This window comes from Mesoplodon densirostris, chromosome 10 (genome assembly GCF_025265405.1).
Source record: "Mesoplodon densirostris isolate mMesDen1 chromosome 10, mMesDen1 primary haplotype, whole genome shotgun sequence".
Taxonomy (NCBI): domain Eukaryota; kingdom Metazoa; phylum Chordata; class Mammalia; order Artiodactyla; family Ziphiidae; genus Mesoplodon; species Mesoplodon densirostris.
In genome coordinates this window covers 14,681,961-14,919,762 of record NC_082670.1, presented here as the reverse complement: position 1 = coordinate 14,919,762, position 237,802 = coordinate 14,681,961, and the positions used below count along the sequence as shown (strand labels likewise).

Genomic DNA, 237,802 nt, shown 5'->3' with positions numbered 1-237,802 from the left:
TTATTTTTGGCTGCGTTAGGTCTTCATTGCTGTGCACGGGCTTTCTCCAGTTGCAGTGAGCGGGGGCTACTCTTCGTTGCAGTGCACGGGCTTCTCACTGCAGTGGCTTCTCTTGTCGTGGAGCACAGGTTCTAGGCACGCGGGCTTCACTAGTTGTGGTATGCAGGCTCAGTAGTTGTGGTTCACGGGCTCTAGAGCGCAGGCTCAGTAGTTGTGGCGCACGGGCTTAGCTGCTCCACGGCATGTGGGATCTTCCCATAACAGCAATCGAACCCATGTCCCCTGCATTGGCAGGTGGATTCTTAACCACTGTGCCACCAGGGAAGTCCCTAGTTATCTATTTTATACATAGTAGTGTATATATGTCATAAAAAGGGTATTTTATGACTGCTCTGATAGGCATTAGTGAATAAAGATAAATCATTCAGTCATGTGAGATATTAACATAGCAAACTGAGAAACGGGCTAAACAGGAAAGAGTCACTCACCTTTCCATGTAAGGAGGAGAACAAATCAAGACAAATGGTGGAAACTTGGGTGCAAGGCTCCTAGACCATTCTGTTGGGATTGGGGTCGGGGGGAGGGGGGGGTTGTCAAGGACCTACCTTGGACAACATAGATGTTGCAGTACTTACCTACAGCTACCAAAATTAGAAATGAGAAAGCAGAAATCAGATAACATCATCCCCAAAAGAACGTGGTAAGCTTGGGTGGCTGCCTGCCCTGTTCATGCTGATTGTTTCAGTTGAACAGTACAGATTGCTCCAGATGTTCCTTTGCCATCACATCAGCTTATGTCTCTTATCAGAAAGCATGGTAACAATCAATTCCCCAAATAAACAGAGGCACTGATCCGCATCATGCCCTGAATTATGCTATGTTTATTTTATACTGTATTCAAGAAAATCAAATGGTCAACTATACTCCAATAAAAATTTTTTTCAAAATCATTATGTTGTACACCTGAAACCAATATAATGCTATATGTCAATTATACTACAGTATGTATAAATCAATCAATAAATAAAAAGAAAATCAAATGGAAGATGAAATGACAAAGGAGTGAACATTATTACCTCTTTTTTTGCAAGGACTGAATAAAAGGCATTAAGCATAATACCCTAGGTTTAAAACAAATAAACCTTTAAGCAAGTTAATCCTTGTTACAATATAATATAAACTATTTTGTTATAGAGGAAGGATAGTTCTAATCTCTAAAAACTAATCAAAACCTTGGTTACTATAGCAATGTGACCTCATCTGAGTGCTTTCACAAACATCCTCTCACTGAATACACACAGCCACCTCTCAGTTGAAGTTGTATCCTTGCCCTTTTACAGATGAGAAAACTGAGCACTGAAAAATGAACTGACCCTCCTGGGGTCAAAGAGGCAGTTACTGGCACAACATGGACTAGAACCTAATAACCAAGTCACGTGACCTTCTGCAAGAGGATCACTTGCTTCCCAAAGTAAACTTATAGGTGAAATCAAGCTCCCCTTGTTCTCATATCAGGATCTTTTTTGGAAGGAGGACAAAAATAGAAGGTTGATGTAAAACGTTTATTCCTATTTTTAAACCTCTACTTTGGGCAAAAAGCTAGGTGTTGTACCAAAACAAATTAGACAATACTCATATCTTAGCAAAAGCCCAATCTCAACCAAGAAGAAAAACAGAAAACATACATTGAGAGTTCTGCAACTCAGTGCATTACGTCTCAGCAGTAGCCTTCTGCAAGAAGGAAGGGGCAAGTTTCCTGGAAGAGTGAACAGTCAGAGTATGACTCAAAGACTATTTTAGTACAAGATCCTGTTTCACCCTTGTCCATCTGTTTTGCCGAGAATGTAAAGTTGTCTGGGTCCAAGTCAAAAAAGGGGATGAAATCATCTGCTAAAGCCACATACGCAAGAGCCCCACGAAGGCACACAGTGATTACCTAACACGGCTGTGCAATGAGAGGCCAGGGCACACCTTCCGTTATCTGGCTGGACTTCTATGCAGTCATGTTGCCTCAGCCCAGGGAGGGGAGTTCAGGAATTCAGCTAAACCAATGGAGAATACTGTAAAATTCATTATTAATTTACTACAGGCTGATCGAAGGCAAAGAACGACTCAACTGCATACAAGAAAAAATATTTACACACAGACATTGACTAATGACAATACCTATTTATCAAATGTTGCAGCCAGTTATTCTCCCCCTTCTACTCTTCCCCCCACAAGACTTCCCTATCTTTCCTATGAGAGTCACTAAGGACATCAAACTCACTACTCTCCACCCTACCCTTCCTTTTGTGCCATCTAGTACCCCTGCGTCCTGCAGCACTTGGATCGGACCCCTATCGTCCATCCGCACAGCTCCATGGTTTCTCCCTACCTTCTTTAGAGTCAGAAAAAAAATGGGAGGTACAGAGATTATCAAACTGTAGAGAAATACAGGGGAATTAGTATTAAGGAAGCTAGTGAATTCAGGGCTTTTGACATAGAAGAGTCCAGACACTCATTTTAAGGGCAAGGAAACCATTTCAGCTGTGTTGTAGACCAAATGATCATTTACAGTTTGGCTAGAAACCTAAACTATCAAGTGTAATATTGTTTCCATAGTGAAATGAGTTCCAAGTTTTAAACCACTGACCCACAAATAAACTTTTGGAACACTTAATATTCATAAGTTTGGGCCACCTACAAAAAATGTAACAATAAATATTTCCCCTTGAGTTTCTCTTTACAGCTGCAGAAGAATATATAGAAAGTATACACATGTATAACTGGGTGCTAAGATTTGACCTCCTTCCTTAGAAGCTGCTTCAAATGAGAAAGGAGTTGGTGACCACCACTTGTTCCTAAGAGCCCCAGGTGAATTTGTTCTTCTCACTGCGCTCAATGAGAGAAATAGGACTCACTTCTTTTTTTTTTTTTTTTGGCAGTACGTGGGCCTCTCACTGTTGTGTCCTCTCCCGTTGCGCAGCACAGGCTCCGGACGTGCAGCACAGGCTCCGGACGCGCAGGCTCAGCAGCCATGGCTCACGGGCCCAGCCGCTCCGTGGCATGTGGGATCTTCCCGGACCAGGGCATGAACTCGTGTCCCCTACATCGGCAGGCGGACTCTCAACCACTGCGCCACCAGGGAAGCCCTGGACTCACTTCTTGATAAGCAGTGACCACTGGGGAAAGGACTCTCAACATTACCATAAAGAGACAGTAAAGCAAGAGGGAGGAGATATGGGGATATATGTATATGTATAGCTGATTCACTTTGTTATAAAGCAGAAGCTAACACACCATTGTAAAGCAATTATACTCCAATAAAAATGTTAAGAAAAAAAAAGACAGTAATGACAACAGGTTGGGGGAGGGTTTTATTCACTTTATATTGGCAAAGAGTCAGTAGAATTGTTACCATTGCAGCTTAAAGCAAAAGCTGAGTTCCAAGGAGGCAAGTGGTTTCTTCTGAGCAGAAACTGTAAACATACTCCCTATGTCTAAGTGTGTGCCTGTGTGTGTGTCCATGTGTGTCTGTGTAGAACCAACTGAGCTATGAAGAATAAGATTGAGGGGCTTCCCTGGTGGCGCAGTGGTTGAGAGTCCACCTGCCGATGCAGGGTACACGGGTTCGTGCCCCGGTCCGGGAGGATCCCACATGCCGCGGAGCGGCTGGGCCCGTGAGCCATGGCCACTGAGCCTGCGCGTCCGGAGCCTGTGCTCCGCAACGGGAGAGGCCACAACAGTGAGAGGCCCGCGTACCGCAAAAAAAAAAAAAAGGATAAGATTGAGGGGACAACAATGATGTACCTCAAGATGGGATGATCCCTGACATAACAACATACTAGCCAAGCCTATCCTAGTCCCGTTTTCTCTTCAAAGAGCTATAATCATGGGTCAAACCTGGATGGGAACTCTTAGACATCTCCATGTAACGATTAGAGTAGCCAGAATCAGTCAAACCAGAGTGAGAAAAGACAAGAGTCAGACACTCCTACCAGTAAAGGATGGTGCCTCCAAATCCCATGGCAGCCATGTTTGGACAATGTAATTCCGTCTCCTTCAGCTAAAGCTGATTGGACCCAGAATGGATGTCTGTCTGAAGTAGAGCCAATCAGATTTTCTCTATCAGGAATTTGGAATTTGGATTTAGGGACAAATAATCTCTGCATTTGGCTGAAGCTGTACAGTAGCCATATTCTACCATCTCACATATAAGAGATAACCTGCATTAAGCGCCACACACACCCAGGTTAATATCCTTACTATGCAATGCAACAGATCCTCACTTGTCTGGGAGGGGTGCTTGGATATTCCCCTGGTAGTCTCTACATACTCTTCTACAGCACTTACCCTACTATATTTTAAGCATTTACTTGCATGTCTGTCATACTAAACTGTGAATGAGCACAGAAAGCGTGTCTTTCATTTCTAGGATTAAGATTCATATAGTAAATATTCAATAAATGATAAATAAACTTACACTATTTTGTAAACATAAACTACGATTTGTGCTCATTTTTCACTCAAGAAATAAAAAACTCAAGATAGTGTGCAGGCAATAAAACAATTTTGATCCACTTCAGAACATCCCCCAAAATTCAATCTACAACAACCTTATCAGGGCTGAAGGAAGTCTCTGCTTTGTCAATTCTAAAGAATTACATTTTTTGGCAATGGAGCTCTATACATTGCACAACTTCTGGTCTTCTTCGATTCTCTTCCACTCAAAGACATTTCTAAAATATACACCCCCATACACAGAAACATGTGAGCTCACACATGTACATCCCACAAGTAAGTGTCAAAGATTTTCATGGAATTGTCATGTACCACAATCAGCCAAAATATATTCACTTGTTGCCTCTTACAGATGTTGAAGGTAGTGGTAGAGATGAGAAGAATTATAGTGACATTTCAAGGCACATACATTGCCCTCAATTACATTTTGAATGTGTAGTTAACAAAAACCAAACAAACTTGAAACAAGGTAAAGATCGATACATAGGGTAAACCCTAGTCTTACCTCCGTATTATTACTGCCTTAACTGACTCATAAATAATCTAGATACAGCCTTCTTACTCAAACATAGCCTTTTATTCATTCATTCATTCATTCAGTGAGTTTTAAATAAATCCTTATTATGTGCTAGGCACAGTGCTAGACCCTAGGGATACAAAGGTAAACAAGAAAGCCAGACTGTCTGACCTCACAAGGAAAGGATAATCATTTTTTAGTTATTTTTCAGTGCTAATATTAAAGTGCAAGGAGTGTTATGCTAGGAGATGCACAGGTGCTATGGAAGCACTCAGCTGGAGCCCAAACTTTGCTTAATCTAGAACAATGGTTTCCAAGTATGGTCCCCAAAGCAGCAGCAGCAGTGTCACCTGGTGATTTTAACAAAAGCCCTCCAGGTGATTCTGATTCATAGCCATCCCAGCACCAGTTATCAATAAATTGAATCACTGCTATTTTAAAACATCCCCAGCTGATTCTAATGTGGAGCCAAGGGTTGAGGACTACTGGCCCACTCCCTATGCAGGTGACATTTAAGCTGAGACCTGGAAGAACAGGAGTCAGGAAATAAATAGGAGAAAGGTAGAGAAAACTTCATGTCTAAAGAGCAGGCGGCAGAAAAGCATGGTGCTTTTGAGGGATTTACAGAATTCAATAGGGCTGGATGACAGAGAGGTTAAAGAAGAGTACTTTGAATTTAGGATGAAGAGGTAGACCAGACGACGGGGAAGCAATTTGCAAGCTTAAGAGCTAAACTAGAAGACCATGGGAAGACTTTTTAAGCAACTTGACATTAGCAGATCTTTATTTTTTAAATATCACTGTGGCTGCGGTGCAGAAATAGACTGAACAGAAGCAAAATTTAATGCAGGTGCTTCTAGGTAAGAATATGTTTCAGTAGTCCAGGTGAGAAATGATGCTGGTGGTAGCAGGGGGTTGGAGAAAAGTAAAATACTGATTTAGGAGCAGCCTGCTTATTTACAATTATTGAAGCCATGAATGTGAAGGATACAACCACTGAGTAACTCAAGTTGGAGGTAAAGAGAGCTTAGAAACTAACCCCTTAGGAACACTAATGAAGAGAGGAGAAAGAAATAATAGAGAAAGCAATAGCAAAGGATAAAAAAATGGCCAGCCTCTTTCTATGTCCAAGTCAGGCAGCTCATGGTGCAGTACTCTAGTTGGGGAGATAAAAGAGTGAGCCTCTTTGGCAGCAGCCCACACAGTGGAGGAAACGAGATGCTCACTCACCTGCTCTCATTTTTCCCCTTACAAGAGAAATTGTGGAGGACTTCCCTGGCAGTCCAGTGGTTAGGACTCGGTGCTCCCACTGCCAGGGCCTGGGATCTATCCCTGCTCAGGGGAACTAAGATCCCACATGGCACAGCACCCCCCCCAAAAAAAAGAGAGAGAGAGAAAAAAAAATTGTGGGCTGAGAAGTCCTCTCCTGGCCCTAAGTTGTACCACCTTGCAGGAGGGTTTGCGCGGGTAAAGTCAAGTTGTTCCTCTTACCCTCTCCACTGTGTCCAAATGCATGTTTTTGCTTCGTGTGCTAGAAGTTCTCTTCTAGGAACCTGGACTTCCACAAAGCCTCTCTCATCCTTGCATGATTGTCTAAGACAGTGTCTTCCAGTGTTTTCCATGGCTCCTAAACCATGGCTGAGGAGGACTGGACCTGGTTCTTGGACCACTGCAGGGTCTACAGCTGCAACCAAGGTCTGTATGTCTGTTACCTGACACACAGATGGTCAAGACTCATCCTGAGTCCCACTGCTCCCACAAAGGCACTTCTGTCCGTTAGTATATTTCTAACATACTGATTATTTCTAATGTAATAATACATCTGTGTCCATTAATACTCATTATTTCTAAAATGCTAAGATGCTTAGATGGAAACTGCTTTTAAAAGAATGAACCACAGTACGTTAACTTTCTTGATCATTCGCGAATTGACTATAGACTCCTTGGTTATTTACTTCTCACTCTTGAATTTCCACTGAAAATTTTATAGCAAATAACTCAGAAGAAACTGGAGAAAGGGGAGTTTTGACATCATATCTGAAATTTCTCTTACCCACATATGACAAAAACTGATCCTGCTACTGACAAACACAAAGTCATAAATATTAGACATTGATCAATAAAACACCATCTTTATGGTATGCATTCTAAAATAAAATTAGGGCTTAGCAGTCTAACACTTTGGGGAAAAAAAAGGACCAGAACTAAAAGAATACCATACAGAAGGGGGAAAGCATTGTTAAATAAGTATGATTGATAGCCTCAGAAATTACATTGGGTTTTTACACCCCATCAATCCTCCTCAGATACCCAACATTACTATGTTAATGGAAAATAAAGATGTAAAGCTCTCCGTGTTCTCCCTCAGCATAGCTCAGTTACAGCTTAGCTTTAAAGATATATTTACCTCCCAGTACCCTGTTGCCAAACTCTTTGTAATCCTCAGAAGTATGGTTGAATTTCGTAGAGGGAAAAGAAGCATGGAAGGCTAGAGTTTTGCTGTTTCCTCAGAAATAAAGCCATCTTGTGCAGCCTTCATGAATATTGTCATTATTTTGATGCTTTCTGAGTTCTTAGAATATGTTGATATCTGCATTATCATTCAAATCCCCAAAATTGTTTTCAATAGCTAAATCACAAATTATTTTGAATTAGTTCTCATTTAGGATATCCCTAGTACTGTTCCCTTCCCTAATACAGCTACAGAAATAGAATAAGTACCCCAGTGATATCAGAAAACACAATTCTTAAACAGAATAGTTATTTGGAGGAGACAGTGCATAAGATTAGACCGTAGTTCTCAACTCAGGTCACACACTCAAATCACCTAAGCGTGCTTTTTACGAACACTTGCCTGGTTCCTTTGCCAAACCAATGAAATCAGAATCTCTGGGGTGGGGCCCAGGCACAGTATTTTTAAATAGATTTCCCCACATGAGCTCAATGTGTACCCAAGGTTCATTAAGCAAGAATTAGGTTTGGCTGCATATAACAACAACAAAAAAAAAGTATCTTAAGATAGAAGTTTTCTTTTTCTCTTTCATATTAAAAATTATTTTTTGAAAGTCTGCACATAATAGTGCCTGTATTGCAGCTCTTTGAGTCATCCAGGGCCTGAGTTCATTCTGACTTCCTGTTCTACAGTCCTGTGTTGGGTTTCTGATTTTAACATCCCGTCATGGTCCAAGATGGCTGCTGGAACTCCAGCCATCATATTCAGGGCTATAAGAAGGAGGAAAGGAGAAAGGAAAAGAATGTGTGCCCCTCCTTTTCAATAGCCTTTCTGGAATTTCTCAAACGCATATCATTGACTGAACCATAATTATGTGGACACACTTGGCTGCAGTGGAGGCTGGGAAGTCCACCCTTTAACTGAGATAAAGTTCTATGACTAAAGGAGAAGCTGAAAATGGAATTCAGGAAGGCAACTATTATAGTAGTCTCTGCCACAGATAAAGAAATCAGCAACATAACTCAGGCTCTCAATTCCATCTTGCTCTTTTTTGCTTGAATCAACCTCATTGTTGGGACTTCCCTGGTGGCACAGTGGTTAAGAATTCACCTGCCAATGCAGGGGACATGGGTTCAAGCCCTGGTCCAGGAAGATCCCACATGCCATGGAGCAACTAAGCCCACGCGCCACAACTACTGAGCCTGCACTCTAGAGCCCATGCACCACAACTACTGAGCCTGGGCTCTAGAGCCCATGTGCCACAACTACTGAGCCCACATGCCACAGCTACTGAAGCCCGCGCACCTAGAGCCCATGCTCTGCAACAAGAGAAGCCACCGCAATGAGAAGCCCACGCACCACAACGAAGAGTAGTCCCCGCTCGCCACAACTAGAGAAAGCCCATGCGCAGCAGCAAAGACCCAACGCAGCCAAAAATAAATAAATAAATAAATTTATAAAAATAAAAAACCCTCATTGTTGTATGGTGTGCTGAATTGTTACTGGCCTTAGAAACATGAAGTTCTAAAGCTTGACACCATTATCTTCTGCTACAGTTGAACAAGCCAAAGACACCAAACCACATGCAGTAGCAGGATCAGTTGTCCATAATGTCACCGTGGACTCAGCTTCAAAGACTAGACTTAGAATTTAGGGATATGCATTCAATACACAATATTCATACCCCTTCTGGGCAAAGTGTGCACGAAGCCAGGTCTTTTTCAGCATAACCCTAAGCTAAGAATAGAGACAGAGATTCTTCGGCATCACACTGAGTCGCATGCATACTAAGAGGCAGTCACCACTGCAATACAAGTCACCCAACTTTCTTGCATATATTTGACCCTGAGGCCATTCTTATAGACTCTGTGTGCGATGAAACAGCTAAACCAATAACGGTCAGGGCCATCTTGCACAGAAAGTACATTACTACCAACTTCCTATTTTAGTGTCCCACCAGCCCCCTTATGCAGCTTGCCATGCAAATCCTCTCTCTCCTTTCATACCCATTTAGGTACCCACAGTTTAGGGTTCTAATCATAGCATTCCCTCTGCAAAGCAGCCAATTCCAATCCCCCTGCCCCCAACTGCTGATGTCTCCGACCATCTCCGAGGAGGTAGACACTACTGCTTCATGGCAACAACGGTAGTGTTAATACAAGAAACTAAAAACATAACCAATGAGTGTCCCTTCTAGGTAATGCCTGGTGACAATGTGTATCCAAGACTCCCTCAGGAAGGGTCATGAGCTGAAGTGTGTCCTCCCAAAATTCATATGTTGAAGTCCTAACCCCTGGTACCTCAGAATGTGATTGGAAGATAGAGTCTTTAAAGAGGTAATTAAGTTAAAATGAGGTCATTAGGGTAGGTCCTACTCCAATGATACCGGTGTCCTTATAAGAAGAGGCGATTAGGACACAGAGAGGGAAAACCAGGTAACAGCACAGGGAGAACATGGCCATTGACAAGCCAAGGAGAGAGGCCTCAAAAGAAATCAACCTTGTCAACACCTTGATGGTGGACTCGCAGCCTCCAGGACTGTGAGGTAATAAATTTTTATTGTTTAAGCCACCCAGACTGTGGTACTTTGTCACGGCAGCTCTTAGCAAACTAATACAAGGAGTAACAAAGTATTTCAAACAGCACCAACTTTACAACTGGTGGTAAGTCCCACTGAAATCATTCCAGGTAAGTAGTTATCTCCTTTGCCTGCAGGTAGGCCTACACCCAGTCAATGGCAACAGTCCTGCGTTTCTAATGGACACTAAAAAATCTATAATTTGAGCAACAAAGGAAAGTACTATTGGATTATAAATACAAAGCATAAAATAGGCATTCATGAGTCCATACTGATATAAATAAATAATGGAGAATTGACCAATCTCTCATACAGAACTCCAAATAATTGATGTAGATACTCCACCCTCAAGGAAGTGGCACATAACTCCCCAATTCTTAAGTGTGAATGACACAGAGACTTCCTTCTGAAGTGTACTGTAGGGAAAGAGGGAGAAAGAGTAACTTTAAAGTGGATAAACCTGCCAACACCACCTCAGTCAGGTGATCAAGGCCAACATCAACAGCGACAAGTCATGTTGATAGTAGGTACCTTTGATATGATAAGAATGACACTTTATTTCTGTGGTCGTTCCTCCTGAAAACCCATAATCCCAGTCTAATCACTAAGAAAAGCATCAGACAAATCCTAAATCCCAATTGAGGGAGAGTCTAAAAATACCTCACAGTACTCCTCAAAACTGTCAAGGTCACCAAAAACAAGGAAAGTCTGAGAAATTTAGCCAAGAGGAGCCTAAGAAGAGATGATGATTAAATGTAATATGGTAACTTAGATGAGATCTTGGGACAGGAAAAGGGCATCAGGTAGACATTAAGGACGTCTGGATAAAGTATGAATGTTGGTTCATTTAAAACATGATAATAATAATCTGTAGACAAACGTGCCCTATAGAATTTCAACAAGTAAGGCTCCCTCCTTTACCACTGCAAAGACCCTGAGAAACTGCTGAAGTCGTAGGTGGCTGCAGAGCAGCTGCAGGAAGTATGTTCCCGCAGCTGAAAAGGAGGCAAGTTCACTGTAGTGTACGTGCCAGAAAGGAAATGAGCCCCATAACAGTTATCAAAGGCAACACGTAGCAGGCGTCAGTGCTGAAATTAAAAGGCAGCACACAACACAGAGGGAGGACACCTGAAGAGGGCCAACTGGCCACCCATTCAGTGACATTGTCTTGGTGAATTCATTTCTGCCCAGGGTCAGCCCTCAGCCTGACAGGCTCAGCAACTACTTGCTGGTATCTTGAAGTTAATCAATCCCATGGATGCTGACTAATACTAACTAAACATCCGTGGGTATGATACAGAGAAAGAGAATGCCACACTGTCTGGCAAACCCAACACACTGGGCTTGGTGGGGTGGGGCATGAGAGTCTGCATTTCTAACAAGCTCCCAGATAACGCCACTGCTGCGGGTCCATGGACCACACTTTGAATAGCAAGGGTCTGAACAAGCTACGTGAGAAACCCAAGTGTCAAGTTTACTGATGAGCTGAGTATCAGTTAGATCACGAGAGAGGTCAACCACTTAACTGTTAATGCCATCAGGCTTTGGATGCCTGACGCATCCATCTCCAGAATAGAGAGAAACCCACTACTATCACTCGGTGGTTGCATTATCCTTGGCAGCATTATCCTTGCATTATCCTCTGGACGGGGCTCACACAGGTACAGCCAATATGCAGTTCCAGAGATTCTTCTTACCTATTCTTCCACACTTAATCTCCTCCCACCTCCAGTGGGAGGAACAGATTCTTTATATATGCAAATAAGACACCTTCAATTAGTCTATGAGCTGGTTTTGCAGACTGAGGAGTCATTCCCTCCAAGGGGACCCGATCAATCTCTGTACTGACCTAGTGCATATACATTTCCTAGATTAGCTCTCTAAAGAAACTGTTGTTTCCCTTAGTCTTAATGGAAAAGGCGAAACACTGCACTTACACTGTTGCCACAGTAGGAAGGATTCTCATTTCTAAACTATTTATGGAGCCCCGGTTGAGTACCATGCATGTTAAGCCCCGGGGATGCAGTGCTGAGCAAAAGTACACAGGACTCCAGCCCACATGCAAGGTTGCCATCTGAGAGAAGTGTCAGGGTTTCTGTCTTTAGAACAGCTACACAAAACTTCTTATCTTTCAAACTTCCACTTGCTCCTTTTTGTCAGCTCCAGCTTTTTCAGACCTTTGGTTGGATAGCCTTGGGAACACAGGCACCCACGCTGAACTACGACCTGCTCAGCCCAGGTGACTGTTCTACAGCACTTTTCCCTGGTTTCATCATCTGACCTGTTATGTTCATGTGACCGTGCAAAAACCCAAAAATAACTCCCATAAAGTTCTGCCAGGTCAAGTCAAAGCATATTAAAAATGAGACAACTCTCTAGAAGCCCTATACCAATCAATGGAGAGTAAATAAGGAATTTACAAACAGTACATGAAGAAGCATGTTTCTAACAGATTGGTTTAGCAAAAAAGGAAATAGTGATTCCATTTCACTCATTCAGCTGTTTCCACTCATGCCTACTACGGGAAAATGTCATGTGGTGGGTAGTTCTCAAAGCCTAGCAGGAGAATCATCGGGAAAGACTGCTTCCAAGGTCTCACTCTCCCTACCCCACCCTCAGCCCAGCTCACCCTCTACGACCAGACAGTCAGATTCAGCAGGCTGGAGCTTTTGTTTGTTTGTTTCTTGTTTTTTTTTTTTTTTTGCGGTACACGGGCCTCTCACTGTTGTGGCCTCTCCCGTTGCGGAGCACAGGCTCCGGAAGCGCGGGCTCAGCGGCCACGGCTCACAGGCCCAGCCGCTCTGCGGCATGTGGGATCTTCCCGGACCGGGGCACGAACCCGTGTCCCCTGCATCGGCAGGCAGACTCTCAACCACTGCGCCACCAGGGAAGCCCCTGGAGCTTTTAAATCTATATTTTTAACACACACCCCAATTGATTCTGGGAAATACTGACTTAAGTCTGATTTTCACTCTCTATTATAGTGGTTTTCAACTCTGGCTCACATTAGATTTCTGTGATAAGCTTAAAAAAAAAAAAAGTCCTCATTGCCTGTACACTGTCCACCAAGACCCCAAAACAATCAACTCAGAATGTCTATTGCATGAGACCCAAGCATCAGTGTTCTTTCAAGCCTCCCAGGTGATTGAGTGTTTGGTGTTTCCAGGTGGTACTATTTGTCTGGGTTGTTACACACCAGATTCCAAGACACTCCCTGAAGATTCTGATCCACTAGGTCTGTCTGGGGCACAGCTCTAGATTCTACATGTCATACAAGTGCCCTTGGGTGATTCTTACAATGGGGTTTGAGAAATGTGCCTATCTTGTTCAGCTGAGTCAGAAACTCCCATCCCCGGCAAGACGGCTCCAACGGACCTTTTGACCTCAGTTTTGGAACCCCTATTCCACGCACTCAACTCCAATCTAACCTGGGTTTTCCTAAGTAGAGAAAGGGAACTCACCTTACGTTATGCTACATGGTGATGAAAGCCACTGCTTTATGTGGCAGTGACTGCTGCGACCTCACAGAAAGGGTTCCGGAATCCCTACCCCGTGTTCCAAGTACTGGGCTAGAAGCTTTATTATTGCATCTAATCCAAGAGTCAGATATAACACCTATTGTCATGGACACACTCTCCTGCCTTACTCAGCGATGGGAAGAGTTAACAGTTGTAGGGCATTACGCAAAAAACAAAGAAAGCAGCCAAAGAGACCTTCCAAGTAGACTTGGCAGGCAAGATACTGGAGAATTAGCTAGTTGTGAGTTTAGCGAGTTGAGGCTAGAGGAGGCTGAGTAGGGAGGCACTGGGACTGGCTCTGGAAGGATTCTTCAACGAGGTAGAGCTGTGGAGATCTCTGATTCCAAGACAGGATAGGGCTTCCTGAGGCTTCGGGAAGAGACAGACCTTCACTCAGATGTACTGCTTCTCACAGTAAATCTTAACAAGTCGGGACAAAGGGTGGAGGTCCACCCACTTTGGCGGATGACATGACAGAAGCTGCCTTGAAAGATAAACTGATGTTTCCAATTCCTGCAGGGCAACACAAGAGCAATACCTTTTATCCTGCTTCTGGGTTCTTCCTGAGCAGTGGTACAGGAGGGAGAAAGGGGCTGCAAACCCAATGCCCTGAACTCCAAGGCATTTCAAAAGCCTTTGGCAAGAGGCCAAAAGAGACTGTCTTTATGGAAAACAGTGATGAGTGGCCACCTTTCTCCTACCTCTGTTTAGGGACGCCACACCCTGCCAATCCCAAGTAACACAGCTGTGTAAGAAGAGCCACATGGGGCTTCCCTGGTGGTCCAGTGGTTGGGACTTCGCCTTCCAATGCAGGGGGTGCAGGTTCGATCCCTGGTGGGGTAGATAAGATCTCACATGCCTCCTGGCCAGAAAAACAAAATATAAAACAGAAGCAATATTGTAACAAATTCAAGAAAGACTTTAAAAATGGTCCACATCAAAAAAAAAATCTAAAAAATAAAAAAAGAAGAGCCACAAGGAAATCCACAGGGCCTCCAGGGTTATGGAGGTCAATGCTATTTGCTAGGTCACAGAGCACATGTGGAAGCCCTAGCAGAACTGGAACTCTCCAGCTGACCAGAAAGGGTCTAAAAAGAAAGCAGGGATTAGATACATGGATGAGTTCCCGAGCAGTTGGAAAGAGGAGGTCTAGGCTGGCTGGCTGAAGAAAAAAACACTTGATTTCAGGATAATCATTCAAGAGTAATAGCTCTGATCCTAGAATATGAGCTGTTCGGTCTTTTCATGTGGGCTGTGGACCACTCTGGGCCCAAAGGCATTCACTGGAACTGAAAGGTAGGCAAATTTCCACAGGTCAACCTCGCTCTTAACTGAAGCGGGGATGTAAATGTTAAATTTCCATGAGAGTTGTGCTCCCGTCCAAGACGAAGAGCAGGTGAGTTAGGCATGTGAAACCAGCAGAATCACAGGAGTGAGGAGAATAGAAAAGGAAGCAAAGTGGAACAAGCCTAAAAGAAGGGCCAGCGATCAAAAGGAAACATATGCAATCATTTTTCTCTGAAGGCAATAAATAAGTAAATATTTTAAATCATTCTATACTTCACTCCTTTTTTATTGAGCTCCTATCATGATTTATCAGCAAATTTGCAAAACAAGCATTACCCCAAAAAAGGGGGAAGGGGGAGGAGGAGGAGGAAGGAGAAAGAAAAAAGAAAAAAAGGTTGGTTGAAGAGTTTATTGTTTTTCAAATCTTCCACTGTGTGTTTTATTCCTCCTGGGCATGTAGGGCTGAGTAGACCATATAAATCAGGCAAACCAGAATTCATGGTTCAAGCCTTTTTTACTTCCTCCATCCAAGAAGAAAGAGCTGACAGTGTTCAGAATTGAACATTGTTTCAAGGCAGACAGCACTTCCATGTCCCATGTTTAATATGTTCTGTTTCAAATCCATACTTATTGTTTTCCCTTTGCACATTATAAAGTCATCATCTCCCTTACGTGCTACACTGGTAGTGCCTTCCCCATTGGCAAACAATGCAATACCTGCTTGCAACTCACTGAACCTTCAAAGCAAGCAACCTCACCGAATATTTAGTACGTTCTAGGCATAACAAATAAAAAACAAGCCTATTGCTTCTAAGAATTATTTGATGTACATCCATGAACAGCAAACTGGATGAATTCTCCAAAAAAAAAAAAAAAAAAATGTTCTTTGGGAAACACCTATTGGCTTAAGGAAATCAACCTTTGCCCAAACTGGACAAATCCCTATGAGAGCAAATGACCTTGTATTTTACATATCCCCTTGTCTATGTCGCCCACTTAGCTGTAACCATCAGAGGGCAGGGACTTTGTCTAGTTTTTTCACCCACTGTACCTAATACACTGCATGGAACATAACACATGCTGAATAAACATTGGTTGGAAGAATGCAAGTTGCTCAAAGTAAAAAACCAAAACATTACGCATTTGTGAAATAGCCTTGGCTAAAACCACAAAAAAATTAAAGAAATGGATTTGATTAGGCTCTCAGGCAAACACCTACATGTCTTTCTACATTGACGCTCATCTGGCATCTAACACTTTATCTGGTTGAAAGGAAGACCCATAAGACAGCCTTCTCATTAACACTCATCTGGGAAACCCTGGAGCGTGGTACTAGAATTCTGATGGAGCATCACTGTGCCTTCACCTACTAGCCCAGTTTCCTAGGAAATTTCTTGACCTTTCTAAGACTCATTTTCCACATCTGTATAATGGGATCATTTTAAAAGCTTCCTATAAGAATATCTGATGATAACTAACATTTATTGAGTATTTACTCTTTGCTAGAAACCGTGCTAAATTCTTTATATGTATATAATATTTCCTATATTTATATGTTATGTAAACATATAATCTCATTTAATTCTCACAACAACCCTATGACTATTCTCTCCATTCTACAGATGAGGGAATGAAGGCATCTGGACTTTTAGCTGTGGGCCCACGTCAAAACAGGTAGCGAGGGTTTCCCTGGTGGCACAGTGGTTGAGAGTCCGCCTGCCGATGCAGGGGACACGGGATCGTGCCCCAGTCCAGGAAGATCCCACATGCCATGGAGCTGCTGGGCCCGTGAGCCATGGCCGCTGAGCCTGCACGTCCGGAGCCTGTGCTCCGCAATGGGAGAGGCCACAACAGTGAGAGGCCCGCATACCGCAAAAAAAACAAACAAACAGGTAGCGAGTACCAACACCAGGACCAAAATGCATGTAGTCCGGCTCCAAAGCTGGTACCCGCAACCTCTGCTGTGGTTGTATCTATGGGCTTAGATTGTCTCTAGGCACAGAAAAAAGTGGTAATAATCCTGCCTCCCAGGAGAAGAGCTGGGTGTCTGGGATACAGAAGGGATAGTTTTAACTTATACACCCTTACGTATCCTTGGAATTTTATACTTTAGGAATGTATTCCCTATTCAGAAAAATATTATACTCTAAAGAAAGCTGAAATTGCTATATGAGTTGACAAACTCAGCAATGATGCTTCCCTTTATGTAAAGAGTTGGGGGGCAGGTATCATTTTCACTATTTAACACTAAAAGCATCATAAAATCTTATACTCATGCAAAGGCCCATCCAGGTGCCTGTTTACTACATGCTGAAGTTCCTAACATAATCACTGTATTAGCTCTTTTGCTCCATTTGTAAGGGTTTCGCTGACTGTGAAGAAGCGTGTCCACCTCAAGGCTTTTGCACTTGCTGTTTCCCCCACCAGGAGCCTTTCTCTCCCATTTATGCACAGGCTCCACCCTCACCGGCCTCCTTCAGGTCCACACTTAAATGTCATCTTCTCAATCACACTTTTTTTTTTTAACATCTTTATTGGAGCATAATTGCTTTACAATGGTGTGTTAGTTTCAGCTTTATAACAAAGTGAATCAGCTATACATACACATATATCCCCATATCTCTTCCCTCTTGCGTCTCCCTCCCTCCTACCCTATCCTACCCCTCTAGGTGTTCACAAAGCACTGAACTTATCTCTCTGTGCTATGTGGCTGCTTCCCACTAGCTATCTATTTTACATTTGGTAGTGTGTATATGTCCATGCCACTCTCTCACTTCATCCCAGCTTACCCTTCCCCCTCCCTGTGTCCTCAAGTCCATTCTCTAGTAGGTCTGCATCTTTATTCCCGTCCTGCCCCTAAATTCTTCATAACTATTTGTTTTTCTTTAGATTCCATATATAAGTGTTAGCATACAGTATTTGTTTTTCTCTTTCTGACTTACTTTACTCTGTATGACAGTCTCTAGGTCCATCCATCTCACTACAAATAACTCAATTTCGTTTCTTTTTATGGCTGAGTAATATTCCATTGTTTATATGTGTCACATATTTTTTATCCATTCATCTGTCAATGGACACTTAGGTTGATTCCATGTCCTGGCTATTGTAAATAGAGCTGCAATGAACATTGTGGTACATGACTCTTTTTGAATTATGGTTTTCTCAGGGTATAGGCCCAGTAGTGGGTTTGCTGGGTCGTATGGTAGTTCTATTTTAAGTTTTTTAAGGAACCTCCATCCTGTTCTCCATAGTGGCTGTATCAATTTACATTCCCACCAACAGTGCAAGAGGGTTTTCTCTTCTCCACACCCTCACCAGCATTTATTGTTTGTAGATTTTTTTTTTTTTTTTTTTTTTTTTGCCGTACACGGGCCTCTCACTGTTGTGGTCTCTCCCGTTGCGGAGCACAGGCTCCGGATGTGCAGGTTCAGCAGCCATGGCTCACGGGCCCAGCTGCTCCACGGCATGTGGGATCTTCCTGGACTGGGGCACGAACCCGTGTCCCCTGCATCGGCAGGCGGACTCTCAACCACTGCGCCAGCAGGGAAGCCCTGTTTGTAGATTTTTTGATGGTGGCCATTCTGACCAGTGTGAGGTGATACCTCATTGTAGTTTTGATTTGCATTTCTCTAATGATCAGTGATATTGAGCATCTTTTCATGTGTTTGTTGGCAATCTGTATATCTTCTTTAGAGAAATGTCTATTTAGGTCTTCTACACATTTTTGGATTGTGTTGTTTCTTTGATATTGAGCTGCCTGAGCTGCTTGTAAATTTTGGAGATTAATCCTTTGTCAGTTGCTTCATTCGCAAATATTTTCTCCCATTTTGAGGGTTGTCTTTTTGTCTTCTTTATGACTTCCTTTGCTGTGCAAAAACTTTTAAGTTTCATTAGGTCCCATATGTTGTTTTTTTAATTATTTTTATTTATTTATTTATTTATTTATTTATGGCTGTGTTGGGTCTTCGTTTCTGTGCGTGGGCTTTCTCCAGTTGCGGCGAGCGGGGGCCATTCTTCATCGCGGTGGGCGGGCCTCTCAGTCGCAGCCTCTCTTGTTGCAGAGCACAAGCTCCAGACGCGCAGGCTCAGTAGTTGTGGCACACGGGCCTAGTTGCTCCACGGGATGTGGGATCTTCCCAGACCAGGGCTTGAACCCGTGTCCCCTGCATTGGCAGGCAGACTCTCAACCACTGAGCCACCAGGGAAGCCCTCTGGAGGGTTTTTTATCATAAATGGGTGTTGGATTTTGTCAAAAGCTTTTTCTGCATCTATTGAGATATCACATGGTTTTTCTCCTTCAGTTTGTTAATATGGTGTATCACATTGATTGATTTGCGTATATTGAAGAATCCTTGCATTCCTGGGATAAACCCCACTTTATCATGGTGTATGATCCTTTTAATGTGCTGTTGGATTCTGTTTGCTAGTATTTTGTTGAGGATTTTTGCATCTATGTTCATCAGTGATATTGGCCTGTAGTTTTATTTCTTTGTGACATCTTTGTCTGGTTTTGGTATTAGGGTGATGGTGAGGGAATGGAAAAAGATATTCCATGCAAATGGAAATCAAAAGAAAGCTGGAGTAGCAATTCTCATATCAGACAGAAGACTTTAAAATAACAACTATTATAAGAGACAAAGAAGGACACTACATAATGATCAAGCAATCAATCCAAGAAGAATGTATAACAATTGTAAATATTTATGCACCCAACATAGGAGCACCTCAATACATAAGGCAAATGCTAACAGCCATAAAAGGGGAAATTGACAGTAACACAATCATAGTAGGGGACTTTAATACCCACTTTCACTAATGGACAGATCATCCAAAATGAAAATCAATAAGGAAACACAAGCTTTAAATGATATATTAAACAAGATGGACTCAATTGATATTTATAGGACATTACATCCAAAAACAACAGAATACACTTTCTTCTCAAGTGCTCATGGAACATTCTCCAGGATAGATCATATCTCGGGTCATAAATCAAGCCTTGGTAAATTTAAGAAAATTGAAATATATCAAGTATCTTTTCTGACCACAACACTATGATACTAGATATCAATTACAGGGGAAAAATCTGTAAAAAATACAAACACATGGAGGCTAAACAATACACTACTTAATAACCAAGAGATCACTGAAGAAATCAAAAAATACCTAGAAACAAATGACAATGAAAACATGATGACCCAAAACCTATGGGATGCAGCAAAAGCACTTCTAAGAGGGAAGTTTATAGCAATACAATCCTACCTCAAGAAACAAGAAACATCTGAAATAAACAACCTATCCTTATACCTAATGCAATTAGAGAAAGAAGAACAAAAAAAAACCCAAAGTTAGCAGAAGGAAAGAAATCATAAAGATCAGATCAGAAATAAATGAAAAACAAATGAAGGAAACAATAGCAAAGATCAATAAAACTAAAAGCTGGTTCTTTGAGAAGATAAACAAAATTGATAAACCACTAGCCAGACTCATCAAGAAAAAAAGGGAGAAGACTCAAATCAATACAATTAGAAATGAAAAAGGAGAAGTAACAACTGACACTGCAGAAATACAAAGGATCATGAGAGATTAATACAAGCAACTATATGTCAATAAAATGGGACAACCTGGAAGAAATGGACAAATTCTTAGAAAAGCACAACCTTCCAAGACTGAACCAGGTAGAAATAGAAAATATGAACAGACCAATCACAAGCACTGAAATTGAAACTGTGATTAAAAACCTTCCAACAAACAAAAACCCAGGACCAGATGGCTTCACAGGCAAATTCTATCAAACATTTAGAGAAGAGCTAACACCTACCTTTCTCAAACTCTTCCAAAATATAGCAGAGAGAGGAACACTCCCAAAATCATTCTACGAGGTCTCAATCACACTCTTTTAAAAACTGCAATCCCTTTATTTTTCTCCATATCACATATCCCCATCCAATGACACCTATGTTTTTACTTATTTGTTGTATTATCTTTCTCCCTACTCCAGGCCCTTAGAATGTCAGCTCCATGAGGGCTGGAATTTTTACTTCTTCAAGTCACTGCTGCTTCCTCAGCCCCTAGAAGAGTGGAACCTCATTTAATTGTTGAATGAAATAAATTGAGTGTGGCCTATGGAATCCTCCTAAGGTGAACATTTTGAAACTTTTAAATTGAAAAATGTATCTATTTTACAGGGCCAGCTTTAGGAAAGAATGAGGAGTCAGCAACATAGTATATTTTAAGAAAGAAAGAAAGTCCATTAGTCCAAAGTGTCACAGTAAGTAAACTATACCTTTACAAATTCATTCTCTGGGGTTCTTCTGAAAACATTTCAAACGTGTGTTACAGCAGTCTTGCTGATCTGAACTGAGCTGGTGAAGTGGAAAAAGCATGGAGGTTGAAATCAGACTATAGATTTGCATGTCAATGCGGCCAGCAAGACACTTAACCTCCCTAAGTTTCCTAATCTATGAAAGGTTGATAATTATAACAGTTGCTTAACTTTATAAACTTGTTATGTGACTTACACTGGTTTAAGTAAGGATCAAATGAGTTTATGAGTGAAGCACTTGGTAAAACGTAATACATATTCTAACTAAATGTAAAGTCTAAGAAGGAGTAACATAACAGATGTTTCTTTCAAAGTTATCACCAAAATAGTAAAAGTTAAGTGAAATTTAAAGAATAGAAGAGAAAGTCAAATTTAATAGAAAGTATGGACTTAAAATGTCACTTAAATTAATGCCACCCCATCATATGTATTTTTCATATTTTGAACCAATAGAATAAGTTACAAAGAAGTTCTACCCAAACCATTCTATTAACAGAGCTCTTCTAGGGCTTCCCTGGTGGCGCAGTAGTTGAGAGTCCGCCTGCCGATGCAGGGGACATGGGTTCGTGCCCCGGTCCGGGAGGATCCCACGTGCTGCAGAGCGGCTGGGCCTGTGAGCCATGGCCGCTGAGCCTGCACGTCCAGAGCCTGTGCTCCGCAACGGGAGAGGCCACAACAGTGAGAGGCCCAAGTACCGCAAAAAAAAAAGACCTCTTCTAAAAACACATTTGGGAAAACTCACAAGTGAATATACAGAAGCCTGTGGATAGGAAGAGACTCAAAGAACTTGATGATACTATCCCTTAGGAAGAGTTAAGGAATATTCAGGAAGTCCTGGTTGATTAACATTGAGTCTGTAGAGCTCATTCATTGAGCCAATATAATCAAGCACATATTACACGCCTGTTCCCAGATATGGTTTCCATCTACCACGTCCCCAGGCTATATCAGGGAAACCAGAAATGTCATCTTTGGCCTGAGTAGTTCATGGACTGTCTTTGGCACAGAGCTTTTTGCTGTTCTGGTTTTAGGTGGGTAAGAAGTCGGCCTGTGACTTCAGAGTTGTAGAAATAGAGTTTTTAGGACCAGGGAGGACCTGCGAGGATGGAACAAAGTTGCTTCGGGGCTAAAAGAAGCTATGCCTCCCTTAAGTAAGGCAAGGAGAAGGGTGGGTGGGAAAAGCATCTAATCTTCTCTGCTCAGAACACAGAATATTCCTTTACGGGTGCTTCCTAACTTCTCTTTTAAGAGTAAAAAGGCAAATGGGGTGTAAGCCTGCTGAAAAGAAAATGGATGACTTGTATGTTCCAAAGAATATGTTTTAAATGTCTGTTTTCCAAAGATTCCGATTACATACAGGTTTTTCAGGGGTATATCATGATAGAAAAGCAGGATATGCTATTTTTGACTAAGAATGGAGTACAGGAAAGTTATCAGAGATGGTGAAAAACTATGTGGAAAATTATCCCAGAAGCAACGTCATACCTAGCAAATTCGACCTGGAGTAAATCTAATACCTCTCTTCTCTATATAACAAAATTATCTTATTAGTCAGAATTATAAAAGGAAACAGTGGCCAGAAGAGGGGAATAGGCAGGAACACTTTTATTTTATTGAACTCAATATGTATATGTAATCATGCCAATAAAAAATAAAGAATAAAAAAGAAATTGCCATTCAAAAAAGGGGGAAAAGATGAATCAAATACCCTTTAATGACTTTAATATATTTTTTTAGAATAAAGAGGGAAAAACTTATCTACATATTAGTCTATCTTTATATATGATTAATGAACATGAATTTACCTTATATATAATGAATATTATTACAATAACTGAATAAGCAAATTTCAATAAAAATGAAATGTCTGAAAAAGGTACAATTTTGGTAAACTACTAAATCATATTGATGTGATATTGTATCTTTTTGTTCCTTCTTTAGTTTTAAAACAAGAATTTTTTTAAATAAATTTTTTTTTTTTTTTTTTTTTTTTTTTGTGGTACGCGGGCCTCTCTCACTGCTGTGGCCTCTCCCGTTGCGGAGCACAGGCTCCGGACGTGCAGGCCCAGCAGCCATGGCCCACGGGCCCAGCTGCTCCGCGGCATGTGGGATCCTCCCGGACCGGGGCACAAACCCGCATCCCCTGCATCGGCAGGCGGACCCTCAACCACTGCGCCACCAGGGAAGCCCTAAAATAAATTTTAATTTTAAAGTTGCTATTCAAATTCAATGAAATATGTCATGTGTAAGTTAAAATTCACACTTACAAATAAAAATTGTACCCCTTGTGATTTGCACTGTTTCAAATTTTAAATACAAATAGAATCTCCAAATGGTCACATAGAGTGACATAATTGAAGTAGATTTCTCCCTCTGTGCCATCATTGTGGTTATCACTGTTGACTTCAAATCTATGATTTAAGCACAGACATGTGTGGCACCAGAGGGACCAGAGACTTGAACTACACCTGAGGTGAGCTCAAACAGTTCTGAACTTTTAGGAACTTACTGTCAAAGTGAATGTGTATGTATGGCTCACACAGGGAGAAGCCAGATGCCACAATGAACAGCCCTGTTGGAGAGGCCCAACTGGTGAGGAACTGAGACCTCTGAACAACAGCCAGTGAGGAACTGAAGACCGAGCTGGAAGCAGATCTTACTCCCAAGTAAGCATTCAAATGATGCAGCCACAGCAAAAATCTTCATTGCAACGTCATGAAAGGTGCTGAGCCAGAACCATGAACCTAAGACACTCCTGGATACTGACCCTCAGAAATCATTCAAGATAATTTTTTTTTTTAACGTATGTAGTTCAGTGTTCAAGTAGGTCTTCTCAAAATTAACTTCCACATAGAAACAATGTGTATTAAAGAGTAAGTAACACAAATGTGCTAAGTTTGTAGCTTATGAATGTGTTATTAAAACAACAACAAAAATAGAAATTGTTTAGAACTTAGGCCAGTGAAAGAGTTTTTTCAGGGAAGAGTATTTTATCACTGAGATTTGTTTAGGATTGTTCTCAGACGGTGATATTAAAAAGCAGACCAACTATTAGCTTCATTACTGTTTTACAATTATACACAGAAAACACACCCTTCATTGTGTCCCCTCATGGCAGGCCACTCCTACTTTCCCATACTTGCAGGGTCATGGTCAGGAAAAAAAAAAGGCATTTTAAGTCAATTCCTGAATAAGATAAGAAATGTAGACTCACTGAATAGAGAGTGAAGAATTATAACGGTAGAAGAACATCTATTTAAATTGTATTGATGCCTCTCAAGAATACCAAAGTACAACATCACAAAGGAATCTATACTTAAACTACAATCTAAATAACAGATGTGGCAATTAAATAAAAAATGTTATACATCAAAATGGCTCAAACATAGGTATTTTTCAAATTTAAAGATACAACTGTCAGTGTTGTTTTTTTTTTTTTTTTTTTTTTTTTTGCGGTACGTGGGTCTCTCACTGTTGTGGCCTCTCCCGTTGCGGAGCACAGGCTCCGGACGCGCAGGCTCAGCGGCCATGACTCACGGGCCTAGCCGCTCCACGGCATGTGGGATCTTCCTGGACCGGGGCACAAACCCATGTCCCCTGCATCGGCAGGCGGACTCTCAACCACTGCGCCACCAGGGAAGCCCCTGTCAGTGTTATTTTTGACTGCCACCATAAGTGGAATAACTTATTCCCATTTTCTTGACAAGGATACTGAAGGACAAGAGTAAACCTGGGCCTCCACAGTGGCTACAAATAAAGAGACACCCCTATGTGCAGCTTAAAAGCAAGTATTAAACCCATTCCAGCAGTCTCACCAGGAAAACCATGACCTCTGAGCACAGTTCCTCAGCTTGTACCTGAGCCCTTATTCCCAGTTGTCACATGGGCAATCTTTTCTTAATTCCAATAGACCGAACTACATGGCTGTTCCTATCCCAAAGAAGAGCTGATCCACTTGTAAAGCCTCTAGAAACCTGACAGCTGCTGACAGCTGCATCACATCATGTTTTCTGTCTGCAGTGATAATTGCAGTTCTAAGTGGCATCAAATATGGTGTGCAGTCTTGGTGCTAAACCAAGACCGGGGGCCTGGAACCCAAAACAAGGCTGTAAAAATGAGACACTTAGCAGACTTAGCCAGCAGTCTTGTGAGCCCCAAATATTTTGAATGGCCCTATTTTCTATACAGACATTTGATTTAATTAAATTCAATCCACTTCAACCCAAGTGATAGTTACCTCTGCGCCAGGTCCTGTGCTACACAGTGTTTCGGGAGGGGGGTGGGATTAAATATAAACAAAAGAATCCCTGTTTCAAAATGCTCACAGTCCAAAAGGGGAGAGTACAGAAACCCTGAGATAAAGTTAACAATAAATAGTGGCCCTGGTACAAAGGAACAGAGGAAAGAGGGATCGCCATCTGGAGGATCGGAAGGTGATGGAGTTGAACTTAAAGGACAGCAGTAGTTTACCGGCAGGAGACAGGGAAATTCCCTCCGGTGTATCAGTACCAGTGAATGTCATGTCAAATTATCTTATCCACGAGTACCTTTAACACTGAAAACAATATCTATCTTTCTTATTTCAACTAGACAGCCACAAAAAAATTTGTAATGTCTGTTTTTCTCTGTACACACATGACAATATTTATGAACAAATGACCCATTTACAGAACTTACTTTGTGCTAGGTGTCACAATAGATATGTTAGCCCTACAATATCCTCTAAACGTTATATAATCTTGTCTTTACAGATGAAAATCCTTTAGACAGACCAAGGTCAGCTGGCTAGTCAATGGCTAAGGCAAATTTTGAACCAGGTTTATCTAAGGCCAATGGTTCTGGTCTTAATCACCATTCCAAATTTCCTCTTTATAACTTCTCTACATATTTAAACCAATCCCTTGTTTCTCTATTTAGTAAAGATCTCCAAGTTGACATAGTTATGTTCTCCTCCTGCTATGCTATGAACTAGAGCTAACAGTTTCCTTCTCACAGTTGCTTAAGCCAGAGCCCCCTCCTTTCAGAATTGAACAAATCACAAAGCAAACGTAGAAGTTACACGGGGAAGTGGGAAGATGTTTGCTTTGCAGGACATTGAGCTACCGTGGAGTTTTTGTGGCTAGGGGAGTCCCTGCTTCCAAAGCCCCAATTCTCGAAGTAGCAAAAGGAAGAGAAACTCTACAGCTGAAATGACTCAAGAAGGAACTTGAGAAAGTCCATATAAAACCAAAGACCCACTGAAATGCTAAGGTCAAAGATGGAGAATTCAGGGCCTCCCTGGTGGCGCAGTGGTTAAGAGTCCGCCTGCCGATGCAGGGGACACGGGTTCGTGCCCCGGTCTGGGAGGATCCCATATGCCGCGGAGCGGCTGGGCCCGTGAGCCATGGCCGCTGGGCCTGCGCATCCGGAGCCTGTGCTCCGCAACGGGAGAGGCCACAACAGTGAGAGGCCCGCATACCGCAAAAAAAAAGAAAAAGAAAAAAAAAAAAAGAAAAAAAAAAAAGATGGAGAATTCAACTTTCCCAGCTCTTCCTCTGAGTTGAACCAGACTCACTCCTGGTTTCCCAGCCCTCATTCTCACTATTATTTATAATAACATGGTGGTCCACTTAATTTCTCCCCATCAACAGAAACAGCCCCTAAACAACTCCTGGGATCTTTGAATGAGTCTTTTTATTATGTCATACCAGCAGAAATGAGGCATAATTGAGCAAGTTTTAGAAACAAGAAAGCCATGATGCTGATGAGTTTGAACTTAAACTTAGAAAGTCTCTCCAATGCTCAACCTAACATCAAAATAACAGGAGTATCACAGTTTCAAAATACAAAGAAAACATATATTCTTCAAGTGTTTTTTTTAAAATGCTTTTCATTGAAATTGAAACATAAAAAGCAAAGTCAAACACAAAAAGTACAGTGAGTATAACTTTAGGAAACAAATAACTAACTTGTTTAACAAGGAACCAGTTTTCAAAGTTGGTGAAAGAAAGCCAGATCAAGTGATACAGATTTAATCACTTCAAGGAAGGTGATTAATCTGAAAAGATTCCATTGGTACGTTCAATATTAAAATGCGACATGATGAACTCAGCTCCTTTAAAGTCTTGACAGTAAACATTAACTTATTCCTCATACAAATTACGTGTAAGACCAGGGTTTTATAACACCAACAGCAAAGCTGCTGTTCCAATAATAAGCAGGCAATATTGTTCCATGGGCTTAAAAGGACAAGAACGAGCGTAAGAAGGGAATTTTCAAGTGCATGTAAAATGTGGTCAGGAACTGGAAGTTTGGACATGGAAAAACTGAAAGGAGTGCGGGTCATTCACTTACCAGTAAGTGATATAAAAATAATCAACTCATTCAATGAAAACAGAATGTAGAATTAGGTCAGCAACACAGACCCAGAAACCTCCTTCCTGTCTCCCCACCCCATGCGTACGGCAGCCAAGGCTGACTGCCTTCCCACAAACCCATCCAATGTGAAAAAGCCAAGAGAGAACAGCAGTGAGGTGGAAGGAGGTCCCTCCTGCTTCGAGAGTGGCAGCGAGTATGGAAACCTACGTGGAAGACTCTTCAGAGGCACGGCCAGGGGAGCTCAGAGCTGGAAGCGAACGTGTGAGGACAGATGAATAGAACAGAAACTGTCTCCACAAAGAGCTTCTCTTTTGCACTGCTTGACCCAGTCAGCCTTGGAAACTTCTTGCATGTCTCTATCACCAGAGAATCTGCAAAGGAGGGAGGCTGCAAACTCCAGCTCTCCCCACACCCTTGCAAGACTCCAGGTGGGCCAGCCACCTTAGATGCTTTAAGTGACAGCTGCTGGGTGGGCAAGGGCAGTGTCCCGTCTGGTGCCGGTGAAGACACGCCAGGGCAGGGCTGGCTCCTCCGGCCCCCTCCTCACAATCCCAGCTTCCCCTTCTCTCCTTCCATCTCCCCACGCGCCTGGGGCTTTGGTGGTGTCTGAATAAGGCTGCTGTACCTGTGCTCCAGAACGACAGCCTTACCCTACCCTCTACTCCAACTCCATCATTCTTATTCGCTTACTTCTGCTGAGGGTGCTGGAGAACGATCTGGTGACACAAATTCACATTCAAGAGTGAGTAAGTAACAGGTCTTTTCCCTAGCTCAACGCCACTGCCCCCCTCCCCCGACTCTCTCACTGTGAAATCAAGCCAATCTCCTAGTTCCTGTATTTTAGAGAGAAGGAATTGGGGGATAGGTTGGGGTGAGGGGTAATGAATCACACCACTCACTGGCCGTGGGACATGGCAAGGAACAGCCAAGCGACAACTTGGAATTTCTTAAAGGGCAGGAGGACGGCACTCCTGTTCTGCTTTCTCCCCTGGCCACCAGAAGAGGACAAGCCCAGACCCCCTCATGCCATCTCCTCTCCCGTCTTCCAATTTTAACAAAGAAATAAAGTTCTGACACAGGCTACATGGATAAGCCTTCAGCACATTATACTAAATGAAAGAAGAGACACAAAGGCACAAATATCATATAATTCCACTGATATGAGGAACCTGAAATAGGCAAATTCACAGAGACTGAAAGTAGAATAGAGGTGACCAGGGGCTGGCAGCGGGGAGAGGGGAATGGGGAGTTTCTATTTGGGAAAATTTAGAAGTTTTAGAAATAGGTAGCGGTGATGATTCCACACCGTGGTGAATGTACTTAATGCCACTGAATTGTACATGTAAAAACAGTCAATTTTATGTTATGCATATTTAACCACACTTTTAAAATTATAAAACAGAAAAAATTTTGCAAAGGGAGACAACCTCACACATACCTCCCCTACTCCCACCTCACCCACTGCCCACTGAAACCAGTTTTAGTCCTGAACTTCAGTGTCTGTCCATCTGCTCTGGTTCCAGGAGGGGTGGACACATTTGTCAACCCAATGAGGCCTGGCTCCTGGCCAGCCCGTGGAGGGTCACAGAGGGACTCGACTTTCTCCTGAGTCAGGTCAGAGCTGCCAAGGGAGTTCAAGTAGTGTCTCCTCCTTGAATTTGGCCTGTTCTTTCCAGAAGTGGACCCCATTCTTGTTCCCATGCTCCCTTTATTCCATCCCTGAGCCAAACTCCCAAGGGTTGAATTAGTGGGTAGCCTTGAATCTGAATCCACTATTTTCAGGCAAGCCTTGATGTGACCCAGGCAAATCCTTTCCCAACCCTGATGGACTCCACTAGACCCTTGCAAGCTGGGGTGAGATTCACTGAATAAAATATGGGGAAAAAAAATATGAAGTGGTATTTTTCCTCTTCCCTTCTTTACCGTGTGTTTCATATCTTCGTGTCTTCATTCATTAGACTTTAATCACTAATTATTATGCCATGCAACTGTGTTTAAATTAATTGTTTAGAGCACATGTCTGAAGACAAACTTCCAGGCACTAGTGTGTGACCCTGGGCAGTCCCCCCAAACTCCCAGTGCACCTCAGTTTCCTCATCCATAATGTGGGAATAACAGTCACGCCCATCTCACAGGGTTGTGATAAAATTTGAATGTGCTACACTCAACAGGTTTAGAAAAAATACTTAGTACATATTAGCATTCAGAGTAAGTTGCTGTTCTCATTTTATCTGAATCAATTTATCACCCTCAATTTTCCTTGCTCATTGCCAACATGGGACATTTTTTATTCCCAGTGTTTGACATTTTTGTCCTACAAACGTAGAGGAATGGGGTGCAAGAAGATGACTTTACATTTTATAATTTTCTCTACAGTTTTTTCATCACTTGTACTATAGTGGTCAAAATACCAGCCAGCCATCTGGCACATGCTAATCCAACCAAAGTTCTCCAGCTCACTAGAATTCTCAAGAAAGATTTTTTTTTTAACTGTAGGATGCAAAACTGTAAGCAGAGGTGAATAGAGCTGAGGGAGGTGGAGAGTTCCATGGTCATATTTGAATCTCTGATCCAGTAATTCCTCCCCTACCCCCTCAGACTTCCCAATTATGTGAGCCCACAAATTCCTTTTGTATCTGCTAGTTTGAGTGGAGTTTCAGTCACTTGCAACTAAGAGAGTCTTGACTGATAAGCTCAAAAACAATCTTGTTAAAAATGACAGTAGAGGGCTTCCCTGGTGGCGCAGTGGTTGAGCATCCGCCTGCCGATGCAGGGGACACGGGTTCGTGCCCCGGTCTGGGAAGATCCCACATGCCGCGGAGCGGCTGGGCCCGTGAGCCATGGCCTCTGAGCCTGCGAGTCCAGAGCCTGTGCTCCGCAACGGGAGAGGCCACAACAGTGAGAGGCCCGTGTACCGCAAAAAAAAAAAAAAAAAAAAAAAAAAAAAAATGACAGTATAAATATTGTTATCCATTTGATTTGTCTCTTCCCCCAGTGTTTTTAAGAAATTTTTAAGGACAAGTAATAAAATGAGGTTCTGGATAAATGCTTGAGGAAATGGTTGCACTCCTTAAGCAAATGAAGGTTCTCTAAGGAATAGAAAAAATGGGTTTAGAAAGCACCATCTTGAACTCAAGCCAGCATGTCCATCAAAGACTTTATGATGTGTTGAAAGAACTGAGAGCTCCATCTCTTTTTTTTTTTTCTTTTTGCGGTATGCGGGCCTCTCACTGTTGTGGCCTCTCCCGTTGCGGAGCACAGGCTCCGGATGCACAGGCCCAGCGGCCATGGCTCACGGGCCCAGCCACTCCGCGGCATATGGGATCCTCCCAGACCGGGGCACGAACCCGTATCCCCTGCATCGGCAGGCGGACTCTTAACCACTGCGCCACCAGGGAGGCCCTGAGAGCTCCATCTCTTGAAGGCACTTCTGCCATCCCCCAACTCACATCCTCCCCGGGACCACACTGCACAAGGGACTGGGGTTCATGGTCCCTCCACTCACACCTTGGAAAGCCTGCTGTCCACCTGGAACCCGTGTCTTTCCTTGAAAGACACGGGGCATTAGCATATTAGTGAGGTCATCTCCTCATAGCCTGAACCCCTGGAGCTCCCATGGCTCTCCTCTTAGCATTTGTGATTTTATCAGGGTTTATTTCTATGTTTGTTTCACCAACTGATCCTTAAAATGCTTGAAGGAAGACACTTCCACATTCATTTCACCAACCACACACGTGGCAACAAACTAAGTACTCAGTACAGGGTTAATGAATGGATGGGCAGCATCTTCCTGACACTGACCTCTGTAGCCTTCTGGGGCGTTCTACTTGCCCACCTGCCCCAGGTCCCAGATGTGAGACCCATCCCATCTCCTGCCTTCCCTCCTCTCTGGTTCAGCCTCGGTGTCCTTCCCTCCCCTACTCTGCCTCTGCTCCCAAAGCTCAGTTCAGATATTATGAGTCATGAAGAAATTGCCAAGAGATGGAAGTTTCCTTTGGGATCTCCTTCATTTTGATTTCACCACCACAGATGGTGAAACTACGAAGTGTGAAGAAACTTTCAAGATCTAAAACAAGTTATCATGCAGGAGTTGCTAATTGTAAGGGACTGTCTACGTGAAGCATGAGCGCAGAGACACCTGCAGACACAAGGCACGCAAACACAAGCACACAGATGCACACACACACAGACACACAGAGAGACATGCAGAAGACTACTGAAAATGCTACCAATTGAGAAATGTGTTAAAAGGCACTTTTTTATCTCTATATAAGGTAGGAATTTTACAACTCCACCAACCAAATTATTTTTTTTCCAACAGAGATGAATGTCACTAACATTTCATTTTTCCATGTAAAGGGTACACCATTCAGCATGTTTATTTTAGAAGTAGAACTCAGTCAGGAATGTCTGAGAATTCTTCGGAAGTTAAAAAAACAATGTAGCAACAATATTCGGATCCCTAAACAGTCTGGTCTCAATTATCTGAGGGCAGAGGGGGCTTACATCTACCTGGCAAAGGGTCATCTCTGGTGTTTTCATAGCATCAGAAATAGACTAATTACACTTAAATGAAAATCTCAAGTGATTTTTGGCCTCTCACTGTTTATCTAGCCTGAATCCTAGCAGCAAAGGCAATGAATACAAGCATTTGACCATCATTTTTGCTTCAAGGGAAGTTTGAGGTTGGGGAGCAGTGCTTGTATGAGTATTTTCTACGAAGTGACAAAGAGCTATCTGTTTCTAATGTAAAATAAGCCACTATAAAGAACTTGATCGGGGCTTCCCTGGTGGCGCAGTGGTTGAGAGTCTGCCTGCCGATGCAGGGGACGCGGGTTCGTGCCCCGGTCTGGGAGGATCCCACATGCCGCGGAGCGGCTGGGCCCGTGAGCCGTGGCTGCTGAGCCTGCGTGTCCGGAGCCTGTGCTCCGCAACGAGAGAGGCCACAGCAGTGAGAGGCCCGTGTACTGCAAAAAAAAAAAGAACTTGATCAGGGCCCCAAAACAGGGCGCCACTACCTCCCCACATCCTCCTGAATCAAGTTTTCACAGTGTCACAGACTTTATGATTTGAACTGAAGGTAACTTCTAGACAGGGCACCTACGTGCGAATGTAAATTTAAGACTCATCGACGTTAGGTGTAAAAGTCAGGATAAGAGAATTTTAGACTTGAAAAAGACTGAGTCATTTAGGTCGACCCCACCACTTTACTAAGAAACAGGCCCAGAAAGAGCCTAAGATCTCCCAGAGTCACAGAGACAGGGACAGGACCAGGGGCTCCAAGACCAGACAAAGAGTCAAACAATGTTTTTCCCCACTGTTTGCACTGCTGCCCTGAAGACTGGAGTCCTTGCCTAATAATCCACCCGTACTTAACACATATCATAAGAATAATGGGTGCCACACGTATGTAAAACAGTATCATCAGGGTTATCTCTAAAGAAGGACCATGTTATAGTTTTTTTAATTGGCTGCCCAGCCCTCCCGTGCCCTGCGCCTCCTTCAAGAAAAAACAAAACCCCAACTAATGAGGACAGATCGCAGCCTAATCTTTATCTAACCTTAAGGCACTCCTGAAGACTTAAGAAAAAAAAGACATTCTGAAGTAAAACAAAAATAGGATTATTATTGTAAATCAGCTATACTTCAATTAAAAAATAATAAAATAAAATAGGATTATCATAACCTCCAGCATGGGGACACACACACTCCAAAACATTTGTGTTGAATTTGATCATGTTCTTGGAATAGTAAAATCAACTTATATGGACTTACCTAAATTTTTATAAACCATTCACTACTGAAGACTGTAACATCAATCTGGTACGTTTCCTTGCATAAATAAAGCAAGATTCTTAATTACAGTCTAAAGCGCCCTCTAGTGTTCCTTAATTACAGTCTAAAGCGCCCTCTAGTGTTCCTAGTGTTAAAGACTCCTTTTAAGATAAGGTGCCATCCTTCCTAGTGATAAGGTCTAGGACTTTTTGCCTTAGACAGTCCTGCTCTGGGCCAGTTGTCCTGCCGTCTTGTTTAGCTTAACATTTGCCTGGGTATTTTCACTTTAATGAATTACTATTAGTAATCGTAATAGAATTATTATGAATAGCCTCATTAAAATAAGCTGGGATTGATTTAGTAGCCCTCCACTTTGTGTTTCCATGCTCCTTCTATTGTCTTGTCCAGTAGTAGGGCATGAAGCACATGAGCAGTGCCAAGAACTGAATGGTGTGCACCCCCAAAAGTCATAGGTTGAAGCCCCAATTCCCAGTGTGAGGTAATTAGGTTTAGATGGAGTCACGAGGGTGGGGCCCTTAAAATGGAAGTAGTGGTCTTATAAGAAAAGGAAGGAATCTCTGTGTGTGTCTCTCTCACTGCAAACACTGAGGATCTAATGAGAAGATGACCATCTGCAAACAAAGAAGCAGGTCCTCACCGGACACTGAATCTGCTGGCACCTTGATGGACTTGCCAGCCTCCACAACTGTGAGAAATAAATTTCTGTTGTTTAAGCCACCCAGTTTACTGTACTTTGTTATAGCAGCTCAAGCTAAGATAAGCAGTGAACAGAGCTGTCGCTCTAACGACAGTGGTTAAATCTCCAAGGTGACTAGCAATGACCCAATTTCCCCAGCCCTTTCCAAACACTTGGAACTAACACCTCCCTTTCAGGACAGCAGGGCATCTGCTCACAGAAGCAAATGTACTCAAACAGGAGCTTCCAGGGAGAGATAAACCCTCCAGCCTCTGGTGGTGGTGAGAGAACTCTCTGAGAACTGCCATGCTGTACCCTTTGGATTTACCTGCTAGGTGTGCCAGACCCACGGTTGGGCCCACAAAACTGCCAAGGCACAGCTAGTAGGGTCAATGGGAAAGGTGGGAAATTATGGGGAGGGGGAAGGTGAAATACTTGCAGGGAAAAGAGGTCGAGTGTGCTGCCTTCGAGCATGTAGAGTCCAATCTGGACACTTGGAATTGGTCATTTCTTGTATGCTGTATATCTACAACTATTAATTATGTTACTGTTTGGCTTTGCCTTTTTATTTCATAATAGGCCCTTCAACAGCAATGAGCTCAAAAAATAGAAGTTTATGTTTAGCAAAATACTAAAAGTGCTGAATTTTCAGTTCTCAAGTACGTGAACGATGAGTGTAAAACTGCACAAAATGTCATCATTTGCCACCTCCTTACAGCCATGAGGAACCCTAAGGAAAGTGATATCAATAACCGAGTGAAAACCCAAAAACACCAGCTGGCTGAAGAAGCATTATATTATCATAGAAGTCAAAAATTCGTAGCTGTTTTGAGAACCCTGTACTTATAGTTTGGTTTATCACATGCAGCTGTAGAAGGTGCTTACATAACATTTAGATCCAGTGAATGCTCTTCGAAATTGAATTTGTCAATTTTTTATTTCAAGTTTTTGTGTTCATGCACAAAAAGTAAAGCAAAAGCTACAATGTGTTGGTAGTGAAAGCAGAAGAATTTCATAAACAATTCAATTTTGCTAATTTTATCTCAGTGTTATCAAGGCTTCACTTAGATCAACTAATTCCAATAAGGGTTTAATTTTTTTAATCCACTTCATGGAATCAAAGCTTTTGGAAATTTAGTCTGTTTAAGATGAAACATCTAAAGTTACTGGGAACCTTCTTGCAGATTTAGTTTAAAATTTCAACAGTAAAAGTACTTGTTTTTGAATCAAAACATATTATATTTTGATAATATAATTTTGGTGGACCATGGTGTCCATGGTAAAAACAATATTTTACTAAATTTTAAATTAGATATCTTAATTAAGATATGGTACAGAAAAATAATTGGAATTGGTTAGAGTATATATAAGTAATAATTTCATCCAAAGAAGTTGCGTTATTTTACTAAGTGAAATGGAAGCTCTAACTTGTCAAATTTTACAAATTTTGAATATGTCAAGTAATTAAATTACAAAACTGGGGATGAAGCTGATGTGGAATTAAACACACATACACACACACATCAGCATGGCAGTACCAGACTTTTCTCTTTGCTGCCCATCATCAGTTGAAACTACTTAATAAATTAATCTGTGTCCTGCCTAGGATACTGAACATTTTCGTAAATGAGTCGTCTAGATTTGGGGTGCATTCTGTTCAATATCACTTAGAAATTTTAATTAAGAATTCAAGGAGCACCAAAAACCTTCAGATTTTTAAGCTTTTGGAGAATTACAATTATTGAAAAACAAACTTGCAAAAAGGAAACAAATGGGACCTAATTAAAAGCTTTTGCACAGCAAAGGAAATCATCAACAAAATGAACAGACAGCCTACAGAATGGGAGAAGATATTTGCAAATGAAATGACCTTTAAGGGGTTAATATCCAAACTATATAAACAGCTCATACAACTCTATACCAAAAAAACAAGTGGCCCTATTTAAAAATGGGCAGAAGACCTGAATAGACGTTTTTCCAAAGAAGACATCCAGATGGCCAACAGGCACATGAAAAGATGCCCAACATTGCTAATCATCAGATAAATGCAAATCAACCACAATGACATACCACCTCACACCTGTCAGAACGGCCATTATCAAAAAGACCACAAATAACAAACACTGGCAAGGATGTGGAGAAAAGGGAACCCTGGTACACTGCTGGTGGGAATGTAAATTGGTGCAGCCACTATGGAGAACAGCATGGAGGTTCCTCAAAAAACTAAAAATAGAACTACCATATGATCCAGCAATCCCACTTCTGAGCATATATTCGAAGAAAAAAAAAAAAATTCAAAAAGGTACACGCACCCCAATGTTTATAGAAGCATTATTTACGGTAGCCAATATATGCAAACAACCTAAATGTCCATCAACAGATGAATGGATAAAGAAGATGTGGTATATATACACAATGGAATATTACTCAGCCATAAAAAGAACAATGAAATTTTGCCATTTGCAACAATGTAAATGGACCTGGAGGGTATCATACTTAGTGAAGTAAGTGAGACATAGAAAAGCAACTACTGTATGATATCATTTACATATGGAATCTAAAAAAAATGATACAAAGAACTTATTTACAAAGCAGAAATAGACTCACAGACATAACAAACAAACTTACAGAAAATAAACTTACAGTTATCAAAGGGGAAAGGGGGAGGAGAGAGGGATAAATCAAGAGTTTGGGATTAACAGATACACATTATAATGTATAAAATAGAAAAACAATAAGGATCTACTGTATAGCACAGTAGATCACTGTATAGCACTGTATATTCAGTATACTGTAATAACCTATAATTAAAAAGAAACTGAAGGACTTCCCTGGTGGCGCAGTGGTTGGGGGTCCGCCTGCCAATGCAGGGGACACGGGTTCGAGCCCTGGGCTGGGAAGATCCCACATGCCGTGGAGCAACTAGACCCATGAGCCACAACTACTGAGCCTGCGCTTCCGGAGCCTGTGCTCCCCAACAAGAGAGGCCGCGACAGTGAGAGGCCCACGCACCGCGATGAAGAGTGGCCTCCGCTTGCCCCAACTAGAGAAAGCCCTCACACAGAAACGAAGATCCAGCACAGCCAAAAATAAATAAATAAATTTATTAAAAAAAAAAAAAAACTGAAAAGAATAGCTATATACAGAGAGACATATATATATATGTATAACTGAATCACTTTGCTATACACCTAAAACCAACACAGCATCGTAAATCAACCATATTTCAATTTAAAAAACAAACAAAAGAATATGTCCATATTAGAAAAAAAAGTCTTCTTCAAAAAATGCCAGTGATGTGGTATTAGAGTCAGCTATGACTAAAAAACTGATTAAGTATGTGAATACATATCAAAAATCATCACTCCACTTACTTTTATTGTTCGAATAAAACATTATAAAGTTTTTAAAATTTTGCTTTAATGTACATGGCTATTTATTTTTAAATTTTGGAAAGAATTTCATTTTCAAACGTTTTTAAATAGAACTATTCTGTGGGCCTATCCACATAACAAAACTAATTTTTCAGTCAATATATAATTATTAAAATGTATTTATATATATTATATAATATGTCTCATCTTAGCACCCTTTTTCATTTTTGAAAGTGTACTGGTTTGGACAATAAACCACCCTAATAGCAGCTACCATTTTCCAAGAGCTTACTATTTATCAGGCACTGTGTCTGAATCACTTTATCAATCTAATCTTTACAAACACCCCGAAGGGTTGGAATTATCCTTATTTTACTGGGGACAGTAAGTGGCAGTCAGGATCTGCACCCAGGCTCTCCCCCCACCCCTTGGCCTGCACTCCCCAGTCACCACATTCTGCTGCCTCTCTCTACGTTGCAGATACACTTCTGACCCAGCACAGACTGAATCTTACAGTTAGTGATCTTGAATCTGGTTCCACCATGACCTCTGACTCCACTACCCACGTGGCCAAGGCTGTGCACTTTCATGCTAGCTGGCACATTTAGAAGGCCAAACTATAGCTGCAAAGCCAAGCAATTAACTGCCCCAAGTTATACTTACCCCCTACCTTTCAAGGAGCAGGTGACTTTTGCATGTTTAATCTCCAATTCTGCAAAATCTTTTATTTTTCATTCAGTGGTATCCTACACACTTAAGGGGTAGACCATAATGTAGAGCTCTTATGTTAATGTGACTTAAGTGGTATTTGACCTCAAACCTTACCTTCACAAAAAAATTATAAATTATTTATAAGTCCCTGGCTATCCTATAATATAGAAGATGCTACGAAAAGCAACAATAAAAGTACAATAAGTTTAGTCACTAAATGTAGCACTTGGTATGTACTCTGCTCTGTCTTAAAGTGTTACTATTGAGACTGGGAACTCTTAAAATATGATGGTGCTTAACCTACGTACTTAGTTTTCTGATGCTTTTACTGTATTTTCATTGTTTCAATCATGTTTTAGATGTTCAAAAGCTTTCCCTTTAAAAAGGAAAATAACAACAAAGACATTATTTAGTTATGTCTTTAATGTTAAACAATTAACAATATGTGCTACCAGATAATGAAAATATATAAAGTACCTGTTAAGTGGATTAAGCCAGGAGTGTTTTATCTACCTGGGATAATACAGATGAAAATGTTGCCTGGGGCTTCCCTGGTCGCTTCCATGGCCGCTGAGCCTGCGCGTCCGGAGCCTGTGCTCCGCAACGGGAGAGGCCACAACAGTGAGAGGCCCACGTACCGAAAAAAAAAAAAAAATTGTTGCCTGAAGGTAAGAGGTTTGCTTTAGAGTAGGTACCCCCCAAAGCGGGATTTTGATTTGATTTGATTTGAGACAAAGATTTGATTGCAAATAGTTTACTAAGGAGGTATAGGAATTACTGGTAGGGGAGCAGCAAGAAAGGAAGGAGAGCTAACGAAGGCTAAGCCATACCTGGGACTTAACTCCACCAGGAAACTCTGAGACAAATAGGCCTTAGAATCATCCCACCCAAGGGGTGAAGGAGCTGGAGTAAGGACACCCTAACTCCCATCAGCCACAGCTGAAGAGCTTCTGGGGGTTGGTGTTAATTCACAGTTGGAAGTCAGAAACCAATGAAACGATAAAGGAAGTGAGCCGGCCACCCACAGTACCTGCCACCCACTTCCAAGGGCGAGATACATTCTTACATCAAGTAACTATGCAAATGCTAACTGCCTGCCCCCTCCCCTCACCAATACAAATAGTCAAAACCTAGCAGTGATAGTTTTTTTAAAATAATTATAGCCAAGAAAAATAGTTCTAACTTTCAACATCCTTTCCCAAACAAAAACTTCCTAGAATATCACATAATTTAATGTTATACGGAAAAGGACAGAAATAAAGATTCAATTTAAACTTCTATTAGGTTTTGGCTTGCAAAATATTTTGAGAAAATCCATGAAATTGGCCCTACTAAAATATAACGGGGATTTCTCAGTCCAATCAGATCCCAAAACAATGTCAATGAGTCGTTTATGGATTGAGCTGGAGATGTATATAAAGAACTAGAAACACAATTCAACTGTGTATTTCAATATTTCAAAGAAGGGAAGGACTTGCCCATGGTCCCCTAACTGATCTAAATGCTCTCCTTTTTAAAGAGAAAAATCAAGGTTTCTCATTTGTTTTCCTTTCTTGGTTGGTTGGTTGGCTAATAATTTACAGACTATGCAACAGTGCTATTCTCCAACATATATATGTTGCAACAGTGCTAGGTATACATGGATGTTAAGAGAACAGCAGTATTGCATAGCGCATATAGCGCTGGTTTTGCCATATATACATGGCAGGAGAGAGTGGAATTTGTTTGCTCTGTTTGTTTTGGAAACGTACTGATGTTCCTTGAGTCTCCAAAGCACTCCCCGTCTTTGACTGACCCAAGTTCAGGCAGATGAGCATTCAGAGAGCTGCTCAAAGGAATGCAGCTTTCTCCAGATATCAGATGGCAAGCCTACAATCTGTTGAAGAATTTCTCACCTAGTTTCCACTTCTGCTTATCACTCACCAATTTTCATCTATACTCCCCCCTGCAAAAAAAACTACAAGCATTCCTATGGTCATATCCTGGGTGGATCTTAAAAAGTATTGGAAATAGCACATGCAGCTGTTAGCTTCTCCAGATACACAATCCAAGGCATTTAAATGCCCAGTCTGCAATGCTGGAAGCTAAAGACAAGAATAGGGACTTCCCTGGTGGCACAGTGGTTAAGAATCCTCCTGCCAATGCAGGAGACATGGGTTCGAGCCCTGGCCTGGGAAGATCCCATATGCCGCGGAGCAACTAAGCCCGTGTGCCACAACTACTGAGCCTGTGCTCTAGAGCCCGCAAGCCACAACTACTGAGCCCACGTGCTGCAACTACTGAAGCCCACGCACCTAGAGCCCGTGCTCTGCAACAAGAGAAGCCCGCACACCACAAGGAAGACATAAATAAATAAATTTACTTCTTTTTAAAAAATTTATTTATTTTTGGCCACATTGGGTCTTCGTTGCTGTGCGTGGGCTTTTCTCTAGTTGCGTTGGTCGGGGACTACTCTTCATTGCAGAGCGTGCGCTTCTCATCGCGGCGGCTTCTCGTTGCGGAGCACAGACTCTAAGCGCACAGGCTTCTGTAGTTGCGGCACACGGGCTCAGTAGTTATGGCTCGCGGGCTATATAGTGCAGGCTCAGTAGTTGTGGCACACGGGCTTAGTTGCTCCATGGCATATGGGATCATCCCAGGCCAGGGCTCGAACCCGTGTCCCCTGCATTGGCAGGCGGATTCTTAACCACTGTATCACCAGGGAAGTCCCTAGACGTAGATTTTAAGTATATACAACAAAAAGTTAGTTCTGATTTTCTCTGGGTGACGGAATTTCAGTGACTTTTATTTTCTTCCTTGCATACTTAAGCATTATTGAATTTTTTTACATGGATATAAACTACTTTTATAATCAAAAAATTTATAAAAGCTATAAAGACTTTCGAAGTATGAGGGAAAGACAAAATAAATAAAGCTATAGGAAGAGAAGAAAAGGCAAGAAAAGAATGTGAGCTTCTCATTCAATCATTTGACAAAAGAATTCTTTAGTCAGACACTGTTCAAGAGCATAATGACTATAGATTATGGCTGTGTTTGTTGAAAAAACAAATATAGGGCTTAGAAAGGGGCAGAGATTACTATGCGTAGTAAGGTCAGAGAAAGCCTGTCTGAATACTCCAGCTAAGCTCCCAAAGAATCAAAGCTAACCTTCCGGGCTTCCCTGGTGGCGCAGTGGTTGAGAGTCCGCCTGCCGATGCAGGGGACACGAGTTCGTGCCCTGGTCCGGGAAGATCCCACATGCCGTGGAGCGGCTGGGCCCGTGAGCCATGGCTGCTGAGCCTGCACGTCCGGAGCCTGTGCTCCGCAACGGGAGAGGCCACAGCGGTGAGAGGCCCGTGTACCGCAAAAAAAAAAAAAAGCTAACCTTCCAAAGAATGGTGGGGAACAGCACACGATAACGCCCTGGGGCAGGAAAACCTTGGTGACTTCAAACTAGCCAGCATGGCTGGAATTCAGAAAGAAAGAGGCAGAGTGGAAGGGAGGTGGATTCCTTCAGGCACCTGAAAGCCCACTTAAGGAATTCATATTTTAATCTCAATACAATGAAAGCCATTAAAGGGTCTTAAGCAGGGAAGAGAAGTAATCTGAGTTGATCCTTCTCCCTGCCCAGTGGATTGGAGCGGGGAAACAGGTTCAGAAGCTGGCGCTGGTGGTGCTGTAATCGGAATATCTTGCCTCTTTCACCCCTGCATTTGCTGCTACCAAAATCTCTGCAGCCTTAGATCCAACCCCCCTGGCAACATTGCCCCCAAGTGTCTAATCATCCTAATCACTCAGCTCTCAGACACACTGCAATCTTCACCCCAAACCTGCGAACCCTTCCAAACACATGCTCCCACTTCCTAGGGCTCCTGCCACATAGACCCCATCTGCCCCTCGCTCTGCAGCTTCTGCAGACCTCTGGGAGGACTAAGGCCAATTCCCCCATAATTGCCATCTCCTTTACTCCTCTAATTCACCTCTTGGTTCAAACTCATGCCACCTTCTGTGTTCCCGGTACTAGGTGTCAGTGTTTTATTTCATGGAACTGTAAAATGCCTGGGGTTGAAAAGGACTTTATAGATATTCTGGTTCAACCTCCAGGTTTTCATGATGAGGAAACAGACCTGGCCTGGTTAGAAGACTTTTCCAAGTCCCAAAGGTCAGTACTTCTGACTTCCTACTTAGAGTTCCTTGCATGGTTTTAAAGCAATTTTTTAAAAAAAAGAAGCCTTGCACAGTGCTTCATGTTTTACAAAACATTTCTACCCACACCACCTTGCAGAATCACTGCAGCCCCCAAGTACGAGATATAAATTGAAGCTGAGAACGACGGAGCTGAGAGCAGGACTAAGCCAGGCTTGGACCCAGGTCTTCTGGTTCTAAGTACATCTCGAACTATGAAGACATCCCTCTTGTTAGATGAAGCTAGTCCAAGGGCATTAAAGTTAGAGGTTTCCTATTTCTGCTCATTATTTTTGATTAATAATACCTTTGTGTTTTAGTTGTATATACCTTCTGAAGATCAGATTTCTCTTACTGTGGTTAGGGAGGGACTTTGTCCAATACTGGGATTTTATTGGAATGAGGGTGAGGGCTTCTGAGCAGGAGAGAACACTTAATGGACAAAGAAAATGAAGAAGAAAGATGCAAACTTTACCAAGTTTATGATTTGGCCTAAAGGTGCATGTGGATGCAGACCCAATCGACACGGCAAATAACCATTGTCAGAAGACTCTCTCTAAAACTGGTTGTCTTAGGTAAAAGTTAACATAGCACAATTCCAACATAGTGAAAGAACGTGAATGGTTTCATAGAGATCATTATGAAAAGATTTGAACTATATACAAACTGGATTATTTGTATTATATTTTTTCGGCATATTTGAGCCTTAGAGTTTCAAATCCAATGTCAAACTCTAAGTGACAAAAAAAAAGTCCTTCTTGGTTGCTTTGCAGGATGTGGAAGAGATTACTGCTTTGGAGTAAATATATTTAGGAATGCATTGCATCCTCATGCTTCAATTAGTTCTATTCTTGTTCTGAAAGTGGAAAGGGGTTGGGGCCCTGCATAACTGACACTTAGCAACAGCAGCTGATGCAAACTAGGCATCCAACACTCGCCCAGGAGAAATGGCTCACCCTTGCCCTCAGAGCCCAACAGAGATCGGTTAACAGAACATTTATGCAAGAATTATTGCTTGCCTACTCTTTCATTTGCTTTTACTTTGATGAGCTCAAACTTTTTTTCCCCAAATATCAAACCTACTACTGTCAACATCTCCTTAGGGTACGTAGGTACAGTTATTTGACTGTGTTGTAAAACCTCTCAAGTGTGAATGAAAAAAATCTGCACATACCTCAAATGCTAAGTACCCTAAGAATATAGCTCATCTCCTCTGTGAATACTTGCTGAGCTAAGAGAAATCTTATGGGTCTATTAACTGAAAGCCCAGAGTAACGTATTTATTAGGGTTTGCTTAATATCATCCATTGGACTTGGAGAAATGGCTATGATAACAAATCAAGCAAACGGCACTGCTTGTTTTTAGAAGGCTAAGACAGAATATCTAAAAGAGCAAGTGTTCCACTGAAAATAATCATACAAAATGCACCTCTCTCTCACACCATCAAATCTGAACACATTCAGGACATCCTCTGTGTTACTGCATTCCATCCAGTTTACAGTCCTTACCAATTAAGCCACCCAAGTTGTGACATGTGGATCCTGGCTTAGCTCAGTTGAGTGCTGGCGCATAAAGGAGTTAGTAAATACCTCACTCCACATACCTCTCATACCTATCAAGAGACCCCACGATTGTGGTTCACAAATATACAGAAAGCCTACAGTGCGTTACCTTGGCCTTGGGGGCTTATGCATTCCTCAGAATTAAGTGAAATCTGGAGGCACTGAATCACTTTTTCTAACACTGCACTCCATTGTAAGTAGTCAATGTTTAAGACCAAGGTAAGATGACAAGTTGAAGATGATAAGATTGTACTGTTAAGATCACTCTTTTCAAGCTCTTAAAAGCACTGAATGGTGCTTTTGTACACGGGACTTAAGCTCAATAAAAATTCTTGTGACTGAGTAACGTTTGTATCCATGTTTAGTTATTTTTCTTTCTTTAGGTAAATGCACCAAAACTGTCTTTATATTTAAGATTCAGAAGAAAGCAGAAAATGAAAATAATGTTTTAGGAATACAAAATAAGTAACAGTTGTCCAAATGTCACATTCTGCTTTCCTAAAAATTGAGTTTTATTACATAAAGAGCATTTTATTTGCCATTAAATCAGTGCAATTCAGTAGGCTTATATTTTCAGGCAGTTTCTGATTCTTAGAAGTGTATTTTACAAACAACAAGAATGACAATCATTATGAGTAACTTTCTCCATCATTAATAGCTCCCTAAGGTAAAAGAATATCATGCTCCAATACCAACTATATGAAACTGCAATACAAAAAAAAAGTACAAAATGAACAATCCATTACATTGTCTACATAAAAGCAAACAAATGAACTGGTTTTCACAGATCACTTCGTCCCTTCACCAATCCATGAGGATAGCAATGACATTAATATAACTTTATATTATATAGATTTGCCCCTCCTGGCCAGGGGCTATGGCTTGATGGTTCTGTAGCCAGCTTACTTTTGGCTCTGAGAAAAGTCAGTCAATAGCCAGAGCAAGAAACCTGTGACACCGCTTCCACCATTAAGGCACATGGCAATTGATCCTAAAGCCTTTGTCACTTGATCCTTCCATCCAAATTGACTGCAAACAAAACGTTCTGAAGATGTGATAGCTGTACTTTAAGTGCAGCCACTGTTGCACTTCCATCAAAAAGGGAGCCTGCCACTACTTTCCCAGGGTCTTAGAACTCAGCAGAAGTAAATTTAGATAAAGTTGACAAATCTCTTGAAAAAGTTAAAGATCTTGGCATCCACATCTCTTTTTAAAAAATAGAGAGATAAAAAAAGGAAGTTAAACAAAATAGACAAACAGTTCCACTACATCCTTGGGAAACTTTTTCTGAATGCCAAAGAAGAACGCTCTTAAATATATGGGAAATACACTTACATATTAGGAAAACCTGGAAAATATATACTTTTAAAACCATAGATAGCACTTACAAAAGACCTCTGAAAATACAGTATATCATGTTTTGGGACAAAGTTTGGGATGATTTAAGCATTGTTTATAGCTTGAATTGTTAGACCAAGATATTCTTAGGCCTAGTTTTTATATTTTAAAATTGTGCCTAAGATCCCTAACCCAAAATAGCTAGCGACATTTTACTCTGATTTCCTGGAATTACAGAGCAACAGTGCTAGAAAAATATTCAAGATGATTTGTTTCAACACCTATTTATAGATGTGCATTCTAAAACCCAGACAGGATGAAAGTCATGCAGCAGCAATATGAAAACTAGGACCCAGATTCCTTGACTCTTACTTTAATTTACTGAGTCTTAGCTGTGACTTAAAATAATAATAGTTCAAAAAATTTTGAGATTGGTTGCAGCAGTCACTCCAGGCACAGTTTGCTACCATAGGTGATAAAAAATAACCAAAGGGGAAAATCAAGATAATGATACAGAAACATTCCCCGCCCCCACCAAAAAAAAAAAAAAAAAAAACATACCCTTAAAGCAAAAAAAGGAAAAAAAAATCTTATCATTCTTTTTATCCTAAATTGTTAAATGTGTTGCCTAAATTCTTCATTTCCCTTTAATGCTATAGCCTAAATTAGAAGCATTTTCTTCCTTGAAAGAAAACACCCCTTAGCAAGTTTATAACCTGAGATTAAAGTAAGCCCTAAATCTTAGTTACTTAAAACAAAAAGGGTTTAAATGATACATTAAACAAGATGGACTTAATTTATATTTATAGGACATTCCATCCAAAAACAACAGAATACACTTTCTTCTCAAGTGTTCATGGAACATTCTCCAGGATAGATCATATCTCGGGTCATAAATCAAGCCTTGGTAAATTTAAGAAAATTGAAATCTATCAAGTATCTTTTCTGACCACAATGCTGTGAGACTAGATATCAATTACAGGAAAGAATCTGTAAAAAATACAAACACATGGAGGCTAAACAATATACTACTTAATAACCAAGAGATCACTGAAGAAATCAAAGAGGAAATCAAAAAATACCTAGAAACAAATGACAATGAAAACATGACGACCCAAAACCTATGGGATGCAGCAAAAGCACTTCTAAGAGGGAAGTTTATAGTAATACAATCCTATCTTAAGAAACAAGAAACATCTCAAATAAACAACCTAACCTTACACCTAAAGGAACTAGAGAAAGAACAAACAAAACCCAAAGTTAGTAGAAGGAAAGAAATCACAGAGATCAGATCAGAAATAAATGAAAAAGAAATGAAGGAAACGATAACAAAGATGAATAAAACTAAAAGCTGTTCTTTGAGCAGATAAACAAAATTGATAAACCATTAGCCAGACTCATCAAGAAAAAAAGGGAGATGACTCAAATCAATAGAAATAGAAATGAAAAAGGAGAAGTAACAACTGATACTGCAGAAATACAAAGGATCATGAGAGATGACTACAAGCAAATCTATGCCAATAAAATGGACAAATTCCATTTCTGGAAGAAATGGACAAATTCTTAGAAATGCACAACCTTCCGACACTGAACCAGGAAGAAAGAGAAAACATGAACAGACCAATCACAAGCACTGAAATTAAAACTGTGATTAAAAACCTTCCAACAAACAAAAGCCCAGGACCAGATAGCTTCACAGGTGAATTCTATGAAACATTTAGAGAAGAGCTAACACCTATCCTTCTCAAACTCTTCCATAATATAGCAGAGGGAGGAACACTCCCAAACTCATTCTACAAGGCCACCATCACCCTGATACCAAAACCAGACAAAGATTTCACAAAAAAAGAAAACTACAGACCAATGTCACTGATGAACATAGATGCAAAAATCCTCAACAAAATACTAGCAGACAGAATCCAACAGCACATTAAAAGGATCATACACCATGATCAAGTGGGGTTTATTCCAAGAATGCAAGGATTCTTCAATATACGCAAATCAATCAATGTGATACACCATATTAACAAATTGAAGGAGAAAAACCATATGATCATCTCAATAGATGCAGAGAAAGCTTTCAACAAAATTCAACACCCATTTATGATAAAAAACCCTCCCAAAAGTAGGCACAGAGGGAACTTTCCTCAACATAATAAAGGCCATATATGACAAACCAACAGCCAACATAGTCCTCAATGCTGAAAAACTGAAACCATTTCCACCAAGATCAGGAACAAGACAAGGTTGCCCACTCTCAGCACTATTATTCAACATAGTTTTGGAAGTTTTTGCCACAGCAATCAGAGAAGAAAAAGAAATAAAAGGAATCCAAGTCGGTAAAGAAGAAGTAAAGCTGTCACTTACTGTTTGCAGATGACATACTATACATAGAGAATCCTAAAGATGCTACCAGAAAACTACTAGAGCTAATCAATGAATTTGGTAAAGTAGCAGGACACAAAATTAATGCACAGAAATCTCTTGCATTCCTATACACTAATGATGAAAAATCTGAAAGAGAAATTAAGAAAACACTCCCATTTACTACTGCAACAAAAAGAATAAAATACCTAGGAATAAACCTACCTAAGGAGACAAAAGACCTGTATGCAGAAAATTATAAGACACTGATTAAAGAAATTAAAGTTAATACAAATAGATGGAGAGATATACCATGTTCTTGGATTGGAAGAATCAACACTGTGAAAATGACTCTACTACCCAAAGCAATCTACAGATTCAATGCCATCCCTATCAAACTACCAGTGGCATTTTTCACAGAACTAGAACAAAAAATTTCACAATTTGTGTGGAAATAAAAGACCCCGATTAGCCAAAGCAATCTTGAGAAAGAAAAACGGAGCTGGAGGAATCAGGCTCCCTGACTTCAGACTATACTACAAAGCTACAGTAATCAAGACAGTCTGGTACTGGCACAAAAACAGAAATATAGATCAATGGAACAGGATAGGAAGCCCAGATATAAACCCACACACAAATGGTCACCTTACCTTTGATAAAGGAGGCAAGAATATACAATGGAGAAAAGACAGCCTCTTCAATAAGTGGTGCTGGGAAAACTGGACAGCTACATGTAAAAGAATGAAATTAGAACACTCCCTAACACCATACATAAAAATAAACTCAAAATGGATGAAAGACCTAAATATAAGGCCAGACACTATCAAACTCTTAGAGGAAAACATAGACAGAATACTCTATGACATAAATCACAGCAAGATCCTTTTTGACCCACCTCCTCGAGAAATGGAAATAAAAACAAAAATCAACAAATGGGACCTAATGAAACTTAAAATCTTTTGCACAGCAAAGGAAACCATAAACAAGATGAAAAGACAACCCTCAGAATGGGAGAAAATATTTGCAAATGAAGCAACTGACAAAGGATTAATCTCCAAAATTTACAAGCAGCTCAGGCAGCTCAATATCAAAAAAACAAACAACCCAATCCAAAAATGGGCAGAAGACCTAAATAGACATTTCTCCAAAGTAGATACACAGATTGCCAACAAACACATGAAAGAATGCTCAACATCATTAATCATTAGAGAAATACAAATCAGAACTACAATGCGATATCATCTTACACTGGTCAGAATGGCCATCATCAAAAAATCTACAAACAATAAATGCTGGAGAGTGTGTGGAGAAAAGGGAACCCTCTTGCATTGTTGGTGGGAATGTAAATTGATACAGCCACTATGGAGAACAGGATGGAGGTTCCTTAGAAAACTAAAAATAGACCTAATATACGACCCAGCAATCCCACTACTGGGCATATACCCTGAGAAAACCATAATTCAAAAAGAGTCATGTACCACAATGTTCATTGCAGCTCTATTTACAATAGCCAGGACATGGAAACAACCTAAGTGTCCATCCACAGATGAATGGATAAAGAAGATGTGGTATATATATATACAATGGAATATTACTCAGCCATAAAAAGAAACAAAATTGAGTTATTTGTAGTGAGGTGTATGGACCTAGAGTCTGTCATACAGAGTGAAGTAAGTCAGAAAGAGAAAACCAAATACTGTATGCTAACATATATGTGGAATCTAAAAAAAAAAAGGTCATGAAGAACCTAGGGGCAAGACGGGAATAAAGACACAGACCTACTAGAGAATGGACTTGACACGGGGAGGGGGATGGGTAAGCTGGGACAAAGTGAGAGAGTGGTAGTGTATATATGGACATATATACAGTACCAAATGTAAAACAGATAGGTAGTGAGAAGCAGTCGCATAGCACAGGGAGATCAGCTTGGTGCTTTGTGACCAGCTAGAAGGGTGGGATAAGGAGGGTAGGAGGGAGGGAGATGCAAGAGGGAAGAGATATGGGGATATATGTATATGTATAACTGATTCACTTTGTTATAAAGCAGAAATTAACACACCATTGTAAAGCAATTATACTCCAATAAAAATGTTAAAAAAAAAAAACAAAGGAAAAACAAAGTGATTCTCACTCAAGCTAAATGTCCGTTCTGGCTCAGCAGGGGGCGCTGCACATCATTCTCATTCAGGCCAACGGAGCAGCTAGATTCTCAGAGGGTCTCATACTGTGGATTAAACACTCTCCCTCAGAAATGCCACACAATCTTGCTAGCAAATCATTGGTCAAACTGGTCACATGATCCCATCCAACCACATGGGAGTCAGAAAATGCAATATTGAAGACAGAAAAACAGAAATATTTAGAGAACAGCGTTACTACCACACGCTATATTTCTGAAACATGAATAACCGGATATTGACATTCTCTGATTGAATACACGAATTTATTACATACCTAGTTTTTTTTTCCATCATACGCAGAAAGTAGCTAAAAAGAATGTCACCAAGAATCAAGAACCTTCAGCACCAGCCTTTGTTCAACCGCCAGATAACTAATGACCCTGGCAAGCTACATCAGTTTCCTCATTTGTAAAATAACAATTGACAAAGGATGATTTCTAAGGTTCCATTTAGCTTTATAAAGCCTACAATCCTAACTTACTGAGTTTATAAAAATAAACAAGAGGACTTTTCACTGGTTGCATTGGCCATGCTAAAATCAAGATATGTTCTCTTTAAAATGTAATATTCAAATATAGAAGCCTTAATTTCATACAAAAATGGTGAATGGCTGTTGGGTTTGGAGATTTTTAGCTTTGTTTTGCTTTTTCCAAGTCATCACGGAAGTAGAAAATCTCACTCTGTTCAAGGAATTATGGCATGTAGCTTGCATAGCGCTTGCCCCGAAGAATGGCTTACTATATCTTAGTTTCCCTAACCAAAGCAAAAGTTTTCTGTTCATTCTGCACCTGACTACACTTTACTATGCTTACATGCACAATCTTTTTGTTATCTATTTCTCTCTGCTTATATTTGTCCCTTTTCTTATAGTGATGAAAGAATTCTAAGCTCTGTAAGGCAATATGTAGCATTATACTTTTTCCCTACAGGGATCAGTTCATGACATTTTACCTGAATTAAGGTCATTCTCTTCAACCAGCTGAGCAGATATGGACACTCATATTTACTCCTGATCATTAAGAATAATCTTAACTGGAAAAATATTTATTTTACATGATATGGAAAGAACAGTAGAAGATCCTCTTTGAGAAAGGAAAATGTGAAATTAGACATGGGACTCCCTTTAAAAACTGAATCTGTTTTTGCAAACTATTATATATAGGATGGATAAATAACAAGGTCCTACTGCATAGCACAGAGAATTATATTCAATATCCTGTGACAAAACATAATGGAAAAGAATATGATAAAGAATATATATGTATAACTGAGTCACTTTGCTATACAGCAGAAATTAAACACAACACTGTAAATCAACTATACTTCAATAAAATGTTTTTAAAAAATGAAAAAAGGTGAATCTGTTTTAGTAAAAGGTAGATTATAAAGCAAGGCACTTGAACCCCAAATACTTTATTTGGATCCTATGTTACTAAACATCTTGATCGGTGTTGTTACAGAAGCTGAATTTGGGGTCTAATGAATGAAAAGAGAGCCCCAGTTAGCTTTTGATCAAATAAGGTGGATGGTCTCAACTAAGCTTAAAATTAACTGTGCACTATTCTCTTCCACAAATAACAGACTCCTCCATGGGATTTTCCCCAACTATCCAATGTAAGGAAAAGACCCTCTTGCTTTCCAGTTGTCTCCAGGAGCCTGCTTTACCCATATAAAAAAAAGGAAATTTTTATATTTGTATAAACCTCAGGATTTGTGAAATCATGTTTCAAAGTCATTAAAGACGACCAGAGTGGGAGGTCAAGTCAAGTCATGAACTGTGCATGCTGTTAATCAGTTCAGATATATATGCATGTAAAATCAACTTAGTGGGTTAAAAAAATTATTTTCCTGCCTAGAACTAAGTCTTGGTCCCATTGACACTGTACAAACTTCAGTGTGGCTTCCAGCATTGGACCCAGCAGCTCTGTCTGCTCTCTCTCTGCTGCAGCTGTTTGCAACTAACTTGAATTATTATCATTAAAGAGCTTCTCCCAATTTCTGAACCCAAAACACAGTACAGAGCATTGTTCATTCATCTACATGATAGAAAAACAGAGATTTGTTTTGAAAATAAAGGTCTACCTAAAGCCCCCAGTCATTAAGTCAGAAACTAAATTGCAAGTTGATGGTAGTGAAATATGAGCTCAGAACTGAAGAAACAGACTCATTAAGGCTTACATTTTCTAACTGCCTATGTTAACCAAGGCAATCTTAAATCAGAAGTATTTTTCTTCCTTCCAAGGAAACTCTTTCATCTACACAATTAAGGGGTTAGACAAGAGAAATGATTCTTCACCAGAAAAGTACATCAGATTACCTGGGAAACTTTTCCAAACACACACACACCCATCCACACCTCAGACATACTTATTCAGAAGGTGGCATGTACATTTTGAAAATGTTCCACAAAATGATTCTGATCTCTATCTTCAGTTTGTAAATTCTAAATCCCTGAAGTCCTTTCCAGCTCTAAGCACTCCGTTAATCAATGGAGCCAATCAGAAAAGAGCTCTACAGAGTTGAATCAGTAAGGTTCTGCAAGCAATAATGATTTGTTAATTACATGGTGAGATTGTAGTGAAAGAGAGGCACCTGGTTTCCATCTTACAGTTCAGTTGTTGAAAAGGCTTTACTATTAGATTTGCATTTCACAGACAGCCTTGTATAGAGGAAAGGAATGGGCTTTGGCCCACGTTCAAATTCTTGCTTCTTCATTAGTAGCTGGGTAACTAAACCTGCACTAGCTCCTGAATTTAAACCTTTTTGAGCCTCAGTTTTGCTATGTATCTAGTGGGAATAAGAATTCCTCTCTCCCAAAAGACAACCCTCAGAATGGGAGAAAATATTTGCAAATGAAGCAACTGACAAAGGATTAATCTCCAAAATTTATAAGCAGCTCATGCAGCTCAATAGCAATAAAACAAACAACCCAATCCAAAAATGGGCAGAAGACCTAAATAGACATTTCTCCAAAGAAGATATACAGACTGCCAACAAACACATGAAAGAATGCTCAACATCATTAATCATTAGAGAAATGCAAATCAAAACTACAATGAGATATCATCTCACACCAGTCAGAATGGCCATCATCAAAAAATCTAGAAACAATAAATGCTGGAGAGGGTGTGGAGAAAAGGAAACACTCTTGCACTGCTGGTGGGAATGTGAATTGGTACAGCCACTGTGGAGGACAGTATGGAGGTTCCTTTAAAAACTACAAATAGGGCTTCCCTGGTGGCGCAGTGGTTGAGAGTCCGCCTGCTGATGCAGGGGACACAGGTTCGTGCCCCGGTCTGGGAGGATCCCACATGCCGCGGAGCGGCTGGGCCCGTGAGCCATGGCCGCTGAGCGGGTGCGTCCGGAGCCTGTGCTCCGCAGCGGGAGAGGCCACAACAGTGAGAGGCCCGCATACCATAAAAAAAAAAAAAAAAAAAAAAAAAACTACAAATAGAACTACCATATGACCCAGCAATCCCACTACTGGGCATATACCCTGAGAAAACCATAATTCAAAAAGAGTCATGTACCAAAATGTTCATTGCAGCTCTATTTACAATAGCCCGGAGATGGAAACAACCTAAATGTCCATCATCCGATGAATGGATAAAGAAGATGTGGCACATATATACAATGGAATATTACTCAGCCATAAAAAGAAATGAAATTGAGCTATTTGTAATGAGGTGGATAGACCTGGAGTCTGTCATACAGAGTGAAGTAAGTCAGAAAGAGAAAGACAAATACCGTATGCTAATACATATATATGGAATTTAAGAAAAAAAAATGTCATGAAGAACCTAGGGGTAAAACAGGAATAAAGACACAGACCTACTTGAGAATGGACTTGAGGATACGGGGAGGGGGAAGGGTAAGCTGTGACAAAGCGAGAGAGAGGCATGGACATATATACACTACCAAACGTAAGGTAGATAGCCAGTGGGAAGCAGCCACATAGCACAGGGAGATCAGCTCGGTGCTTCGTGACCACCTAGAGGGGTGGGATAGGGAGAGTCAGCAGGAGGGAGATGCAAGAGGGAAGGGATATGGGAACAGATGTATATGTATAACTGATTCACTTTGTTATAAAGCAGAAACTAATAAATAAAAAAAATAAAAATATAAAAATTAAAAAAAAGAATTCCTCTCTCACTTGTGCACAGTGCCTCATGCAGAGCTTAACATATAACAGGTGCTGGGTAAATGTTACCTCCAAACCTGTCATACTCCCTTCTGCTTCTGTCTCCTCATTTCTCTAAAGATAAGCCCTTGGGGCTTCCCTGGTGGCCCAGTGGTTGAGAGTCCGCCTGCCGATGCAGGGGACATGGGTTCGTGCCCCGGTCCGGGAGGATCCCACGTGCCGCGGAGCAGCTGGGCCTGTGAGCTATGGCCGCTGGGCCTGCGCGTCCGGAGCCTGTGCTCCGCAACGGGAGAGGCCACAACAGTGAGAGGCCCACGTACCGAAAAAAAAAAAAAAAATTACAGTTAGTTAAAGATAAGCCTTTTCTCACTATAAAACTAGAAAGACATTTTGGTTTAAAGAAAAAACTGTAGTCTCAATTATTCATGCCAGTGATAGAAAGATATATGACAGACAGACGAAACATTATACCTAATCGTCCCAAACTTGTTTATTTATTACTATTTCCTAAACCACACACCTCACCTTAGTCATTTCTATTTTCAGGTCAAATCCTCCAATTTTCTAAGTAGAAGGCCTTGGGCAAGTCACTTTATCTTTGGGTCTTGCTCTGTAAAGTATGAATGTTAATTTAATATCTTCACCATCTACTTCACAGGGTTGTGTGAGATCCAAATGAGATAATGTATGACAAAGTTATTTAATGTGCATTTAATATTACATAAATATGAAAGAAGGCTATTAGATGGCAACTCTTAACAGCCTTTCACCAGGTTTCTCAGACACAACAAATGTGACTTGCTTACACTCTCATTTTCTTTCTTCATTCCCATATTATAAGGGAGATGGTGAAAACAAAACCAACCAGCTACATGTGAAGAAGGTATACATACCTGAAGAATAAATTGATTTGTAACCATAATATCATATACGAGTTCCAACTACAGTAATGCCTATCCCATTTGTTTTCATTATATGTATTTCACTTTATTAAATTACATAATGAAGCTTTTTTATTTCCCACAACCTTCCTAATATATTCTCAGAATAGTTCTGCTGGAATCATAATTAAATATGCATAGGGCTTCCCTGGTGGCGCAGTGGTTGAGAGTCTGCATGCCGATGCAGGGGACACGGGTTCGTGCCCCTGTCCGGGAAGATCCCACATGTCGCGGAGTGGCTAGGCCCGTGAGCCATGGCTGCTGAGCCCGCACGTCCGGAGCCTGTGCTCCGCAACGGGAGAGGCCACAACAGTGAGAGGCCCACGTACCACAAAAAAAAAAAAAAAAAGCATAGATAAACTTTATATTTTTATTTTTCCAATAATATGAAAAAATAACGAAAATAAATAACAAGGGTACAATTTTATAAATGAGCAAATTTTTTTTTTTTTTGGCTGCGCCACACGGCATGCGGGATCTTAGCTCCCCGACCAGGGATCGAATCCGTGCCCCCTGCAGCGGAAGTGCAGAGTCCTAACCCCTGGACCACCGGGGAAGTCTCTAAAATGAAACAATTTTAATATAGGGTGCTAGCTAAGCATACCAAGAATAACGAAAGATAACAGAGGATATTGTAGCCCAGAAATTCCTAACATGTTATAAGATTTGCCCATTTAGGCTTGGTTGATTTGGGGATGCCCCCTTAGATTCTTATCTCACCTGACATATGGTGCCAGACATCTATTTTTTAATTAAAAGAAATGATAAATTTTGCAAAATCCTTCAAAACTGTGGGTACATGAAGGGTAGACAGTTATTATGCTGCCAACAGAGGGTGTGATCACAAAGTTTCCACTGACACCTCTACAAGGCCTCTTCGGGAACGTAACATTTCTGTTGTGTCTGAGTTGACTTTTACCACATCCTAGCAATGAAGATCATGCGGCTCACTCAATGTTTGTTGCCTAAATCTGGGCTCCCCAGTCTAGCCACAGACCTAGGTTCCATAATTTCCTTCTTTCAGCTAATAATTTCAAATCCTGATTCTGTCATGCATCAAGTAAAAGAAAAAAATCATACATAATATTAAACAACAAAGAAAAAAATCATACATAGTAATTTTGTTTACTACTCTGTTAGTTTCTATTTTTACTCATGTTTCAAAAAGCTCTACTTTATGCATTTTGAGTAAAACAGTAATTAGTTCAACCAAATTAACACTATAATGATTAGATTATTTCCTCATGGTTATTCAACAAGCCAGGAATAATACCTAGGAATAAAGTATAAAACCTAGAACTAAATTTAACAATAAGTACACAGTACCTATTTTTAATTGCACAGTTTCAGTAGGACATTAAAGAGAAGTTTCAAATGAAGGATGGGATATAGACCAGGTTCACAGTGGGAGGACTCAATATTATAAATACTCTCCAACTTAATTTATAGATTCAATATAATTCCAATAAAAATTAAAATGGAATTGGGAGGGTAGATCACAAAATGAAGTTAAGGACTTCTAGTCAATAAGGCATGCTGAGCTGATTTGGGAAGTGCACTCCGTCCCCACCCCTTGCCATCCCATCCCCATACCTTTCTTTGCTAACACATATAAGCTCTGGATAAGTATAACAAATTATTTTAAATGCATAGCTGGGCAGAAAGCAAGAAAGGGAAGTCTCCCGGAAACAAAAAAGAAACTCAAAACTCACAATAGTGATTAGGAATCGAAGAGCTAGTAGGAATATGAGAATAGGATATTTACCTTCAAGTGTAGAGTTTACCTACCATGTGAGGCTGGAAATAAGCACCTTACATAAAACCAGGAGGGTGGAAGAACTAGAAAAACTCCATCTGCTCAGAAGAAAAGCAGTACAAAACAAGATTTCAAGAGGAACCACATAAAGATCTAGAACCGAAAATATCTTTAATGAAAAAAAAGTAGACGATTTTAATATAGCCACACTTAAGGGGAAAGGATTTACAGAGGTGTACACCAGGGGGCGGAATCTTGGGAGACATCTTAGAGTTTTTGCCTACTACAGGGAAAAAGCAATATTTGAAGATATGTCCCAGGTCATACCACATTTAGCACCTTTGCTCTTAACCGCTGTGCTAAGGGAATTGCACATCAAATACTAGAACAGCACGGAATTGGGCTCAGGATCCCAAGGGTATGGCAGGATTTCCTCTAGAGCCACTGAAGACTGACTCACCCCCAGGCCAAGTCATTACCTTTCTTCCGTCTTTGCAGGTCAATCTAATATCCCACTTCTGGATCCAAAATTCCACGTCTATAGAATAAACGACACTTGTTGTCAATGTAAATACTCTGTGTGTGGCTCACATGTACTTTTCAAGTTGTCTTTTCAACTTCTAGGAACACATTAATAAAAACATTATTTAGATTGTCTCCTTGTCACTCCTTTACCATAAAAGACTTTGATTGAATAACATTACAAATGCTGCACAGATCATATGAAAGCTAATAGTTTAAAGCCCTTTTAAAATTCCCCAAAGCTGAAAAGAGACATCCATTAGCATGCTTGTTTATTCTAGAGTTTATTGGCTTATGGGTATCAGCTTTATTGTTTCACAGAAATGCATCCTTTTTTTAAATTGATCAACGGCAGAATGCAAACGGTGAACAATTAATCTTAGCTGTTTATTGCTTCTATGATTCTCTGGAAACAGAAGGGGGAAAATGTCTTACGTGCTTATAACACAAAAGCACTATCTCAGATCATTTCCCCAGCTATGGAACAGATTGCAAACTTCATCTTAAAATTACCAAATGCATATCTTAATCGATTCATTAAAATTCTTCTAGCATCATTTTAAGAAACAAAAATAGTTTTTGTGACATTTCTGTGAATAAATTTGATTCCTATAATAACCATCTCTACCCTTCCCTTCTATCCTCGTGCCAATTATGTATCATTGAAAAACTATACCTGGTTTTGTATGTGTGACCCTTATAATGAACAAGCAGGACCCATGGGATATAATCAGAAAATGACTGTTTCTTCCATTGCATCTGTAAGTTTATTATGTGGGGCTGGTTTTTCCCTTGTCCTTGTATGAAATTCAGGACAGTTGTCATGTCTTTTGCAATCACTCAAATAATGAAGACTTTTCAAGTCACTCTAAGTCCAAAAACTCCATCACAGTTCTGTAATTAATGTGTCTAATTTAATATAGCACTCAAACTCTTCCAACTTCATGCAAAGTTAAATGGCTCCCTCCTGCAGCTAGGTATGGCCTAGCGAACACTTTCCCACATGTTCTGGGAAAGGTGAACAAAGATTGTTCTCTCTCCAGCCGGATTGCTAATTTAGGTTGCCCCCACTTTCTTTTTTTTTAAATTTTTTTTATTAGTTTCTGCTTTATAACAAAGTGAATCAGTCATACATATACATCCGTTCCCACATCCCTTCCCTCATGCATCTCCCTCCCTCCCACCCTCTCCATCCCACCCCTCCAGGCGGTCACAAAGCACCGAGCTGATCTCCCCGTGCTCTGTGGCTGCTTCCCACTATCTACCTCACGTTTGGTAGTGTATACATGTCCATGCCTCTCTTTCGCTTTGTCACAGCTTACACTTCCCCCTCCCCATATCCTCAAGTCCATTCTCAAGTAGGTCTGTGTCTTTCCCCACTTTCTGATCCAAAAGTGGGGATGAGGTAGAGGGAAAAAGAGGCAACAGGAACATTCTTCCTTGACTAATACAGACTAATTAGATCATTAGATCTAATGCTGGTGATCTGTGAGCGTGATGAGTGTTTAAAGGTTACTTTTTTTTTTTTTTTGCTATACGCGGGCCTCTCACTATTGTGGCCTCTCCCGTTGCGGAGCACAGGCTCCGGACGCACAGGCTCAGCGGCCATGGCTCACGGGCCCAGCCGCTCCGCGGCATGTGGGATCTTCCCGGACCAGGGCACGAACCCGCGCCCCCTGCACCAGCAGGCGGACTCTCAACCATGGCGCCACCAGGGAAGCCCTAAAGGTTACTTTTTTTAAAATTGAAATATAGTTGATTTACAATATTGTTTTAGTTTCAGGTGTAGAGCAAAGTGATTCAGATATATATATATTTTTTTGATTCTTTTCCATTGTAGGCTATTACATGATATCGAATATAGTTCCCTGTGCTATACGATAAATCTTTGTTGCTTATCTATTTTACATACAGTAGTATGTATCTGTTGATCCCATACTCCTAATTTATCCCTCCCCCCGCCACTTCTCCTCTGGTAACCATAAGTTTATTTTCTATGTCTGTGAGTCCGTTTCTGTTTTGTAAATAAGTTCATTTGTACTATTTTTTAGTTTCCACATATCAGTGATATCATATATTTGTCTTTCTCTGACTTACTTCACTTAGAATGATAATCCCTAAATCCATCCATGTTGCTGCAAATAGCATTATTTCATTCTTTTTTATGGCTAATATTCCATTGTGTGTGTATGTGTACATGCATATATAGTATGTGTGTATATGTGTGTATATATACATATATATGTGTGTGTGTGTGTGTGTATACACACACACACACACATATATATACATACCACAACTTCTTTATCCATCCATTTACTGATGGATACTTTAAAAGCTTACTTATTCTTTTGAGCCAGGGGTGGGATGGTGATGAAGATAATCGAAGGTAGAGAGGTGGGAAACCTCAACTCCAGCCCCATCACTGGGGATCTCTAACCTACAGATCCTTTTTTGCAGATGCTTACTTAGGGCTCCCTCCTCAGTTTACCCTGCTGGGGTCCAGGTGGCCCTCTTAGACATGACCTGAGGTGATCCCCAGCTAGCTCACTCTCCATCGTGGTGATCTATCCTTGCTCTTTCGGGAACAACCCATGCACTCTGTGCTCTACCAAACTATGGAACAGTGCAGCTACATCTCTTTCACTCCATCATCAGAAGAGCTAGCCAGCCAGTCTCTTGTCCTGTAGATTTCTCAGGCCTGAATCTCTACACCTCCCCATCTTCAGGGATACACATTAAACACTCCAAATGATCTGCATAAAACCCCTTTCTCTAGACATGAGTTGAGGGGCAGGTACCTCACACCCCTTTGTTGGTGGCCAGGATCTGGTACTTGAATTCACCACCAACTCTCTGAAAATCATCTTCTAATCATTCTTTTCTTGGCCTCTCCAACCTGTTTTATCACCTGGGAGTGGCCAATAAGCTAACCACGAACAGCTTAAACTGGTTCTCCTGTGCTTCCTTTTCCAAGTCTGCATCGTGGTCTTACTTTGGAATGCGGCCTCTACTGTCTTAAGCCACAGCTAAAACTGAAAACTAAAAAGTTCCATTTTAACATCCTGTTCCATGTGTACTCATATTTCTATCAAGTGGTCCATTTCTATTTTTTTTCCAATAGGAAATATATGTATTCTGTTGGCTCACAAACTCCTACAAGCAGGGTTTGAACTCTCAAGAGTTAAATAATTCTATAAACTGAGGTTTAACCATGAAGGATGAAATGACAATGGCTGAGGCGGGGTGCTGGGGTGAGGTGAGGACCTAGTCAGAAGCACAGAGTAGCAAGAGTCAAACACACAATCAGAGCTCCCAACCTATATAGCCTCCTGCACGCTGGACTGAACCCGCGATCTCCTATTCTCCCAGTCCTGCTTCTCTATGACACCACGTAGCAGAGTCACCTGGGAGTTATCTTAGATCCCTCCCTTTCTCTCATCTGCAAGATCCAATCAGTCACCAAGTTTTATTACTGCTACACATAAAGCATCCCTCCTACCCAGCCACTCCACCCATTCCCTCTGCCACTGTTTCATTTCAGTAAGAGTTAATGAGGACCTATGTTTTTTTAAGAGAGGAGAGTGGAGTATGCTTATATGTTAATGAAAAAGAGTCAATCAGGAAGAGATAAAAAATACTTGAGAAAAAAAAGACAATTGGCGAGGCCAGACCCGTAAAGGAGAAGAAGAGAAAGAACCCTGAACCCAGGGGGAAAAGGAAATCTTGGACAGGAAAAGAAAAACTTCACTATCTGAGATACTGACTTTCTCATAATGCTAAATTTATTCAACTTTTAAATGTTAATATTTTCTTTTCTGAAATAAGATTAGATGGTGGTATTTTTAATGTCCTTACTTGAAAAACATTTAAACTTGGCAAACATTCAGTCCCTAAAATTTGGGGTGGGGGGGAGATTTTTCTATTCCCTCAAATCCAAATCCCCAATCTTGAGTATCTACGTGGCTACTGACCTCTCTCTCTCTTTCCCTATCTTGACCCTTTCTCCTAAGGGAGAAACGTTTTTCTATTCACTGTCTACACTTTCCTGTCTTCCTGATGCCCGTTCATCATTCCACTGCAGCGTTCCTTCTATCTGCTTCTCACCACTGAAACTGCCCCTGGCTGAGGTCACACTGACCCAATTGCCAAACCCAATGGTAACTTCTTTGTCCTCATGATGCTAATGAGAGTTCTTTGCATCTTAAATTTCTAAATTCCCTTTGATTCTCTGATTTCATTCTCTGCTCTGGCTACTCCTTCTCAGGCTCCTCTTGTAGACTTGTTTCCTATGTTCTCAGAGTTTCACTGCTGAAGGTTCTTTTTGCTGCACATTCTAGGTCCATCTCATCCATGCCTTCTACCACCACCTGACAACTCCTCTGTAATAATTCCTCTATAAATACAGATATGTGTTATCTGTACCACTCTAGGACGTGACTATCACCTTTTCCAGATGAGGGGAATGAGGCTAAGAAAACTAATTTGCCAAAGTTCCATTATTAGTATAATATTAAGGAATGTGTTTAAACCACAATCTTCCGAATCCAAAGGCCATGGTCCTCTGACTCTAAGACAACTGTTTTGAGGATAAAATAAGATAATGTATAAAAGTGAAAACAGACAAAGGTTTCTATTTTAATCAAGTTCGGGCATTGTAGAATCAAGAAAATTTTGTAAAGAGCCGAAGTTCCCTTCTATAATGCCATCTGCCTCTTGCTGTCTCCCTTCTCTCTGAGGTGGTAAAGTAAATCACAGTACATTCCAACTTTCTCCTTCTCCTTTCTCTGACTGTGGAGTCGGTCAGGGATTCACACCATAGGTACAGGACCTATCTTACCCCTGATTCTGGACTAATTAGGCATTATTTCTCCAAGGTAGAGCAATCAGGGAAAAAGGACTAGGTATATGAAAAGACTATTGCAAAAGAAGACTCTTCTAAGGAATTACCATAAATGGTTTCTACTGAAAGAAAGTGGCTGCACAGTAGAAACTTTCATAGATTTTCTCTTTAGTGGACTCAGTAAGAAGAAAAAGGACATCATAGCTATGAAACCAAAGCAGGTAGTCATAAAGTGGAAAGAATCTGAGATTAGGTAAGACAACTTGGATACCAAAAATATCATGACCCATTAAAAAGTTGCAATGGGGGCTTCCCTGGTGGCGCAGTGGTTGAGAGTCTGCCTGCCGACGCGGGGAACACGGGTTCGTGCCCCAGTCCGGGAAGATACCACATGCCGCGGAGCGGCTGGGCCCGTGAGCCATGGCCGCTGAGCCTGCGCATCCGGAGCATGTGCTCTGCAACGGGAGAGGCCACAACAGTGAGAGGACTGTGTACCGCAAAAAAAAAAAAAGTTGCAATGGAGGTGGTGAGTAACAGATTGGAAATGATTGAAAATCTAATCAAAGTAGATTGATTAGATTAAGCTTGAGAAATTCTGCCCATATTCAGAGAAAAGGCAAAAGATTAAATGTAGTAAATAAAAAATGAGATACGGGAGATAAATACATAAATGTATATATAATTACAAAAAGAAATAATCAGGAAAAAATTGAATTCTGAGATGAAAAGAAATTTTAAGTCTTCAAATCAAAAACTACTTAAAGAGTACCAAGAAAAATTAATATAACAGATTATCACCATGATATGGTAAAAATTTTCATAGTATTGGAGAAAAAAACCAATGTTTTTATAATGGAAAAGAATCTGAAAAGAATATATATAACTGAATCACTGCTGTACACTTGAAACTAACACAACATTGAAAATTAACTATACTTCAATTTTTTAAAAAATGATGCTTTAAGCGTCAAGACAGAAAAACAGATTATCTACAAAAGAACAGCAATCAGGCAGACCTCAGACTTCTCTTCTGCAATCCTAACCTCTAGAATTCAATAGAGCAACGTCTAGAGAGCACTGAGGTAGACTGTGACCCAAGAATTTCATATAAAGCAAGAAAAACAGAAAAGTATTCCTATCTATACAAGGATTCCTGAAAACAATTTCTTAAAAACTTCTCAGCTATTTATGACCTCCTAAAAAATTACTTGAATATATACTTAAATTTGTCATGCTATGAACTTAAGGATGGAGGAACTGTAATTCTATTAAGCTGGCATAAGCAGTAGAACAGCTTAAACAGAGTTAAGTCAAAATAAACTTGGCCAATATGGGCACAAACCTTAAAGAAAATGTCCAAAGTCCTTAAATAGAAAAGAAATGATTTCAGCATTTATTAATGATAATAAATTTGATTTTAATAACCCTAGATGATATCAACAAAAAAACTAGGAAATGGCAGAGCTGGAGAAAGAAAGGTAGTAAATGTGTTAAATTTCTCATCTTACAAAAGAAAGTTTATTAATACCATTTCTCCCTGGCACTGATTAGGGAAGACAAGCTCATATATATATATACATTAAAAAACAAATAAAAACCTTAAAGGCAGCTGTAGTTGGATTTTTAAAATATGATCTATACCTTTTAATCTATCAGAAGAAAAGTGAGCAAATAAAATACAGTCCAGACAGCTAGAGAAAACTGGTGAATAGCATGGGCAATTCTTATGACCTATTGTTAAATTTTTTAAGTAAATAAAAAGAATGCATAGAAAAAATCTAAAGTCTGTAACAACATTCATACACATATATGTTCACGTGGATACTTTTATCAATAAAACTGGAAAAATGATGCCAAAATGTTAGATGTGCTTATCTCTGGATGGCAGGATTAGAGGTGGTTGTGAGAGTCATCCTTATACTCTTCTGTATTTTCCAAAACCAAGATGTGAAATTAGTCAACAGTCTGACATGCTCCTTAACGTTTTTTATAAGCCTACTTATAAACTTAAATATATTTATATACAAATTTACATATGATACTCCAAACACTCTTACCTCTTTCTGCTCACATGGTTTCCAAAAAAACATTTCAATAGTGATAAGGCACTAAAGTATGCTAAAGGAGAGTATTATTTTAAAAAGGAAAAAAGTCTGGACTAATTAAATACTATAGGAAAGAGGTATGAAGTTACAAGAACTTGCTTGAAGATTTAAAGCGAAATTTCCTGAGGCACTTCTGCACTTTCCAAGAGGCGGCAGAGGTGAGGACCAGGGCAAACGCTGCCTGAGTTGCTGGCAGAAACAGTCCCAATTTGGAGACCCAGAAGCTGGGCTATATGAACATTATGGCCAAGACAGTTGCTGTTTGTACTAGACCTAGCAGTGGAACCTTTTAAACTGTTTACAAGAAAGATTTTCTATGAACCAACTAATGCAGAGAATAACATCTGCCTTTGAGGATATGGAAGAAACTGCGAAGGAAGGATGCCTTCCGCGGGTGCAAAGACTCTCTCCTGGGGTAGGAGCTTCAAGGTTAAACTTTAAGGAGACAACTCTTCACCTCTTTACGTAAGGTTTAATGTTGATCAGATAGAATAACAAAAGCCAAAAGAAGTTGATTAAAACATGAATTTATGAAACTAATGGTAAAACTTTTACTGCTAAATAGTTCTATTTGTGTCAGATTCAGTAGAAATATTCCTTATAGGGCAATGACTCTCAACCCTCTCAAACTAAAGCTCATTTTTATAACAAATATTCTGTAAGTTACTCCTTTGCTGTCTTGAAATGAAATTCATAGAAAATATAGTCTAATTACATACATATTTTCAAAACCAAACAAATGTAACATCCTAACTGTAATATATAGGAGACATAAAAGAAAGTAAATTTGGGCTTCCCTCGTGGCACAGTGGTTAAGAGTCCGCCTGCCGATGCAGGGGACGAGGGTTCGTGCGCCGGTCCGGGAGGATCCCACATGCCGCGGAGCGGCTGGCCCCGTGAGCCATGGCCGCTGAGCCTGCGCGTCCGGAGTCTGTGCTCTGCAACGGAAGAGGCCACAACAGAGAGAGGCCCGCGTACCGCAAAAAAAAAAAAAAAGAAAGAAAGTAAATTTAATTAATACACATTTTAATTTATAACTGCTCTGGCAGGACGACACTAGAAAACAGAATTTCTAAAAAGCCTTGAAGGAAGTGGTACCATGTAATAGAGAATCACTTGTAGGGAGTAATGGAGGGTGCAGCAATTAGTCATATTATAGACGTGAATCACCAAAATGTCATGAAATTATAAAGAAAATATATTTTTAAAGGCGTCTTGGGCTTCCCTGGTGGCTCAGTGGTTAAGAATCTGCCTGCCAATGCAAGGCACACGGGTTCTATCCCTGGTCCGGGAAGATCCCACATTCCGTGGAGCAACTAAGTCCATACGCCACAACTACTGAGCCTGCGCTCTAGAGCTCGCGCGCCTAGAGCCCGTGCTCCGCAACAAGAGAAGCCACGGCAATGAGAAGCCCGTGCACCGCAACGAAGAGTAGCCCCAGCTCGCCGCAACTAGAGAAAGCCCGCGCGCAGCAACGAAGACCCAACACAGCCAAAAATATAAATAAATAAATTTTTTTTAAAAAGGCATCTTGATTGTTGAGGATTAATTCTACTTTGGAACACATATTTTAAATGTAGTAATTGTCTTTAGTCTTTAAATCTATGCAAGAATGTTGAGCTCCACACACTGAACACAGCTACACTGAAATACAGAAACATATGAAGACTTTATAAGGTCTTTGCAGAATTAGGAAATTTGCCAGATATCCCAAAATTAGCATATTATCATCTACAGATTCAATCAACAGCTTGACTCTAGGGAAGCAGTGTGGGGTGTTGAAAGGGGTATTTGTGTGTGGTCAAGATGCTTAACTTCTCTGAATCACAGATCTATATAAAGGGGACCATAATGTCTATCTGTTAGGACTATGAAGATACTTTTTAATGTATGTAAAGTACCTAAATAAATAAATGGTGGTGAGTTGCCGCACTAGCAAGAGTACTCCCCTAGATTCTATGTGGTCTCTTAAGATTGGATCCAATCCTTTTAGTGCCTATATATCAGGATAAATTCTTTTGTAAATCCTCAACCCTAGGAACTTGGGAAGGTAGATCTTTAAGACAGAAGATCTTGAAAGGCAGAAACATCAAGAGGTGGAACTTCCAAAAACCAAGCCTCATTTAAGTAGGATTTTGAGGGCTAGAAACCTCAGTGATGGTCTCCATTATTTCAGATTAAAATCTCTGGGGAGGGGTCTGAAGGCAAACCATTCCTGAATGATTTGCTGATTCATTAAGTCATGCTCTTCACACATCCCACCACCTTGCTCTTCTCTCTTTGCCCTCAACTTTCTTAGGGTACTCCTTTTCTTCTGTCAGTCCGTTGAAACAGTCCCCATCCAAAATAATGAAAAACACAGGATGCTAGTTTATAGTAGTTCACCACCTTTGTAAATGACTTACATTGCCCTGAAGATCACACTTTGAATTTCATTGGAAATCAGAGATTTGCAACTTACTTTACGGCCATTCCTACATCACTGAACTCGTATAGAAATTCATTTCAAATGAGCAAAGTCCTCATTACTACAAGAACTGGAAAGAATATAAAATTTAATGTCTATGAAAAGAATATGAAATGTAATGTCTCTTCTCAAAGTTTGGATTATGGCTACGACTGCATCAACATTCATCCGTAGAAATTATTAGAATCTAGATGACTTCTAAAGTGCCTTCCAACTTTAATACTGTATGACTCGATTATTTGTATACAGGTGAATCACTGGGAAATTAACACAGCACCATTAAATAAGGCAATTTGTGATCTAGGCTGTCCTAAGCCTACTCTCTTTGTGGCTAAAGGTATTTCTTAGAATTCTGGGCTAAAAATGTAACTGAATTCTGCAACCAATGCAAACGTCCTAATTGATGGGAGTGGAAAAAATTCAATCCAGAGTGCCAGCAATTCCTCTGTGAGCTAGCGCGGCAGGGGGAGTGTGGGGTCAGTGAAGCATCAAGTTACAGACCAAATTAAAGGTCTGGAGAAGAGTGGCAGGGTCTAATCATCCACGGAGGCTGCCAGAATTGGATCTACCACCCTTAACTCGCTCACAAAGAACTGCTCGGTGGATGCTAAGCACACAGACTAAGGGCTTCAAACATCTTTCATTAAAAAAGGCCTTCAGTTCCAAATAGCTCTTGGTGGAATTATTTCCTTGAAGTTTTAATTCTGTCATATTAAAATTTCCATGAAAAAGTAATCAAAACCTAATGCTTACAGTGTCCTGTCACAAAGAAAAATATTGCAGGTTTTCATTTCTATTAAAAACATGTGTTACATATATGTACATAATTATGTAAGTCCCAGACCAAGTGTACACATATATACACAAAAACCTTAGGAAAATAATAGTTTTCCCTAAGCCAACAAAACCTTAGGAAAATAATAGTTTTCCCTAAGCCAACAAAATGTATAACATAATGTTGTACTCTGTTCATAACTCCCCTCATTAAGCCAATGCTTTGAAGATGTCAGCAAATAGTGAATATTTCTGCATATTTTGTGTCATAAGCTGCAAACACTAGATGTATAAGAATGAATTAAGGTCACTTTTAAAATTCAAACACAGTAGTTTCTGGACTTGGTTGGCTGAATCGTGTGTATCTGCACTACTTTTCCTAGAGGAAAGTTAATTTTAGAAATTAAAATTTTTAATTTCTAAAATTTTAATTTTAATTTTAGAAATTAAAAATTTCCTAGAGGAAAGTTAATTTTAGAAAGGTGAAAAAGTTTGACAGGAAAACAATCCCATTGTCTCAATACCTAGACAGTGACTCTAAAGGTTCAAAATGCTTTACAGACAGTCACCTACTTGTCCTTAATATCCTTGAAAGCAAGTATCAAATAGTATCCCTATTTCATAACAAGCATCTCATTTCATAAAATGTTGTATGATTTACTATCATACCTACTTCATGGTATTCTAAAAAAATTAGTCCTTCGCCTCAAACTTCCAAAAGACAGATAAAAATCTTTATTTTCCCTGGCAGTTACACTCAGAGTTTGTTCGGTACTTAGAATGGTTCAGGTAGAGATATATCTGAAAAGCAGCAGATGTACATCTGTGACAAAGTTCAAGATGGAGAAACAGTACTAGTGCAAACTGAAATACAATATAATTTACACTCTTAACCAATTCAGGGTAGAAGAGCTTGGTTCAAATAATTAGGAATGTAAACAGGAACTAAATCAATGTATATGATAATTCCTCTTTGGGTTCCTAGAGATATAGTCCATTAGGGTCTTTAGCCTTAAAAAAAACAACATGTAAAAATGCCAGTGGTCATTGACAGAAAGTCAGCCAATGCAAGCACAGTGAAGGAAGCTTTTCTGATTCCCAGGAGAATAGGCCCCCGTCCTTTCTAATTGCCAGGGTACTTGTGAAGGAATTCTTACATCTTAAAAGCTTATGTTTAAAAACTAACTCTTTAACAAGGGCGGTTAGAAGTGGGGTATTTCTCTCCCTCCCATATCTGAGTTTCAAAAGAACGTTAACCCTCCCGTCCCAAAATTGCCATCTTAAAACCAATGACACTGCACCAAATTCACCAACTTGAAGAGAACCAGTTTTCACTCCGTTTTAATTCCCTATTCACACTGCTATTTTCAGGGGATGTTTACCAACAGTTGGGTGCCCCCTCTCCTCATAAGGACCTTACAGATATTTTCAAGTAATTATGAGGGGAGAGCGCATCGCAATCACCTGGAGTGCTTTTTAAATACACAGAAGCCTGCGCGCACACGCACACGCATCCCAATTTCTTAATCAGGATCTCAGCGCCCGCGTAGGAGCTATTGCTTTCAGCTGTGATCAAGTTCTCGCACCGCAGTCACCCAGAAAACCTTGTAAACTCATCACAGTATTTAATTTTCAGGAAAACAAAAACCAAAAACCAAAACCAAAGAACCTCCATCACGGCTTGGTGCAGATACAAAAGATAAGACACCTACCTTGACCACGGGTTAACATCCTCCCAAAGTTAGGACAGTAACAAAAGGCGAAAGAGGTATGTTTTGGAAGGAGAGGAGTTGTGATATCTCAGCTTGGAAATTATCGCAGACTCGAGAGGGAAAACGGTGCGCCGCTGTTTGAGCCACACACCTGGACACGCTGGACGACCTCCTGCCTCCTCCTTCGCCCTCTCACCCGGGGCCGGGGGTGCGGGGTTTCGGAGCTGCAGGGGGGAAGGGGGAAAAGTGAGGGGTGAGGGTAGAGAGGAGGCGGCGCGGTGGGGGGGGGGGGTCCGCGAGGGCCGGAGTCCCTGAGGGCCGCAGTCCCTGAGGGCCGCCCGCCTGGCGTTCGGCCGGGCGCTGAGGGGACCGGGGAGGGGGCGAGGGAGGGAGCAGGAGGTGACAGCCTGGGGAGGCCGAGCCGGCAGCTGGCACCGCGGGCCTGCAGCGCCGGGGCGAGGGCAGCAGCCCGCGCCCCTCCTTACCATGCGCGCGAGGTCGGAGCCCGGGGCAGGGAGACCGCGAGGGGCAGGGCTCCGGCGAGCGCGTGCGCCCGCTGGCGTCAGCTGTCAGCTTCTCCAGGCAGCGGCTTCAGGTATCGGAGGCATTCGGGTCTGCTGGCTACCAGCCCCTGCGCGCGTCTGGGGCCCGGAGCCCCTCCCCCGGCCCTCGCCCCCGCTGCTGCCTCCTCATCCCCTCCCGCCGCCCTTCGCGCGCTCCCCTTCTCCCCCTGCTGTTTATTCCGGAGAGCGGTGGCCCCTCTCCCGCGCCTTCCCGCCTCCAGCGCGCGCACGCACACACCCCCAGAAACGCGCTCCCTTTAGGAAGCTGGCAGCGAACGGGATCCTGGAAATTCTGGGGCTGGGCAATTTCAGAAAAACCCTTTTAAAATCTTTGATCTGCCCACTGAGGTTCAAGGCAGACACCACTTCCATTCATCCCCTGCCTCCGTCCTCATTTGTTTTAATCACAGCGTCACTCGACCGTTGATATTCATGTAGATTGTGCTCTGAGAATCTGCTGCCAGTCATTCTAATTTTTCCAAAATTGCTCCTTCCGTTTTATTGTTTTAAAAATGTAGACGTCCCCACTAGTTACCCTTAGGTGGCAAGGACTTTCGATTGGCCCCGGGAAGGATATGTTCAGCTGTAGAAGACAGGACAAGTTTCTTTTGCTGGCATTGTCGATACCTGCCACCTGTCAGGGCCCCAAGTCAGGGCAAGGGCAGTTGATTTCACCTGGCTTGGAGTACTGAGCATGCATCCGTTCCCGGTTAGGAGAGATGCAGTTTTGAAGCCAAAGTTCTGGGAAGGAGCAGGTGGATGTATTCAAAGAGAGTTCTAACGGCAAACGAGCTAGCAAAAGGCAGAGCATACTGAATAATATAAAAGATGAGAGCGATGGGAAGCGATATGTGAAAACTGGGAGTGACATATCCCTCCTGGGAACGTGGAAGGTGAGTTGTTAAATGGCGCTCCGTTTGTTCATTCATTTACTTATCAATATACGTTTATAGAGTAGGTTAGAGTGTAACATTATTCATAGTCGTGTTATAATTTAAGGGTACTAGGAATTGAGAAGCAACCAGTTTATAACAGAGCGCTGGGAAATGCAAATACGTTTTAAATGCGTTAAAATACGTTTTAACTCCATGTTAATCCGCTATCTTTCCTAAACTTATCATAACTTTTTAATCTAAGGGCTGGAAAAAAAAATTGGTGCTTACTAGAATTGTCAGGGTTCTCTATTGGGCAGGAGGCCAGTGTTGGAAGACAAACTCATTAAACAAGTTATTGCAAATGAAAGGACCCCCTTAGGTGACAGAGGAAGAGTGGGAGGGAGAGGTTAGCACAAAGGCTCTGGCCTTCTTAGTCATTCAGCCAATATTTATTGAATGCTTACTAGTTTGAGACTCTGCTCAGGGCTAGGGATAGAAGAGATAGCAAGAAAGATAACATCCCTAACCTCAGCAAGCTGAAGAAGGGATATTGCAAGTAAACAGGCTTTTGAAAGTAGATGCTCTGATAGAGGATGGCACTCACAGAGGGCAGTATACGTGAAGCCCAGAGGAGGAGGAGAAAGAGTTGGGGGAGGGGTAAGCATGCAGGGAAAAACCAAAGGTAAGTAAAGCATGGTAATTCAGAGAATTTAAAGAAGCTCATTGACTGTGGCTGGAAGATTGTTTCCAAAGAGTGGGAGTGGGAGTGTTTGGGAGGAAGAATGGAGAGACAGGCTAGAGAGGTAAGCAGAGGCCAGATCATGTAGAGTCTTCTAGGCCCTGTTTTAAAATTACACCTTAGGGAATTCCCTGGCAGTCCAGTGGTTAGAACTCGGCGCTCCCACTGCAGGGGGCCCGGGTTTAATCTCTGGTTGGGGAACTAAGATCCTGCAAGCAGCATGGCAGGGCCAAAAAAACAAAACAAAACAAATCAAAATAATGGCTGCATCTTATAAAAAATAATACAAAAATAAAAATAAAATTGCGCTTTATTCCACAGACAGTGGGGAGGCATTGAAGTGTTAAGGCAAGGTAATGACGAGGTCAGATTTTTGCTTGAGAAAGACTACTGCCTACAGACAGAGAAAAAATGAGGATGGGAGGTAGGGATGAGAGGGAATGGGGAGAAGAGCTTTAGAAGGGAGACATGGTCAATGAATATCAGCATGTAGCTCCTCATGCCTTTGTGAAATCCGCCCCACCGCAAGTCCTTGGAGATAGGAACTTTTCCTGAAGGGACGTGGGGAGGGAGGAGAGTCAGCAGTGAGAGACAATTGAGAAGCAATAGAGGTAAATAGAAATTAGAGAGAGAATGGTATGTTTGGGGGGTTGGGTTTTGTTGGGTTTTTTTTTTTTTTTTTTTACGGTATGTGGGCCTCTCACTGTTGTGGCCTCTCCCGTTGCGGAGCACAGGCTCCGGACACGCAGGCTCAACGGCCATGGCTCATGGGCCAAGCCGCTCCGCGGCATGTGGGATCCTCCCAGACCAGGGCACGAACCCGTGTCCCCTGCATCGGCAGGCGGACTCTCAACCACTGCACCACCAGGGAAGCCCTGTTGAGTTTTTTTTACAAGATATTTTGCTTATACATAACTCTAGCTCATACAGTTCAAGGATAAAAAGAATGTTGATTTGCAACTGAGTAGTGGAGTAAGTTAAAGGAAAATTGGACACACAGGAATCACTGATATATGCATATTCCAAATTTCCTGCTTTGTGACAGCAAACCGGTATGCTCCTACCCCAATAAAGAAGGAGCTCGCCTCTCCTTCTGAGAGAGTTGTTTTATTCCTATTATCTTTCACTCCTGCCGTCTGATCGTCTATGACCTGCCTTGATTTCAATCCATCTGTCAGAAATCAAAGTTCATGCTACTTGTACACTAGGCCACGCTCTCTAGATTAGTTTAGGTCTTAGACACCTGTGGCTGCCCCGGGAGCTGAATTACCTTATGGTGTAAGCATGGTGGGCTGTAATCAGAAGATCTAAAGGAAAGCTTAAGTGCTAGCGCTAAGGTGTTTGGAGGTACCAGGGCTCCCTGCTAGACCTTCTCTCTACTCTGAGAGCTCAGGGGCAGAGGTTACATCCAGGGGGAAAGCTGGCTGACCAGAGCCAGAGGAGGACAGCTAAACATTTTACCCCTAGCTTTGCTTGTTATTGTTTTGAGATCATTTGCTGCATTCTCTCTCTCTCTCTCTCTCTCTCTCTGTCTTATTTCAGTTCTACTATCCTCAATTTTCCTTCATATTTTTCCTTTTCTATTTCTCCTCTCCTCTTTTAATCTTTTAAAACTTTTGTTTTAAATTTATTTATTTATTTATTTATTTTGGTCTTCCTTGAGGTGCGCAGGCTTCTCATTGCGGTGGCTCCTCTTGTTGCGGAGTACAGGCTCTAGGCAGGCAGGCTTTAAAGTTGTGGTGCGCGGGCTCAGTAGTTGTGGCTCACGGGCCCTAGAGCGCAGGCTCAGTAATTGTGGCACACAGGCTTAGTTGCTCCATGGCATGTGGGATCATCTCAGACCAGGGCTCGAACCCGTATCCCCTGCATAGGCAGTCGGATTTTTAATCACTGCACCACCAGGGAAGTCCCTCCTCTTTTCTTTTTAACTCTCTCTTCACTTCTCTTTTTCCTTCTTTCCTTTCTCCCTTTCCTCCTTTCTTCATTAATTGATTCACAGATGTTTTTGTATCCAGTATCTATTTTGTATCTATATAGTACAATCTACTCTGTTACTGGCATGAGTGCTGGATCTACAGAGAAGACCAAGGCAAGGGGCTAACCCTTGAATTCATAGCCAGTCAATGTATGAATCAGGACTCTGTGGTTGCAGGTAATAGAAATGCAGTCAAGATAACTTGCGGGTGGTGGGGAGGGGAAGTGTTTAAGAGGTAACAGGGCTGTCACCTGGAAGCCAAACATATGGATACAGACAGCAATCTGAAATGGGAATTGAACACAGTCCTGACTCTCTCTCCTTCCCTTCTCTTGATTCTCTTTTATCTTCATTCTCTCCCTCAATTCCTAATTCCCAGGGAGGGGACTAACTGGCCTTACTTGGTCAGATGCCCAGTCAGGGAGGACAAGGTGTCAGGATCATGACGTAAAAACATGCCTACAGAAAGACATAAAGAACCTGAGTTTAAGTCCTGACACCAGCTGCCCAGGCTGTCAGTGGTCGTGGCAGCCCTTCTCAGTGGAGACAGCGCTTAGAGGGGTGCTTCACACAGAACACTGAGCCAAGGCCTGAGGCAGGACCCAGTGGACACGTCTGAGGGTTGACCTTGACCGCTGGCGCACACCTCGGATCTCCCAGAGGAGCAATTTCTAAAGTTCCGTGCGACCATGTCGCAGGAAACCTCTGCAGTGCTGTGCCTTTGACCCCTCTGCAGCACCTTCGCATCTCCGCCTGAACTTTGACAGATGCCGAAAGCCCCACAGGTGGGAGAAGTTACCTGTGTGCTGCCCACAAGCATGTAGACAGACCCTAGACTGGTTGGAACCAGGTTGATGATGCTGACTCCTAACTGCCTCACCACCAACCAATCAGAAGAATGTCCACAAGCTGATCCTAGCCTCCTCCTTGAACCATTACTATAAAACTCTTCACTACCCCTTCCAGGTCGGGACACACAGTTTGGAGGGTATTTGCCTGCTGTGGCCCCCTTTGCCTGGCAAAGCAATAAAGCTATTCTTTTCTACTTCACCAATAAATAAATAAATAAATAAATAAATAAATAAATAAATAAGAGGGAATATCCTGGCAGTCCAGTGGTTAGGACTTGGTGCTTTCACTGCCATGGCCCAGGTTCAATCCCTGGTCGGGAAAATAAGATCCTGCAAGCCACGCAGAGTGGCCAAAAATAAATAAATCAGTTAATTAATAAAAATAAAAAGAGGAGAGATTTGTTAGAGAATGGGTTTAGCTGTAATATGTTGAATTTCAGATATTAATGGGATATTAAGCTAGGAAATCTGATAGGCAATTCTAAGAGTATGATGCTCAAAGAGAAAGTAAGTTGTTAAATATATTGATTTGGACTTTATTCATCTAGAGGTCATTGATACCAGGGATGTGGATGAGATCACCCAAGAAAATCATGTCTAAGGAAAGAAGTAAGGGCCTATGGGGATCCCTGAAGAACACCAACATTTAAGAGGATAACAGATGCAAGATAGCCAGCAAAGGAGGAGACCCCAGAGAAAGCAATGTCATGCAAGTCAAGAGAAAAAGGTTTTGAAAGAAGGGGATGCTAAACAGTATCTAATGCTGCATAGAAATAAAGTTAAAGTATAGCAGGATTCAAAAGAAGCCTATCAATTGCCTGTTTGGAGATCATTACTGGTCTTTATGAGAGCAGTTTTAGCGGAGTGCTAGGAAAAGAAAGTACTGTACATTGCATGAGATTAAGGTTTCTTAATCTGAGCACTATTGATGTTTTGAACCAAATAATTCTTTGTTGTGTAGGCTGTCTTGTGCATTAAAGGATGCTTAAGCAGCGTCACAAGCCTCTACCCACTAGATGCCAGTAGCACCTCTCCCTACTTGGAACGACCAAAAATGTCTCCAGACATTGCCAAATGTACTCTGGGGGCATAATGCCCCCTCTCCCACTTGAGACTCACTGCATTAGATTGAGATGTGGACGGGAGAGAGACAAAACAAATGTATTTTTCCAAAAAATATTATTAGGAGGCAGCATTATCTTTTTTTAAATTTTTATTTATTTATTTTTGGCTATTTTGGGTCTTCGTTGCTGCACGCGGGCTTTCTCTAGTTGCGGCGAGCGGGGGCTGCTCTTCGTTGTGGTGCACGGGCTTCTCATTGCAGTGGCTTCTCTTGTTGCGGAGCATGGGGTCTAGGCTCTCGGGCTTCAGTAGTTGTGGCTCGCGGGCTCAGTAGCTGTGGCTCACGGGCTCTAGAGCGCAGGCTCAGTAGTTGTGGCGCAGGGGCTTAGCTGCTCCGCGGCATGTGGGATCTTCCCAGACCAGGGCTCGAACCCGTGTCGCCTGGCAGGCGGATTCTTAACCACTGCACCAGCAGGGAAGCCCAGCACCATCTTTGAAAAACCTTTTTCTTTTTTTTTTTTTTTTGGCTTATAAACAGAAATTTATTTCTCATAGCTCTGGAGGCTGGGAAGTCCAAGATCAAGGCCCCAGCAGACTGGGCATCTGGTGAAAGCCTGCTTCCTGGTTTATAGACAGCTGTCTTCTCGCTGTGTCCTCACATGGTAAAAGGGATGAGGGAGCTCTCTGGGGTCTCTCTTATAAGAGCACTAATCTCATTTAGGAGGGCTGTGATTGGGGGTTAGGATCAACGCCTTAGCATTCAGCCTACAGCCCAGGCTTAGCACGGTAATGGCACAATAAAAGATGATTACTTGAACATGAATTCAACTGAAATTCAAGTAGAACAAAACCCAAAACCATATACTTACTCTATAGCTTAAAAAAAACTGTTCACTGTCATCTCCTCTACTAGAGGGAATTAAAGCTGGCCTGTTAAGTTGCCTTAACAGGGGACCACTAAATGTCTAAATCGGGAATCGACTATATTCTATCCAGTTTAACCCTTTCTGTTAACACGGAGAAACAGAGGTCCAGGGAGTTCGAGAAACTGACCCAGAGACAGACAACTACTTTTGGGCTGGGCCAAGTGTAAGGCCGGGGTTCCTTTCATTAACACCAACATCTTTTCATTTATGTGGCCTTTCACAGTTTACCAAGCACCTCTCAGCTCCATGACCTCATTTATTATACTATATCCATGAACTTACAGAGATGGCTTTTGGAGGATATTTTGCATCCTCAGACCAGTGTTGCAATAGCTTATTTTATACTGACCCTTAAATTTTAAAAATGTATATGTACACACACGTACATATATATGCACATATGGAAGACACGGCACCACATCTCCCTGTGTTAACCCCATGCGGGCCACACCCTGGCAGTCACAAAGCACAAACAGAAAATGGTCTTCGGTTTCAGAATTCCCGAGTTGCCACTGATGCTTCAATACTAAAGGGCTTAGAAGTGTTTACACTTTGGAGCAGGAATGTTTTAGGCTTCCCTTTAATGAGTCTCATTTTGAGATAGGATGGCAAGGTTGGCCACTCTTCAGGCAGTTTTTGTAGTAAGTCTTTCAGAGAATGAATGGTGAAGCCAATTCATTTCTCCTCCTGGAATTTGTCCTTCTTTTTCTTTGACGTGAGGTTATATATCAAAGGTATGGGCATACAGACATTACAAAAGATAAGGGCTATCACGTGAGGGAGGAAATCAGACAATAAATCCAAAGAAACCTACGGAAATTAAAAATCTGAACTCAGGGGCAGGGCAGGAGGCGACACGGTCTTTTCACAGAGCCGTTACACGTAATGTAACTGTCCTCAAAAGCAGGAATGGAAGAGACTAGCCATTCAGCTGCAGAACGAAGCTGGGGTCTTGGCTTTAGAGCTTTCGATATCTTTAGCATTAGGCTGGGCAGCAAGTGCCTTTTCCAGAGTAGGCCAGTGAAGATAAGTCCAGTTTGGTTTTTAAGGCTTGGGTCAGCTCTGTGGCCAGCAGCTCGTGGAGGGACACACCGTCGTCCAGTCCAGTCGTAACGCTTGAGGACACTGGATGGTGAAGACAACCAGATTTGCTTGTTTGGGGTCTGCTTGTTGATGACATACGTTCCTAGATCTCCACCCAGTTTAATTGTTAAAACACCACTCCCAAAGGAGATATCATAGTCTTCAAATGTGTAAGGTTTGTCTGCAAGGTCTTCAAAAAACTCTGCTAAGGAGTCCAGTGTCTCCTCGGCCAGTCTTTCATAGGTGGTATCGTCCAGAGGGCCAGCGTCACCCAAAGTTCCTGTCGTCCTCAAATTCATCCAACAGACACACGGCTTTTTGACATTCAGGATCCGGCTGAGGCAGCAGAGACTCAGACTGGGCTGGCTGTGCCGGCCGCGGCGGGCTCGGTGCACAGGCCCGGGCAGCCGTAGAGCCGGGGGTCCTTCGTTGGCCGCCGGGTCCCGGCGTGGGCCTAGGCAGAGCCCGGGGGCGCCGAGCGGGGCAAGAGACTGGCAGCTGCTCGGTGCCCAAGCGTCCACATCAAAAACCCTTCTTCTTTTCCTAACTTGCAAACATCTGTTTATTTTAAATTTAATTTTTTAAACCCAAGCTGCCTATGGGGAAGATACCCACCCAAACCTTCTCTAGTTCCTTTAAATGAAGAATAAGTTTAAAAAAGAAATATTTTATTTATAAAAGTCTATAGATTCAAAATAGGAATTCTTTCTTTCTTTCTTTTCTTTCTTTCTTTCTTTCTTTCTTTCTTTCTATTTATTTATTTTTGGCCATTTGGCTTGTGGGATCTTAGTTTCCCAACCAGGGATTGAAACCAGGCTCTCAGCAAAGAGAGAACAGTCCTAACCACTGGACCACTAGGGAATCCCCCATAGGAACATTTTAGCGTTTCATGTCAATTTTCTAAGATAATACTCTGTTTTGACAATCTTGTGACAATGTTGAGGATTTCTAGCCAACTTGTAGTGGAAAACACTTTTTTGCCTCTGATGTTATGATTCTACCAACAGTGATGGCATTTAATATAATCTAAACAATGTTAGTCCATAAGTAGAAAAGCCCCTTTCAACAGAGATGACTTTATTTTACAGAAAACAAGGGAAGTAATACCAAAGCTCTGTTGTCTCTATTTTTTTGGCCTCATTCCATGAAACAGTTGATAAGGATATATTAATAAAATGTGTTACAAATGATATTTGCTAAATTTAGAGCAAAATTAGATTCTAGGGCGAAAATTTGGTAACCACGTATCCTTTGTTCTCCAACTTTTATTGTCTTACCACCATATCCCTCACCTTCTCCTACTGCTTACTTTGAATAGTCTTCTCTGGCCATTGTCCGAGCTAGAATATCCCATTTATCAACCAACTGGATGTCGTTGCATTCACATATTTTCAAACCTAATCTCAAATTACTAACCTGTGTATAATACTTTGGCTAACTCTACCAGAATAGAGCATGATATCTTGTTTTCAGAAGAAGCAAATGTGTCACTATATTTATATTTATGACCAGGTTTAAAAGAGAATCTGGTCATCAGCTTATTCGAGCCATATTAATTTACAGAGCTGATATTGCTGGAAGGTCTTTAAATGGCATCCAGACAACAGACTCATGCCACTGTCTTAGAACCAAAAGGGGATGCATTTCAATTAAACACATATTTTAGAAGTATTTGTGTTAGGCACTGTGCCAAGGACTGGGAGAGAATAATAAGCATGGATGTGGTCCCTGCCCACGAAGCTTGTCGTCTGGGAAAGATAGATATGTGTGTAAGAAAGATAAGATATCTGTGTGCAGTGGGTGTAAAAACTTCTTAAGGCAGAAATGAAACAAAGTTAAGAATCAGGGTTTTAACATTTCCAAAATTAAACCAACAAATATTTTTAAGCACGGTCCCCTGTTGATCCCAACTGTACCTTATTTGGTTGCAATTATCATCCCCTCTGTGCAGAGACAGCAAAGCTCACCAACTGTTCCATACATGCCCCCATGTTGCCTAGATTCTTTGCAGTGAGGTGGGGTAGCATGACCCATCTGGCCACTAGCCAATGAGCAGAACCCTAGAAGAGCAGGTATGAGTTCTTGTCTTGCTCTATTCCCCTAACACTGTGAACACTCAGGACTCATAGCGTGATGGTGGATCACAAGACCAAAAGTAGCCTAGGGCCATGAGTACGTCACAGGAAAGGAAGCCCTGCAGAGTTGCCTGAACTGACCAAGAGTTTTATAGAGTGAGAAATAAACTTCTGTTAAACAAAATTGTTTAACTGCCAAAAGAACCTGTCTTATCCTAATGTACCGTGGCAACGCAATAACCAAAAAATGCTCTGAATCTTCATAATAAGAGTTTATTTTGGTTTGCATGCATTTGGCAAGTCCCTACTGACCTCTTACTATGCGTCAGGCCCTGCTTTAGGTGCCAAGAATACTGTGATGAACAAGACAAAGTCCCTGCAGCCACAAGGAGCTTACATTTTAGTGGGGAAGACAGACAATAAGCAACTAAAACTTTCAGGTAGTGATAAATGCAACAAAAGAAACAAAGACCTTACTCCTTTTTTTGTTGTTGTTGTAAATTTATTTATTTATTTTTATTTTTTATTTTTGGCTGCGTTGGGTCTTTGCTGCTGTGCACAGGCTTTCTCTAGTTGTGGCAGGCGGGGGCTGCTCTTCGTTGTGGTGCACGGGCTTCTCATTGCGGTGGCTTCTCTTGCTGCAGGGCATGGGCTCTATGCACACAGGCTTCAGTAGTTGTGGTAGGAGGGCTCAGTAGTTGTGGCTCACGGACTCTAGAGCGCAGGCTCAGTAGTTGTGGCACACGGGCTTAGTTGCTCCACGGCATGTGGGATCTTCCTGGACCAAGGCTCAAACCCATATCCCCTGCCTTGGCAGGTGGATTCTTAACCACTTGCCACCAGGGAAGTCCAAGACCTTACTTCTTAATCTTGCCCTATTTTCACCATGTCTCATCCCTCTCACATTGTTACTTTCCTCCCTACTCAACTCCTATTCTATGCTCCATCATTATGTTCATTGTCCCACCCACATCTTCAACTCACCCTTCTCTCCTCTCTTCATACTTGTCTGAAAAAAGGCCAACCTGGTTAAATCCAATTATTTGCCACCTTTATACCTAATCCTAGTAGCTGAATATGGCTGCAGAAAAACAATAATCCTGACTGTTCTCACTTTGACTTCATGGCCACTAACCTCAACTGGTCCTCCTTGCCATTGCCTGGCAACCCTACTACATTCTCTTGTCCACTCGTCTCCCATTCTCCTATATGACTAGCACACATTCCTCTCTCCTGAAACCTCCAGCTGTCCTCTCCCACACTGACAGTCAATGATTTTGCTCCTGATTTCACTGAGAAGTTCAAAGGAATAAGAACTTCTGAAGTTCCCACAAATCTGCCAACCCCACCCACTGTCTAAAGCTGTATCCTCTGTCTTCCCTCTGCTACTACATAGAAATTGTCCTAAGGACAGCTCCTCCACTTGTGTACTAGGTTCCATTGCCTCTCATCTCCCATGTAGACATGAAGATGTGTCACCTAGATCCCCCTTCAAGGAAGGACCTGTTGCTCAGCTGCAGAGCCCGCAGTCAGCAGACAGCCTCCATGGTCAGCTTCTTCAGCGGCTGCCCCATCTGTGGTCAACTTCATCCCAGGTCATGCCCTTCCTGGGGCAGCTTGCATGCAGTGACTGGGCAAGGCGGGGGTATAAAAGCTCAGCCACGCAGGACACTCTGAAGAGCTGTACTCACTCCAGAACTCCCCATGGAGTTGGCTGAGGCTTGGCCAGTTCTGCTTTACAGTTTGACCTCTTCCTCTGCCCACTCTTGCTTTCTCCCCCTTCCTTTCACAGGTACTGATTCCTAATCAATATCTGACACCCCAGATTCTGTTTCAGCATCTGCTTACAGAGCCCTACTTGACATACCAACTTTAGGTCAGCTCCAGCTATTGTCCCCTCCTTCTCTTTCATCGCCAATTTCTCCCTCCCTACTGATTCATTCCCATCATCACATAAACATACAGTAATATCTCCCTTCTTAAGAACCAAACTCCCGGGACTTCCCTGGTGGCGCAGTGGTTAAGAATCCGCCTGCCAATGCAGGGGACACGGGTTTGAGCCCTGGTCCAGGAAGATCCCACATGCCGTGGAGCAACTAAACCCATGCGCCACAACTACTGAGCCTGTGCTCTAGGGCCCACAAGCCACAACTACTGAGCCCACAAGCCACAACTACTGAGCCCACGTGCCACAACTACTGAAGTCCGCGTGCCTAGAACCCATGCTCTGCAACAAGAGAAGCCACAGCAATGAGAAGCCTGCACATCACAACGAAGAGTAGCCCCTGCTCACCGCAACTAGAGAAAGCCCACGGGGCAGCCACAAAGACCCAATGCAGCCAAAAATAAAAAATAAAAATAAATAATAAATAAATTTATAACAACAACAAGAAAAGAAGTAAGGTCTTTGTTTCTTTTGTTGCATTTATCACTACCTGAAAGTTTTAGTTGCTTATTGTCTGTCTTCCCTACTAAAATGTAAACTCCTTGTGGCTGCAGGGACTTTGTCTTGTTCATCACAGTATTCTTGGCACCTAAAGCAGGGCCTGACGCATAGTTAGTGGTCAATAGGGATTTGCTAAATGCATGCAAACCAAAATAAACTCTTATTATGAAGATTCAGAGCCTTTTTTGTTTATTGTGATGTGATGGTATATTAGGATGAGACAGGTTCTTTTGGCAAAAGTTTATTTAACCACAGTTAAACAATTTTAACAGAAGTTTATTTCTCACTCACTGCAACTAGAGAAAGCCTGCATGCAGCAGCAAAGACCCAATGCAGCCAAAAATAAAATAAATCAATAATTTATTTTTAAAAAAGAGATGCATTTCTAAGGAATAATTTCCAATGAGCCCAATCTCTTGCATCTTCCCATTCATAGAAAAGCACTAAAATCATTAACTTGAGATGTCTTTTTTTTGTGATTAGCAGTAATCTTTTGATGTTTGACTACATGTTTTTGTTTGGGTTTTTCTGTTGTTGTTTTGTGGGTTTCGTTCAGCAAAAACTCCTATATATCCTGGCTCTTCCCTTACTTATTCAGAGCAGTTCCTCAGAGCTATCTGAGAGGCTGTCTCCCAGGCTATAGTCCTCAGTAAGTTCCCTGAATAAAAACGGAACTCGCGGCTTCCCTGGTGGCGCAGTGGTTGAGAATCTGCCTGCCAATGCAAGGGACACAGGTTTGAACCCTGGTCTGGGAAGATCCCACATGCCGTGGAGCAACTAAGCTCGTGCACCATAACTACTGAGCCTGCGCTCCAGAGCCCGTGAGCCACAACTACTGAGTCTGCGTGCCACAACTACTGAAGCCCGCGCGCCTAGAGCCCGTGCTCTGCAACGAGAGAAGCCACTGCAGTGAGAAGCCGGTGCACCACAACGAAGAGTAGCCCCTGCTCACCGCAACTAGAGAAAAGCTCGGGCACAGCAATGAAGACCCAAGGCAGCCAAAAATAAATTTATTAAAAAAAAAAAAAAAGTAACTCGCAACTTTTAGGTTGTGCGTTTTTCTTTGGTGGACAACATAAGTATTTTGAACTTTATTCCAAGTATGATGGGGAATCATTGGAGAGTCTTAAGCAAGCGAGTACCCAATCTGATAATTAAAACAAAAATACAAACAAATCACCTTGGCTGCTACGTGATTAGTAGGAGGTGGGGCTAGTAAAGTGGAAGCCACCTGACCAGTGAGGGACTATGTCAAAATCCAAGCAAGAGAGTGGACAGGATCTGCGTGACATCAGTAGAGTGAAAAACGGTTTAAAATTTGAGAGTATAAGTGAAAGGATTTGCTTATGTTTTCAGTAGGGGCACAAAAGGAAAAAAGAAGATTCAAAGAAAATGTTTAACTTTTGCCTTACAAACCGGAGTCCATTCAGGCAAATTTAACTGATCATATTTCTGTTAAGTTCGTCCAGTAAAAGGATACTTTGGGCAGACAGTGGTTGAGGACTTCGGGGGGGAAAAAATGAAGGGAATCAAATACAGTAACGGGGGAGCATTTGGGCGGGGGGAAGCACTGTGTTGTTGTTGTTTTCTTAAACAAAGCCAAAAGATGAGTTTATTGCAAGTGTTTCGACCTGCAAGCCCGGAAACTCAAGGGTATGGGAGCAATGTGTTCACTTTTACGTTGAGTTTTAAAGGATTCTGCGGAGCTGGCCTAGAACTCTGGGAGAAGAGTCTGGACTGGGTGATACCGTATTTCCTCTATTATAACAAACACACATGACTACCCCCTACATTTACAGGTCTGGAAATCTTTTTCTCTCCTGTGACTGTGAATTTTCAACGTGGTAGGGGCTTTTCCCTTGCGGTGCACCTTACAAGCGACGGGGTCCTCCGAAATACAGCAGATTAGGGAGTCATCACCAGCGTGATCTCTGGGACCCAAATGAGATCGCTCACTTAGTTACTCCCCTCAACCTCTGGGAAATACTGTAGCAGCGACTTCACGGGATGTAAACTTCTTCACCACCCTCCGCCCGCCCCCTCCCGGACCCGGGGCCGCTCCTCTTTTCCGGGAACGAGCCACGGAGACAATACACATGCAGGCCCTCTAGCGTTCTTCCGCTCGGCGCGGCCTCGCCGGCCCCGCGCCCGCTCCCGCACGCCGCCCGGGAAGCGGCCTGTCCGCTTTCCCGGCAGAACGCCGACCAGACGCCGGACGCCGCCGGGGCCGCCAGGGAGCGCGCGGCCCCTCCGCCCGCGGCCAGGGCGACCCTCGCGCCCCAGCCCGGGCCCAGCCCGCCGGGGCTTCCCACAGAGGCGCCGGCCCGCCCCGCCTCCCCCACTCCGCGCGCGCCAACTCCCAGCTCACGGCCCTGATTGGCCGCCGCATTCCCGCTTTCCTTCCCGAACCGCCATTTTGAAAATCTTGTTGATTCTGGGCAGCCGAGAGAGCGGCGCAAGCGTCACGCCAGCGAGCAGCCTGCGCGCGTTCTCCTCGGTTCCTGTCGCTGCCGCCCGGAGCGTCTTCGTGCTCTCGCGCGGCAGGCCCGCGGCGGCCGGGACCCGTGGTGAGGGCCGCGTTGGCGAAGGAGAGGCCGAGAGGGCGCGCGGGGCCCTCCCGCACCGCCGCGGCCATTTGGACGGCGGCCTGGGGCGGGGGAGGGGACGCGGGCGGCCGGCGGCGCGGGCCGGGCGGTGGGAGGGGCGGCTAGGCGCCCGCGCTTTCCCGCCTCAGGACGGTCGGACTGCCTGCGGGGCAAGAGGGAAGCCGCCCCCGGGGAGTGAGAGCAGCAGACCCGGCTACGCTGGGAGGCAACTTTGCGGTCAGGTTCCCCGCGGCTCCCGGGGGCGGCCGGCTGGGGCAGCCGCGTCCTTCCAGCCGGGGGCGAGGGGACCGAGACGTGTGGCTTCCTCCCCGCCCGCAGGTCCACAGCATGTCCTCCTCCGGCCCTGCTGCGGAGGGAGAGGGAGCCCCCTCCCAGCCCGCGTCCGAGAAAGAGCCCGAAATGCCCGGTCCGAGAGAAGAAAGTGAAGAGGAGGACGAGGACGACGAGGAGGAGGAGGAAGAGGAAGAGAAAGGTGGGGAGGAAGTCTCGTTCTTAGTGATCGATTTTACCGAAAACGGTTTTCTGGCTGTTTTTGCGCTTAGAGACGCTAAATCGGAGTGATTTCAGTAAGAATGTTTGCGGAATGAGGGGTTTTTTTGTGTTGAGCAGTAGCAGAGAAAATAACTTCGGGAATTCCAATTTTTAAAAAATTACTCGTTCCGTTGTTACTACTTTGGAGTGCAGTTTACTTCTCGCCAGCAACAGAGAAGTTCATAACATTTTATCATTTGACAGGAAGTTTGTGAGTTTCAGATCTGCTTTTTTAAAACTGCTAGCCTTGGGGGTTACTAAGGTAATGTCTTGTTTTTGCTAATTTAAGTACACGTCCTTTGCCTTTTGAAGTTATTGTAGGGTTCTAACCGAAATCATATATTAAGACTTGAAAAAATTATTAATACGAGTCTTGGAAATATTTTAACAGTTGTAATTTATTTGCCGAACTTCAGCAGACGTTCTTTTCAAAGGCTTAGGAGAGTTACTTTCACGGGGAAACCCCGGTGAAAGCTGTTGCTCCTTTAGAAAGTAGTTAAATACGAAAGCAGTGAACTGTGAAAGAAAGTTAAATGAGAGCTCAGTTCTGTCTCGGTTTTGGTGTTGAGAGAGAGCGGTAGTAGCCTCTTTGGACGCACGAAACCGAGGAGCCTTAAGAGAATTGAGTGGTATGCTGCGTCAGTTTATGCAGGATGCATGGGGCAGTGCCCCTTAGTTGTGCCAACTTCCTAAAATGTTTCTAACCGCTTAAAGCTCCGTGTCACAGATCTTAGCCTTCTCTCGTGGTGTTAGCCCAATCTAGGTTTGTTTAATATTTGACTACCGCTCAACCAAACTTGGGAAGAGGTTTGAGGTTTTCGTCCCAAACCCAGGTTTCACTGTCAAATTTTTTTTTTTTTTTAAGTCTAAACCAGTCCACCGTCAGCACTTTTTATAAATACAATCTGGGTTGAGATTACACGGTGTGCCTTTTGTTTGTCTAAAGTGGTATGTGCTCTGAGGGGAAGCATGTCCACGTTTAAGTACAAAAACGCTTAGGAAAAATATGAATTATTTTTAAATTATTCATAATATAACAACTGAAAATTGGCCGCAGTATCTCACTACTAGTCCAAGACTTTCTCAGCGCTTTTTCCTCCAATTTTTGGTTTTGGATGCCACGGAGATGATGAATTTCTTCACATCAGGAAGAAATTATAGAAGTCATGTAAAAATTCTATAAATGACCGGTACAGTAATGCTCGGGAGATTGATGGCAGTTTAAATTGTGATTTTTGTTTAACATGAAAATTTTAAAAAAATTAGCCCCAGGCAGTTCTATAGTTGTCCTAATTTATTATTGTTCTCCTTTTACTCATTTGAGGTGTTTGTGGAGCAGTCGAAATTGTGGATGTTTTTATCCTACTTGGCCCTGAAAATTTAACTCTACTACTGAGGCATCATAGAAACAAGGCACTGAAATTTGTGCCAAGTAAGGGGGTGGATTGACTTAGCTTGGCGGTGGTTTGGGGAGTGAGGGGAAGGGCGGTAGGAGATGCCTTGTAAAAGATGACTCCTAGGTTTCTGTCTTTGGCAGCTGGTGGATAATACTGCCATTTTCTGAAAGATTAGAATTCATGAAGGTGAGTGAGTTTGGAGATGATTATGACTTCTGTTTTGGATGCATTGAGATTGGTGCCTGTAGGACATGAAGTGGAGCTGTTCAGTTGACAGCCTGAAGCTCAAGAGAAGGCTCTGGACTGGAGGTAGACCAGGAAAGTCATTAGCTTATAGATGGTAATCAGCAGCAAGCAAAGGGCTTATATCACTCAGGGAAAGGAAGCCGAGTGGTCACCAGCGTTGCTTTAGAGTGCTTTCTCTCCACGCTGCACACCATTGCCAGCATACACCTGCTGGAATCCCTTTCTTTTTACTAATTCTTTGTGGGCAGATCCTTACGTCTCCAAATCTTACCTGTCCTTCAAAGCCAGATCCAATGTTTTGGTCCTTTTTCCATAATCGAAAAAGAATTACTCTTTCATCAACTCAGAGAACTTTAAATTATATCTTTCTTAAAGTGTATTATCATCTTCTACTTTGGAGTATATTTGTGTCTCACGGACCCCAGTAGACATGATCTCTTTCAAGAAATATTCAGTTTCTTAATCATCTATTGATGCCTCCTTAGTATCTAGTGCAACTTGGCACAAAACAGGCATGCAGGTGAATGAATGGAAGGACTTGCAGCAATCTATAGTGTCCTCTTATTTATCTGACTTTATCTCAGTCAGAAAGTAAATGGGTTTTAGAAAATCCAGCCTAGGGACTACCCTGGTGGCTCAGTGGTTAAGAATCTGCCTGCCAATGCAGGGGACATGGGTTCGAGCCCTGGTCCAGGAAGATCCCACATGCCTCAGAGCAGCTAAGCCCGTGTGCCACAACTACTGAGCCTGCGAGCCACAACTACTGAAGCCTGTGGGCCTAGAGCCTGTGCTCCGCAACAAGAGAAGCCACCGCAATGAGAAGCCTGCGCACCGCAACTAGAGAGAGCCTGTGTGCAGCAATGAAGACCCAACACAGCCAAAAAGAAAAAAAAAGAAAATCCAGCATAATGTTTAAATTGTAAAATATATATATTACCTAGCTCAGGAAAAAAAAAAGCAGTCCGGACTAAACATTGCAAAACTTTTTTACAGGGTTTTATGACCATTATTATGAACATCATTTATTGAACTACAAAGTAATACCCTCCCAATTGATTGACTTAAGTGTAAACTTGTAGAATTTTACCCTAGCCATAGTAACTCCAGGCTTCTCTGCCTTACTGTTGTTTTTCTTCTGTCAGCTTACTAAATTATTGCTTTGCCCTGAATATCTCTTGAAGTTCTTAAAATCTCGATCTAAACTTGCTGTTTTCTGATGTACGGTAAATGGAATCCCAATTAATAGAATTATGTCTAGTCAAATCGTAGGTTTAATGAGCACCTTGGCGATTTTTCACAAATAAAGTGACTGGACTTCCATAGCAATAATTGTAGCTGGATAGAAGTTTGTTTGCTTTCTGATTTTGTTTTTTAAACTGGTTCCCCTGTGGGATTGCCAGGTAAGTAAAGTGTTACTTTTAAAAAACTTCAGCAATGCTATTAACTTATCACATATTTTCATCTCTTTTGTATCATTTGCTTCTCAAAATCATGCTCAGGAGAAGAGTTTATGTTTATGTAATAAAGTTAATACCTTCTTTAAGCTTTTTGTTATTTAAGAAGTATTAAATTAATTTCTAGAAAAGAGTCTCATCGTGGAAGGCAAGAGGGAAAAGAAAAAAGTAGAGAGGTTGACAATGCAAGTCTCTTCCTTGCAAAGAGAGCCATTTACAATTGCACAAGGTAAGTTTATGTTCCTTTCATTTTATAGTGAAAATGCCTAAATGTACAAAACGATGGATAGCAGTGCTTATTAGTTTTTAGTGTTTACTAAGTAGTAATATGTAACTGGTGTAATTCTATTTAATTTGCCCTATTAGAGCAGAAGTTATATGTAAATTATGCTGTAAAAATAATTCTCATTAAATTAAATGTTCTAACACATAATGGGTATTTAACTTTAACATGGTATTTTTTCCTAGGAAAGGGGCAGAAACTTTGTGAAATTGAAAGGATACATTTTTTTCTGAGTAAGAAGAAAACGGATGAACTTAGAAATCTACATAAACTGCTTTACAACAGACCAGGCACAGTAAGACCTTTTTTATATCTTTTACCTAGTAGTATACTTATGTGTTAAAATACTTCACAATGGAAGCATAATTTTAGTTCTGGAAAGGACTTAAGCAATCAACTAGCTCAATCTCCATACCCTACAAGTGAGCCAGCTGACACACAGTTGAATGACTTATCACAGGACATGTAGCTGGATATTAGCCATTAGTATTTTAACATCCAGGGCTCTTTATACTGTAGTTGTTTTTAAGGCATACTAAAAGTTCACATTGTGAAATCAAAATTATGATGATTTTAGTGATTTTTAACTGTATTAGAAGAAATTTATTTTTTGGATTTTAAAAAAATTATATTTATTTATTTATTTGGCTGTGCTGGGTCTTAGTTGTGGCACGCGGGATCTAGTTCCCTGACCAGGGATCAAACCCAGGCCCCCTGTATTGGGAGCACGAAGTCTTAACCACTGGACCACGAGGGAAGTCCCTTTTTGGATGTTTCTAACCATTCAGAAATAAATGATACAGCATATTGTATCTCATTTTGAGGAAATATCTGTTAAATTAGGTGGTAATTTTTTTGCCAGTGTTAGAATAAATCAGTGTTTCATTTACTGAATTACTATACTGTACACACAACTTCAGTATTCCATGTAAGTGAGGAGACTTTGCTTTGAGCTGTGAGTGGACAAAGTAAAGTTTGACGGTGTTTGACTGTCTGAAGCATGGTAAAATTTATTTTCATGTGTGTTACCTCATTCGACCCTGACAACAATCTAATCTACACAAGTCCCATCACTGCTAAATGGTATTAACTTTTGGAAGTGCTTTGTTCTTTTTAAAGAATCAATCCCTGACTTTCTGTTGGAAAATAAGAAACATTACTAGCAACTTGTATTTAAAAGGAAAGGATGTCATTTTTTTTTTAAATGTTATTTATTTATTTTGGCCGCACCGCACAGCTTGTGGGATCTTAGTTCCCTGACCGGGGACTGAACCCGGGCCCTTGGCAGTGAGAGCATGGAGCCCTAACCACTGGACCGCCAGGGAGTAGGCTGTCTTTTTAGTAACTTTCCACATCCCCTGGTGCTGTCAGGTAACATTTAGTTGTGGTTTTATAATTACTAGTAAAAAATCCCAGACGAAATACATTTCAGTTCAAATTGTTATTTTCAAAGAATTGAGTTTGAACACTTTATAATGTTAATATTTTAGTAGCAAATACAGTTTTTCAATGTGAAGAAAAAATGTTGAATACACCAATATTATAATGTGGAGACAGGTGTGAAAATAAAGGTGTTGGCTTTGAAATTTTTTTGTGTACATTACTGGGTAATAAGTAGCATTAATAATAGGAGAAACATTTTCAGGTGTCCTCATTAAAGAAGAATGTGGGTCAGTTCAGTGGATTTCCATTTGAAAAAGGAAGTATCCAATATAAAAAGAAGGAAGAAATGTTGAAAAAGTAAGTTATTTTTATAAATATCATAGTTAACGTGCTTCAGACTTAATTTTAAACATTTAAATATAACTGCCCTTATGTTTTCAGTAGACTGCTGATTCTTTGCTTTAAATTCCAAGAGCATGTCATCATAAAGTATTAACTATTTCCGATAAATAGCGACTGTCAAGATTATTGAAAACTCAAAAGACATTTCTGTTTCTTAGAAGAATGATACAGGTAAATCATTCACACAGTCCAAAATTCAGGAGGTCCAAAGGAAATGTAGTGAAAACTCTTCCATTCCTGTTCCCTGCCAGCCACTCTGTTCTCCCACTTATAGGTACCGTTTAAACTATTTTGAAGTTAATCAATTTGATAGAAATCATTTCCATTCTAATGCAAACAAGATGATACATTCTTTAAAAAATTTTTTTTAATGTGATGATATATTCTTATAAGAGTTTTTGTTTGTTAAGTCACCTGTGGTTTAAAAACTCTTGAGTATTAAAGGTCATTACCTATACCTTCTTCAAGACATTGTCAGTAGGAATACTCAGGGGAAAATGTGTTGTTTAATCAGTCACCAGCCAGAAGAATTAACAAGTTTGTGAATTTTATAGTATTGAAAATTTTATGTTATATTTCAGTGAACTAAGTGAACTTATTTTCATATCACCTTTAAGATTTAATTGGTAAATGATGTTTTCCATTTATTAATAATTACATCTGGTTGTATTTTGTGCAGTAGTCAAGATTATCGGGGGAGTACTCCTAAGATTCAGAGAAACATTGGCTGTTTTCTTAATGTCTGTGGCTGAGCCAGTTTGGTTAGCTATTATCTTTATATTGTGGAGAATGTTTATAAACTTTCCTACATAATCACATTGGTTTCTTCCATTTTCTGTTTCAGATTTAGAAATGCCATGTTAAAGAGCATCTGCGAGGTTCTTGATTTGGAGCGGTCAGGTGTAAATAGTGAACTGGTGAAAAGGATCTTGAATTTCTTAATGCATCCAAAGCCTTCTGGCAAAGTGAGGATCACTTTTTACTATTTCAGTAACAAATCAGTTATTTGTAGTGTCTCCATTCTCTTTTTAATTAACATTGCCGTCAACATTCAGTAATATCTTTTACATTCAAAGAATATGCCTTCCGTTGACATCTGCAACAATTTCATGATAGAAATAACAGAGAAGGCATACGGATGTGTTTTCCCTTATCAGATGTAAAGGATGTAAGATTAAGAAAAATAATTGTTGGGCCTCCCTGGTGGCGCAAGTGGTTGAGAGTCCGCCTGCCGATGCAGGGGATACGGGTTCGTGCCCCGGTCTGGGAGGATCCCATATGCCGCGGAGCGGCTGGGCCCGTGAGCCATGGCCGCTGAGCCTGCGCGTCCGGAGCCTGCGCGTCCGGAGCCTGTGCTCCGCGACGGGGGAGGCCACAACAGTGAGAGGCCCGCATACCGCAAAAAAAAAAAAAAAAAAAAGAAAAATAATTGTTAACTAAATGTCAAATGGGACAGAAATACAAAGGAAATATCCAGAGTTATGTATATAGAAGGCACTTGAACAGAAACAGGTTGAGCTGAGGGTGAGGTGTTGGGCTGGTGAGGGAGGGTGTGTGACCTATAATCAGATCAGGAAAGGCAGGATGGTGTATTAAAGCTGGATATTTACTAGATACTGGAATAAGGTTATGAGAAAGTGACAGAAAAAAGCTGGCTCTTTGAAGTTTCTTGGACTATATTTCCAGAATCATCAAGAGAGCCCAGGAGCTGGACAGGGAAGTAAAAGTCTTATAGTTTTCACTACTCTTCTAAAATCTGGATTAGGTGTGCCCTGATTGTTTAACAGTAACAAAGGACATCACTGAGTTAAAATGTTTATTGAAGTGTTAATTATATGACCTTGCATTTTCAGTTTGTTTTCAATCTTTTAGCAGATATTTTCATATTTTCTCATTTTGATAGGAAAGAAATTGGGAAGAGATCTAGAGGGCCTAGGAGTTCAGGGGAACACCATCAGTGAGGGGAGAAGGGCATTAAGATTAGAAACGAGAAAATAGCTCTGGGACTTTTATTTTTGTCTGCTCTTGGTCCTGTTGACCATTAGCTGGATAGTGATACTTAAGGATATTTTTGTCATACAGCTGCAAACTGAAGGCGTATGGTAATGGGGGAGGAGGTGTTCTAGTTGATTTATTTAAAAGATGAGTTTGAACACTATTTCCCCAGAAGCAATTACTAAGTTGCCTGAGTTATGAGGGATATGTTTATATTCAACGTTTCCTCAGTGATTTTCAAATGTGTTAGTCTCATGACCCCATTACTCTTTTAAAATCAATGAGGACCTCAAGAGCTTTTGTTTATGTGGGTTATTTTGATATTTACTGTATTCTAAATTAAAACTGAAGTTCTAAAATAACAACAGGCTCACTACATGTTAAAAGTAATATTTTGTATGAAAAATAACTCTACAAGATTCTAATGAGAAGAATGGCATTCTGTTTTTGCAAATCTGTTTATGTCTGGCTTAAGAGAAGACAGCTCTATTCTCATTTGCTTCTGCATTTCCTTTTGTTGCAATGTATTGATTTGCTTGAAGTACATGAAGAAAATCCAGCCACACACAGCTATGTATCTAGAAAAAGGAGGGATATTTTAAAAACCCTTCCAGATAATTGTGGATAGTCTCCTTTGATATAACACCAAAACTCTACAGTGGGGAGGTTCTTAAAGGTTAGTTGTAATGTGGTATCTAAAACCATGTTAATAAACTTGGACCTTTTATCTGTGCATATTTTGTAATATGCAGTCTCCATTTGGAAAATGTTGGTTCCTTGAATTATGCATATCTTCCAAATGCTGGCGCATTTCATTGAACACTGTCAAAAAGTCACATTCATTAATATAACCATTGTCTCATCAGGAAAAAAAAAAATCTTTAGGTATTGGGAGGCTGTCAGGTCCATGATAGTGGATGTGAACTTTCCAAAATTTTAATTTTCACTTGAAATTTTGAAATTTATCATTGGCAATAAATACTGTCAGGTTTTTTTTTGAGGTAACAGGCTCACATTTATTTCTGAGACTATGTCTATCGAATACCTAAGTCTGAATAGGCATAGTTTTTAAATTATTCTTTTAAAAGTGATATTCCATGAAAAAAGGTAGCTTAGTTCACTGCTCAGTTGTGCAAGTGCTTTTCCTTGAGAAGATCAGTGAACTTCCTTATGTAGCCAAAGTACTCTATGTGTACCTCCCATTTTGTTACACAGTTGTTATAAAGACATGTACTCAAAGGTTGAGAGTTAACACAGTATTTACTGTTTCATCAAGAACTGGTGTGTGGTTGTGAGGAATATGACTACAAACACAGTTTGCTGCCTCCATCTTGATAAGGTACCAGTAGGTTTACCCACCTTTGCTTTTTGCACAATTACTACAAATGTCAACGCAGTGAAAAGAGTGAATAAATAATGCCTTGGTATTATTATGAAAATAGTTCTGACCTTTTGGAAAGGTCTCAGGAAACCGCAGGTTCCATGAACCAGACTTTGAGAACCACTGTTTTATCCTTTTTTATGGAATCTTACTCTTACATCCATTTTTCATATCTGATTCTGTGATGATTACTCCTTAATCTAATGGTATCAATCTCAGGCTATCTTCTGTGCTACCATATGCTTGCATCATTTAAGGAAAACACTATAAAGTCATTAATACTAATTTTTTCTGCTCTAGAATAGTCTTAAAATTATTGATTTAACATTGTTTTACTATCTTTTTGTACTTCTAGCTTGACTGTTAATCAGATTTTGTTTCCAAAAAGGGATGATGCTCTTGACATTGGATTCTGATTAATAGATTCAGCTATTTTTAGAACCAGTATAGGAAAGCTCTAAGGCGTTTATATATTATTACTTCTTAAAAATGAAAGTCTCTTCATTTATTTTTAGAAGTTGCATTTTCTTGATTGGTTTCTTGAATGATGCAGCATTCTTTCACTTTCTTGTATAAATTTATCCAGCACCCACTCCAGTCCTCATCTTACTGATTTCACATACAGATTATATTCTTATAACCTGCATCTGGTTTCTGAGCTGACATAGGGATATCACATTTTTCAAATATATTCATGTCTTGGATTTCATTTAGTGAGTGGTGAGAGTTTGGACGGTGAGTTACCTTTTCTCCAAACAAGCATATCAAAGAATTTATCCAGATGGATTTGTTTCCTGGTAATAGGTGGTAATGGCAGTAGTTCACATAACAAGGTTATCTGTATACATTCTAGGAGGTTTCTTGTGGAGAACCTCTCTGAGAAATACCTTTGGTCCACTAACTTATTTTCTGGAGGTACCTAGATTGGCTGTTTTCCAGTCTATCTTTAGAGAAGGGTAGGTTGTTTGGGCAAGCTAGAGGCTGTCCTGTGGGTTGTAGATAGCCTGAAAATGCCACATTACAATACAAAGCAGCCACCTTTTCTTAATTTTTGTACAGGTAACAGTGACCCCTAAGACTGAAAGTTCCTGGAAGAGAAGGGACCTGTGGTTCTGCTAGTTTCATGAGAGATAGCTTAAAGTTTACAGTAACATTTATACAATCGCGTATCTTAAGGTTACGTTACAGAATTTTCCTTGTTGTAGAAAATAACATAGGCAAAAATAAAGACAAGAGATGCCCATGATTTTAGAAGTAAATTTTGATTCCTTAGTCTGTCTTTTCAGATCCTTTATGCAAGGTTATTTTATAGTCTTCAATTTCAGAAGTTAGTAAATACTCCCCTAAGAAAGCATTTAAAAATTAAATTTGTTAGTTAATCAAATTATTTTCCTCTCTGCTTTTTAAATATACATGGTTTAATTGAATATCAGTAATGGCAGTGGCACTTATTTTGTGGTTCTTAATTCGTTTCATAATTAACATGCTGAACACTTATTGCATATGTAAAATCATCAGTGAGAATATAATCCTGGCATTATTGAAAGTAGAACCCATAGGTAATATGAATATAAACTATATGTTTCATAAATTCAAGATGTGTAAAGTGAGGTTTTATTTCCTTTATGGATGATTCCTCCTGGTCGATTAGTGGGTCCCCTGAAACAAGAAGGCAGTGACAGTTTTAATGCTTGTAGGAGTGAAATAAATAGCAAGTCTAACTGAAAATATCGTCTTGATGAAGTATAAACAAATATCTGAACTTAACACAGTGTGCACTTGGGCTTCTAGTCCCGTATCAGAATGTAGAACACATACTTCTTTCAAATATGTGAAGAGTCTCTTGCCTAGAACCTAAGGTTCTAAAAAAATGAAAGCGTATTGGTAGTGCAGACAAAAAGGTTGACGTGACACATGAAGTTAAAGATGAATTCTCTGTAAAGCTGCTAAGCTTGGAAATAAAATTTCTTGAGACAGGAACAAGAAGAATTGAGTTGAGAAGTAGTTATCTTGGAAATATAATACCTCATTGACTTGGAAATATAATACCTCATTGATGTTATCCTTATTTTATGCAGCCATTGCCAAAATCTAAAAAGACTTCTAGCAAAGGCAACAAGAAGGAACGGAACAGTTCTGGAATGTCCAGGAAAGCTAAGCGAACCAAATGTCCTGAAATTCTGTCAGATGAATCTAGCAGTGATGAAGAGGAAAAGAAAAACAAAGAAGAGTCTTCAGATGATGAAGATAAAGAAAGTGAAGAGGAGGTAAAATGTTGGGGGTTTTTCCTCATTTCTTTCCATGGAGAGAGTTAAATACTCCTGCTATATAATAGATTAAGACAGAAAGCATAGATTTGAAGGAACTATATGTGTACCATGTTGTTTTTAATTCCAAAGACACAGAAATGATTAAGGTAAGCCCTTTCTTTCTCTTAAGGAGCTTTTAGTTTTATTGCCATGCCAGAGTGTAAGAGTTGGAAAAGAATGAGGTTGCTGTGCACTAGGTTTGAGCTGGACCTTGAAGACTAGAGTAGGTAAATGAAGGGGGAGGCGTACATATCCTGACAGGAGCACAAAGGAGACTTAAAGAAATTTTTCATAGTATATTAATATTTTATGATTGACTTGCACCATTTTATTCTGCTTTATGCAAAAAGCAAGGGGTTTAAGGACCACCGTTTTATCTCAGTTTGGGATTATTTAATGAGACTAGTGGCATTTGAAGTTTATTTGATTGGTGGGCAAATTTTGTGTCACTTAGGAATGCCTGTCATTTTCTTTTACTTGGGAGTATTCATAAAAGGTTGAGAATATTTAGTTTCCGAAGAAAAACTTCGGGAAGAGGAGAGCTGCTGAACCATGTAAGGGGTTAGCTTTACCCTCTCCTTAATATGTATCTTCAGTCAAGTAGATGAGGGAGAGGGTACAAGGAGGTGATTTCCTGTTATTGTTAACCGTGTTTTGCTGGCTCCGTTTTAACTTGTTTTGGTGCTCTCTTTAATGATCAGAACTTGCTCTGTAAATTGGGTAATCCCCCTTGTCTTATGTAGGGGCTTGATTAAGGTGGCTTGACATTTTGGACCAAGATGATTCTTTGGTGTTGGAGGGCTGTCTTGTGCATTGCAGAGTGTTTGCCCACTAGATGCCGGTAGCACATCCCTGCCCCCAGCCTCCAGCTGTGAAAACCAAAACTGTCTCTAGACATTGCCAAATGTCCCCTGAGGGCAAAATCACCTTCAGTTGATAACTGCTGGATTAGAGAGAATAAAGATGTGGTGAACTGTGATTTTATAGGTGTGCATTTTGTGTATACTTGTCTTTAGGTATTTAAAATCCATGCTTGTTTTAATGTCAGATTTTATAAAGACTTCTATAAAGCTAAGTATAGAATGCTTCATAATTTTAAAAAGGATACTACAGATCCAGCAGGTGTTTCATAACTAGTATCTTGATATATTTTTGGTGTGAAGGAAGATGAGTAATCTGAGCACTAGGGTTTTTATGGAATAGATTTTAAGGACATGTAGGAGGAAAATGTGTTATTTATATGTGAATATAAATAGTAGCAATTTTGCAGTAATAGATTTCCTCATTCAACAAATTTTTGGTTATCTACTATTGTGTATTCACTACGCTTCCCAAGACCTTTTTAAAGGCAGACTTAAAGCATGAAAAGTTGTCGTAGAATATAAACATCTAATATTTTTGTAGAAGCAAGATGATTAGGAGCATGGCCTTTGGAAACTGGGTTCAAATCCCAGCTGTACTCTGATTATCACTGTTTGACTTTGGGCAAGTTAGTTATAAATTCTGTACCTCAGTTTCCCATCTTTAAAATGGGGATAATGATAGTACCAGCCTCCAAGGGTTGTATTAAGTGCCTTTATTTAAAGCACTTAGAGTAGTACTTGCCACAAATACTATATAAGTATTAGCTGCTGCTATTACTATTAGTATTAAGATGACATTTTACCATATGCAAGGTTTATAAATCCAGTCTTCTTGTCATTACTAAGGTGCAGGTTAAAAAGTGAGGATATTTTACACTCGTTTTCTCATTTGCTTTCCAGATTATTGTCCCTTTGTTCTGAATAGAGTTAGTTGACATCTGTGAATGTAGATGACTCCTGATTTATAACCATATTGGTTCCTGGAAAATGATCACAAATGGAACTGTCCCACTACAAATCAAAGCCTTTCTTTCTACATTGCCTTAAACAAGGATCATTTGCTAGAAACCCAGGTCAAATGATGAAAATCCATGGAGAAAAAAAAACACAAAAATGCCTTTCAAACATTAAGTATAGGGGCTTCCCTGGTGGCGCAGTGGTTGAGAGTCTGCCTGCCGATGCAGGGGACACGGGTTCGTGCCCCGGTCCGGGAGGATCCCACATGCCGCGGTGCGGCTGGGCCCGTGAGCCATGGCCGCTGAGCCTGCATGTCCGGAGCCTGTGCTCTGCAGCGGGAGAGGCCACAGCGGTGAGAGGCCCGCGTACCACAAAAAATTAAAAATAATAATAATAATAAATTAAAATAAAATAAAACATTAAGTATATAAAGTCACACAATATAAAAGCTATATCATAATGCTCTGTTTTCTGCTTAGGTTTTTCTACTTGGGCTGGTATTGACAGACTTCATAAAATATAATGCCAATAAAATCTGGACTGAGAAATCTTTCTTTTTTCCTGATAAATCACCCTCTAGCAAACATAGGTATTCTTCATTTCTTTAAAGACTCCTTCAAATTTAGGGCCATCCTCCTCAAAAACTTTATTGCTGATTCCATTGCTGTGAAAGGCTCTGATTGCCTTTGAAAGGTAAGTGCCGGCAGGAAGGATAGTATTTCTATATTTCTTTGTTTTCCCTTATTCTATTTTTTTGAAGAGTCTGTTAAGTGGCATTCTTGCTAGGGACTTCATAAACTGAGGTATTTTGGGTCAGTACTATGAAAGGACCTCTTTTCTAAGAGGCTATACAGAGGAATTGCAGGTTGATTGGAAAAGTTGAGGATTGCTTATAGATGTAATATTTTTTGCAGATTTTTTTTTCATGGAAAATTACTGGGTTAATATTATTTATTTTTATTTCCTGAAATGAAATTTTCCTTCATAGATAAGACTTCTCCCTGTTAAGATCAGCTTCTTGTTCTATTTTAGATTCTTGGAGTAAATAACTGAGCTTGTTTCTTGTTTCCTCTGTAAATTGAGAGCTTTGGACCAAATAATCTATTTCATATTGCTGAAGTCAGAAGTTTTAAGCAGAAATCCAGTTCAAGTTATAGTTGTTCATTAGCCAGTTATATGAGGCTGAATATTATTCACCTGCTACTTTCCACATTTAGCTGTGTGAAAGAGTAGGATACTTAATTTATAAGTAAATATTATTTTTAAAATGTGGGTTTGAAATGACTGAAAACTGCAGTTAAAACAGAATTGGCAGGGTTTTTAGGGGTTTTTTTAAGTCTTTTATATGAAATATGTCACATTTATAGCATGTTAGCCAGCAATTGCTAAGACATTTTGTTTGAGGTTCTCTGTACCTATACCTCTGTTTCTATGATATGCAGTGAGCTGTTCACAGCGATTTTTAATTCTGTTTTTCTTTAGAATTAATTCAAATAAGAAGGTGCTCTTTCTGAGTGTGACCTGGGTAATAATTCCTTTATAAAAGAGCTGGTCTAGGGCTTCCCTGGTGGCGCAGTGGTTGAGAGTCCGCCTGCCGATGCAGGGGACACGGGTTCGTGCCCCGGTCCGGGAGGATCCCACATGCCGCGGAGCGACTGGGCCCAAGAACTGGTCTAAACTTCTTTATCACCTTGGCTCTTGGACATTTGCTTACTTAGGGCAGTAGAAGGAAAGCAATTTGGAACCAGGAAGAAACTGATAGATGAGGTTTTTGGTTTTTTTTTTTTTGCAGTACGCGGGGCGGCCCCTCCTGTTGCGGAGCACAGGCTCCGGACGCGCAGGCTCAGCGGCCATGGCTCGGGCCCAGCCGCTCCGTGGCATGTGGGTTCCTCCTGGACCAGAGCACGAACCCGTGTCCCCTGCATCGACAGGCGGACTCTCAACCACTGCACCACCAGGGAAGCCCTAGATGAGGTTTCTTTAGAATGAGAGAATAGAGGTTTAATTATTTTCTGTAAACTTATTATGAAAATCAACTGATTTACACATTGGAGTAGATCTTTAGGGGAGGATTCCCGAAATGAACCAGTGAGATGAAACCATACTCAGGCATGCTGTTCACAACAGGTATTACCTTAGGTACAGAGAAATTATTGAGAGTACAGAAAGAAGAAAGGAGAAGCAGTGCTCTTCACATTAGAGAAAACAATTCTAATTCTATTTTAGACCCTTAAAAGCTAGCTTAATGCTTCTTCAGTTTTTGTTTCCTAGTGTTTTTATAAATACTCTTTATCTCTAGGAAAGTATAAAACAGACTATGGATATTTACTTTGTGAGTATTGAATTTATCTGAATGTTCCCAGGTACATCAGGAATATCTTCAGCTCTGAATACTTAAAAGCCCTACTGATAATGTCCAAAACAGGAGTTCCCTTTTTCTTTCAGGACAAGAAGTCCACAGAGAGGCAATTCTGGGCCAGTAGAGCGGCTCAAGAAAGGTACTGAGAATTTGGGGACTGTCTCTTCCTGAGCCACCATCTTTACATGTGGCATTAAACCTCATGATCTCAGGATGATTGTTTTACCTTTAGGCATTGTATCCCTGTTCCAGATAAAAAAAAGAGTAAAGGGATTTCTTCTAGTGATGTTTTGGCTTTTTCCCCCCCTGGCAGGGATACCTTTTACCAGAGATCTCCATGTACATCTCATTGGCCGAAACTTTTTACCCAGCCACCTCTAATTGTAGGGGAGGCTAGTAAGACCCAAGTGTTAGCTTTCCTGCGTCTATAGGAGGAAGGCAGATAAAAAGTGTGATGTTGAGTGAGCCATCCTACAATGTTTACCAAGTGAGAGAAATTTTCAGTTATAGTTTTGATAAACATTTGGACCATTTGAGGAATTATTTGGTAGTGGTGGGAGGGTGAACGTGAAAGCTTTGTTAGTCCTTAAATATGTTCTAAAAAATAAGAATTCCCCCATCTCAATCTGATCAGAGGAATTGCTGAATTATATAAACTATTGAAACCTTTTGTTGGAAGGCAAAATTGAATAATTACCACAATAAAATCTGTTTAGGGTTAAACTTGCTTTCATAATCTTTTGTGGAATATAGCAGGGTTTGCACATTCTTTACTCTTGGCGCTCTCGAGTTTTCTCAGCCAAGTTGTTAAAAGAATAGTGTATTTTAAGCTAATACTTATTTTGTTCATCTGTTCACCCAGTACAACCTTTCTGCTGTGAGGACAGGATTCTGGCTCTGTGACAGGCGTCTTTTTGGGAGACCCTCCTTCAATAGCCCTGCTGCCTATAAAAGATAGGTAAGCCTTCCCCCAAGAATTTTTTTTTTTGCCTTCCTTCAAAAAGTGCTCGGGTCATTCCTCTGATTCTATACCTTCACGGTTATCAGACACATGGAAAATCTCCTTCAGATTTCTTAAAATTTATATTACTACAGTACATTGTAAAAAGTTTAGATGACAGTACGTTGTACTACCTGAAATTAATGGCAGCTCTCAGTTTTATCTGTTTTCCTTTAGCACATAAAAAAATACCTGCAGTATTGGATGGTCCTGATTGAACCACTCACAGCATATTCAAAAATGGCAAGCCAGAATCTTAGAAATAAATCCCATGAGAATTTGGAAACTAGCTTTTTTTTTTTTCCACCTCATTTTTTCCCATACATTTTGCTAAAAGACTCAGTCTTGCCTCCTATTTGATTGAATAATAAAGGTGTTAAGTATCATAAGTACTTCCAACATTTTTACTTTATAATGCCATGTACTGTTTAATTACTGAAATATTCAGAATATTTTTTAAAAGACTTAAAATAGGGGGCCAGTACTTGGTTTTAATGTAATCACTTTTCGATTGCTCAGTTCAATAAATAGTGTGCTAAGTGCTGTTGGGGTTACAGAAGACATTTTCCTACCCAAATACCATTTGATTGATGCTTAATATAGGATTTCAAAAGAAAGAGAATCTCTGTGTGTTGATGAGTGAAAGCTTTGGGGAGAGATGGAAGAAATACCAATTGAAATTGACCTTGGGGATAGAAAGGAAAGTTGGACACATGAACAAAGATGGGGAGTAGGAAAGTACTGTGACAGACACGCTTGTTTGTGGTTAGGTAGTTTGTCCAGAAGTAAAGCAGTTAGAGATGAAGCTAGAGCAACATATCTTGAAGCCAGACTATAGAGAACCCACGTGGTTGGGCATGCCTATGTAATACAACCTTTGGGGGTAGATTGATCATTCTCCTTCCTTCAGAATGGTTGTCTTATTCTACCTGAGCATTTTGCTAAGTGGGGAAAAGAGACATGGCCTCTGTCTTCCAGGAACTGACAGTCTATCTGGGGAGAAGTGCCACTCATTCATTCCATAAGCATTTATTGGTGTGTAACGAGGAGGATACTGTTGAGATCTGCTGTGTGCCATGTACTTTCACACCTTGCTTCTTATTTAGTCTTGACTCCATGAGAGAAAGTGATATATCCTCATTTTTGTACTTTGAAGATATAATAAATAACCAACTTTCCAGAGCTTTAGGTCATACTTCCGTCTTCAGCTCTATGTCCATATATGATTTTAAGCAGTAGCTTTAGGAAAGTTAATATGGGCATATATCCACTTCTGCTGCAAAAATTTAAAACTAAAAGCTATTGACATAAAGGATCCTATTGATCTCATTATCTGGCTCTGCCTTTTCCCTATATGTCTCCAGTAGTTCATCATGTAGACTAGGAGTTGGCAGACTATGGCCTGTATGCCAGATCCGTTTTTTTGGTACAGCATAGAAGCTAAGAATGGTTTTTCCATTTTTTAAATATTTGTAAAAAAAGATGAATGTACAACAATGACCATATGAACCAGCAAAAGCTAAAATATTTACTGTCTGGCACTTCATAGAAAAGGCTTGGTGACAGATCTAGACCATATATTTCTCTCTCATTTTACTTGGTTTATAGCTAGGTGAGTAAGCTGTGGGGCTTTTAAAAAATACATGGGTCCCCAGGCTGCACACTTGATTTTTTTTCTCTCTTAAATGTACAACCTATTTAGGTAAGTTGTGCCAGAAGACTGATACTAAAAATCAAGAAGTTTGGCTCACTGCTATTGATAGAAAAAATGTTTGTCTTAGCAAGCAGAGTGATTCTAATGAAATAGAACCTCAGGGTTGGAATAGATCGTTAAAGTTATCTAGTCTTCAAGGATCTTTTCCCATCCCAGTTTTCCAAATAATTACATAGCAACTGCTGTGTGCTAGTTCTAAGCTCTGCAGTGGAGATCAAAAGACAAATAAGAGTCTCTGTGTTAAGCCGTTCAATCTAGTTGGTAGGAGGGAAGAGGTCAAAGATTAGGAGGGAGAAAGTACAGTAAAGTATAACTTAAGAGCTAAGAAAGTGGTTTGCTCCAGATGGAGTATTTACCTCTTTATAGGGGCAGGTAGGGAGCAGAGATCCAGACAGGGAAACTTCATAGGAAGTAGCAATTTGATCTGAGCCTTAAAGGATAAACAGGAGAGGTTGGCATAACAAAAGAAAGAGATTTGGAGAAAACTGCAAAATTGGATTACACCGAAGGCCTATCTTGGCTTCAAAACAAACAAACAAAAAATTCTAGAGAAATGATCTTGAGCCCATACAACGTTAGGAGGTGAGGGCCAGAGACAGCCCTGATACTGAGTTTGGTTGTCCTTTGTTGCCCTTCTATATTTTCTGGCAACATTTTTTATTCTTTGTTATTATCAGTAACATTTGTATGTAACAGAAAAAGTTAAATTTAACAGTATGATAAATAGATTATGATATCATTGACTTACTGCATTGGTTTAGTTCAGTAGTTTCACCTCTGGCTTAAAGAAATATGTAGGTACATTAGTCATTTCTATAAGCAACTAATGCAGCAGGAGGCACACTGAATTTTTTTTTTTTTTTTTTTGCGGTATGCGGGCCTCTCACTGTTGTGGCCTCTCCCATTGCGGAGCGCAGGCTCAGCGGCCATGGCTCACGGGCCCAGCCGCTCCGCGGCATATGGGATCCTCCCAGACCGGGGCACGAACCCGTATCCCCTGCATCGGCAGGCGGACTCTCAACCACTGCGCCACCAGGGAGGCCCGGGCACACTGAATTTAATCAAGGTCTTGCGTCTTACTAGCTGTAAGACATTGGCTCACTTAACTACACAGATAAATTTTCCTCATTTATAATGAGATCAGCTGTCTTTGGATTTTTTTTTTTTTTGCTTTGTTTTTTAGGTCATATGGATCATGTATGTGAAAATAGTGCTATACAAATGCCTTTTTTCTTTATCCTTTTAATTACATTTTTAACCATGTCCTGGGTTCAGAGTACAGGTAAACCAGATCCTGCAAATGATATACAGAGGTGAACATGGCAAGAAATATTTACATGGCTACTTTGTGGCGAACACTCTTGTGGTTGTTAGGGACAGATAGAGCTAAATTAGATTGGTGTCTCTTCTTGTGGAGATTGTCAGATAACGCCCTTAAGAAACTTGTAGTGTAGTGGGAGAAGAGACATGTAACTAACTACAGTTTAAAAAACATAAATACATTAAATGTTTCTTTGGTGCCTTTTATGTATTCAGTCATTTGAGCCTCACAAAATTTTACAAACATGGCCATAGTTCGTCAAATCTGCAATGCCTGTAAGGCATCATTTTAATGTAGATTGCAAAATGTACCCCAGTATCTGAGATAAGGTGTGGGAGGGGGGGAGTGTTAAATTTAGCAAACTCTGGTATTATTACCTCCATTTTTACAGATGCGGAATCAGACACAGAAGGGTAAGTGACTTGCCTGAGAACGCGAAATTAGTCACTGGTGGAGTCAGGATTTGAACCAAGGAAGTTTGGCTCTAAAAACCTGTGTTCTAATTCACTGCTTCACAGTGCCTTCCAGAAAGAAGGGGCAAATGAATTGTAGGTCAAGTACTGTGGCATTACAGATTAATCAAGTTGGTGGTATTATGAAGATTTGGAGGAGGTGATTGCTAAATTGGGTTTAGACTCATGAGTGAGGTTTTCCTAAGTTGAGGAGGGGGAATGAAAGTAATGAAGACTTGAAAGGTCATGTAAAATTTAAGTAGGCATGTTTTTTAACTTTACTTCTCAGTTCTCCCAGGGCCCCTTCTCATTACCTCCAAAATACCAGATTGCCATGTTCACCTTAACTGCCAAAAATTGTACGTTGGGTTGCAATATCAAGGTCTGTCTTTTGAGATGCCTGTTTTCCAAAGTTACCTTTTTTTCCTATACATAATACCTTATCTTCAGGGCAGCTCAAATGATTCTTAGCAGCTGCAGGGCTAAAGCACATGATGTGAGTTATTTATCTGATTGCCTCCCTGCTCAAGATGAAACCCATAAGTATGAGTTTCTACAGAGTTTATTTTACTACTCAGTTTTCACTGTTTCCCCATGCCAACACTTACCAGTATGAAAAAGATACGTTACTGAATTCCTACCTTAAGTTTGTCACGGAGTAATTTGTAACTGGTTACTAAAGATAAGCGAATTCCAGTGTAAACAGCATAATTTGTTATTACAGAGATTCAGTTATTTGTGGGTCCAGTTCTGTCTACCAGAATGTAATGAAATAAGCATGATGTATCATGGTTAGTTAACACAGGTGTCACTGAGGCAGTCTTACTGCTATTCTATGTATCTATTCTATGTATTTGCCTTTTAAAGAAAACTTCAAGTTATTGGAGGAAATTACATTTGTATGATGAAAGAATTCCTTTACAAAAGGAAGCACTCATAATAGTAGTAATAGCTAATATTTATTGTTTCCTCTGTGCCCAGCACCATTAAAAGTACTTTTGTGTATTAATGTACTTACTCCCCCTAAGACTACTGAGTACTATTATTTCCCTCATTTTATAAACAAGGGAACTAGGGCCCAAAGATGTACTGGGTCTGGAATTAGAAACTAGGCAGCTTGCCTCCAGAGCCTACACTTACTAGGTTGTATCTTCTATAGTACTTCTGACAGTATGTTTGCAACCTTTTTGTTAATAGATGATAATAGGCTAGTTGTCCATTTAAAAAACCATAGAACACTCTCCCTTTTAGAAGATTTAAATATAGAAAGAAGCTTAGCTTTAATTTTTTTGTTTGTCCAATTGTAACTTTTTAAAAAATGTTTGTTTGTTTGTTTGGCTGTGTTGGGTCTTTGTTTCTGTGCGAGGGCTTTCTCTAGTTTCAGCAAGCAGGGGCCACTCTTCATCACGGTGCGCGGGCCTCTCACTTGGGGCCTCTCTTGTTGCGGAGCACAGGCTCCAGGTGTGCAGGCTCAGTAGTTGTGGCTCACGGGCCCAGTTGCTCCGCAGCATGTGGGATCTTCCCAGACCAGGGCTCGAACCTGTGTCCCCTGCATTGGCAGGCAGATTCTCAACCACTGCGCCACCAGGGAAGCCCCAATAGTAACATTTTATGGAGATGGCTTGATTATCCTTTATTTATCACTGCACAGTTTTATGCTTTATCAAACTATTACTACTCCCAATATGCAAGTTTAAAAATGGCACCATAGTGTGTGTTCTTTCTAAAATTTTACCTTATACCCTGGCCTTTAAAGGCTCTGAAAGTATTTTAATTATCTAACTATCTGATTTGAATGGGGATCAAGTGGTAATGTTTATAACATTGTTGCTCTCCCTTCCTCATCCCCCCCTATGCTTTCTGTAATAATTTAAGTTTATTATAAAATATTTGAATGACCCGCAGGTCCAGATTTTATTAACTTTTGACTAACGAGTGATATATAATAGTCATTATTCTGTGTATTAAGTGCATCAACAGAACTTATGAATTTTTAGTATTTCTTTTCAGAGCCTCGTGTGGTTCTTAGGAATTAAGTGCATGCTTAATAAACTTAAAACTTAGTTCAGGTTAGTCATAGAAAATTGATGAACCATTGATGCCTTTCCGGCAACCCCTATGTCTGGAACACCTCTGAGAATTAGGAAAAAAGTATAAATGGCCTCTAAATAGCAAAAATCCATAGGTGAAGCTTATAGACTTTATTTTTAGAAGCATGTTGGCCCTTTGACACTGCTTAAATGCATTTTTTTAGTCGCAGTTAAACTAGATAGGTTAGCTAGTTCCCGGCCAACAGTGTATTATTGAGGTAGTGTAGGGTGATACTATACTTAAGTAACTATGTTCAGTGGATGGCAGTGTAGCAAAAGGAAAGACAAGCACTAAAATCCAATGAACTGCACTTAGAAACAGCCTGAGCCCACCTAAGTTTAGAACAGGTTGGTCTATGTACTTTAATTTTCTTTAAGTTCAACATAATGTCTCTGTCCTTTAAAAAAAAAAAAAGGTTGAATTTTGATGGTCATCTGAAATTTAGAGTATAAAACATTTGGAGAAACATTCTGTCAAAAGTGATTTGCAGTGTTTTGGGTGTGTAAAGATGAGATTTTAAGTTATCTTGAGGTACTTGCCTTATATACAGGTACTTTTACCTTTGGGAACGTTAATGAAGAATTAACGTTTCCTAATTTCATAGACTCTGCTTAAGACAAAGCTACAGTGAACTATAATTTTATCATTTTAATCTAACCGTGTGTGTATACTTTGCTTTTATTTTATTAGCTGTGAGTTGGTGTTTAAGAAAACAAGTTCTGGAGTCAGATCTGTTTGAATCTCACTTCTTTATTTTATTATGTGACCGGACAAAACCTCTCTGAGCCTTCGTTTCCTCATACATTTATAAATAGTTTTTGAGCAGCTCCTTTGCACCATGCACTGTTTTAGGAGTTAGGGATATGTCAGTGAACACAGAAAGGTCAAAAAAATCCTGTCCTCGTGGAACTTACCTTTTAGTTGGGAGAGACTGACAATAAATAACAGAATATTAATAGTACCTGTATTTTAGAGTTTTTTTCAATATTAACTAAGGTCTGATGGGGTAGACTTTAGTTAAGGGACGGGTAGACAGTTTTCTATCTGTAGTGTGTAATAAATGTGAGCACCTAATAATTCAAATGTTTGATTCTTGACCTCACCTACTAGTCTCGTGTTGGGATAAAATTAAGTTCATTGAGTGTATTAGTCATCTCAAAAATTAATAATTAGTAATAAATTTTCATTGGTGATATTGAATACATTAGTTTTCTCTCATATTGTTGTGGGGTGTGGAGGAGTTGAGGGATCGCAGGTAATCTCTCATCAATGTATGTACTTTGTTTTTCTTTCCAACAGCCACCAAAAAAGACATCCAAAAGAGAAAAACCCAAACAGAAAGCCACTTCTAAAAGCAAAAAATCTGTAAAAAGTGCTAATGTTAAGAAGGCAGATAGCAGTACCACCAAGAAGAATCAAAATAGTTCCAAAAAAGGTATGTTAGAAATGACACATTTTCAGCAACCTAAAGATACACATTATATGCTATAATACAGTTTTTTTTTTTTTTTTTTTTTTTTTATAATACAGTTTTTAAGCATGTGTGGAAAATAGGTAAACTCTGAGGAACATTTGAGGGGGGAAAGTAGTATACCAGTTTTTTATAGTTCATAATTTTTTTAATCTAACACCTTTTCAAGGATCTGATGAACACTTATAGAATTCTTCCTAATCTGTCTTAATATTAATTTACTTTGCTATATAAGAAAAATTTATTTTCATGTCATAAAATGTCTTACTTTTAGAAAGTGAATCTGAGGATAGTTCAGATGATGAACCTTTAATTAAAAAATTGAAGAAGCCTCCTACAGATGAAGAGTTAAAGGAAACAGTAAAGAAATTATTGGCCAGTGCTAACTTGGAGGAAGTCACAATGAAACAGATTTGCAAAGAGGTAATTGGACAAATGCTGAGATCATTTTGCTTCTGTTTGAAAAATTCTTTCACCCATCCCTCAGTTGGAAGCTAGATTCTTATGTGCATTCATTCATTGAACAAATATTTATTGAATTACCACATGCCAGGCATTCTTACAGGTGCTGGGATACCACTTTCAGTAAAATAGTCAAAACCTCTGCCCTATTGGAGTCATTTCATAAATAACATTTGAATGTATACAGTGACTAAAGTTAAGGTGATACATTTCTAACTCCATAGGAGATGTTCTTTTCCTGATCTAGCAACTATTTTTATTGATGCATCCCTAGATTATGTTAGTTTAAATAAGCAGGATCTTGTGGACCACCTTATTTTCAATATTACTATGATAAATGAGATGTTATAGATTAGGTTCTTAGCTCAAACTTCTCTTAAGTTCTTCTGATGCTTCTCAGGAAATGAAATGATCTAGTCTTGAATATGATTCTGTAGCGATTCCATACTGTAGATCAAAATTGGAAGGTTTTAAAATCTAGTTTCTTATGGTAAAATGAAATTAAAATTTGAAATGTACCAAAGGTGGAATACTCTTTACTTTTTTAAGACATACTGTTTTTCTTATTCAGCATTTGCTGAGCCTCTGCTGCATATCAGGCACTGGGATAGATGTTAGAGGTGGAGCAGGAGAAGCCATTCGTTGGCTTTAGGGGTCTTGTGTGATCTAGTGGGTAGAAAGAGGTAGCAGTTTTAGTCACTTAGTACAGTGTGTGAGAGCGGTGTTAGAAGAGTACAGAGGGTGCCACACCACCACAGAACAGAGGGTACCTGCTTGGGAATGGGGGTTGGGGGAGTCTGAAAAGGCATCTTGGACGAGGTCTTAGAGCTTCAGCTTTCATACAGTTGAGGAACGTCAACACATTCACATAAAACATGACATATAATGACTGCGAGGAATAGTCAGTCATTAGTTTAATTTGGCTGAAGACTAGAGTTGGAAGGAATTCTTCACAGAAGTTAGGAGAGAATACTAAAGAATTCTGCAGATTTTATATGTGTTGTTACAGAGTTTGATTTTTCTCCCTGAAGCTAATGAGGAATTGGGAGGCAGGGTAGGTTATTGAAAGGTATTTGGCAGGAGCAGTCTAGGATGACCCTTAAAAAAAGAAAAAAAAAGATTTTTATTTTTTAAGGGTCATCCTAGATGCATCAAGAAGAACGGACTGGTGAAGAATGAGACAAGAGTCAAGAGAAACCTTTATATCATAATCAGAGTTACAGGGCTGCCGTAATCCAAGTCTGAAATCAAGAGAGCCTGATCACAGGTTGCTCCGTGTGGGTGTAAGGGCTTGGGCGCATTAATCATAGTAGGGAGTAGAACAAAAGGCACCTCCTGAGGGAAAGATGGGTTTTGTTCTAGACATTTTAAGATGGGGTATTTGAAACATCCAAGTGGGAGAAATTGTGAACATTGTAATTCTCCAAGGTAGGAGAGAAACCTAGACTAGGATTTTGCTGGGAGTTAAAACCAGAAGATAAGGTGGCCTAGAGAAGAAGGTAAAGGATGAGAAAGGCAAAGGACAGAGTCCTGGAGACCATTATCAAAGAGTTGGGAAGTTGTAAGAAATTGTAGAGTCAGTAGTAGAAGGAAGGCCAGAGAGAATAGTGCTGTTAAAGCCAAGCGAGGAGAGTTTCAAGAAGGGGCAGGGAGGGGTAGTTCCCTGCCTAAGAAAAGGTAATTAACGTACATGGGACAGTTGACAATGGCTGTGGAAAGTCGGGTCACAGAAAAATATAAATGACCCGTAAACGTGAAAACATTAACCTTCCCTACTAATGAGGAAGATAGAAATCAAAAGGAAATACTTTTGCTTATTAGCTTTAACAAAATCTTTATAAAGATTAACAGTTTTCAAGGTTGTCAATGGAATAGGGAAACGTACTCTCATCCTTTAAGTTGTAATAACTTTGGAGAATAATTAGGTAGTATATTAAAAGTTAAATGGCAAATACCCTTTAACCCAGCCATTCCATTTCTAGGTCTCTATCCTAAAGACATAGTCACGTCTGCACTAAATGATTTCAGTAATGTTAAGTGTGTCTGTAATACTGAAAAGTCAGAAACCACCTCAATGGCCATCAATAGGGAAATGTTTAAACTGTACATCCATCTTTTTTGGAATATGAACTGTGTAGCAGTTCAGAAGAACATGGAAGAACCTTCCAGGTATTGTCCAATTTTTAAAACAGAGGTATTTCCCTATTTGTGTAAATACAGAAAAACTGTATTGCCATTGACATATTTGTATGTTTGTATATAAACTCATTTTTAAAGGTCTGGAAGAATACACGGCAACTTGATAACTGGTTTTCTTTTGGGGAGGGGGACACGGGCAGACTGGAGGGAAGCTGGAAGGGTGACTAGTTCTGTTCCTTTGATGGCTTCTGTGAACACATTTGTGTACTTTTAAGGGGATTATTAATAACATGGAGGGAGAGGTCGGGTGAGAAGAACTTAAGGGTGTTTTTGGACTCAGCAATTAAGAGGCAGTTGTTCACATAATAGCAACCTTGAAGGGTGGTAAATGCCAGGGTTGTCCCTTGGACTGAGAATGAATAGTGAGGACGAGAATTAATAGTGAGGAAAGTGAAAGCTGATTTAGTCATTAAATTGGGGGAAGATACAAGTTGATAAAATACTTTTTAAGGTCAGAGGGGAGTGGAAGCATGCGTTAGGCTAAGGGACAATTCTGGGAAAGGAGAAGACGAAGGTACAGGAGCATTGAGGGTTGGGTCCCTGCAGAGGTAGAGGAAACAGGACTGTTGATGAATCCAGACAGAAATGAACTGGAGGAGAACAGGCATGTCAGAAAGTTGAAGGAATTCATAGTAATGGCTTCTTGGCTGAGAGCAGGAGTGTGGGACGCTTGAATAAGGGGATGAAATTGCCACTGATGAGAATGTAAGGGGGACCTGATTAGAAATCCTTGGGATTTCTAGGGAGGCTTTGACATTGAATACCAAGTGGGACCATTTTTTTTTAAACTTACTTTATTCAAGTATAGTTGATAAAATGGAACCATTCTTTTCAAATTTGTTGCATTTTCGCACAGAATTTAACCATATAAAAGCTGGTAGTTAGACCAATTAAGGATTGGAGTTTTGCAGAGAAAGAACAAAGGGCAAACAATTAGAGTAATGTAAATGATTGACTATATTTGCAGCGGTTGGCAAACTACAGCCTGTGGGCCTCTGTAACACAGACATATACCCATCCCTTTAAGTGTTGGCTATGGTAGCTTTTATGCTACAATGACATAGTTGAGTAGTTGTGATGGAAACTGTCACTGGAAAGCTGAAATCATTTACTGTCTAGCCCTCTACAGAAAACATTTGCTGACCTTGAATTAGACAGTAGGAGTGAAGCCAGCTTGGTGTATATGGCAGTTCAGGACCAGAAGTCATTGTGAAGCCAAGCAGCAGGTATCAAGTCGGAAAATTTAGAAAGTAAAAATTTAGGAGTGCAGGACTCAATGATACAACTTTGGGGAGGGGATTGAGCAGTGGTCTGGAGGCTGAAATTCATTAGAGTTTGAAGTTCAGGAATCATAAGTAGTGTCAGATGATGTCACAGAAAAAATAAGAGGATACCTAAAATATCTGATAGATAACCTACCAATATCAAGCATTTCATCCATTTAACCTAAGGTCTATCTAGAAGTTTTCCTCATCCATGTTTATTGTTAGTTCAACTGAAACTCCCACTTCTATAAAACACTGAGAATGTGTTCATGCTAGTTTACTGCTCTATATACAGTATTATTAAACCTACTCATTTGTTGTAGAATGCTACATGGTGAACCACTGGTGGTTAGAACGTACTGTTCAAACTTACATGCAGCTCTTTGTGCATAGCACACATTTCTTCATTATCCAAAGACAGAGGATATTATTGGATTTTTAAATCCACTTTTAACGTTGTTTTTCCTTTTCACTATAGGTATATGAAAATTATCCTGCTTATGACTTAACTGAAAGAAAAGAGTTCATAAAAACAACTGTTAAAGAGGTAGCTATGTCCAACTTTTCGAACTTTGATCATTTTGGGCTTATAAGACAGAAGAAATTATGTGTATCAAATACTGTGTATTTTTCAAAATATTTATGTCAGTAAATATCACATGTGATGCTCAGATTTCCTCAAAATGGGAAAGATAGTTATTTTCATTCCCATTTTAGAGCTTAAAAATAAAGTTTGAACATTAGTGACAAAACCTGGCCTCAGATGAAGATGTGGGTTCAGTGTACATGGGTAGCTGGGCATCTCAGAGTTCATACAACCACTTGAGCACATGTTCCTTGCTGTCCACCAGTTAAAGGCAGGAGAAGATGAACAGTAGCTGTAGTCTTATATTGAGCCCAGCTGATTTCTCAAGGTCACAGTAGTAAAATAGGAGTTAAAAAATATAATGAGGTTTTATGTGTTCCAACTATTGTATGTTGGGTATGAGGAAATAACGTTTCTCTTTCATTACAGCTAATTTCTTAAGAGGACAGAAACAGATGACCTGTACCCATGGATTTAAAGATCTGATTTATACCATTATACCAGCAAAGAGAATGTATTTCCTTTTCTAAATCTTTGCAAGCATTGTGTTGGTAGAACTTCCTTCTGACCTTTTTATCTTGAGTGTTAGGTGAATTTGCGTTTGCGGTTTTAAATTGCATTTCTATGCAGTTTTTAGTTTAAATTTTTGCATGGCAGTAATTGTCTCTTGCTTTTATAGTTGTATTTTGTACATTTTGGATTTCTTTATATAAGAGTATAGATTCTTGAACTGTTGTAGTTTTTAGTGTGCGCGTAATATTAGCTTAAGACATACTTTTAATCGTAGAACAGAAACGATCATAACTGGCATTTATACATGCAGAGACTATTGCAGTATTTAGCATATGAAATATTTTGAATACACATCTGTCAGTGTGAAAACTCAGTGGCAGTGTGTTCATCATATTAAAAATACACAAGCTTCAGCCGTCCAGATGACTGAATCGGAACTTTTCTCCTGCATGTGTATATATGTCAAATTGTCAGCATGACAAGAGTGACAGATGTTATTTTTGTATTTTTAAAAACGAATTTGTTGTATATAAAGTTTTTTTATTTCTTTTGTGCAGATCAATTTTTAAACTCATATAAGTACGTATCTTTACAGTTATTATAAACTATGAAATGTCAGTGTTCAGCCAGATGGTATGACGGAGCAGTGAAAGTCAGAATTCAGTGAAGAAAATACTGAAGGAACAGTTCTCTGCTTTGCCTTGGAAGTGTCATCAATTTATAGTTTTAGTGTTAACCCTGCAGCAGTGTCTGTAGATACATTTTATAGTGAGGATAGACCAAAATCAACACATCAAAACTTCAAAAATTTGGGAGAGTTGGATTAATTAGAAGCACATTTCGCTTATAATAAATGATCTGATTTTTATTAACTGCTTTTGCCCATATAAAATGCTGATATTTACAGGAAACCTGGCCACCTTTATAATTATGGTGAAAGTACCAGTTGTAATTCCAGATTAAGATAATGTGTAGACAGTAGTGGGTATCTGACAAAGTATTTCTCAAAAGTGATAATAGACTTATTTTTAACATTAAAGAAACTTAACATATTTGTGGAATCAGCGGTGTTAGGCTTTAAATTTTGGCCAATTAGGATTCTGGGTGATCACCATATGGACCATTCCTGAATGAGACTAATTTTGTCTTTTAAATTAACTGTCTTAATCGGTTTATTAAATTATGTCAATTTTAAAATAAAACATGCTTATACAAGAATTCGGCCTTTGATAAACCATTGAGTGTTTAAAATATCTTTGCATCATAGAACAGAAATATATAAAAATGATATATATTGACTGTTAACAGGTGTTTTCACAGGTTTGACTTGTTTCTTGATAAAGTTATTAAGACAGAGAGAGAAAGGTATACTTAATACAAATGAATGGAATAAACAACTAAATGAGACTTAATAATTGGCATTTGGTTTTAAATATTTAATTTGTTCCTATAAACCTTGTCAATAAAAACAATAAATCACCACCTCTGTCTCTTTGCATTTGATGTTTTAACATGTATTTCAGAATAGAGATTTTTAAATGGATTTAGCCCCACAGCCTATATAATTTGGAGTGCTCATCAGTGGTAACTGACCAATTTTACTTTGAATTAAATACATTACAAAGAAATCACTAGGGAAAACTTGGAAGTCCTCTCACAAAACTAAGTCGATCAAAGTTAACAATTATGTGTGACCATTTACTTGAAAGGGATATACAATAATGCCTATGACCTAAAAAGTCTAAAGAGTGTTTAGAGGTTGAGGGGGTTGAGTTGGTGTATGTGAAAGTTTGTGGTGAAGATGTATCTGCTTAAGAGTGTGCATTCACCACTATAGTGCACACTGTATTTGAAAAACAAGTTTTATTAAGCAGTTTTACACAATCAGCGGTTCACAGTCTGCAGTTAAAACATTGTGTATATTCACTGCTACTCAATTACAAAATCTTCAGACAGCAGTGAAAAACATACTCAACTCAAGAAAAGGTACCGTGGTTCTTTAAAGAACAAAATGTTAGGTGATGTCACTTGAGACGGGAAATGAGGGTTTTTTTTTTTTAATTTACCATACTTTATTTAGGTAGGTTTTCCCCTTGTTTGCTTATAGCAAGTTTAAGTGCCCAGAAACTAAAGTAATAATGTACTGTGAACCATTTCAACTTAAAATATTTTGCATTTATCACTCGACACATGCTATTCTCTTAACATTTTAATACATAAAACACTTGAAAGCAGAATACTTCCCAATCAGACCCAATGGGTCTCATCAGATAACCTAAATATCAACATTTTCCTGTGTTAACCTTGAAACCAATATACTGCTATTTGCTTTCTTTCAATTGTATAATACTTTGCTGGGGAGGGAGGTGTGTCTCAGCTCTGTCTACAGTTCACCGTATGTTCTTTCTATAAAATACGATTTCTACTTATAAGCTGACTTTAAATTTTAAAAATACCTAATATTTTGAAAAGTGGTTTTAAAGTCATTTTGAGTCCTTTTTTAAGCTGACCAATATATTGAAAGAATTATTCAAAGACTTTTTAAAACAAAAGCACATAAATTACCCATATTTCTAACCTGTAAACTGAAGTTTCATGGCAAGATGGGCATCCTGAAGACCCTGAAATCAATGTTTATTTTTTCTTGTCATGAGTGAAAGAAGGAAAAAGTAAATATTTACCATGTACTCAGGCTTTTAAGATATGGCTTATAAAATGTGTAATATTTACCACAATATTACACATTTTTCTGCAGTTTTCCAGTGGACCTGCCTATGGAATACTGAAAACGTAATTCTATAAAAAATATTCCTAGAGACGTAATCAGTTATTCTAAAAAGAGGCAGTGGGGAGAGGCTTTAATTATTCTGACGAGATCCTTCTGCTAGTGGTTGCCAAAATTGAGGCTATTTAAAGTGTGCCATCCACCCAAACATGACTAAGAAAAATAGCCATATTCTATGTCTAAAGTATGAAGACCACACTATCTCTTCCCAATTCTCAGTGATACAATAACATGTACTGTTGAAGGGATTGAAAATTTTGCTGTTTTGCCAATGAGTGCACAAATCTAAAATATTTTATTATAAAAGATACTTGAATTTAAATTTCTTTTGAACACCCAATGGGAAGAAATATGTACAATATAAAATAGAAGTTTCATTTACCTTTGAAGAGTTTGTGCTGTATTCAAAAAGGAAAGATTTCTATCTAAATTTTAAGTAAAAGCTCAATATTGGAGGTATATAAAAATCTTAAGGCTCATTGGCAAAGATACTGATAAGTTGTCATAGAGGAAAAGTACATGGCTTTTTTTTTTTTTTTAATCCTGCTTTATTGACTGGTTTCTCAATGTGTGAAAATTGGTCAGCCAAAAAAAATGTCAGATTTAAAGGGAATCTCCAGCCATGGAAGGATCATATCCAAGGTCTTAATTTAAGGTTATATTCTGCCTTATTCTGAGATCCGGAAGATTTAGCGCTAGTCAGACCTATGGAAAATGCCATTAAATATAAGTGCTTACAGAAGGATTCTTGGGGCTAGTGCTTTCAGAGTGGTAAAATGGGTTTACATTACCATGCCGCCTTAGAACATTTCAGTTTTGCTACCCAGAGAGGATTTTTTGTTTGATTTTATCAAAGTGAGGTTTAACATGTTTTTCAGACTCCCATTTGGGAGAAGAAAGCTGGGTCCAGATAAATTCTGTTTAAAATGCCGCAATCTTACTTGCTTCTCGAACACCACTCAAATATGCCCCTGTAACAGTTTGTGGAAAATGCCTGTTTGTTGCCTGTAAAAAAAAAAAAAATTGTATAATATGAGATCATGTATAAAGAATTTAGATGAAAATCAAAAGGTAAATACAAACTTACACTTTCTCTGATCCTCCTAAAATAAAGATTGCTGTCGCTCCTGTGTGCTCACATGAACACTCTACTCACCCATCCATAGCACCATGTTTCACCAAATTTATTCTGCAATATAGTCAGTGCTCCCATGAAGTACTGTGTGACATTCATTAAGATATTTTCTATGTATGCCATGTGCTGGAGTTAAGGATAATAAGACACAGTCCCCTCCCATCAGACAATCTTAGTTGTTAAAATCAGTGATAAGTAAAACAAGCACAAAAAATGAATCACAGTTCATCCACGGCTGGAATTTTGCTAGATGGGTATAACAGAAAGAGGTGGGTTACTCCAAGGACAGATGAGTTCAACAGGAAGGGAAAAGACAAAAGGTGAGGACTGTCAACAGGAGAACCTCACTTTCAAGGAGGTTATAGTGGGAACAGAATAAGCAAACCAGGAGGACAGGAAACTTGAATTAATGACCGTTAGGTATTAAAGACAAGGTCTGGGATGTGGTTATGGGGAAAAGTAGCTGAAATGGGAGTTGAGTAGGTCATAGAAAAGGGAGGATAAGAAACAGATGAAGTTCCACGTGAACTAATTTAGGTTCCATGTCACCTAAACTGATGAATGGAATGGAAAACATCCAGGTGCCAAAGACTTTAATAAATGGGGGAATGACCAGGAGATCAGTAGGAATACAATTACAGGGGGAGAGAGTCACAGAGTGACAGAAACTTCAAAGAAATGGCTTTTATAAGAAGATGAGGTAACAACTATCAAAGCAGCAAAGGAAAGTCAAAAACTTCCAAACCCTGTTCATGACCCTTTGGCACATTAGTCTAATAGGGCCATCTCTTGGAAGCAGTTCACAGCTGTTGCCTGGAATGCAACCATTATGCTCTGTTCCTACAAAGTTGGCTCTTCACAGGCCAAGGAGGAATCAAAGACAGCTGTTTTTAAAATTACATTCTTTTGTAAAAATTCAAAAACCCTGAAGCGAAAAAATTAAAAACAGTATTTTAGATGAACCAGGAAGACCTGTATAATCCCAAACTACAATATACAAAGTATGAAGGCAGATCAAAGAGTGCTGAGAATTCACTTTATTCTGCTAAACTGGGTGGATGTGTGTGTGTGGGGGGGTGGGAAATAGCAAAGGGAAACCAATTCACCCTGAAAAATCCTTTATAAATCTCAGCCATTGGTGGCATCATGGAGGCAGAGGCTTGGCAAGGGTGAAAAACTGAGGACTGGTTTAAAAGACTATGAAGAGCGGGACTTCCCTGGTGGTGCAGTGGTTAAGAATCCGCCTGCCAATGCAGGCAACACAGGTGCGATCCCTGGTCCGGGAAGATCCCACGTGCTGCTGAGCAACTAAGAAACACAACTACTGAGCCTACAACTACTGAGCCACAACTACTGAGCCTGTGCTCTCAAGCCTGTGCTCCACAACAAGAGAAGCCATGGCAATGAGAAGCCCACGCACTGCAATGAAGAGTAGCCCCCCACTAGATGCAACTAGAGAAAGCCCATGAGCAGCAACGAAGATGCAACATGGCCAAAAAAAAAAAAAGACTTTGAAGAGCAATTTGGTCCCTCATCAGGTTCCCCACTCCCCCTACTGCAACCCCCAGGAGTTCTGAGGTACAGGGCAGGGGTAAGGTTCCAAACAAAATGCAATTAAGTATAACTAAGAGTAAGGCTTCGAGTTTCCAGAATGCCAGGAGGTGAGCCTCTATCATGCAAATGAGAAACTAAGAGAAAAGAGCTATAGATAGATCCTGATGTTTGGGCGCCCAACCTCCAGTTGACAAGCTTGCTGGAACTTTCAGTTGGCTTTTTAAAAAGTGCCTCACTCAAATCTGAACAGTCAAGGACTGGACATTCGGACATATGGGAGGCAAAGACTTAAAGTAAACAAAATAGGAACTCAGGAGCCATGTAAGGAGCAAGTTACAAAGCAAGAAGAAAATGCTACCAAAAAGGAATAATCTTAGAACAAGAAAGTGCTCATAAAGTAAAGGAGCCAACGTTTAAAAAATCGACTCAAGGTTTAGAATATAAAAAACAGCAAAGAGTAACAGCAAAGAAGATTAGATAATCAATTCAACAGTTCCAATATATGAAATAGAAGATCTAGAAATAAGAGAAAAATTGTAGGAACGAAATAAGCAGAGTAAAAAAAATCTAGAAGATGAAGGACATGAGCTCCAGGATTATAAGGAATGCAAAAAAAAGGCACAGAAAGGATTAGGAATCAGAACAACAAAACATTTCTCAACAGAAGTAAATCAAGAAAGAAGAAAGGCTGACTTCACACCCATTAGGACAGCCATTATAAAAAAACAGAAAATAGTAAGTGTTGACGAGGATGTGGAGAAACTGGACCCCTTGTGTGCTGTTTGTGGGAAGGTAAAGTGGTGCAGCTGCTGTGGAAAAGAGTGTGGTGGTTCCTCAAAAAACTAAAAAACAGAATTAATATATGATCCAGCAATTCCACTTCTGGGTATACACCCAAAATAACTGAAAGCAGGTTCTCGAAGAAATCTTTGTACACCCAGGTTCATAGCAGCACTATTCACAATAGCCAAAAAAGACAGAAGCACCTCAGGTGTCCATGACAGATGAACAGATAAACTAAATGTGATAGGTGCATATAATGGAATATTATTTAGTCTTAAAAAAGAAGGATATTCTGACACATGCCACAACGTGGATGCAATTTGAGGGCATTACGCTAAGCAAAATTAGCCAGTCACAAAAGGACAAATACTCTATGATTCCACTTATATGATGAGGTACCTAGAACAAATTCAGAGAGAGAGAGACAGTAAGTTGAATGGTGTTTGCTGGGAGCTGGGGGAGGGGGAGTTGTACACAGTTTCGGTTCTGCAGTATAAAAATGTCCTGGAGATGGATGGTGGCAATGGTTGTACAATAGTGTGGATGTGTTTAATGTCTCTTAACTGGACACTTGAAGGTAGTTTAGGTGGTAAATTTTGTTATGTGTTGTTTGCCACAATTTTAAAAATAAATATTGAAAAAAAAGAAAAAAGAGAGGGATCTAGGAAATAAGAACCCCAAGCCTGGAAAGTGGTAAGGAGGAGTGCTGGGAGGACAGCTCTGCAGGAGTCCCCGGGATCAACCAGTGCAGCCTGGAGCAGAGGGAAGATGCCAGGAAAGGGGGCTTTGAGAAACAGAACCTACAGGCCGGCCAGAGGGATTCAACTGTGAATTAGAGACGACTCAAGAATGGGGAGGCTTTGGAATTTCCTGGCAGTCCAGTGGTTAAGACTCTGTGCTTCCACTGCAGGGGACACAGGTTCCATCCCTGGTCTGGGAACTAAGAGTCGTGCGTACAACGCAGCCAAAAAAAAAAAAAAAAAAAAAAAAAAAAAAGAGTGGGGAGGCTTAAGGAGTGGTGTAAAAAGGATTAAGCTAGTGAAAAAAGAGGCCATTATGACCAAAGAGAAAACAGCTGTGTAAGAAAGGAATCAGCGAACGCCTTCCTTCCTGGCTCAGCAGTAAGCAGCCACACCATATAAGCACTGACACCAGTTTAGTGAAAAGTGTGAAAAAACCAGGGCGGGACCTGATAGGACGTCGGGAGATAATGTCTAACTTCTTAAATCAGAAGACAACAGTATAAAAATCTTGAAGTAAATTCCAGAAGAAACAGGAGAAAGAGTTAAAAATGGCTGCTTGGGGAGTTTGAGGAGGATGCTGTCAGGGTACCTGCTGCTTGTTGCCGTGAGACTTTTGACGGCATTTGATGTTGCTTTTAAACTCTGGACATAGATCCCTTTAATTAAAAGCAAGTGATCAAAATGAAAGCAATCAGGGTCGGAGTCCCCGTACACACCTCGCCAGCAAAAAAGATGGTTCCTTGTATTTCCTCAGCAAGGATGTCGTAGGCCTCACCACTGCCCCCTGTCTTCACGAAGCTGTATGCCATCTGGATCCAGGGGTCTGTGCTCCACCGGGTGACAAAATACTTCGTGGGATCTGGGACTTCCTGTGTCAAGTAGAAGGAATTGGAAAACGGGATCAAGAAGGGACTTAGACTTGATGTAACCCAACGTATAAAATTACAGTTCTTCCTCCATCTAGAAAGTGAGTTAATCCCTGTAGCATTCTGAGAGCAGTTCTCAGCATGACCCTCCAGCCCCCTTGATGCTCTGCCCAGGCGCCGTCTCTGTGCATTTTCCTCTTTCGCTGCCCCAACTCTCTGACCTTCCCCAGCACACACACACATCTCCCCACTTTAATACTTTATCATTCTGCCAGAGATGCTTTCTCCCACCTACCAGGGGCCATCACCAACGGCGAAGAGTCCAGGCATTCCCCTTCCCATCGCCTGAAACGCGCTGGACCAGGGGAGGAAAGGGACGGGCAGGGTCTTAGGACCTCTCACTGGAATTCTCAACAGGCTTCTTCACAAATCAGCTACACAGGTTAGGTTTCACTCTACGTTTCAAATAATTTTCTAGGCTGACCTCTGCCAAGTGCCACCATGAAATAGATTTCTATGGAACCTGTGTTAAGTTCCAAATAACTGATTTGAAAACAAATTTTTGAACAAAAGCCCCAAGCTAATAAGAACTACTGTGAGATAGAATCACATCATGTGAAATAAGCGATACCCCGAGGGCCCCCCTCTCTTGAACGTATGTAACATTTGAGGCATTTTCATTTCTTTGTACTTCTGCTCCTTTATTTGAAAAAGTTACATGTCACGCCATTTATACATCTCCAGAGACTGTGAGATTTAGTAAATTGGCAAATAGAAAGTACCTTGAGCTTCTTGGAGAAAAGGGAGAGAAGAGACTTGCTGTGGGGTACAGAAAATTCTGGACAATGTCCCTTTGATTGGAAAACTGTTGTCAAAGCTTGCTAGGGTTTGGGTAAATACAGAATCTGTGGGAAATGCTGAGCCTTTTACCTCCTTAGGAAAGAATGGGGGTGTGCATGATGTGAGACAAAAGGAAGGAAGACAATCATGTAAAAGGAGGAATGGGGTACTATTATGCACTGTGTCCCCCCCAAAATTCAGATGATGAAACCCTAACCTCCAGTACCTCAGAACGTGACTGTATTTGAGATGCGGCCTTTGACGAGGTAATTAAGTCAAAATGGGATCATTAGGGTGGACCTTAATCCAGTGTGACAGGTGTCCTTCTAACAAGAGAGGATTAGAACACAGACAAGAGACAGAGACGCACCCATGTGAGGACACAGTGGGAAGGCAGCCGTCTGTGAGCCAAGGAGAGAAGCCTCAGGAGAAACCAACCCCTTGATCTGGCGACACCTTGATCTTGGACTTCTAGCCTCCAGAATTGTGAGAAAATAAATTTCTGTTGCTTGAACTACCCAGTTTGTGGCATTTTGTTATGGCGGCCTGAGCAAACTAATCCAGGTACTTAAGTGGAAAGTTGGATACTGAAAGAAATAAGAGAAATGTGGTCCACCGCCTCAAGGTCCTTCATTTCTGGTATTGATGGATTAGCTTTGGGTTCAAACCACTCCAAACAGTGAAGTTAGCAGCAAGCGTGTCTTTCTCTCTCTTTTTTTTTTAACATCTTTATTGGAGTATAATTGCTTTACAATGTTGCATTAGTTTCTGCTGTATAACAAAGTGAATCAGCTATACGCCTACATGTATCCCCATATCCCTTCCCTCCCACTCCCCCATCCCACCCCTCTAGGTGGTCACAAAGCACCGAGCTGATCTCCCAGTGCTATGCGGCTAGTCTTTCTCTTTTCAAAGAGGGGTGTCTGACCTGCTCCTTGAAGAGCTCGCGCAGGGTGGCCATGCACTGCTGCAGCACCTGCTTGTCCTCCAGGCTCTTGACGGCCGCCACCGCCTCCCCCGCGATCACTGACATCAACACGCTGTGCTGCTTCTGGACACGTGACGGGAAAAGCACTTTACATTTTGGACTTCGGGCACCAAAGTCTCTAGACGCACAGTTCCAAACAGAGAAGGACCTCATCCTCACATCAAATGTCATCATTTCCTACTGTCCTGTAGCCTCCTTTCCATCACCCAGGCCACACGTACTCATTATTCGAATAATATTTACGCATTTTATTGTTCCCTGCTGGAAAAACTCCGGAAGTCATGTAAATATCAAATTCCGGGTTCTTTTGGCTTTTCCCTTCTAAGAACTTGTTTTAGAAGAAGTAGAATGACATTGAGAAAGGAATTCTGCCCATCAAATAATGGGAAAAAACCTTCTCAAACAGTAAGGACATTTTGCCCTTGGCTCCCACGTGGAACCTTTGAAGATAAAGTGTATTGGAACAAAGAGTCAGGAGGAAAAACAACTGTGATTCTTTGGCAGGACATCATCACAACCGTCACTTGTGAGCCCCAGGTATGTCCTCTCCTCGTCTTCCTTCCCCCACCAATCACATCCACCGACTCCCAGACCTGTCCTCACCTGCGCCAGTCATATCCCATCCCCCACCAGGGCTCCCTGGGGGACTCTCGGGGGGGTACATTTCAAGCACCACTCGTGACTGTGCTGACACCCATTCTCCCTAAAAGGAATCCTTCCATCAGCCTGAAGTAACACATTTCCACAGCAACAAATTCATTTCCCAGGGAGCAATATTAGTACTTTAAGAAAATATGGCAGATATTGGGGCTCCTTTCCTACAGGAAAATGTCCCATCCAAGTGTCCCCCCAGAATATAAACAGACCTCTGGAGTGTCCACTATGTCCATTAGTTCTTGGACTCAACACACAAGTAGTTACCAAACCAAATTCTGAAATGTAATAAGGGAATTCAAACCACATTCCACCAATGATTTTACCTGGGGATCCATGTCATAGAACACGGCAAAAAGCCCTCGCTTGCTGGCACTAGGAGAAACGTGACCAAAAAAGTCAGCCCCTTGGACTTTACTGTCCCAAAACCTATAGGGAAATTGCAAGGCAATCTGGAAAGCGAGCAAGAGAAAGGTGGTTAACAGCTTCTTGAAATCAGAAGTACAGCAATCTCTAAGAAGCCAACCTATAGCTCTTAAATACTTCAATTAAAAAAAAAAAAGATGTTCAAAAACCTCAGACATTTCTAAATACTCCCTTTCCATTCTCCTACCTCCTTTGTTCTCTTTGTGACCATCTGGCTTTTTATGCCATTCAGTCCTGTACTCCCACAGATAACGGTGGGAACCACTGACAACTTCTAGGCTAATCTGAAGATGAAGAACATCCCTGAGACCTGGTCTTGAACCTTACATCCATGAGATAAATTCTTACTAATCATACGTCTGCTGGTATCTACTGTAGCGCTGAGAGATTCTGCTAAAGGAGGTTTTCAAGGCAAAGGATGTATAAAACACTCATCACTGGGGCTAATTAGTGCAGGGTAGACATGGAAAGCAGAAAAAAAAAAAAAGAATTGCTTATTTATATACCCAGTTCAAATTCTGAATAACAAGTCATTCTCCTAAAATCAAAACTCCCAGACCTTAGCCAGCTCTCCTCTTTTTGTTTTGTTAATATCCTTTTATATTCTTCATGAACAATTACTCAAAGGAAAAGGAAATCTTCGAATTTGATTTGGATTCAAAAATGACCTGCTACTTGCCAATACCAGAAGTTAAGGAACCCCTGTCATCTGATACTCATCTCTCTACTTCTGAGGCTTAAGTAATTCAGTTACCTTTTCAATGATGCCTGCACCTAAGCTGTTGATAGCCTTCATCTTCTTGTCTGACAATGGTGGATTAAACTGAAGGGAACCTTTCTGCAGTAAGGCCAGGGGCACAGTGACTAACACCTGTGGGAAATAATGAACAGTTAACATACAAACAGCAACTGAATCTAATACTCAGTGGGTTCATTTCCAGGAAAATCTTAATGCCTAAAGAACTGCCCACCCCCCTTTTTATTGCCAGTAATGAGATTATCAACATCCTATGTTGTTACACTGGTAAGAAGAATAACTGCCATGTACAGTTGTGCAGGCTGTTTACTGAACAAGAGTGGACTGGCTGAGCAGAAGCAACATTCATATGGAGGAATCTGCATTAAGGTTTTGATGCATTAATAACCCTGGGTAAGAAGAGTCAGCAGATCTCAATCCTGAAAAGCAATGCTGTAAGAGGAAATAGCCCTAAATACAGAGTCAGGAGAACTAGATTTTGTGTATCATTCCTGACACTTTCTAATGTGTGGCCAAGGTAATACCTGCCCTACTAACCTTAAAGGATTGGGGAAATGCTTAAAACTAAAACTCTTACAATATACATCAGTATGCTTCATAAATGGTAAAGCACATCACAAACACTAGGGATGATTATAATCATGTAAAGCCACACACCTTTTTTTTTAAAGGAGGAAACAATTTATTGCAGGTTTTCAACTAGTTTACAGACTCATTTAGAGCCTCCAAGAACAACTCACAAAACCAGACCATCAAAGGGCGTTGCTGTCTCTCCATACAATCAAGAAATTTCTGGTGAACTATCTGCTGAACAATCATCGACAGGAAGACACTAGAACTCACCAAAAAGGATACCCCATACTCAAAGACAGAGGAGAAGCTGCAGTGAGACGGTAAGAGGGGTGCAATCACGATAAAATCAAATCCCATAACTGCTGGGTGGGTGACTCATAAACTGGAGAGCACTTATACCACAGAAGTCCACCCACTGGAGTGAAGGTTCTAAGCCCCACGTCAGGCTTCCCAATCTGGGGGTCCAGAACCGGGAGGAGGAATTCCAAGAGAATCAGACTTTGAAGGCTAGCGGGATTTGACTGCAGGACTCCAACAGGACTGGGGGAAAAAGAGACTCCACTCTTGGAGGGCACACACAAAGTAGTGTGCGCAGTGGGACCCAGGGGAAGGAGCAGTGACCCCATAGGAGACTGAACCAGACCTACCTGCTAGTGTTGGAGGGTCTCCTGCAGAGGCGGGGGGTGGCTGTGGCTCACTGTGAGGACAAGGACACTGGCAGTGGAAGTTCTGGGAAGTACTCCTTGGCATGAGTCCTCCCAGAGTCCACCATTAGCCCCACCAAAGAGCCGGATAGGCTCCAGTGCTGGGTTGCCTCAGGCCAAACAATTAACAGGGAGGGAACCCAGCCCCACCCATCAGCAGACAAGCAGATTAAAGTTTTACTGAGCTCTGCCCACCAGAGCAACACCCAGCTCTACCCACCACCAGTCCCTCCCATCAGCAAAGTTGCACAAGCCTCTTAGATAGCCTCATCCACCAGAGGGCGGACAGCAGAAGCAAGAAGAACTACAATTCTACAGACTGTGGAACAAAAACCACATTCACAGACAGATAGACAAGATGAAAAGGCAGAGGGCTATGTACCAGATGAAGGAACAAGATAAAACCCCAGAGAAACAACTAAATGAAGTGGAGATAGGCAACCTTCCAGAAAAAGAATTCAGAATAATGATAGTGAAGATGATCCAGGACCTCAGAAAAAGAATGGAGGCAAAGATCGAGAAGATGCAAGAAATGTTTAACAAAGACCTAGAAGAATTAAAAAACAAACACCTAGAAGAATTAAAGAACAAACAAACAGAGATAACTGAATACAATAACTGAAATGAAAACTACACTAGAAGGAATCAATAGCAGAATAACTGAGGCAGAAGAACGGATAAGTGACCTGGAAGACAGAATGGTGGAATTCACTGCTGCAGAACAGAATAAAGAAAAAGAATGAAAAGAAATGAAGACAGCCTAACAGACCTCTGGGACAACATTAAACACAACAACATTCACATTATAGGGGTGCCAGAAGGAGAACAGAGAGAGAAAGGACCCGAGAAAATATTTGAAGAGATTATAGTCAAAAATTTCCCTAACATGGGAAAGGAAATAGTCACCCAAGTCCAGGAAGTACAGAGAGTCCCAGGCAGGGTAAACCCAAGGAGAAACATGCTGAGACACATAGTAATCAAACTGACAAAAATTAAAGACACAGAAAAATTACTGAAAGCAGCAAGGGAAAAACAACAAATAACATACAAGGGAACTCCCATAAGGTTAACAGCTGATTTCTCAGCAGAAACTCTACAAGCCAGAAGGGAGTGGCATGATATATGTAAAGTGATGAAAGAGAAGAACGTAAAACCAAGATTACTCTACCAGGCAAGGATCTCATTCAGATTCGATGGAGAAATCAAAAGCTTTACAGACGAGCAAAAGCTAAGAGAATTCAGCACCACCAAACCAGCCCTACAACAAATGCTAAAGGAACTTCTCTAAGTGGGAAACACAAGAGAAGAAAAGGACCTACAAAAACAAACCTGAAACAATTAAGAAAATGGTCATAGGAACATACATATAGATAATTACCTTAAATGTGAAAGGATTAAATGCTCCAACCAAAAGACACAGGTTTGCTGAATGGATACAAAAACAAAAACCATATATATATGCTGTCTACAAGAGACCCACTTCAGACCTAGGGACACATACAGACTGAAAGTGAGAGGATGGAAAAAGAATTCCATGCAAATGGAAATCAAAAGAAAGCTGGAGTAGCAATTCTCATATCAGACAAAATAGACTTTAAAATAAAGACTATTACAAGAGACAAAGAAGGACACTACATAATGATCAAGGGATCTATCCAAGAAGAAAATATAACACCTGTAAATATTTATGCACCCACCATAGGAGCACCTCAATATGTAAGGCAACCACTAACAGCTATAAAAGAGGAAATCGACAGTAACACAATAATAGTGGGGGACTTTAACACCTCACTTACACCAATGGACAGATCATCCAGACAGAAGATTAATAAGGAAACACAAGCTTTAAATGACACAATAGACCAGATAGATTTAATTGATATTTATAGGACATTCCACCCCAAAACAGCAGATTACACTTTCTTCTCAAGTGCACATGGAACATTATCCAGGATAGATCATATCCTGGGTCACAAATCAAGCCTCAGTAAATTTCAGAAAATTGAAATCATATCAAGCAACTTTTCCGACCACAACACTATGAGATTAGAAGTCAATTACAGGGAGAAAAATGTAAAAAACACAAACACATGGAGGTTAAACAATACGTTACTAAATAACCAAGAGATCACTGAAGAAATCAAAGAGGAAATCAAAAAATACTGAGAGACAAATGACAACAAAAACGCGATGATCCAAAACCTATGGGATGCAGCAAAAGCAGTTCTAAGAGGGAAGTTTATAGCTATACAAGCCTACCTCAAGAAACAAGAAAAATCTCAAATAAACAACCTAACCTTACACCTAAAGGAACTAGAGAAAGAACAAACAAAACCCAAAGTTAGTAGAAGGAAAGAAATCATAAAGATAAGACAGAAATAAATGAAATAGAAACGAAGAAAACAATAGCAAAGATCAATAAAACTAAAAGCTGGTTTTTTGAGAAGATAAGCAAAATTGATAAACCTTTAGCCAGACTCATCAAGAAAAAGAGGGAGAGGACTCAAATCAATAAAATTAGAAATGAAAAAGGAGACATTACAACGGACACCGCAGAAATACAAAGCATCCTAAGAGACTACTACAAGCAACTCTATGCCAATAAAATGGATACCCCAGAAGATATGGACAAATTCTTAGGAAGGTATAACCTTCTAAGACTGCACCAGAAAGAAACAGAAAATATGAACAGACCAATCACAAGCACTGAAACTGAAACTGTGATTAAAAATCTTCAAACAAACAAAAGTCCAGGACCAGATGGCTTCACAGGCGAATTCTATCAAACATTTTGAGAAGAGCTAACACTGATCCTTCTCAAACTCTTTCCAAAAAATTGCAGAGGAAGGAACACTCCCACAATATCACCAATGAATATACACTGAAAAATCCTCAACAAAATACTAGCAAACAGAATCCAACAACACATTAAAAGGATCATACACCATGATCAAGTGGGATTTATCCCAAGGATGCAAGGATTCTTCAGTATATGCAAATCAATCAATGTGATACACCATATTAACAAACCGAAGAATAAAAACCATATGATCATCTCCATAGATGCAGAAAAAGCTTCTGACAAAATTCAACATCCATTTATGATAAAAACTCTCCAGAAAGTGGGCACACAGGGAACCTACCTCAACATAATAAAGGCCATATATGACAAACCCACAGCAAACATCATTCTCAATGGTGAAAAACTGAAAGCATTTCCTCTAAGATCAGGAACAAGACAAGGATGTCCACTCTCACCACTACTATTCAACATAGTTTTGGAAGTCCTAGCCATGGCAATCAGAGTATAAAAAGAAGTAAAAGGAATCCAAATTGGACAAGAAGAAGTAAAACTGTCACTGTTTGCAGATGACATGATACTACACACAGAGAATCCTAAAGATGCTACCAGAAAACTACTAGAGCTAATCAATGAATTTGGTAAAGTTGCAGGATACAAAATTAATGCACAGAAATCTCTTGCATTCCTATACACTAACAATGAAAAATCAGAAAGAGAAATTAAGGATAGAATACCATTCACCATTTCAACAAAAAGAATAAAATACCTAGGAATAAACCTACCTAAGGAGGTACAAGACCTGTATGCAGAAAACTATAAGACACTGATGAAAGAAATCAAAGATGACACAAACAGATGGAGAGATATACCATGTTCTTGGATTGGAAGAATCAATATTGTGAAAATGACTATACTACCCAAAGCGATCTACAGATTCAATGCAATCCCTATCAAATTACCAGTGGCATTTTTTACAGAGCTAGAACAAAAAATCTTAAAATTTGTAGGAGACACAAAAGACCCCGAATAGCCAAAGCAGTCTTGAGGGAAAAAAACACAGCTGGAGGAATCAGACTCCTTGACTTCAGAGTATATTACAAAGCTACAGTAATTAAGACAATATGGTACTGGCACAAAAACAGAAATATAGAGTAGAATGGAACAGAATAGAAAGCCCAGAGATAAACCCACACACCTATGGTCAACTAATCTATGACAAAGGAAGCAAGGATATACAGTGGAGAAAAGACAGTCTCTTCAATAAGTGGTGCTAAGCAAACTGGACACCTACCTGTAAAAGAATGAAATTAGAACACTCCCTAACACCATACACAAAAATAAACTCAAAATGGATTAAAGACCTAAATGTAAGACCGGACACTATAAAACTCTCAGAGGACAGGCTTCCCTGGTTGCACAGTGGTTGAGAGTCCGCCTGCCGATGCAGGGGACACGGGTTCGTGCCCCGGTCTGGGAGGATCCCACATGCTGCGGAGCAGCTGGGCCCGTGAGCCATGGCCGCTGGGCCTGCGCGTCCGGAGCCTGTGCTCCGCAACGGGAGAGGCCACAACAGTGAGAGGCCCGCGTACCGCCAAAAAAAAAAAATTCTCAGAGGAAAACATAGGAAGAACACTCTTTGACATAAATCACAGCAAGATCTTTTTTGATACATCTCCTGGAGTAATGGAAATAAAAACAAAAATAAACAAATGGGACCTAATGAAACTTAAAAGCTTTTGCACAGCAAAGGAAACTATAAACAAGAAGACAAGACAACCCTCAAAATGGGAGAAAATATTTGCAAACGAATTAATGGACAAAGGATTAATCTCCAAAATATATAAACAGCTCATGCAGCTCAATGTATAAAAAAAACAGACAACCCAATCCACAAATGGGCAGGAGACCTAAATAGACATTTCTCCAAAGAACACATACAGATGGCCAAGAAGCACATGAAAAGCTAGTCAACATCACTAATTAGAGAAATGCAAATCAAAACTACAGTGAGGTATCACCTCACACCAGTTAGTATGGGCATCATCAGAAAATCTACAAACAACAAATGCTGGAGAGGGTGTGGAGAAAAGGGAACCCTCTTGCACTGTTGGTGGAATGTAAATTGATATAGCCACTATGGAGAACAGTATGGAGGTTCCTTAAAAAACTAAAAGTAGAATTACCATATGACCCAGCAATCCCACTACTGGGCATATACCCTGAGAAAACCATAATTCAAAAAGAGTCATGTACCACAATGTTCACTGCAGCTCTATTTACAATAGCCAGGTCATGGAAGCAACCTAAATGCCCATTGACAGACGAATGGACAAAGAAGATGTGGCACATATATACAATGGAATATTACTCAGCCATAAAAAGGAACGAAACTGGATCATTTGTAGAGACGTGGATGGACCTAGAGACTGTCCTACAGAGTGAAGTAAGTCAGAAAGAGAAAAACAAATATCGTATATTAATGCATATATGTGGAATCTAGAAAAATGGTACAGATGAACCGGTTTGCAGGGCAGAAATAGAGACACAGATGTAGAGAACAAACGTATGGACACCAAGGGGGGAAAGCGGGGGGTGAGGGGGTGGTGGTGGGATGAATTGGGAGATTGGGATTGACATGTATACACTGATGTGTATAAAATAGATAACTAATAAGAAAAAAAAGAAATAAAAAGAAATTTCTGGGTCCAGAACCGTGTTACCACTGTCACAATCAGGAGCCATTACTACGGCTACCAGCTCCAGAAACATGCCACTTACCGAACAAGCTGTACCAGCAAAAGGGATACCTCATGCCCTGGCTCTTGACTCCCAGGTAGTAAATGAGTGGATCCTGGGACTGCTAATGTTTCGGCTGTGGAAGAACCCAACACCTAGACCATTTTGCTTGGCAGCAAAGGCAGCAGAAGTGAAGCAAAAGCCATACCACACCTCCCAAGTCTCATGCGAGTACGTCTGACTGGCTGGACCCAATTCATATTTAGACCCTCAGCTGCAAGGGAGCCTGGGAAATGTGTGTGTGTGTATGTGTGTACTTTCCATCATCTGTAGTACAGGATAACACAGTTGGATGAGAAAGGATCTGAACACCAAGGAACATATCGACTGCTACCCTCATCAAAGATGTAGTCTATTGAAACCCCAACTCCAGGATCACAGGAAGTTCAGAGCTCTTCCTGTGATTTTGTCACTATTTTCTGCCATGTGAAAATTTTATAAAATATAAAACATGTTCTCTCTCCTCAATGTGATTATAGATAATAGCCACCATGCAACAAAAAAAAAAAAAGAAAAAAAGGAACAATTACCCTCTTGGGTATATAAGACTATAAGTAAATAAGATCTAGATGTTTTCTTAATGACAAAAAAAAAGCTTTCAGAAACACACAAACTCAGGTAAACAAATAGGCAAAAGATATAAACATACCCTGGTAAGGAACTAATGCTAGGTCTCAGTGGAAGCAGCCTAGGCTGAATTACAGTTTGTTAAGTATTTATCAGTGTATGCTGTTGGGTTGGAGATCTTTCGCTTATAAGCTGGGGAAGCTTGCAATTGAAACTTTGTGATTTGTGCTAACTACTAAAAATAAACATATTTGCTTTCCTCATTTCAGAGCAGGCTTTGAATCACAGCCTGAAACTATGTTCTAATTATTCTAAAGAGCCGGAATACAAAGAAAGAAAGCAAATATGGCTGGTCAGGGTCAGGCAGAGGGTGAACCAGCAGGGTAAGCACACCTAGCATGTTGTCCTGGATGCGAAGGGGCAAAGCCACAAAATACCAGAGGTTGAGCCATCAGCCGACTTCCAGTTTTATAAGGTGATATTAAAAAATTTTTTTTATCGCCAGGAAGAATATTAGATAGTAGCCTGATTCTCACCTGGGGACTCACCGATAAGAACACTGTTGCCCAGTGGTTCTTAACTCTGGTCACATGTTAGAATCACTTGGGAAGCTTTAAAAACATGACCAGACCAATTCAGCAAGAATCTCTGCAGGGTGGGGATTGGCAACCTTTCTTTTTAAGCACCTCCCAGGTGATTCTAAGGTGCAGCCAGGATTGAGAACTACTGCTACTCCAAAGTCTATATGACCAATACTCACTATCCAGCTAGTAAATGGCAGGAATAATATGAGGAACCATCCCCCTGGGCTCAGACACTCTACCTCGTCTTTCCCATCTGACATGCAATCCTTCATTTCTCTATGAATAGCAAGGACTGTGAAATATTTTTTTTGCTAGCTGAAAAGCATAAAACACAGCTAGTTTAGGAACTAGTGATGGTTCATCAATTACACTTTTTGGTAATCACTTCAGACACAACTAAATTTAAATAAATCTATGGGGTTTATTAATCCCCCTCCACCCCCAACACTTTATTTTCCAACACTACAGAAATCTCAGTGTGATTTCATATATTACATTACATCACCTTTCACTGTCCGCCTACTAAAGCTGTTGACAAAAAATTCAAATGATATAAAAGTACTTCTGCCACTTTCAAGATAAAAATGCAGAGTGTTCTTGATCTGATTTTTAAAAAGTTTCCATGGTACAAAAACAAAAAACACCACCAACTTGGAAACCACTGAATTACACAAAGTAAAACAGGTTTTTAAAATGCAGGACTTCTCAGAGCCTTTAATGTGCTCTTATTTAACCCTAAACTTAGACTGTAGTATATACTACTTTACAAACTAATTTGGCCAAAGTTTTCTTCTCTTGTCAACTCTCAGAACTAATGTACCATAGAACCCACTCTGAGAAACACTATTCAGAATTCCATCTGCCATGAATCTATATAGTGTTTGAATAATTAAATCTGATTTACATATCCACACACAACAAGTAGAGACACAGAGCTCTCCAGAGATCGAACAAGGCTCTGGGCAGATTGCCAAAGGCAAACTGCTTGGTGGAAAAGATTGGTCTCCCTTACTCCCAGGCCCCTGGCAGCACCTAGTGGAATCACAGCGCTTACCTTTTGTGCTGTACACGCTGTCCCATCTGTAGTGGTAACTTGCACTTCATCTCCAGAATAATCAATACTCTGTACCTGCTCAAGAAAAGCAGTTATGAAAAACATAATGAGGGATGGAACCATATGATCCAGGATCCTTTCCAATTCTCTTATTATGGGAGTTTACATTTCCAAGGTTATGGGGAATCATTTCCTGGCATTCAGAGAACTAAACAACAGTTATTGCTACTTCAGGGAACTCTCACTCAGCCCCTTATTAATGAAAATGCATCTCAGCCACTACTGTTTCCAAACAGCAGCAGCTACCTCATCGACAAGGATAATGTGACTGATCATAGTATCAAAAGTATTTGCAGACACTGGCTGAACATCAAAGCAGGCACCTGTCTCCTGTGTAATCCACATGCCCCAAACTTCACATTCTCCAAACACCACCAAACCAGAGCCTCCCACCACTGTGGATACTCACTGGAGATCTGAGCCGAATGTCCAGTCCCTCTGCCAGTTTTTCCAAGATGACGGAGTACCCAGGAGTGAGGAGGGTGTGGTCACCGGCAAACTGGGCAAAGAATTCATTGTGGTCCCAGGAGCGAGCAGACACCTGGGAAACATCAGGAGAGGTTGGGAAACAAGAGGTGGTGTAAAGCCTGGAGTCTGCACCTGAGGGACAAAAACAGGAGCCCCAGGGTGGGAAAGGCCACCTCAGGCCAGAGGGCAGAGGGCAAAACAGAAAGGTGGGGGTGGGGCGTGAATAGATAAACCCAGGTGGATACCGCTGCCAGGGAAAGGAGATCTCTCAATAAAGCACAGGAAAGCTTATTTTAGAACAAAAGGTAGACATGATTTGGGCATGGGTACCACACCCTGATAAAAATGAAAGGTGTATTATACATCAACAGCCCTGGATAAGGAGAATTCCATGAGAGGAGAATTGCATTCAATCAACTCCGTATATAAATATGCCACCTAGATGTCTTCAACATGGAAATTCCCCAGACGCTGAAATGCAGCATGATTTTGGAAAAGTGTGATTCCAATTGCAAAGAATCACCAAATGGAAACATGAATTGCTGTCCCTGCCCGCCCCACCAAAGAGGATTATTAAGTGAGGGGTCATCCACAGAACCGCCATTCAATGTACAGCATATCCAAGTATCGAGATCACAGTTGGTGACATGAATTAGGCAAGTTTAAATTTATTTTAGCAAGATGAACAGATCCTAATTGCGAAGATGCTCTATCCTGGTTTCTTAGGAGCAGTGTTTTCAGCCCACAGTTGCACAGAAATGGCTCGAGGGCCCCCAAGGAGGGCACGGGGAAGGCAAGGAGGGCGGTGGACACTGGCTCTTGCCCCCTCCCTGGCTCAGCCCAGCAGCCCTCCTGTATTCAGGTTTACGGACTGGGTGTCTTCACAGGCATGATTTGAAGACAGGTTTCTCTTGCTTTAAAAAAATTTTTTTTCAAAACCACTGTGGGTTTCATATACTCTAAAGTCCTGGTGTTCGATCTTTTAAGTAGCAGACCCCTTGTTCCCCGTTTATCCAGACCATCCCAGGCTAAATATCTCAATATATAAAACACACACATACACAGAAACAAGCGTCTTCAAAGCCCACCTGATGGAGATTGCTGCCACAGGCATATTCCAGGTTACTGAGATGGAACTGAAGGACTTCCTCCTCCAGCTCACTGAACTGGATTCCAGACTCGTTAATAAAAGCTTTGTAGATCTCCTCTATCTTTTCTGCCGTGGGAATGGAGCAAAGCAGAAAAAAACCTTTAACATTATTCTCGAATTCCTTATCTTTTGCGTTCTACCTCCTTCAACCTGCAAGACCCCAAACTTCTGAAGACCTTTCCCAGGTAAACTCAGGGGGAAAGAGTATCTGTCTTGATAAGGTTGGTTTCTCTCAGGAAGTAAAAGCTTATCTTAATGGGGAACAAAACTATGCAGGTTCTATGTCTTCAACCATGTTTCATTTCTGCTTTGTTGAGAAACTATTTCTTCTTTTGCTCAAGATAAAGGAAAAGTAACCCTTGCACATATGAAGACAGAGAGAGGATTCCCATTCCCTTTCTGGTCCTACTGCTATCACCTTAAAGTCAAGTTCTTTTTTTTTTTTTTTTTTTTTTTTATGGTACGTGGGCCTCTCACTGTTGTGGCCTCTCCCATTGCGGAGCACAGGCTCTGGACGCGCAGGCTCAGCAGCCATGGCTCACGGGCCCAGCCGCTCCGTGGTATGTGGGATCTTCCCGGACCGGGGCACGAACCCGTGTCCCCTGCACCGGCAGGCGGACTCTCAACCACTGCGCCACCAGGGAGGCCCTAAAGTCAAGTTCTTATAACAGCTCACCTCAACTAAGAGACCTATCATAGACTGACTACTGGCTATCTTCTCTCCCAAACATTCTAAATATTCCATCATGGACTTTCACCATGCCAACCCTCTGGCTCAACACCTTTAATTACTGGTTCTCCATTGCCTATGTAATAAATTCCAAAAACCACAGCCAGACAGTGTTAGCACATTTTTAGCCTTTCCAAAGACAGCAAACACCACCGGTCCACTCACAGGCTCCGCTGCACTGCTTCTCAATCTTTTCCTGGTAAATGCCAACCCTGAGGAGTCTGCTACTACCACGCCCCTCCCTGGAATGCCCTCCCCACCCTGGTCCCATCCATCCTTTACAGACCAGCATCACCTGGTCACTACCAGCCTCAGGAATTGCTCCTTGGTTATCAACCCCCAGCACTTATCTATCCCATTCGCCTGGAACTTTCAACTACATATGTACCGCCCCGTGACATCGTTCCAATGATTGTCTTAGATTCCTTTTTTTGGGGGGTGGTGGAAGGCTTGTGCCTGACAAATTATAAGAATCTTAGCACAGGTTACTTCTTTATAACCTTCCCAGTGATGACAACCACCCAACAGATACATTGCATTCTCAAAGCTTCTATAAAGTATTGTGCACATGCTTGACTAGAAACAGAACTGAGTATCAGTTAACTTTTCTGACAACTCAAGGTTCTCATTAAAATGTTCCATTCTTATGCTAGACTGTAGTATGGGGATGTCTGTGGCACCTCTGTGCTAGGCTTTTGCCCCTAGACCACTGGGCTTTTTTCCACTTTTAATACCTTTTTGTAGCAATCCCATTCCTGCCTCCTGCTAGGTAGTTTCTAATTTCCTTTAGGTTTTGTAGAGGTCTGGGAAGAACCAAGACTGCTAGAACAGTATAAACAGACTGAGAGAAGCCTTAGTGTGATTTCTACGTAAACAATATTTAAAAGCTTTAGTATATTTGCTTTGTGAAATTCACTCTAGCTTCTTAGTATTTATATTTTTGTCTTTTCAGCTAAATGCTAATAAGGTGAGAGCTCAGACAGCTGAGATACCGCTAGGCAGGCTCTGACTGTAACCTCATGTAGAGATGTGCACACTATTATTAAAGCTTTTCCAAAAATATACTAATAAGATGAAACAACTACTTACACAGTAAGTGTTGCTGATCTTCCCTTAATAACTTGTTTTAAGTAAAGCCAAGACAAAGCAATATTATTAACTTTTGTATTTGGTGGCCCTGAAAGAATCGTAAAGAAAAACCCAACCCAGCGACTATCACACATGTGCAAAAACACTAATCAGATGCTGAGAACATCCTGCAAGTCCGCCTAGTCACTGTCTTCATTTCCAGAAAATTCAACAACTCACCACTTGGTCTGGACACCACATTTGGTTAAATGTTCCCTGTCAACCCCAGTAAGTTCCTAAAAATGTTCTGTTATGGTTTGTCAGTCAACACTTACTAAGGGCGATTAGAATGTGGGTTGGTCTCAGAGGCGAAGAATTGAGGTCACGGGGTGGTGGGGGAGGGGGGTTGGCGGCGTGGGGCAGGCGGGGAGAGAGGATAAAAAGAGGAGACAGACAGTCCCTGCTCTTGAGAAATGTACCCCAAACAGAGACAGAGCGTATTCCAGGACGGAGACTTGAGACCCCTCACACAGAAACACATAGCTGAAGCAAATTAATACCCTGCCAATTGAATTCAAATGCTCATACTGTAAGAAACTCCGACATGTTTCCAAGAATTACAAGTGAATACATTCAGGTCATGAAATCGTAGGTTAAATAAATATCAATTTAAGAAGCAATACAGTAAGATCTTAGCGGGCGCCCGCAGGGAAATGAGCTGTTACAAGTCAGGTTTTCTAAAGGGTTGTGGTGAATACTGTCCATTTAGTACCAAAGCCTAAAAACTTTGAATTCAAGTTCTTAAATCATAATACAGAGTCTTGCATTCTTAAACAAAATATACTGGAAAAAAATCTTAACCTACTGTCCAAAAAAGAAAAAGAAAAGAAATCCTTTCACACAGGAACTCTTATCTAGAAGAGTCATTATGTGGTGGCTTGCTATTCACATAGAGCTTACCACATGCTTCCTTAAAAGTAAGCTCTTCGGGGTCATCATGTGGTGGCTTGTTATTCACATAGAGCTTACCACATGCTTCATTAAAAGGAAGCTCTTCTGGGAAGTTGAAAATTAAACATTTAAATAATTTTTTTAAACATTGGCTATTGTGTAAAGACTTATGTGTGCGTGTGTGCATGTGCACACACACACACACACACACACACAAACACGCATCTGAAGGTCCCTGAGGCAGTTCTGCTCCCCTCTGTGGAACAGTCAGTTCAAAAGGAACGCTCCTAAGGACTATTCTTATTGCATCCATCCAGGCTTGTGGATGAATGATGCTACCGCTAATCAAGCTTAGGTTAGAATGAGACTCAGATGGAACAATCAGAACACCATTCTCCCCATACCTCCTAAAGGGACATCTTGGAGCTGAGTCTTATCCTTCCTCCACTCAGAGACCACATCCAAGAGAGCATTAAAATGAAAATCCATGCGCTTGTCAATAGTGGGGTCAGTTATTCTTCCACCTTCCTGAATTAAGTCACATCTTTCTCCAAATTTATGCATGCTGATGCCAAGCTTCAAAATAATAAGAATAAGAAGGTGAAAAGTTTTCCCTGGAAAAAACAGGTACAGGTTCTAAGCTGAAATCAGACAGAGCTCTCATGGAGAAAAGGGTCTAGGACCTCTCAAAAACAAATGCTGATTGGGGAATGGCAGCAAAGTAAGGCAGTGAAAAACCAGCATGGAATCTGAGAACGTAAGGGTGCCAGCAACAGCTTCTATGCCATGCCCTCCACAGCTTTCCAGCCAATATTTATCAATGTTTCAGACGCTATAGCTGTGCACCGCCTCTCTCTGCTCTGACATCCTATTTCCTCTATGGAATCTCATGTGAAAGAGCACACAAACACACAAACACTCACAGAAGTTGAAATTGAATTGACTGTCAATAAATAGTTCAGAAAAATCCTTGGGCCTACCATAGGTCTTCAAAGACACTAGGTAGGTTTGCCTGATGAAAGATTTGATTCTCAGATAAACAATGAATACTTTTTTTTTTTTTAGTATAAGTATGTCCCAAATATTGCATGCAAAATACCCAGTGTAATATTTGGGATATACTTATACTAAAAAAATTATTGTTATTTATCTGAAAGTCAAATTTAAGTGGGCATTCTGTAATTTTGTTTGCTTAACCTGGCAACCCTAACCAAGTGGCCTGCGAATAATGCACAAATACAGTTAAAGACCTTGGGGCAGGGGGAAATATTTTAAGTCCTCTAGTTCCACCTTCGCAGAAAGGAAGAACTATACTTGTTCTTATTTACTTTTCAGAGGGCATGAGGGGGCAAGAAATCATTTTGGGGTTGTTACATATTATTTAGAAGCATGTTAATACTGCACACAAGCAAACTGAGACAATTTTTTCTTTTCTTTATCTACAATACAAATCTTAAAGACACCCACTTGTTCACACATTAGTGCTACTGGGTTGTTAATACAGCCGTTGACAATCTGGGCTCCTCGTCCCACTGTGACGCCTGTGAAAGACTTATCATCCCACACTCGGCCTCCAATTCTGTCTTTGGCCTCCAGGACAGTCACCTAAAAAGACAATCAGGGAAGCTGAATAGGATGCAGTATAAATGTACAGTGACATTGTTAAATGAGTTTCATATCTGGTTAATGTATTATTATATTATTAGAGAAACAACTTTAAAAAGAGGGCAGTGTGCATATGATCCAGGAATCCCATTCCTGGGCATATATCCAGACAAAACTATAATTCAAAAAGATACATGCACCTCTATATTCACAGAAGCACTATTCACAACAGCCAAGACATGAAAACAACCTAAATGTCGAACGACAAATGGATAAAGATGTGGTACATATATACAATGGAATACTACTTAGCCATAAAAAAGAATGAAATAATGTCATTTGCAGCAACATGGATGGACCTAGAGATGATCATACTAACTGAAGTAAGTCAGAAAGAAAGACAACTACTATATGATATCACTTATCTGTGGAATCTAAAATATGACACAAATGAACTTATTTACAAAACTGAAACAGACTCACAGACACAGAGAACAGACTTGTGGTTGCCAAGCGGGAAGGATGGATTGGGAGTTTGGGATTAGCAGATGCAAACTATTATATATAGAATGGATAAACAACAAGGTCCTACTGTAGAGCACAGGGAACTATATTCAATATCCTGTGATAAACCATAATGGAAAAGAATATGGAAAAGAATGTATACATACCTATATGTATAACTGAATCACTTTGCTGTACAGCAGAAATTAACACACTGTAAATCAACACTACTTCAATAAAATAAATTTTTTAAAAAAGGAGGGCAGTGTGAATAGGAGCCGAAGTAGATGTTAAAAACAAACAACCCAGGCTCTAGCAAGGAGTAAGTGAGTGGTCTTCTGGAGAAGCCCCTCAAACTGTTTCCTCTCAAATCCCAAAATGATAAGACTGGATGAACTAGCATGTGAAATGCATACTGAAAGCTTTTATTAAATAGTATTCCGTTAAAAAAATTTAAAAAGTATTCTTTTTAAAAATTAAAAGGCACTCTTAAAAACTAAGTTAAAGAGGTGGTTTTGTCCTATGAAATATCAATGTCTGTAGCAAAATTCCTTTAGCATTGTAAACAGGCCTTAACTTCCCTATGACTATTATTAAAAAAAAAAACATATGTCATTATATCTAAGTATGGCCTTACAGGCTTGGCCAAAGCAGGTTGGTCCCATACCCAGACCGTTTTATCTCCTCCAAATTTCTGATGCTGGTGGTGGTGGGAGCTGCTCTTAGGTGGACAGCCCTGTGGCTCAAAGAGCTTCACTGCCCTTGGCTGTAGTAACTGAAAATGTGAATCCTCTTCAGGGCAAAACCAGTCCTTTCATTTCTGGATCGCTAAAAGCACTCCTTCAAATTGCTCCAGGAGGTTCCCCGAGCTAACCATCTCTTAGGTTAGGAGGAGTCTACTTCCTAACCACAAGGGAGAGGGGTGGCCTCCCCAGGGTCTCCTTAGAGAAAGGGGAGAATAACAGAGGTCCCCTGAATATTCTTCTTCCTTGGACCTATATTTCTCATTTTCTCCAACTAGAAAGGCTACAGCTTGTGATTCTCCCCTCCCCACCTTCTTTCTCTGACTTCAGATGAACTCAGAACCATCCGTTTCTAGTTTCTTTTTAGTCTATAAGAGGAAGGCTGAACATTAAAGACAGCACCCTTCCTAGACTTTGGCTAGGACTAACCTTCCTTGTAACATAATCTGTGGGTTTCCCAAGTGAAAAACAAACAAGAAACCTTGGCCCTAATATCTAATGCTGAAATACATAAATGACCAATTAAAACACCTCATAGCTTAATACCACTTAGACAATATTTTGAAATGCAAACACACTTCTTATACATTCAACTCAGATTCTTCTGTTTTGTCAGCAATATATATATAATCCAAGACGTAGGTCTTGCATTCCACCAAAAGGAAAACCTCTTAGGCAGAGCCACTGAAAACTTTCTCATCTCCGAAACTCCTCCAGCAGAGAAAAATGTTGTGAAAAAGAAGTTGTTTCTTTCAGCCAGAGAGAATACAGCCAAAGACTAATTCAATTCTACCAAAGTGATTTTCACGTTTGGTTTAACAGAAGACCAAAGTCCTTGCAAAACAAGTTTTTAAAAAAGGAGAAATAAGTCAGACATAGGAAGTCCCAGAAATCTGGAAGATTTGAATGAATCTAACAGAAATTAGATACTGAATTGCACAATTTCTGTTTTTTTGTAATCGTCTCTATTTTGGCTAATTTTAATTAGATACTGAATTGCACAATTTTTGTTTTTTTGTAATTGTCTCTATTTTGGCTAGTTTTGAACAACTAGAGTAAGGCAACATACTAGATAAAAAGAAATAATATCCTTCTCCTTGGAGAAGAAGGCTACCTCAAAAATATACAGTACTTTAAAAGTCACATAATTCTGTCTTAACCCTGGATTAACTAATTCAATCCTGCTTCCAAAAGCAAAGATTTTTGTTTTCCAGAGTAAGGTTCAAAGTGTGATTTGCATAAGAAAATGTAACTGGATAGTTCATTAACTTTTATGCAGGAAATGGTGAATATCCAAGCTGCTATTTGTTGTCTCAAACTATTGCAGAAACAAGGGCTTTTTCTTAACTGCTGTGTCAATAATGACATGTCAAGAGTTTCTGGTTTTTTTATTTTACTTTTTATTTTATTTTAGTTTTTGGCCACACCACATGGCATGCAGGATCTTAGTTCCCTGACCAGGGATCGAACCTGTGCCTCCTGCAGCGGGGGCACGGAGTCTTAACCACTGGACCACCAGGGAAGTCCCAAGAATTTCTGCTTTAATATCATCTTAGAGTCTCTTGTGTCTTGCCCATCATAGTCTAAAATCCTGTCCAAAGCTGCTGGAGTTTCTATTTCCTCTACCTTTCTTTAATTAAACCAATTTCAAATTTTGTATCTTTTCTAGGATCTATTGTAAAGATATAAAGATATAATGTATTTAGCATTCTTTGCTAAAATCAGGAACTAGTTTCCAAGTCTTAGAACATTTGGACCAAAGGAGCAGTTAATCATCTGTTTCTGCCTCCATGTCCCCCAAATCTTACCTTAATTCCAAAGTTATGCAGTTGCCTAGCAGCTGCTAATCCTGCTGGACCAGCTCCAATAATGATGACTGATTTCTGTACCAAAAAAAAAAAAAAAAAGAGAAAGGAAAAAGAAAAAAAATCCAATTAGAGCAATGAAAACAATGTAATAGAAGGTACTAACTGCCAAGCAACGTTCGTTCATCTGTATTTCCTTGATGTCCTGTCTGTACAAGTTATTTCCCTAAAGAATACATTAGTACTTGTCCTGAGTCAGCCCTTCCTCCTTTCTACCGCCTAGAGGAATAGTGATTGATATTCTCTTCCCTTGGAGAAATGCATATTCTACAAAAGTCTTGCCTTATAACTTTTATAGTGCTTACAGGAGTTTTACTTGTATTATGAACATTAATGTACTAGCATTTATCACGACCGATGGTGGTAGTATTGCTAGAGCTACAGTCACCTACGTTGTGGTAATCTTTAGGAAGAAGATGCTGGTCGGTGCCGACGGTGAGAACTCCTGTGTTGATGAGACCTTTCCTCGTCATAAAATAAAGTATCCTCTCCACTTCCTGAACACATCGGATGCGCACGAGACCCCGGACGATGATGTGAGGAATACATTTCTGAGGAGTAAGAGCTTCCTGTGTTTGGAAATAAAACCAAACTGTTAAAACCAACCAACCAACCAAAAACAACTCTTGGTTCCTCAGAAAGTGAAATGTAGAATTACCATATGACCCGGCAATTCCACTCCTATGTATTTACTGCAAAGAACTAAAAACATAGGTTCAAAAAAAATTCACAGCAGCACTATTCAAATTGCTGGAACAACCAAGTGTCCATCAGTGGATGAAAGGATAAAGGAAAGGTGGTCTATCCATACATGGAATATTATTTGGTCATAAAAAGAAATGAGGGCTTCCCTGGTGGTGCAGTGGTTGAGAGTCCGCCTGCCAATGCAGGGGATGTGGGTTCGTGCCCCGGTCCGGGAAGATCCCACATGCCGCGGAGTGGCTGGGCCCGTGAGCCATGGCCGCTGCGTGTCCGGAGCCTGTGCTCCGCAATGGGAGAGGCCACAACAGTGAGAGGCCCACGTACAGCAAAAAAAAAAAAAAAAAAAAAGAAATGAAGTGCTGATGCATGCTACAACAGGAATGAACCTTGAAAACATTATGCTGAGCAAAGAAGCTAGTTACAGAAGGCCACGTATTGTATGATCCCGTTTATATGAAATACCCAGAACAGGCAAATCTTATAGAGACAGAAAGTAGGCTAGTAGTTGTCAGAAGCTGGGGGAAGGGAGGAATGGGGAGTCTCTGCTTAATGGGTGTGGAGTTTCCCCTTGGGGTAATGAAAAAGTTCTAGAACTACATAGAAGTGATGGTTACACAATACTGTATACGTATTTAATGCCACTGAATTATCCATTTTACAATGGTTAAAAGGGTAAAAATGGTAAATTTTATGTTGTGTGTGTTTTACTACAATTTAAAAAAAAAAAAAAAACCTCTCCAGGTAATTGGAATCCATCATTTATCACTAAGATATATAGTAAGACCAAAGGAAGGTCTGGCTGGCAAACGAAAAAAAGGAGAAAGGGACAAAAGCAGCACACAGCAATCTGCGTTTTATCACCTAAGTTTCCCCTCGCAGAGAATGACTGACCCGAATGACTGACCCGGGGAGTGTGGAGGCAGACCATACCACAAATATATTCCTGACTCAATAAGCCACACAAAAAAGGCCATTACAGAAAGCCAGGATGCTGCTTGCACTGGCAGCAGAAAAAGCTGGATACTCATCACTGGTAAGACATGGGGGGAATGGACTTAGGAACTTGTAAAAAAAAAAAAAAAAAAAAAAAAAGACACTGCCTTTCTCTTTTCACCCCAGCAGCTTTGGCAAGGCCTTGGTCTGTTTCAAAGATTCAAGAGTAATGTGGCCTCTGCCCAGTGTCACGAAGTTAGAACAGGCTTGGGCCGTGCGGGCAGTGGCGGAGGGGGGACAGGGCCCACCCCGGCCTTTCCTCTACTTGTCCCCAGGCCCCAGCTCCAATAGAACCTGAACACAGGAAGATGACTATATACTCAAAATGTGAAAGAAATAACATGTACAACATTGGCTTGGATTGCTGCAGAAGATTAAAACACGTGTTTGTATTCATGACGTTAAAAAAAAAATCACGATGAAAGATCCCGCCCTCTGCAAAGAAAGATCCTGCATGCCACAACTAAGACCTGACACAGCGATAAAAATAAAATAAATAAATAAAGATTTAAAAAATCATTTCAAAGTCTGACCCCTTTAAAGCTACCATATTTGAGTTTTCCCACTAGAGTATTAAATAGATACAATACTTGCTATCTTCTTATTACAAATTAAAATAGATCCACACTGATAAGTGGAGGATGTTTTTTTATAAGATTCTTCTCCTGTATAAGTCAAATTTCAAAGTCAACTAAAAAGAAATGGGAAGAAAAATGAACCCAAGGCTGTTTCTGAAAAGTGCATCTTCACAACTTACTGACAGGAAATTCTGACCACAGTTTTGTTTAGTTCAGCAAATGTTTATTGAATACCTCCCTCAAGCCTACTGGAGAGGAAATGAATAATTCTACCTTGCCCAACCCACTCACCTGGGTGTAATTCATATAAACTGCATTTATAGCCATAACTTAATCAAGTCATCTCAGACTGGAGTCTAATTCAGTGAAATACCAGGGTGGAACTGGAATATCTTTCTTTAACCAAGATTTCTTTGGCAGTCTTGTAAAATGTTCTGCATTCAGCAGTCACTCAGATAATTGCAGAAGAAATCAATAAATTGGAAAAACACTACGGTCTGGAAAGCCTCTGCTTCAAAAAAAAAAACAAGGGCTTCCCTGGTGGTGCAGTGGTTGAGAGTCCGCCTGCCGTTGCAGGGGACGTGGGTTCGTGCCCCGGTCTGGGAAGATCCCACATGCCGCGGAGCGGCTGGCCCCGTGAGCCATGGCCGCTGAGCCTGCGTGTCCGGAGCCTGTGCTCCTCAACGGGAGAGGCCACAACAGTGACAGGCCCGTGTACTGCAAAAAACAAGAAACAAAAAACTCGTGGTCCCACCCTGCCCACCCTCTAATTTATCTTCATCCTTTTCAAGGTTGGCACTGTGTGAGGGCCCTAACATTTAGGCAGTCCCAGCAAAAAGCGAATCGCTGGTCTCAGATGCTTGAGGATAACCAGGTGAGTCAGAATCCCTGCCCTCGAGGGGTTTATAATCCAATCTTTAATGTTTTATTCTTTTTTCTCCTGGTATTGTCATTGGAACTCCTTGAACCAAATTTTGCACACCATATAACTAGAGAGTGAGGAATTCTGATGACATATGGTCTAAAGCGGTGGTTCTCAGGAAGGGGAGACTTTGCTCCCATTTGGCAATATCTGGAGACATCTTTGGTTGTCACAACTCGGGGAAGGGGGTGCTATGGCATGTGGCGGGTAGAGGTCAGGGATGCTGCTTAAACATCCTACGATGCAGAGGACAGCCCCGACACAGAGAATATCCACCCAAATATCAAGAGTCCTGAGGTGGAGACACCCGGATCCAAAGTTTCTGTCCACAGACAAAGCAACTTCTCTCCTTAACAGAAGTCTGTGTCCATGTGCTGCTGGCTAACGCACGCTTCACTCACCTTGCAGTTAGTGTGCCACAGGGCGAGGATGAGGTTCCTCAGAGCCAGGTACATGGTGGGGTCTCGGGAATACTCTGGGAACTCATAGAGCTCATCCAGCTCCATCACGTCTGGCCTCACGCACAAGGCTTTGCCGCACTCGTTGGGCTGGTAGAAAGGCTGGAAGTACCGGTTCATGCCTGGAACTGAGAGAAGACGCAGAATGGGCAAACCTCACAAGCTGTAAATTCTAAATCTGGCTAAATTGAAGAGGAAAAAGAAACCAGAAAGGAGAGCCTAGACAATCTCCCCAGTCTGTCCTACATAAATATTTCCACTTCCTCTGTCCAGTTAGACAAAATAGGCGTGAATTAAACGTTTTTTTTCCCATTCTGTCTTCAAAAATTCAATTTCTGTGGCATGGAATTTTTTTTTTTTAATTTTTTGGCCACGCCACATGGCATGTGGGATCTACTTCCCCGACCAGGGATCAAACCTGTGTCCCCTGGATTGGAAGGACGGAGTCTTAACCACTGGACCACCAGGGAAGTCTGGAATTTTTTTTTAAATTTTTAATTGTGGTTAAAAAAAACATGTGCCATAAAATTTACCATCTTAATCATGTTTGAGTGTTACCGTTCAGTAGTGTTCAGTATATTCACATTGTTTTCCAACAGATCTCCAGAACATCTTCATCTTGCAAGACCAAAATTCCAAACCCAACTGAATGCCAAGTCTCCATGGATATAAATCTTAAAAGACACTTTCATTGGAATTTTTCTGATTATAAAATTAATAGGTTCATAGAAGTAAATAACAATCACTAACCACTGGTAATCCTTGAGCAGTGTTAGCATTTAGGAGTATAGTCTAACCTTGGTTCTGTTTCTTTGAATAGAGAATATAAATATAACTGACATTTTTTCTTACAAAGCCAGAAAAAAATGCAATAAAAAGGCTGTTTTTTCCTACCTGCTTTTCAAGAACAATGTCCCATGTCATTAAATATGACTTCAATGGACATATAATATTATCTTATTTATTATTTAACCACTGCCCTATTGCTGGGCACTTAAATTTCATCCAATTATTTCACTATTATAAACAATGCCACACAAATCTTTGGACTTACTTTTGATAATCTTTGATAATTTATTTAGGATAAATTCCTACATCCAAAGAACATCTATTTTAAGGTTTTTGATTCATGCTGCCAAACTGTCCTTCATAAATGTAGACACTAATGGTATCTGAGTTGCCTGTTTTATTCCTCCTTCATTAACACTGGGATTTATCACTTCAGCTTTGATTTTGACCACACCTGCATTTTTAGAGGGCCCAGTGTTATTAGTTAAATACCTTAAGATAGGGCTACAATGTCAAAATCTACTTGCACCATCAAAGATGAAGTTTGTTAGCGTGCAGGAGATGATCTACAATTCTTGCTTGTACACCAAGAATTCTGACGGAGAATTTTAAAGATCCCTTTAAAGTAAATGGTCATCAGTCTGCCTGCCTTGACCTGAAGTTTTTTCAGGAGTGGGTTGTTTGGCGGAGATTAGCAATGGCATAATTAGAAGCAGAAAGACTCAGGGAGAAAAAAGAAGGGTGGCTCATAGAGTCAAAACTTTCTTCTGGCATGTCAGAGTGAGTAGGTATTATCATCAAATTATGCAGCTATCCAACTTTCAAAGAAATGCTCATTAAACTCCATAGGCATGATTCCTAGACAAGTGTTACAGGCTTTCCCACTGACTGAGGGAAAAATTAACTGTCCAATATATACAGATGGATATGAGTGATCCACAGTGAAACCAGATCGATGAAATAATGAGGTGCTTTGCAGCAGGATGCACACATTTAAAAAAAAATCTTGGGCTCTCCTGGTGGCGCAGTGGTTGAGAGTCCACCTGCCAACGCAGGGGACACGGGTTCGTGCCCCAGTCCGGGAGGATCCCACATGCCGCGGAGCGGCTGGGCCCGTGAGCCATGGCCATTGAGCCTGCACGTCTGGAGCCTGTGCTCCGCAACGGGAGAGGCCACAGCCGTGAGAGGCCCACGTACCGCAAAAAAAAAAAAAAGTCTTTTCCGTTCTGCTCACCCACATATTTCCAGGGCAAGGGCGGAGAGAGGAGGGAAAGCAGGGAGGGCCAGGACCAGCTCTCACCCAGCACAGAGGGGACTGCCTTGGAGTGCTCCAGCTTCCCAGGACTGGTGTCGCTGGCCGCGCGGTGCGTGCTGGTGCAGGACGGGCTCATGCCAACGCAGTCGGGGTAGTAGGCAGAGAGCAGGGGTGCTGCCACGCTATCTTTCAGCAAAGGAGGTAGGATGAGCATGGAGTACCACCAGTGGTTGGAAACTTCCGACACTCTCTGCAAGGGGGCAGAGCAGAACGAAGAGGGTCAACGGCAAACAGGAAATGTACACGCAGAGTCAGCTAAGGACAGACGGTTCTCGTCGTGTCATTCACTCTCATTCATCCTGAACCCTTCTACTCTGCCTTCTCCCACTCCATAGTCCTAGAGCAGAGTTCTGCACAGGAAGATTTAGAAACAAAAAATGCCTGATGAGACCTGGAGAGAATGTTTCCTAGGCCAAGTTTTTTCAGATCTTCAGCAAGGGCCTCCCACTTTCCCTCCCTCAAAAAACCCCACCAACACCAGGTAAGTCTTAAAGCTACCCCCACAGACTATACTGCAAGCCCAGGTTTGTTTAAGTCTGACAGGAGAAACTTCTTTCTGTTCCGTAATCATTTATCAACCATCCCTTCCCCCTTTTAACTGAGGATCTAAAGATAACTGAAATTACAAAATTCAGCAGAAAAAACAATTCTCTGGAGTAGCAGTCCAAACAGTACTGCTTTTTGCCAGAGGCTACTAAAAAAACTTCAGAGGGAAAAGTACATGACAATCATCAAAATAAAATGCTCCATGTAGAACTGAATTGAAAAAGCTATTTTCAGTCTTAAAATATGTGATCATACTCCAGAGCTGATTTAACATACGGAGTCATTCGATCAAAGCAGCCCCGTGATGACTAACTATTGTGATAAAAATAAAATTTACCTGGCTTCTAAAGCGAAACTGCCACATATCCTATGTTAGGCAGCCTTTGCTAAACATGATCTTGAATGTATGCTCCAAGAATTCTAGGAATCTGATAGAGGAGAACTCTGGGCTCAGGGACCCTCTGATGTTAGTTATCCAGGCTCCACGCAAATGCCACTTGCCATCAAGCAGGGGTTTGTGAACTCAAGATGCATTTTATATGCCTTTCAAAGTCCAAATCTGGGGCAAGCATTTTTCAGCTTACTACAAACCCTAACACACCCCATAAGTTACTCCCAGCTGCTTCACACATTTATTTTACTTGCCCGGCCCGTGAAGGCTTTTCAGTTTGCATTCTTTGTCCTCAAGGCTTGTTTTAGGTTTGGCTACCCTTGAGCAGCCTGTGCTGGACCAAAAAGAAGGGAAGCTTCAGTTCCTTCTCCAACGCCCCAGGGCTGCCTCTATGGACCCCCTTCCTGGCTCAGAGTAAAACTGGGTGTTCAGATCCTGACACTCGAAATGGACCAAGTAGAGGGCAGAATGTAGATGCCTTAAAAAAACAAGGACCCCCCCAAAATAAAAGAAAGTAAACCAACCCAAAAAAGGAGAAAAAAGAGAGGAAAAATAGAAAACAAACCACGCACCCAAGCGCTTCCCATTCTAACCCACTTCCTGGGCCTTGCAGCTGTGTTGGGAAATTAAGTCAGGACCCAAGAGAGACCCTGCCATCGCTACCTGCCCCAGGTTTTCTTCCCCTTGGAAGCCCACCTGAGGGCACGCCAACCAGCCTCTGGCTTAGAGTAGGAGAAACTCAGTGACTAGTAAACGAACACGTGGTCTTGCTATTCCGAGTGTGTCAGCACACTCACCATTCCGCACACCTGACTATATAATTTTGTCGATATGCCATCAAATGTTCCATTCTCGCTTTTAATACACAAACCACTGAAGAAACTGTGCTGGATATAGTCAGTCTATTAGCATATTTAATGAAATGCCCACTACACTCGGTTAAAAAGTTGTCTCCCCAAATTCACGTCTACCCAGAACCTCAGAATGTGACCTTATTTGGAAACAAGGTCTTTGCAGATGTAATTTGTCACACTGCAGTAGAGTGAGCCCTGAATTCACTCTAATGGGTCCTTATAAGAAGAGAAGAGACACAGGGACCGGGAGACACACAAGAGGAAAAAGGTCATGTGAAGATGGAACAGAGATTGGAGTGACGCAGCTATAAGCCAAGGAATGCCAGGGGTTGCTGGCAATGCCAGAGCTGGAAAAGGCAAGGGAGAATCCTCTCTTAGAGACTTCAGTGGGAACACGGCTCTGCTAACACCCTAATTTCAGACTTATAGCCTCTGGAACTATGAGACAATAACCTTCTGTTGCTTTAAGCCCCCCAGGTGGTGGCAATTTGTCCCGGCAGCCCTAGGAAACTAATACAGGCACTCAAAATTCAGAAACTGTTTTAAAGGTAACCCCAGAATCCATATGAATAGAAAAAGGGTAGCAGGTATAGGTGACATGGCTATAAACCTGCTCCGGACTCTTTCTTAACCAAAGACAAAAATAAATAACGGGCAGATGAATATCCAGGGACTCTTCCAAGCTTTTTAAAGTTCTTATATCCCAAGAATATGGCCTCTGTCCTAAAGTTCAGACTCCTTGCACACAAAATGGTCTGAATACTAGGGGAAATATTCTTAAGGTATTTGTAAGTGTATTTAAAGTTATTTTTTCCTTTCTTTCTGTAATGTCATCCTGTCTACCCTAAATCCAGAAATTATTTAGGCCACTGCTTTACTATGGAAATGTTTGACGGTACAACTGTTTTTGTGTGTGTGTGTGTGTGTGCGCACGCACGCACACGCGTGGGCATCTCACACAGCCCTTTATGTAACAGAATAGATATGCTAGGTGTCAATTCTCCCTTTGCCTAAACATCAGTCACAGTCCGTGAGTTTCAGACACCTAGAAAAACTACAAACTATCTTGGATTGCTGTAATGCAGAATAACTCAGAAACTCAGAATCTTAAAAAATCATTTTCTGAAACAGCTATTGGATCTAGCTATGTGGCAAAATTGGCCAGCTCAGGTGGCAAAGTTTCCTAAGACAAGTGAAATGTGATGAGGCTCTGCCAGCTGCTTCCCCTTCCACATCTGGGCAGGGATGGGACAAAGCAGTTATGCTGAGGTCAGAATACGTAAGAACACTCTCACAGCTGAATCTGGGCCAAGACCATCAAATTATGGGCCTCTTGTTCTTTTCCTGGAACGATTCAAGTGGAGAGAAAGTCATAAAGGCGCCCTTGAAAAACAAGTATAATAAGTCTGGTCTCTGTAGGAAGGCAAGGTGTCCGTTTCTTCCTTTTTGTTTCCTTTTAACATAGAGCAATAACATTTTTTTTTTTTAAGTTGGGAGAGGATCACCCACAATACCACTATTGCTAGCATTTTCATCATGTTATCCTGTTAGATTAAAACCCCTTGGATCAGCAACCAAAAAAAGAGCGATACTCATAAAACTGTTATTGTCATTTACTTATAGCACTTATCACTGAAGATGTGACGCACTATAGTCTAGAACATGCAGAAATACTCACGAGATCCTCTGGAAGGGAACAATGATCTGAGGTCTCAGGCTGCAAAAAACAATACAAAAAACAAGCGTTAATTAGGTTTAATTATAAAATATAGTCTTAAGTGTCAATTACCTTCAATAAGATACCCCTTTTCACTGATTAGACTGGTAAAAAAAAAAAAGTGTGATAAAACACCACATGAATGAGGGTGCAGGTAAGGATGTCTGGAAATCTAAAAGAATGTAACCACTCTGGAGAACAATTTGACAAAATACGAAACTTTTAAATGCATGATAATTTGGCATTATCTTGTATATATGCCCAGCAATTCCAGCCTTGCTATACAGACATACCTCAGAGACATTGTGGGTCCAGCTCCAGACCAACCATTGCAATAAAGCAAATACTGCAATAAAAGTGACTCAAACGAATTTTTTGGTTTCTCAGTGCATATAAAAGTTATGTTTACACTATGCTGTAGTTTACTAAGTGTGCAATAGCAAAAAAAATTACCATACATACTTTAATTGAAAAATATTTTATTGCTAAAAATGCTAACCGTCAATGCAGGGTTGCCACAAACCTTCAATTTGTAAAAAAAAAAAAAAAAAAAAATGCATATCTGCAAAGGGCAAAAAAGCAAAGCACAATAAAACAGGGCACACCTGTATTTTCTAGAGAGACCCTCATCCATGTGCACCAAGAGAAGGATTAGAAAATGTTCAAAGGAGCACTGTTTGTAAGAGAGAGAGGATAAACACAACCCAGAAGTCCATTGAGAGTAGAATGGAGAAATAAACTGTATTATAGTCAAGAGAATAAACTACAGCTACATGTTACAATGTGGATGCCCCTCACAAACATAATGGTGAGTGAAAGAAACCAGACCCAAGAGCATACATACTGTCTGACTCCATTTACATGAAGTTCAAAAGCAAGCAAAACAGCCATAGTGTTGTTATGTCAGAGGGGTAAGTAGAGATCCACAGCCATACCACCCTGGATGTGCCTAGTCTCTCTGGTCTCAGAAGCTAAGCAGGGGTGGGCCTGGTTAGTACTTGCACGGGGGAGAAGAGTTAGTAGGTAGTTACTCTGGGGAGGCAAGGGATGGACTCTGTGAGTGAAAGGGGGTGCAAAGGGGCTTCTGAGGGGTTGGTAAGTGTTCAGTTTCTTTACTGGGCACTGGCTAAATGGGGACTCTGAAAATTCACTGAGGTATGCATTTTGACTTGTGCATTTTCTGTTTGTATGTTATATTTCAGTGAAAAAAAGTTACCTAAATAAACTGAAGACTGGCATACCATATGGCCTGGGAAATCTGGCCCTTGGAATATATTCCAGAGAAACTCTTGCATGTGTGCATGAGCTAGGAGAGACGTGCAAGAACGCTCACAGAGCACTGTGTGTAGCAGCCCAAAACCAGAAACAACCCTCACACTTATGAACAGGAGAATTGGGGTAGATTCACACGATGCAAAACTACACAGCAGGGAAAATGAATGAACCAGACCTGCAGGCATCAACATGGATGCAGCTGAAAAACCTCAACGTTAAGTAAGAGAACAAAGCTGCAGAGTAATACACACAATAGGATACAATTCACAACCAATATAAAAATATGCAAAACTTTACATGTTATTTAGGGTTTCATACATATTTATCAACTCTGTAACAAAAAGCAGAGGAAAAATAAATACAAAATTCGAAATACTGTTTGCTCTTGTAGGAGAGGCAGAGGAAGAAAACTACTGGGGGGAACCCAGGGAGTTGCAGAGGCACCGGTAACGGTCTGTTTCTAAAACCAGGTTGGGGGGTACACAGTGAGTGTTCACCTTCATCTTTTATTCCTTACACACAAGTTATAAATACTCTTATGGGTGTAAGAATTATTTCATATTAAAAACAACTGTATAGGGACTTCCTTGGTGGTCCAGTGGTTAAGAATCCACCTTCCAATGCAGGGGACACGGGTTCGATCCCTAGTCGGGGAACCAAGATCCCACATGCCGCGGGGCAGCTGAACCCGTGTGGGGCAACTGCTGAGCCCGCACACCACAACTACAGAGCCCATGCGCTCTGGAGCCCGAACACCACAACTAGAGAGAAGCCCGAGAAGCCCATACGCCACAAAGAAGAGCCTGCGTGCTGCAATGAAAGATCCAGCACGCCACAACTAAGACCCAATGCAGCCAAAAATAAATAAATAATATTTAAAAAAACAAATAAACAAACAAAAAACTGGATATACTCTGACACAGCAATTTTATTTCTAGGAACTGATACTTCAAATACACTGAAAAATAGCACAGATACGAAGCTATTCATTACAGCACTCTCACTAACAGTAAATGTTTAAATGTCACCTAAATGCCCTTCAATCGTACCAAATTCATCATGACATATCCGTTCAGTGGACTATTTATTACATAGTCTTTAAAGAGAAAGAGATCTTTACATACTGAAGCATACGTAAAGATCTTTAAGGAGCATCTTTAAGAAATATTAAATGACAAAAAGCAAGTTCCAAAACAGTGTGTGTTGTTTGCTACAATTCTTTTTAATGTTGTTCTACAAATAAACCTTTCCAGACTTTGTCCTTGACAGAAGACCAAACTGAAAACCAAAAGGACTCTGGGTCAATAAACACCATTTAAATAAATATTTCAAAAGTTCAGGCTATGGGTGGTAATCAATCGCAATGGAGCAGGAGAGTCTCAAAGGAGGATTTCTTGGGCGAGGTGGGGGGAGGTTTAAAAGATGTGATACCATCCTTAGAGGCTGGGATCTAAGAAGATCATAAAGCCTTCAACTTGAAGACGGATGGCAGAAGAGAAAGGCATTTAAGTTTTTCAAAAACAAGGACTCTGACACCTCAGAGCTCTCCTGGAAAAAAAGTACTTGATGTTAAAGTACATCCAAGCAGGTGATGAATCAAAATAATGGGATAGAAGGAACTGTAGTAACAGAAATTGTGGGGAGCAGTAATTGCATATAAGTGCAGGAGTAAACAATGAATGGGATATGGTCATAGAAAAAAAGTGATATTCCAACAGAGCAAATTAAACTAACACAAAACAGCAAAACCCTAACAAAAATGGGAGAGAGAAAAAGGGGAGGTGGGCTGAAGTATGGTGTCATTTACTTTTCCCTCTGTCTTAGCAGGGAGTCAATTGATACAACCTAAAATTGAAACATGCAATTTTGTTAAAAAGCTAGAGCCATTCCAACTTATCCTCATCATGTATCTTCTTAACCTTTTAGGGAGTTTTTAGAAACCACTATTTCTTGAGATGAAGAAATAACTGTCCTATGTCCAGCAATTTCTTATTTCACTTTGGCTTCTTTTACTGATTTTAAATTCTGTTGTATTGAACTGAATCATTTTACATAAAACAAGCACAGTACTCCTCCTTGATATGAAGTTATCTATCTGCCAGGCCTTCTCCTTGTATACATGCATGAATTCTCTTGAATGAATCTCATTTAATAATGGTTATTTCATGATGATGATTGCATGAATTTTTTTAATCATCTTTTTTCTATATTGCTTGAATTTTTCAATGATAACCAAATATCATTTGTCTGAAAAAAAACTCATTCTAAAGAAAACAGACTTTTCAAAAACTACATAAATTGAAGAAATTGTAAATGACACACCTGAAGAAAAATCAAGTAATCAAAACAAGCGACATGGATAATCTGAACAATTAGTAGAGATGAAGTCAAAGTTCGATTCAATTATCAGCAAGTGAAAAAGAGGAGAGATCATGGATAACTCTAAACAGTGGTTAAACCAAAGCTAGTCAAAGCACAGCACAAAATGATTTTAATGTGAACTTTTCATATAAAAAATCACACCTAATATTTAGTAAGGTAACATTAGTATGCAAATATTCCAATATATATATTTTTAGAACTGTTCAGAAACTTCGCAGAAATAGGTTGAGTGAAAATGACCCAAAGGCTAGTGTCTATTAAAACAGTCTGCTATTTTTGACTGCTCCTTGGCTGAACTCTTCTTCAAACGTTATAATAACATGCCACTGAGTCTGCTTTTCCCTTGAGAAGTAATCTGGAGCACAGGTGCTGGTTAAGTTCAGTGCAACCATATTGTTCCCGCCAGCTGGACATGCTCCCCTTCACCACACAAGCTCACGGTACCTTCATCACTCAAACCCCAGTTTCCTTTGCTGTACCCACTCAGTCTGGAAAATCAATTACCCATTCCCTCGGGGTAAGCCCCCTACCATTTTTTTCTCTTCTATCCCTCAGAGAGGTCTTCTACTCTGGAGGTTGAGCTCAAGAATCAATTTAGGGCTAAACTGAAAGGTTTGAGAACAGGGTTTGTTAATTCCGGGACCCTGACCCCTGACCCTGAAAGATCAACGCTTTCCACTCTTCACTCCCAAATCACCAATATCAACAGTAAAAGGATTCCGCCATAAATACCAGTGGCATTAAAAGGAGAATTAAGAGAACACTGCAAACAGCTTTAAGCTAACAAACTTGACAGTGTAGATGAAACAGACAAATTTCTTGAAAAACACAATGTTCTAAAATGGATAGAATAAACCACCTAAGTAGCTATGTATCTGTTATAGAAACTGAATTTGTAATTTCAAAACTTCTCACAAAGAAAATTGGCCCAAATGGCTTCACTAGTGAATTGTACCAAACACGAAATAAGAAATAATATTAACCATCCACAAACTTTTCAGTAATAGAGAAGGAAGATATACTTCTCATTTCATTTTATGAAGCCAGTGTAACTCTGACAGCAGAACCTGACAAGAACATTACAAGAAAAGAAAATGACAGAGACTAAACCTCATGAACACAGATACAAAATCCTTAGTAAAATATTAGGAAACTGAATCCAACAATACAATGAAAGGATAATACATTGAGAACAAGTGGAATTTTTCCCCCCAGGAATGCAAGGTTGCTTCAACATTCAAGAATCAGTGTAATTCACCACGTTAAAGATTAAAGGAGAAAAACTATATGATCATCATAAAAGATACAGAAAAAGTATTTGACAAAATCTAACATCCTTTCATAATAAAAAGTTCTCAGCAAACTAGGCATACAAAGGAACTTCCTCAATCTGATAAAGGGCATTTGTGAAAAGCCACAGCCAACATTACACATGATGATAAAACACTGAACACATCACTCCTAAGGTCAGGAACAAGGCAAGGAAGTCTGCTCTTCCACTTCTATTCAGCTCTGTACTGGTGGTCCTGACCAAAGCAATAAGGTAAGTTAAAAAAATGAGCAAAAGGATAGTTTTTTAAAAAAGCAAAACAGTCTTTATTCACAGTTGATATTGCAGAATTCCTCCCACCAAAAAAATCTACAAAAATATAAATGGAATTTATTTTTTTTTTTTTATTTTTTTTTTTTTTTGCGGTATGCGGGCCTCTCACTGCTGTGGCCTCTCCCGTTGCGGAGCACAGGCTCCAGACACGCAGGCTCAGTGGCCATGGCTCACGGGCCCAGCCGCTCCGCGGCATGTGGGATCCTCCTGGACCGGGGCACGAACCCGTGTCCCCTGCATCGTCAGGCGGACTCTCAACCACTGTGCCACCAGGGAAGCCCCTAAATGGAATTTAAAGTGAAGTCAACAAAATCTCTGGGTATAAAGTCAATATGCAAAATTAAATCATATTTCTATATAATTGCAACAAACAACTTGAAAAGTTAAAAATAAACTCTACTTACAATCACAGAAAAAATAAGTATCTAGAAATAAATTTAACAGAATACATTCTCCTTTAAAACTAGAAAACACTGTTGGGAGAAATTAAAGACCCTGAAAAGATGGAGAGACAGACCACACCCATAGGTCAGAACAGGGGTTGGGAAACCTTTTATTTATTTATTTTTTTGAATTTTATTTTATTTTTTTATACAGCAGGTTCTTATTAGTTACCTATTTCATACATATTAGGGTATATATGTCAATCCCAATCTCCTAATTCATCCTACCACCACCACCGTCCCCTTGCCCCCACTTTGTGTCCATACATTTGGGGAAACCTTTTCTTTGAAAGGCCAGATGGCAGATATTTTAGCCTCTGTGGATCACATGGTCTCTGTTGCAACTACTCTGCCATTGTAGCATGAAAGCAGTCATACACAATACATGATGAATGAGCATGGCTGTGTTCCAATAAAACTTTATTTACAAAAACAGGTGGAGGGGGCCAGATTTGACCCATGAGCAATAGTTTGCTGACCCCTGGATTAGAAGACAAAAAAATGTAAAGATGTCAATTCTCCTTCAAATAATTTATAGCTTCAATGCATTCCAACCATAATCCCGAAAGTTTTTGTAAATACTGACAAGTTGATAAAATTTTTATAGAAATGTAAGGACCTAAAATAGCCTAAACAATCTTGGAAAAAAAAAAGTTGGAGGAATTTATACTACCTGACTTACTATAAAGATACAATAATCAAGACAGCAGGGTACTGGGTTAAGGATAAACAAAGAGATCAATGGGATAGAGTCCAGAAATTGGCTACAGGTATGGCCAGCTGACTTTTTTATAATGTTGTCAAAATAATTCAATGGGAAAAAAATTGTCTTTTGGACAACTAGATATTTATATGAAAAAAATTTGAATCTTGACCTATATCTTACATCAAAACCAAAAATTAACTTGAGACAGACTAGTGTCCTAAATATAAAGGCTAAAATAATAAACCTTCTCAAAGAAAACATAGGAGACTGTCTGTGCAAGTTGAAAGTTGCAATGATTTTGCAGAAAAAATGCAAAAGGTTCTAAGCATAAAAAAAAAAACATGGATAAATTAGGCTGCAAAATTTAAAAACTGCTCATCAAAGGATCTATTAAGAAAATGAAAAGGCAAGACAAAGACAGGGAAAAATATTCAAGATAACATATCTCATTTCCAGATTACATAAAGAACTCCTACAAGACAAGACAAACCCAATTTTTAAGAGACTTGGACAGATATTTCTCCAAAGAGGAACTATGAATGGCCAATAAGCATATGAAAAGATGTTCAACATCACTAGTCATCAGGGAAATGCATTTTAAAACCACAATGATAAAACAATACATACTCACTAGAATGGCTAAAATTAAAAAAAAAAAAAAAAAGTACCACCACCAAATGTTGTAGTCTGGTACAACAACCGTGGAAAACCATTTGGTAGTTTCTTACCCATAAATTTACCATACGACTCAGCAATTTCCTATGTATTTACCCTTCAGAAATGAAAACATAAGTCCACAAAAACACTTGCACAGAATGTTCATACAGATTTATTCATAACAGCAAAAGATTTTAAACAACACAAATACCCTTCAACAGGAGAATAAACAAATTATGATACATCCATACAATGGAACACTACTCAGCAATAAAAAGGAAAAAACTACTGATCCATGCAAGAACATGGATGAATCTCAAAAGCTGTTTTACTCGGTGAAAGAAACCAAACGCTAAAAAGTATATACTGACTGATTCCATTTTACAAAGTTCAAGAGCAGGCAAAACTCGGTTTAGGGTATGGCAATCTAAATAGTGTTTGCCTCTGGAGGGAGGCAAGGAAATGACTGGAATTTTTTAGGGTGGTGGAAACATCGTATATCTTGACTGGGGTACTGGCTACGTAGTGTGGACATTATCCAAAACTCAACGAAATTCAATTAAGATCTGTGCATGTAATTACAATATGTAATTATACCTCAATTTAAAAAATAACACGTAATTTTACATCTAGTAAAAATATCACCACTCAGTGTAGGTAAGGTTTTGATAAAATGATCACTCTGAGCTATAGTTCTTTAAACCTTTAAAAAGTTTTAGATATTTGTATCAAGTGCCTTAAAAAAATGTGCCTACCCTGGTGGTCCAGTGGTTAGGGCTCCGTGCCTCCAATGCAGGGGGCACGGGTTCGATCCCCGGTGGGGGAACTAAGATCCCACCTGCCACGTGGCGCGGCCAAAAAAAAAGTGCCTACCATAAGTACATAATCAAAGCACAAAAAAAGTTCTAGCAGGATAAATAAGTCGTTAAGAATGGTTATCTATTAGGGTGGGAAGGAAGAGATGGTTAAGGGGCACTTTCATTTTTTATTTGTATATAATATGTGTGTGTATATATTTACATATACATACATATATTCAATTCACTTTTTTTTTTTTTTTTTTTTCTTTTTGTGGTATGCGGGCCTCTCACTGTTGTGGCCTCCCCCGTTGCGGAGCACAGGCTCCGGATGCGCAGGCCCAGCGGCCACGGCTCACGGGCCCAGCCGCTCCGCGGCATATGGGATCCCCCCAGACCGGGGCACGAACCCGTATCCCCTGCATCGGCAGGCGGACTCTCAACCACTTGCGCCACCAGGGAGGCCCTCAATTCACTTTTTTAAAACCCGAGATTATATTCATGTAATAATTGTGTAAAATTTAAAACAATAAAACACAGAACTCCTAAATGTTCATACCCTTTTTCTCACCATTTCACTTTGCAAAATCTTCCAAATATATTTACAATAATTATGAGTCACTTTAATAATATTTGTATCTTAAATCCCAGGCTTTTAAAAACTTGATCATAAACTTTATAGAGCTTTTCATCATTTCTTTAAAAAGAAAATATTTTGCTCGTGATAACTGCATATCTTTGTGAATATACAGCAAACCACTGAATTACATACTTTAAAAAGGTGAATTTTATGCTATGTGAATTAAATCAAAATTTTCAAAAAAGAAAGCCTCTTGCTTCTGAGATTACAATGATTCCTAATATTCTTTAATGTACTGATGGAACTAGAGACATTTTGTAGATGAATGCTTTAACACATTTAAGCAATTAACACATTTTTAAACGCGAAGTAATTATCAAATCTCAAAACAGGCACACTATACCAACTATGGAAGACTGCTAACAGTCCAAACATATATATCTTTTTCGCCTTACTAACAGGATCCTAATTTTGATTCTGTTATAAAATATTTTCTTCCAGTTATAAAATATTTTATAAAATATAAAACACGCAACAGTTATAAAATATTTTCTTCCTTGGTCCCTACTGCTGTTCAGAGTAGCTGCATGATACTATTCTGACCAATGAGCTATAAATAGAAATCTACTGCTGGAACTTCCAGGAAAGCTCCTGGTTTCCCAATAAAAGAGGGAGAGACTTGGCTTGGGAGACCCCAGCCTTTCCCATCTTTTCTGCTTTTAAGTTGGAATGATGGCTGACAGTGCAGTAATGATCTTGTGACAGAACTGGAAACTAAAAGGAGACTTCCTTGGATACCTACACCAACTCTGGACTGCCTGTTTCTAAACTGCTTATAATGAGAGAAAAATAAAAGCCTTAATTGGTTAAGCCATTGTAGTTAAGATTCTGTTATACGTAGGACAATATAATCCTGATACAATGATCAACAGAGTTATTGAAAAATATACACCATTATTATTTACTGACAACTAAATTAACACATCAATTAATTCAAAAGGAAAACCAACAGAGATCATACCTTAACAGCAGTATTTGGCTTCATACCACATCGGTACGTCTTTGCTATCTGTGGAGTCAGCTGGATTTCCTTGGTAAGTTGCCTCCATTTTCTACACTCAGGTTTTGTACATTGAACCTAGATGGAAAGTAAAAGTCAAAATCAATGGGTCGGCACCTCATGAGCTAGCATTTCTATCTTCCACCTCTCACTTTGCCATCTTCTTCACATGATTTGGTCAACAACCGTTCAGCACTTCCAAGTAAATACCTTTTCTTCCCCTTGCGCCATGGCCACCCATAAAATCCACTTTTACCCCATCAGTCTAATTTCTGATTCAATACTAGCTCAGGCCCCGAGAAGTGCAAAGGGGATCTTAGTACTGTTGTCAGAATGGCTTTCTAGCTCTAACCTAAGGAAACAGAGTTAAATTTAGTTGCAGGTAGTCAAAAAGTATCACACTAAATGCATCAAAAAGTATCACACTAAATGCAATGTGGTATCCTGGATTGCATCCTGGAACACTAATGAAAACACTGAAGAAATCCAAATAAGTCTGTAATATAGTTATTAGTACTGTACCAATGTTAAGTTCTTAGTTCAAAATATAATCCTGGTGTGTTAGATGATAACAGTAGGAGAAACTGGGTGAAGGATATACAGGAACTCTGTACTATCCTTGCAAATTTTCTATAAATTTTAAATTATTCCAAAATAAAAAAGCATGCAGATATCCATCTGCAGAAGAATGAAGTTGGGCCCCTACTTAACACACATACTAAACTTAAAATGGATCAAACACCTTAATGTAAAGAGCTAAGATGATCAAATTCTTAGAAGAAAATATGAATCGATCTTCATGACCTCAGATTTGGCAGTGGATTCTTAGATATGACACCAAAAGCACAAGCATCAAAAGAAAAAAATGGATAAACTGAACTTCACCAAAATTTACAACTTCTGTGCACTAAAGGACACTATCAAGAAGTGAAAAGACAACCTAAAGAATAGGAGAAAATATTTGCAAATCACTTATCTGATCAGGGCCCAGTATCCAGAATAGATAAAGAACACTCACAATTCAACAACAAAAAGACAAACAACCCAATTTAAAAATGGGCAAAAGACTTGAATAGACATTTCTCCAAAGAAGATATACAAATGCCAGCAAGCACAAGAAAAGATGCATTAGTCATTAGGGAAATGCAAATTAAAACCACAGTGAGATACCACTTCATGCCCACTAAGACAGCTATAATTTAAAAAAATGGTAAACATGAGTTGGTGAGGATGTGGAGAAATCTGAACTCTCATACATTGCTGGTGGGAATGAGAGATGGTGCAGCAGTTAGCTATGGAAAAGGGTTATCAGTTCCTCGAAAAGTTAAACATAGATTTACTATGATCCAACAATTTCATTCCTAGGAATGTACCCAGAAGAACTGAAAACAGATGTTCAAAAATATTTGTATACAAATATTCACAGCAGCACTGCTTGCAGTTAACTAAAAGGTGGAGATGACCCAAATGTCCATCAACAGATGAAGGGATAAGTAAAATGTGGCAGATCCATAGAGTGGAATATTATTCCCCCATGAAAAGGAATGAGGTCCTAATACATGCTACAACAAGGATGATTCTCAAGTGCACTACGTTAAGTGAAAGAAGTCAAATATGAAAGGTCACATACTGCGTGATTCCTTAATATAAAATATCCAAAATGGTAAATCCATAAAGACAGAAAGCAGATTAGTGGTTGCCAGGGGCTGGAGGCAGGGAGGAATGGGAGGTGACTGCTGAATGGGCACAGGTTTCCTTTGTGGATGCTGAAAATGTTTTGGAATTAGACAGAGGTGGTGGTTGCACAACATTGTGAATGTACTAAATGCCATTGGGGTGTACACTTTAAAATGGTTAATTTTATGTGAATTTTTTGTGAATTGAAAGTTATGTGGGGACTTCCCTGGTGGCTCAGTGGTTAAGAATCCGCCTGCCAAAGCAGGGGACATGGGTTCAAACCCTGGTCCAGGAAGATCCCACATGCCACAGAGCAACTAAGCCCGTGTGCCACAACTACTGAGCCCAAGTGCCACAACTACTGAGCCCAAGTGCCAAAACTACTGAGCCTGTGCTCTAGAGCCCGTGCTCCACAACAAGAGAAGCCACCGCAGCGAGAAGCACATGCACTGCAATGAAGAGTAGCCCCCCCAGCCACAACTAGAGAAAGCCCCCTTGCAGCAATGAAGACCCAATGCAGCCAAAAAATAAATAAATAAAATAAATAAATTTTACAAATAGTTATGTGAATTTCACTTCAATTAAAAAATTTTTAAGTTTGCAGAGAGAAGCTCAAATTACCTGTAATATTAAATAAATTAGCAAATCATTTATTAAATGATGTTATATTTATATTATATATGCAATTGCTAAAATAGGTTTTCAAAAAACGGCTAGATGGAAAAATGATATAAAGTTAACTTAATAAAAAAACTCGGGGCTTCCCTGGTGGCGCAGTGGTTGGGAGTCCGCCTGCCGATGCGGGGGACACGGGTTCGTGCCCCGGTCCGGGGAGATCCCACATGCCACGGAGCGGCTGGGCCCGTGAGCCATGGCTGCTGAGCCTGCGTGTCCAGAGCCTATGCTCCGCAATGGGAGAGGCCACAACAGTGAGAGGCCCGCGTACCACAAAAAAAAAAAAAAAAAAAAAAACAACTCAGTTAGCAAAAACTTACATGCAAAGTATGATTTTAAACCTAATTAGGATTTGTATATAAAGCATGAAATTGTGTTTAAACATACATAGAAAAACATGAATAGAAAAAAAGATGAGAGAGATATGCACCAAACTTAGCACTGACTATCACCAGCTGGTAATGAGTCTTTAGTTTCTTCTTTACACTATAGGTTGAATTACGTGATTTTTCTACAAGAATCAAAAATGTGATTTGCTTTAATAGTTACAGAAAGAATAAATGTAATTAAAGAAAACTTTCCTAAAAATTGGTATTTTCATCCATTCCTCTTGCATTTAGCTCTACAAATCCTTTACAGAACAGTAAAGCGTTATCTTCTTTACCCAGTAGGGAAGCTGCTGGTCTGCCATGAAAGCTTTGGGACTAGGTTCAGTTTTTCCATTGCTAGTCCATATTTTTTTCCACGTAGTATACTTGTCATATCCATCCTTATGGCTGAAAAAGAATAAAAATAAATATATCAAGCTATAAGTTATTCAGGTTTTCAAAACAGGTGGCAGAAATCTTACATAAAGGACTTAACCAGCCATATTTTAAGGAGGGGGGTAGTTATCATGGCACCCATAAAACAGGTGGCATTCCTATCAATTTTAGTACTTAAAACTATCAAGAAGGGATGGTTACCTGTCTGTCCAGAACCCTCTAGTTGTCAGCATCCTCCCCCTAATCTTTGCATTCTGCCCACATGCATTGGCACAGAAGAAGCAGCTCCTAGACGTTTCAGAATTTGCAAACTAAGGAGAATAACTGTCTCACAGCAGATGCTTTTTGAGCGCTGAGTGTGCACACACATAAGTGTACACACATGCAAACTACAGCATCAAAGTCCTGGCCCACCGGTAGTCAGCACAGGTGTGGCTGAAACAGTGGAATAATTCAGTAAGCCTGGGGGCTCAGTCATAACCATCTGACCCCCTCCACCACCCAAGCCACCATCCCTTCCACCACGGAAACCTCAAACAATTATCAGAACAAACCTTCTATAGTAATGGTCAAAGCATTCATTACAGAAATGCTCCCCACAGGAGAGGTGATACCACCGGGATGTGTAGCCATTTTTGGCACATCTGAAAACAGCAAAAACGGGTAGCTTTGGTAATGAATAAACATTTCTTCTCATTTTGTTTTGTTTTTTCTAACATTTATCAAATCACGCTTTTTTTTAACATTTATCAAATTGCTTTATAAAAAAAAACTTAATCAAGCACCTCCTAGGAGCCCTTTTGCCTTATCTCCAACAATCAGAATTACAACAACCAGAATTATAACAGGGGAATCCTAACAACCAGATTACAGCAAGGGAAATGGAAAGGCCAACTGATACATAACAATGCATGGTGAGGACACAGGACTTAGATCAGTGGTACCCATCAGAAGGGCCTGGGACTTAGCAGTTTTATCAAGACTTCACGGAGTGATGATAGGGTTTCAGACATGAAAGAAGGGATGCCAGTGGCCTTGCTGCATGTGAGTGAAGGAGCGAAGTGTGGTCTTTAGTAATAACATCTGGCCCGATACTAAACAGTGAACGAATCTGGCCAGCTGGAATGGGACCATCCAGCAGGCAATCTAGTAAATATAACCTACCACACAGCCAATCATGTAGTAAAAGAATGAAATATAATGCCACTATGAACAGTAACACCACCACCTCTTTGTGATTAAAAAAACAAAACAAAAAACCAAAAACAACAACAAAAAAAACACCCAGGATATGTTTTCTAGGTTTTACTGAATGTTAACTGAAGATTTTTCTCTGGAAGTAAACGGTTATGCTTGGGGGCTTCCCTGGTGATGCAGTGGTTGAGAGTCCGCCTGCCGATGCAGGGGACACGGGTTCGTGCCCCGGTCCGGGAAGATCCCACATGCCGCGGAGCGGGTGGGCCCGTGAGCCATGGCCGCTGAGCCTGCGCGTCCGGAGCCTGTGCTCCGCAATGGGAGAGGCCACAACAGTGAGAGGCCCGCGTACCGCAAAAAAAAAAAAAAAAAAAGGTTATGCTTGGATCATCCTAATAAAAATGGCAAGAGTACAGTTAGCTACACAGCTTTAATGAGACCTGTATATATCTGTTGGAGGAGAAGGTATGTTATATGAGGGAGAAAAGCAGCACAGGGAAATAAGCATATACTTGTCTCTCCAGGGAGGTCAAGGTTCTCTCTCCTCTGCCCCCACCTCTTACCCCCATCCCATCCTCAAACTGTCCCCCCTGCCACCCCCTACCACCAGAGATACAGCCATTGTGGATGGGACTGGAGGACACGGATTGGCAGAGCTGGGCGTGCTGTATACAAAATGGACGGGCAATGTCTCTGTTGTTGGATAACAAGTATCTCTATGTATCTTCAGGAAGACTATCTTTGAGGATGAATGCTCTCACCCGCAGGAAGGTGAGGCCAAGACCCACCATCTAAACAGACCTTTCAGAAGCGCTGGCAAAGCACACGGGACACGCAGCTGTACAGCCGGCTTTTTCGCATTTCCTGTACTTCTTCTCTGACCCACCATCTTCATCCTCGTCTGTCGTCTCTGTGGCCTTTTTCTTCACCTGAGAAAGAACCAGCTGAGGTTAACAGTACACCGGCAGGGCCAAAGGCAAAGGCGGTGGGAGGTTTACTACTGAAATCACGTCCATGTTAGAAGTTCTAAACGTGAAGATCAACAGCATCCTGACAGTGGGGGAGGGGTTGATGATACATCCATTTCCCTGAGACTGCACTGTGCAAATAACTCGCTAATTTGCTAGAAATTTAGAACTAGCACTTTGACAACAGCTCTCTGAGTAGAGAACTAAAATGCATATGAGCTTCTCTTAGGAAAAAGCAGTTTCAACTATACTTCAATAAAAAAAATTTAAACATTTTAAAAAGCTGTATCATCAAAAATAAAAGCCACTCTCAAATTAAGATTTTTTTTCTTTACTTAGAGCAGTTATAGCCTCTCAGTATTATAGATTTTCAAAACTAGGGCTTCCCTGGTGGCGCAGTGGTTGAGAATCTGCCTGCTAATGCAGGGGACACGGGTTCGAGCCCTGGTCTGGGAGGATCCCATGAGCCACAACTACTGAGCCTGCGCGTCGGGAGCCTGTGCTCCGCAACAAGAGAGGCCCGCGCACCGCGATGAAGGGTGGCCCTCACTTGCCACAACTAGAGAAAGCCCTCACACAGAAACGAAGACCCAACACAGCAAAAATAAATAAAATAAATTAATTTAAAAAACAAAACAAAAAACTAGACAAATTCTAGAAAAAGAATTACATCATTCAGGGCCTCCCTGGTGGCGCAGTGGTTGAGAGTCCGCCTGCCGATGCAGGGGATACGGGTTCGTGCCCCGATCTGGGAGGATCCCATATGCCGCGGAGCGGCTGGGCCCGTGAGCCGTGGCCGCTGGGTCTGCGCGTCCGGAGCCTGTGCTCCGCAACGGGAGAGGCCACAACAGTGAGAGGCCCGCATACCGCAAAAAGGAAAAAAAAAAAAAAAAAAAAGAATTACATCATTCAATATTTTTCTTAAAAAAAAAAAAAAAGTCCTACAAGAGAGATGGCAGCAAGTAACCTGCTAACAGCACCCAACCAACTACAAGCTGAGGTCCAAATTCCTATGAATGACACCAAGTGAAGCATGATCTGGCCCCAGCTCATATCCTGGAGGCAACCCTACAGCTGTGATTCTCTGAACACCCCATGCTGATTCACACTCTGCGCCTTTTATCTCTGCAGTTCCCTCTGCCAGATACACTTTTTTCCTACATTCTATCACTTTATCACAGATTGTTCCAAGGTGAATTTCTCCACTAGGCTGCAAGCCCCTTGAGGGGCTTAGCAACTCTAATTCTTCAGTCCCAATCACAGTAAGCCTGTTGTTCAAAACAGGTGCATTGAATGAACAAATGAGTGATACCTGCCTACCGGAGCTCCTCAAAGGAAGGCTATCTGGAGAATTATCAAAAGGTGCTTTTTTCTTTGTCCTCCCCCGTGGGGTTGCCATTGTATCAGAAAATCTGAAAACAAACAAACAAACATTAAATATTAGCATCTGCTAATACTTTCAACACTCTGGAGTCAAGTTATTATGTAATTTAGTTGGTAAGAGTATATGTGCCACAGTCAGATGGCCCGAGCGTGAAGCTATTGCTTTCAAGTTACTTAAGCTTGCTAAGACTACACCTCAGTGTTCTCATATATAAAATGGGCACAGCCAGAGTGTACCCTAGCATTGGTGTGAAGATTAAGTAAAATAACTAATTTAAAGCACCAGACCTGGTATAAGTACTCAGTAAATGTTATCCATTAGTAGTATGTACATTTACATATAAAAATGTAACCACACGAATGACCAATAAACAACTGACACTACTGTTTATAAAATTCAATGAGTAAAAATATCTCATTTTTGTTTGTAATATTCCTCTCTATCTCACTGCATCTTCTTAGTTCCTGAATTTTGCTCTCTTATTATACTTTAAAAAGAACACTCATTCATTCCTTCTCAATAAAACCCAACAAACAAATCTCAGGCACACTGTCTAGTCACTACTGAATACAGGAATCTGGGTTGGATAGTCACTAATATTTTCCACTGGACAAATGTTATGAGTTCTCAAACTAGTCTAATAACAGCACAGTTAAAGAAACATTAAGAACCAAAAGTCTACACGAAAAATAATGCATAAAACCATGAATGATTAAGTTATCATATTAGTATTTTTTCAATTAAATTTGATAAGGGGGCCTCCCTGGTGGCACAGTGGTTGAGAGTCCGCCTGCCGATGCAGGGGATACGGGTTCGTGCCCCGGTCTGGGAGGATCCCATATGCCGCGGAGCGGCTGGGCCCGTGAGCCATGGCCGCTGGGCCTGCGCGTCCGGAGCCTGTGCTCCGCAACGGGAGAGGCCACAGCAGTGAGAGGCCCGCGTACCAGAAAAAAAAAAAAAAAAAAAATTTGATAAGGAATGAAAAATGCTTAGCATAAGTACTCAACAGTGTATGGATCCTACAATTATCACACATCTCCTTCCTTGATCCATATTTACTACACACACATACCCTCACACAAAACGATAGCATGAGAAATAAACAGGACATACCTATAGATAAGAAAATGGAAAGTGGAAAAGTGCTTTTATCTTAAGATATAAATCCCACATATATGATCTTAATCTTGGGGAAAAGCTTTAAAGGGCCTGTAGTCCTATTGTTTCACTATGAACCGTAATCCTATTGTTTGCACTAACATTCATAAGCGCATTTTTCATGGATTATTAACATCACGTGTGAAGACTTTCAGTCTGCCATCTATAACAACTTTGAGAAATCTTGACACCGATGTTATGGATGGTTTTTCTTTGACTCAGTCTTCACCTTCTCAAAACCATTATGTTAGTTGTGAACAAATATACCTTATGCATATTCTGAAATGCATTACAGTTCTCCAACCATTAAAAAAATTGCCATGAGTGCTACAGCACTCATTATACAGCTGGATAAAGAACAAATGATTTTAAAAGTACTACTGTCTACCTATAATTCTTATACCCAGAGAAGGCTTTCTGGATCACATTTTCAAAATTTTGTCCAATCTAACCAATCTTTTTATGTAAAACATATATCCCACATTATTCATAAAATGAACCATGAATAAAGCATGTGTAAACAATGTATACAGTAAACATTAAGTATTGCAGCAAAAATATTTGAGTCTAATGTGGGGTTTAGGAACATAAATAAAATCAGGTTCATGCAACATTTGACAGTGTTACCTGGGCAAGTAAGCACTCTCAAAAAGAAAGCTCTCTCAAAAGAAAACATAGGGCTTCCCTGGTGGCGCAGTGGTTGAGAGTCCGCCTGCTGATGCAGGGGACACGGGTTCGTGCCCGGGTCTGGGAGGATCCCACATGCCGCGGAGCGGCTGGGCCCGTGAGCCATGGCCGCTGAGCCTGTGCGTCCGGACCCTGTGCTCCGCAACGGGAGAGGCCACAACAATGAGAGGCCCGCGTAGTGCAAAAAAAAAAAAGAAAGCATAGATTCTGGAAATTTCATCAAACATTTTAACCCAACTGTATACTGAAAAACATGTATTATACTGAAAAACATGTATTTGATTGCAATGAAGAAATATGTAATTCAAGAAATGGTTAAGAGGAAATGAAAACATTAGCTATAAAAGCCATTAAGAAATCTGTGTTGTCTGGGAAAAATATGATTGAAGATTTTTAGGGCAGTAATTTTGTCTCAGTTAATTATACAATTAACAGTTATGTACCTTCATCCTTTTTTTTGACACTTACTGTAATCTCTGTATTTTCACTGTTGCTGGGTTCTTGGGGCTTAAAATAGAGGAAAAAAATTTAAGTTGGAAGGACTACAGTTAATTGTGCTTTTAATATAGTCTTAGAAATATGATCAAAAGTGTCATTAAAACAAATTAGTTTACTGGAAGTGCTTTCCCACCTGGTTCTTCAAATTAGTAAACTCACCTAACGTTAAGTATGATCAATTTGTTTCAGGTTCAATATGATTTTATAGGCATGTTTCTTCCTAATTTTAAATTCATAGCTTTGGTTTTCTTTCAATGTGACAAAAGAAAGAAAAAAAGGTTGGGGGGGCATAAATATATAGGTGAATATATCAATGTCTAGATTTCTACTTTAATAATTCCCAGGATTTTTTCAGAAGTAGCTTATTCAAAGAGCTTTTTAAAAAGACACAGAATTCATAAAAATATGAATCTAAAGAACTCCAGGTTGGAATAAAAATTTATAGCGGTGTTAGCATAATTTCTCAAAACTGGACAAAATACTAGAAACTTCTTCAGAGACAAAAGGAGCAAAAGTTTCCCTTTGGGCCACCTGAAATTCTACCCACAGTAATTAAATTTTCCGAAATATGGATCCAGTTCAATTGCCCGAATGCTTTGTTGACTACTTTCTCTGCATGGAAGATAATTAATTATTAATGGTCATTTTCTCCTGTACCTCCTGACGAAACCGTCCCTCCCACTCGCCTTCCTTCCACTAAAATAGGTTAAAAAAAAAAAAAAAGTGTAAAAGCCTCGAGTTGTGTGCGCACAGGTGGAGTGACGGATCTCCCCAAAGGGAGTGGTCTATGGACTCCCGTACGCTCTCCCGAGGGAGGGCTGGGCCTCCAGCTGGCTAGGTTCCAGACCACGGAACCCCAACTCATTACAGCTGGGCCTGCCCACTCCTTCCTCTTTCACCTGCCGGTTGCTAGGCTGTTGACTAACAGCTACCGTAATCGGGCCGCCCCCTAGGGGTCCCAGGTCCCGGCGGAGTTACCCCAGCAACCTGGCAATGCCGTTCGCGTCTCAACGCGTGGTCGCGGCGCCGCAGTCGAACTAATACCACCTGCGAGGCCGTGCCGGCTCCTCGCCGCCACGCTCTCGGCTGGGAGGAACAGCCAGGGAGTTCCTACTCCCGGACTGTGGGTCCCCCGCCTACTCCCCGCAGGTACTCCCCAGGTGACAGGGTACTGACAGCCCCCAGGAGGGAGCCCCAACGTTCCCTGTGCCAGATGCAGCCGCCTCTCTTTCTGAAAAGCTTTCTCGTCTCTTCTCAGAAGTCGAAGAAGCAACAGCCTCCCCGGGCTCACCTTTGCGTTGGAGGCGTGCAAGGAGTCGCGGCGAGAAGGCACCGCTGTACAGAAAGGAAATATTGCGGGGAGGGGGGGTTAGGAGAAACCCGCAGCACCGCGATGAACCGGGGAACCCGGTCGCTGCAACACCCCAGCCCGGGAATTCCCCCTTTCTCAGGCTGGGATCCCCACCTCTCACCCACTACCAATCCGGGGAAGGAGGTATAGCCCCGAGGGCACCGGTCCGCCTCCCTCCCGGGCAAGGAGCGCTGCACAGGGGCAGGAGAGCGTGCACCCCGGCCAAGCTGCTTTGTGCAGAACTGTCACCCGAAATCCGCCGCCGCCCCCACGCCCGCCCCCGGAGCCGCGTGCCCCCCACCTCAGAGCGCAGGCGAGACCTCGCGCGCCGCCCGGAGCCACGGGCGCCTCTCCGGAGCCGCGCGCCGAGCGCACAAGACGGCAGGATCCGCGCCGCGAGCCGCAGCCCCCGCTCGGCCGCCGCCGCCGCTGCTTCCGCCCCTGTCACGACGTGACCCGGGGTGGGAGGAGCCGGCGGGACGAGGGAGGAGTAGGGTACCCGCCTTCGCCTTCGCCGCGCTACTCGCCCCGCCCTGGCCATTTCCGCCGCTGAGCAAGCCGGGGAGCGTGGGGAGGGGGGCGGGGTCTGTGCGCCGCGGGAGGGGCGGGTCCGGGGGCGGGTCCAATAGCAGGGCTGAGCCTGGGGCTTAGGGACTCAGCTGGTGAGGCCCGCGGCAGCGCCAGAACCAGCAGCAGGCGACGGACAGCGCACAAGGTAGGCTCCGCCGGGTGCAGAGAGGGTGCGATGACCAATGGGACGTTTGCTAGGTGTGAGTGTGTGATCGGATTCCGGAACGGGGCGTCCCAGCCATCCACGCCCTGAAATGGGCTCGGGGAGCCGAGTGGGAACGGGGAATAACGAGATCAGGTAGTGAATGACCTTTTTGAGTCCATGGTTAAAGTGACCCCAAAGCATTGTTGGGTATTGTTGATTTTAAGAAAAGAGAAGTACTTGCCGGGACAGTGAAGGGAACTGGGGTGCTGTAAATATTGTCTTGCTCCATGGTAATTGCATAGGTTGTATGCATGTATAAAAATTCACTGAGCCATACTCTTAAAATTTGTGCACTTTAGGGAAGTTATTCTTCAACTTAGCAAAATTTTAAAATAAATCTAAAGTAGAAACATGTTTTTTTGAAAAGGTGAGGCGGAAACCAGTCTTGGGAGTCCACCCAAGGAGAACTTGGGCGACCAAACTAGCACATCTGATATTTCTGTGTATGGGTAAGAATGATTGTGAAATTTGCCTTTCCTGATTCTTATAATCTTGCACTTTTATCTTGCTTATAGAAAGAAATTTTTTATTTCTCCGGAAAAGGATGTGGACAAGTACAGGTTGAGAAGCTATGAGAACACCTAAGAAGTGATTAAGTTATATTCATGATGTTAAGTTATATTTCAAGTTTGTGTAAGAGGGGTAGAGTTGAACAATTCCAGGCTGCCCTGGCTCAGTGATAAAATTATTTTCCCTTTTGTTTTAAGTAGAGAACTGTTTATGAAGGCTCAAGTTCAGGTTCCAAAGTTTCTGGCTGAATGTGGACATGGGAAAACTGCAACTCTCTTTTGCTTTTCTGTACCCAGTACATCAGATACTTCCCTCTGACCTCTCAGAAAACCCCGAGTGTCACCTCTTGACTTCCTCAGGGCCTTGCAAAAGCCATTTGTTAACAAATGTTTGCTGGGAAGTGAATTTGTGTTCCCAATTCCAAGAGAGGTGCCTTCTCCTTAAATCCTAAGCACACTGAAGCCAAATTTTGTCATAAAGGGAACTTTTCCTTGAATAACTGCTTTTCCATGAATAATGATTCATGGATGAATCATTAAATTAACTCCACCAAGAGTAGCGTGCTAGTGTAATCCAAACTAAATTAGTTTCACTAATGACTCAAAGGATATGTTACAACTATTGTGTTGTATCATCCTTACATGACAAATTGCACGTTGAAAGGACAGACATTTTCCTCATACCTTCAGGTAGATTTGCAGTTATGTTCACATGTCCTTTTTTCTCAGTTCCCTTTGTAAAAAGGGGGAAAAAAAGGAACAAAGAGTGTTGTTCATCATACAGTTATACTAAGGGTTAAATCACAACCCCTGCAGAGGGGGATGTACCCCAGGTGATTTAGGACTTCAGGAGGGAAAATAAGGGTGAGGCATTCTGTGTTTTGTATAAATGGCCCCTAGATAGAATGCCTCAGGGAGAATTTCAATGGCCCCAGATTCTTGCATCTTCTTGTACAAAGAAATCACTAAAATCATTAACTTGAGGTATCTGTTCTTTGTGATTAGCAGTAATCTTTTACCAAGATGTATGCTAGACTACATGTTTTTCCTAGTCAAAAAAAAAATCTTATACATGTGGAGCATATATATTTGGAGCATTTCCTCAGAGGTATCTGAAAGGCTCTCTCCCAGGCTATCATCCTCAGTTAGGTCCCCGAATAAAATTGAAACTCACAACTCTTATGTTGTGTGTTTTTCTTTAGGTCAATGCCTTTGTGTGCATTTTCCCATACCAAAAAAAAAGCTATAAGAAAATTATTTGAAAATGCAAACTTGTGGGGTAGAGATGGGATATTGAATCTGTGCATCTACTTTTGCTTCCTCCCGAAACTCCACCAAAACAACAGCAGGATTTTTAAAGACATAAAGGGAAGACAGAAGAGAAGATAAAAGCAATAAAAATTTGAAACCTAGAAAGCAGATGGACGAGTGATAAAGGATTTTGCAGACTGAAGAAAGCTAAATTCTAAACCAGCAATGGGGAAAGCCAATGAGCAATCCTATTTGCATTATAGAATCCCCCAATGCTCAGGAATTAGCAGCACCAGGTACCTCAGGGAGATGGAAGGGTATGGTTGAAATTAGGAGGATTGCTTGAAATTCTGGTTCCTAAAAGGCTAAGTCCCCAGATCCCTTTCCCAATTCCCTGCAACCAAGTATCTCTTCTTCACCACACCAGCAGACTTTGGGGAGGTTTATTCCCTGGAGAGGGTACAGTCTTGGACTGGGAAGATACAGTTCACAGTTGGGGATGGGAGTACCATACTGAAAATATGGGGTTAATTGAACACAGGCAAACTGAATGCTGGGGCCCTTTCCCACTTTTATCCTTTTCTCATGTGAGTATAGAACCATGGTCCCAAGGACTCAAACTTTCAACGGGAATTGGGAAGTCCATCTATGGAAAGTCTGATGAGTCCAAAGAAAATAAAGATAATGACATCTAAGTTTCCAAATAATATCTATTCACATCATCCTACAGAGAAGCTTACAGTCAATAAGCCCCATCCACAAACTTAAACTTATAATCAGCTTTTTGGTATTTACTCTTAAATGTGAGTAGATAATAAGAATTGCTAGGAATTTGAGGACAGTCACTAGTTTGAAAGGTAGAAGACAAAACCAACAGAAAAAATGACTCAGTAACAGACCATGCAGGTAAATAAGAGAAAATATTATATACATTCTATACATGAAATAACAACAAAATAAAATGAAAAGAGAACATCAGAAACAAAAAGGAGCTCTTGAGAATTAAAGACTTGAGAGCAGAAAAGAAAAACTAAATAACAAGGTAGAAAGATAAAAATAAGGTGGGCTGTCAGAAAATAGGACAAAATGATGAAGAGTTGGAAAATAGAAAAAAAATATGAGAAATTTAGAGCACTGGGTCAGGAGGTTCTACAACCATAAAAAGGGGTCCGAGAAAGAGAAATAGAAAAAAAGGACCAAAATCATCATCTGAATAATTCAAGAATTTTTCCATAATTGAAGGATATGAGCTTCCAGATTAAAAGAAGTCAGCCAGATGGATGAAAGCAGACCCAGGATAAGGCATAGAGTTAAGAAATTGCAAAGACTAAGGGGCAAAGAAAAGCTTTGAGAGAGAGAAAAATATTGGCCACATGGAAAATATCAAGATCCAAATGTCTTTGAATTTAAGCAGTAACTCTACAAGCTAGATGACAAGGGAATGATTTTTTCAGAATTGTGAGAGAAAATGTTTTCTAACTAAGAATTCTTACCCAGCAAAATTATACATCGAGGATGGGGAATAAATAGTGTGAAGACATTTTATACATGTAAAATTGCCAAAAACCTTTTCTCCCATGCACTCTTCCTCAAAAAGCTGCCAAAGGTTGTATTTTACCAATATAAGGGTGGTAACCAAAAAAAAGGAAAATAGCCAATAAAGGAAACAGGAGATTCATCAAAAGATAAGAAGGAAGGCTCCAGGATGGTGATAGATAAAGATTGCAGAAGGCTAGCTGTGTACCAGGAGAAGACAGCATCCAGTTCAGAAAGCTATTCTCTGAGATGACATTGATAGGATATCTGATAACCGAAGAGATTGAGAGTGTATTGACAGAAGATTGGGAGAACTTAGAGTTGAATTAGTAATAAATATATGGAAATTTTATAAATGAAAAAGCCAGATAGTTATTAACTATAGAATAAAAAGTTGTACAGAAAAGGAAAAGTAATCATAGAATTCTATGTGGCTTACCTGTGAATAGTATTTACCTAGTCATAATAATGTGAACTTGAAATGTTTAATCACGAATATGCTATATCTATATGGAAAGGATAGGAAAAGTGAGAAGGTGGTGTGTGTGTGTTGGGAAGTTGAAAGAGGACTAAATGCTTATCTTTTCTAGATGCTTCCTAGAAATAAAAAATTAAGAAGATACAAAATAAGCATGCTATTTGAGTTATATTTTGAGTTATATTTCAAGATTCAGCTAAAAGAGTTAAAGATGTTTTTCTCTCATTGGAAATGGGGACTGCTGCTTTCATAACTCTGTTGAACTCTTTGAATTGTGTGCATTATAACATTGATTAAAAAATAAGAAGTAAACATTAAAGGAAATTTTAAAAATTAAAGAGTGAGATGCTAGGAAAGATTCTAAGCTTACAAAAGTTATAATGCCTGTTTTTTTTAATCTGTCCTCTCTTTTTTTTAAACTTAAATTCTTTTACTCTAAGATGTAACTCAATTTATTTAAAGATCTTTCCTAATGTGTATTACGAAGTATGCCTCTACCATCAGATTCACTGAAAAGTAATTTTTTATATAGCTTTTCCATGAATATTGAAATTTTTTTTAAAAGCCATACTGCTGGGACTTCCCTGGTGGCACAGTGGTTAAGAATCCACCTGCCAATGCAGGGGACACAGGTTCAAGCCCTGATCTGGAAGATCCCACATGCCGCAGAGCAACTAAGCCCATGTGCCACAACTACTGAGCCTGCGCTCTAGAACGCGCGAGCCACAACTACTGAAGCCCGCGCGCCTAGAGCCTGTGCTCCGCAACAAGAGAAGCCACTGCAGTGAGAAGCCCACGCATCGCAACGAAGAGTAGCCCCCGCTCGCTGCAACTAGAGAAAGCCCGCGAGCAGCAACAAAGAACCAACACAGCCAAAAATAAATAAATTAATTAATTTAAAAATAAAGTAAAATAAAAGCCGTACTGCTGAGAATAATAGGTTTTTTCTTCATTCATCAATAGAATTGAAATACACTTAAGTGACAACCTTGCAAACATTTTCCACTTAGGCATTGGAGACATTTGTTTCTGAGTCAAAAGCTATCTACAAAACCATGGCTAATACAAGAGCAGTACTTGATGCTGAAGAGTACCCCAACAGTGAGGCACAGAAAAACCGAGTGCTAACTCTGGAAGAATGGCAAGAAAAGTGGGTGAATCACAAAATTGCATTTCACCAAGAACGAGGAAATCAGTAAGAAATGTTTACATTTCTTTATATCAAATATTGGTCTATAACAGAAATGCTCTATCAGAAGCTGACTTTGGAAATAGAAATAATAATATAGATACCCATTATTTGATTTTAAGATGCACATTTTTAGTTTTTCACATTGGAGCATCTCTGAAATCAGGATGCATCTGTGGCATGTCATAGTTGAATTGGCAGTGATATTTCTTCTCATGGAGTATAAGTAATGGCGTGACTTACAGTTGATGACATCTTAGATTTATGAAATGTCTTTTTTAATCCCCTATAACATTTGTTGGGCATACATATTTATACATATGCAGATGCTCAAGTTATATTAATGCTGGCATCTCTTTATACTGAAAAGTGGTGGTGTTCTGACTTTGCTTTCCAATAGCATGTGTTCAAATGTTAAAGTATTATCTATATGGTGGAAGAAGAGAAGCTGAGAGAAATTAATAAGTGAGCTGAATGCTTAGCAATATAATAGTAGTAGTAGTAGTGGGCTTTGAAGCAGCAGCAATAAAGATGGGTCAGTGCTGAGTAAAGTGGTCGTGACAGATGTTCCTTCTTCCAGGCAGCCACCCTGACTGCCCAGGAGACATCATTATTATTATTACATTTGCACACTAAGTAATAGTTGGGGTATCATCCTAGAACCATTGTATGAGTTATCTCTGTCATGTAGCTGGCCTTAGAAGACACACACACACAGGTATACATTTTCAAAACATATCAACCAAGGAAAAAATAATTTTTTATGTTTAATTGCTAATCGGGAAAGCCCCAGGTTTGAGTCACATTAACTGCTCCCTAGTTACCTGACTGAGCAAGTTGCTTAACCTTCCTGTTTCTTCATGTATAAACTGGAGATTTTAATGAATAATGTTACCTACTTCATAAAGTTGTTGGGAAATATTAAGTGAGGTAATACATGAAATGTACTTAGCATTGTAAAATTGTAGTCCTTTCCTCTGTGTCTTGGGCTAATTAAAACAATTTTTTTTTTTAATCCCCAGGCTATTAAAGAAGCATTTGGATACTTTTCTTAAAGGCGAGAAAGAACTGAGGGTATTTTTTCCTCTTTGTGGAAAAGCAGTTGAGATGAAATGGTATGAGCAGATAAGCATCAACCTACTTTCTTGTCTTGATGATAAACACTTTGGGTGAATAATAGGATGTAAGTTTAAAAAATTCCATTCTCAGGAAATGCACAGGGATTCTATATTTTTATTAGACTAATACTGATGGGTTCATAGAGGTAACACTCTCAAACAGGAAGACAGTGCAGAAACAGAGGGGAGAACTAGTCTTTCTTTTTTTTTTTTACATCTTTATTGGAGTATAATTGCTTTACAATGGTGTGTTAGTTTCTGCTTTATAACAAAGTGAATGAGTTATACATATACATATGTTCCCATACCTCTTCCCTCTTGTGTCTCCCTCCCTCCCACCCTCCCTATCCCACCCCTCCAGGCGGTCACAAAGCACCGAGCTCTCTGTATTGAGTTTCTAAGCAAAAGAATTAGTCTACAATCAAAGTGGTGGGGGAGGCGGAGGATGGAACCAGCCTTCCCTCTTAAATTTCCTTCATCTTTGTGTGTGGTTTATTTTTTATAGGTGGTTTTGGAATGTAAAGAAGTTAATTTTAGGTATTTTAAATAGAGGTGGACAGAAAAGCTCAAAATGAATTACAGCTTTTTGGCAAAACCGTGTATATTCCACAGTTCAACTCAACTCTCCCGTCCCTCTACGAGCACATAGGAGGTTTTGTTTTCATGAATCATTGCTAATAAAACCAGTGATAAAGAAAATATTTCTTATGAGTAATTCTCTGTGAAGAGAATTCACTTTAATTCACAAGCCACTGTCACTATGGGTTACCCTAAAGTCACAAACCTGGCAATCGTTTCCTATACAGAATTTGTTGTAATGATAATGTACAGGCGCTATCGTACATGCCAAGACATAATCTTGTATAAGCTTGAACGTTGAGAACTTTGATCGTCAATCAGGAAAGAAAAATAAAATATATGAAAATGATTAGTAAATGAAAAAATAGTAACGTAAAAACACTCTCTTCCCTACATAAATACAGATGGGCAAACTACAGAACATGTGTGCATTGGGAGTGGATTTCTGAGCGGGACGGTGACATTTTTGCAGCCAGCCCCCTGCTCCCTCAACTTGTAGCTGAGAGCATTTGTGAGTGGCTGCTGTGGCTTAAGATTCTAGGGTGGGCACCAAATTGAGAACATTATATCCTAACCAACTCACTGAACCAGAAGAAAGAATTACTTTGCAAACTACCTGCAAGAAAAACATTAACTCTATGAGCAGATTGTCTTATTGCTGTCTTTAGTGATAACAATCTAGTTCTAGCAGAGGCTTTGAGACAAGGTTAGAAAATGGTATCATGAAACAGCCAATTAAATGTGATTGTTGAAGATTTAGGGTCTAAAGTCCTTTGTAATAAAAACGCCAGAACTAAGCTACTGTAATTGTATAAAAGTTATTATATTAGAGGATTTTTCACTTATGTAACAAACTTGTGTATTAAGGTCTATACAGATATCAGATGTGAATAGATAAACTATGAGCTGAAGCCCAAAAGCATTAACAAAATGTTTAAGACATTTCCTTAGGTTTTGGTTTTCTTTTAGGACAATATATTCCAGTATAATCCAGCCTATGCCAGTCTATAGTAGGCTATGGTTCATTTTTCCATATGTTGAGTAGAAGTAAAAATCCATGCAGCTGGTTTGGATAACTTTTTTGTTTATATTTTATAACTTCAAAAAATGTATGGAGAATAAAAAAAATTCCATGTATGTTAACTTACAAATTTCCCAGGAAATGTGAAAGACAAGTTATTAATATGTATGTTTTAAAACTATAAACAGTTCATGTTCTGACCACATTGAAAGTGTGTCCTCTTGTGTAGGGAATAGGTACCATCAGTTCTGCTATTGTTCAGTTGTTTTGAAAATGCTAATTGCATTCTAACTCCACTGATACATTAAGGAACAACTTGAGCATGGTTTGAATTTCACATCTGCTTATATGTAATTTTGTCTGCAAGAAACATGAGGTGAAAGCAGATAACAATACCCAGCTCTACTAAACCGTGTATAAATAGACAAAATGCACCCATGCACAAACCTCAGCTATCTCCCAGATACCTCAGTTCACCTCGGTGTGCTGTGAGGCACTTGCTCCCATCCACAGCCAGTGTTGGAACTTTCCATGGCTGCCAAATAATCCCCCTTCCATTACTTTACAATAACTTGAAAGCTGCAGCCCTTCCAACGCCTACAAGTCTACAAGTAAACTTCAGGTCTCTCTCAAGGTAAAGTGCCATGTTGTAGTATTTATATATTTTGTAACCATTTAACATGTAAAACTGTGCCACCATGTCTATTAGGTTCTTGTCTTTTTTCTTTTTAATGTGGCACTAAGTTTTTTTTCTTAAGTACTATTTAATCCATTTTATTTCTAAATACTGTTTGATTGCATATTATTGAGAAAATCCTGATTCACGGAGATGAATTATGGCAAATGTGCAGCAGCTTTTTCTTAAAAAAAAAACCTTTTTAAAAATTAAGGTATAATTGACATACAACATTATGTTAGTTTTAGGTGTACAATATAATGATTTGATATTTGTATATACATATATTGCAAAATGATCACCCCAATAAATCTAGTTAATCAATACATAGTTACAGAACTACATAGTGTTGTGTGTGATAAGAACTTTTAAAATCTACTCTCTTAGCAACTTTCAAATATGCAATACAATGCTACTAACTATAGTTACCATGTTGTACATTACATCCCCATGACTTATTTATTTTATAACTGAAAATTTGTACCTTTTGACTTCCTTCACCCATTTCACCCATTGCTCACCCCCAGCCTCTGGCAACTACCAATCTGGTCTCTGTATCTATGAGCTTGTTTCTGTTTTTTGTTTTCTTTCGATTCCACATATAAGTGAGATTATAAGCTGTTTGTCTGTGTCTGACTCATTTCACGTAGCGTAATGCCCTCAGAGTCCATCCATGTTGTCATAAATGGCAAGATTTCAATTGTTTATAGCTGAATATACTCCATTAGGACTAAGTTGTTTAATGTGTACTCCAACCCCCATTTTCCCCATAAGCCTCATGATTTTTACTGCATGATTTTGCATGATGTGTGATTTTTAAAAATGCATATGTTGCATAACTGACTTATGTGTTTATTTAATGTAACATAAAATCAATACTGTACCTGGGTATTTGTGCCACTAGTGCTGTTTTCTTTGAAGTCCAAGATCCCAAGACTGAATTCTGTAATTATAAAGCTTACCAGAAAAATACTGGTAAGCTTTTGCATATGGTAATCAAATAAATTTCTGGATAGGGTTTAGTGTAAGTGGAAATTATAAGATTATTATAGAAATGGATGATAATGTTCTAGAGCCGAGTGCTCCAGTACGGTATCTACCAGCCCCATGTGGCTGTTTAAACTAAGTCACGCGAGCCACGTCTCAAGGGCTCAATAGCCTATGTGGTTAGTGGCTGCTGGATTGGATAACACAGGTATAGATTTTTCCATCATCACTGAAAGTTTTAATGGACAGAGCTGATTTAGAGAACTTGAAAAGCATATCTAATTCATAGGATGCTTTTAAATCAGAAACTCTTCCAATCAAATCCATTTGTAGTAAATCAACATGTTAAGGTATAATTTTCCAAACTTTTAAATTTTTCCTAAGGTCGTATAAATCATTTTTTCAGAATTCCACATAGCATAAGGTTTGAGAATATATAGGTCCACTTTCTGTGTATCTACATGTTCTGTGAAACGTTGTGAGTCTGAATTCAAATAAATCCCTTAAAATTAAGGAAAATGTATGCTTATTGGTATATATCCTTTTACTTAGTACTGTATTTGAAATAAAAATTTAAGTGTAATTATATGATTTTGTGCAGGTTTGCAGACCGAGGACACAGTGTAGTTGGTGTGGAAATCAGTGAACTTGGGATACAGGAATTTTTTACGGAGCAGAATCTTTCTTACTCAGAAGAACAAATTATGGAAATTCCTGGAGCCAAAGTATTCAAGGTGTGTTTTGATTTTGGTAAATAGTTATTTCCATACCCCCAGAAGAAGGTTTTTCTCAGCATGAGTAAGTGAGGATACTATACAAGTGTCAGATGACCCCACTTTATCACCAGATTCACCTGGATATTATACAGTGTAAGGAGCAAAAAAAGATAAACAGTAGCTAGGTGTGAACAAATATATATAAAAGCCAAGGTCAAAGCTTATTTGTCGTGTTTTTGATTTGGGTTTGTTTGATTTTTAATTTATAAACAGGTGTTTCTGAGAACCTGTCTTGTGCCACACCCTGCATAAGACACTGAAGAGATGAAAACACAGTCCCTGCCCTAAAGAATCGCTTAGCTTAGGAGAGAAGAGGAACGGAGGAGGCTGTTTGTCATACATGGACTAAGTGTAATGACGCGGAGTATTAAGGGAACAGAGAGGAATGTTTCCTAACCCAGCCTGGGGGAGCTTCCTGAAGTGTGTCACCACACCTGAAGTGTGGTGACAGGGCGAGGACAGGCAGAGAGTCAGGTCATCCAGTCCAGATGTCCTGTAAAGCTGGTACCTGATGTGACACAGCCAGATTTTCTTTTGTGACCCACCACCCTTGTGGCCTCCAGGGAAGTGAGCTTGAACGGCAGTAGCCTCCTGGCAAAGAGACCAGATAGGAGGTTGTGAGCAGTGGTCCAGGAAAGAGATCCTGAAGGGCTGCACCGGGAGAGTGATGGGGCGCTTAGAGGAACAGATAGATTAAAATGATGTTTAGGGTGTCAAACTGGGAGGATTTAGTGATTAATTGAGGGGAATCCAGCGGGTGGTGAGTTCCCATTTCCAGCTCAGATGACTGGTTGGATAGCAGAGAATAAAGGAGAAGCAAGTTGAAGAGCAGAGAAAATGAGTTTTGTTCTGGAGATGAGTTTAGTTAATGAGTTTAGAGATGTTTAAAAGACCTGTGGCATGATAAAGGGGTAACTGGCAAACGTCTCTGAAGCATGTGCCAAGCATTTGGGCTGGAAATGATAGATTTGGGAGTTGTCCTCCTCCTGTGACCAGAACGATCCGGTGGAACTGCTTCGCTAGCTTGGGGTAATAATGTGGAAATAAACAGAAACCACCCAAATGAGAACAAGCAGAGGCTGTCAATTCAGAGGGAGGCGCCGATTGCATTTGTCAGAGGCTCAAAGCCTGGCAGGGGGGTGGGAAAGCTTTCTAGAGAAAAATGCAAAGGCTTCTGGCGCTGTTGGCTAACTAGAAGCGGCATCCCTTGTGATTGGTTTGGGAAGCGTATTTGATTTTGAGCTAGAAGAGAGGAGTAGGGGTGGAGGGGAGGCGTAAAAATCAGGGAGGCTGGCAGTCATTGACCACGTCCTGCAAGGCTGTGGTTAGGCTTCCCTGGCTAGTTGCTGCAGAGGTTATGGGTCCGAGCTCTCTTACCAGATGTGGTCTGGCCACCATCCGTCTGTACATTCGGTCTCTCGCAAAGCACTCTCTTTTCTAAATATTGAAATTAATTGCTCAGTTGACTAGGAAACTTGCTAGGACGTTATTTTACAGCTTCCTCCCACTCCATTCTTAGATCATCTAAGAATTCCTGTTTGCTCAGTCCGGAGAGGCTAGTCTTCTTCCAGACTCCTTGGAGCAGTGGTTCTCAGCCCTGGTGGCACATTTGAAATTATCTGTGGATCTTTTAAAATTCCTAGTGCCAAGGCCTTGCCTCCAGCTAATTCAGTCAGAACCTCTAGAGATGGGGCCTGGCATCAGGTCTATTTAAAGCTCCTAGGTGATTCCAGTCTGCAGCCAAAGTTAAGATTCACGGGCTGTTCTCCCTGCCTCCAGGCCCCTTCTTCTCAGGACTGACCCCCACTGTGCTTCCAGACTGGTCTTCAAAGACCCGCCCACCTCTGTTGCACCTTATTTCAGAATAAAATCCAACATTTTCACATCCTGAAGTACATCTCCTACCCTGCTCCTCCCCCCACCTCCCAGACTTCTCACCTCCCACACCCGTGATGTCAGCAGATGCATCCAGCCAGTTCTTCGGCCACCTTTTGGTCCGCCTTTCCCGGTGCTCGGGCAGTGAGTTCCCTGCTCTGTCTGCTCTGTTCCCACAGTTCTGGGCACACAACCAGAACAGTACAGCCCGTTCTCTACCGTGATGGGTCTTTGTTCCCACACCTCTCTGCTCCACCAGGCTGTCCTCACTGGGATCAGAGACTGTCAAATTCACTGCAGTATCTAGAACTTGGGCTAGTCCTGTCTACAAGGTGCTCAGGAAATAAATGCTCATCAGTCAGTGCATGAAAGAGAGGACACTGGGGAGTCAATACAACTGCACTTTTCATGAGTAACTTTTAAAATGTCTGTCCTTTCTCTCTCAGTCTGCCTGGTAATTGATTGATGTGTATACTTGTCATTAGGGGGTCAAAATATTAGGATTTTGCTAAAGTAAATATTGCTAAAATATAACAAGCTCCAAAATGAGTAATAGTTAACTGATCTTCATGATTAACCAATCTGATTTTCCTTTCTGAGTTGATCCAAAAGAACCCCATACAGGTTTTTAAGTTTAAAAAGTCCCATTAAAAATTATTTTCAGTAAAATTGTATTTTATTTTCAGTTAAAAAAATATTTGCATAGGTTGCAAGGTTCAGGAAGTGGGGGGGGAAGATGGGGAGGAATTCACCAAAATGATTAAAATCACTGTGTTCAGAGGGTGGCATGCAGGTTTTTTCTTTATTCTATAAATTCTCTGCAGCATGGTCCATATTTATTTCAAAATTAAAAAAATAAAAATTTACTTTTTTTATAGATTAGTGTTTTTTTAAAATATGTTACTTATTTATTTGGCTGCGTCGGGTCTCAGTTGCGGCATGCAGGATCTTTAGTTGCAGCACGTGAACTCTTAGTTGCAGCATGTGGGATCTAGTTCCCTGACCAGGGATCGAACCCGGGCCCCCTGCACGGGGAGCGCAGAGTCTTAGCCACTGGACCACCAGGGAAGTCCCCCAAAAATAAAAATTTAAAGTAAGATGTCTAAAAAAATTATTTGCTGTGAAATTATGTTCTTTATGTTTAATTACACATTCTTTCTCTACCACCCATGCGCTGCTTTGCCCCTCTTATTTCTCCCTTGACCATTCAACTACCTCCTAATTAAGTGGAATTTTTTTCTTGACTTTTTCATTGCAGAGTTCTTCAGGGAACATCTCATTGTACTGTTGCAGTCTTTTTGATCTTCCCAGGTAGGACTGATGTCTACCTCTGCACTTTAAAAAACTTGAGTGTTTGCTAGGCAATGCTGGGGTGGGCTGAGGGTCTTTTTATCACTCCCATTCCCTTGCAGTGGCACCCATGAAGCACTGATTTGAGTCTCTGTTCTGCAGTTATTTTTAACTGCAGCCTATATGTCTGCACACTTGATATCTTTGCCCTTGGGTAGCTGCTAAGCTCTGGAAAAATTATTATGACCCTAGGAAGGTAGGGAAAAGGAGGCGAGAGCAAGAAAGTGTCTTCCACTTCACACCTGTGTCTGTAACAGAAATGCATTTCAGGGTGTGGACGGAGGTGAGAGCTCATCTCCTAAAAGTCCCTGATACCTGTTCCAGGGGCTGGGAGGAGAGTTGTCTCAAACTGTCCCTTGTTCCTCCTTTGTGCCCCCAAGTCCAAGCTGCTGCCACCAGCTCCTAGATCTAGGAGAAGATGGACAGCCCCCCCCACACACACACACACCAGCACATCCCTAGAAACTCAGGAAAAGCAGATATGAGATCCCCGTTCCTTAACAGCTGGTGAGGTTCTCACATGTGCCATGGGGAACACTGTCTTGTTAAAGATTTTATTTTTCTTACATAAATTTTTTTATCTTTTTCTTTCTGGTAGAGCAAATATTGGCAAATTTGACAGAATTTGGGATAGAGGAGCATTAGTCGCCATTAATCCAGGTGATCGCAAACGGTTAGTGATTTGGCTCCTTTAATTATGTTGTTTTTTCCCCCTTGTTTAGCCTCCTTAATTTAGTATATTGTACTTTTTCTGATTTCCAGAAGATTACTAGACTTCTACTAGTTTGAAATAGCTTATTGTATTTGGAATTAGAAGACCTATATCCAATAGCATCTTGGTCTAAAAAGTATAGGATTTGGCTACGGGGACATGGGTGCAAGGCTTGTGGCTCTGTCACTTCTAAGCTGTGTTGCCCTTGTCAAAGAATTCAACTTCTCTACACCTTAGTTTACTCCTCTGCAAAGCTGTAATTTTCCTACTAATACCACCCTCACCACCTCCACTGAGAGTACCAGGTAATACTTGTTTAGCCCTTGCCATGTACCAGGCTTTCTTAGAATACCTTATGTGAAACAACACAGTTTATCCACCAAGCAACCCTGTGAGGTATTATGCTATCATTATTCCCATTTTACAGATGAGGAAACTAAGGTCAAAGAGGTTAAGTTACTTGTCCAAAGTGCAGCAGCAAGTATGTGACAGAATTGAGATTAAAACCCAAGGACTTTGGCTTTAAAGTCACGCCCATGACTAGGCCCCCTCACACGGTTGTTGTGGGGATGGAAAGAAATGACACGTGTAACAAGTACTGTGTTGACCCTAAATGACTGTTTAACTATTAGCTGCTATTGTATTAGAGCTTTTGGTCTGGATAGTTTGGGTCACCATTCTTTTGTACCTGGTCTTATTAGAAAATAAAATTAAAATATGCGAAAGTATACTGAGTAAAATGTGACCCCTCCTGTGTACTTTCCAACCTAAATATCATTCACAGCCTTACTTGGGTGTAACACATAAATACTGAATTACTTTGTTGTATGGAGGCAGACTCAACATATCAGCGAAATGAAATTTTTCTCTTTTTTTCTTTTTTTTGCTGTACGCGGGCCTCTCACTGTTGGGGCCCCTCCCGTTGCGGAGCACAGGCTCCGGACGCGCAGGCTCAGCGGCCATGGCTTACGGGCCCAGCTGCTCCGCAGCATGTGGGATCTTCCCATACCGGGGCACGAACCCGTGTCCTCTGCATCGGCAGGCGGACTCTCAACCACTGCGCCACCAGGGAAGCCCCCAAATTTCTCTTTTTAAAAATGAATTGTTTGGGACTTCCCTGGCAGTCCAGTGGTTAAGACTCTGAGATTCCACGGCAGGGGGCGCAGGGCGTTCAATACCTGGTTGGGGAACTAGGATCCTGCATGCTGCACGTGGGCCAAAAAAAAGAATTGTTTGGTGAGTAAGGCTTGTTGCGAAACCTAATCTTATTTTAATTAGACATTGCCACATCCTCTTTTTTTTTTTTTAAGATTTAATTTTATTTATTTTTGGCTGCACTGGGTCTTCCGTTGCTGCACGTGGGCTTTCTCTAGTTGTGGTGAGCGGGGGCTACTCTTTGTTGTGGTGCGCGGGCTTCTCCTTGTGGTGGCTTCTCTTGTTGTGGTGCATGGGCTCTAGAGCTCAGGCTCAGTAGTTGTGGTGCACGGGCTTAGTTGCCCCGTGGCATGTGGGATCTTCCCAGACCAGGGCTCAAACCCGTGTCCCCTGCATTAGCAGGCAGATTCTTAACCACTGCATCACCAGGGAAGTCCCACATCCTCTTAATATACATTTTCCTCTGGTGATAATTCACACTCCTTTCCCGCTTTTCTTTCTGACACCGTTCCTCCTTTCTCTCTTCTCTGGGACCCTCACCTTCCTCACATGCCTAGAAGTCATCATTCCCGGAGGGACCATCCTCAGCGAGGCTGTGCCGTCCTCTCTCCTGTACTTGCTCCTTCAAAGATTGCTTCAGTCCTCCTATTACTTTCATTCTGGTATTCAACAAATACACATTAAGTTCCTACTATGTCTAAATACACATGATGTTGGGGAAATAACTGAACAAGTCGCACATGGTATTGGCCCTTATTGTTTCCGTATTTCCAGCTCTGTTCTTTCTCCCAAACACCCACATCCCATATCCAGTGTCTGCTCGGCATTTCCCGTGTGACATCAGTGTCCATCATCAACTTAATAGTATCACCTGTGACTTCTGCGTCTCCATAAAACACCACATTTATACACTAAACTCAGTTCTGCTGAGTGTCTAAGATTGTAGGTGTTCGCCGCTTCCTAAGGTTGTCCACGCTCTTCCTCGAGGTTAGTCTCTCTGCAGGCTTTGGTTGCGTCGCTCAGATCCACAAGGCAGTGGGGAGCAAACCCAAAATCACAAAGCTCACTCTACAGACCGTGCACCTTGTGTTCACTTATTTCTCCACCATCTGGCTTAATGTTTATAGATAATGATATAATCTGGCAAAATAATAAATATAAATATATATGTATATAAAATTTTAGCACATAGTAGGAGCTTAATAAATATTTGTTGAGTAAATGAGTGAAAACAAACCTGACTCAAAGCAAGGAAAATATACTGTTTCCCACCAGCCACCATCGCCTCCTCTGTCCTAGATAAAGGCCATCTAAGTGGCCTCTGAACTGTTCAGTTCATGGTAAGAAAGAGTTATGAGGCCCCTCCAGAGCTCTTGGAGAATCTAGTTCTAGTTTGGTCACAGACTCTGTCTTCCTGGTCCCCCTATTCTCTTTCCTCCCCTTCCAGGCGTGTGTGTGTGTGTGTGTGTGTGTGTGTGTCTTGTCACTGCCCCAAAAATGCCTTGGCCTTTGTTTCCGGAATAACTGCTTATTTTGAGCCATTAGGAAGATAAATGACTTTATCTTAGCATTTATGGTACTTAGTGCTTTTTCCCAGCCCTGCCATCAGTACGGGGTGTCTCCTGCTGAGATTACACATGGGCGAGAACTGAGGTGGTTTCTGCCATGACTCTCAGGTTTCTTGCCTACCATCAATCATACCTCTCATTTTTCTGAATTTTTTGAGACTGGTTGAGAGAGAAAGTCCACATTCCAAGAGGAAGGATGCCTGTGAGTCCTCTGAAACCCTGCCAAACCTGTCTGACTGATCACTTCCTTGGGACAGCAAGTCCCTCCTTTCTTAAGAACAAGAATCCAAAGTTAAAAAGTAAAGGTTTCTGCTCAGAAGTTTGCTTAGGTCTGGTTCTTTCACTTGCAAGGAAGAGTGACCGGCTCAAGCCAGCTCAAGTTTTAAGGGAGTTTATGTTGAGGATGCTAACGGAATAAGCTACTGACCTGAGCATTTACCACGTACCAGGCAGTGTTCTAAGCACTTTATGTGTGTGCACTCATTGAATTCTCACAACCACCTGTGAGTTGGTTACTAGTTTTATCCCCATTTTACAGATGAGGAAACTGAGGCACAGAGGGGTTAAGGCTTTGTCAAGCTTACATAGCCTGTAGCGGAGGGGCTGAACTTTGAGCTCAGGGACCTTGCAGAGTCCGTACTCCTAATCCCCATGCAGGACAGCCTCCCTGATTTCTCCCAGGGCTCTGGACAGGGATGGCAACACAACCGGGCCCCGTGGAAAGAGCCAAGGCTCCTCAGAGCTGTGCAGCTCATCCACCTCTGTCTGTCTGTCTGTCTCCCATGGCCTCTTACCTCCCTGTGTGTGCCTCGTCTGCCCTCCTACGTCAGCACTCAGCTTCCTCTGCTTCAGCCTCCACCCAGCACAGAAACGCCAGAGTTTGGTCCAATGACCACAGCGAACTAGCAGCTCCTCTTTGGATCTCTTAACTCAGTTTCCCAGTGGAGTCATCTGATTGGTCCAACTCATCATTCTGTACCAGACCCAGGCCTGGCTCCTGGTCTGTCTGCTGATGGGCCCTGTTAGGGCAGGTCCCCACTCTGAACCCATCAGACATGTCTGGGAAGTGGCATCACCTGCTCCTCAGGACAACTACTCCAAAGGATAGTTGCCGTAGCACTCAGGGTTTATGCCACCCATGCAGAACTGTAATGTCACAGTACCTTGAATTTTGGCCTGTTTATTAGTCTTACCTCTCTCCAACTAAAGAGAGGAAAGGGACTGTGTTTTGTACCCCTTACCCGTGCCCCCAGTGACGACCCCGTCATCCAGGATATTTGTTAAACTGCAGCATCCCAGGCCCCACAGCAAACCTACTGACTCAGTCTTGGGATGAATGAAGCTCGAGCATCTCTTCTTCCAGCAGGTGCCCAAGTAATCTGGTAAACCAGCCTGGTCTGGGAACCACTGCCCCAAAGCTGGCAGTGCTTCGGGAAATATACGTTCAAAGCTGATGGGCCTCCGGGGACCACATCACATTGGAAGGAGCCTCTGTTCTGCTTAATTTGACATCTGGTCTGATGGGCTCCAGAACCAGGCCTCCTTCGGATTCCCATCCTTCGCTATTTCCCAGCTTAGGCAGGTAACATCATTTGCTGAGCCCATTTCTAGCTTTTTAGAATGAGAATCTACTTCATGTGATTTTTTAGGAGAGTTAAACTCAGTAATAAGAGATGAAAGGAAAAGCTGGCTTCCCTCCCTGCCTCTCGTTCTTTGTAAAGAAATGTAACACATGCCTTTTAATGTTCTTTTCAGCTATGCAGATATAATGTTGTCCCTAACAAGAACTGGGTTTCAGTACCTCTTGTCTGTTTTTTCTTACGATCCAACTAAACATGCAGGTAAAGTTTCTTGTTCTTTTTCCAGTTGCCTTGTTTCGTGATTTAATTCTATGACTTGGATAGCATTATTTTTTCCTAATTTATCTCATGTGAGGCATACTGCTGATATACATGCAGTCTGTGTCATCCATGGTGGTGGGGATGGGATGTATTGGGCTGATGCCTACAAATACATCTTCATAGGAGGATGGGGTGAGACGTGGACGTGGGGAGGTAGGGGTGTGCAGGAAAATCTCTAAACTATTGCTGTGTTTAATTTCTGGAACTTTATAATTTATTGCATTTTAAAAATAACTGTATTTGTTTTGAATGTGTAAAAGGGATGTTTTCTTCTGGATTCATTTAAATGTGTTTAAACATTAAAGCCTGACCTTTTTTTTTTAACATCTTTATTGGAGTATAATTGCTTTACAATGGCGTGTTAGTTTCTGCTTTATAACAAAGTGAATCAACTATACATATACATATATCCCCATATCTCCTCCCTCTTGTGTCTCCCTCCCACCCTCCCTATCCCACCCCTCTAGGTGGACACAAAGCACTGAGCTGATCTCCCTGTGCTATGCAGCTGCTTCCCACTAGCTATCTGTTTTACATTTGGTAGTGTATATGTGTCCATGCCACTCTCTCACCTTGTCCCAGCTTACCCTTCCCCCTCCCCATGTCCTCAAGTCCATTCTCTACGTCTGCGTCTTTATTCCTGTCCTGCCCCTAGGTTCTTCAGAACAATTTTTTTTTTAGATTCCATATATATGTGTTAGCACACGGTATTTGTTTTTCTCTTTCTGACTTACTTCACTCTGTATGACAGTCTCTAGGTCCATCCATCTCACTACAAATAACTCAATTTCGTTTCTTTTTATGGCTGAGTAATATTCCATTGTATATATGTGCCACATCTTCTTTATCCATTCATATGTCGATGGACACTTAGGTTGCTTCCATGTCCTAGCTATTGTAAATAGAGCTGAAATGAACATTGTGGTACATAACTCTTTTTGAATTATGGTTTTCTCAGGGTATATGCCCAGTAGTAGGATTGCTGGGTCGTATGGTAGTTCTATTTGTAGTTTTTTAAGGAACCTCCATACTGTTCTCCATAGCGGCTGTATCAATTTACATTCCCACTAACAGTGCAAGAGGGTTCCCTTTTCTCCACACCCTCTCCAGCATTTATTGTTTGTAGATTTTTTGATGATGGCCATTCATTCTGACTGGTGTGAGATGATATCTCATTGTGGTTTTGATTTGAATTTCTCTAATGATTAATGATGTGGAGCATTCTTTCATGTGTTTGTTGGCAATCTGTATATCTTCTTTGGAGAAATGTCTACTTAGGTCTTCTGACCATTTTTGGATTGAGTTGTTTGTTTTTTTGATATTGAGCTGCCTGAGCTGCTTGTAAATTTTGGAGATTAATCCTTTGTCAGTTGCTTCATTTGCAAATATTTTCTCCCATTCTGAGGGTTGTCTTTTCTTCTTGTTTATGGTTTCCTTTGCTGTGCAAAAGCTTTTAAGTTTCATTAGGTCCCATTTGTTGATTTTTGTTTTTATTTCCATTTCTCTAGGAGGTGAGTCAAAAAGAAGGATCTTGCTGTGATTTATGTCATAGAGTGTTCTGCCTATGTTTTCCTCTAAGAGTTTGATAGTGTCTGGGCTTACATTTAGGTCTTTAATCCATTTTGAGTTTATTCTTGTTTATGGTGTTAGGGAGTGTTCTAATTTCATTCTTTTACATGTAGCTGTCCAGTTTTCCCAGCTTATTTATTGAAGAGGCTGTCTTTTCTCCATTGTATATTCTTGCCCCCTTTATCAAAAATAAGGTGACCATATATGCGTGGGTTTATCTCTGGGCTTTCTATCCTGTTCCATTGATCTATATTTCTGTTTTTGTGCCAGTACCAGACTGTCTTGATTACTGTAGCTTTGTAGTATAGTCTGAAGTCAGGGAGCCTGATTCCTCCAGCTCCGTTTTTCTTTCTCAAGATTGCCTTGACTATTCGGGGTCTTTTGTGTTTCCATACAAATTGTGTAATTTTTTGTTCTAGTTCTGTGAAAAATGCCAGTGGTAGTTTGATAGGGATTGCATTGAATCTGTAGATTGCTTTGGGTAGTAGAGTCATTTTCACATTGTTGATTCTTCTGATCCAAGAACATGGTATATCTCTCCATCTATTTGTATCATCTTTAATTTCTTTCATCAGTGTCTTATAATTTTCTGCATACAGGTCTTTTGTCTCCTTAGTTAGGTTTATTCCTAGGTATTTTATTCTTTTTGTTGCAAAGCCTGATCTTTAAGTTGTGGCTTTTCAGGAAGAAGTGAAAACGAAGTATACACACTTTTAATTTGTAAAAGTACCCTATTTGATTTTTAATTGCGCCTTTTTTTTTTTTTTTTTTTTTGCCGTACGCAGGCCTCTCACTGTTGTGGCCTCTCCCGTTGCGGAGCACAGGCTCCGGACGTGCAGGCTCAGCGGCCATGGCTCACAGGCCCAGCCGCTCCGCAGCATGTGGGATCTTCCCGGACCGGGGCACGGACCCGTGTCCCCTGCATCCGCAGGCAGACTCTCAACCACTGCGCCACCAGGGAAGCCCTAATTGAGCCCTTTTTAAAAAGTGCTTTGTTTTATAAATATCTGTGTATTTTTTTCTGTTTGAATAAGCCAGATCTTAAAAACTCATTAAAAGATGAGACCTAGTGTCCATAATTAAGTCTGGGACAATCAGATGGATATAGAAAATAAGGGAAACAGATGTCAGCTCTGCGAATATGATGTAAGTTCCCTTCCTGAACAGTAGGCCTAAGGAAGGGCCTGTAGGAAGAAGATAGAACAGGCCTTGTCTGGGGTGGAGGCTAAGAATTCCCTTCTAGAAAGGGGCAGAAGCTGTTTCTTCTAAAGTAAATGGTAAATGGGCAGAGTTTGTAGGATGAGGGTAAGTGCAGGAATGGTAGAAGCTCTATACCCTGGAAGCAGGAAGCCCCAAGGGAATTTGTTCATGAACTCCACTCTGAGTTTCCTGTTCCCAGGTTCCAAGGCTGACTCAGCCATCTCATGTAAGCTGGAGATGGGCATCTAACATTACCAGTCCCCTCAGTAAGCCAGTCTTTGGTATCAGATGTGCAAAAGAAGAAACAGAAGAACCTGTCACATCCTCACCTATTTGGATAATTGAGTTATGTATGGAATGTGTATACCAAGGTCATTGGAAATAAGCTGAGAAGTGGGCCCTGAGAATTTATTTCTCTTTACAATTAGATCTTTTAGAATTTATTCTTCACCATGTTTCTCTTTTACTTAGGTCCACCATTTTACGTTCCAGATGCTGAAATTAAAACATTGTTTGGTAAGTTACAGACATGTGCTGTAACTTTTGAAATAAAGTCAACAGTTAACTGTTTCGAGCTATTAGCAAACTATTAATATCTAGAAGTATATAAAATTTAAAAGTCAGAAGCCATTTAATTGGAGACTATTATAATCAAAAAAGGAACCCATCTCTGTAATAGGACTTTTTAGCTAAATGGTATTCTTATGTTAAAGACATCTGAATTCTTCTAGAGAGATGGTATGTTTACTTTAGCTCTTAGGAGTTATAAGTGATAATAACAATTCAGAGCGCAGAAAATTTACCCTTAATATTTATTTCCCTGTGTTCATTAAAAAGAAAGAAAAGATCTTCAGTACGCACTCTTTTAAAAATCATCTGATATGTTTTTAGAACTGTTGCATTCTTCATAAAGTTTTAACTTGTCACACTTTCTTTTTGTTTCAGGCTCAGTGTGCAATATTCATTGTCTGGAGAAGGTTGATGTTTTTGGAGAAGCACATAAAAGTTGTGGAATTGACTACATTATTGAAAATTTATATCTATTTACAGGAAAGTAAATGAGATGTAAATAGAAGCAAGTAATATCAACATGTTTTTGAGCAATTGAAAATTGTGCTAAGGCATGAAAATATAACAGATGACTTTTGGAAAAAAATTCTTCATAAATCATATCACAGATCTTTGCTCAAAAATGCTTATAACTTTTTAGGAAAAAAAAACACGTACTTTGGAAAAGAGAGTGTGATTGGGGGGTGAAAGATTATACCTGTGTGTCTTACTTACAGATTGCAAGAATTTTTTACAATCAGCATGTATTACTTGTATAATTAAAGAATAAAAGAGAAATATAATGCATATAACAAATATAATAGACAGAAACATTGGCATTGTTTATGAAATTTAGAACCATTGCGTAAATGTAACACTTTAATGGGGTCCAAGGTAAAAGATAATGGTCTAAGACATTATATAAACATTAATTTTTACTATAAACCCTCATATTGTACTCAATCCTAGCACTCCTTTTCACATTTTTTTCTCCTTATATAATTTTATATGTGACAGAATGAAGAAATAAACTTTTAAATTAATGAAATTAACCAATCTATATGGAAAAAATATTTTTCCCAAACTGTAAAAAGAAATTATTTTTAAAAGTTGTTTTCGGTGTTTGGCAGTTTTTTGTTTCTTGTAATTTAATCTTGTTTAGATGATAAAGTCTTACGAAGTGCAATGCACTTAGGGCTGGGTTCATGTCTGTTCATTATGAAAGTTTAGATTCAAAACTTTTCAGTTTTTCATTAAAAATCACATTTTGATAAATCAGACATTCCTCTCACCGCATTACCTAATTTTTAAATGATTTAGATTGTTTAGCTCATGTTAATAGGATGGTGTGTATTATAAAAATTATTTCATTGTGTGTTTATGAAAATTTCAGAAACTTTGAAATGTCCAGCTTCTCATTTTCAACCATACATCTCCAGCTCATTTTTCTGTGTGTGCTCAAAACCTTCCAGCCTGCACCACTTTCCCCTCCCCACTAAATCCCTCACCCCTGAAGCCAAGCATGTGGGGCACGAGTTATGAAATTAGACAGGTGGTCAGAGTGGGTGCTGGAAGACCAGGTGCCCTTGGGGGAGAGCAAAGCTGGAGACCAGAACCCAGGTTGGGTCCAAGGAACCACACAGGTGATGGAGATCTGCCTGTTAAGGAGGTTCCCAGAGGCTGCCTGAAACTCGGAACTCACCAACCCAGGAGGGATTCAGGTTCGTAATGGTAGCAAGCTTTTGCTCCTGTGAGCTCACAAGCCCATGCTAAAGCACCTACAGTCTGCTCCTTCTCAGTTCAAAGGTTGCACCTCTCCTCCCGGACTGAGATGCTTCTATTCTATGTGGCTTGCTCTCTTCCTTTCTCTCGTCATTGTCAGGTACAATCTGGGATGTAACTGTGTCATTGGACTCATTCTGGGATTCCTTCTCAACTGCGTGTATGTGGCATGTCTTCCCACACTTGCAAAACCAGCAGTCCATGTGCCTAAGCACTAACTCCCTCCCCCAGACTCCTCAGCCTGTCACCCTCAGCCCCCTCATCTCTGCTGTAACCACCCTGAACTGGGTCTCCATTTCCCCCTCTCTGCCGTGTGGTCCTTTTCACAGGAGTCAGCCACTGACCACAAGATCTATTCTTCAAATCCTTTGCCTCCACAGGCCTCAGGGCTTGTTCTAGGTGGAAGGAGGAAGAGATGGTCGTGCTATTCCAGGACCCTCTAAGTAAGAAGTATTGGAGGGAAGCACAGAGGAAATCCATGGAGACTTCGCCATGGAGGAGGGACGATTCTTCATAGGAAACTCAGAATGTTAGAGTTAAGACTCAGGGCATCGCTTCTTCTTCTTTTTTTTAATGAATTTTTGGCTGCGATGGGTCTTAGTTGCAGCACGCGGGATCTTCGTTGTGGTGCGTGGGCTTCTCTCTAGTTGTGGCGTGCGGGTTTTCTCTTCTCTAGTTGTGGCGCGCAGGCTCCAGGGTGCGTGGGCTCTCCAGCTGAGGCACATGAGCTCAGTAGTTGTGGCACGTGGGCTTAGTTGCCCTGCGGCATGTGGGATCTTAGTTACCTGACCAGGGATCGAACCCACGTCCCCTGAATTGGAAGGCAGATCCTTTACCACTGGGCCACCAGTGAAGTCCCCAGGGATTTCTTTTATTAATCAGTGTGTGTATATGCGACGAGGATTGCACTATATAAGGTATTTGAGAAACCTTTCAACATTGACTCTAGAGATAAGCAAGTGCTATTTTCCTAACAATACTTCCTATAAATACTAGAGAATCATCAAAGGAAAGGTATAACATTGGGGTTTGCTGCCTGTAAGTAGTATCCTTTTAAGTATTCATTAGTTCATCCATTTAAAAAACATGTATTGACTCCTGCTGTGTACCAGGCATGCGCTAGGCACTGTGGATATGGTTCCTAATCTCCTAGAACTTAGTTTCTGTCTTCAGAAAAAGAAAGAAAGGATGAAGATAAAGAGCAATTTTAAGATTGGATAAAAAGGGAAACTGGACTCTACACTTGGTAAAGTAGAAAAAGGACAAGTGAAAAGGGAGGGAGGGTGTGGGTTGGGTTGACAGGAATGCTGGAACAGAATTTGTGTTTAACTCCATGGAGAGGCAGCAAACAGTGAAGAAAATGATTGCTAACGATGCCCAGCTAGAATGTGGGGATCCTCAGCTGTGAAAGACGCAAACCTACTTGTGTTTAGTTCCGAAGCTTTGTGTCACTGAGAAAGCTTTAACTCTGATCAAACGCCACAAAGTTACACTTCCATACTTTAAATTTACCAATTAGAGTCTTGACAGCAAATCGTCAGGGTGGATTGTCAGTGTATGTGCCGCAATGCTTTCCAGAACCACTGTACTAACTACCAAGTGGCAGAGCGATGACTGTGAACATTCTTAAATCAGTCGTATTTATTGCAGATTTGTCTGGTTTACCTCGCTAAACACCGCCAGCTTCTTGGTGCAGTACTACTGGTTGCCGCACGGGGACAGCACAGGATCAAGAAGAAGAAAGCAGGCTACTCACCAAGCAGAGCTCCTCTCTACCGAGAATCACACTCACTGGCAAGACGTCGCTGAGGGGTGGGGTAGAAGCTCCGTCACAGTCAGCAATGAGCTGGGGGTCTTTGGATTCGTTTTAAAACAATGTTGGAGCAGAGGCAAGTTAGAAGCACATCAAGCATCAGTGAAATCCGTATGAAAAGCATCTTGAGAAGGTAATTAATCACAGACTTGGTCTAGATCTCTAACTGTTCCCCGCAGTAACCGCCAGCTGCATGTGGTTACTGAACTGAATTAGGATGTGCTGTGGGTTTGAAATACACACTGGACCTTACTTAGTACTAAAAAAAAAAAAAAAAAAAAAAAAAAAAGTAAAATATCTCATTAATAATTTTTACAGTGATTACATGTCATAAGGGTATCATTTGGGATATTTTGGATTAAATAAAATATGCAATTACATTCTTTTTTTTTTTTTTTTTTTGCGTTACACGGGCCTCTCACTGTTGTGGCCTCTCCCGTTGCAGAGCACAGGCTCCAGACGCGCAGACTCAACAGCCATGGCTCACGGGCCCAGCCGCTCCGCGGCATGTGGGATCTTCCCAGACCGGGGCGTGAACCCGCGTCCCCTGCATCGGCAGGCGGACTCTCAACCACTGCGCCACCAGGGAAGCCCTACATTCATTTTACTAGGTTCTTTTTCCTTTTTAAAATGTGGCTACTAGAAAATTAAATATTCTATACATGGCTCTCATTATATTTCTTTTAGTACTAATTCTAAAAATATTCCATTTTTAGATGGAATTTAGATTTCCTGAATGTTTTTCTTGACTTAAGGTTTACTTCAGAAAGTCATTTCTATGACTTATGAAAATGTATTGTAGTCTGAAATTATAATATTAAGTTGGTTACTGTGTCCCAATACACAGGTAATCTTTGAATCTGGTAACACTGCATAAGAAAATGTTCTTTCTTGTCTTACATTAAAGCTTCCTCCGGGGGATTTAATGGGATAAAAATCCCTTGTTTTCTCAGAAGTCTAGCAAATAAGAGGGTGAATGATCACAGTAATTATCTCTAAATGAGGAGAAGTGATCTGATAAGTGGTTTTGCCAAAGACAATGTTCACGGGATCCATCGACGGGGGACTCCTGAAAATGATTGCTTGTAGTACCACAGCGATTCCTGAGAGAGACTGTGCTATCTCCTGTTTGAGGATCTTTGAACATATTGTAGATTCTCTGTGCTTTCCATATTGATTGAGGTGGAAAGAATTTAACCTGCTGTCATGTGTGGGACTGTCATATCACAGTGGTTCTCAAACTTGGCTGCACATGATAAGCCCCTAGGGAGCTTTAAAAAAATCCCAGCTGCCCAGCCCACACCCTGGACAAATTAATCTTTGGAGGATGAGACCCAGGTATTTACCATGTGCAACCAAGTTTGAAAAGACTGGGATAGTTAAGAGTGTGGGCTCTGCAGTCAGACTGCCTGGCTTCAAATCCCAGCCTGGCCACTTCCTAGCCATATGACCCTGGGTAAGAAACTTAACCTCTACAAACACTATGGTAGAAAATGGGTGATGAAAGTAACACACCTAGTAGGATTGTCATGTGGTTTAAATAAGATAACCTATGGAAACCACTTAAAAGAGGGCAGGCATGGAGTAAGTTTATTATTAACTAAGAGCTTTCTTCTTCTTTCATATTAATTTCTCTGGAAGACATTCCCAGCCATAGTCCCCGCCTCTGACACAAATTCATCTAGTGGATTGCATATATTTTCCTATAACATTGCTTCATTCATACATAAATTCATTTTACAAGTAGTCAGGAAGCATCTACTATTCTCCGAGAGTGACAGAAGACCCAAAAGAAGTACGTGCACCTGCCTCACCCCCTTGGATTTCAATTTCCCTTGTACGTCTGTGTTTTCCCAGTCAGATCATAAGCATTGTGAGAGCTCTGAGACCAGGTTTCATTCCTGGCCAGCCCCAGGCCCCAGCACCCAGCGCTGCCGACGGGAAAGTGCAGGGCACTCTGCTGGGTACCAGGGAGCAACCCGCTTGTCCTCAATATGTATGTTTCCTCAAGTGTAAATTGGAGATAATCCATCCATGACTGTTGTGAAGATTACAGGTCTGACCACGCTGCTGTGGATACAGCTTGTCAGTGTCCACTGTCAGACTCTCAGGATGCAGTGCCCACCAGGGGGCAGCAGGTCTCGGCCGAGCGGCCGGCCGCCGTCGACGTCAGGACCAGCGCGCCGCCCCGTGACCGTGACCCTGGGCGGCGCGGGGGCAGCGTAAAGCTCCGTAGGCTGCCGGCGCGGCGGGAGCCCTTCAGGCCGCGCGATGGGTGCCGAGGCCTCCGGGAGCAGGCCGGCGCTGCGGGAGCTGGTGCGCGAGGCCGAGACCAGCCTGCTCGAGTGCAAGGTGTGCTTTGAGCGGTTCGGCCACCGCCAGCAGCGGCGCCCGCGCAACCTGCCCTGCGGCCACGTGGTCTGCCTGGCCTGCGTGGCCGCCCTGGCGCACCCGCGGACGCTGGCCCTCGAGTGCCCCTTCTGCCGGCGAGCCTGCAGGGGCTGCGACACCAGCGACTGCCTGCCTGTGCTGCACCTCCTGGAGCTCCTGGGCTCCGCGCTGCGCCCGGCCCCAGCCGCCCCCCGCGCCGCCCCCTCCCCCCCCGGGGTCCTCACCTGCCACCACGCCTTCGGAGGCTGGGGGACCCTGGTCAACCCCACTGGGCTGGCGCTGTGTCCTAAGACGGGGCGGGTCGTGGTGGTGCACGACGGCAGGAGGCGTGTCAAGATCTTTGACGCCGGGGGAGGATGTGCCCATCAGTTTGGAGAGAAGGGGGCCGCTGCTCAGGACATTAGGTATCCACTTGACGTCACCGTCACCAATGACTGCCATGTGGTTGTCACCGACGCCGGTGACCGCTCCATCAAAGTGTTTGACTTCTTTGGCCAGATCAAGCTTGTCATCGGAGGCCAGTTCTCCTTGCCTTGGGGTGTGGAGACCACCCCTCAGAATGGGGTCATGGTAACTGATGCGGAGGCGGGGTCCCTGCACCTCCTGGAAGTCGACTTTCCAGAAGGGGTCCTCCGGAGAAATGAACGGTTGCAAACTCACCTGTGCCATCCCAGGGGGGTGGCGGTGTCCTGGCTCACCGGGGCCATTGCGGTCCTAGAGCACCCCCTGGCTGTGGGGACCGGGGCCTGCAGCACCACGGTGAAGGTGTTCAGCGCAAGTATGCAGCTCATCGGCCAGGTGGATGCCTTTGGGCTGAGCCTCTTCTTCCCCTACAAAATAACCGCCTCCGCTGTGACCTTTGATCACCAGGGGAACGTGATTATTGCCGATACTTCTAGTCTGGCTGTCCTATGCTTAGGAAAACCTGAGGAGTTTCCAGTACTGAAGCCCATCATCACCCATGGCCTTTCCCATCCTGTGGCACTGACCTTCACCAAGGAAAATTCTCTTCTTGTGCTGGACAGTGCAGCCCATTCTATAAAAGTCTATAAGGTTGACTGGGGGTGATGGTGGGAGTCTTGGGGCGTGGCATCAGAAGCCCTGGAGCTGCCACTGCTGAATTGTTGAACCCTGGATAAATTACTTAATCTCATCTGTTCAACAGAGATAATTATAAGTGCCTGGTAGACTTACAGAGGTTGGGACAATTATTAAAGTATAATAATTAAATCTATGATTTATGGATTATGTACTCCCTGTGCTAAGAAATTTGCTAATATTAGCTCCTTTAATCCTTACAATTACCCAATTTCTATTATGAATCCCATTTTAGAGATGAGAAAACTGAGACCCAGAGAGCTTAAGTGATTTACCCAAGGTCACATTTACTCACTATGACAGTCACAAATGGAACTCAATTCTGACTCCAAAACCCCTTGCTCTTAAATAAGATAACAGATGTGGAAAAATATATGTGGGTGTATATTGTTGCTATGTGTACTCTATTTACAGGTAACTATTTAGTTAGATGCACAGAGAAAGGAGACTTTATCGAGTTCAAGAGAAAAAAGGATTTTGTGGTGGACATCAGTTTAGTTCAACGTGCAGTTCCTTTGGTGGCTCATTAGATGGAGTTACTGTGGATCCTGAGTTAGTTGAATAAGAAAAACAGTTGAAATTGCTTATTCAAAAGGTCAACGCGTCTCTTAGTACCTGTATCTCCTCCACTGTAGGTACTCAGGAAATACTACTTGGTTGAGAAAGGCTTGTGTTGACGTAAGTTCTAAACTCCTGCGGAACGCTCTACCCCTATACTCTGTGTTAGAGGCTGGATGATATTTCTGTTCATGTTAATAAAGAGGTAAGTCACCACAATCAGTTCATGGCAGAAATGCTTTTGCCTGCCTTTTTATGATCAGTGGTAACCTGAAGCACTTTTGTGATGGGGTTTTTCTCCCGTTTAAATCTGTCCCATGTGTTGCAAACACTGTGTACTCAATAAACAATTCCCTTGATCCTGAGTCAGCATTTAGCCACTAGTAAACAGTTAAATACTTCTTGAATTGAAGTATAGCCTTGACCAAGTTAATGCCTGCTTCACTGTTGCAATTGATTAAGTGAATAGGTGGAAATTTCGGGTGAAGTAACCAGTTCTTTGTAAGTTGTGTGTGTTTAGCTAGTGTAAACATTTCAGAGTTGAGGGCTGTTGGAATAGTACCAAATAACGGACACCTCAGAAGCAGCAGAAAAAATTTTTGTCAGGGAGAAAATATTGGTTCTGAAAGGTGAGAGTTTGTTTTAGGTAATAGCTGATGCTTTATCAACAATAGGCTTCTATTTTACAAAGCATTTTAATAGATAGAATGTACATTCTAGGAATAGCCCTAAAATTATGAATAAGATTATAGTTTGTCCTAAAAGAGTGAGCTTGGCTCCCGTGCCAGTCCACAGAAGCCCATTTTGCTTCAATGCTCCCATGATGCAGCGCTAATAAGATTTCAGGCACCCTGGACCATTTGTAAACGTATTCCAGATAGGGATTCTGGAAACAGCCCCAAGCCCTCACGCTCACCCCACCCTTAGAAATCGCCTTGGGTCAGTGACATCACAGTATTCTGGGTTGCATAACAAGAACAGTTGTCTCAGGTGGAGATAGGGGTTCAGACTTGGACATTTGTGAGTAGGGCAACCGTGTATTGACATTAAAAACGTTTTCCTCGGGAACAGTGACATTTTAATAGCCTCGGGGTCAGTTGAGCCAATCAAGGCACCCTCTCCTATTTGGAATTATCAGTGGCGTCATATTTGCCTATAGAGCTGTGCATATGTCTTTTTCAGGCCACGTGTGGTATATGCAGCACGTATGGAAATATCACTTGTTACCATGTGGATTACCCAACTGGAAGAATGGGGCATGAGTTCCTGAGATGACCTGGGAGCGAATCAGAGAGGTGATAACAAGTGACCTTGTTAACGGCTGCCTCTGCTTGGCAGATGAACAGGCTCAGGAGTGGGCGGGCAGAGAAAACAGCTCTGTCCAGGAATAGTGGGATGCAGGAGCAGGGTTTCCCTGGGGAGGACACAAAGCTCGCTGTTCTTGATCCCCAAGCACACACATGCTGAAGGAATAGGTTCAGTAACCCGCAAGGCAGATGCTAAGTTCACCTTCCGGGCTGTGTTCTTTAAAGCAAGCTGGTTAAAGGGCTCAAACCATGGCCCACTGAACTCCAGGTTATTAGAGGAATTGCATAGTCTGAGGTAGGCAGGAGGAAGTAATCGCAGCAGAAAGTAAACGGTCCCAAGGTGATGGAGGAGAGTTGGAATGACTCTCCAGAGACCGCAGACAAAAAAACTTAACCAGGGGTAAATGGAGAAGGAGAAGGAACAGACTTTTCCTGAATGTCCCCCTCAATCATGTGCCCTTAGGCCAAGCACTACCCACCCTGCGCCACCTGGTGAATCCATAAAAGCAAGCAAAGGCACACTCAGCAGCGCTCACATCACCTTCCATCTGTTCTGGTTTTGCTCGATACCTGATCCTTGGAGTGTCTCCTGTTTTTGACCTTGTTCTGCCCTCTGGACTTGCCACCTGGACTTGATTTTCTCAGTCTTTTTCCTTGGCATTTTCTAAGGACTTTGGTTCAGCGTCATAAATCTCCCCTTAGCAAGACACACTCTGGATCCCGGAGCCCAAAGCATCACCATTTTGCTTGTGCCTCGTCTAGACCTTTCCTGGTAGGTGGAGTGCAGACCTGATTGAAAGTGAATTATGTGCCTTTTGAGGAAGAAGCAGTATTCCATATACCTCAGAAAAGCGAGGAAGAACCACTGATGATAGCGATTGAATCATTCTACACCTGCCACAGAAAGAAGAAATGTAGACTGGTGGCTAGTGCTCCACTAGTAGTGACCACTGTGGTGGTGTGCCATGGCTAATAAGGAGATGAACCGTTTTCTTGAAGACTATGTAGAAAATATGATAAGGAGGCTACCACGACTCACCACAGCTACCGTGCTGAACAGTGATGGTGTCTGCTGTGCCCACGACCCCTTCTAAGGAAAACCTCCCCTCCCACAGGCCCTGCTGATGAGCCAGCCCTCGGCCACCATATTTCCTACTACCTGACCCCCTCCAGCAATAGCTGATTGGATTAGGGGTGCACACCCAACTGAAGAATAGCCTGTCCATTAATGCCCCATCAAATATATTAATTAGACCAGGAAACTGGCCTACAAATTGGCCTGGGATGAACAGGTTTTTCCAAAAAGGGGCAAGGAGATCCAATTAGATTCTTTTTTTTTTTTTTTTTTTTTTTTCTTTTTGCGGTATGTGGGCCTCTCACTGTTGTGGCCTCTCCCGTTGCGGAGCACAGGCTCCGGATGCGCAGGCCCAGCGGCCATGGCTCACGGGCCCAGCCGCTCCGCGGCATATGGGATCCTCCCAGACCGGGGCACGAACCCGTATCCCCTGCATCGGCAGGCGGACTCTTAACCACTGCGCCACCAGGGAGGCCCTAGATTCTTTTTTTTTGAGGTGGGGGTTGCCTGTTTCTTTTTTAATTGAAGTACAGTTGATTTACACTGTTGTGTTTCAAGTGTACAACAAAGTGATTCAGATATACATACATCGTTTTTTAGATTCTTTTCCCTTATAGGTTATTACAAAATATTGAGTATAGTTCCCTGTGCTATATAATCTATTTCCATTTTCAAACCACTGATGGATAAATCTGGATGGACTGAAATTGGTGATACAGGAGGCCAATTCCATTACATTTTGGAATTAATTTCCACAAAATTGTACAGGCCCGTCTGGTGGACACTAAAATACAAATCTTTTTTTGTTTTTTTAATAAATGTACTTACTTATTTTTGGCTGCGTTGGGTCTTCGTTGCTGTGCACGGGCTTCCTCTCGTTGTGGTGAGTGGGGGCTACTCTTCGTTGAGGTACACGGGCTTCTCATTGCGGTGGCTTCTATCATTGCGGAGCACGGGCTCTAGAACGCGGGCTCAGTAGTTGTAGCGCACGGGCTTTGTTGCTCTGCAGCATGTGGGATCTTCCCGGACCAGGGCTCAAACCCGTGTGTCCTGCATTGGCAGGCGGATTCTTAACCACTGCACCACCAGGGAAGCCCTAAAATACAAATCTTAAAATTAGTAAGTTTTCTTCTCTGACAAATCAGTGAGAAATACTTTATATAAATTTGCTAGGAGCACTACTTGTACGTGTCAAACACGTGAGGATAGCCAAATGCATTCTGATCATGGACGAAATTTATCAGTTCATGGAGTTTGTTTTTCTTTTTTGGTAATGTCTTTAGGTTTTAGCATTAAGGTTGTGCTAGCCTCATAAAACGAGTTGGGAAATGTTCCTTCCTCCTTTATTTCCTGACAGAATTTGTGTGATACTGATGTCATTTCTTCTTAAATGTTCGATAGAGTTCACCAGTGAAATCTAGTGGCCTAGGAGATTTCTTGGGGGGGGGGCGTGTCCAGAGCTTACAGTTGTTTTCTGTAGAAAGATGGGCCAGTTGGAGTTTACTCAGCCATACTGGAACAGGAAGTTTATCAGTTAAAAAATAACTTTTAAATTTCTTTGATTTTTTTTTTTGGCAAGCATTTGTTCACTGAATATTTCCTGTGTGCTCATTTTGTGTTGAGCAAGGTGTGAAGCAGTGAGGATATGAAGGTTTCTAAGCACGGATGGTCTGGAGTGGAGATGGACAAGCTAATCAGAAGAACACGGCACAGAAGTGTAAGTGTTCTGGAAAGCACATGTTCACGGCCCTAGGAAAAGTAAGAGAGCACCCCAGATGGCCAGAACAGAGCCAGCATATTGGAAGAGATGATGTCACCCTAGAATTCCAGACTGATTAATGTCATAAATACTGGTCACTTCATCCAAAACAAACTAAACAGTTGTATTTAAGCCTGTGTTGATTCTTCATGGTCCCGACATCATGGTCTACTTTTCTGTAGATGTAGCCAGTTAGGATTCTGGGACCATATAAAGAAGACAAAATGACATCTGTGTTTCTGAGCATCTGGGGGTACTTTTTGATATTTTTACATTTAGCTAAACACCACAGTAGTAAATTTAGTAATATCTGCCCGGGTCAAAAGTGCCCCATTTGAACAAAGCCTATTTATTATTAAATAAAATCCATCCCGCAGTGAAACATTTTATAATCCTCTCCCACATTTAGTCCTTTCCCATCATCCTGGCAGCCACAGATTTTATAGGAGGGGGAGTCAAATGGACATAACAAATACTTCAGTAATTCAGAGATTCTTTTTTTTTTTTTTTTTTCTGTGGTACGCGGGCCTCTCACTATTGCGGCCTCTCCCGTTGCGGAGCACAGGCTCCGGACGCGCAGGCTCAGCGGCCATGGCTTACGGGCCCAGCCGCTCCGCAGCTTGTGGGATCTTCCCAGACCGGGGCACGAACCCATGTCCCCTGCATCGGCAGGCGGACTCTCAACCACTGCGCCACCAGGGAAGCCCTAATTCAAAGATTCTTATCATTGGAGGTATCCTCCTGTCTCCTGTGCTCTTGGCATCTCTCGATGCTCAGCACCTGCTTGTTGTTAAATCAGGACCTTGCCAGAAATCTTGGCATGAGGGTATTGCTCGAGTCCTCCCATCCTCCAGCTTCAGCAACTCAGGGGGCATCGCTCCCATGCACTAACCACAGGATCAGATAGAGGCAAAATATTCAAGATAAAGACATTGCAAGTTTTCACCTGGAGCTATTTTTAATGAATTGGAAACCGTCTGTTAAAAGAGATCAGAAACAGTGAACAGAGAGCAATGTTGGAGAAATAGGGAGCCTTAGAATAGTTTTGGCTCCAGGCACCCAGCACTTGGTCAGGATATCCAGAAAAGCTTCTCCAGTTCTGATGGAAACCACCCTAAATAATGTATTGATTTGATGGGATATTTCACAACTGAGTTCAGAAATATTTTTTTTCTGCCAGGGCATGTGTTAAATTGTCTATAAGATCCTATTTTTGTTGTGAAACTTGCCAAATAATTTATGAATAGTATTTAGCACCATCTCTTCATGTAATCACTGTCAGTGAAAGGCTTCCTGTCAGACTGTGACCTTCACCTGGGTTCCATGCTCTCTCTTCCAGCCAGGTTAACTCATTACCATCTCCCTCGTGGGGAGAACGGGCTCCCACCTGCAGCTGTTCTGCTGGCACACTCTGAAGCTGGCTCCTACCCCATCAGGAGCAGTATTAGAAGCTTCTAGTTAAAGGTTTTCCTGCTGGTGCCTGGGGTCTGCCATCCGGGGTATAGGCCTCGTTACTGGCTCCCATCTAGGCTAAATCAGCGGCCTTGACTTAACTCTTACCCTCAGCTCTATCATCCCAACCTGGATACTACATCTTGGTTCCAGCTTTGCCCTCGCTCTGCTGTTTTAGGCTTCCTTCCCTCCATCTCTAGCTGTGACCTACTGTGACACTTTCTATCTTACCTAATGCTGTTAGTGACCATGGAATGTATGAGGTTGAAGTTTTTTGGACCATTCCAGGGAAAGAGGCAGAGGATAAGAGAATAGCAAGTGGAAATGGTACCAAGAATGACTGGCTTCTCACTGGATGCAGTGAATCTACTTTGGGCACCATCCTTCAGTTCTTATGTAGCCTTATCTTATTCTCACTATAGCCTAGGAAATAGTTGTTGTTGGCGTTTTTACAGATGAGGAAACTGAGGCACAGAGAGGTTAAGTAATTTGCTGAAGGTCACACAGAGAGTAGATAAACTAATCTCTTTGAGCCTTAGTTTCTTTCTGTAGAATGCAAATTTAATAGTACCAACTTTCTAGAGTTGTGAGACCTACATAAGTTTATACATGTGCAGCAGAACACAGGGTAAGCATTCAAATAATTCTTAGCATTATTTTCAAGCATTATTTTGCTTGAACCATTTGGGGGTAAGGCAATACCTCTGTTTTTAAGCATAGAAGTTAATGATTATGAAGACTTAGACCTGTAGGAAGCCATCTGTGCTCCCACATATGGCTCTCCCACAGGAGAGCCTGCCTGACAACAAAGCCCATAGAAAAGAAAGCAGAGCTGAGAGACTGAGGAAGATGACATCCATGTAGCATTGTTGAGTCCCCAGTTTTTCTGTTCCCAAAGCTGGACGTAACCCTAGATGTCATGGTTATCTGAGCTGACAAGCTCCCTGTTCTCCTGAAATAAGTTTGAGTTGGGTGTCTGTGACTTTCATCTAAAGGAGCCTCAAGAGAGTCCAAGGTAGAGGCTTCTAGAAAACATCACATATTACAAGGACTTTGCTTTACACCTTCTGTCAAGTCAGCACAAAGCTGGTTTTCAGTCTATGCTCAGAGATCCACAATAGAAGAAAATGATTTGGCTCCCTTGAGTTTTGAGTGGGTTGTCAAACTACTAATAAATTGTTTGACTTTTTTGAGAAATGGGAGGAGAGTCACCTGATACCAATTGAAAGGATTTTTTTGAATTATCAGAGCTCTTTTGATACATAAGATTTTAAAGTTTGGTAGGATCATAGAAATGTTGATGTCTAAGTTCCTTACTTTCTAAGTGAGTAAATTGAAGCCTGGAGAGGTTAAGTAACTTGGACAAGTGATTAATCTTCTTAGGAGAAAAACCAGAATTCTAAACCTTGCTGCCGTTTGAATTCTCTCTGATTTTGGATTTTCAGCAACATAAGCTGCACACAGCATTTTTTTCTACAGAGATATGCAGAATTGGAGAGAGTCAGCAGCTGATGTCAGCTCTCCTGACTCCTAACCTAGTTTGGTTTTCCCATTGTATCTTGCTTCTTCCTATAAGTAAACACTTTTCTCGTAACCACCATTTTTACTTATCATACTATAACGTATATAAGCATGTGACAAATATGTAGAGTGGAATTCTAGCCCTACAGGATGTTACTAGAATGGGGGTAATATGGAAAAAGAGGTTCTGTATTTAAATGAATTTATGAGTGAAATGGGTTTCTTTATTGCAGTAGATCTCAAAGCCACTAATAAGCTATTTTGTGCTATAAATTGCAAAACATAGGGAATGGTTAGAAACAGGATACAGTGTTTTCCAAACTGATCTGACCCCAGATCTGCTGTTATGGGAAATGCTGTATTAGAAGCCTGAATTTTCACATTTTTTCCAAGGCTGAATAGCTGCCTTTTCCCATAATTCCATTCTGCCCTTCTCTTTGGTGTTCTTCTTTCTGGGTCTCCAGTTTTTTGTTTTTTGTTTTTTTTTTTGTGGTACGCGGGCCTCTCCCTGTTGTGGCCTCTCCCGTTGCGGAGCACAGGCTCCGGACGCGCAGGCTCAGCGGCCATGGCTCACGGGCCCAGCCGCTCCGCGGCATGTGGGATCCTCCCAGACCGGGGCACGAACTCGTGTCCCCTGCATCGGCAGGCGGACTCTCAACCACTGCGCCACCAGGGAAGCCCTGGGCCTCCAGTTTTTACTTCTTACCTTCTATTCTAATCCTCCCTCCCAGCCTTCTGTCCCCCCCAAGTTTCTACATTTGGTTGCTTTTCTGGTTTTAATTCTCCTTCTCTGTCTCTTTGTGTGTGGCCTTTATCTGGGGGGTAAAAAGCTATAATGAGACAATGTCTCTGGCAGGTTTAAGGAAGAATGACCAACTTGGGCTCAGTCAGATCAGCCTTGACTTAATGGTATCTCAGTATTCCCACACCCTCAGGTGGGCTTGTGGGAAGGAGCAGCTGGTACAGATACCTTCAAGGGCTTGCCCAGCAGTGCCACGAGAGCCACTGTCCCCCTTGTTGAACCCTCCTTGTCTGTCCAGGCACAAGGCCAGCAGTGGAACATCTCTGCAAATTATCCAACCCTCCAGACGCTCTCTCCAGACATCAGGTATCTCACAAACAGCCAGGTACACCTCTGCATTTAGCTGCTTCTCTCCTGAAAAGGCACCACTCGGTCCAGGATGGCATTTATACTTTGACGGGAAGAATCAGCCTCCCTGATTAAGACCTGAAGCAATTATCACTGAGTACGTTGCTGTCTTTTCTCTTTCCCAAGTGTTCTTCTGTGTTTTCTTTTTTCTTTTTTTTTTTTTTTTTTGCTGTATGCGGGCCTCTCACTGCTGTGGCCTCTCCCGTTGCGGAGCACAGGCTCCAGACGCGCAGGCTCCGCGGCCATGGCTCGCGGGCCCAGCCGCTCCGCGGCATGTGGGATCTTCCGGGATCGGGGCACGAACCCGTGTCCCCTGCATCGGCAGGCGGACTCTCAACCACTGCGCCACCAGGGAAGCCCTCTTCTGTGTTTTCTACATTTGCCTTGTTGTATCCACAAATTCTAGCAGTAATTTTGAACATATTTTACACATGGGTATGATTTCTCTTCATTTACAGTTTTTACACTTAAAATCCCCTAATTTTCAAGGTTTTTCACAGACCTCATGGCAGAGTTTCAAGTAGTACCATGCTTCGTCTGTAGGATAAACAGTGTCAGAACCAACATTCATGCTGATCCAATTAAATGAATACCTCATGACGTTTCTCCTTCTCACACTTCTTTCCCCAACATTTTTCACATTCATTCTGAAACTGAGATGCATTCTATGCAAATCTCTCTTTTGAGGAGTTTCAGGTCTGTGGCCTCACTGTGGAGACCACAAAGCCAAACAGTCCATTTCCAAGGTCAGGTGTGAATTATTGACAGGTGTAGCTTTGGACAAACTTTATACTCATCAATGTTCATTTCAAATTTTGATACAATCTATAAGAGTAAATCAGAAAATATATTCTGAAATGTTGATGGTAAGTATATTTTTAGTGTTTTCTACTTTAATGGCTTTCCTAGAGACATACATACCTTTTTTACTCTTTTATATTGAATTAGACCTTCCTATGGCTGATTCTTGTCACACAGTGCTGTCAGCTAGCAGCTGATCATGTGTCATCTTTAAGCTTTGTGGTGTGTGTTGGGATTTGTTTGTAAGGAACATAAGCTCTGATTGGCACATTGGTAGAGAACTGTGACCAGCCAGCAGAATATCCCGTGTACCCCTCTCCCAGCCTTGCCTTTGGGACTCACCAAATGGTGATATCCACTGCCTACTCATAAGGCACTCTCACAGGTGCAATTGAAGGAAACTATAGCAGCAATGACGCCTGATCTGATAACACCTAGATCCAGGAAAGAAGAAGCTAAAGAAGGTTACTTCTGCTATGTACCTGAGACTCAGGTAACCTGATAAGTACTACGTGGCTGGCCATTAGTTTAAATAAATTACTTGTTTGGTCTCAGGTATCACATTAAGGTGTTAAATTTAATCTCTAAAGACTTATGTGGTTTGGACTCAGAATGTTCGGTAAACACAACTTCTTTCCCTTCTCGTGTTGCATCTAAACTCTATAACTGACCCAGATTTAAGGACTTGGCTGGGACAAGGAAAATTCCACAGGAAAATTTGAGGTAGAGTCACGATTAAGTTCAGGATGTTTCCAGTTCTGGTCTGGCCCTTGATAGTATAGCCTGTCCAACTCTCCTGGTTTTCTGTCTCTCTTGGGATCTGAATGAAACCTAAAAACCTTGGACAGTAGAGCGTCGGACTTTCACCATGAGACTCCAGGGTTGGAGTCTATTCCAGACAATGTCTCTGTTCCTTTCTTCTATCATAATAGACAAGGATAGCCTTATGCCTTCCTGAAATTCCCAGCACATAGTAATATAATGTTAGGATACCTTCAGCTGCAGGTTACAGAAAACCCAACTCAAAATAGCATAAGTAAGGACATTTATTATCTTGTATCAGAATTCCAGAAGTAGGCTGGCTCTAAGGTGGGTCAAGTCAGCAGCTCAACAACATCATCAGCTACCCATGTTCATTGTATCTTCCTGCTCTGACACCTTCAGGCTCATGGCTCTCACAGTTGCAAGAGGACTGCCCTCATTCTAAGAGTCATACTCAGTGGAAGAACAGGAAGCGTTCCACCCCACCTCCCATCCTGTGCCATGCTTCATTTTAGGGAAAAATAACTCTTTTCTAGGAGCCATCACGTCACATTGACTAGACCAAGACATACAACCAATCCTAAGCCAATCACTGGCAAGAGAAGGGAGACCACCACTCGTGATTGATTTAGAACCATCGTTTGTACTCTTGGCAGCATATTTGAATATTTGAGTCTAAGTCGGAAACTTCTAAAAATACCAGTGCCAGGACCACCTTCAGACATTCTGATTTAATTGGTCAGGGGAGGGGAACCACGCATGGGTATTTTTAAAGTTACCCCCAGTAACTCTAGTGTGCAGCCAGGATTGAGAACCACTGACTTAGATTAATCAGGACTTATCCCTGAACCACATCAGGAAGAAAAGAAATCAGAGGTCAGCCAGGGGACAAGAGGAAATGGCTGTTGGATAGGCAGATAACAAAAAAATGTTTGTTGAATTTCTCCAAAGAAGATGCACAAATGGCTAGCAAGCACATGAAAAGAAGCTCAGCATCACTAATCATTAGGAAAATGCGAATCAAAATCACAATGAGATACCACGTCACACCATTAGGATGGCTATTATCAAAAAATCAGAAAATAACAAGTGTTGGAATGGGGAGAAGTTGGAACCCTTGTGCACTGCTGGATAGAAGGTAAAATGGTGCAGCCACTGTGAGAAACAGTATGGTAGTTCCTCAAAAAATTAAACAGAATTACCGTATCATCCAGCAATTCCACTTCTGGGTAGAGACCCTAAAGAACTGAAAGCAGGAGCTGAAGAGAGATTTGTCCATCCACGTTCACACAGCATTATTCACAATAGCCAAAAGGTGGAAGCAACTCAAGTGTCCACAGACAGGTGAATGGATCAACAAAATGTGGTCTATACATACAATGAAATATGATTCAGCCTTAACAAGGAAATTTTTTTTTTTTTAGATTTTTTAAAATTTTATTTTACAAATTTAATCAGTTATACATATACATATGTTCCCATATCCCCTCCCTTTTGCGTCTCCCTCCCACCCTCCCTATCCCACCCCTCCAGGCGGTCACAAAGAACCGAGCTGATCTCCCTGTGCTATGCGGCTGCTTCCCACTAGCTATCTACCTTACGTTTGGTAGTGTATATATGTCCATGCCGCTCTTTCACTTTGTCACAGCTTACCCTTCCCCCTCCCCATATCCTCAAGTCCATGCTCTAGTAGGTCTGTGTCTTTATTCCTGTCTTACCCCTATGTTCTTGATGACATTTTTTCTTAAATTCCATATATATGTGTCAGCATACAGTATTTGTCTTTCTCTTTCTGACTTACTTCACTCTGTATGACAGACTCTAGGTCCATCCACCTCATTACAAATAGCTCAATTTCATTTCTTTTTATGGCTGAGTAATATTCCATTGTATATATGTGCCACATCTTCTTTACCCATTCATCCGATGATGGACACTTAGGTTGTTTCCATCTCCGCGCTATTGTAAATAGGGCTGCTATGAACATTTTGGTACATGTCTCTTTTTGAATTATGATTTTCTCAGGGTATATGCCCAGTAGTGGGATTGCTGGGTCATATGGTAGTTCTATTTGTAGTTTTTTAAGGAACCTCCATACCGTTCTCCATAGTGGCTGTACCAATTCACATTCCCACCAGCAGTGCAAGAGTGTTCCCTTTTTTCCACACCCTCTCCAGCATTTATTGTTTCTAGATTTTTTGATGATGGCCATTCTGACTGGTGTGAGATGATATCTCATTGTAGTTTTGATTTTCATTTCTCTAATGAGTAAAGATGTTGAGCATCCTTTCATGTGTTTGTTGGCAGTCTGTATATCTTCCGTGGAGAAATGTCTATTTAGGTCTTCTGCCCATTTTTGGATTGGGTTGTTTGTTTTTTTGCTATTGAGCTGCATGAGCTGCTTATAAATTTTGGAGATTAATCCTTTGTCAGTTGCTTCATTTGCAAATATTTTCTCCCATTCTGAGGGTTGTCTTTTCGTCTTGTTTATGGTTTCCTTTGCTGTGCAAAAGCTTTGAAGTTTCATTAGGTCCCATGTGTTTATTTTTGTCTTTATTTCCATTTCTCTAGGAGGTGGGTCAAAAAAGATCTTGCTGTGATTTATGTCATAGAGTGTTCTGCCTATGTTTTCCTCTAGGAGTTTGATAGTGTTTGGCCTTACATTTAGGTCTTTAATCCATTTTGAGCTTATTTTTGTGTTTGGTGTTAGGGAGTGATCTAATCTCATACTTTTACATGTCCCTGTCCGGTTTCCCCAGCACCACTTATTGAAGAGACTGTCCTTTCTCCACTGTACATTCCTGCCTCCTTTATCAAAGATAAGGTGACCATATGTCCGTGGGTTTATCTCTGGGCTTTCTATCCTGTTCCATTGATCTATCTTTCTGTTTTTGTGCCAGTACCATACTGTCTTGATTACTGTAGCTTTGTAGTATAGTCTGAAGTCAGGGAGCCTGATTCCTCCAGCTCCATTTTTCGTTCTCAAGATTGCTTTGGCTATTCGGGGTCTTTTGTGTTTCCATACAAATTGTGAAATTTTTTGTTCTAGTTCTGTGAAAAATGCCATTGGTAGTTTGATAGGGATTGCATTGAATCTGTAGATTGCTTTGGGTAGTAGAGTCATTTTCACAATGTTGATTCTTCCAATCCAAGAACATGGTACATCTCTCCATCTATTTTTATCATCTTTAATTTCTTTCATCAGTGTCTTATAATTTTCTGCATACAGGTCTTTTGTCTCCTTAGGTAGGTTTATTCCTAGATATTTTATTCTTTTTGTTGCAATGGTAAATGGGAGTGTTTCCTTGATTTCACTTTCAGATTTTTCATCATTAGTATATAGGAATGCCAGAGATTTCTGTGCATTAATTTTGTATCCTGCAACTTTACCAAATTCATTGATTAGCTCTAGTAGTTTTCTGGTAGCATCTTTAGGATTCTCTATGTATAGTATCATGTCATCTGCAAACAGTGACAGCTTTACTTCTTCTTTTCCCATTTGGATTCCTTTTATTTCCTTTTCTTCTCTGATTGCTGTGGCTAAAACTTCCAAAACTATGTTGAATAAGAGTGGTGAGAGTGGGCAACCTTGTCTTGTTCCTGATCTTAGTGGAAATGGTTTCAGTTTTTCACCATTGAGGACGATGCTGGCTGTGGGTTTGTCATATATGGCCTTTATTATGTTGAGGAAAGTTCCCTCTATGCCTACTTTCTGCAGGGTTTTTATCATAAATGGGTGTTGAATTTTGTCAAAAGCTTTCTCTGCATCTATTGAGATGATCATATGGTTTTTCTCCTTCAGTTTGTTAATATGGTGTATCACATTGATTGATTTGCGTATATTGAAGAATCCTTGCATTCCTGGAATAAACCCCACTTGATCATGGTGTATGATCCTTTTAATGTGCTGTTGGATTCTGTTTGCTAGTATTTTGTTGAGGATTTTTGCATCTATGTTCATCAGTGATATTGGCCTGTAGTTTTCTTTCTTTGTGACATCCTTGTCTGGTTTTGGTATCAAGGTGATGGTGGCCTCATAGAATGAGTTTGGGAGTGTTCCTCCCTCTGCTATATTTTGGAAGAGTTTCAGAAGGATAGGTGTTAGCTCTTCTCTAAATGCTTGATAGAATTCGCCTGTGAAGCCATCTGGTCCTGGGCTTTTGTTTGATGGAAGATTTTTTATCACAGTTTCAATTTCAGTGCTTGTGATTGGTCTGTTCATATTTTCTATTTCTTCCTGATTCAGTCTTGGCAGGTTGTGCATTTCTAAGAATTTGTCCATTTCTTCCAGGTTGTCCATTTTATTGGCATAGAGTTGCTTATAGTAATCTCTCATGATCTTTTGTATTTCTGCAGTGTCAGTTGTTACTTCTCCTTTTTCATTTCTAATTCTATTGATTTGAGTCTTCTCCCTTTTTTTCTTGATGAGTCTGGCTAATGGTTTATCAATTTTGTTTATCTTCTCAAAGAACCAGCTTTTAGTTTTATTGATCTTTGCTATCGTTTCCTTCATTTCTTTTTCATTTATTTCTGATCTGATCTTTATGATTTCCTTCCTTCTGCTATCTTTGGGATGTTTTTGTTCTTCTTTCTCTAATTGCTTTAGGTGCAAGGTTAGGTTGTTTATTTGAGATGTTTCCTGTTTCTTAAGGTGGGATTGTATTGCCATAAACTTCCCTCTTAGAACTGCTTTTGCTGCATCCCATAGGTTTTGGGTCGTCGTGTCTCCATTGTCATTTGTTTCTAGGTATTTTTTAATTTCCTCTTTGATTTCTTCAGTGATCACTTCGTTATTAAGTAGTGTATTGTTTAGCCTCCATGTGTTTGTATGTTTTACAGCTCTTTTCCTGTAATTGATATCTAGTCTCATAGCATTGTGGTCGGAAAAGATACTTGATACAATTTCAATTTTCTTAAATTTACCAAGGCTTGATTTGTGACCCAAGATATGATCTATCCTGGAGAATGTTCCATGAGCACTTGAGAAAAATGTGTATTCTGTTGTTTTTGGATGGAATGTCCTATAAATATCAATTAAGTCCATCTTGTTTAATGTATCATTTAAAGCTTGTGTTTCCTTATTTATTTTCATTTTGGATGACCTGTCCATTGGTGAAAGTGGGGTGTTAAAGTCCCCTACTATGATTGTGTTACTGTCGATTTCTCCTTTTATGGCTGTTAATATTTCCCTTATGTATTGGGGTGCTCCTATGTTTGGTGCATAAATATTTACAATTGTTATATCTTCTTCTTGGATTGATCCCTTGATCATTATGTAGTGTCCTTCTTTGTCTCTTCTAGTAGTCTTTATTTTAAAGTCTATTTTGTCTGATATGAGAATTGCTACTCCAGCTTTCTTTTGGTTTCCATTTGCATGGAATATCTTTTTCCATCCCCTTACTTTCAGTCTGTATGTGTCTCTAGGTCTGAAGTGGGTCTCTTGTAGACAGCATATATATGGGTCTTGTTTTTGTATCCATTCAGCCAGTCTGTGTCTTTTGGTGGGAGCATTTAGTCCATTTACATTTAAGGTAATTATTGATATGTATGTTCCTATTCCCATTTTCTTAATTGTTTTGGGTTCGTTATTGTAGTTCTTTTCCTTCTGTTGTGTTTCTTGCCTAGAGAAGTTCCTTTAGCATTTGTTGTAAAGCTGGTTTGGTGGTGCTGAACTCTCTCAGCTTTTGCTTGTCTGTAAACGTTTTAATTTCTCCATCAAATCTGAATGAGATCCTTGCTGGGTAGAGTAATCTTGGTTGCAGGTTTTTCTCCTTCATCACTTTAATTATGTCCTGCCACTCCCTTCTGGCTTGTAGAGTTTCTGCTGAGAGATCAGCTGTTATCCTGATGGGGATTCCCTTGTGTGTTATTTGTTGTTTTTGCCTTGCTGCTTTTAATATGATTTCTTTGTGTTTAATTTTTGACAGTTTGATTAATATGTGTCTTGGTGTATTTCTCCTTGGATTTATTCTGTATGGGACTCTCTGTGCCTCCTGGACTTGATTAACTATTTCCTTTCCCATATTAGGGAAGTTTTCAACTATAATCTCTTCAAATATTTTCTCAGTCCCTTTCTTTTTCTCTTCTTCTTCTGGAACCCCTATAATTCGAATGTTGGTGCGTTTAATGTTGTCCCAGAGGTCTCTGAGACTGTCCTCTGTTCTTTTCATTCTTTTTTCTTTATTTTGCTCTGCAGCAGTTATTTCCACTATTTTATCTTCCACCTCACTTATCCGTTCTTCTGCCTCAGTTATTCTGCTATTGATCCCATCTAGAGTATTTTTTATTTCATTTATTGTGTTTTTAATCGATGCTTGATTCATCTTTAGTTCTTCTAGGTCCTTGTTAACTGTTTCTTGCATTTTGTCTATTCTATTTCCAAGATTTTGGATCATCTTTACCATCATTATTCTGAATTCTTTTTCAGGTAGACTGCCTATTACCTCTTCATTTGTTAGGTCTGGTGGGTTTTTATCTTGCTCCTTCTCCTGCTGTGTGTTTTTCTGTCTTCTCATTTTGCTTATGTTACTGTGTTTGGGGTCTCCTTTTTGCAGGCTGCAGGTTCGTAGTTCCCGTTGTTTTTGGTGTCTGTCCCCAGTGGCTAAGGTTGGTTTAGTGGGTTGTGTAGGCTTCTTGGTGGAGGGGACTACTGCCTGTGTTCTGGTGGATGAGGCTGGATCTTGTCTTTCTGGTGGGCAGGTCCACGTCTGGTGGTGTGTTTTGGGGTGTCTGCGGACTTTTTATGATTTTAGGCCACCTCTCTGCTAATGGGTGGCGTTGTGTTCCTGTCTTGCTAGTTGTTTGGCATAGGGTGTCCAGCACTGTATCTTGCTGGTCGTTGAGTGAAGCTGGGTGCTGGTGTTGAGATGGAGATCTCTGGAAGATTTTCGCCGTTTGATATTATGTGGAGCTGGGAGGTCTCTTGTGGACCAGTGTCCTGAAGTTGGCTCTCCCACCTCAGAGGCACAGCACTGACTCCTGGCTCCTCAATTTGGGATGATTTGTTGTCTATTCATGTATTCCACAGATGCAGGGTACATCAAGTTGATTGTGGAGCTTTAATCCGCTGCTTCTGAGGCTGCTGGGAGAGGTTTCCCTTTCTCTTCTTTGTTCTCACAGCTCCTGGGTCTCAGCTTTGGATTTGGCCCCGCCTCTGCGTGTAGGTCGCCGGAGGGCGTCTGTTCTTCGCTCAGACAGGACAGGGTTAAAGGAGCAGCCTCTTCGGGGGCTCTGGCTCACTCAGGCCGGGCGGGAGGGAGGGGCACGGAGTGCGGGGCGAGCCTGCAGCGGCAGAGGTTGGCGTGACGTTGCACCAGCCCGAGGCGCGCCGTGCGTTCTCTCAGGGAAGCCGCCCCTGGATCCCGGGACCCCTGCAGTGGCAGGCTGCACAGGCTCCCGGAAGGGCGGTGTGGGCAGTGACCTGTGCTCGCACACAGGCTTCTTGGCGGCGGCAGCAGCAGCCCCAGCGTCCCACGTCCGTCTCTGGGCTCGGCGCTTTCAGCCGCGACTCGCGCCCGTCTCTGGAGCTCCTTTACGCGGCGCTCTTAATCCCCTCTCCTCGTGCACCAGGAAACCAAGAGCGAAGAAAAAGTCTCCTGCCTCTTCGGCAGCTCCAGAGTTTTCCCGGACTCACTCCCGGCTAGCTGTGGCACATTAGCCCCCTTCAGGCTGAGTTCTCGCCGCCAGCCCCAGTCCTCTCGCTGCCCTCTGACCGAAGCCCGAGCCTCAGCTCCAGCGCCCCCCTCCCCGGCGGGGGAGCAGACAAGCCTCTCGGGCTGGTGAGTGCCGCTCGGCACCGCTCCTCTGTGCGGGAATCTCTCCGCTTTGCCCTACCCAGGTATGTGGGGAGTTTCTTGCCTTTTGGGAGGTCTGGGGTCTTCTGCCAGCGTTCAGTAGGTGTTCTGTAGGAGTTGTTCCACGTGTAGCTGTATTTCTGGTGTATCTGTGGGGAGGAAGGTGATCTCCGCGTCTTACTCTTCCGCCATCTTACCCGGAAGACCTCAACAAGGAAATTTTGATACATGCTACAACATGGACAAACCTTGAGAACATTATGCTGAGTGAAATAAGCCAGTCACAAAAGGACAAATACTATATGACTCAGTCAAATCCATAGAGATGGAAAACAGAATGGGAGTTGCCAGGGGCTGGGGGAAGTGGGTAACAGGTTGTTGTTGTTTAATGTGCACAGAGTTTCAGTTTCACAAGATGAAAAGAGTTCTGGAGATGAATTGCACAACCATGAATATACTTAACACTTCTGAATTGTGCATTTAAAGATGATTAAGATGGTAAATTTGATATTGTGTATTTTGCCACAGCTGAAAAAAAAATGTTTGCTGAATAGATGCAGAGCTGAGAAAACCATCTGCCTTCTGTACCAGTGACTTGGTGGTGGAGGACAAAGGTGAAGAAGCTGCACAGGGCAGGGGAACTTGGAAAGCAACATATTACGTTTCTTCAAAGAGCAATGAACTTCCAATTCCAGTGATGTTTAAAAAGAGGGAAGGGTGGAAAATAAGAATTGAGAAATGCCAGGAGGAGCCTGCACCTAGATAGTTATCAGCCTTCAGGAGAGCCCCTGCCAGGCATCCTTTGGCAAAATGCCCTACTGAGGACCTGGGAAGATGAGGCAGCCCATGGCCCCGTGGACCGCAGGCCTCAGTGAGGATTTTGCAAGAGGCAGGTTGAGCAGATGTCTACTCACCCCTCACTTTTCCATTCTAATGAAGCCTCTGGGCAACCCTAAACTACTGGTGATAGCAAAGTCTCTTCAGTTTGGCTTCGGGCTGTGTATGAGGACTGACGTTTAAAGTTTGTTTGTTTTTTTGGCTGCGTTGGGTCTTCGTTGCTGCACGCGGGCTTTCTCTAGTTGCGGTGAGCGGGGGCTACTCTGTTGTGGTGCGTGGGCTTCTCATTGCGGTGGCTTCTCTTGTTGCGGATCACGGGCCCTAGGCGCACGGGCTTCAGTAGTTGTGGCTCGCAGACTCTAGAGCGCAGGCTTAGTAGTTGTGGCACATGGGCTTAGCTGCTCCACGGCATGTGGGATCTTCCTGGACCAGGGCTTGAACCCGTGTCCCCTGCGTTGGCAGGTGGATTCTTAACCACTGCACCACCAGGGAAGTTCCTGATGTTTAAATTTGAATGGGTCTGATGGAGAGGGAATTTATAGCCCTCAAGGGAAAATAATAAAGCCATACTTCTAAGCTCTGACTTGGTATAAGCTGGAAGCTCTCCAGACCCATCAGTCTCCCCTCTTGCATCTCTAGTCCAACATAAGCCATCTGCTCTGTTTCTCCCTTCTCACCACTCCCCAAGGAGTACGGACAGCAATCTGTAGGCCAGTGAAAACCGCCAGCTTTCCCTACCCTGTGCCCCCATTTCCACACCACTTCGGCTTACTGTGTTTTTCTCAACACTTACCGGGATGGAGCACCTAATTAAATATTTTGGCTGAACGGGGTTTTTCTTCCGGCTGTTGACGATGAAAGGAAAGTAGTGTTGTGCTAAGATAAAGAAACACTTGGAAATTTTCAAATTGCATTTCCAGAAGTGTGGACAGCAATCCACCTGACTCAGAATTACCTGAAATAAGTGTTAAAAATGACACTTCCCGGGCTGTAACCCAGACCAACTGTTCCATGGTCTCTGGAGGTGGTGCCCAGAAACTGCCTTTTAACAAGGATCTCAGGTGATTCTTAAGCCACTGAGGATTGAAACACAGTCTTCAAAGGGAGGTGGCCAGAGAGAGGCTGCTGGTGAGTGACCTTGGGCCAAACAAGTACAGAGGCGAAGGAGGAAGCATTGACTGATTATCTCCTTTTAAGTATTTTGTATATGATTGTCATTTAACGTTATCAATGGGAGCTTGAACAAGGCTGACTTGCCTAAAAACTCTGAGAAACTGGAACTTGAATCCAGTTGGTTTTGTTTGTTTGTTTGTGTTTTTGGCCACACCACACAGCTTGCAGGATCTTAGTTCCCCGACCAGGGATTGAACCCGGGCCCTCGGCAGTGAAAGCACCGAGTCCTAACCACTGGACCACCAGGGAATTCCTTGAATCCAGTTTTAACTGAAAGCCCCTGGCTATGTCAGCTCCCAGAATGTGTCCACTTTCTCATCTGTCAGGAAAGCCTGGAGGATGATGAACTCGAGTTGCTGTCTCCTGTTTACCTTCAGACCCTGTATTCATTTAAGTCCACTGTACCAAGATACCAGTATACCAGTATATCTGTAACGAAAGCCCTTCACCCAATAGGAGGCTCAGGGACCTTCCAGGCACCTACTTCATTCCTCATTAAAAACAGAAGCAAACAACTCCTCCTCATGGGGCGGATGTGACATCTGACAAAAGGAAGCAACACACCCTCAAATAAGGAACAACTAGCCGAGTCTAGGGGTGTGGTCTGATAGCAAATGTTCCCCTTCAGCTCGCACTTAGGCTTTGACCAGCTGCTATTTTCATTCACCGGGAAGAGTTCACTTTCTGATCTCTTTGTGCATTCAATGCCTCTTCCTTTACATCCTCCGCCTTGGAGAGGCTCTGGTGGTCACAGTTCTTGGTAAGGAGATCCCACAGTTCCTTGGGAGGTGATCTTGGGCAGGAGATCAGGCAATGAAGCCAGTCAGATAGTCATTCCACACAGGTTTAGTAAAAAGCTGCAACTACATGCAAATTAAAGATGAATAAGGTATCACACCTGCTCCCAAGGAGCTTACACTCCAGCGGGGGAAGCAGCACTAGACAGTCTGTTTTAAGAAAGATACAAGCACAGTGAGTTTGGCGAGCACTGTGGAGCAATGCTTAATTATAGTGGCCCAACCCAGGGCCAGGCAGTGGCAGAAGGCAGTGGAGGCTTCCTGGAGAAAATTACATCTACAGAGAGGATTAGAGGGGTGAGGGGGAGTGACCATGGTGAGCAAAGACGAGGGAAGAAATAACAGAATATTGAGACTAAGGATAAATCTGCACCTACCACAGAGACCCCCAGCAACCATTTCCATATGGCTACATCCGCTTGTTGTTTCTCAGCAGATTCTTCCAAAGACTTTACTTCCCCAAAGGTCATTTGGCTGTTGCTTTTTGTAATTTTCCTGACCAGCCTTATTAACTCTGAAATTAGCAGAAGTTCATCTGGTCCACCTTTCCCTCTGTGCAGAAATCTCTGTTTTTTCCATTTCAAGTTTAGAGCATTCAGATTCTACTTTCCACCTGCATTCAATAATTCCTTGATATTCAGACATTCTGTTGGGAGGATATTTTTAGCTGAAAAGGCCAAAACTATCTTATTTGATCATCCTGGGAGAGAAAGGAGTAAGGCTATCTATCGATGTCATATCTGGAAAGTAGAAAGATTTCTTGAAGAGGTGTAATGAGGTGTAATGACTCTGTGAGGGAGAGGATTCCCTGTCAGTTCAAAACACGGCCCACTTGAGGTGTGAAATGCTTTGGTTTGGCCAACCAGCAAATGAGAAGAGTTCCATCTTTTGGCCAAAGTCTGAATTTTAAGCGACGTATTTTGTCATTGAGAGCAGGCCCAGTGCCACAGAAACACTCTCCCACATTTCTTTTAATCACTTCCTCATGAGAACAGATTTTTTTATGGATTGAGAGTCTATATTAATACAAATATGTTGAGAAACAGAGGAATCTGAGCCAACTGACTATTCCCACACGAAATGCCTCTACACATTTAGGAACTGACTGAAAGGTCTGAGAGAGGTGGAAATTTTTGGAACTTTTTCTGCAGGGAAATAAAAGTCTGTGGAATTGCAAGAATGAACACAGGCCTGGTGGAGCATTAATGATAACCCATTACAAATATAATAAGCTTTCTTTTGACCTTTAAGGAATAATCACAACCTAAGCTATGGGATCACCAATGAAAATCATGCAGCACAAAGTATAACCCCTGACAAAAGAGTGAAATTCAGTTGTTCTCTAAGTTGTTGATCATGCCTTTGTAATAGAATGATGAATCATATAATCCCAGAGGCCAGGAATAATACAGTAGATATTCAGGACACGGATCCTAAATGGAAGGCTTGCACAGCTTCTGAGGAGAAGTCAGATGTAATTTTTATCTTTGCTTCTCCTTAGATAAACTGTTTTTTTTCTCCCTCTGGCTTCTTTCAGAATTTTTTCTTTATCTTTGATTTTCTGTAGTTTGAAAATGGTATATCTCAATGTAATTTGGGGGGTATTTATCCTGCTTGATGTTCTCGGAGCTTCCTGGATCTATGGTTAGGTGTCTGGCATTAATTTGGGGGAAATTCTTATCATTATTCTTTCAAATATTTCCTCTGTCCCTTTCTCTCCCTCTTCTCCTTCCAGTATTTCCATTTTACACATACATATGTTACACATTTTGTAGCTGTCTCAGTTCTCGGATATTCTGTTCTGTTTTTCTTTCTTCAGTCCTTTTTTTCTGTTTGCTTTTCAGTATTGGATGTTTTTATTGAGATACCCTCAAGCTCAGAGATTTTTTTCCTCAGCCACATCCAGTTTACTAATAAGGCTATCAAAGGCATGCTTCATTTCTGTTACAATGGCTTTTTTTGTTTGTTTGTTTTTATCTATAGCATTTCTTTTTGGTTCTTTCTTAGAATTTCCGTCTCTCTGCTTACATTACCCACCTGTTCTTGCATGATGTCTATTTCTTCCATTAGGCCCATTAGCATATTAATCATACTTAGTTAAAATTCCTGGTCTGATAATTCCAATATCTCTGCCATATCTCAGCCTGATCTGATGCTTTCTCTGTCTCTTCAGTGTTTTTTTCCTTTTAGTCTGCCTTATAATTTTTTGGTGAATGCTGGATAGGATGTACTGAGTTAAAAAAAAAAAAAACTCCTGTAAATAGGCCTTCAGTGATGTGGTGATAAGGGGTGAGGGAAAGGGAAGCATTTTTTTTTTTTATAGTCCTATGATTAGGACTTGGTCTTTCTTTGGTTTTTTGGCTATACCACACAGCATGTGGGATCTTAATTCCCTGACCAGGGGTCGAACCCACAGCCCCTGCAGTGGAAGCATGGAGTCTTAACCACTGAACTGCCAGGGCTTGCTCATTTAGTGAGCCTATGCCTCTGGACTGTGAACTTCACAATGCTTCTCAGTTACCCCCTACTCTTCAGGTGGGCAGGATGGCTAGAGTGGGCTGGAGTTGGGTATCTCTTCTCCCACGTGGAAGGCTAGAGGCAGCTGGTTAAGTATTTCCCTCCACCAATCAGTTAGGCTTTGATAAAACCCCAGCAGATTAGCTCTGGTTAAATAGTTTCTCCTGATGGGCCTCCCTGGTGGCGCAGTGGTTGAGAGTCCGCCTGCCGATGCAGGGGATACGGGTTCGTGCCCCGGTCTGGGAGGATCCCATATGCTGCGGAGCGGCTGGGCCCGTGAGCCATGGCCGCTGGGCCTGTGCGTCCGGAGCCTGTGCTCCGCAGCGGGAGAGGCCACACCAGTGAGAGGCCCGCATACCACAAAAAAAAAAAAAAAAAAAAAAAAAAAAATAGTTTCTCCTGAGAGCAGAGCTTGTTAAGAACAGAATGCTCAGGTGTATTTCAAAATGGTTCCTTTTTTCTCCTCCTGCTGGAAGCATGAGGGGATTTTTCTCTGAAATTCACTGTGAGGATGTGGTAGAGATCCTGGAGGTAAAACTCGCAAGGATGGGTAGTCCCCCAATGACTGGGTCCCACTGAAGTTTTTTGTTTGTTTGTTTGTTTTTTTGCGGTACGCGGGCCTCTCACTGCTGTGGCCTCTCCCGTTGTGGAGCACAGGCTCCGGACGCGCAGGCTCAGCGGCCATGGCTCACCTGCCCAGCCGCTCCGCGGCATGTGAGATCCTCCTGGACCGGGGCACGAACCCGTGTCCGCTGCATCGGCAGGCGGACTCTCAACCACTGCGCCACCACAGAAGCCCCCACTGGAGTTTTTGCCTCTTAGTCTTGTCCACATGGAACCTCCAGCAATTTGTCAATTACAGCTCAAGTTCCCTACACCAGCCCTGGTTCCCGCGAAGGTTTCTGCTCCAGTAAGTTGTGATTCTTTGTATTTGCCTGTCAATCTATCTAATTCTGGGGGCAGCAGTTTGTCCTGTGACCTTACTTCTCTTACAGATTTAAAGAGTTGATTTTCAAGTTTGTTCAGCTTTTTACTTGTTAGGATAGAGGGGTGACTTCCCGCTTCTTATATGCTGGACCAGAAACCAGAAGTCTTATTAGAGTCTATATTCGTTTTTATGTCTTAATAACAGGTTACCACAAATGTAGCTATTTAAAATAATACTGGTTTATTATATCACAGTTCTGTAAGTATGAAAACCAGGCACAACATGGCCAAGTTCTCAGCTCAGGCTCCGGCAAGGCTGAAATTATGATGTCTGCTGGGCTTGATTTGAAGATGTGACTGAGAAAGAATCTGTATTGAAGCCCATTCAAGTTGTTGACATAATTCAGTTCCTTGCAGTTGTAGGACTGAGGTCTCTGTCTGCTTGGTGGTTGTTGACCTCAGGTCCCTCTCAATTCCTAGAAGCCATTTCCCCGTGTCCATCTCCATCTTCAAAACCAGCAGCAGAGAACCTTCCTGGCATTGAATCCCTCTCATGCTTCCAGTCTGTTCTTCAGGGTGAGCATAGTCCCTTTTAAGGCTCACATGATTCAGTCAGGCTCCCCCAGGTAATCTCCCTTTCTTAGTCAGCTGTGCCATATAACACGACCTAATCAAAGGAGTGATTATCATATCATAGTCACAAGTCTCGGGGATTATACAGGGTCTGTGTACCAGGGGAAGGAGTCTTAGAGGCCACCATAGAATTCTATCTACTATGGATTTTAAGTGTCTTGAGGGCAGGGATTGTGTAGAAAATGCTTCAGAACCTAGCACAGTGCCTTGCCCATAGTAAGAACTCAACAAGAGTTGTTGAGCTAAAGAAGTACATCACTGAGCATTCCATTTAAAATAGCCCCTCACAGCCCCATGGGGCCAGGTGCTGAGGGGAGCCCCTCTGCCCTCCACCCATCACTTGCTTTCCCCCTCCCTCGTTGGGGGACCCACGTTGGGCACTGGCCCATTCACAAATACCTCGAGGGGGAGGGGGAGGGATGGGATTATAGCTGTTTTGTTTAACGGGAACTGGAAGAGGGGTGATGTCCTGCTACGTGCCCTTCCCAGGAAGGGGGGACTGCGATCGTACTCCTGTACTGGCCACCGCCACTGTCAGTCATCACACTGAGTTCACTTCCCTCGAGAGTTTGGATAAATTCAGGTCAGAGCTGCGGGTACGCAGCCCTCAAGTGTCATAGTAAAGCAGTGTTTTCCTTGTCATTTGTTTCTAGATATTTTTTGATTTCCTCTTTGATTTCTTCAGTGATCTCTTGGTTATTTAGTAGTGTATTGTTTAGCCTCCATGTGTTTGTATTTTTTACAGTTTTTTTTCCCTGTAATTGATATCTAGTCTCATAGCGCTGTGGTCAGAAAAGATACTTGATACAATTTCAATTTTCTTAAATTTACCAAGGCTTGATTTGTGACCCAAGATATGATCTATCCTGGAGAATGCTCCATGAGCACTTGAGAAGAATGTGTATTCTGTTGTTTTTGGATGCAATGTCCTATAAATATCAATTAAGTCCATCTTGTTTAATGTATCATTTAAAGTTTGTGTTTGCTTATTTATTTTCATTTTGGATGATCTGTCCATTGGTGAAAGTGGGGTGTTAAAGTCCCCTACTATGATTGTGTTACTGTCGATTTCCCCTTTTATGGCTGTTAGCATTTGCCTTATGTATTGAGGTGCTCCTATGTTGGGTGCATAAATATTTACAGTTGTGTCTTGGATTGATCCCTTGATTAGTATGTAATGTCCTTCTTTGTCTCTTGTAACATTCCTTATTTTAAAGTCTATTTTTTCTGATATGAGAATTGCTACTCCAGCTTTCTTTTGATTTCCATTTGCATGGAATATCTTTTTCCATCCCCTCACTTTCAGTCTGTATATGTCCCTAGGTCTGAAGTGGGTCTCTTGTAGACAGCATATATACGGGTCTTGTTTTTGTATCCATTCAGCCAGTCTATGTCATTTGGTTGGAGCATTATTCCATTTACATTTAAGGTAGTTATCGATATGTATGTTCCTATTACCATTTTCTTAATTGTTTTGGATTTGTTGGCCACTCTATTTAAAATCATAGCCATTGATTATCCCTCCTCACCTAGAACTCTCTGTCCCTCCCCTGTTTTAGTTTCCTCCTTAGTACCATGTACCACTTATATTTCATTTATTTGTTTTGTTTATTGTGTGTCTTCTCCCACCAGAATGAAAGAGAAGCAGGGATCTTCTGTCCATTTTGTTCACTGTTGTATCCTCAGCACCTAGAACAGAGCCTGGCAAATAACAGGTCCTTAGTAAATATTTGTTGTATCCTTGAGAGCTGACAAGGATACAGCAACAACTCAAATGAATTCTGGATCAATATTTACCCAGTTAATTTCAGACAATTCAAACTTCCAGGTTCTCAGTCCCTCATCCCAATGAAAAGTACAACCCCATCTCCCACCCTTTGAACAATTTATAAACCTCAGGTTAAGAGGATTTGATGTCTTCTTAGAAACCTGGTCTTCTTATTCTTTTGAATAGCAAAGTGCTTAGCAACTCCTAGTAACATCTGAGCCTTGCATTGCCTTTGTATTTGGCAGGAAGAAGTAGGTTAAAGTAACTGAGCTTTTTATCTGAGCCAATGAAAGCACTTTGAGTCATTATTAGCAATGGATTGGACCTCCTTAGGAGAACTGTTGAGAAAACACACAAAATATGGTGTCTTGGGAATTCAAAGGGAAGATCAACAAAGGCTCCAGGGGAAAGGGGAGTGCAGGAAACTGTAGTTACTATGATGCCTGGGCCATCATCCTGAGGGTTTAGGTTTGGACTGTGGAGCTGTATTTAAATCCAGTATTGGCAGCTAGTGATTGGCTCTCATCCTCTGCCCAGCTGCTATTTTCATTTCATTCACTTTACAATAATGCAACCTCACATTTCACACAATTGCAGTTTTTGAACCTCACTCCCAGCATGACTTTATTCTAATGAGCTAGCCACATACAGCAGTTTCTAATGGATTCTAAACAGTGGCTGGACAATGTCTGTAATTTGGGGTTTTCAATGCAGTGAAAGAACCCATAACAGTCCTCAGTCCTTCTGAGTCTCTCTTTGCAGTAGATTTGTCCAATAGAAACTCAGCACATAATCACCAGCCTCAGATACCTGGAAGACACATCCATTGGTGTTTTCTCAAGAACTAACCCACTCAGAGCTGCTCTGGTTAGCCTGGCTATTGATATCTTCCTCTGACATAAGGATGAGCCAGGATTTTCTTATTTGGTAACTAGTCGATGCTATAACAGATGAGGTCATTTGGACAGGCCAGGATGTCTGTTGTTTTTTGTTTTTTGTTTTTGCTTCCACAGAGGATTATTTGGAAGATTTACTGTGCATGAAACAATTTGAAATTCTTATGTAACAAACTCTTTGAAATCTGAAATTCCTCCATGTAACAAACTATTGCTAAACATGAAGTAAATCTTCGTCACCACCACTCTGCACCATTTTCTGAGCAACTTCTACAAGCACAGAGAATATATGACAGTAATATACTACTATGGGGAAAATCCCCTTGCCTAACAACCACCTTGGGTTCCCTAATTGAAATGGACTATTTGTACTGGTAACACAAACTGCTGTGCCGTTTAAAAATCAACATTGGAAAACATTAAAGTGGGAACCTGTGGATTCTGATTCAGAAAAGTTTGTGCAACATCCAGCAGTCTTCCCTCCTGTGAAGCTGTAGAGAGACCTTTCTTTCCAGCTATTCAAAAGTCCATTGTGCAACTAGTAACCAGAACCTACTATTTAGTAAGAAGAGTAACCCAGGGATGCTTCTCATCATAGCCAAAATGGTGGCTACTTGCATGGCGTGAAAATAGAGATACACCAACATGTCTGAATGCTGCCAACTGTCTGCCCATTATTAGAGCCATTTCTTTGCTTTAAGACATTAGGTCTGCCTCTTCCTTATATGAGAGCAGAGTCACTGGAGTCGTATTAAAGGTAAAATTCTGTCTTTTCATTACTTTTGCCTAGTGCCATCACTGTTGGCACTATTGAGGAGCAGTGGGGTTTTTTTGTTTTTTTGTTTTTGCGGTTCGCGGGCCTCTCACTGTGTGGCCTCTCCCGTTGCGGAGCACAGGCTCTGAACGCGCAGGCTCAGCGGCCATGGCTCACGGGCCCAGCCGCTCCGCGGCATGCGGGATCCTCCCGGACCAGGGCACGAACCCATGTCCCCTGCATCGGCAGGCGGACTCTCAACCACTGCGCCATCAGGGAAGCCCCCCCCCGCCTTTTTTAAAGATTTTTAGAAATTTCATGTAATGTCTGAAACATTTATATTAACATATTTCCATACAAATAACCCAAAGAAAGTTTAGTATTAGTTGTTGTTTTTGTTTGGTTGGTTGGTTTTTTATACTGCAGGTTCTTATCAGTCATCAATTTTATACACATCAGTGTATACATGTCAATCCCAATCGCCCAATTCAGCACACCGCCATCCCCACCCCACCACTGTTTTCCCCCCTTGGTGTCCATATGTTTATTCTCTACATCTGTGTCTCAACTTCTGCCCTGCAAACCAGTTCATCTGTACCATTTTTCTAGGTTCCACATACGTGCGTTAATATATGATATTTGTTTTTCTCTTTCTGACTTACTTCACTCTGTAGGACAGTCTCTAGATCCATCCACATCTCTACAAATGACCCAATTTCGTTCCTTTTTTATGGCTGAGTAATATTCCATTGTATATATGTACCACAACTTCTTTATCCATTCGTCTGTCGGTGGGCATTTAGGTTGCTTCCATGACCTGGCTATTGTAAATAGTGCTGCAATGAACATTGGGGTGCATGTGTCTTTTTGAATTATGGTTTTCTCTGGGTATATGCCCAGTAGTGGGATTGCTGGATCATATGGTAATTCTATTTTTAGTTTTTTAAGGAACCTCCATACTGTTCTCCATAGTGGCTGTATCAATTTACATTCCCACCAACAGTACAAGAGGGTTCCCTTTTCTCCACACCCTCTCCAGCATTGCTTGTTTGTAGATTTTCTGATGATGCCTATTCTAACTGGTGTGAGGTGATTCCTCATTGTAGTTTTGATTTGCATTTCTGTAATGATTAGTGATGTTGAGCAGCTTTTCATTTTGAGTCCTAAGCTGGATGGTTTTTTGTCCTGGGTGAAAGAGAGAGAAAAAGGGAACAGAGAGGCAGATGATGCATTGTTTATAATTGCATTTTATATAAATATAAGCACGTACTTATATGATATGTCTAAAACATAAAAAACTATAGAGACAGAGAACAGATCACAGGTTGCCTGGGATAAGGAGGTGAGAGCAAGGATTGACTGCAGATACACAGAAGGGAACTTTTTGGAGTGATGCATGTATTCTAAAACTAGATTGTGATGAGCCTTGCATAACAGTATAAATTTACTGTTTATAAATTCATCAGACTGTCCACTCAAAAAGGCTGAATTTTTAAACTTCTATTTACAACAGCATCAGAAAGAATAAAATGCTTAGGAGTGAAGTTAACCAAGAAGATGTAAGACTTGTGCTCTGAAAACTACAAAATATTGCTCAAAGAAGTGAAAGAACACCTAAATAAATGGAAAGACATGCTGTGTTCATGGGTTGGAGGACTTACATTGTTAAGATGTCAATACTTCCCAAATTGACAGAGTCCGTGCAATCCTGATCAAAATGCCAGTGGCTTTTTTTTTTTTTTTTTTGCAGAAATTGAAAAGCCAATCCTCAAATTCATATGGAAGTGCAAAGGATCTCAAATAGCCAAAACAATATTGAAAAAGAACGAAGTCAGGGGACTCACACTTCTTGATTTCAAAACTCACTACAAGGCTACAATATCCAAAGCAATGCAGTACTAGCATAAGGACAGACACATAGACAAATGGCATAAAACTGAGAGTCCAAAAATAAATGTATACATCTGTGGCCAAGTGGTTTTCAACAAGAATGTGAAGACCATTCAATGGGAGAAAAATAGGCTCTTCAACAAATGGATATCCATGTGTGAAAGAGTAGAGCTGGACTCCTATCTCATACCATGTAAAAAAATTAACTCAAAATAGATGAATGGCCTAAATGGAAGATCTAAAACTATAAAACTCTTCAAATAAAACATAGGAGTAAATCTCCATTACCTCAGATTTGGCAATGGATTCTTTTTTTTTTTTTTTTTTTTTTTTTGAGTATAGTTGCTTTACAATGTTATGTTAGTTTCTGCTGTACAGCAAAGTGAATCGGCCACACATATACATATATCCCCTCTTCCTTGGATTTCCTTCCCATTTAGGTCACCACAGAGCATCGAGTAGAGTTCCATGTGCTATTCAGTCGGTTCTCAGGCAGTGGGTTCTTAGATATCACATCAAATACACAAACAACAGAAGAAAAAAATAGATAAATTGGACTTCACCAAAATTAAAGACGTTTATGCATAAAAGGACATTATCAAGAAATTTAAAAGAAAACATACAGAACTGAAGAAAATTTTTACAAGTCATGTATCTGGTAGATGTCTAGTATCCAGAATGTAGAATGAACTCTTACTACCCAAGAATAAAACACCCAATTAAAAAATGAGCAAAGGATTTGAATAGACATTTCTCCAAAGAAGCTATATAAGTGGCTAATAAGCACATGAAAATATGTTCAGCGTCACCAGCCATTAAGGAAATGCAAATCAAAACCACAATGAGGGGGCCTCCCTGGTGGCGCAGTGGTTAAGAGTCCGCCTGCCGATGCAGGGGATACGGGTTCGTGCCCCGGTCTGGGAGGATCCCATATGCCGCGGAGCGGCTGGGCCCGTGAGCCATGGCCGCTGGGCCTGCGCATCCGGAGCCTGTGCTCCGCAACGGGAGAGGCCACAACAGTGAGAGGCCCACATACCGCAAAAAAAAAAAAAAAAAAAAAAAAAAAAACCACAATGAGATACTATTTCACACTCACTAGGATGGCAATGATAGCAACAACAGAAAATAACAAGCATGGGTGAGGATGTGGAGAAATTGGGACCCTTGTACATTGCTGGTAAGAATGTAAAATGGTACAGCTTCTGAGGAAAACAGTTCGATGGTTTCTCAAAAGCTAAACACAGAATTGCCATAAGACCCAGCAATTTCACTTCTAGGCATATACCGTAAAGAATCGAAAGGAGGGAGTCAAACAGACACTTCTATGCCAGTGTTCATTGCAACATTATTCACAATAGTCAAAAGATGTCAAGAACCTAAATGTCCATCAACAGATGAATGGGTAAGCAAAATATGGTATATACATACAATGGAATATTATTCAGCCATAAAAAGAAATGAAGTGCTGATATATGATCCAACATGTATCATAAATGGATGAACCTTGAAAACATTATGCTAAGTGAAATAAGCCAGAAGCAAAAGGACAAATATTTTAGGATTCCACTTATATGAAATACTTAGACTAGGCAAATTCATAGAGGCGGAAAGTAGAATGGTGGCTGCCTGGGAAATGGGAAGTTATTGTTTAATGATTACAGAGTTTCTGCTTGGGGTGATGAAAAGCTTTTGGAATAGATGGTGGTGATGATTGGACAACACTGTCAATATAATTAATGCTACTGCATGCTTTAAAATGGTTAAAATGGCAAATTTATGTTATATAATATTTTAGCACAATAAAAAATAAATAGAAAGTAAAATAAATAAATAGAAAATAAATTAAAAAATAAATAGGTCACCCTGGTAAAGTTAATTTTAAAATTCTGATTTCAAAAAATAAAAATAACACATTCTGTGTACAAAGACCACATCTGTTTCTTATCATCCTTGAGCAAACCCAGTCCCGTTTCATATGGAATTTGACATCCATGAGCACTCATTAAATGTTGACTAACCCTTAAAAATGGGATGATAGAAAAACCAGATATGAGAGGGATAGCTATAATCTATAAAATCATATTAAGATTTATCAGGTAGTATTTATGGAGAGCAATCTTCCAAGCAATAAAATATGTTTGCTGAGTGAGAGAAGAGATTTCTCTCTATTGAAACAGTTGCTGGTCTGGTATGCTGCCAAATGTCCAGAAATGATGTAACGTGGAAAATGTTGGAATTTTCCACAGACATGAATGACAAAAATTATAAATAAAGGACACCAATTAAAGCATCTTCCCTACTTGTTAAAGTAAAATATGCCCTAAAACACTGCCAGGGATTTTCAGATGTCAGTCAACAAATGACACAATCACCAGAACTCTGCTGGAATTTATTTTTCACTCACATTCTTGCCAACCCAAGCTTTTTAAACTTTGCATCTGCCATATTGGCTGGAGAGGACTGTTCCCATGCTAGTGATGGAATTTAGTGTGAGTCTTAAAGGGATGGGTCTGTGGCTTTCCTCACATCAGCCACACTTGAAGTACTACTGACCCAAGGGGTCATCTGCTCTAGTTTGAGGGGCCACCGATAGGAAAAGTCTTATTTCTTTCTTGTCACATACTGCTTTCCATGTTACAATATCCCTCCTATTTTTTAAAAAATTGAGGTATAGTTGATTTACAATGTTGTTTTACTTTCTGCTGTACGGCAAAGTGACTCAGTTATACGTGTATATACATTCTTTTTTATATTCTTTTCTATTATGGTTCATCCCAGGACATTGAATGTAGTTCCCTGTGCTATATAGTAGGACCTTGTTGTTTAGCCCTTCTATATGTAATAGTTTGCATCTGCTAACCCCAAACTCCCAGTCCATCCCTTCCCCACCCCCCTCCCCCTTGGCAACCACAAGTCTGTTCTCTATGTCTGTGAGTCTGTTTCTGTTTCACAGATAGGTTCATTTGGGTCATATTTTAGATTCCACATATAAGTGATATCATATGGTATTTGTCTTTCTCTTTTTGACTTACTTCACTTAGTATGATAATCTCTACATCCATCCATGTTGCTGCAAATGGCATTATTTCATTCTTTTTTTATGGCTGAGTAGTATTCCATTGTATATAAACACCACATCTTCTTTATCCATTCATCTGTTGATGGACATTTAGGTTTTTTCCCTGTCTTGACTATTGTGAAGAGTGCTGCTATGAACATAGGGGTGCATGTATCTTTTCGAATTATAGTTTTGTCTGGATATATGCCCAGGAGTGGGATTGCTGGATCATATGGCAACTCTACTGTTAGTTTTTTGAGGAACCTCCATACTGTTCTCCATAGTGGCTGCACCAGTTTACATTCCCACCAACAGTGTAAGAGGGTTCCCTTTTCTCCACACCCTCGCCAGCATTTATTATTTGTAGACTTTTAAATGATGGCCATTCTGACTGGTATGAGGTGGTACTTCATTGTAGTTTCGATTTGCATTTCTCTAATAGTTAGTGATGTTGAGCATCTTTTCATGTGCCTGTTGGCCATCTGTATATCTTCTTTGGAGGAGTGTCTATTTAGGTCTTCTGCCCATTTTCCGATTGGGTTGGCAGCAGATGCTGCCTTAGAGAAGTCCTGCATCCCCTGGCTCTATCACCCCCACATGCTCAGTCATTGGCTGAAGGAGCCCAGGGGACCTTGCACAGCTGTGGGCTTTCAGCCACCCACGCTCCCCACCATGCGTTCTCCCAAAGGGAGACCTGACCAGTGCATCTCCATGGCTGCCACACTGGCTGTCAGACACAGGTCTGTCCCTGGCCTTTCCCTCCCAGAAGACGCCCACCTCTTCCTTGCCTTCCCTTAGCACCTCTGTAGGAGCTCATGAGAAACAGAAAACCAGAGTTGATCAGAAGTTCCAGGCTAAACCAGGGGAGAAATGCCAACCTACTAAAACAAGGAGTTACTGTAAATGGACATTCCTTTTGGTGGGATGGAAATGTTCTAAAATTGGATTGTGGCGATGGTTGTACAACTCTGTAAATTTACTAAAAATCATTGAATTGCACACTTAAAGCGAGTGAATATTATGGTACATAACTTATACTTCAATAAAACTGTTTAAAAATGCAAAATAAGTTAATAAAGGCCTATGAGTTCGTCCTGAATAAAACATTGTTAGGAATGTCCAGAGGAAACACTGAAATGAACAACAGCAAACTTTGTTGATGGCTGTTTTGGGTGATGGAAAACATATATTTTAAACATTTCTTCTTTACCCTTTCTGTTTTTTTTCTAAATTTTCTACACTGAGCAAATATTTGAAAGGTATATTATCATTTAAATATTTTCACCTATCATGTATCTGGGCAGAAAATAAAACCTAAACATGTTTTTATTCAAATAACTGGTGATCAGAATAATCATTGGAGATTTTGTTAGCTGAAAGACTTTCAAAATGAAGTTAAACTGACTCAGTTACATGTATGCATAGCAGACTTACAATTCTGGTTATGACAGAGTAGCTTGGATCCTAATAACCATGCCAACAAGAATAAATATAAAAGCTGGATAAAATGCAAACCAATAATAACGACAACCAAAATGGATAAATAAGCAAACCAACAACAGCTTTTTTAAGGTATCAGAAGCCAACCAAAGCGGGCAGGCATTCAGGGGCCAAGATCCTGCATAGGTGATACCAACATTCAACACTGGTTTTTTCCACTGAAAACATATGCTGATTCGTGAACTGTGTATACGCAGGACGAGAGGCAAAACCACCAAGCAGAAGGTAGCTATTGCGAGGCTATAAGGGCAAACCAAGGATTGGCAGGCTTACAGCACTGGGGAGACAAAAACTGCAGTTCAAGACCTGCCAAAGAGGAGGAGCCATGGTTAATACTCCCGTTTTCAGTTGAGAATCTTAAGGACTATGCCCCAGGGTAGGGTTTCTTAACCTTGGCACTATTGACTTGTTGGGCTCTCTTTGTGGGGACTGAGGGCTGGGGGAAGGGGGGCTGTCTTGAGCATTTTAGGATGTGTACTGCATACTGACCTCTACCTGCTAGCTGTCAGTAGCACCCATCCCCAACTTGTGACGATCAAAAATGTCTCCAAATTTTGCCAAGTGTCCTCCAGGGCCCCAGATCATCTCTAGTTGAGAACCACTGCCCTAGGGTTAAGGAAAACCAGAACTCGTGAACACCATCTGTGCCATCAATTCCACCCAGAAGACCACGTACGTCCCCTCTGGGCAGCCGTGGTGTGATGTCTGTGGGGCTGCCCTGCTCCTACTGGCACTGCCCAGGCTGTGGGCAAGGTCATCCAGGGGCTGAATGGGGGAGGTTCACAGGCTGGTCGTCTGTGTCTCCACCCCCAACATGTTGGTCATGGATCAGACCTGCCATCTAGGGAAAAGCAGCCCAAAATGACATCAAGAAGGTGGTGAAGCAAACATCAGAGGTCCCCCTAAAGAGCACCCTGGGTTACACTGAGGACCAGGTTGGCTCCTGCATCTTTAACAGCGACACCCGCTCTCCCACCTTCAGTGCCGGGGTTGGCATTGCCCTCAATGACTGCTTTGTCAAGCTCATTTCCTGGTATGACAATGAATTTGGCTACAGCAACAGAGTGGTAGGACTTATAGTCCATGTGGCCTCTGAGGAGTAAGAGCCCCCTGGACCACCAGCCCCAGTGAGATCATGAGAGGAAGAGAGAGGCCCTCAGCTGTTGGGGGTTCTTTGCCCCACCTGGATTCCCCAACACACTGAGAATCTCCCATCCTAAACACAGTTTCCATCCCAGACCCCTGAAGACATGGAGGGGCTAAGGAGCCCTACCTTGTCATGTGTCATCCATGAAGTACACTGTACCCAGCCCCCCTCTCCCAAATTAGAGATGGAT

At 41.1% G+C, this 237,802-nt stretch overlaps 4 protein-coding genes and 2 pseudogenes across 10 annotated transcripts; 4 read left to right on the top strand and 2 right to left on the bottom strand.

Annotated features, from left to right (window-relative positions):
• Window positions 1-76,937: 76,937 nt before the first annotated feature.
• Window positions 76,938-77,561, bottom strand: LOC132497763 (frataxin, mitochondrial-like; annotated as a pseudogene).
• Window positions 77,562-83,817: 6,256 nt separating this feature from the next.
• DEK (DEK proto-oncogene) lies at window positions 83,818-114,281 on the top strand. Of its 2 annotated transcripts, none has more exons than XM_060109143.1 (11): window positions 83,818-84,126; window positions 84,484-84,637; window positions 87,921-88,022; window positions 88,262-88,371; window positions 89,722-89,816; window positions 90,706-90,826; window positions 95,316-95,504; window positions 107,603-107,738; window positions 108,049-108,197; window positions 112,179-112,247; window positions 112,716-114,281. In XM_060109143.1, exons 2-11 carry the CDS (start codon window positions 84,493-84,495, stop codon window positions 112,725-112,727), a joined length of 1,128 nt encoding a protein of 375 aa, XP_059965126.1. In that variant the 5' UTR covers window positions 83,818-84,126; window positions 84,484-84,492; the 3' UTR covers window positions 112,728-114,281. The 2 variants fall into 2 exon arrangements, with proteins under 2 accessions (XP_059965126.1, XP_059965127.1); XM_060109144.1 differs by lacking the exon at window positions 83,818-84,126 and adding an exon at window positions 84,277-84,381.
• Window positions 114,282-114,647: 366 nt separating this feature from the next.
• Window positions 114,648-172,113, bottom strand: KDM1B (lysine demethylase 1B). 5 transcript variants are annotated; one of them, XM_060109138.1, is made up of 23 exons: window positions 171,981-172,113; window positions 171,620-171,663; window positions 170,299-170,337; window positions 167,914-168,013; window positions 166,435-166,562; window positions 164,994-165,083; window positions 164,340-164,451; window positions 161,285-161,401; window positions 151,782-151,820; window positions 148,298-148,502; window positions 146,152-146,336; window positions 142,948-143,124; window positions 142,499-142,573; window positions 139,306-139,443; window positions 138,243-138,414; window positions 135,028-135,155; window positions 133,881-134,012; window positions 133,412-133,486; window positions 124,328-124,444; window positions 123,474-123,599; window positions 122,434-122,556; window positions 120,516-120,668; window positions 114,648-116,589 (listed from the first exon to the last, which is right to left on the bottom strand). In XM_060109138.1, exons 4-23 carry the CDS (start codon window positions 167,998-168,000, stop codon window positions 116,506-116,508), a joined length of 2,463 nt encoding a protein of 820 aa, XP_059965121.1. In that variant the 5' UTR covers window positions 168,001-168,013; window positions 170,299-170,337; window positions 171,620-171,663; window positions 171,981-172,113; the 3' UTR covers window positions 114,648-116,505. The 5 variants fall into 5 exon arrangements, with proteins under 5 accessions (XP_059965121.1, XP_059965125.1, XP_059965122.1 ...); XM_060109142.1 differs by lacking the exon at window positions 164,994-165,083; XM_060109139.1 differs by lacking the exon at window positions 170,299-170,337.
• Window positions 172,114-172,318: 205 nt separating this feature from the next.
• Window positions 172,319-195,497, top strand: TPMT (thiopurine S-methyltransferase). Of its 2 annotated transcripts, XM_060109805.1 has the most exons (10): window positions 172,319-172,394; window positions 172,822-172,903; window positions 177,239-177,423; window positions 178,440-178,532; window positions 182,400-182,532; window positions 185,708-185,760; window positions 186,398-186,472; window positions 190,990-191,075; window positions 194,376-194,420; window positions 194,850-195,497. In XM_060109805.1, the coding sequence occupies exons 3-10, from the start codon at window positions 177,284-177,286 to the stop codon at window positions 194,960-194,962; spliced, it is 738 nt and encodes a 245-aa protein (XP_059965788.1). In that variant the 5' UTR covers window positions 172,319-172,394; window positions 172,822-172,903; window positions 177,239-177,283; the 3' UTR covers window positions 194,963-195,497. The 2 variants fall into 2 exon arrangements, with proteins under 2 accessions (XP_059965788.1, XP_059965789.1); XM_060109806.1 differs by lacking the exon at window positions 172,822-172,903 and having other exon boundaries at window positions 172,323-172,394.
• A 4,760-nt stretch (window positions 195,498-200,257) lies between these two features.
• On the top strand, window positions 200,258-204,007 carry NHLRC1 (NHL repeat containing E3 ubiquitin protein ligase 1). The gene is made up of 3 exons (XM_060110198.1): window positions 200,258-202,300; window positions 203,278-203,390; window positions 203,866-204,007. The coding sequence occupies exon 1, from the start codon at window positions 200,320-200,322 to the stop codon at window positions 201,505-201,507; it is 1,188 nt and encodes a 395-aa protein (XP_059966181.1). The 5' UTR covers window positions 200,258-200,319; the 3' UTR covers window positions 201,508-202,300; window positions 203,278-203,390; window positions 203,866-204,007.
• Window positions 204,008-206,142: 2,135 nt separating this feature from the next.
• On the top strand, window positions 206,143-237,568 carry LOC132497833 (glyceraldehyde-3-phosphate dehydrogenase-like; annotated as a pseudogene).
• Window positions 237,569-237,802: the final 234 nt, after the last annotated feature.

Excerpts from the sequence above, each read along its gene's own strand:
- DEK (XM_060109143.1), top strand. The coding sequence starts at position 84,493 with ATGTCCTCCTCCGGCCCTGCTGCGGAGGGAGAGGGAGCCCCCTCCCAG. Across the intron at positions 84,638-87,920 it reads GGAGGAAGAGGAAGAGAAAG|AAAAGAGTCTCATCGTGGAA; the intron begins GTGGGGAGGAAG and ends ATTAATTTCTAG. Across the intron at positions 95,505-107,602 it reads ATAAAGAAAGTGAAGAGGAG|CCACCAAAAAAGACATCCAA; the intron begins GTAAAATGTTGG and ends TCTTTCCAACAG.
- KDM1B (XM_060109138.1), bottom strand. The coding sequence starts at position 168,000 with ATGGCAACCCCACGGGGGAGGACAAAGAAAAAAGCACCTTTTGATAAT. Across the intron at positions 164,452-164,993 it reads TTTGACCATTACTATAGAAG|CCATAAGGATGGATATGACA; the intron begins GTTTGTTCTGAT and ends ATTCTTTTTCAG. Across the intron at positions 124,445-133,411 it reads CAGCGTGTACAGCACAAAAG|GTGTTAGTCACTGTGCCCCT; the intron begins GTAAGCGCTGTG and ends TATTTCCCACAG.
- TPMT (XM_060109805.1), top strand. The coding sequence starts at position 177,284 with ATGGCTAATACAAGAGCAGTACTTGATGCTGAAGAGTACCCCAACAGT. Across the intron at positions 178,533-182,399 it reads AAAGCAGTTGAGATGAAATG|GTTTGCAGACCGAGGACACA; the intron begins GTATGAGCAGAT and ends GATTTTGTGCAG. Across the intron at positions 182,533-185,707 it reads CTGGAGCCAAAGTATTCAAG|AGTTCTTCAGGGAACATCTC; the intron begins GTGTGTTTTGAT and ends TTTTCATTGCAG.
- NHLRC1 (XM_060110198.1), top strand. The coding sequence starts at position 200,320 with ATGGGTGCCGAGGCCTCCGGGAGCAGGCCGGCGCTGCGGGAGCTGGTG.